General features: G+C 35.3%; 13 protein-coding genes across 20 annotated transcripts; 4 read left to right on the forward strand and 9 right to left on the reverse strand.

Annotated features, from left to right (window-relative positions):
• Positions 1-26990: 26990 nt before the first annotated feature.
• Positions 26991-28947, reverse strand: LOC126752254 (intraflagellar transport protein 52 homolog). The gene is made up of 6 exons (XM_050462928.1): positions 28750-28947; positions 28480-28697; positions 28174-28417; positions 27935-28118; positions 27602-27853; positions 26991-27526 (listed from the first exon to the last, which is right to left on the reverse strand). The coding sequence occupies exons 1-6, from the start codon at positions 28857-28859 to the stop codon at positions 27233-27235; spliced, it is 1302 nt and encodes a 433-aa protein (XP_050318885.1). The 5' UTR covers positions 28860-28947; the 3' UTR covers positions 26991-27232.
• A 301-nt stretch (positions 28948-29248) lies between these two features.
• Positions 29249-31074, forward strand: LOC126752319 (cytochrome c oxidase subunit 5B, mitochondrial). Its single transcript, XM_050463035.1, has 3 exons — positions 29249-29500; positions 30378-30551; positions 30670-31074. Exons 1-3 carry the CDS (start codon positions 29419-29421, stop codon positions 30774-30776), a joined length of 363 nt encoding a protein of 120 aa, XP_050318992.1. The 5' UTR covers positions 29249-29418; the 3' UTR covers positions 30777-31074.
• Positions 31075-31169: 95 nt separating this feature from the next.
• LOC126752318 (cytochrome c oxidase subunit 5B, mitochondrial-like) lies at positions 31170-32218 on the forward strand. The gene is made up of 3 exons (XM_050463034.1): positions 31170-31705; positions 31766-31942; positions 32014-32218. The coding sequence occupies exons 1-3, from the start codon at positions 31600-31602 to the stop codon at positions 32115-32117; spliced, it is 387 nt and encodes a 128-aa protein (XP_050318991.1). The 5' UTR covers positions 31170-31599; the 3' UTR covers positions 32118-32218.
• LOC126752317 (tRNA (adenine(58)-N(1))-methyltransferase non-catalytic subunit TRM6) lies at positions 32150-33732 on the reverse strand. Its single transcript, XM_050463033.1, has 2 exons — positions 32704-33732; positions 32150-32636 (listed from the first exon to the last, which is right to left on the reverse strand). The coding sequence occupies exons 1-2, from the start codon at positions 33653-33655 to the stop codon at positions 32215-32217; spliced, it is 1374 nt and encodes a 457-aa protein (XP_050318990.1). The 5' UTR covers positions 33656-33732; the 3' UTR covers positions 32150-32214.
• Positions 33733-34602: 870 nt separating this feature from the next.
• On the reverse strand, positions 34603-37707 carry LOC126752753 (protein CNPPD1). Its single transcript, XM_050463714.1, has 4 exons — positions 37435-37707; positions 37083-37376; positions 36309-36431; positions 34603-36242 (listed from the first exon to the last, which is right to left on the reverse strand). The coding sequence occupies exons 1-4, from the start codon at positions 37507-37509 to the stop codon at positions 35355-35357; spliced, it is 1380 nt and encodes a 459-aa protein (XP_050319671.1). The 5' UTR covers positions 37510-37707; the 3' UTR covers positions 34603-35354.
• Positions 37708-38058: 351 nt separating this feature from the next.
• Positions 38059-40809, forward strand: LOC126752121 (uncharacterized). The gene is made up of 3 exons (XM_050462697.1): positions 38059-38889; positions 38954-40440; positions 40502-40809. Exons 1-3 carry the CDS (start codon positions 38109-38111, stop codon positions 40670-40672), a joined length of 2439 nt encoding a protein of 812 aa, XP_050318654.1. The 5' UTR covers positions 38059-38108; the 3' UTR covers positions 40673-40809.
• Positions 40810-41072: 263 nt separating this feature from the next.
• LOC126752122 (transmembrane protein 65) lies at positions 41073-94127 on the reverse strand. Of its 2 annotated transcripts, XM_050462698.1 has the most exons (6): positions 93026-94127; positions 44205-44330; positions 43963-44004; positions 43837-43904; positions 43419-43622; positions 41073-43348 (listed from the first exon to the last, which is right to left on the reverse strand). In XM_050462698.1, the coding sequence occupies exons 1-6, from the start codon at positions 93507-93509 to the stop codon at positions 43238-43240; spliced, it is 1035 nt and encodes a 344-aa protein (XP_050318655.1). In that variant the 5' UTR covers positions 93510-94127; the 3' UTR covers positions 41073-43237. The 2 variants fall into 2 exon arrangements, with proteins under 2 accessions (XP_050318655.1, XP_050318656.1); XM_050462699.1 differs by lacking the exon at positions 44205-44330.
• Positions 94128-94603: 476 nt separating this feature from the next.
• Positions 94604-120213, reverse strand: LOC126752241 (probable chitinase 10). Of its 3 annotated transcripts, none has more exons than XM_050462914.1 (8): positions 119517-120213; positions 103902-104137; positions 98742-102662; positions 98484-98669; positions 98143-98422; positions 96674-98080; positions 96358-96595; positions 94604-96299 (listed from the first exon to the last, which is right to left on the reverse strand). In XM_050462914.1, exons 2-8 carry the CDS (start codon positions 103938-103940, stop codon positions 94865-94867), a joined length of 7506 nt encoding a protein of 2501 aa, XP_050318871.1. In that variant the 5' UTR covers positions 103941-104137; positions 119517-120213; the 3' UTR covers positions 94604-94864. The 3 variants fall into 3 exon arrangements, with proteins under 3 accessions (XP_050318871.1, XP_050318869.1, XP_050318870.1); XM_050462912.1 differs by lacking the exon at positions 119517-120213 and adding an exon at positions 114544-115628; XM_050462913.1 differs by lacking the exon at positions 119517-120213 and adding an exon at positions 107510-107686.
• Positions 120214-121313: 1100 nt separating this feature from the next.
• On the reverse strand, positions 121314-122875 carry LOC126752243 (uncharacterized). The gene is made up of 4 exons (XM_050462915.1): positions 122773-122875; positions 122584-122713; positions 122378-122522; positions 121314-122309 (listed from the first exon to the last, which is right to left on the reverse strand). The coding sequence occupies exons 1-4, from the start codon at positions 122788-122790 to the stop codon at positions 122003-122005; spliced, it is 600 nt and encodes a 199-aa protein (XP_050318872.1). The 5' UTR covers positions 122791-122875; the 3' UTR covers positions 121314-122002.
• Positions 122876-123532: 657 nt separating this feature from the next.
• LOC126752158 (uncharacterized) lies at positions 123533-125223 on the forward strand. 2 transcript variants are annotated; one of them, XM_050462761.1, is made up of 2 exons: positions 123533-123962; positions 124075-125223. In XM_050462761.1, exon 2 carries the CDS (start codon positions 124102-124104, stop codon positions 124636-124638), a length of 537 nt encoding a protein of 178 aa, XP_050318718.1. In that variant the 5' UTR covers positions 123533-123962; positions 124075-124101; the 3' UTR covers positions 124639-125223. The 2 variants fall into 2 exon arrangements, with proteins under 2 accessions (XP_050318718.1, XP_050318717.1); XM_050462760.1 differs by having other exon boundaries at positions 123534-123962; positions 124050-125223.
• Positions 125224-125790: 567 nt separating this feature from the next.
• On the reverse strand, positions 125791-127700 carry LOC126752154 (zinc finger protein OZF-like). The gene is made up of 4 exons (XM_050462755.1): positions 127426-127700; positions 126409-127368; positions 126003-126352; positions 125791-125943 (listed from the first exon to the last, which is right to left on the reverse strand). The coding sequence occupies exons 1-4, from the start codon at positions 127606-127608 to the stop codon at positions 125844-125846; spliced, it is 1593 nt and encodes a 530-aa protein (XP_050318712.1). The 5' UTR covers positions 127609-127700; the 3' UTR covers positions 125791-125843.
• Positions 127701-129848: 2148 nt separating this feature from the next.
• Positions 129849-131695, reverse strand: LOC126752155 (zinc finger protein 557-like). The gene is made up of 4 exons (XM_050462757.1): positions 131483-131695; positions 130466-131425; positions 130060-130409; positions 129849-130000 (listed from the first exon to the last, which is right to left on the reverse strand). Exons 1-4 carry the CDS (start codon positions 131657-131659, stop codon positions 129901-129903), a joined length of 1587 nt encoding a protein of 528 aa, XP_050318714.1. The 5' UTR covers positions 131660-131695; the 3' UTR covers positions 129849-129900.
• Positions 131696-133995: 2300 nt separating this feature from the next.
• Positions 133996-235922, reverse strand: LOC126752142 (platelet binding protein GspB-like). Of its 4 annotated transcripts, XM_050462735.1 has the most exons (6): positions 234356-235922; positions 174973-175027; positions 158268-158452; positions 145786-146866; positions 137517-138276; positions 133996-137452 (listed from the first exon to the last, which is right to left on the reverse strand). In XM_050462735.1, exons 4-6 carry the CDS (start codon positions 146695-146697, stop codon positions 134739-134741), a joined length of 4386 nt encoding a protein of 1461 aa, XP_050318692.1. In that variant the 5' UTR covers positions 146698-146866; positions 158268-158452; positions 174973-175027; positions 234356-235922; the 3' UTR covers positions 133996-134738. The 4 variants fall into 4 exon arrangements, with proteins under 4 accessions (XP_050318692.1, XP_050318693.1, XP_050318690.1 ...); XM_050462736.1 differs by lacking the exons at positions 158268-158452; positions 234356-235922 and adding an exon at positions 193402-193446; XM_050462733.1 differs by lacking the exons at positions 158268-158452; positions 174973-175027.
• Between the last annotated feature and the right edge of the window lie 7871 nt (positions 235923-243793).

The following is a 243793-nucleotide window of genomic DNA, read 5'->3' on the forward strand; positions in this document are numbered from 1 at the left end:
TAATAAAGTACTTAAAAATTAAATTAAAAATCATTTTTCGACCCACAAAGTGTAAACAAAATTTTTCTTTAAAACATTTTTAATTTAATAATAAATAATTTAACGGAATTTTTTATGAAAAGTAGACAAACAAATTTTTGATATTTTCATAACTAAAAACCACACTACTCACACTACAACAAAAACAAAATCCATGCAGCATTACGTACGAGTCAAGTCTGCGCGCTCATATTGACTGACGGTTAATAGGATTACACACGTGCTCAGTCATTGCAACTGACCGTGTCTCGTAAGACAGCCAACCGCACAGGAAAGCCATAAGGCCGACGACCACACAGATCGGACAGTCTACTGCACACACGATCACCGATCGCCTTTGAGAATATATGCAGAGCAGCTGATACTGCAAATGTATAGCACAGCTGCAGCCTCCTGCACAGCAAAAGGTGGCAGCCGTGTTGGGGGAGCGGTGCCAACGGCATCGACGTCTGCTGCTTAAATCACGAGCGCAATCGCCGTCGGTTGGCGTTCATGCATAACGGCTTTGGAGCCGCACACAGCTTCTCTACTTTCCTGCTGCTTGTAAGCGGATGTCTAAACGAAAGCACTATGCACATGCTTACTACACATATGGTATGTGTTGGGTGTGCAGAAAGCCCTTCCTACTTTTGCCACAAAGTCGCCTTTTACTTGTGTGCTTTCAGTCTACCAGTCAACTTGACCGATATACACACGCGTGAACATATGGCCGACGTGATCGTCAATTGGCTGTCTGGTGGCCAACAAAGTTCCACACATACACACATATACTGTTATTTTTGTACTTGTACAGCGCGTTTACTTGTTCCATTATGTTTTTGCTGCTGACGGATTTCCAAGTCATTAGACAAAATTACTTTCAGACCACCAACATGGCCGAGCAGCTTTTATGGGCAATCGGATGTACACATGAAGATATACATATGTGAGGGGCTTATTTTTTACATACAGCTGAAAGGTTTTTCGCTATGAGCACACGTTATTCTTACTTCAACTTACCATAGTATGCACATGTCCAAAATTTGAGACAAGTCTTTCTAGAAATGAATTGGTAAGGAACCAAAATTGTCTGAGCCAAACTTCAAGCAATACTTCACATATCAGTTCTTGAAGAAGGACTAAAAGGTTTTGGTTGTTGACGTCCTAGTATTGTAAATGTATGGAAAAACGCTTCTCCAAACCTATTGAATATACCTAGTAGAGATACGTCGATCCACTACGACAACTCCGAATAACCATAGCGCCAAGATAAAGTTCTGTATTTCTTGTGATCAGAAGGGCGTGCTGTATTATGAGCTTCTAAACCCAGGTAAAAATTTTATTGGGAAATGAAAATAACCTACAACAACTCAATTCATCAAATTGAAACGAACGATTGCCAAAAATGTGCGGAATTTTATAGCTTAAGATGGCTATAGTATATAGTGTGAGACCCAAAGGTAGACTTAGTACATTGATCATCAGTATGTGCCCAAAGTAACAAAGCTTCAATTTTGTATACAAAATTTTTATTTCGATAGGATGCTTATTGAATCCTGACTTTCCGATAGATTTAATGGAATAAATGAGAATGTCATGAAAATATTGTGGGGTTTACTTTACAGACAATCATAGAATATTAAAGACAAGGGTTTTTAGATTGTAGAAACCTTGAGGCAGATTCTCAATTCATTTGTTAAATTAATATATATGCGAGAGAAAGCAGAGGCTCTCAATATCGCATAATGTGTAAGCGAGACAACACTACTGAGCTCATACCAAATAAACCTGAATTCTAAGCCAAACTAACAAAGAATTGAGGATACAATATTTATGCATACTAACAAAGCACAAACAGAAGCCTTCCTTTATTCCTTATCTTCAAAGTTCGAACTTCGGTGGATTTTTCTTCTAGAAAACCTCTGATATTCGAATGATGAATTCGTTTGAAGGATCTTAGAATCTTTTAGGAACTCTATAAAAATTAGATTGATCGCAGTTATATGTATATACCATCCGATTAAATTTGACCCGGACTGATAAAAACTACAGTTTGACATAATTTCAAACATATTTTAATTATTGGCTTCAAAATAGGCTCCTGCGCCAATACATGTATGCTAACGCTTAATCCAATATGCCATACCGTTGTTATAAATCTCGAGTGGGACATTCAGTTCCTTCAGCGAAATTTGATTTTTTTAATTTCGAAACAATTTCGTAGCATTATTTTCTGCATTGTTGGACAGTTCCAACTTCATATTCATAAAGCGCAGTCTAGTCACAAGTAATGATGCATTTAATGAAGATAGGTTTCTCAGCTACATTATCAAGGATCTCTCTTGCGAACTCGACAGCGTTTTTGTCAAAATATTCAGTTATTTTAGTACTAGTCTAACATTGACACGCTTCATACCAGAACATAAACCAAATGTATTGAATAGATCCATAAGAGATGTTGAGATCCAACACGAATACTTCCCAGCACTGTTTCTTTTGACTTTTTCGATGTCATCGTCATTAGCAGCGGAGGTTGGACGACTCGCATGAGGCATGTGTCGATGGTTTCACGACTTTCACTGAATGCTTTGTGCCACTCAAATAATTGTATTAACAATAAATTAGACTCCCCAAAAACCTTGCAAAAAATTTTCATTGATAACGTAGCCGTGATTCCATTGGAAACACAAACTTTCGAGCAATTTCGCTGCTCAATTCTTTGCGGGTAAAAATCGCCAGACAAGCTTTTCGTCAAGAACAAACAGCTGCAAGGCTCAGACTAATTGACATATAGAGATCAAACATCACACGAACATTAAAAATATTGTTTGTGGATTCAGTATGCGCGCGCAGTTTATATGGACCAATCCGGCTCAAATTTGATCAGATGGTGCACTTAAGATAATAATGATTTATATCCAAAAGCACAATATTTTATTATTTTTTAACAGAAATCCATTCAAATTCATTGAGACGGTCATCATCTCTCTCATTCCTCGCTAACTTTCTGCTTTAAGAGGTTACAAGGGTTTACGGGTTTCAAAAAGTCGAGAGTTTTCTTAGAAATTTATGAGATTCTACAACACTTCTAGAATATTGTCCTAAATTTTCAAGTTGATCCGTGTAATAGTTACGGAGATGCAGCCCTGAGAACTTCTACGCTCGAGGCTAGCTAGGCTAAGTGCGCCGTATATAAACGCGTTTTCCTCGAAACTGTCGACAACTACTCAACCGATCTTCATGAAATTTTACACGAGTCTTTGAGATACAGTCCTTAAAGACTTGGACAAAGGATTTTTTTTCAATTACAACTATTTTAAAAAGTCGCGAAATTTCCTCTGAAACTTTTATTTTTTTTAAATGTCTGCCAAAAATCCAATTTTCAGAGTTTTGCCTTGCTCCAAGTTCTAAGTTAAGATTTTAACTAAAAACGTATTTTTTCATTTCAGATGATCCTGTACAGAGTTATCCTGCCAGCGAGCGCGCATGTTTTTTCTGAGGGGTCACCGGAAATGGCGTCGCAATGGCCGAGTTTGAAATATTTTTTTCCGAAAATTTCAGTATTTCTTTGTTAATAGTGTATGTTTGTAACAATAAAAATTTCTAATAAAATATTTTATTTTTTAATAAGAAAAAATTGTAGAAAAAAAGCTGTTTTTTACCTAAGGAAACCCATGTGGTCCCTTAATCAGTTCTCTATATTATATTCTACAGCTTCTCCGAAATCCATTCAAATTTTTTTCTAATTTTCCCAAATCAATTGAAATTAATATATTTAGCACTTAACGACCGCCATCACTTGTACGCACGTGAACACATAAATACCGTTTTAAATAACTCAATTATTAAGTGACAGGAAATGCAATAAACAACGCTTAAACGCTTATCTGATTAACAAAATTAGGAAGTTTACATAAATAAAACGCACCTAAAGTCGATGAAGCTATCGAATTTTAATGGCAAGTAAGCTATGCAAATGAGTTTCCAAGAAATGAAAAATCAAAGACACACACTTACATAACATCTAACATAACATAAATGATCGTCTTACATACAAAATTACATACAGAGACATGCAAGTGAGATAATGTAGAGCGCCAAGCCACGCAGCCATAACGAAAATATGAAACGAATCGGTTAAACAGTTAGATAGACAATAAAATAATTTACCACTAATTTGGGTGTCAATTACAAAACGGCACTGAGCGCCATACCACCGCGTCACAGGTAACTAAAGAAGTAATATGCATAAAATATGGAAAATAAAATCACGGCGACAGTAAAAACCAAAAAAATACTCAAAACATACAAAAAGCAACAACAAAAACGAATTAGGCATATAAAAAATCATTTGTTAAGATATCAAATTTGAAACATGTTTTCATTTGAGAACGCTTGTACTAAAGCGCATACATAAATATATGCAGAGCAACGGTCACATAATGCCTGATTCACATGCATAAAACATCGGTGGGTATCAATATACACGCACACGAGCAGCAAGTTGAATGAGATGGCCGGCTGTAAGCGCCAGCCGATGATCGATTTTCTGTCCACTCGACAACAGTGCTTAGGTGTATGTTAATATGTATGTATGTATGCATGTGAGTATGTAGCTAAACTGTCGCATAGTTTAGAGTCACTGAGTGGCCGACGGAGACAAACAAAGCTATGTGTGTGGGTACACCTTGACCACCGAAACACCTTTGCCGAATATAAGTATGTATGTAGTAGACGCCATTGTCACCGCCGCCGCTGCCGAAGGTTTTGACACTCGACCACCCCACCACACCGCTAGTCACAGTCATACGGATATTAATTTCAGATTGTTCATGCAAAGAATGTACCGTTTTACACACACAGCCACATACATACGTCGTAATATCAGCACCATAGACATGTGTGCGTGTGCTTGTTCTCAAGAAAATCCGATACCAAATTGGCTATGTCAGTTCATTCTTTCAGTTACTGAATATGCATGAGTATTTTTGCTATGACCATTAGCTTGTCAGTTGGTTGCCTAAAATGGTGAATGTCAATAAACTTTACACATACATACATATGTATGTATGTATTTATTTTTCTTATTGTTGCTATTGTTTTTGCCACCCTGGCATTTCGTACACCCATCGAAACATATGTATTTGCATGTGTTTGTAGGTGTGTGCATATTTATTGTCGTCTAAAATGTCACATTATTAATCGATGATTATATTGAACGCATAAATATGGTCAAAACATTGTTCAATTCTTTTACGGCGAGACATTTTCAAAATGACAAATATTATTTTCTACCGAAGGTCATTGACCTTTGACTTCTAAAATCTGGAAAAGTCCTTTGACATAGTGTACATACCAATTCCATTAACCACCACTAGGCTATTTTTCTAATTTGCTTCGGATATTCCCCAATAGCTGTCACAGCGGAATCGCTGGAAACTGTAAAGCGAATGAACTGGCTATGGAGAAGTTTGGAGTCGAGTCGGTTCTCCGATGTCTAGTTGCGTTCTGGTGTTCCAGTGAGCTCAGCAGGCGCTGATAAACGGCCAGAACTTGTTCGACTGCGAAATTGTTCTGACTCAGTGTGAACCGATAGAAGTCATCCAAACTTCAAGGTTTTAGCAGAGTCAATCTCGCCTCAATTAAAGGTGTTTTGAATGGACACTGTCCAAAAGGCAATTTGGAGAAAGATGAGGTGGAATCATCTTGTCACTTCCATCTATATTTTCAACGTATGCCAGACTTAGATTGGAATATCTCCGTAGACACATCATTGGAAAACCTATTGAAGTTGCTGGTGCGCACAAAACGTTTACCTTAAGAAATCATCCCAACTACTGCCTCTTAGCATAGTCAATCTCTGTGCTGTACATTCCAATACCATTAACCAGTACCAAGCTATATCTCTAATTTGCTTCGTCGGACGATGAGAATCCGGCGATCTATCTTTTAGAAATTTATGAGTACCACAAAGGACGAATATCTGCCCATGTGAGATTCATCTAGTTTCGATCAAACCTACGACCCAACCTAACCGGTCCACAAGAGTTTCATTAAGAGAACTTTTTTCTTCTCTTCGATCCGAATTTCCAGCTGGTCATGGTCCGTTTGGTTAACGTGGCGCTAGTACATATTGTTTCTAAGCTCTTCAGTTATGTTTAGAGTACTTTTTTCTAACGGAGTCTCAAATGCAAGCACTCTGGTAGATTCTAATCCAATAAAACGAATTCGGAGTGTAGTCATTGACCCTTTGAAATATTTTAACGGAAACTCTCAAAAGTTTTCGACTAATTTACTTTCTTTTACAGAATCACAAATGTCCCAGATTTTTTAACCTTAATCTGGCAAAAGCGGGACGTTCTGGAATCACAAATGTCCGAGGTGCTTTAGCCTTAATCTGGCAAAGGCGGGACATTCTGGAGTGAAATGTTGAGATGCTTCTATATTATCTACTTTTAAGCAACCAATAAAATATTTAATTTTACCGCTTAAATCCCGATTGGGCAATGTCTAGTTAGAACTCCAACAACCTTGAAAAGTGGACTTTTTTGAGAACTCCCTATACATCTTACATTTTATTTTGGACCGGACGATATCCAGTAGAGAAACAAAAGCCAACCAAGCTCCTACCCATTTCCATTCTCCAGTTTGAAGATCGTAATGCCTAACCTAGCAACTTCATCAGCCTTGCTGACCAAACCAGTCTAATCATTTAGTAATTTAATGCTAGAGATAAGGAATCTAGATATCCGTTCACTACTCATATTAGGATTAGATTCCAAAAGATTTCCTAACTCGTGCCTATCGAGCCGCTTTTATCAATATTAATTACGAACCATTGAGCTATGACATTAGGAACTATTTAATTGTAATGAGCATAAAGTCTAAGTAAGCCTAGTCCAGAATAAGTATCGCATAGAAAAATTTGTATATTCAAACCATTAAACACTACATATTCTTCGAAATCAGTTAGGAGGTCGGTACTACTTATTGGACCCATTTAATATCGAGTTCATTAACTTTACAGAACGAATTGAATTTTAAGCGTAGTTGACAGATTACTGTGACATTAATAGTCGGCCATCAATTGTTTCGCACGACCCTATCACTCATGCCTCGCGGCGCCTCGTGTTACCAGCCCAAATTGATTGACTTGAATAGGAACGAATAAAACTCAATTAATCTAACAGCGCATATTTTTAATTTTATTGTCGTTATTATTTTTAAGCACCCGAGAGAGAGCGAAAGGTTTATATTTTGTGGTAAAATTAAACTAAAAGCAAAATAAAAACGAGGAAATTAAAATAAAATGGCGCTACGACTGACATAAATCACACATGAGAATTACCAAAACAAACATAAACAAGCAGCACGAGACCAGCTGACCCAACAAGACGACATAACAGAAGACAATGACAACTTTTCAAAACAACAAACATACGCACATTCAGTTGTAAATGAGAGTGTGTCAAACGTGGAGGCTGACTGCCGGCAGACAGACGAGCATCTTCACACGTCGCCCGGGGAGCGCGTAAGGAGGCGCTAGGTGCGGGGGAGCGCGCGCATGTGTGCGGTTAGGACAGCCCAGCAGGTGGGCAGTTGACAGTTAAAAATTTTCTTAGTATTCATTTTAACTTTTTTGTGTGTTCTTCGAGATTTTGTATTTTTTATTGACCGCTTAATGGGGGAAGGCAATGTGTGTTGCTGTCGCTGTTGTCTTGGCTCTTTCGTAGACGCCAATTTTATAACCTAAAATGTGGAAATAGTCAGTTGAAATTTATTTATTAACGCGTATGTGTGTATGAGTGCCTTTAGCGCGACTCACTTCTTTATTTTTTATCACTTTATAACGTGGTTATGACAGACTGTGACAAAGCGTAGGGTGCAGCGGAGAAATTTATCGAAAAATAATTGGTTGACAGTCAAAATTATGTTATTAAATGAATGCCATAAGCTGCAGCTGGACTTTGGGCGAATAAGAGGAGATAGGGGGTTTGGTACTCCGACTTGAGCTCAATGGATATTGACTATTGTCTTTTATTAACTATTTTATATTATCTTTTCCATAATAGAATCCAAAAATAGTGAGAGAAGAATAATAAAACAGCATAGTGTTTAATAAGATTGCGTAATAAAATTATGTGTTGTATTTTTTATGGTTTTTACATTTCCAAATATAGAAATAATTTTCCACATGAAAAACATACTATACAACATCTTCTTCTTTATTGGCGTAGACACTGCTTGGCTCCAATCGGAGATTCCAAGACAGGTCCTTCTCCACCTGGTCTTTCCAACGGAGCGGAGGTCTTCCTCTTCTTCATCTCTCCCTCATCTTCCAAGATAGACCAAATCATCTACGACTTCGAAGTCGTGAGTGTGACGAGTGTTTGTTTGATGACAGGAGATATTTCGTCTTGTTCTCGTTCACTAGCACACTCATTTGTTTCGCTTCCTTATCCAGTTTGGAGAAAGCAGAGCTAACGGCGCCGATATTGAGACCAAAGAAATCAATATTATCGACGTACGCCAGAAGCTGTACGCTCTTATAGAAGATTGTACCTTCTCGATTCAGTTCTGCAGCTTGAATTGTTTTCCCCAGCAGTAAATTGAAGAAGTCGCACGTTAGGTCGCTTTGTCTGAAACCTCGATTGGTATCGAACCGCTCGGAGAGGTCCTTCACGATCCTGACGGAGCTTTTAGTGTTACTCAACGTCAGTTTACACATCCGGATAATTTTTGCGTGAGTTATGCAGACATCGCGGCATAAAGGCAGCTCCTTTTCATGCTGTCAAAAACAGCTTTGAAATCGACGAGGAGGTGGTGTGTGTCGATTCTCTTTTCCAAAACTTGGCGCATGGTGAATATCTGGTCAGTTGTTGATTTTCCAGGTCTAAAGCCAAACTGATAAGATCCAATCAGTTTGTTGACGGTGGGCTTTAGTCTTTCACACAATACGCTCGATAGAACGTTATATGCGATATTGAGGAGGCTTATCCCACGGTAGTTGGCGCATATTGTGGTGTCTCCCCTTTTTGTAGATTGGGCAAAGCACTCTTAAATCCCAATAGTCGGGTATGCTTTCATTCGACTATATGGTATGAAGGATGAAGTCATATGTAGAAGTTCACCCAAGTGAGGAAAGTTCTGTAAGCGTCATTCACTTGGGAGTTGCCACGACTTCCGGTCTTAGACCAATTATCCTTTGGGTAGCCAAAGAACATCCGCTTGAAGTCGAGCTAAAGTGAGAAGCTGAAAACTTTCCTTATGCGAGCCGTCCATCCACCTCTGTTAAGGACGATAATCGATTTATGGATCGACTCATCACGTGTTGGTTAATATTTGGGGTATAAAGTACGTCAATGTTGGAATAATATGAAAAGTCCTGAATCTTTTGCAAAAAATTTATGAAAAATTTAAATACGCATTATCTATTTGGAATTTTTGTTTTGTCAGTCCGGATCATTTTTGATCAGATGCTAAATCCATACTGTGGGCTTTATTAAATACATTTGACATCTGTTGTAATCAACAACTAACAAACTTCCCATTTCCTGTCTTTAGTCCTAAGGTTGTTCTGGTGTTTACTGAGCTTGTCTTGACTCTACAGGACCTCTCACATCTTTTTAAGGATTTTAAACTATTTAAGGACTAAACTTTCGAAATTCCCCTCTTAACCCTATAATCATATCCCCTCCAAAATGATATCTTATTGACAGCAAAATATTGACACCAGTGAGCACTCACAACAACTAAGCATGCGCACATTAAAGGGCAACAACAATGCAGTGAACAAGGCAGTCATATTCAGAGCAGCCGCGGCTGGAATGTGCAGAGCATTTTAATGGCGTGTTTGATTAGCGCGACAATTTCACGCAATGAATGCGAATTGGACAGCAAATTACCGCACCACTCCCATCGCCATCACTAGGCTCTTGGCAAGTCCAAGCCTAACTTCGTGTCGGCAATTGACAGCTGTGTTGGAAACGTGATGGAGCCAAGCGTCCTCAAACTCGTTGCAGCTTTAAAGCAGCCTTTCCCACCAATGCTCCCACTACACTTGCCACCTCTCTGTCGCCTGTCAATTGCCGGTTCTCGGTGTGTTGCATGTCTTGGCCCAGCACAGACCGCTGGAAACCGGCGACAGATAAGGATCGTGTTCGACACCATGTATTATAGGCAGTTCGTGTGCATGTTCGTGTTGTTACCTCTGCCACCGTCATTCGACAGCCTGAACGCATTGTTGGTCGCCGTTGTTATTGTTATTGTTTGTGTGAGGCTTTAAAAAGTTTTATTTATGGTTTTGCATGGCATCGTTGACTTGTTAAATGGGTGTTCCCTTTATTTACCGCTCTTGTATCCCCCTACAATGCACCCATTAACACGGCGGACCCAGCACACTCCACATTTGAGCGGAGACCATGCGAGTACTTACGGTCTTTTATGTTCTACAACCTTTATTCTTGTTGCTTGCGTTTTGCCTTCAACAATTCGGAATGTTGTAACTAATCAGCACCACCAACAAAGCAATAAAGGCAACAGCAACAGCGACAATAACAACAACAACAAGAAAAACAATAAAATTATAAAACAAATTGTCACTTGTCAGAAGCTGCAAACGTTTAAGGGCCCGCGATAAGCTCTGTGCTGCTGTTACTGTGGAGTCTTCAAGGCGCTTTTGAAAAAAGGATATTTGCAGTGACGAAGCTGTAGTGCTTACATAGGCATCACGTCCATTTTGACATATTCATGCCAATTTAAACAGTTATAAATGTCAGTTAAGTTGTTTGACAGCTCTTCGCGTTGTTTTGTTTTGTCAATAACAATTGTTGTGACAGATGTCAGGAAAAATCAAAGTTCTTCTAGCCATACAAGTAAACTTATATTCTTGAAAATCCATATTGGAAACTTAGAACTTAGAAGTAAGTTGTTTTAAGTCCGTATACACAAGCACATATTAAGGTATGATCACATCATCCTGGGAAGTTGCTTTAATTATGACATTAACTCAGGCTCAGTATGAAGGCGCAAAGAGAGATCCGAGGACTTTATTGAAAGAAAGTTTACGAAAGACAGCACGCCGTTTTGAGATCCATAGTCTTGTACAATGACGGATCTTTAGATTTAGAAAGAGTAGAAGCTTTTCTACAACTGATTAAACTTGTTTTGAATGTTATTTGTGAGTTCATAACGCTCAGAGAACAATTAAAGTTAGTTCTTGCATCGCATGTTCAAGAAAGGTCCACTTTTCTGACACCCATCATCGCTAAAGACGGTACGATCAACTGTACTGACTTTGTATAACTAGTGGTCACAAAGGAAGGATTTCTCTGTTTTGGCAGGACCAAGTCCAGCAGGAGTTGGCTTCACTTTATATGTTTTCGTACTTGGCCACTTTGTTCAATGAAATACTCCTAGCGCATCCTAATGAACTCCACTAAAATTGCTTATGTTGACTCCGTCACTAATTCTTACAGTGTTAGGTTAGGTGTAAAGGCAATAACCAGACTCTCAGTGGTAAATTCGATTAAAACCATCTGGGTATCCAGTCATATAGCAATGGAAAAAATCGAAGAGGCAGATAAATTAGTCCACTCGGGTATAGCCAGAGAGACAATGGACTCTAGAGAATCATCTCAGATCCTGGAACACCAGCAACACAAGTTAGTCCAGAGGACTCTAAATAACGTCTGTCCGTCCGTCAGTCCGTTTATCCGTCTGTATTAAGCGAACTAGTCGCTCAGTTTTTGACAACTTCTGCTCATTTTTCGGGATTTGGTATTCCCTCAAAACCAATACAGCTGTGTAAACTGACGCTGAGCAATACCAAAAAAAAAACGTCAGCATCGGGAAGGACCTGTCCGAGTCGCGGTTTCAGACAAAGCGAATTCCTATCGTCCGATTTTTTCAATCTACTCCTGTAAAAAATAATTCGAGCTGCAGAACTAAATCGAGCAGGTACAATCTTCTATTAGAGTGTACAGCACCCGGGGTACTCCGATGATATTGATATCATTGGCCTCAACAAGAGCGTCGTTATATCTGCTTTTTCCAGACTGAATAAAGAAGCGAAGCAAATGGGTCTGGTAGATATCGCACTCGCGACTTATCTCCCACGTCGCTGTTGACAGACATAACTTCATGAGCATGAGTAACTCATGAAATACAACGCTCAGAAAATAAAGTAAAGTCCTCTCTCGCCAACAGGACCAAGTAAGTAAGAACTTGAAATCTCCAGTTGCCAGGCGCGCTGGTGTAAACTCGGCTATAACCGCGTTAGCGGTATCTTCGCCATTATAGATGAAGTCGGAACATCTAAAATCGGATCACTATGGCAAATAGCCGCAACCAGACTGAACGATAGAGATCAAGCGATTGTATAGACAACTTTCCTATTTGACAAGTTCAAGACATTGCAAAAGTTTCCGAAGAAAAAATTCAGATCCATCCACTATGGCATATACATACAATAGCTGTCATTTAAGCTGACGGATCAAAATTAGGAAATCAATCTCTTTATATCCTTTTATGCCATAAAAATACACCTGTGAAGGTTATTACAGCTTCGATGTAGCCGAAATTAACGTTTTTCATGTTTTCGACAAATTTTTAGACCGAATAGGCCGAAGGGGTCACGAGGATAAGTGGGAATCTTTTATTAAGATATGTAACCGACTTTGCTTCACATTTTATGCTTTCTTTTGAAATGAGAAATATTTGTGCTTTTGCATTCTCTAACGCTGTGCCACTTGAAGCAAGACCATACGCCTGCCAGTTGCACGCGCATAATGCACACGTCAGTATTTAAAACACAGAAAAGGTGCTACATTCAGTGCATGTACTTACATATATGTATCTAGCTACACCCATAGATGCTGATGCACAAAAGATACGTAATATGTTTGATAGAAGTGTCACATTGTTTTCTATTTAACTCACCTTTTGTCGTCGCCGATTTAAAATGTGTTGCATTGCATTTTATTCGCTTTTGATACGCTTGCTGATCTTGCGGTTTCATGGTTTTAGTTATGGACATGCGCGCTTATTACGACGATTGCAGCTTTATAACCAAACAAGGAGAAATCATAGCAAATAAGAGGAAAAATGTCTACAAATTGTAGCGAGAAAACGAGAAAACTAGGAAAAAACGCGCAACCAAAGGTATTTTGAAATCTAAGATTTGTGAGATGTGCATGTGTTTGTAGGTGTGTATGCCTGTCTGTCCGTTGTGCTTTGTTGGCTAAACGCTTGAGAGTCAGCTTATCGACTGTCAATGCTTTGGGCGATAACAGCAGCAACAATTTCGACACCTTCGCGACAAATTAAAAAGAAATAAGTACATAAATAGAATAGGAACTTCAAATGTAGAAAGAGTTAAGGAGGGAAGTTGCTTCGCCGCTAATGCGCATGTCAGTGCACCAAGCTCCAAAGATTAAAATTCCACAGATTAACGATTAAATCATGTGTCTGCCTTCCTGTCCAATACAACTTATGCGCACGCACACATACATACAACCAAGCATACACACATTCACACTCCTGCATTTGAATATGCTCATGTGATTACTCTTCGCCTTTCGCTGCCTTTATTTCATTTATGCCAAATACTTGTGTGTGCAATACAACAAAAAGCAAAAAAAACTTTATTTGGGCTTGTATCGAAGCTATAATACCCTCCACAGGTGCACTTCTAATAGCATAAAAGGGTATAAAAAGATCTTTAACTTGGTCGACTTTTCGGTTAGTTTGTATGGCAGCTATATGTTATAGTTGTTCGATCTGAACAATTTCTTCGGATATTATAGCGTTGCCTCGAGCAAGAATATCTGTCAAATTTCATGATGATATCTCGTCGAATCAAAACGTGTTCTATACAGAAATTTGATTTCGATCGAACAGTTTGTATTGCAGCTATATGCTACAGTGGTATGTACGATGCCGTCAATTTCAATAACTTAGTAGCCGCTTGGGGAAAAAAGGACGCGTGTGAAATTTTAGGGCGATATCTCAAAAATGGCGTCAAGTTTTCAGCTTCCGCTGTCAAATATAACCAATATATAACCAGCATGTAACCAACATATAACCAGCAAATAACCAGCATATAACCAATCCATAACCAGCAAATAACCAACATATAACCAACATATAACCAAAATATAAACCAATATATAACCAACATATAACCAATATATAACCGTTTTATAACCAAAGCTCAAATTTTGCTTTAATATGAGTGGTTTCTATTGTATCGTTTTTCCTTCACCTGTAAACTAATGAAAAGTGATGTTATGCTATTTTGCATTTCAGGTGACGATATATGTATACTTTAGAGCAGTTCCAACATTTCCTTCTGGATGTTACAAACTTCCTGACAAACTTAATACACCCTGTTCAGGGTAGGTAGATGATAAGAATAAAAAATAATTCCTTACAAAATGAACAAGTGAAATAATTGTCCGTACGCATTGATCTAAACACGGTGTAGTCAACGCAGAAACGCAGTCAAAAGTCAGCCGAGTCCGCAACAACGCCGTAATCGAACTTGTCTCCACGACTAAGACGCACACCCCGCACGCCTCGTTGCATGCAGCACAACATGCAGCAACGCGCAAGCTTCGAATGGCGAGTCGACAATTTAATGATCGCCTATCGTGTACTTAAGTGAAAAGAATTAATTTCGACTTTATCTTAAACTGCCTAGCAGCAGCAGTTGAGCATGCGTGTTGACCACAGCGCGAACCACGACGCCACCAGCAAGCATTCTTCAGCGCACATGTGAATACACAGCTATACAAACATAAATGCTAACAACAACACACATAAATGCGTAAATGCATAACTGCCCGAGCGTGTGTCCGTCCGTCCGTCTATCCTCTTGGCTCGCAAGGCTGCACAGCTTATTTCGCTGTGTGTTGCGGCGCTGTTGGCAGCATGTATTGTCAGCCAGGTGACAAATCTTCGACAAAGTACCCTCCAAACACAACAACAATAGCATGCAGGCCAGCATACAACAACAACATAAGCAATAACCACCAAAGTTGCTTATTGTTGTTATGTTTCCCATGTCCAGCTGCTTACCTCCGCCTTATTGACATTTATTCTCACTTCTTATTTCTGTGATCGGGTTATGTGCGTGGACCCACAGCGTCGTTGCTCTACTCAATTCTAAGTGGCACGAACACAATGGAATTATCGGTATATTTAGGCCAAAAATGTGGCGCATACGTCCATACCAGTGGTTGTTGTTGTTATATTTTTTGTTGCAGCATAATATTGCTTGAACTCTTGGCCGTGACTGTTGAGCATCCGTTTGCTGAGAAATATGTTGCGTTCTGTTGAAAATTTTTACAAGCTTAGAAATATTGGTTCCTACGGTTCCAGCTGTCTTAATTTCCATCTAACTGCATTTTTGATCTCAAAGGCTTAAATGTTTAAACATTAAAGTTCCTCGATCGTTGACTAATACTTTCGATTTCAACGCGACTTCACTACAACGAGCTAAGAGGTATTTGAAGTCGCTAGTTCTGGAGTTATGTATACATTTAGCACTCCAGACAGATGGTTCAAAGTGGCTAATGGAGTGGGAGCCGGAATCTATTGCCCAAAGTTGTATCACTGACAACCCTTTAAACTTCCTGAATACTGCAGTATCTTTCAGATGGAAGTATTTGCGGTCAGGAAAGCGGCTGAAATAGCCAACAATGCAAGAAAGAGTTTTTTGAAGATCAATACCAGTAGCCGATAGCCAGTCAGCCATTAAGACAATAATCTCGCATCGCATTACGTCAGAGAATGTCCTTAGAAGCATGAAAGTAGTAGATGTGGCGACTTCCAGAACACAAAGGAGTTCCAGGAAACGAAATAGCTGATGAGATTGCAAAAAGTGCCAACCGTTTGGCTACCGACAAGAACAGGAAATACGGAGGTTCCTAATTAAATTGTACCATGAAATTTCCGAAAGGAGTGGCGGGTCCAGACGAGCGGGAATGGCTTAAGGGCTTGCAGAATCGCCGAGATCATATTAAAGAGCTCCGAAGGAAAACACGCAGGTTTTTAACTGGATAAAATGGGCGAAGACGTTTATTGGTAAAATGACAGGTCACAACCTACTGACATCACATGCGAGCATGAGAGAGACGCTGGCACACCTCCCATGTTTCTGTTCAACATTATCTAGGCGCGTCTTAAATATCTAGGAGCTTCGCAATTCAAGGTATCAAAAGAAACCGTTAACGTCCTGTATGACGAATACTTCAGCTCAAATTATACCTCCATTGACATTACTATGGTGAAGTAGGTCTATCTATGGCATGACAGCCGGCCAGTATAACCTACCCTAACCTTAGCTAACTTTATACTCCGGAAACAAGTCTCTCGTACTTTAGAAAGGCAGCCAGTTTGGTTGGTGTACGGTCCTGGAAGTTTATCAGCCTTACTACGTCACCCACCAAATCCACGTCCAGCTTTTTTCAAATATTCCCAACCATTTTTACAATCAGTTCTTCTTGTAAATTTGAATTACTCATCCGAAAACATTATTCCTCCAACAAATTATTTTCTAACTCATATTTTTATCTCCAAAGCGTGTAAAGAGCAAATACAATTGAAATCAGTGTGGTGCTATCAGATCAAAACAAGTGTCAAATGCATGTCGGCCATTTATCTAACCCGCTGCTTGCCGGTAAAAGTGCAGTGAGTTCCGATTGGCTGTGCCTGTGCTGTGACTGGCCTTTGTCAAGGCGTCGTGTAACCGTTGTTGTCATTTTGACACTTAAACAACGAAAATTACTGATTACGGTCAGTTTAGTGGACATGTAGCCAAATCTACTAAATTAATTGCTGGAGAACTTATTTACATACATACATGTAAGGTAAAATACAAAAATGACGGTGAAAGAGGAAAAAGTGGAGGAATAGAAATGGTACTTCGAGGAAATCATTCAAAAGCAGGTGTATGGCACACAAGCCACAATTTATGGACTGTTTAGAGTATAACTGCTAATAACTCTCCCCTCATTTCACATTTCCCCCAAAATATTTCCTCAAAAAAATACCCTCAGCAAAAATGTGTTTGTATTTAAGTGTGTTTTATGACTCACGTGTACATCACGCCTAAGATTTATACCGAACAACATTCGCTCAATTAAATTTATTGTCATTTGTAATTAATTTATTAAGTGCGGCTGCGCGGCAGCTCGTTAGTCCGTTTGTAAGTTCCTGCAGGGGGATGGGGATGCGCCGGTGTGCGCTTGTCTTTGTTGGAGCGTGTAAACTAACATTTGAATTCTGTGTATAAAACATGTTTTTGGTGTGAAAAGAAATGATTATGGCGTGACATGTTGTTGTAGCTTGATTTATGTGCGAGATTTTCGAGTTATCTGTCGCTGATCAACTTTGTGATAATTGTGCGGCGATCGTTTGCTTTGTGGAATAAACTTATGAAATTTTGGGTTATTTTAGAAGAAAAAAAATTTTGATTTAAGATTTCCGCACTATATGGGTTCATGGAAGTGCAACTCCGGCTTAACCTGCAGGACTTTAGTCCGGCGTCCTAGAGATCTGAAGCGAGGATGCTTAGTCATCCCTAGAAGTCCCCTGATAATGTCAGGATCGATCCCGTCCTTATCGAGGCATCAATCTCCGTCCAGTACTTGGAAAAGTGCTGGAAAAACTTCAGGAGCTAACGCGGCGTATATGGTCGGTGAGGCAGTATGGGTTCAGGAAAAGACCCAGTATAGAGGATACATGGTTTAATGTTCAGAATGTCGTTAAGAAGAATGTCAACAAGTATGTCCTTGGCATATTTGTTGACTTCAATGGGGCGTTTGACTACGTAAGCTAGGGTCGAGTGGTGCAACGGCTAGAGGAGTTTGGCTGTCCGAAATTACTCTTTGGTGGAGTTACTTTTGGGACAGAAAGGCCTCTCCACTCGGCATGAATGGGAGTGTGGAGTCGGAGTGGTTCACATATTGGGAACCTTATGATGAAGTGTCTACTTGGGCAGCTCAAACAACTCTGTAAGTATTCTGCGTATGCGGACGACCTTCTTCTTCTGGTCGAAGGTCGCTCGCGGTCTGAGCTAGAACGGGTATCTCCTAGAGATTGTAAAACTTGGGCTTTAGGTGTGGGGGTGGACATATCGATGGAAAAAACGGTAACAATGCTGCTTAAGGGCAGATTGTCGCCGGTTCGTCCACCGATTGGCCGGTTGAACAGGGTCAGCATCAAGTATGTGACGCAAGTGAAATACCTGGTCACCAGTCCAAAGCAGTATGGAAGCTCAACTAGTAGTAGTTTCGGCTACGACGTCGGACCGGAGACTTAATTCTGGTAATACGGGAAGCAGGAGCCATTGGAGGGAAGAACTGACACCTTGTCAGTTGAATGTGGAGTTGCATTACAACCGGGTGCCGGGCTCAAAGTATGCAGAGTTTTTAGATGGACCTCGAACCCTACCAAGTTGGTTAGTGTATCCATTCCATACTGCTGGAGCCGAAGAGCCACGACTGAGCAAGAAAGAAATACAACGGCGAAGAACTGATAAAAATTATAGGGACTTTCATCGAAGAACATAACAGAACTTAGATGAAAGTTGCGCATATGTAAGAAAATTGTCTGCCTTCTCGGTGTTTTTCAACTGTGTTAGCCGTTCAATCGAGCATCATACAAAATTCGATTCGCTCCTACTCCTTACGTTCTCTTCTCAGTCTAATCATACCTAAAAGTCTCCGGTTACGAAATAATCGGATCTGGGAAACCCAGAAGAATCAAATAATATCAAATGCATGGTCAAGACTCTCCCGTCTTGCCAAAACGTCTCTTTACACAGACATACCATAACTTCGAAGTTATAGACGTTCTCAATTCCATACATATCTACATATATAAGTAAAAATACTGGAACTGCTTTCGCATAACACTAAAAATCATATTAAAGTAAATAATAAAATTATCGAAATTGCAAACATCATTGGCAACGCCATTACCACCACCACTTCCACCACTCGATAGCCATCATCCACTGAACATACACATGCAGCGCTAAAACTAAGACTAAGACTAAACTGGATACTAACTGTATATGCACATACAGACATACCAAACAGCACTTAAGCATCTGCCTCCTCATTCATAGCTCCTAACCTCACTTTTTTTTGTAAATTATTTTTTGTTTTTCATAAGCATTCACGTCTAACTAGCGCTGGTAATCAGCGTTTCGCGTAGATTTTATGATAATTTCTAGCACAACACCTAAAACAGCGTTAGTCTTTGCCATCACGAGTGCCAAGTTCAAGTTTTTCTGCATGTGGCGCCTTCTTATTTTTATCGCCATCATCTTACTAAAATAATCATTATTGTTGTTGTTATGTTAGCGCCAGAAAGCATAACTGGCGTTGTACTTCCTAGTTTTGGTGAAAGAATATTCAATTGTAAATGCAGTGCTAAAATTAGATGGAGCTTAGCTGGTTGGAGGTGAGGAGATAGAGCAAAAGAGTAATAATTTTTCCTAGATTTTTCGGCCATTAAAGACTGTATATGTCATTTTCTATCCGTTCTTGCTCAACTTGTGTACAACTCGTTCTCAATGTGGAGCCAAAACAAGTGATCATATCACATTTAGGCTTGTCATCTTCAAGGTTAAGAATTTTCCTCTCTGAGACCAGACCTTATCAATTTATAGCGACAAAGATTTAAAGATATAATTATGCTCATTTGGACTTTGATATACTACCTCAATGTCTCAAACTAATTGTCCATATGACTAGACCCCGGTTATTATCCATATAGCTCACTAGTAAAGTCCGTTCATTGCAAATGAATTTTAAAACTACAGATCAGATTGAGTTTCACATCGACAATGTATTCTTCAAACATTAGGCATAAATTATTCATTCAAAGAATTAATCAATACAATTCTCGTGGAAGCCAAAGAGCCAAAGACCGGCGGAACACAAGCATAAAAGAACTCTGATCATTCGTACATGCTATAGGCTCCACTTGTGCTGACTTCACCTCAACATATGTATGTAATCCATACCACCCTCAAAACCAGGACACACTGTTTCTCTGATTATACCGTTATATGACGTCGATAACAAAACTTGAAATGTGCTCTTAAAGAGAATTTCATTGACTCCTAGCTTTGGACGGTTAAGAAGGTTTTACTATGTGTTCAGTGGGAAAATAGTCTTCCATAAACTGCAGACGCCCACCTTAAACCTTAGAAATCCACCAAATTTGCATAAGACACTAAATCCCGAAGAATACCTGGACAAACATATCGACGTCCCATCAACTTTTTATCGATTTCAAAGTCTTTCGACAACACTGAAAGCCTGCCTATTTGACACCATGACTAAATTTGGTATCCCTGCGAAACTCATACGTTTATGCAGAACTACGTTGAGCACAACCATCAGCTCCAACAAAATCGAGAAAGACTTCTCCGAACCGTTCGATACCGGACGAGGTTTTAGGCAGGTACTACTACTACTCTAAAAGTATGTACAATGGTACCGGGTTACGCAAATGCTATTGTTATCGTAAACCTTAACGGTACAGCCGTCAGCTTAGCCTTTTCCAGCCTAGAAAAAGTAGTGAAGGAGGCTGGTCTTGTGGTGAACGAGGACAAGACAAAGTACCTGGACGCCACACACAAAGATTAGTCGCTCTTGGGCATTACATCATTGTTGGCAGCTACATACATATACGTTTGAAAAAGTTAAAGTCTTTGTATATCTCGGAACCATCATAAGATTCACCCATAATCTAAGCCAGGAGGTCAAGTGCAGAATAACTCCGGCCAACAGATGCTACTTTGGGATCGGTAGGCAATTAAGAAGCATATCCCTTTGTCTTTTCCTCCTATTATACGCCGCAGAAACATAAACGATGACGAATAAAGATGAGAAAGCACTTGGAGCATTCGAAAGTTCAGTTCTTCGGAACTACTTTGTAGCCGTCCGCGTGAGCAATGAATATCGGAAAAGATGAAACCACGAACTTATGAGTTCTACAAGCACATGGTTATATCAGGCGCATAAAGGACCAAGCGTATAGAGCTCTGCTCGCACTTGGGATGCACATGCTAAGGATATATTCATCTGAGGCGACCCATGGTAATAATGCCAAAGAAGAAGAGAAGAGAAAAGAGGAGCTTTGCGAATCGACTGTTCCAGTTACTGGCCTGAACAACCGCGCCGTTAGTTCTGCTTTCTCCATAATGGATAAGGAAGCGAAGCAAATGGGTGTGGTAGTGAACGAGGTCAAGGCGAAATATCTCCTGTCATCAAGCTACTGTAGACTTCCACGTCGTAGATCGTATATAATTGCGTCTATCGTGAAACCAGTATTAACAACAACAACAATGTCAGCCACGAAATCCAACGCAGAATAATTCTTGCCAATAGGTGCTACAAAAACAAAACTCTAGTCACTCATGCTATATGGTGCAGAGGCATGGACGACGTATGGACGATAATACTCCACTCTGTTGGAAAGACCGAGTGGAGAAGATCCTGACTGCACTTGGAATATCCAATTGGCGCCACATTGCGAAAAGAAGAAACGACTGGCGCGCTGTTGTTAACTCGGCTATAACCGCATAAGTGTTGTCCACGCCAGTAAAGAAGAAGAATTTCCGAAACTTTAAAACGGTACTTTATATATATTATACATGCATTGTGGGCTCTCCTAAAACGTGAAAACTACTTCAGTATATCAAATATAAAACAAAGAGAAAAGGAAGAGAAGAGACAACGGAAATGATACCGCTAGCACTGTCCACAAAATAGGTCATTGAACAAATATTTTTGGGGCGATTATTTAGACGAATAAACAAACAAGGAAAGTAGAGGTAAAAGTATGAAAATATCGTGAGCAGCTGGACGATAATTGAATGTCCTGTTTGTTATTTGAAGAATTCTCAAGTGTAGGAGTGAAGCGCCACTCTTGATTTGACTTTGCAACAGCTGAGTCTTGAAACAAGAGTCCAAAGTTAAACAAATATTTGCATATGAGAAATTATTTATTTGCAATCAAATATCCTTTCTACAATCTCGCTGCTGATCAGCATAGCCAGGGCTAAGCGAATGGTCAGGGTGCTGAGGAAATAAACTGCGCTGTGGTTTGGTGTTGGAGTAGAAATAGTTTTTGCCGTTCATTCATAAAAAATGGCTTTTTTTCAACTCATGCAGATGCCATGTCATTGAATATGGCTCGTTGTGAAACCATGAATGAACGCCAATATTTATATGGCTGCGCATGCGAGGGAGCATACAAATGTACATGCATGTGTGTGCATATGTGTGAGTGCTGGAGATAGACGACTTTTTTCTGGTAAAAACACAAATAAAGTGAAATGAAATGCACTCAAGGTAACTTCCTATGGTGTCGAATTACTAAGGTGTACAACGCATCGTGTGTACACACACATATACAAACACGCGTACATAGATGTTATGTACATATATAAAAAACTAAAACTGTTTGCTCAACGAGGCGTTTGGGACAGTGCATATCGGCGGCAGCTGCAGGGCTGTTATATGTATGAATGTAGGTAAATATGCACAGCACTGATTTCTATAGGCGCACCTTGCTTCACATCTTAAAAAACGATGAAAAATATTGAATGTTCTGAATGTTCAATTAACTACCGCAGAAGTTGTGGTGACTAATCCAGCTCCCACGAAGTTAGGTCTCCTTAGTCGAAGCGAAACCGGGATGCATCAAAATTAAGGATCACCTAAAGCACCCTGAAAAATGTTAAAACCGACCTTAGGTACTGACTGTAAGGAGAAAACGCTTGAAAGTCTAGTTCCTAGGGAAGTTGGGTCTCCTTAGCGGGAACGGAATTCGACTTTTATCCTATTATGGACTATCTCTTGAAAGAAGCTTTCGTTCAACCGACTGAAGAGCTTATTGAAGTACTAATAAAGGAATATTTCTTAAAACGATCTTGCGCACTGAAGTCAAAGAGGAAACGCCTGAAAGTTGAGTCCATTTCCCCCGAAACTTGGGTCTACAAGTATTTAGCCGGAATGCAACTCGACTTTTATACTGTTAAGAACTATTGAAGCATACTGAAACAAATTTTTGTTCAGCCGACTGAAGAGCTTATTGAAGTACTAATAAAGGAATATTTCTCAAACTGCAAAGAAGAAACGCCTGAAAGTTGATCGGAGTTCAGTTCCCACGAAAATTGGATCCCTTTAGCCGGAACGGAACTTTACTTTTATCCTTTTAAGGACTATCTAACTGAAGCATCCTGAAAGAAGTTTTCGTGCAACCGGCTGGAGAGCTTATTGAAGTACTAAGAAAGGAATATTTCTCAAACCGATCTTGCGCACTGATTCCAAAGAGGAAACGCCTGAAAGTTTATCTAAAGTTCAGTTCCCACGAAAATTGGGTCTCCTTAGCCGGAACGCAACTCGACTTTTATACTGTTAAGGACTATCGCGACAAACAAAAACGGGTCGATGACATCACGAAGATGACTCAAACTACAACGGCCACGAATCGCAGCAGAGACCTCTACATACACACAAGACAAGTATATTTCCGTTATTCTAAAGCTAATATAGACTACAAAGTGACAATAAGGGCTACATCAACACATCCAAGGAAACACAGATTGTCATATAGGGTCTAACTTCCTTACCAAAACCGTACTTTTTTACTATGTAGACTTTTTCTGTAGATGCATCGTAGGTAACACCTCCATTTCCATATCCATGGTCAGTTGTAGTCGATATCACTACGAGTATAAGACCTTTGAAAACAAATTTAGTGTCTCAAATCAACAACGTACCCCAAAATTGATGAGATTAGTTCTCAGAGCGTCTCTCTAATCCTGTTCAATAATTCTAGCTGATTCACTTAAGAGTTAAAAGAAGATATTATCAATAATCCCCCAAAGAAAGGATGACCTTTAAATGTGAAAATGACCTTAATAAAGTTACTGCCAAAATTAGCGAAGACTTTTTTCGGAACTCGACGATGGATTTAGAAAGGATGGCTTTCGTCAAACAATGCAGTTTGTTGGTAAGTGCTCCGCACTTTATGTAGCTTTCATAGAACTAGAAAAAGCCTTCGACACGCTATACTAAGATGCGATTTGAGTTGTTCTGAATTGTAAAGGAATCAGATGCCCTAATCGATCTCAAGAAGGACTCTCTAGGTGCCAATTTCTTGCTGCCTTCATAAAAAGGATTTGTCATAAAAAGCAGACCAACTGTGAAGATAACAAGCTCCTCCTTCCTGTTTGGTTTTTTTTTCAATTATTTTGGGGGTGTTTTTTACGTGGCAGGTCGCAAACCCAGCGCACAGCCCTGGGGAGGGATGTTTCGCATTCTCACTTTAGCTCGCCTTTAAACGGATGTTTATTCGCTACCCAGAGGATACATGGTCTACCACCGGAAGTCGTGAGCTGCTTGAGCCATATGTAAAAAAATCGTTTCTGGCCACTCCCAAGTGAATTGCGCTCAGAGAACTTTCTTCACTTGCATGGACTTCCACGCATGGCTCCATCCTACAAGCTTCTAACCAGCATATTTAAAGTAGAATCGATGCATTCTATGATTTAAAGCTCAACAACTGTTTTTACGAATCGATTTTTAATTGCCGCTTTCTTTGTTTACTATTTTATTTACAAAAAATTAAACAAAACTAACAAGTCCCTAGTGGCCACTACAAACTATATATCGCTTTCATATTAACGAGCACATTCACAGGCTAATACAATAATTAGATGCCACACATATGTACCTAATGTTCCCCAAAATATTTAGCTTCAGCATGATGGGAGAAAAAAATCACAGTTTTCCCCTCACGCCTCACATCACTGTGAATCTTCTTATTGGTACTGAACCCCAACAATCGAGTTGTTCACATGATAAATTTATGCGGTAATCGCTGTCAACACTTCAATTAGCTGCCACGCTACTCTGCCGCACTTCAGGAAGTGCCAAGTGTAGTCTGTTGATGAAGTCTTGAGTGTGAAAATCGGCATTTCTATGTACACAAAGTGTGGGAGACGTGTAAAAGAAGCATTAGCTTGAAGTTTGACTTCGCAGTTACGCATGCGCATGAAAGCAGACAGCATTGGGTGATAAATTAAAAAATAATTTGTGTTGACATTTTATACTTCTGTAGCTACTTATGTGTTTACACACAAAAATATATGTATTTACATGTGTATACATGTTGGAGCATTGAAAAATTAAATATTTTGATTTATAATAAAGATGGCGATTCCATAGAATAAGTGCGAAGATATGAGAATATATTTATTAAACTATAATACCCTTAACAGGTACATTGCTTTTGACATAGGAGGGTATAAAAAGATGTTTATGTTGCGTTTGATTGGTCACTTTGTATGGCAGCTATACGCTATAGTAGTCCGATCTGAACAAAATATTCGGAGATTATAGCAATCCTTTGGAAAGTATTCCACCTCAAATTTCGGGAAGGTAACTCGTCAAATAAACAAGTTTTCCATACAAGCACTTGATGCCGATCGTTCAGTTTGTATAACAGTTAAATATCTGCTGTAGTGGTTCGATATCGGCTGTTCCGATAAACGAGCAAGTTCTTTGAGAGAAAAGAACGTATGCCAAATTTCATAGCGATATCGTAAAATCTGAGGGACTGACAAAGACAGACGACTAGTTAGCCATGTCGCTAAATAGACTTAGATGGTCATATTGATCTTTTATGTTATTGTTGTTTTAACGGGTGCCTAATCTCCGTTAGGATGGTGAGGATTAGCTAAGTTGTCGTCAACGTCATTCAACGGAAGGCCCAAAAACGTGCTGTTTCCACGAGGTCGGACCAAGGGGTGAGTGGTGAGGGGTGTCAGATGGGTGGGGATGGTGGGCAATGCAAAGAGGTGGCCAATGTCATGCGGAGACTTATTGCACGAGAGACATATATTAGATACGTCGGAGTCTATTCTGGATAGGTAGCAGTTTAACCTACAAGAATATCCAGAACGAAGCTGTGCAAGGGTCACTCTCGTTTCTCACGGCAACTCCAGCTCTTCGTTTGCAATAGGTGGTGGTTTGACTCCAAGTACTTCCATTCACTGAAAGGGAGTCGATGAAGGTGTTGATGGCTCCACTGTGAATGGCGATCAGTGCTTATGAGAAGTGAATTGCGCCCGAAGTCTGGTCGGCGTATTGTCTGATGTCGTCGACATAGTTGAGGAATGACCTCTTGATGTTCCTAGGTTCCGCTCTATGAAGGTGACTGCAAGGATGGTTTCTGCGAAATCACTCCAGCAAGAACTGCTTGGAGAGGAGTTCGTTATGATCCTTAACTGGGAGCATAAGGGCCTCACTATGCAGGAGTTGAATAGGAGACATCAAAAGGTATCCTATCTGCAATATTATGGTCAGTCTGTACTCCTTCGTCCGAAAGGTCGTAAATGTGGTCGCTGTGGATTTAGTGGGGGAGGCTATTAAATCCCGTGCAGAGAGGAAGCAAAAACGGTCGGAGAGATAGCCGTTTAGCTTCGAACACATACCAACGTGCAATCAATAGCGTACGAGGTGATAGAAACTAGCTCTGGTGGCCGTGGGAGTTTCGAGATAAAAAAGTTAAGCAATAGCGGGGAGAGGACACCACCCTGTTGAACCCCTTGTTGATTCCTTCTCAATTTTGGGGTTTTACCTCTAAATTATACGAATGATTGACGACCACTCAAGTAATAGTGGTCCACCTCTTCAGTTCTGGAGGGAGCGTAGTTTTTTCTATGTCCTGCAGAAGCGGTGTGTGACTGTGTCAAAGGCTTTTTCAATACCGAAAACTCTAGTTTTCCAAATAATCTACTTGGTAACACAAATTGTGATCATTTTTCAACTTCATTATGCAAAAAATTTTAGATTAACCTACCTGTGAATTGAGATGTGAGCAAAATGAAATAGTGTTTACTGCAGCTCCTTGCAATTTAAGCGTAAAAAAGAAGAATGTTTATCTGTATGGGTGCATTGTGGCTGAATATTGCATATTTTTCAATTAAAGCGTTTAATAGTATCATAATTGCATACCAATTTCTTTCACAACATTGTGCAATAGAAGCAACTGAAAATTAAAAAATTAAAAAAAAATAATTAAAAATCAAAAAATAATTAAAAACTAAAAAATATTTAGTCTACATTATGCCTCGCGTCGAAATATCACACCTCCGCTCCAATTTCGGCTGTGGCGTCCACTACTCATCCGCGTACGGTTTGTAGCTAACGATCTGGCGCGCCAATATGTTAAGTATCTCACGCGCTTGCACATCTTGGTGCTCGTGTATGATGCCCGTAATGCGCGCACACTCTTTGATGTAATTCTCCAATTCACGTGAATTTAGCGGCTTACTGGCATCCTTCGCCGTAATGGACTGCACACATTTGCTGGTCATATTGGCCAGTTGTGTGCGCGCGGCGCTGAACACCTCGTCCAAATCGAAGAGCTCGAGTGGTGGAGCGGCAGGCTCGCTGAAGATGGGTGGGAAAGTCTGAAGCGATGGCGAAGAATAAAATATTAGATATATTTGTACTTAATGCATTTTTTTTTTAATTTTAACACAAACCGCTAACTGTAATGGCGGCAGCGGAATCTCAAATTGCGGCTTAATTATTTTTAACGGTTCATATTTGACATTCAATTGTTCGTATGTCGTCATTACATCCTTCAGCAGGCGATTACTTAGCGAGTAGATTGTCATGTCGAACATTTGTTTGAAATCGGCAGGTGTTTCGGTGCCGCCAATGGAGTCGATCAGACAAGCTTTCGGCAAATCAGCAATGAAGGCGATATCGGTAAATGTTTTATTGTCGTTTATCTGTAAAAACCAGCGGAAGGCAGCAATTTCGCTTAGTCAATTATTTAAGTTTGCTTAATCATATTTCAAACGTTTCCCCACCTCCACATCGTTGAAGTCCAAATGCGAATATTGTATTTCATTGCCGCCCAAAAGTTGTATAAAATATTCCAATAACGCGTCGTTTGTCTTATCACTCTGCAAATACTTATCGTGCCACATGTAGCCAGAGCCGATGGCGAGTATCTTGCCACCATGCTCGTTGACGTAGTAACCAGCTAGTGGTCTAAAAAGCGCCAAATACTACAAAAGTGTACCCATTTAAAATCGAAAACGCTTACCGATTAAAGGGATAAACAACCGGTCCTGTGCTTAGTAGCACATTCGCCGGTTCTGAGACGTTTAGCGTCGCGCCGTATGGATACTGAAAGTGTATTTTGTATTTCTCATCGCTAAAGTCATAATCGACCATCTCGATATCTTGTTTGATCAAATGCCGCCACATCGACTCGCAAACCACCCCACCGCCGATAATGCACTCCTTAGGATGGAAATTTTTGTAGTAATGTGGGCGCACAACGGTGTCTGAAAGATCAAATATGTGCATGTTAGGACCCACTGGCGTTCCTATATTCCGTCAAACTCACCGCTATTTATGTAGATGCCATATTGTTCTAGAAAGAAATTCACATTTGTATTGAATTCCTGTTCGCCACCTTCGCCGAGCAACACCCACAATTTGCCACCCTTTTCCACAAATTCCTTCAACACTTGAAACTCTTCCTCGGTGAAGCGATCCTGCGGTCCGGCCAGCACAAATATGCCCACACGCTGCAACCGTTCTTTCTTCAGCTCACCATCGCTCCTATTAGACAGCTTTTTAACGTCATGTTGAACAAACTTTGCTTTATACTTACTGTTCAACTTTCCAATTTACTTTCAGTTTGCGATGCAACATTTTATAGTTATCCGACAATTGGAAACGTTCATTTTTCGATATGTCAAAGCAAATGACACCTTTAGACATTTTTCAGTTATTACAATTTTTTATTTTTAAGTAATTAAAATGTTAAATGCATTAACGCAGTGTATTTTCAACAAGCCGGCTTGTGTTGTTCGTTTCCGTTTCCTAGCAACACTTCATTGCAATTCGATTTGAATAAGTTTAATAGTGATGCCGGACAAACAGTTTAACATTAACTGTAAAAATATAAATTCATTTTTCCAAGTTCAATTTAATCATATCTTCGATTTTAAAGCTTATTTGAAAATTACTAAAATCTTTTATATTACAAACAGCTTCTAAAAGCAAAATCATTTTTGACAATTACTGCACTCGCTACTCTGCAGTGCTGCCCATTCTCAACTATTTGCTGTAGTTCTGCAATGGCAACATCACCACCGCGGAGCTGTCAATTTGACTTTTCACCTTTTCAAGCAGCGACGAACAGCGAGCCAGCGAGCTTGTGTGTGTTGAAAATTACGAAATAAATCAAAGTTTTTGTCAAAAATCGAAAATTTGTGTGATCGCAGATCGCGAATATTTGTTGATTTGATATCAAACTCAGTAGTTAAATTACACAAAAATGGCTTCGGTTTGTGGGCGTATGGCTTTGCGTGCGGCGACACGTCAAAATTTGCAATACACTCCAGCGCGTTTCTGTAAAAGTAAGTGAAACTTGCGGAAAGGCACATAAAATGAAAAAAACCGTGATGTAAAGGTGTAGCGCCTCCATATGTCGGGATTATCTAGGAAGAAGCTATTAAAACTGTATTACCAGAAGGTTATGGCACTGCGAACTTTTCATATGGCACCTATTTGACAGTTCGCACGCATTTTTCTCGTGTGACGAGTATATCTAAGCATGAGCGGCAGGGTCGGGATGTGAATGTTACGTAATGTAAAAGAACACAAAACTGGAGTTTATGAACTTTTTTCATAAAATTTTATAAAAATTAATAACTACAAGCAATATTTTCAACGCTAGCGATTAGGAACTCTATGTTTATGTAACCATTTATTGACGTTCAGCCGAACGTTCAATCACATTATCAATAGATTTTCTCGGAACCATTTTTTTAAATTTATCTTTGAGTACAAAAGTATTAAAGTAATGTTTTCTTAACTCATTAGTATTATAGTAGCCGACGCCCATTATGTCAGATAATTATAATGCAAGTCGAATGTATTGAAAGTCCCCCAATGACCGCAAACTGTTTATGTAACTTTTACAGTTGAAAGTTTTTTTTTAGTTTGACACAATCATATGCCAATATGCGATGTTTATTTGCCTTGTTGGAATGTCTAACTTGCTAAAGTATTGAAATAAAACATAAAGTGTATAGACCAATGTGATGCAGTTTTAAGTACTGCGATGTTTGGCTGTTAGAAACCCCCACCCCTCAAATCTTTATTATATTTATGTATTTTATCAAATATTTTTAGTATTTACTTAATATAACATGTTTTTATATACATTTTATACCAGTAAATACATAACAAAATTTTAACACCACACTTTGGTACTTATATTATTCTTTGTAGTGATGAACGACCCTATGGAGCACGCTACCGGTATTGAAAAGCGTGAACTGCTGGCCAAGGCCGCTGGTAACGATAATCCCTTCGACATGAAAGTGTTCAAGCGTGGCGCTGGCACCAAAGATTCTCCCAACCTGATACCATCAGCATTCGATGCCCGTATTGTCGGTTGCATCTGTAAGTAAAACGACAATTATCAAGTAAACACTTAATGCTAGTATCAAACTATTCTAAATATTTCTTTATTTCCATTTTATTTCGGTTAACTGTTTGTTGTCATCCTCCCGCATACCAGGCGAAGAAGATCAAACCTATGTACAATGGATGTGGCTGCAAAAGGGCACACCAAAACGTTGTGAATGCGGTCATTGGTTCAAATTGGTTGAAAAGGCTCCTGTTTAAATCAAATAATTTAATAAACTGCTAATTTCATTTTACTAAGCAAAAAGTAACCAAATAAATTCACAAAACCAACCACAAAACTCTAAAATAATAGTGAAATATAAAACCGAGAACTTAATGCAAGAATATCAACGTTTGAAAGAGTTGCAAGCTATGTTGGATGTTGCTTTGCTAAAGCCTAAAAATCACCACTGGCATAGAATTACATAAATAATTAATAAATGAAATAAGAACACTGTAATATTTAATGTTAAATGTATGCGATGAATAGAGCACATACTGCAGTGTGGAAGAGAAACGCCTTGTTTGTTATTAATTTACTTCAGTGCATTTTAGTTTTCGAAAGGGTTTCTGTCGCAATATTTCTTTCTGCTTTTTTTTCTTCTTAATTATCCTTAGTTGTTGAACGTGCTTTCTTTACGAGTGAAGTCTTCCTTAATTGTCACTGCAGTCGAGTTGTTTTTGAAAATGCTGAATAAATACATATAATTTAATTAATAAGTGATTAGTTAACCTACAATCTTTCAATGATACTTAGACTGAACTTAATTAACCACAAAAAAGCTGTTTGCACGACGGTCGGGTCTACGTAACCAGAACGGGCCGGGATTTTTATATGGCCAAGGACTCCGTGGAATTCTCCCGTTACAACAACCGCAGAAAAATTACTTCAAATATGCAAACATGTTATTTTCGTGTAAAGTAGGCTGCGCATTTATTGTAAAAATTTATTATTTCAAATTGAAATAGCGGCGAGTAAAAAGGGAAATTTGAGTTAGTTTTAGCTGAAATTAGAAATAAATACGCTTACACCTACAAAAGTATGGCGTCAATAACAATAAACTGTTCGCTTGCGCTTCGGAAAGCCGCTCGTAAAGTCGTTTGCGATTCGATACGCTGCATCTCAAGTACTAAAATTTGTTTAGCGGGTGCGTAGAGGAATATCTATGTTAAGTACACGCTTAATTTAATAATCATTTCGCCCAAAGAAATGAACGATCCCATGGATCATGCAACTGGCATAGAGAAACGTGAATTAGAACAATGGAAGGCTGGTAATAAAGATCCTTGGTTGCTCGACACGGTCTTAAAGCGCGGACCCGGCACCAAGGAGCAGCCAACAATGATACCATCCGCATTCGATGGACGTATTGTGGGCTGTTCCTGTGAGTTGTTAAAGCTGTGTTCATTTATTTTGGAAAAAACAATTGATTGGCTCACCATCGTTTCTGATTAGGTAAGGGCAATCGCTTTGTGAACTGGATGTGGCTTGAAAAAGGTGCGCCAAAACGTTGTGAATGTGGATTCTATTTCCAATTGAAGGAAGTAAAGCCGGTTTAAGGCAATGTATAAACAAGAGTGAACAACAGTAATTCACATACATACATATTATTGTATTTAATTGTAGTTAAATAATTATCATTATAAACTTAAACTGTTAACCTATAGTATAACCGGTCAATAGGTAGCCACTATTACCATTCATATTTACTTCCGGATGCGTGCGATTAGGCAATATTTGATAATAGCGTAACCAATTTGAAGTCAAATGCAGGTTTGTGGCATTTGAACTGCTCTTTAGCTCTACATGCAAATCCATGAGCAACTCTTTACTTTGACTGTACACAACAATCGGTCGGGAGGACTTTACAAATGGTAATAAGGCTTGTACTATGTTACTCGGATGCTCCTTGGCAGCAATTACGAGCCCATCGAATTTCGCGCGCATTAGTTCACAAGCACGACGGTTTTCCACTTGCCATTTTTGTGTTTGCACCGGTGTGTTAACTGATGATATCGCCGGGGACGTACTGTTTTCGCCATTGCTATCACTACTAGTAGAAGATGTAGTTGCGGGTGCTGTAGGCCAAAAAAAGTTTTTTTTTTTATTTTTATTACTTAATTGCAGAATATTGTATTTACTAACCCGCATCACCATCGTTCAATTTCTGTTTTTTACTGCTAGGCTCAATCTCTTCTAATGGTGTGCTTGGCTCTGCTGCAACTTCCGGGCCTTCCTGACTTTCACCTTGATAGTACTCACGCAATACGGAATACAAATTTACCGAGATGCAACGCTGCAATTGCTCATGTGGCAAATTTAGGGCGAGCATAGCTTGCTTTTGCGGCACATTACCGGGGTGCATGTGCACCAATGTTGCCTCGGTACCAGCACCCATTGAATTCAGGAAACTAGCTGGTAACAAGCCGTTTGTGCCACTTTCGTACATCAAGTAGTTGCCAAATGCACTCACGCCTGAGTAGGAGATAAGTTGTGAGAGTGTGTCCAAACGCATGCCCATCACTTTGTCAGCATCTTGTCGATAGTAAATCTCCGTAATTAAGCGCAGTGTGGGTCGATGTATTTGCACAAATTCAAAATATTTCTTCTCCTTTTTACGTAAATATTTTTCTTGGGAGTACTCGGTCTTGGCGTGAAATGTTTTGGAATTTTCAACAATTTTCTCAATAATTTTAGTCGATTCACTATGTTGTTCGCGCAGTTCCTCAATATCCTGTGGTCGCAACGCTTGCGAATCACCATCGTCAATTATGTCGCGATTATCAGCACCACTTGCCGATATACCCAAACGATCGCGTATGTCGCGCATTTCCAATTCATTACACAGCTCTAGCGTGTGTAGACGGAGATTACGTTGTCCACGCTGTTTGGAAGGTGTGGTCTCTTTGGGACACATTTTGAAAGTGGCACTGTAAGGTTGATCCAAAAGCCCGCGTAATTCCAATTGCTCTTTACCCAACATGGATGTTGTATCCAAATTGCCGAATTTCTGCAATTTAGTATACTTTTGTCGCTGAATCACTATATAGTCACCCAATTGAATTTTGGGCATTTCGCTGACTTCAGTTTTTGTCATGGTATTATTTTATTGTTTAATATATTATGGAACCACACAGAAAAACATAAACCGGGCATAAACACTTGCTGACCGGAATGTCAAAAAACCAGAGGCAACACGTGAACATAAATTGAGTTACCACTGTATTGAAATCAGCATTACAATTTATCTGTTAAAATTTAATATATTTAAGTATATAACTATATATGTCTATATTTGAGCTATTGGAGATTATTTATGTCTAGAAAATATAACAATATAATTCAAAAAAATTTTTAACCTAAATTCCGAAAACGGAGATATGGCAGGTTTATTTCCAGGCGGAAGGAAGCGTATGCTGAAAATAAGCACTTATTCTTTTCTTTAGTTACGGTACTTTGGCTGAAGAGTTGTGAAGCTTTTCTAATTTGCGCGGATTTAAATCAAGATATATTTTAAATTAAAGGCAGAAATCATATAAAAATATTATTGTGTTATGATCGCATTTCTTTTTCATAAGTGAAAAGTGTGTTATAGTCAGTGAAAAGGCTTTTGTGTGTGTTTTATATTCAGTAAAAGTGAAATAAAGTGTGAAAAATTTCCTAAACGCGTTTAAAAAGTGTTATTTTAAATAGCTAGCATTTTTTCTGTGAAATTCAAAATGGCTGCTGCTTCAGCTATTACTGAAAACGCACACAATTGCGAGGTAAGCACGCATATATTTGAAATTATTTATTAAAAATATTTAAAAATTTAAAAAAGTTTAGGAGATACTTTTTATAATGTATGAATATAGGTATATTTCATGGATTAAATTTATAAATCAAAATCTTGTGTAACCTTCTGGAACAATGTAAATGAGCAAGCCGAACATTGTATCTGTTTCAATGTACCCTTTTTACAAATAATTATGTTTGAAATGAATATTCTGTAACTGAATATCTGTATAAGTGTTCTACTTACGCAATAATGAAAAAAACGAAATCTCGTGTTTCTGCTGTTTTATTAAAATATATGCATGACTTGTAATAACATTATAATCGCTGATTGCTATTCAATTCACTCTCTACTTCAGCATAATATTAAAATTATTTAGCTTCAACCATGATTTTATACTATAGAGATATATGTAAGTATTATAGTTTGTGCAATCTTGTATGCAGTAAAATGTGAAATTTTACTTCTTTACACGTTGTTAATCAGTTAGTATAAATTACTTCAATTAGTAAATCCTAATTAATATATATATTTTTTTGCATTTTCGATTTTTTATGCATAAGTTTTTATTTCGGTTTAGATCCATAGGCTTTCAATGTCTAAGGCTAAGCTCTTTCTTGCTTGGTTAAAATAATTAGGTGGTAATAGCAATAAAAGGCGCAAATAAGGAATATTTCATGTATTGTTAAAATTATTAGTGATGACAATATGTTTGAATGTGCAACATGTCAAACAATCGTCTTTATAAATATTCATGTATATTTTTTTTAACTAAGTAAAATTAAGTGCATTATTGTAGTTATATGCATAGTGTTAATAAAATGATAATTTGAACTCAAATTAATTCAATAATCGATTGCAATTACATTGTATATATAAAAATTTCGCTTGTCTATCTAACAGAAAGTTGAATTCATTTAAAACAAACGCAAAAATATAGCATATGTACATATAATATTACCCTTGCTGATGCGTCCTTTAATATATTTAGTTCCATATTTGCAAGGACTATCTGCATAAGCTAAGCAAATTTAAACCAAGCTAATGGAAAGCGCATGTAAGTTATTTGAGTGGCTCCACTGATAATATGCCAGAATACAGATGTATAGTTTCCGGCGTTCCAGTCTCTCAAAACGGGATAGCGACTTTCATATAGTTTCTTTTCTATTTTTTCGGGCGTGTAGTCTCTTTCATCCAATTCCTCTAGTAATCGTAACCAAGCACTAACACTATGCTCCGGATATTCTTCTTTAAAAGCGAACCAATTACCAAAATGTATCGTATACCAAGCATTCTTCGATTTCTTGTTTCCACTCACGATGTGTTGCGTTGCATCGGGCAATGTCAGGCGTGTGGCACTCTCAATTTCATGTTGACGTTGACGTACAGCCTCACGTTGTGCTTCCAACCTATACTGGCACTCCAACTTCAAAAGTTCTTCTTCCACATTTAAAGCTGAGCATGAAGCATTGAATACGTTTTCACTATCTAGAGCTGTGGCTTGTAGATCTGTTGACGTTGTTGTCATTTCTGTTTTATTAGTGCGCCTTTGACGTTGTTGAGCATTTAATTGTGTAGTAGCATAATCAACAATGGGTGGTGGTGGCTGTTGTACTATAATATCATCACTCACTACTGTAGACACAGCCTTGCGATATAATGAAGTTCCAGGAATTTGGCTAGCCACAAAGAAGGCACCGGCTATAGTTATAACACTTGCCGCATAACTGATAGCCATTACAGCAATATTATTTAGTATGAATTTCGCCAATGTAAACGATGGTAACATTTGTCTTAATTCAGTGTATGTCAGCCAACCACGCCGCAATCCTTCACGCCGTGCGAGATGCTTCTCAATGCTACTCAATTTATTGAAGAACTCCTCATTCGATATGTAAATATTCCATTCCTATTTGTGGCAATGAAAATTTTTTTAAGAATACATACCTTACATATAACAGTTATTTATACTTACTATAGCACACAAAAATTCCAACTCTAATTTCTTCAGTCTTTTCTCAGTCATATGCCCATCTTCAGCCCAATCACTCAAATAGATTTCCTCATCATGACCAGCATAGAATTTTGTCGAAATCATCTGTAGGTTATAAGTAAATATATAATGATACTTCATAGGTTATAAAGATATCTAGATTACAACTACAATAATACGTGTCATGTATCCCATAAATAAATCTAACCAAGAATATTTTTATGATAAACTAAACAAAAGCGACAACCAAAAATAAGAAAATAATTAAAAAATGCAAAACAGATAACACCGCTCTAAAAATAACCATAAATATGCATATTCCAATTAGTTTATCAGTTTTGTTTTTCAGCCTATCAATTTTAATGACATAAACACAAAAAAAAATATTTTTATAAGCGCGTTCAATTTATAAATTTGATAAGAATATGTTGTCAAGCGGTTTATCGTTAAAGAAATCAACTAACATCAGTTTATAAATTATAAAATGTGAGTGTTATACTGATATTTTGAATGTGGTTAGGATTTTTTTCAAAATGACCTTCAGCTTATAAATTTATACATATACATGTATATAAATTTTTAAAGGAACAAATGAAAAGAAACAAAATAATCTGAAAGTTGGGGAATCTTGTTGCAATAACAAAGTAGACATTGCGGCTCCTCAACAGGTTGTCAACATGTCTTGCGTAATGACTCACACCATCAGTTTAAAAACAAAAACTTCTCAACCCATTGCTTTTGAATATATGTTCTTACCATTGATACAATAAAAAGCTCTTGTGGTGTTATGCGCAGTACGTACATAGGATCAGCCACATTCAAACGATCCAAATATATTAAAGCCATTATGAGTGAACAGGGAGAAGCATGTACACTACCAGCAGCAACTTTAGTCAAACGTTTTAGAGAGTGCCCCTTATGAGGTGCGGAAAATAATTCGGAAGCATATTCGGCGAGTGGACGGGACATTTCCATTTCCTCGTCGAGTGTATCATCACCGAAGTAAAGTGATTTCCGTATACGATCAATGTATTCGCCATGAGGCATCACCTGCAAATTCGAACCTTTATAATCTTACTCAAACATGTCACTAATTTGCATTTTTTACCTGACTCGCCTTTGTGGTAGTGGAGTGTGAGCCACCATTGTCTTTGCGCTTTCTGGCGCTACGCCCAAAAGCCATTTTTACTACGCCGTTTAATAATGATAGTTCTCGTATTTTGTTTGATACAAAATTACACTACAAATTTGTGCGTACCAATTAACAAACAAAAAATTTAATGCAAAAAATGAAGTCAAAGTTGAATTATTTTACAGATAATGCTTTACAAATCAAAACAAAAAACTTTCACAACACCGTGTGTTAAATTCTACACGATTGTGAATGACTTATTTCGTTTCACATGCCTTGATTCAGCGGAATGGTTCGGAAATGTTTGTAAAATTCGTTGGTTCTGCCAGGGTTGCACAAAGTGCAATGCGAATTTTAAAAAATTGTTTTTATTTAAATATGTGTATTTAATATGAATTTATAAGACCAAAACAATGCTTTAATTTGTTTTTAGTACACATAAGTAATTTTATGTAAATCTGTAAATCGATCTAATCCACTGTATTCTAATCTATTCCAAAAAGAAATTTATTCAGAATGTGGTCGAACTAAAATTGTTGTTGTTAATTCAGACATAGGGAATTTTGACATTTCTCGACCTACCGCGAAAATTAGTAAACAAATGTACGATTTCAAATTACGTCTGAAGATATTCCAAAGTTCTTTAAGTTATGAGTGATTTTAAAGTGCCAACATGTGGGAGCACATCAATGTCGGTAACTACCTTGGATCCCGTGGAAGCGATGGACATAGATGAACAGAGTGAATATGTTTCTGATGAAAAGGAAGATAAAGAATTCGAGAAACTACTTTGGTCTATAGATGATGACACGCTCTTCCAGCCACTTGGTTTTACAAATCACGGCACCGATGCTGGGAAAACAGTATTTGTAACGTGGAATGAAGAATATCTGCTAAATTTTGTATTCAAACGCTCAAAGCGAACGAAGAAAATTAGTTTGACAAAAGTACGTTTGCCAATGCCTTCAGGAGAAATAGTAAACGACATGTTCATACTCGAATTGAATGCCTTGCTGCTTATGCGAAGTGGACATGTATACTATTTCAGTTCAGTGAAATCTATGCATGCAGTTGACTGGCTCAATGACACTGGCGGTGGAGTGCGTTGCATGGCTTTGGCGCCACCAACGGGATTTAGTTGCATACGTTATCTAGCAACAGAGAAGGCGCTTGTGTTAGAGATGTATCGAGATGTGCCAGACATAGGACGTAATGCACCCGCATTATTGCAGCGTTGTGATATTACATTTGATGACAGAAATATATTCAACTGTTCATGGGAGGATGAACGTTACACACTAGTATCTCAACAAGTTACGGAAGATAATTTAAATTTTCTAAAGTGTGTACTTATGGAGGAAGTAGATTTAGAAGTCGGACAATGGCTACACATATTTACGGTATCCAGTAACGTATTTGCATTGATTGTAGGTACTTGTTATGACGCATTGGAAAGCGATTAATATTTGATCGATAATGTTTTATTTTGTTTTAGCCCCAGCCGAGCATAATGACGATGATAATGATAAAAATACTAGTTGCGAATATAACATACAGTTGCTCTGTACTTACGCTACCAATGTTGATTCTGTGCAAATAGACTGTGTTGAGCAACGCTGTCTTATTTTTCTGCAATGTGGTACCATTGATATCTGGTATTATTCACGGATAATTTGTGGCTTGCGACGCATGCAACATCACACTGGTTCACAATATAGTCACCAAGTGTATGCAGCCAGCACACGCTGCTTCTACTTTACAGACGAAGAACAGGTGGCACAACTGCATTTCAGCTATAATGCCGAAACGGACTGTTGTCGTGTGCAAGAGACCTACAAAGTCATACCTGGCATGGTAGCATGTACTTGGGTAGAGACTCAGCGACAGTTGATTTGTTTAAGTTGCAATAATATATTTTATAAAATTACTTTTGAACCAACAGTCAACGCCAAAGCGTCCAATGTAAGTGGAAGCTTTTCGGAAGCGATAAATACGGAATATGAGAATTTTCAAAAGCTGTACGAGTTGACACCAGCTCGATTGTCGCGTCTACTCGCACGCGGGGAACTAGTAGACGAATTGACACAGTTACCGAAACAAATGCATGCAGCTGTTGAACAAGAATGTGTAAAGCAACAATTGCTTGCCGTTGCCTCAAATCGTCACCTATATCGGTACATCGCGAAAGCGCGTCTGGTTTACAGTGTGCAATTGCCAACGGCATTCCAGCCAGATGTGATTATAATGTATGCAAATAATTATTACCAACTACATCATGACAGTTATGTGGCACTTATATATATGCAAATCAACAAGGACGATGTATTGCACGGCGGTGACAGCCTTTGGCATTTATTTATAAATGTTGACTGCAGTGAGAGCTATATGCTACACATACCCAATACGCTACTAGAGCAGCAATTATGCATTGTAATACCCTTAAAGCGGACTGAAAAGACGCTGCTAGCAGAGTTTGAGATCAAATTGTACACGCTTGTGTGCTTGGAGGCCGATTTTGTGGCGGTGTCGTTGCCCATTGATTTGGAAATAAATGTTGCTACTTATGCTGAACTCTTTACTAGCTATAAACGTTGTGTGACTATTTGCAACAACTATGATATTCAAAAGTTAATAGCGAATTTCCTTAATCAAATGCGGAAAAAAGACAAAAAAGCAAAAGTGGATGAAGCACAGCAAGGAGAGCATATATTGAAACATACCTTGCACCTGCCCTCCACTTGTCCTTTCAACAGTATTGCCAAGTGCGTCAATGTGCCTAATGTGGTAGCACAAAGCATTGAATGTTACTTTATGTCAACAGCCATCAAAATTACACATATGCCCGCAGAGAAGTATATAATTTTGGAAAGTATGGATCCAGTAGCATTATGTTATCTCAAGCTTCATTTGTTAAATAACATGCCAGAATTGCTAGCGAATCGTGATGAAGTTGATGCCAGCGAAAGACGACAAAGTCTTATGGTAAACATTTATTCTAAATACCTCTCTGAAATTATTTATACATACATATTTCGACTTTCAGCAACTTCAATGTGAATTAACGCAATGCACAAATGCGCTTCTGCAAGCGTCCGCGCATGATGAGAGCATGACAAGCAATGATAGCGGCGCAGCTGCATATTCGATGGAGCTGCAGCAGTTGAAAAACATCTATTCTAAACTGCGTCAGGATTTTCACAAACTATACAGCTGATAGTGAGCACAGCAAAGTAACTGTTACCTATTCCATCTCGTGTTCTGATTATAGTTTTTGTAGTAAGCTACATACCTTCCTAAATAAAAATAAAAATAATAATAATTAAGCAGACAGCTACTGCTATAAAATTCTAATTATTATGTAAGTTTTTGTAAATTTTTTACATTTTTATTCAGCAGTTATTATGTTAGCATAAACATGTGGCTTTAAGAGTATGCATGTAAATTATAAATATAATTATAATTTTTGCTGCGAAAACAATCGAAAGTGAGTGTTAATTTTGTAATTTGGTTTGTATAAGTAGATTTAAGGGGTATGTCTGTCAAATTGTACTTGCTTATAGTTAAGGGGTATGCCTGACATTCCTACGAGTAAAATGAAATGAAATATTTCTTAATTCTTTTTTTGTATGCACACATTTTATTTTTGAATTATTTTAACTACTTTTTTCACTACTAAATTCAAGCCTGTTTTCTATCATGTTTTTTGGGTTTTGAATTTTTGCTGTTCACTACTTGTATACACATAAACTAACAGTTTATTAAATTTATTATGGTTTTTTTGCCATTTATAAAGCTCAATTTAATATTTCTACTAAAGTAACATACGCACTACCTGTTATATAATTTTATATTCGGCTATTGCTTACTTCAGATTTCTAACCTCAATGATTGGTGTCTTTTAATTTCTTGGTACTTGCTTTCCCATGTTTGGATAATACTGCATTTGAGCAATTCTAAATTTTATTTGTATATATTTTCGTATTATTAAATAAATACACACATATAGTATATGCAAGTATTGAGTGTGAAATTTACATTTGAAGCTGTACTGAAATATTAATTAGGACGGGCTGACTTAAGTTCCCTATTAATTAATAAAGGGCAGGTTTTAGGTATACATTTTCATGTTTGTTTGAGAATTGTTTCCACTTTAAGCTATACAGTTGGCAGTTTTCAAATCTTTTTGACTTTTATTTTATTTAGAATTCTATTATAACCTTAACAAGTGTCAAAGACAAGAATTACTAGAATATCATTTTTCTATGAAGAAGATTTATTAGACAACAGCCGAAATTTTAACGCATTCCAACTACAACAAAGCAATTTTTAGCACAATTCTAAGAATCTGCAAGTTGAAACTAGTCTTAACCTATAAAATTTAAATTGCTTACTGTGCACTATAACTAATAATATATTATATGTTTGGAAGACAGAAAATAAATAGATTTTGCTCTTAGTTAAGTAAGTTTAATAAACTAGAACTTTCCAAGTGCTTAAAACTAATACTTTTGAGTGAATTTTTTAATGGTTTCTAAATATTTCTCTATATTTAGCATATCTTGCTCTAGGATAGTATATACTATTTTATTTTTTTTACTTATAAGTATATATATATTTTTTTAGCCAGGCTTAAGCCCTTTTTTCTGGCTGTATACAACAATTTAGTTAATACTTTCGGTAGATAATACACATTTTAATTAGTGTTAAATTTATTTTTCTAAAAAAGCGATACATAAGTTGAAGGTACACGTGTGATTAGTGTAAGGCATATAGTTAGTTGATTGAATAGTTAATTGGCAAATGAGTTATTAAATGAGAAGGTTGAAATGTGCCGGAGAATTTGTGATTTTTGAGTCACGTCGTTAGTGTGAATTTCATATGCTTAGACATAAAGACAAGTATAGCCAGATTGATATATTCAAAAACAGAAGTGATATACCTCTTTAAATATCATGCCATGATACTCGAAGTGCAGCCAGATCGATCTATTCTAAATCAAAAGTGATATAACTCTTGAAGTATCATTCCATGATACCTGACGTTTTAGTATGGCTACGAACTTTTAAAGGTTTTTGTGAGAAGATTTTGTTCTTTATATCAGAGAGAAGCAGTAAAGTTCGTTTTGCTTTAATTTAAAAGCGAAAAAGTGGGGTTAACCAAGGAAGGATAGAATATGGTAACAAAATACAATAAAAAAAAAACAAAAGCAACTGTCAAAAAACCAAATAAATGTATTTTAATAAAATACGAGCTTACCTACTAATCAAAGAAAAATAAAAAAGGCGAATATAGAATACTTCTTAAAAATAACACATATATTTTCGCTTAAAATTTGAAAACAAAATTGTTAAAAAAAATATACATATTAGAAAGAAAGTCAATCGCACAAAATAATCGTAAAAAATCATACACCTAAATACATATACCATATATGTACATACATTTACTATGCATACAAATTATTAAAGAAAAAATCAGTATTTTCATGTTATTGAACTATTTTTCGTTGACATAATTAAATATATATGTACAATATGTATGTACTTGTGACATATGTATGTGTAGTCTTCTTCCATTTATTGCATCTGAGCCTGAGTCACACCAATTGCTAAAATCAATTCTAACCTTTAAAATTATTTAAAAAAAAATCATCTTATATCAATTTTATGCGAAAATAATAAAGCACATATCTACATATATATACATACGTATGTATATTTAAACTTAATATAATTTTGGAACGGAAATTAAAAAAAATGTAAGCGAAGAATTTGGAGCCTTAACAGTTTTCGGGTTTTGCAGCCGCAACTTCACTTGGATCTTTCTTCTTCATAAAGAGCAGAGGAACCATACCTAAGAGACAACCAATTGTTATGCCAACAATGCGACCCTAAAAAAAAGAAAAATATGAAAAGTAAAAATTTTGAAGCACTTTGTGACACTTTAACGATTTTTCTTACCAAATTGGCTGAGTGCCGACTGGATTTCATTTCCATTTGAACTGGCGTCAAGTCGGGTAGGCGGAAGCCCATCATTTCGCAACCACGTTCCACATAGTACGCCGAACCGATGCCGAGTATGTCGCTCACCGTGTTGCCGAGACCAGCGGCGGCCATCGTTGAGATGCACATGAAGGCGCCAAATATGCTTTCGATTGAGTCGCCCTGCATATGAGAGAATTCAGTGGAATAATTATGAAGTGGAGGAAAAATATTGCGTGAGTAAGATCATTTGAGAATATTTTGAGAATATTTTCTGCCACTAAAACACACGAAGTATTTTTATGCTCAAAAAATATATTATTATTTCCATGCAGAAAACTATTATTATTTTTGTTTGACATTTGGTAAAGAAAATGATCAAGTAAAACATATTTACCGCAACTATCATGACGAAATTGTCCAGAAAGCCAAAAGCGATGAATGGCACCGCGTTCACTATGCAAACTGTAAAGATATGAAAATATGAGTGAATTTTCAAAATAAAAGAACAACAAATACTCACTTCGCCGCAAATCTGCCATTGTGGGAGGTGGAGCCTTGGCCGCTAAATTAGTGAAATACAGTGAAGTAAAATGCAAGAATTATTAATTAAAATAAAAAAGAGTGATATAAAACTTTGAAAGATTTTTTCAAAAATTTTAAGAAAACATTTCAAATTTAACTAAAATTTTTGCAAAAATTCAAACGAAACGTGTGTTAGTGCGCGGCTTATGTGTTATGGTTAGTTTTCTTTGTGATTTTTACCCGCTCTTTGTTTAAGCCAATCCTCAGGAAAGGCGCAATAACGGCCTGTGGGATCAACTTCGCCCAGTCGCGGCACCTGCGAGGGGCGGCCGAAGCGTGTGCGCCATTGTGTTGCTGCAAGTTTGCCTGTAAATGGTTCAAGTATGCCATGCGGTGTGTGGGTGTGTGCGTGGAGGAGAAACGCGTGCGTGTGTTTGTTACGTTCATTTTGAAGTTTAATCAAATTATTTCATTTGTGTTGTCGTTATTGTATTGTCAGCCAAGTTGTCATCAACGGCAGCAGGATAAGGCAAATCGATTTAGTTTTTGGTGTTGTTGATGTTGTCGTTATTAAAATAATGATCGTATTGTGATTGTGTTTGTTTGTGCACAAAGGTATCCATTCATAAAAGTTGAAAGGGAGGAAAAATAAAATTAATTAAAATAAATTGAAATAATAGAAAGCGTAAAATTGTATTTGTAGAAGGAAAATGTATAAGTTGATGGAAATGTTTGGCTGGTAGACGTTTTCATATGCTAGAAGAAAGATAGTAATACTTACAAATTATAAAATAAATATGGATATGGCAGGATATATTGTTATAAATAGAGCATTTAAATGAGGTTAAGTTTTCCTGATATACGGTTATTTTAAAATTATATTTATACATATAAGGAAGTCTGTAGAGGAACTCTCCAAGGGGGCATCACAAGCGGGTCTGGGGTTGTACTCGGAGAAAACGGAACGGCTTGTGTTCACAAGAAAGCACAAAATTCCTCTATGGAGGTTCTCTTCTATAAATGGAACACAACTTTCTCTCAAAGACCGGACCAAGTACCTTGGGGTGGTCTGAAAAGCAAACTGCTGTGGAAGCACAATGTGGAAGAAAGAGTGAGGAAAGCCAGCACACCCTGGTGGCTCTCTACCTCTCTCATGCACTGGTGCTACATAACTATTGTTTGACCAATTCTGCTCTACGGTAGTAGTATGATGGACAGTCGTACGGAAATCAACCTAATGGAAGCCAATGGAAAGGGTTCAGAGGCTCGCTGCACTGTGCATAATGAGAGCTTTAAGACCAAATCCAACGGCAGCTCTTGAACTGGTACTAAACCTACCACCTATAGACCTCTTCCCTGAAAGCTGCGCAGCAAAATTGGCGGGTCGACTACTGGCTGCAGGAGAATTTACTTATAGGACCTTCGGGCATAGCTCGAAATTTCGGGATTCTGTAATATTAATCTCCCGATCCAGAGTGTATTCCTTTTTTTCATTTATCCCGAAATTTCGGTACTCTGTAATATTAAAGTTTCTCGAAAGTTTACTCTCGTCACAATAAAAAATGAAGAAGGCTTAATTGAAAACGTTTAATATAAAGTTTTATATCATTTCCTATGGCCGAATTTTCGGGATTCTAAAATATTAGTTTCTTGATGCCGAAAGGTAATACTTCTTGCAACGAAATTGAAACGTTCGTATGTAGTTGAGAACGATTATTATTAAAGCTTAAGGTTACTTTTCAATCGGGATTCTAAAATGTTCGTCACGGGATCCCGAGAGTATTACTCTCTTTGCATAAAAAATGTAGAATACTTATTTGTAACATTTTAATAAGCTATTCTCAATCCCGAATTTTCGGGATTCGAAAATATTAATTTCGGGATCCCGAAAATATTAACTTTCTTACAACGAAATCGAAATGTAGTTGAGGACGATTAATATTAAAGCTTAAAATTAATTTTTTAATCGGGATCCTAAAATGTTTGACACGGGATTCCGAGAGTATTACCCTCCTCTATCTTGCATAAAAAATGCAGAATGCTTATTTGTAACATTTTAATAAGCTATTCCAAATCCCGAATTTTCGGGATTCTAAAATATTATTTTCGAGATAAATGAAATGAAATATGCTCACCGAACTGTAAATTGCCCTTGAAGCACGCGGCCAAACTGATAAAGTCAACAAAAGGAAGAGAAATGGATAAACAAGTACTAAAGCTGCAAAGTAAAAGAAAGTCCGTACCAGCGCATAACAGCGGCAAAACGACACTTTCAAGCGCTACTAAAATTATTATGAAGACAACTTAATCAGTGCGGACAATACGCGCATAGTCTGCTGCCTCAGCAACAAATTGCACAGCTGTCAGCTGGAGGAAAATTTGCATTTGAATCGCTGAAATGATGTAGTCGAGCATTTTATGAATCATATATGTACATACATATATATGTATGTGTATAAGTACATATGTCTTTATCTATGTGTATAAATATGTATTTATGTATGTGTTTTATGTGCAAAACATGCAAAAAAGCTAATTACTGGAATGTCGCGTATACGCCATGGTGTCACTTCTTGGTTTTTGCGCCAATTTTGTCGGGCTAATTTTTGAAGCTCAAAAGTATTAAGCACTTAGCGGCAATATACATTTTTTGCATCCACTCCAACTGAAAATTTCACTTTAAACATTAATTTCAACGCCAAGTGGCGTGTGCTTGCCCATGACCCCAGCCTGCATAAATAAATATTTATTTGTGTATAGCATTCGTTATAAATAAACAAAGCGACAGTTGTGGCAATTAATTGTTGTGAACAGCACGAAATAATTAATGACGGGTTGGCGGCTTAAATAATTAATAATAATGTGGTGGCAAAGGCGCCAAGGGTTGGCGTCCAGAACGGACATAAGGTCGGTCGGACAATGAGAAGTGATAAAGATAACGGTTGTGGGCATGGGTAGAATAATAAAATTTGGCTGTTGGATGTTATCTCTGCAAAGAATTGAATATGACAATTTAATTTGAGGCTTACATAAATATGAAAGCAGGAATATGAAATACATTTTAAATGTTAAGAAAAGTATTAAATGTGAAAAAGATTGAATTTTTGATGTAGAAGGTAGATATGCGCTGAGTTTAATAGTAAATGAAAAAAAAATTGGAACTTTGGATTTTCGTTGGTTCTCAAAGTGTAAGGAAAAGCTTAATTCGGACCAAGTGTCCTCGGCCTTCATATACACATGTACATATATTATATTTTAATTAGAAGTGCCACCTAATTAAATGTAACCCGGCCTGGACTGCATCGCGAACAAGCCGAATTGATAAAATTTTTCCCCAATTTTTTGAAGATTTGTAATAAAATTTGTGAAAATATACTTTTTGTCATTCCGGGTCAATTTTGATCAGATGGTATATCGCTTTTCATAAATTTTTTTTATATGAAAAAACTCTCTTTTTGAAGTTTAGGAAAATCCTTTTTATGCGCTAACAAGGCTGTTAAGCTGTTCAGATCTGCATTGTGACCAAAAAGTACCCCGAAATTGTAAATATATTAAAACACCTAATATTTAATTAATCATCACAGTTTAGTATATTGTCACTTTCCAAGTAATCCCCACCATATGTAATACACTTATGACAACGATTTTTCCAGTACTCGAAACAATTTTTATAAGCACTTTTTGGGATGACTTCAGCGAATTTTGTTTTATCTCTTCGATCGACTGAAAAAAGGGATGATTGTTGACTTATTTGCATTTCAAACTCATAAATCCATGTCTCACCGGCAGTTATAATGCTCTCCGTGAATGTGGGATCGGTATACCTACGATCAAGTATGTCCAAAGAGACCTGTTTACGGTACTCTTTTTGAAAAAAATTCAGCTTTATTCGGATGAGTCGAGTAAGATCGCGTTTCATACCCAAAATCATTCGAACGGACTCGTGAGAGATGTCGAGCTCTCTTCCCATTTCTCTAACACTTGCCTGACGATTTTCAAGCACCATCTTCACTTTATTAATATTTTCATCAGTTGAAGAGGTCGAAGGTCGTCCAGAACGAGGCATGTCTTCAACGATCTCTGGACTGTATTTGAAGGCTTTTTACCACTCGTAGGCCTTTTCCAACATTCGCAACGATTCAGCACACGAAATTTTAGTTTTTTATAAATTCGTCTTTGGAATGTGATAAAGAGGCACGGTGAAGGAAAATAAAAGTTTAAGCGCAACTAAAATTAGAGTCATGTTTTCTGGAACAAAATTAAGTTCATAAGCTCTCAACGCCCTTTGGGCTTTTGATCTTCTCAGCATCATTGACCCATTCGTTTTATCCTACAATGAACCTACTACCATCATCGATGAAATGAAATTTTTACCAAAAATACGAAAACACCCACATATCCTTCGCTTCTCCTGCGCTCCATCGCCCCAACGTCATTTCCCATTTGCGTGGTTGGATAATTTCAACGCCGATTAACCCCAGCTGCAGTGTCATGTTATTTCGTGACCCGCATCGACTTTGGTGGCGCTTAACGCGCTAAACTGTAAACTAGCAAAGCGCATATTTGGCTCGAAGTGCGTGCACTAAACGGACGAAGTCAAAAGGACTCATAATTTGTTGCCACCACCTCATAATTGCACATGAAAACATTCAATTAAACGCGATTTTAGCGCCGTGCGCTGACTTTAGAAGCGAAATGTGCTGCAATGTGGCGTGGCACAATGGCGTGCGCTGGGAAAATGGCGGCGAAGTGGCAGAGCTATGCTGAGTCAGCACAAATGTAATTAACTGCCAGCGCAATGTGGGAATGAAATGGAAAAAAGAAGCATTTCACACATGACAAGTTGGGGCTTATGAAGCAGCGGAAAATAGCTGATATGTGTGCTTTTCTTTATTGTTGCTCGCACATTAGTTGTGCAGAGCATGCACATGACAGCCGGTGGAAAGATTATGAAGTCGAGAGTTGATAAATAGAATATGAAATGTATTTACAAAGCAAAATATTTTAGACTTTAAGTAGATAAAAAAATGCTCTCAGGGCTCTTTAAAAATGAGGAAGTTAATAGCCAGTAAGTTATGTGTGGACTACACAAGAATAAATACCTTTCAGTCTACCTTTCTCAAGCCAAAAGTCAAGCCTCCATCATTCTTTCACAGAAAAAGCTTTTGACACGTGATTGTCTTAGCTGTCTCATTTAATGTTCTAATTCACAGAAGCAGAAAACGGACCACCCTATTATGCCTACTTCCTGTGTACATTCACTGGTTGTGAGCAGTCGACACATTATGAATGCAGGCAGGCCTCTCGACTTGGCACATATTATTTCTTTATGCGAATATAAAAAGCCTGCAGCATAGACACGCTTGAGTGCACTGGCACTTTTAACAAGGTCAATGAGTTCAATGTACACAAATTAAACTAAAGTGAAATGTGTGTGTTTAATTTAGAGAATTTAAAATTTGTTCAACTTAAATATTTACTTTCCCTTTAATATTTGTATTTTCTTGCTCATATTTAATTTGCTGAATGTAATAACTAATTCACTATTACCCGATGTTCAGTATTATTAACTCTAGCCAACATATGGCGAAAAATGTTGCCTACATTTAGGGTTATTTTAGCCAAGTAACACACCTTACGTTCATTATGATTGGCATCAGATCAAATATAACCCCGATTGATAAAAACTAACACAATTTTTTAAGTACTTCTATACAAATTTTTATTGTTGCCTAAAAAATAGGTTCCTGAGCTAATGCCAACGCTTTAATTAGAGACATCGACGGCTCGCATAGGATGAGCCGGTGCGTAGTATTACGATTTTGGCTGACAACACGTGTTTTCGTTACTCAGCTAATAGCATGAGTTGGCATGCATCAGATCGTTGGATTACCTGAACTTTTATTCCCACCAGTAACTGCACTTTGGCATATGCACGTTTGGCCCTGGAGCTAAGCACTGTCCTTTTTCAACTTTTTCGATCTTATCGTCATTAACGGATGCTCTTTTATACAACTTAAAGGAACATCTGCCCATACCTTAGTACCTGCTGCTAATGTCATACTAGTATAATCGGTCGGGATACGTTCCTGACCAGAGCTGTCGGACAGATCTGTGCTCTACATTCTTTATGAGCTCCCAGTAATTAACTATGGCTAGATAATGACGACAACCTATGCGCATGACAGTGCATTGCTGGCGGAGAGTAGTAATTATACTGCCGCTTTAAGGAAAATGCAAACGCAATTGCCTGCTCTAGAATCATAGCTCACCAAATGGAACATACTGAAAACCCCATACAACTGGTACACATATGTATATCCTCAGGTTCGAAATATGACCAAAAATGGCCTTAATATGGTCAGTTGCTAAACAAGCGCAGCGCAAAATATTTGCGGATTAAAGACCACGTGAAAATCAAGAAGACTTAAGCAGGTTAAAGTTTGTGCAGCTGTGCTGCCGCTTACAATAGTTGCTCGATGCGATGGTGCCCTATCATCATGTAAAATCCATGAATTGTTCGTTCCACTTCCGGCCGTTTTCGACTGATGTTCTCAAGTTTATGATGGTCCAAACCACGGACATCGAAAATGGTTTAAGCTCGTTTTTTTCATCCATTTAATGATTGTTGATCTTATCGGCAGTTATAATGCTCTCTATGAATGTAGGATCGGAACTCGCACGATCAAGCATGCCCAAAGAGACAAAAATTCAGCTTTATCGGGACGAGTCGAGCAATAACGCATTTCATACTCAAAATATCCATCAAAATCATTGGAACGGACTCACGAGTCCGGACTCTAACACTTTACTTTTTTTTTATTTTTATCAGTTGAAGAGGTCGTCCATAACGAGGTATGCCTTCAACGATCTCTCGACCGTCTTTGAAGGCTTTGTACCACCCGTAGGTATGTGTTTTTTTATAAAACTGAATCATCGTAACCTTTTTTAAACATTCGCGCACGAAATTTGGTTAGAAATAAAAAAATTGAGATAAGAAGATCCGACATTTATGGCTCAATGGGTATGTAAGCAAACGAAATTGTCGCATTTGGAACGAAGAGCAACCTGAAGAGATTCAAGAGCTGCCATTTCATCCAGAAAAAAAAACGGTTTGGTGTGGTTTGTGGGCCGGCGGAGTCATCGGTCCATATTTCTTCAAAAATGATGCCGGTGAGAACATAACCGTCAATGGCGACCGTTATCGCACCACGATAATCGACTATTTCAACAAAAAGGCGCCACTTACCACACTTCGCATCAATCAATAGATTTTTGGCCGGTCGATTGGCCACCAAGATCATGTGGTATCACACCGTTAGACTTTTTCCTGTATATGTAAAGTCGTCTGTGGAATCCCGCTTCGAAACATTAAACAAAAAACATCACACGTCGAAATATTGGACTCAAAGGGTGGACCATCTGAGACCTAGCCGCGGCCACCACTTGAAAGAGATAATTTCCAAAAATAAATGCCATAGAATGTTCTTTCGAATGATAATAAGCAATCTCCAATAAATTTGAAATTTCTGTGTTTTTTCTTTAAAAAAGTAGGGAACATCGAATTGGATCATCCTTTACTTGATATACAAAAATTTTCTCCAACAAATATTTTGTATACGAGTTTTTAACCGGCATAGAACATATTTATTACATTGAAGTATAATTTCGTTCCCAAATTTCCACTACAATTACAGATAATTAGTATCTCGCTGAATCTATCATCCGTTCCACAAGTCCATTCGTAGTATTGAACTTCACAAACGTGTAATCCTGCGCAAATATTTATTATTGACAAGTTAATGCCAAACGATAGACAAAGTACTTCAAATACTTGCAAACTCTGTATCTAGTAGTAGTAGTAGTCTAAATGGAATACTCAAGAAAAGTTAAAAAAGCGCTGACATATAAACATTGAAATATAAATCCAGCTGCTACTCAAACTACAGCGAAATAAAAGAGATGCCATTGACTGAATGGTAGAAGAATTATTGAGAGCAAAAACAATATGAGAACAAAGCGATACGCAAAGCGAAATAAAATATCTCAAGGAGTAAAGGGAAAAGAAGTTCACGCATCAACAAGGTTTCAATTACTTGCAAGACAAGAATAAAAATACCTAAGTAAAAAGTAGCTGGCAATCCGGCTATTTAACAAAGCAGAAAAACATCAATTAAATCTCTTTAAATAAATGACAGCTGACAGCTTTCAATGCAAGCTACAAACCTTATTGACTCAATCAAGCTTAAATAAATATTAAAATATTTACGAGTGTGAGTTGAAATTTATAGCGCGGTGATAATTAAATTCAAATTACTAAACATTTGTTATCATAAAGCAAATATATTACCACCTGGCAATAAATTTTGTCGTTTTACCGATACAAATGCATATCTGAATACGCCCACGTCGTTATATACGAACGACATGGCTATTAAATAACCACATGCTATCAAAAGGCGCGTGAGTAGACAGCAGAAATGATAATCGATACGCTGAATAATAATAAATTCGGTTTTACGGCTTGACAGTTTAGGTTATTACGGCTGATCTGAAGAATTACACTTCGGCAGTTTGAAAAATTACAAACTTAATTTATGTGTAAAACTGTGTTTTAAACTCAATAAGCCGAACTAGTATTAAATATGGTCAGAAACCTCGTTGGACATAAAATTGGACATAGTCAGGGTCATTAGAAACTTCTTTGTTGTGAATATATAAGAAGTCTGTAACGAAAAATATCGGGTAAAATATCACTGAAGATTGTATAGAAGTCCAAATGTAGTAGCCGATGTGAAAAAAACTTTGTTTAGACACTAGTCCAAATTTCACTTTCAAACGATACTTGAGTTCAGACTCTCCCTAAAAGAAATCACTTTCTCCCAGTCATGCATGTTTACTTTACTACCCTTTAGACACTTACATGCCATTAAACCAGCGCATAGAACATACGCACGTACCCGTAATGCCCTCACTTTGCGGTGCCGTAAATGCTAACGCACCACTGCGTATACGCAACATTATTTCGCACAGCTTTTCCTAGTCATTTGTGTTTACGTGGTGCTCCGCGAATTATTAGGTAATTTGGATTACGACTGATTGCAGTGACGTGCTGTATATTAGTACTTGGAAAAGTTCATGTGTGAACAACAACAATAGCGTGAGAAAAATGCTGAGCTCACACACAAACAATGGAGCGAATAAAAGTTGCTGATTTGGCTAAGAACCACACGACCTTATTTTCGTGTGCGAAGAAAGCTGCAATAGCGAAAAATAACAGTAAAGTGATAATAAAGCAATAATTGTACTTGGTGGCGGAGGTGGACTTTTGCTTACGCTAATCTCAATGATAATTGCATTTTCACTTAGCTCGGAGAGTTTGCTGTAATTTGTTTTCATTAGGCTAGATTGTTGTCACACATGAGTTTAGCATGAAGTTAAGTGCGCGTTGAGTGAGAGTGCAAGATTGCGTGTGTATAAGGATTAAAAAGGATATTGTAAGGATATTACGGGTAAAAGTAATAAGAACGTTGAGTAGAGTATAACGTTGAGTAAGTATAAGTAGCTGGAAATGTAGTATTTTAAAAATAAGTATTTTCTATTTCACTTTATTGTATAGAACAATATCTTAATGCAGTTTTGGCCTAAATAGATTAACTTCAATTTTCATTAAGACTATTTTCATTCTAAATCAAATTTTCACTACTTTTTTGTTGTTTAGTAAAGAGGGAAATTGAAATGTTCAGTGTTAAGAATTAAAAATGTAATTAACTTATGAAAATCTCGATAAAAATAGAAACAATTAACTCCGGCTGCACCGCCGCTATATACCCTCTACAGGTGCATTTTTGATTGCACAAAAAGGTATTAAAAAATATTTATTTTGGTTTTGTTGGGTCAGTTTGTATGGTGGGTATAAGCTGCAATGGGCCGATCTGACCAATTCGATGGGAGATTGTACCGTTACCTTGGACAATACTCCATGCAAAATTTCTTGAAAATATCTCGAGAAACGAAAAAGTTTTTCATATAAGCACTTGATTTCGATCGTTCAATTTGTATGACAGCTATATGCTATAGTAGTCCGATATCGGCGGTTCCGACAAATGCGCAGCTTCTTGCTGAGAAAAAAATGTGTGCAAAATTTCAGAGTGATATCTCAAAAACTGAAGGATTAGTTCGCATATATACAGACAGATGGACGGGGCTAAACCGACTCAGCTCATTCTGTTGTTCTTTTATATACATACATATATATTTTATAGGGACACAACCGTTTTCTTACCCTGTTTAGGATATAAACATAAAACAAACACCGATTCGCAGCGAATTTCTTCCTCTTACATGAACATAGACATATCATTACAGAATCAAACACAGTTCGTATTGCATTTTTATTCTCAAAGGCTTTTTGAATACACATATACAAACTTTCTTAGTAGTAGGTGTACATAAATAATGCAGCTGCTTTGATTAATTTCCTTACAACAAGCTTCCGTTCAGCCCCCTCGTAACCGTTTCATAAATAACTTAGAGACAAGTCCAAGGTGTTCATATGCAGGTATGTGCCATACCTTCGTTGAGCCACCGAGAATTTTCATCATGATTTTACTTTGTGGTTGCAATGAAAATTTTCACCATTTTAGCACGTAAAATATATTTTTGCCACCGGCAAACAAAGTTCTTACACCGCAAGGGAGTCTGCTTGCTTAATAACTTTCACTACAAGTTTTTCCCATGAGAAGATTTTCGCACATACTAGCACATGCAAGTTTCTGCGCAAGTTTTTTATAGCAGCCAATTAAATACTCGTAAACCTGAAGAATCTTCAGCAGCTACACAAGATATATTATACTCACAATGTATGTATATAAGTACAAGTATAATACTGTTATTATTTGCCTCGGCAAGCACATCTGTGCCGCTTTGCTTTTGAGTAATTGGTTTTGCGACTGTGGGGTACATTTTGCCAAAATTCATATGCCTGAACTATAATAATGGTCCCGGTATTGGTGGGTGGGCGCTAAAAGCTCTCTATTGATTTTTGAGCTTAGTGCAATTTGTCAACACAGATAGCAATCACAGCAGGAAACGGCGGTTGGCGTATTTGCCGCGTGTATCTCATGTAAATCAGTGAATTTGCTTTGAATGTTTGTCTCCGCAGGCAGGCAAATTTGTGGAGATGGTAGTTGGTTGGAGTGTGGTGTGTGAGAAATGTTGAAGAGGGAGAGCATGGTGGAGTTATTTCGCAGAAGAGTGAAAGTATTAGCATAATTGATTTGATATCATGTTCCCTTAGAAATAAATTTGAATTCTTTAATTTCGATAAATTTGTTTCAATTGGGAAAAGATAACACTTTATGACACCAAACAAATAACTATTTATATTTTCATGCACTACACTCAAGTATACAATGTCATTTTGAGGGAAGTACGTATGTACATATGAACTTCAAATTAGTTGTTTCCACACAAAAAACCACCTGTAGCAGTGAGTAGGAAAATTTATAGCACAAAATAATTTTTCGATTTTCAGTTAAAGTTTGCTCAGCACAAAGTTTGGTAGGACAGAGCGGCAAAGTAACTTTAAAAGGTTAAAAATGCAAAAGTACATATAAAAAAATTTTGAAGTAATTATAAAAACTTTCGATTTTTTTGTAAATTATTGCTTAATGTAGATTCCATATAATATAATTTGCAAATATTTTTGTCTTCAAAAAAATTTCATATTTAACATTTTATTAAAATATTGACTAGTTTTAGACGAATTTAGAACAAACTCATTCCAAACAATTTGAAATAACTTTGAATATCGTTTTTCGATATTTTTATACCATTTGCATACCTTCGATAATTAAGAGAGGTTACTTGGTTCATCTAATTTCACCAGCATATTTTTTTAAAAGAATATGTCTTTACGGAATATGAAATTTAATTTCATTAGTATTGAAAACGAGAACTTCTAGAGTATAAGGGAATGAATAGAAAATTTTCATCTCTCCGTAAGTTCTCTGTAAAATATATTTCGAGCCCAAAATCAAAGCAATCATTGATCATTATAAGCAAAGATGGAAATTTGTTCTAAATTTTTTTTCACAATTGCGATTTTTTGAAAAAAATTTAAGTGTAAACTTTTTTTTTCAATTCGGTGCGTGGGTTTAATTGTTTTTCAATCCAATTTTTGGAATTTAATATTTCAATTCGATATTTGCCATTATAAAAAAAAATTAATTAAGAGTTACGGGATTACAAAACAAAAAAAAATTGTTGCCAACAATTTTTCAGGGCTGAGATTTTTTGCAAAAAATTTTATTTGTAATTTTTAAATATGAACTTTTTTTAAATAAAATTTTTTTCAAACCAATTTTTGGAATTAAATTTTTTATTTATTTGTTTTTAATGTATTATTTCAAAACCCTACTAATATATAATAAATCCAAATACATTTTTTGAAAATTTAATTCGATTCTGTAATTTTTTTTATATTTAATCACAAATTTAACAAAAAATCCCAAAATCAAAAAAATCACAGAAAAATCATTAACAAAACTTATTCGATTTTCAAAACACTATACTCGTACCAACATCAGTGACTTAGTGCCACTCAATTTTACGGGCGATTTGTTGCACCAGCCAGTTATTCAATTTATGCAATTTTAATAGAGAAATTATATTGTTTTCACAACTATTGCAAGCCACAAGAAATTTAAAACAATTCTGCACAAAATTTCAGTTAAATTTTCTATTTGCGCACGCATTTGCTAAGTTGTTAAGCTCTTTGAGCTCCCAGTTGAGTGCCGCCAGAAATGTGTTAGCAAATAGCGTTTGCACATAACATGAAATGCCTGTGTGTGTTATAGTCAAATACTAATCCGTTTGGCGACCTCTGCACGGTTTGTTGCATGCAGTGTGGCCGGAAGGTTTAGTTAGAACAACATTTTTGAATTTCCCACAGGCATCGTGTGCAATACATACACGAATTTCTGAACTGTTTTGGGAGGTTTAAATGGCAGCCAGTGTGTTCAAAGTTTACGGGAGAGACTTTGTGCGGATGCATATAACGAGTGGGGTAACGACATTATAGAGAGAATAGCTACAGATATTTTTGTTTGTATATACGTATGTATATGTGTATATACGTTGTTTTAAATATTAAACAGATCTTTGAACTATTTTCTGCTTTTTTGTATGTGATTTGTTGTTGGAGGACATATGACTATAGAGATGCTGAAAAATGTAAGGATGGTAGAATTTTTTATTGGGATTTTGAAGTGGTATAGAATTATTGTTATAAATATCAGTATACACCGAAGTTTTAGCTCATTAACCTACTCTCAACTATTTCACCGTTTTTTTATACCCCGAATAGGGTAATTAAGTTTGCCAAGAAGTGAACGTCGGATGAAATATATACATATAAATAAGATCAGTGTGTCGAGCTGAATCTAATTCGCCAGGTCCGTCTGTGTGTCTGTCTGTCTGGCTATCTGTATATACGCGAACATATCTTTCAGTATTTGAAATATCGCTCTAAAATTCTGCATTCGTTCTTTTCTCACCAAGAAGCTGATTATTTAATGGAACCACTGTTATCACACCACTTTAGTAAATGGTGTCATACAAATTGAACGATCGGAAGCAACTGCTTGTATGGACAACTTTTTCATTTGACGAGATATATTCACGAAATTGTGCATGGATTATTGTCATAGGCAATGTTTCAATCTTCGAAGAAATTGTTCAGATCGGACCAGTATAGCTTATAGCTGCCACACAATCTGACCGATGAAAATTAAGTTCTGTATGGAAAACTTTTTCTTTTCTCGAGATATTTTTACGAAATTTAGCATGGAGTGTTGTCCAAGGCAACGGCACAATCTTCGAAGAAATTGTTCAGATCGGACCACTATAGCTTATAGCTGCCATATAAAAAATACCCATGAAAATCAAAATTTTTTTTTTTAATTTTATGCTATAAGTAATGCACCTGTGTATGGTATTATAGCCGAGGTTCTATCCTTATCTTCTCAATTTAGCGTTAAATTATAAATTGGTTGTAGTGGCGTATGAGTAACATTTTGCTTCGAGCATGATTTGGCGTCAATTTATGAAACGGTTGTAGTGGCGTATGAGTAACATTTTGCTTGGAGCACAATGTATGAAAAAATCATTTCGATATTAGATATCAAATATTCTGGTACCAAACAATGGAAATATATATAAATAATAGCAATTTTCCCATAATATATCACCTAATCTGAATCTACGGCTAATGTTCATGTCCCCCAATTCTTGTTGAATTTTCTATAAATATTAAATCCGATATAAAAATTTAACGATTTATAAAAATAAATCGAATTTACAACATTCCCACTTGACTCAAACCAAAAACTCATAAAATTCGCAGCTATTTTGCATAAATTTTCGCATTACTTAAACTTTACAACGTATTCAGTCAAGTGGTTTATGTATTTGTAGTTGCTATAAAAATAAACTATAATTTATTTATAAGCAACTTTTATTATAACCACATTGCATGGCAGCAACGACAACGGCGTTGGCAATTTCAACTTTCAAGTACAACGTAACAAAAGAAAAAGGAGCTGATTGAAGTGCCAGCAGCACAATGGCGTGAGAGCAACAGCATGCTTTCAGGCGCATACACCCTTAAGCTACAAACATGAGGCAAAAAGCAATACAAATGAAATTGAATTACCGATTTCGCAAATTGACATTACAAGGTCAAATGTGTGTTTGGGAAAAGTGAGGCGAGAGCGTAGCACAATAACTCGAGCGCATGCAAAGAGTAAGGAAGTAAGATGAGAAATGTGTGTCATGATATCTACTATGTACTTCTATACGTATGTACTTCCATACTACATAGAGCATTATAGCTGCAACATGAAGTATGCTTAGACTAGATAAGAGTTTTGGAGGAGGTATAATCGAAAGAAAAATAATAGTAAGAATGCAATGCGTGCATGACACACTCACTGTGGCAGCAAGTAAAGCGAGCAAACGTCAGAGAAAATAAGTTCACTGCAAACCAAATATTTTTTTTTAAGATCAAATCGTTTTAAAGTAATTTCGCTTGAGTTGCATATAGCCAATTTATGTTAATAACGCTACTTGCGACGCCAGCAGCAGACGCTGCACTTTGCACTTGCAACAAGTGTGCGTCATAAATACATGCCTTCCTCTGCGTTCTACGCTTCGAGGAAAAGTATGCGGCCAACAACGATAAAGCTATTTGCTGGCCACTTAATGTCGGAAAATGATTTAGCTGCACAAAAAAATGAAGAAAATACGAAAAAATTTGAAGAATACGAAAAATGAAACGAAAAAGTTTGAAAAATACGAAAATAGTATTATTTGACTAAGAAAAGTAAGAAAGTAGATGCTTATGAAAATGAGGCCATTAGCAGTATTATGTGACCTCTTAAAAGTTCAGCAGCACGTTTGCGGTGACGACGAAAATGTTTGCGTTTAATCATAAACCAGCGAAATTTAAGTGTGCCGGCCGCTGGACATTTAACACTCGACGTCTTGGCTTTCTGTAAATGATGAGTAGCGGTAAGGAAATTGTGACTTAATTGCTTTCAACATTAAAAGATGAGAGGACAAATAATGTAAGAACTCAGCTGTTGGGGTTTTTTAAATGATAACAAGGAAACATATTAACTTCGCTTGTACAAACATTGTAATACCCTTCATAAACAAAAAAGTTTACAGACAAAAACTTGATTTTGATTGTTCAGTTTGTAGGGCAGCTATATGCTATAGTGCTCCGATTGAACTTATGGACCAAAAACCATATTTCAGGAACTACTCAACCGATTTCAATGAAATTCGGTATATAATATTTTCTTGACACGCTGATGACATGTACGAAATATGAGTGAAATCGGTTCACAACCACGCCTTCTTCCAATATAACGCTATTTTGAATTCCATCAGATGCCTTCTCTGTATAATATATACATTAGGAACCAATGATGATAGCGGAATAAAACTTTACGCAAATACGGTATTTGAAAAATATGTAAATGACGGATAATGAAATCTCGATTATCACTTTATCATGCGAGAGTATAAAATGTTCGGTGACACCCGAACTTAGCCCTTCCTTACTTGTTTTAGAAAAAAAATTGTTAAGAATTTTAAGAAAAGAGAACTATTGCAAAAAAGTTTGGAATAAATCATCCTATTGTTTCCCGAACATTTAGCCGATTTCGCAAATCAGGCTCTTTGGTTACGGCGCATAAAGGTAGAAGGCCGCGGAAAACAACCGAACGAGAGGATAAGGCGGTCATTCGGGCAATAAAAAATTACCCTTTTATACCGGCAACATCTATTGTAAGACAATTACGGTTAAATATATTACAGAGGTCCATACAACATCGAGCTGTTCATGGGGGATTTTCATGCTACAGGAGTGCAAAAAAGCCGCATATTTCTTTAAAGAACAGACTGGTGCGACTGGAATTTGTGAGGATGCACATAAATTGGAGGATTATCAAATGGCAAACTGTACTTTTTGCTGGCGAATCGAAGTTTAATATCAAAGATTCAGTTGGGCTGAAGCTGGTAGGCAGACCGTAGAGACAACGCCTAAATCAACGTTATAAAACAAGCGCGGTGAAACATGGGGGAGACAATGTACTAGTGCATCGCCGATGTGCTACTGTATTGAAAAATAAGGCATACGCAACCAAATATTGAAAACATAAATTTTTCAATCATAAAACCATTTCGTGCTTTAGTTTTGTCGCACCAGATTTTTGGAGTTTTTCATATATTGAATTTTATATATTTTTTTAATAAGTTGATTTAATTAATTTTTACTAATTCAAAAAGAAGAATGAATGAACTAGTTATAAAAATAAAATCATTTATAACATACTTTATGATTTTATTAATTTAAATACCCACAAGGTAGATTCCGTACTTTAGTTTTGTCGCACACTGAATATGCTATATTAGCCTGATCTAAAAAATTTATTCGAAGAATATAGCACTGCTCTGGGCATACCGTGCCAAATTTCGTGAAAATATCTTGTCAGGTAAGAAAGTTTTCCATACAAGGACTTGATTTTGAGCATTCAGTTTGTATTTGAGCTATATGCTATAGTGCCCCGATATCGGCGGTTTCGACAAATGAGCAGCTTCTTGGCTAGAAAAGGACTCATGCACAATTTTAGTTCGATATCTCACAAACAGAGGGACTAATTCGCGTATACAGGCAGATGGATTTGGTTAAAGCGACTCAGCTCGTCACGGTGAGCATTTATATAAAGTGACGGTGGGTGTCCGGTTATGAAGGCATAAAGACGGCATGTAAAAAAAATGCAACAACTCAGTTATTGAGTTTTTTCAGTGAGTTCTACAATTCTATTCATGCAATCCAAGAAATAAAATAAAATATAAAATAAAATGGAGCGTGGCACTTAGTGGCTTATAATAAAATTATCGATATTCTGGCAGAAGAAGCTGCTGTGGAGCTTAGTAAAAAGTGAATGGCAAGGTTCTTTTTCTGTAGAAATTCCTAATAGCTAAAAGTGTTTCCTTCACTCGAATTCCCTCTAGCATTCTCTTGCTCATCGGCAGTAATAAGCAGCCATTAGCAGTTGTCAGTGAAAGAGGAAGTGGCGAATAAAATTTAATAAGGACAAGTGCTGTGCAATAATGACATTTGCAAACGTCAAGCAGGGCAGCGAACAGTCGAGCAGCTGTCGAAATGTTGCTCTTGCTGCTCTGCCGCGCTCGCAATTAGAAAATTTATATGTTTGTAGATACTTAAGTGAAAGAAAATTAATTCTGAATCACATAGCCTCAGGCTATTAGCACGCTGCGACGGTGTAAGGTTGTAAGATGAATGCGGGAAGCCTGTTGAACAAAGTGGTTGGGCTGTTTGTTGAGCAAGTTGCTGACATTGCTGAAAAGTTTTTGGTTTTATAGAATATTCTATTCTCCTCCAAACAAGGGCTATCAAGATTTGTCAGTAAAAATGCTAAAATTAACAAATTCCACAGGCAAACAGGAAAAATTTAAATTTTTTTTTAAATATAATTGATTGTTTTTGATTTAGATATACATAAGTATGCTATGTTGTTTGAGATGGAGTCCGATGAGAAGTAGTCATTAAGCGGAACCACTTTCAATGTTCAAGGAAAAATAAGCTCAAAACAAGGTTAAAGTTTTAAAATGAGTAAAACTTGTGTGCAGCTCCGTGCAGTTGAAGTTTATCGCTCGCATATTAGGAGTAATAGGTCAATTATATTGAAAATAATTATTTTCCCATTAATTTTTAAGTTTTATTTAGCATAGTTAGAATGAACCGATTTAAGTCAAATATGCACCGTTTTATTCGATAACAATCATTCATATTGCCAGTTTAATTTTCATACGTTTTTTCGATGTTTCATCAGCAAAGCCATTCGCCATACCTTGGTAGATCCGTTATATAAGGTGGATGTATAAGATCCTCACAACCAAACTATTGGAGCTTCTGGCGAGCCATTGTCTCCAATTCTGATGAAGCAAAACTCCTCTTGCTCGAAGTTGGCTGTCTTTATTTCACACATTCGAATTGTGGACAGTACAGCTCCGACCTAAGAGTATCGCCAAAGTGAAGCAGCTCCCCACCACCATAATTTAAATAGTTTCAAACGACTTTTCATGCAATGTTTTGCACTTGAGCAATCGGTCGCTGTCCATCTTTTATGCTTGTTCAAACAATAGTAAGTCAAGCAATCACAAAATTTTTCTGATAATTTTTTTACGAAATCTTATTTTCCTAACTCCATGTATCGTTACCTGGACGCACGTATAAAAGGCGAGATACAGTTCAATAAAGGCATATAAAGATAAAACAATTAATTTATTTTATTTATCTAATGTTGTTGATTGCTAGTTCAATTGAATTTTTTTGGAAATATTCAGATCAACACTGCACCTTTCGTTTCGCTGAGTTTCAAAAATACTACAGTGGCCCGGTAATTTGCGAAGGGTTTCAAATACGATTTAATTTCATTTTTTGATCAAGATGAATATTTTAAGTCACTGTATGTTTTCGCTGAGTTAACAGTTTAAAAAATACTATAATAGTCTGGTAATGTGAGAAGAGTTTCAAATACGGATTAATTCCATTTTTTGGTCGAGATGAACATTTTAAGTCACTGTAAGTTTTCGCTGAGTTGATAGTTTAAAAAATACCATAATAGTCAGATAATAGAACAATAGTTTCAAACACAGATTATATTTATTGGTCGAGATGAATATTTTAAGTCACTGTAAAAAACACAAATAGCGCTCGTATGTCAAACCGTTTTAAGTATTTATAATATCAAAAATGTTAAACTTCACGAGAACGTTATGAGTTGCTAGATAGCAGCCCTAGAGTTGTCAAATCCTGAAATATAAAAGGCGTATAGTAAAAAACTTTGCTTAAAATCAATGAGGGTATCTAATGAAACTATCTAAAGAGATAACAAGGAACCATTTATTTGCAACAATTTATATTTTTAAATATTTATTCAATGCCCAATTTTTGGGCTCACATAAAGCAATCAAACTCTAAACCCTACACATAAATTTTCATTACAATCATCATTACACATGTACATTAGACTGGTCTTTTTTTGTATGGGAAAAATTTTTTTTTGCAAAAAGAGTGTACCGCCCCCGCAAACTTTTCCTTTTTATGCCAATAACGAAATTCCAAAATCTAAGACTGATTGCCCTAGGTTAAGGCGTGGCACATGCCCACTAAAGTGGCTAAAACCGGTTTATATGGACTTTTCAAGAGACAAGGCACGAAAATATACATAAGTAAAATGTTTCATATACATATGTGTTTAGTATATTATTATATTGAAATTAACTTACGTTTAATGATTTATATTCTTTATAATCATTTAAACTTAAGCGCAAAGGTCTGATTTGTTAATGCTACCGTATTTTTTCCAATACTCAGTTACTGTTTGCATAAGAGTTTTAAAACATAAGCCTTTAAAAAAAATCGCAAACAGGTAACTCTGTAAACATATATTTAAATCGTAAAATAAAATGTTGGCAACAACAGAGGAATGTCAACATCTGGTCAATACCGTTAGTTTTGAGCCACGTGGCAATTAAAAGTGTGTAAAAAGTGAAGCGTATTTATTTTGAGTTCGAATAGCAATTACCCGCCTGAAGAACAACAAAGCGGCGGGGGCCGATGGATTACCGGCCGAGCTATTCAAACACGGCGGCGAAGAACTGATAAGGAGCATGCATCAGCTTCTTTGTAAAATATGGTCGGACGAAAGCATGCCCAACGATTGGAATTTAAGTGTGCTATGCCCAATCCATAAAAAAGGAGACCCCACAATCTGCGCCAACTACCGTGGGATTAGCCTCCTCAACATCGCATATAAGGTTCTATCGAGCGTATTGTGTGAAAGATTAAAGCCCACCGTCAACAAACTGATTGGACCTTATCAGTGTGGCTTTAGACCTGGAAAATCAACAACCGACCAGATATTCACCATGCGCCAAATCTTGGAAAAGACCCGTGAAAGGATAATCGACACACACCACCTCTTCGTCGATTTCAAAGCTGCTTTCGACAGCACGAAAAGGAGCTGCCTCTATGCCGCGATGTCTGAATTTGGTATCCCCGCAAAATTAATACGGCTGTGTAAACTGACGCTGAGAAACACGAAGAGCTCCGTCAGAATCGGGAAGGACCTCTCCGAGCCGTTCGATACCAAACGAGGTTTCAGACAAGGCGATTCCCTATCGTGTGACTTTTTCAACCTGCTTCTGGAGAAAATAGTTCGAGCTGCAGAACTTAGTAGAGAAGGTACCATCTTTTATAAGAGTGTACAGCTGCTGGCGTATGCTGATGATATTGATATCATCGGCCTTAACACCCGCGCCGTTAGTTCTGCTTTCTCCAGACTAGACAAGGAAACAAAACAAATGGGTCTGGCAGTGAACGAGGGCAAGACGAAATATCTCCTGTCATCAAACAAACAGTCGTCGCACTCGCGACTTGGCACTCACGTCACTGTTGACAGTCATAACTTTGAAGTTGTAGATAATTTCGTCTATTTAGGAACCAGTATTAACACCACCAACAATGTCAGCCTGGAAATCCAACGCAGGATTGCTCTTGCCAACAGGTGCTACTTCGGACTGAGTAGGCAATTGAAAAGTAAAGTCCTCTCTCGACGAACAAAAGCCAAACTCTATAAGTCGCTCATAATTCCCGTCCTGCTATATGGTGCAGAGGCTTGGACGATGTCAACAACTGATGAGTCGACGTTGCGAGTTTTCGAGAGAAAAGTTCTGCGAAAGATTTATGGTCCTTTGCGCGTTGGCCACGGCGAATATCGCATTCGATGGAACGATGAGCTGTACGAGACATACGACGACATTGACATAGTTCAGCGAATTAAAAGACAGCGGCTACGCTGGCTAGGTCATGTTGTCCGAATGGACGAAAACACTCCAGCTCTGAAAGTATTCGACGCTCTACCCGCCGGGGGAAGCAGAGGAAGAGGAAGACCTCCACTCCGTTGGAAGGACCAAGTGGAGAAGGACCTGACTACGCTTGGAATATCCAATTGGCGCCACGTAGCGAAAAGGAGAAACGACTGGCGCGCTGTTGTTTAACTCGGCTATAATCGCGTAAGCGGTGTCTACGCCAATTAAGAAGAAGAAGATTTATTTTGAGCTTTGAATCATAGAAACATTATTGCTTTAAAGAGAATTGATATTGATTGTATTTGCAAAATGGACACAAGAGCTAGTGAAAAAATTTATTTATTAGAATATGACGAAAGCCAAATTGTTGGATATAAGCTGCTTTCCAATGGGCAAGTTTTGAAAGTGTTGTTTTATAACATGCGTAAAGTGAAATTGGATCTTCGTTCAAGTGCGTATCTGGTTATCAAAGAGGCCGAAATTCTTTGGAATAAAGCCCGTATTCCAGTGCGCCAAATTGATAGAAGTGTTCAAAAAGTTGAAGCTTTATATAAAGAATGGAAAAATCTGCAAAAAAACAGCACACCACTTCAAAAAATGCGAGAAGATCAGTTTATTAAAAATATGAATAACTTATTTGACATTGCGCACGGAAATTCGTTAGATTTAATTAAAATAGAAGAATATAAAGAGTTTTTGAAGAATCAACGTAAAGAAGGTAGACCTGGTGCAATGGTGGGATGCGATCGTTCATTATTTGAAAAAGAAAAGCGAAGAAATACTCGTATTGAGAAAGAGGTAATCCGAAAAGGAAAGCAGGGTGAAGAACAATTCCAAGTATTCCTACCAGCGAATGATTTGAGTGACAATACTGAAGAACTAATTGATGTATACGACAGTGATGATAATACTGATCAAACTGCTAACTGTAGCTTTCAACAAAAAAACAGAAAACGAGGAATGAAACATTTTATCACTTCAAAGCTGGTTGCGACCTTAGACAAGTGCAAAGTCAGTGATAGGGACGCAGTACGTATTCTGATAGCTGCGGCTGAAGCATTGGAACATGATATCAGTACATTGGTAATCAGCAAGACATCGATTCAGCTTTGCCGTAAACAAATTCGTTCGGAAACTGCTGCAAAACTGATGACGGATTTTAAAAACAGCAATAAAAATCAAATTACAGTACATTGGGATGGAAAAATTTTACCGTCAATCACAGGAAACGCAAAAGAGGACAGACAAGGTAGAAGCTTTATGTTTTGATACTACCGCGACAAATACAGGTAGATTACAAGGTACTTGCATTTTATTAGAACAACACCTGAATAGAGAATTGTTATATCTCCCTTGCCATCATTACATATATGAGCTCTTGCTGAAAAGTGCATTCGCGAAATATGATTTAAAATTAAGTGGTCCATCATTAGATATTTTCCAGCGTTTTAAAAAAAATTGGCCCAAAATCAATCAACAAAAATTTGTAAGTGGAATAGTGGATAAAAAAATAAATCTTGCGCTAAACAAAGCTGAACAAGATCAATTAGCTCAATTTGCTCATAACTATATCACTAAACAACATCCCAGGGCAGACTACAAGGAGTTATTGGAATTGAGCCATATATTTCTTGGTCGAAACACAGAGCCTGTAAGGTTTAAATCACCTGGAGCGATGCATCATGCCCGATGGATGGCTAAAGCGATATATATGTACATACAATAAAGATTTTTCTTTTCCGCCACCAATTCTTAATGTCGTCAGATGAGGAAAATGCTATACAAGATATTAGTGTGTTCATTTTGAAAATTTATTAGAGACCGTGGATTGAAGCGCCAATTGCCGCGAAAGCACCCTTAAATGATTTAAATTTTATTAAAAATATTATTAAATTCAATGAATTTAATGAAATAATAAGCAATGAAGTAACGCTCAAGTTTTCGAATCACTTGTGGTACCTGACACCAGAAGTAGCAGGTCTTTCATTTTTTGATAATGCTGTAGACCTTGGAGAAAAGAGAAAAATGGTTGAAAATCTCAAAAAGGAACAAAATAATGAGAATAAAAGAATAGTAACAAACATGAATGAATTAAACCAAAACAATATTTCAGATTTTGTTAACAAAAAAACAGTGAGCTTTTTCGAAAGATTTAATATTCAAAGTAACTTTCTAAAACTTGCGTAAGTTAATTTCAATATAATAATATATTAAAGACATATGTATATGAAACATTTTACTTATATTTTTGTGCCTTGTCTCTCGAAAAGTCCATATAATCGGTTTTAGCCACTTTAGTGGGCATGTGCCACGCCTTAACCTAGGGCAATCAGTCTAAGATTTTGGAATTTCGTTATTGGCATAAAAAAGAAAAATTTGAGGGGGCGGTACGCTCTTTCTGCAAAAAAAAAAAAATTAAGTCCGGTCTAATGTACATACATAAATGAACTGAATGGGAACTATTAAGCGTCGAATGAAACGGAAGGCACGAAGTGAGAATGTGAAAACTGTCAAAATGTACTGCAAGGTTAAATGTACCGTAAAATCTGCACATCAGTACAAATACTAAAATAGTAATGCGTAAGTGAAGTAATGAAGACATAAAAATTTAAGTGTCAGCGAACAGAGAGCCCTCATATACACCCCAGATGACCACACGCATATGTTTTTATGAATTTATTAGCGCAATGGCGCACTGATTGTCTTACACCAAAGGACACAGCAGAGTTTGGTTGCGTGAGCTTATGAGGAGGGTGGGGGTGAAAGCTCATCAGTGAAGTCACTCTGCTTATGAAGGTATGCTTGTTTGAATATGAGTCGCTGTTGCTTTCTTGAGCTCCCTTTTTTTAAAGCAAATGCCAAGTTTTACAAAATTTTATAGCTCCTTTGTTGTGAGGAACGTATTTTCATTTCAAACTTTTCACTTTATTTCTGATTTCGCTTTTTACAGCCACGCGCTTTTCTATTTTCATCTTACGTAATGTTATTTTATTTGTTTTTGAACTTTGTGCGCACTTTTTTGTTTGCTTTTTGCCTCATTCATTTCCTTCATTTAAATTTGCTTTGTGTAATATTTTCTTTACGCTCACTCCAAGCTTGTGTGTTGCTGTTTCACTGCCAGTATTTCATATTTCATTTGCGGTTTCACAAGTCAAGTCGCAAGTACCGTTATTAAGGCAGCAAGCGGAAAAGCTGTCACCCTCTTGCAGCCCACTCTTGTCTGCGGTACAACGTTTCGACTTCCAGCTGAGTGAAATTAAGCTCTTCTGTTTGCCAAAAACTTGCGTGACTTTATTTCAGATCGTGTGCGCGGACTCTGCTCATTCTATGCTTTCATTTTCACGACCAAATTTTTGTTTCGCCAAAACGTGCGCCACTCGCAGCTCGGCGAACTTCTATCGTAAAGCAAATTTTAATGTCTTAAAGCATGAATGACGTGCATCACTCCTTTGTCTTTTGTACTGCTGGCAAATTAGGCCATACTGAGGGCTTGCTTTCATTTCCATAATAACTTATGCGCGCTTCTCTCGAAAGTGTACATAAGTAAGCAAGCACCTGGCAAAACACTCCTTGGTGTGTTGTTAAATTATGAAGTATTAAATTTACATACAAATGTGTTTACAGTTATTGTTGACTGGCATGTTTGGCGGCTAGAAGCCTATGCGGCATATAAAATTTCGCTTAAGCACCCTTGTTAGGGCTAACCCCTCACTAGAGCAATCATTGGGGAGATTGTGGTGTTGTAATGAGTTGTTGTTATTTCATTTAAAGAGAGCGGTATTAATTTAATGAATTTTTAAACACCTAAGTGCTGCAAATAAACTTGAAACGTGCCAGTGCTTGTCCTTACCTCTATTATTCTATTTTTATGCGCCTCAGTTGCCGAACATTATTGATTTTTGCACTTTAACCGAAATATTTGTGTACAAAGTAAAATTTAAAATGGCTCTGGAGGGAATTTGGGTGAATTTGCTTAACCGGTGACTCAAGTTCATTACAATTATTTCCATTGTTTTTACTTTCTTGCAGGGTGCGGTTAAGACCGATTTGTCAAATTGAATTTAAGTGTCTTTTTTTCTGGGAAGAGTTTACAATAAGAAAGAAATTAAAAGAAATATCTGGGCATAAGTCAACTCATCAAGTTCTTAAACTCAGACGTAGAATCTGAATAATTAAATATATATTGAGCCATTAATTAGTTCCTGAATCTTCGAGCTACCAAAAAGTACAGCGTCTACCAATAGGCATGATGTGATTTTCAAAGCTCAGGGCGGCCATGTTTGTTTACGGATTTGTGTCAAATTTGGAACTGGATTTCTTTTGCATGGCCACCACAGGCAAATACTCCAGAGGCTGAACACAATTTTTGATGGCTTTCAAGCATAAATCGGCCGATACTGTTCAATTTCACGTTTGAAATCCGTTCGAAAGTCATTAATCGCATAGACCATATGCGGTTATAATTGAGCGGTAGCGATTCCCATTCACAGTAACGTGCCTATCTTGATCATCACGGGAGAAGTACGGCCCAATGACGCCGCCAGCCCATAAACCGCACCAAACCGAAAGTTTTTCGGGGTGTAATGGTGACTCATGGAGTACGTGTGGATTGTTGCCTGGAGAATAACGCATATTTTGCTTATTGACGAAGCTATTCAGCCAGAAATGAGCCTCATCGCTGAAGATGATTTTTTGATGAAAGTCCGGATCGTTTTTAAGTTGTTGCTAAGCCCAATTCACGAACATACGACGATCTCGGTGGGCAAGCGGCTTCAGTTCTTGTGTCAATTTGAATGTGTAACGTCGTTTTGGAAAAAACTCGTTATATGTATAAATATCAAATTATCGTGTGGTTCCGGAAACGCATTGCATCTTTGCAGTTTGACAGTTTGGTGAGGATTGTGGTATGACGGGTATCATCGGGCTTTATTTCTGAGGCAGGAAATTCCATTACCATCAATAATAATAATGTTTCATGTCTTAACATGGACAAATTGCGGGCAAATATTGAAGCTTCGTTCGTTAAAAGGTACAGCTCGATGTCAACATTCAGCGCATTAAAGCCGAAATGCTGCACCGAGGCATTGGAAATTTGCGTAAACGGATGGGGATAGGGAAATGGAGGCCTAGTGACAGACATCTTGTTCAAATCTTAAATGGCATAAAATTATTTGGTGTGGTGAAAAAAACCATTTTGACCAAATTTGAATGTTTTATTTCATTTTAACAAAACATCGTTCTTGCTCGTAGACACTTTGTCTCATTCAGGCAAATTACAAAAAAATTGTTGTTTTCTAAAAGCTGTTATTAAAGACACTCATAGCCATAACATGCTATAGTTGAAACGGGCCTAAATTATTCAACTGAATTGGCTCTTCTAATAGCTTGTTACCCTGGTAGGGTTTACACAAACTTCTGAGGAAAAAGGGAGCCAGGATAGGCTTCAACAAATAAAATTAAGATAAACACTAGAATAGAATAAATAGGAGGAAAAGTTAACTCAAACTTTACTTCAAGTTTAACTCAAGATTTTGGCTATTTTCGGGAAACGAGCCATTAATCCACATATATAGATAGCAGGTTGTTCAATAAGTTTTGTCGTATAAGATAAGTTGCTACTAGCCCAAAAATTTTTTTGTTGGTACACTCTTCATATAAATGTATGTGAAGTTTCATTTCAATCTGTCAATTAATTCTTTCTTTCCAAGCCTTTTAGTGTCGCCGTGTCAAAGTATTTTTTTATAATGTAAAAAATTGAATATCGTGCAGTCATAAAATTCTTACTTTTGGAAGGCAGCACCAAAGAAATTCACGAACGAATGTCAAAAGTGAATAATGATTGTTCACCTACAATTTGAACATTAGAAAGATAGGTTGCTGAATTTAATCGTGGTCTTACATGCCTTGAAGACGATCCACGTGAAGGACAGTGACGGAGGATATTTTAAGGCCAAGGAGGTTATTGGATCAGTATTTTGGGATGCGAGAGCAATTTTGTTTGTAGATTACTATAAAAAAATTATTTTTCATCAGGACAATGCACCGTGTCACAAGAGAATTTTGACAACGGCTAAAATCCATGAATTAAAGTTCAAATTGTTGCAGAATCCACCGTATTCACCAGATTTTGCTCCCAGCGACTTCCATTTGTTTCCAGAACTCAAAAAATCTATGCGTGCCAACCGTTTTTCATCAAATGAAGAGTTCATAACGGCTTTTGAAGAGTATTTTGTCGACCTTCCGGATTCTCACTTCAGGGATGAGATCCACAGATTCGAGGATCGCTGAAGCAAGTGTATTAATGTTCAGGGAGATTATACTGAATAATAAGGCGTATTTTGAATCAAAAAATTGAGTTTTTCTAATTAAATGGCAAAACTTATTAAACAACATGGTATATATGAGACCCAATCAAGTTGAAGTTATCAAAGCGTCACGATTAGGTTAAAAACTCCAACTGATTTGAACTATTACAGAATAAAAGTAAAATATTGAAACTAGATGTATTGCTCACTTAATTGCCTGCTCTACATGATTTTACATATTTCAGAAATTTTTATGGACCGTCCAAAGTTCTTAGCTTTATCAGAGCTTAGAATAAAAGCAAATGTTTTCATCACTGTAAATCTGTACCGCTCAAGTTAAAGTAAGAACCTTAACCTCAGTCAGGTTAAATACTTCACCTCATAAGAACTTTAACGAAATAAAAGTAGAACTTAACTGTTTGTTCTCCATGATCTTCCACATTTAAAAATTCTTTATGTATATGAATCTGATCAAATCCTTTATGAAGTGCATCGAAACAAGGGCTAAATGCGTCTCTTGTCTCCCAGGCTCTTGTGTAAATGTAATGCATAAATATATTTGTTTCTGTTTTTATTGTTTAAAAAATATAACAGCTTATATCTTTATGAGAAAATTGAATTTAAATATGAATTTAATAAAAAATTAATTGGATTTTTAAAATATCACCGCAGATGACAGTAATCTATTTGTACTTATCTATCCACTCAACTTGCCAAACGCTTTTCTCTGACAATAAATCCTGCAGAGTGTCGGTTACACTCTCACAAAACGCGTCGTTGAGTGTTCTGTAATCGTTGTTGGCACACACACTCACACCCCCGCACAAGCCTTTGCATGCGCGTTTGAAAAGAATTCCATCATTGACACGAGGAAGCAGGTGTACGCAACAACAAAAATGCTTTGCTATTGTCAAAGGGTACACATGTACGAATGATTGCAGGCGTGTGTGTGTGAGTGTGGTGGCGTGAAACATGTGTAAAAGTAAATGCCATTTTTAACTGCTTTTTCTGTTTACATGCGTGCACACAAGCGCAAATTTGCCAAATACACACGGTGTCGCTGCGTGAACAAATGTTTGTGTATGTACGAGTATGTGTGTGTCGACATTGAGCGCTTTTTACCATTTTGCCAAATAGAACCTGAGCTGAGTTCGTATGTGCTGTTGTTGTTGGAGTCCTTTGGGAAAAATTTACAAAAATTTGTCAATGCGACCAAACAAATGGAAAAACTAACGAAGCGGTGAAGTGAATACGTGAGTGAATGAGTAGGAATAAACGACAAATAAATATATTTTGTATGCTCGCGCAAATGTTTAACCGGAAACGGAAGTGAAAATAAATAGTGTAAAAAACGCAGTGTTGATGTATGTTATTCGATGTTTTTATAGAATTTTAATTGAACTGTGCTGCATAAATATTTCATAGTAAAGTGTTTATTAAACCATTTGTTTTGCGTTTAAAAATGGCAGGAAAGCAAAAACTTGTGTTTATTACCTACTTTAAATGTTATAAAATCCGTCAAACGGTTTTTTACTGATTTTTTCAATTGTTAATTCACTAATTTTTTACTTTCGTAGAAATTTTTTTTTATTTGGCTCCGTTATCAATCAATTGACTCCCGGCTGAGATTAAGCGCGAGCTGTTATCGTGTGTGTTTTTGTCTGTATTCGATAGTGTTGTTAAATATTTGTACACTATATAGACTTATACAAAGTCTTTACTGCGCCTGACGTCTGTCAAATGTCGACGCTGTCAATGTTGACAATCTGTCTGGCCGTGTATGCTGTGTATCAAAGGATTTGCATGCCTATTTATTGTGATTTTGGCACAGCTGTAAAGCTTTATGCATGTATGTATATAGTTATATGTGAGAGGATTTTATATGCTCACTATGCATCATTCGAAAGCAAGTTTAATGAAATTTCTGAAAAAAATTATATAGAAATTGCAATACAAAGAGTCAATATATAGCAACCTTTCGATATCAGAAGCTTTTAGGAATGCTCGGATATGCTAGATAAGGACTAAAACAACAAAAGCCAGATGAGAAGTTCTGATATGAGCAGTGCAGAACGTTTGGTCGGACGAAAGGACGTTTGGCCCGATTATTGGGATTTAACTGTGTTCTGTCCAATCCACAAAAAGGGAGACCCCACAATCTGCGCCAACTACCTTGGGAGAAGCCTTCTCAACATCGCTTATAAAGTTCTATCGAGCGTACTGTGTGAAGGGCTGAAGCCCACCGTCAACAAACTGATTGTACATTGTCAGTGAAGCTTCAGGTCTGAAAAATCAACTACTGACCAGATGTACACATAGCACCTAATCTTGGAAAATACTCGTGAAAATAGGATCGACACTCACCACCACTTCGTCGATTTCAAAGCTGCTTTGACAGCACGAAAAGGAGCTGCCTTTATGCCGCTATGTCTGAATTTGGTATCCCCGCAAAATTAATACGGCTGTGTAAACTGATGTTGAGCAATACCAAAAGCTCCGTCAGGATCGGGAAAGACCTCTCCGAGCCATTCGATATCAAACGAGGTTTCAGACAAGGCGACTCTTTTTCGTGTGACTTCTTCAATCTACTCCTGGAGAAAATAGTTAGAACTGTGGATGTGAATAGAGAAGGTACAATCTTCTACAACAGTGTACTACTGCTGGCGTTTGCCGATGATGTTGATATTAACCGCACCATAAATTCTGCTTTCTCCAGAATGGATCAGGAAGCGAAGCAAATGGGTCTGGTAGTGAATGAAGGCAAGACTCCTATCTCATGCCATCACACAAACAGTCGTCGCACTCGCGACTAGGCTCCCACGCCGCTGTTGATAGTCTCTTCGAAGAAAATTTCGTCTATCTTGAAACCAGTATCATCACCAACAACAATGTAAGCTTCAAAATCCAATATAGAATAACTCTTGCCAACAGGTGCTACTTCGGACTGAGTAGGCAATTGAAAAGTAAAGTTCTCTCTCGACAGACAAAAACTAAATTCTATAAGTCACTCATCATTCCCGTCCTGCTGTATGACGCAGAGGCATGGACGATGACAACAACTGAAGAGTCGATGTTGCGAGTTTTCGAGAGAAAAGTTCTGCGAAGGATTTATGGTCCTTTGCGCGTTGGCCACGGCGAAAATCGCATTCGACGGAACGATGAGCTGTATGAGATATACGACGACATTGACTTAGTTCAGCGAATTAAAAAACAGCGGCTACGCTGGCTAGATCATGTTGTCCGAATGGAGGAAAACTTTTCAGCTCTGAAAGTATTCGACGCAGTACCCGCCTGGAGAAGCAGAGGAAGAGGACTAGCTCCACTCCGTTGGAAAGACCAGAGGGAGAGAGACCTGGCTTCGCTTGGAATCTCTAATTGGCGCCACCTTGCGAAAAGGAAAACGACTGTGGCGCTGTTCTTAACTCGGTTACAACCACGTCTACGCCAGTAAAGAAGAAGAAAATATCGCCTAACTTAACTATACCTCTATATAAATAACATTACTTCAAAATAACTATTACTCAATACAAATACGGAAATGAAATGCGACTTAAACATCCCAATAGTTTCTGACATTGTAAGCCATTAATGAAATGTTAATTATGCCATAGATTTTGTCTCAGTGCTGCTTGCATAATATAACTCGCTAAAGGCTACGCTTTAATACATGCAATAAACTAGGGAATTACAATGGTAAATAATTGATTTACACGTCTCTAATGAAACAGATGTTACAGCTTTGAAATTTCTATGACATTGTCCGCTAAGTAAATAGTCATTTGGCATACATTAAATATTTACACAAGATAGAATTTGCGAAATATAAACAAGTACGAGGGCTGTCTGATAAATAACCGACCTAACCATGATGCACGCGACTTTTTCAAAATTTTTTTTTATTTTTCTACATAGTCTCCTTGTAACTCACAAACATAGCGCTGGAAATGTTCAAGCGCGCACGTTTGTGGTCTAGCGTAAGCAAACGCGGCACCCAACGCGCGGACAGCTTTCTCATGCCCAAATCTTGGTTCAATATGTGACAAACACGTTCTTTTGACATCTTCATAATCTCAGCTATTTCCCTAACTTTAATCCGGCGGTCGTCTAGTACCAATTGATGAACTTTAGCGATGTTATCGTTAGTGGTTACAGTTTTTGGACGCCTAGGACGTTCATCATCACCGCGTTTAAATTCAGCTGCCCAAAATTTTACGGTGGTAAACGATGGTGCAGAGTCAAAATACACAGAGTCCAACTCATCTTTGATTTGTGAAAGCGTATTGCCTTTCAAATATAAAAATTTAATTACAGCTCGATATTCAATTTTTTCCATTTTGGGGAAACCACCGAAATAGACTCACAAAAACGACTGTCAACAGATAATTGCGCAAGATAAATGTCTGAAATTTTGGCGAGTAGCTATTATAATATGCACAATTTGAAGTAGAAACTTTTTTTTCAGATGTGCCGCTAGCTTCACGTTGAGGTCGGTTATTTATCAGACAGCCCTCGTATGGCAAAAGGCGAATTACATGATGGCTTAAGAGCTTCGAAATTTGACAAATAACTATATTTTTGACAAAAATGGTCTTAATATTAGTAGTGATTACTTATTTAAGTGTTTTAAAATACATAAAACATTGCCTACATTTAGGCGATTAGCATTTTTTACTTACTATTTTATTGTAATCATGTAATTCTGAACTGAGTATGACGACGTACGAAAATAAAAAATAAAATTTGTGATCTCTTAACCGGTATTTTTAATATTTAACAACTTTGCACTTTTACCGCTTAATATTTCATTATCAAAAATATGCAGTAATTTCCATGTCCCTGCATCACGTACGAGAGCACAACTGGCATATTCAAATACAAGTTAATAAAAGGTTTAACTTTTCTTTGCACTTGTTTACACATCTGGTCAACTTAGTTAGCTAAACAATTAATTTACTTCATAGCCTCACTTGCCCCCTTTTAATGTACATATTGCACACGTGGCCAAACGCAGACACATGTGTTCGGCATAACAGATGTATGTATGTATCTAAAACTTATTTATACACACATACACTGAAGACTAGAGCATATCTGACATTTGAGTTGGCACAATGAAGTTGATTTTACGCTAAAAGCACACTAACCTCTTTGTGTTTACTCATGGCTGCTAGGACCATAGATACGCTAGTCATCTATGCAGAATATATGAATAGCCGTTTAACTGCTTTACATTTTCCGAAATGCTTGCTGTTGTGACTGGATGAATATGAGCAGCATTTGTAGAGATGTGGATTAAATTTAGTCATTGTATTGCTATATAGCTTTCGGAATGGAGGGTTGGCTGAGGTAATGCATGATGGAGAGAAGACAATTATACACTCAGCACCAGATGAAATCCATAGCTTCACAGATTAAAGTTTTTAACTTCAGTACTACAATTTTAATACGCATTATTGGAATCACTTATATCGTTAATAAGTTTTCTAGGTATTTTGATTACAATTATTACCCAATAACAAGAAAAAAATGTTAAATATTCCTGCACCGAAGCTTCATAGATGCATTTCTCGTAGCATAAATATGTAGGTATAAAAAGTTCTCTATCTTGTTGTTGTTGTTACTCCAGACTTTCACTCGCCACCTAAGTCTAAACGCCATCATTCCATTACGTCGACGACAACGAACAGTACGCCGACCAGACTTCGGACCCAACAAACTTTAGATACGGACTGACCGCCATTCACGGTGATTGCTCCACCTTCACCGAGGGTTTCGAGTGAATGGCGAAATGCCCGAGAATCAAGAGTGACCCTTGCCCAACTTCTACTTATCTAGAATGAACCCAAATATATGTCCAGCATTGAATGAGTCCCAGCATGATTCTAACCACCTCTTTGCATGCCCAACGAACTCCACTCATCTACCATCAACCAACTTGAACCTTACCGTCTAAGTGGGGATTAGATAACCGCTTTCTATCTTCATTTTGATCGGTTAGTTTATGAAGCAGCTATATACTATAGTCGTTCGATCTGAACAATATGTTCGAACATTTTACCTTTCGTTTTGTAGTCTGACAAATTCCATGAAGATATCTTGTAAAATAAAACAGTTTTCCATATAAGGAATTGATTCAAAAGTTTGTTTGGCAGCTATAATCTACAGTGCTCCGATATTGGCGATTTTAACAGCAGCATCTCGGGAAGAAGTGAACGTGTTCATAGATCGATATCTCAAAAACTGCGTGTTTAGTAGACTTTCTTTGGCATTTACTTATTGAAAATTATCTCTTTCAAATGTTGGCCGCGGCTACGTCTCAAAGTCCATCCGTTGAGTACAATTTTTGATGACTCGTTCGAGCATTTCGACTGGTAACTGGCGAATGACACGCGTGATGTTTTGCTTCAAGGCCTGAATCAAAGCGGGATTGTCCGCATTGACTTTCGACTTTACATATTCCCACAAGAAAAAGCCTAGCGGTGAGATATCACAAGATCTTGGTAGTCAATCGACCGGCCAAAACGTAAAATAAACTGCTCACCGAAGTGTTCTCTCAATAAATCGATTAATTGATGCGATGTGAGGGAATTGACGCCGTCTTGTTGAAACGAGTCACCGAGATCACGAGCTCCAATTTCAGGTATCAAATAGTCGGTTATCATGACGCGATAACAGTCGCCATTGACGGTTACGCACCGGCATCATTTTTGAAGAAATATGAAGCGATGATTCCACCGACCCACAAACAACACCAAATCGTTGTTTTTTCTGGATGAAATAGCAGCCATGAATCGCTTCAGATTTCTCTTCATCCAAAATGCGTCAATTTTGCTTGTGGATATACCATTGAGTCAGAAATGGGCCTCATCGCTGAGCAATATTTTTCTCGTTGGAACGGTGGATTTTCTTGGAGCGCATAGAGCGAAGGTATGTCGCTTGGAAAGATCGAGCGGTTTCAGTTCTTGCACAAGCTGTATTTTATCTTGACTCTTGACTTCGTGTACATTCTCAGCTACAGCTGCTATAATTTCTTCACTGCGAGCTGGACGTGGACTTAAATTTTGATGAATCATTAGAAAACTGTGATAAGTCTTGTAAACTGCTAACTGAACTGCATTTTTCCAAGCACGAGCAGCGTAAAATTTCCCTAACGAGCAACTGAAAATTGCACTGCAATAAAAGCGAAACGCGTTGAATAACAAACCTGCATACGAAAATTAATACAAAAGTTGAAAAAGAATTCATTTACTGAGTGAGAAAAGTTATGCGCCGTTAACATTTTCACGAAGATGTGACTGCAACATTGTCGCGCTTAATGTAGCGAAGACGCAGAGAATGGTGGATGAGAAAGTGGTAAGAATTTGAATTTTTCCAATTAGTAGAGAGAGAGCAAAACGTGCAAAAATAATTGTGGAAACTGAAAGTAAGCACGTGATAATAACTAATGCACTACGAGAGAATTCCTCTTGCTTTATGCAAATTCGCGAAAGTTACCAACTACAACAAGAGCGCTAACAAATGCTACTGAACTATTAACGGAAACGGAAATTGCGCTTAAACACGCTACACTAGTTCCACAACAGCTGCTATAATAGCGAACCAAGTGGAAAAGCGCAGAAACAGCAGCAGACCAATATATGCTAGTGGCGTTGCTGCTTCCTGCCTGCTGTGCTAATTAATGACTATTTAAATGACGCACGTAGAGAGCGCTGATTGCCTGCATTTGGCAGCGTGTGCTCTTATCTATTCAAGTGTGAAATTTTACTGAAAATTGCTTAGAAACACAGTCGCAACTCGTGCTTTTTGGCGGCGGAAATCGCAGCTGCTGCGGTCTGCACAGGAACTAAGTTGCGCAAACCATTTAACCGGATTTGCAAATAAAAACTTTTTAAATTCCATTTCGAGTCAGTTTGGCAACTTTATTTCGTTTTTTTTTCAACAAAACTCGAAATTTAGTTTGCGAAAAGCAGATTTGTCGTGCAATTTGAAATGCGAACGCTAAAAGACACGCTTTGAGCGCAAAAAAGTATGCTAAATAGTTTCTGAACTTAGTGTTGCAAAACTAATTTGTATTCTAGATCTTTTCAAATATTTCGAAAAAGAACAATAAATACAGTTTTAATTGTATTCTTTTTTAATAATTTTCGTAAATAATAACTCTAGTTTACAGTCGTTTTGTGACTGTGAGGTTGGGTTGTTGAAACCGAAAATGATAGTGAAAATTTCCTAAAGCTTAAGATTTGTTGGTTGTATTCAACGAGTATAAGACCAAGTCAAAGTCGTAATCATCCTCAAATCCTCAAATACCCCACAGACCTAGCACATCAGTGAGAAGTTTTTCCTTCGTATTTGTTGAGTAGTGTAATTGAAGCTATAAAAATGCTTAAACTATTTTTTAAATTTCATAGACTATTTTTTATCTTTTCAGCATCGACGGCATCACAGTTATCAACAGGTGAGTGAATTAGTCTTTTCTAATATTCTAAGTTCTGAAAATCGATACAGACTGAAGGTGTTATTAATACCCACTTGTTAATTTCAAAAAAATGTTTTTTTTTTTTATATAATACTGCGATCAAACTGAAAGGTTTTTAATTTATACTTCGCGTGTTTTTCGAAAATTTTTGTTCTGTAAGTTGGTAGTACTGTTTGTGACACCTATGCTAAATTTTACGTCAAAATATTCATTAGTGCTTGATATACGCGTCGTTTTGTAAGGCTCTAAAAGTGAATTCTTCGACTAGGTCTGAATTTATTGAACAGAGAAGTGCGATAATGCACCATCTCACACTGCATTGGTTATTCGTGATCATTTCGCCACATTTTGAACTAATATCGTGCCGCAACCACCGCATTCTCCTGATTTACCTTCGTGTAACTTCTGGCTATTCAGCAAATTCACATGACCACTCCGACTCAATTGAGAATATAAAAGCTGAATCGAAGAAGGCTCTCATGACCATCACGACGGAGGATTTTTCCAAGTGCTATGATGACTGGAAAATTCTTTGGCATAACTGTATTGCAGCGGGAGGGGGTTACTTTGAAGGAGATGAAATGGACAAAATTCAGCTTTTAAATTGATCACAGTAGTGTATATTTGCGAATATTTTCTAAAAATTTGAAACTGATCCGGCAAATGTAGATACGAGCATATTTATAAAAACAATTAACTTAGTCTAATCGATTCCCAGAATTTTAAACGAATATTGCTCGAAACGATGTTTTCAGAGTCGGTGACCAAAATTTCTCCGAAACGCCTGAACGCAACGCCTTTTTTACACCTGCTTCGTAGTTATTTTTATCAAGCAATGATCGAAGGGATTTTTGATAACAATTCCGATATTCAATTTTCTCTGAAGTGTAAACTTTTTGTTTTTTTTTTGGAAAGTCGCCATTTTGTCAAAAATCAAAATTTTGACTATGTCTTCTGTCACTACTTGTATTGGTATGGTAAATTTGTTTTTTTCCAGTTTTGGATTTCAAATAATTTTAAGCAGAAAAATGTTCCTCATCGGCAGACATCATTATTCGGAGGTCTTCCTGGAGATAGGCTACGGGAACAAAGGAATCCAAAATTTTACAAACTTATGTTCAGTCTATTACATATTTTTTATTTAGATGGTTGAAAAGAGAGGCGCGAGAGCGCCAGACCACAGACGGCCCCTCTTAGACAGAATGTGGTCCCAAGTGGTAACAAATTTAAGCCTTATCCAGCAACTCAGTGGATTTGGTAAAAAACCTGCTTCTTTTCCATCCCACCTGCCCAATGTCTCTTAAGCTGGAGCATTGGGAGCCCTGTAATATGTCCCGCCTCATACGGCTGAATGTACCAGCCTCTCATCGTTCTAAGCACATGCTCTGCATTCCGCCGACTCTACTTTTTCCATTTTTTAAAGAATGAATCTTAAGGATAGGTGCCCTGTGATGACTCCACAATATTACTAAGCTTCCTTTTGCTTAGAAGTGGGAGCTTTTAGGAGACCTGAGGGGTTCCTGAGGTGTTCCTCTAAGGTTCATTGCTTTAAACAACCTTTTAAGGAATTGAATAACCTGTGGTAGCTTAGGGGAGTTGTGTCTCCAGCTGGCCCCGAGGGGGTCAGATCGTCTGTCTTTCTATTTCCTTCTATCCCCATATCACCGGGTACCCAGATGAGGTAAACCAAGTTACCTACTGAGAGTGTGTGTATGTAGTTATTGCCTACTTGCATAATCCAACGCAGTGAGACTGAGTACTAGCGCTACAGATAGTCTTAGTTGCCGCTTGACTATCCACTAGAGGGTTTATGGACTTGCTGATTAGAGCAGAGCGGTGTATGGATTACTACAGAAGAAGCCCGCTGCTGTTCCTATTTCACCCTTTGATTGTTAGTTGAATATGTAGTTTTCGCCGTTGGAACTATATGGTTCATTCTTCTCTATTGGGAAATGAAAACGTTGGAAACTAGACCATATTTGGGTCGTAAACCTCACTTTGTGGCGATAGCTTTTCTCCAAAAGTACCAAATTCGAAGGGCTTAAGAAACCCTGCTGTCAATGTGTTCTCTCCTGCTTAGGTTTTAATCTAGTATGACTTCGAGATATATGACAGAACCCGAGTTACTACTATTACTTTGAGCTCTACTTTTGTACCTAGAAGTTTCGACTCAATTAAAATCTCTCTTGAAACATATTGGTACCAACAACTATGCATTATTTAATATCAGACACTATCATACCTTAAAAGGAGTGCCTAATGCCTCCTCATAAGGCAACTCTAGGATGAACTGGGTGCTTAGCGTCATGAGGTTCACTTGGATTTTTCAAAAATAGTTTAAAAGAAAATTTGACATATTTTTACAATTAATCAAGAAAAATTGAGATTATCGGTATCTTTTCAAAAATAATAATGTTAAATTATTTATTCCAATATCTGATTATACTGAGTAGTCGATAAAGTATTTTCGAATAAGTTGAACTTTCATTAAGAATACGAAAAGATCTTTTCGACTACCCAATTTTATGCAAAGAAATATACTTTTAATCTACACACAAATTTTTTTAATCGAGCGAGTGTCTGAAATAAACTAGAAAATAAAACAAACTGTAAACAATTTGACAGAAATTACTTTTTATTCAATATTTTCGACAACTATTTTCCATTTGTGTACTCTAAATTCCCGATACCTACAAATTATTGTCGTCGAAACCACAAATTTTCACACCCTAAAACCTTGTTCAATTCAAAATGCTTATCACAAATGCCCCAGACCTAACTGCACATGAGCGATACGCAAATTTCCCACAAGTCAGACGTTGAAAGTGAATTTGCATGACAATTGAGTATAGGACACAGTCAGGATGAACACTTCACGAGCAACAAGTTATACATATTAGCTATATGGCGAATGCCTATTTATCTACACATGAAGAGCTGATACACTGAGCATTGAATTGAATAGCAGCAGCATCCGCAAAAATACTCACGCCTTTACAAACTCACTGAGAACCATCCTATGCTGGTACACCCAACCAGCCCTTGAATAATGCAATGTGTGGAGCTGGCTAACCAAATATTTACACAAGCCATAACCAACAACGAGAGTACAAGGCAGGCAAAAACATCTGTATGTATGTATGTAAGGCTGCCAAGCAGACAATAGAGAATGCAGTTATTTGTGGTAGGTTGTGCGCACGAGTATTCTAGTATACCCTGCAAGTAGGCAAGTAGAACAGCGTCTATACATGTACTCGAATAATTGTTCGTTGATGTGTGGTTTAAGCACTCAAAGTTGCCTTACTCAAAGTTGAATGTTTTTTGCACGACGTGCTCGACGTCGGCTCGTCTATACAGTTCCACGACTTGCTCTTGTATCGGATTAAATGAATATGCGGTGAAATGCATGAAAAGTTAATTCACTCAAGCTTAAAATATACTGAAAAAGTACTACCGTTACGATAACCACTACAAGCGACGGCGGTGTGTGTATATGTGTAATGGCGAGTGAGAGGCAGGTAGAGCGAAAGGATTTTAATGGCTCACATTGCATACAAATTTGCTGGTGTTTTTTGTGCCTCTAGTAATTTGCCTTCTCACCTCTATTAATTTTCACAAAAAATGCAAAAACAAAAACAGCAGCCAAAGTTCTTTTGCGCTTGATTTGTGTTTACCAACAATTTTGTTATTTTTTTCTTTTGTATTTAAATGCCACCAGGTGCCTCTATTAATCACTTTGTGATTGTTACTCGTATCACGTGCAATAGATTAAATTGATGACTCTGAAGCAAGAATGTACGTTTTTGCATGCGAGTTTAATTACTTTGCTTTATGGAAGAAAAATATATGTATACATACATACATACAAGATATAAATATATTTACATTAGTGGGGATTTTCTTACAGGGAGCCAAAATAACGGAAAAATGTAGTATGCCGGTAATGTTCTACGGATTATTCTGAACAACTTTGCCTGAGAGAATATGTATATAAAACCGGGTTTGAGCCAGCCAGTTTTTAGATGAAGTTTAATTTTTCGGGAGTGTACAAATTTCTTCGTCAGCTTTTGAAATTTCTGAATGAAATTCAATACATTGGTTCATTTTGACATTCTATTGATCATTTGTAGGAAACGGCCAGATCGGCCAACTGTTTCACATATCTCACATACAACCGATTATTCAGATATTTTATTTTCCGGCTGCCAGCCTCTAATTAAAAAGTTAAGAGCACCTAATTTTGCAGAACTTTTCTTTAATATATAACGGGGTTTTCAATGAGAACGCTACAAAAGTGAAAGTATGTACATTCGATGCCATTATGTATGGAACTCGGTTTCTTTTTAAATTTTAAACAAAAAATATATTTAAAAAAATTTAAAAAAAATATTTTTTTCCTTTTATTTTGACTTAATAACGGAAAAAATATCCTAAATTTTAATAGAAAAAAAATTCCTTTAATTTTCTCAAAGTTCAAGCAATTTTAAATATTTTTATCATTTTTAATTTATTGCTTAATTAAATTTTTACAATAATACAAATTACAATGTGCAAATATTGCAAAAAAATCACTTCTATCAACAATGTTTTACAAATTGATAAATCAGTTTGCATTTCCAGTGAAAGTTACTTCAATTAAAAGAGCTTAACAACAAGTAAATATAAAGTTTTGGTGTTCAACTTATAGTTTAACAGCAGTTTACCGGCTTATCAGATAGAATTGTAAGGGCAAAAAGAACTAGAGAAGCAGATAAGCAATAAAAGTACATACGAAAAGACAAATAAAAGTTATCTATGGACAAACTAAGTACTTTGTGTTTATAACTTTCAAGTGCTGACACATATACATACATCCATACATATGTAAGTACATAAAGACATAGATACATAGATACATACGTACATAAGTTATTAAGTGCAAAATGTATCAAGTGTCTCAAAGACAGGGCACCATAAGCAGTGTGTTACTATTTGATAGAAGAAGTTTCAACAGAAACAGAAAAGTTTGTCCTAAAGTACAGTGTGAGACTTATGGAAGCAGGTTTTGCGTTTGAAACTATTTTAAGGTTTTAAACTGTTAGGAAAATGCTTACTGCTAAAGTAAGTACTTGAAAACTACAATTAAGTTTTTCCTTTTGTTCTGTTCATCATCAAATGAAAAATAAGAACAACTTCAAAGAAAGAAATATCATGGCTAAATCTCTAACACATGTACATATGTATACTATATATTTGCACGTCAAAAGAAATGCTTACGGCTTCAAATGAATAGATATCATTTCAATAGTTTTGAAGTGGTCAAATTCAAAACTAAAATTCTTCAAATATTTTTTCTCACATTTCATTTCATTTTTATTGAAATCCGGTTAAAATTCAGTTTAGCCCATGCAACAATAGCAATGTAATTATCATTATTATTGTTTTTGTAAAATATTTACCAATCTTTATATCGATTGATATTATTGTTTTACAATCAAGATCGAAAGGATGAAGAAAATGGTACAAAAAGCGAACTTCTTTTTTACACTTTTGCTAGGAGGTTAAATGGTGTTTTAAAAGCCTTGCTGTTGTCCCAGTAGATCTAGTTTTATTAGTGAATATGGGAAAAATTCGTGAAGCTTCCGAAAGAAAAAGTGATCTAACGTGATTAGTGACCTAAAAACATTTTAACTTGCTTTTGAAGAAAGAACATACACTCCAGATACAATTTTACACGAACTGAAGAACCAAAAAAGTCACACGGAGTCAAATCGAACGAATGCGTTGATGACTCTAGTGTCGCGATGGGCCAAAAAGTCATTTACAATTACATATGCCTGAATCTGATGGCGGTATTCATATTGTACGAATCGTCTAACATTGATATACTTCATACCCAAAACATTAACCAAAATGTGTTGAGTCGAACCATAAAATATGTTGAAATCCTCTTTTATATCTCTACAGCCCAGAGAACGATTTTCAAGCACTGTTTCCTTCACTTTTTCGACGTTATCGGGATTAAAATAGATGAGGGGACGATTCGCTTCAGGCAAGTATTCGTAATTGTGTTAGTGATAAAGTAGACTCCTCATAACACTTGTGCAACATTTTACACCATTCCGTAATCGTGATTCAATTGAAAACACAAAATTTCAAGCAAACTCGTCGTTCAATTGTTTGCGTCGTATACAAACAGCTGCAAAAACACACTAATTGAGATACGGAGATCAAACTTCACACAAATTTTAAAAAAGGCTTTACTAATCTTTAAAAAAAAATATGCCAGTCCGGATCAAATTTGATCACATAGCCAGATTAACTTTCTGCGTCGTATAAGAACATACACTAAGTGACTTATGGAAATCAAACTTCACACAAACACAAAAGTCCGGGTCAAATTTGATCACATGGTATTTTTACTAAAAATGTGTGCAGTTTTCAAGTATTGGATGATTGAATGAAGAAAAAAGAGTCGAATTATCCGCCTCAAAAAACTTCAAAATAAGACCTCTTTTTAATAACATATTCCTGCCCCTACTTCTCACAGAACTCACGATATACCATACATACATACATATGTATATTTTTTTGAGAATTTTGCTTTATTTACCAGTAGACGCGATCTTTACAAGCACGCAAACAAGCTAATATCGCTTCAACCAAAACTAATATTCAATAAATTGTTCGTCAAACGTGCAAAATAAGTTTGCAATATTTACTAACTTATCGTTAACTTGTGACAGTTAGGATTTTTAGCAGAGAAGCAATATCAATTGCCTGCTACCAATAATCGATTGACAGTTGCGGCAGCTTCTTTTGACGTTTAAAGAGAAATGTTGAGAAACTTTATACAGCCAACAAGCCAAAGTGATGTTGGAAGGCAAAGAACTTGACCTTAAATGGTATACACAAACACACCAAAACGAAAGAAATATAAAAAAAAATAAAACTAGAGCAAGCAAAGTGGCAATTTATAAAAGTAAATGTAAAGAAAAAGAGAAAAGAGAAAAGGTGCAGAACAATGTAATGTGAAACAAACAAACAGAGTCGTCAAAACTTAGGGACGTACCTAAGTATGTATGTACATACATATGTATGTACATATATAACACAAATAACAGCAATAAAAATTAAGCTTAAGCGATTGTCAAGTAGAAAGCAAATAAGATGTTAGCGTTACTTTATCGTTAAGTCTTAATTTTTCCTATACAAATGTACTCCAATAAGTTGCTGATTAGTTTAGTGAGGTGCGAAATGTCAATAAGGTTGAAAACCATATAACATTTGGTTCAAATGTTTTAAATGGGAGAAGGAACGCCGCAAAGCAAATAAAAACAAGAAAATGAAAATACATACATATAAGCATAAATATTTCTAGTGAGGACTGATAATAATTTAAAATGTTTGAAGAAAAAAAGAACAAAATATCTGAAGCGTATCGCTGCCTGCTGAAAGTGTAAACACAATGGCTACGACAGACTGCAAACTACATCTGTCAAATATTAAAATACACACGTTCTTATGGGCAGTGAAACAAAAACGAAGGCCGACAAATAATTTGCTCCTATTTTTGCCAACGACAGTATCGACAGTAGAGTTGACAGTAGAATGGAAGATAGAAAGAGGAGGTAGAGTGGTGATGCCACTAATAGGTAAAATGTAAAATTATTCACAGCTCTAACAAACTTGACGTTATTTTACAAATAAAAGCATAAAATAGCTATATTATAGCTCTATTATATCATTTGTAATAACAAGTGATAATTTAAAGCAAAAATATTTACCTATTTACTTATTTTTTGCATAAAAAATTTCATTTTGAACAAAATATTAAAATTTCATTGAAGTGAAAGGTATTAGTATGGCCACAACGAAATTGTGTAATTGCCGGCCATTATGTTGTTGTTGCTTCTCAAAATGTACATGTAGTAAGATGAACAACGACGTTTTCAGTTCACTGTCGTGCCGTTGCAGTCTGTCGTAGCCATTGTGTTTACAATTTGAGACCCGATATTCCCGAACTAGAGATAATAATAAATATATACACTTATGAGCAGACACTCGCCTGCTGATAACAACCAACGTCACTGAATGGTTTCATGCTGCAGCAAGCAGCACGTGGATCTTTGGACTGCCGCAGAGCATGACTAATTTACGAACACTTTTACAATCTCCAGAGATTTACGGTTTATTTACACTCAAAATGTGAGTAAAAAACATTTACTGCCAACGAGTAAAATCTAAACAGAGATTAGAGGCAAAAAAATACAAACAAAACAGTACTAAAAGTTAAACCCGAGTTACCCCGCAGTGAAAAAAGTTGCTACGTGCGAACTATCGCGCCGGCAGATTGACAAAAAATGCCACTAAAATAAATAAAAACAAAATTAGCACAAAAACGGCAAAAAATGCTAAATATATGTTAATTAGTGCCAGATGATGCGAAATTGAGTAGCAAAATGTTTATGAGTACACAGTGCCATATGTTGATATGCCTCAAAAAATAAGCTACATACATACATATGTACATATGTACTTGTGTATTTTTGTATTCAAGCCGTAGTTGTAAAAATTTCGAACAAATATGAATTAAGCTCGAGTTTGAAAATTATTGCTTACACACATATGTAAATATAATTATTAAAAATAATTAAAGCCTAAAATAAGATCGTTCACTATGTCATTTATTTTGATGACAACAGCTGATCTTCTTGAATTCTTTCAGAGTCCTTAACCGCTGTGCCGTTATACATATATTTTAACAGCTGATATAAAAAACTTGTTTGTAAAAAAAATTTCATAAATTTTTTGGAGTAGTCTATGTTTGATACCCTTACGAAGATGAAAGATCGAAAACAGTATTTTCGGCATATTTTACTGTTTTAGCATATTCATGGGATATTCGGCAGATTTGGCACCTTTGGACTATGACTTGTTTCAGTTTCTGAAAATTTTTTGGATGTAAGGTCATTTACTAAAACCACTTGGACCAGTCTTTTGCCAGTAAGGATCAGAAATTGTATGAATGTGGATCAAAATCTTGCCCAAAATAATATATAATTTCATAAAACGTTTAACACAATAAAAAAATCGGGTTTAAATTGACTGAAAACGAAATTACTTAGATATGATGACAATGATATCAATCTTCGGGTATAAGAATTTTCCTCTTAATTTAATTGTTTAGACCAGAGCTGAAACATTTGGGAATGGTAAAAAGTAAAAAACTAAAGTAGGATGAAATCCATAGGAAAAGAAAGAGAATATAACAGAAATGAAAAGAAAATCAATATGTTCAAACAATCAGGCGATCTGTGGTCGGAGAAGTGAAGGAGAGAGAGGTGATGCTTGAGTTTTAAAGGAAAACGGTTTATCTCGATTTCCGTTGTTGTTGTAGCGGCAGAAATCGCTGTTGACAGCTGTAGGTATTAAAAAGATCTGTAACTATTGATATACAGTTTTTTCACATAACCTCAAAATATATGTGAAAATTTCAATAACCAAGTTTTCAAAGGAAATTATGATCAAAAATTCGTATGATTTAAAATTTTTTCTTTTGTTTTAAGTCCGTAGGCTTTTACATTGTTTAAATTTCTACTTTCTGATAGTAAAACATTTAAATTACTTTGGGAAGTTGTCTCAGAAAATGCAACAGATATGCAACTCCACTAAATAATTCAAATATGTTTTTTGTGCCCTGAACATATGTACATACATATGTATATATTAAGTTTCCTACGACCCTGACTCTATGAAGTATGAGCTGAGTTGAGCATATTCGATTTCTTGGCGCTTCAAATACTAAACAAAAATGTTCAAACAAACCAAAATACATTTACGCAAACAATTATTTGAGATAAGACAAAATTCGTATCTGAACTACACATACCATATAATAGTAACTGCATATGTACATAGTACGTACACGCATACCATCTATTGTAGCTATTTTTATAAAGAACCGAAATTTGTGTATTAATAATTTCCGCAGCGCTTGAAGAGAAACAAATTGCTAGTATTTCATACTCGTTGCCGATATTCACATATGTATGTACATACAAAAGTGTGTACAAAATGCATAAGCAACCGAAAAAACTCACATTTCTATGACTTTAAGTAATTTAAGAATTTCTAGTAGGAATACAATTGTATCTGCAAATGCCTTTTTGTTATTATTCCTACATATACAAAACAAGAAAATACCGAAATTCGTTGTTCACCTGCCTTGCAAACACATAAACAAGAAATTTCTGTAATAAATCCATCATTTCGGACGGCAGCGCGGTATATGCCTTAAATAACTAGAGAGGTAATGGCAAAGAAGTCGATTTTGTAGGTATTATTGGAAAGCATAAAGCGCAAAGTCATGTGTGTACATTGAAAATACATTAAAATTCCCCAAATTCCTGTATATAAGATAGAAATGCTGAACATACACACATTTATACATGCGAGATCAATATATAAACGTAAAATGTTTACAATATTATGTATGTATACACATTATATATGTACAATTGTATGGTTGTAGCAACGAGATAAAATTATATTTAATGTATACATATTATATATGTATGTACAATTGTATGGTTGTAGCAACGAGATAAAATTATATTTATCTTTATTCACTCTGATTAATATTCAAAGAAAGTTTTTATGTGTGTCCATTTTATACGCTATCAATCTTCTTCGGTTTAAAAATCTCGTAACTATTTATTCTAATATGAAGCACACAAATTGGTAGCCAAACAAATTAACACCTAAATTTCACACAACATTCGAATTGAAAAATGTACCCGCAAAAACCCATTGACGTTATTTACCGTACGTGGAAGGATATGCAGCACACAAATGTATACTTCCTTTCGCCTACATATGTATGTACAAATATAAATTTGTATGTCTGTTACATATAGGATGTGCCAGCAACCATATGTTGCCAAGCGGCTGTGCGGCTTACATCCGAATCCAATCACGTATTGTAAATCACGTGCATTTTAAACTAACTTAAGCCGTGCAAGAAGCCTTTGGTTACTTTTTTATGCTTGTGGGATTTCGTCTTTCAAATTTATTGCAGCAAGTGGAGTTATATTATATTACAACTGCGAAGATTTTGTTGTATTTAAAAAGATATTTTTCACAAATATAGTGAACAGTTTTTTGAATCCTTTTTCCTAAGAAACAATTTATTTTAATACAACACATAAGTTGCTTGATATACCAATGGTGACTATTTTACTAAAAATACCAAATATTTTTGCATATAAATATATGTAACTACATATGTATCTCTATATAATGTATAATATTTTATGCATATTCACTTTTCGAATATTTGATACGAGTATAAATTTTATTTCAAAATGCTTATTTGGCCAAATCGTTATATATTTTCCTGGTGTATTTAAAATTTATTAATTCCTATGAAAGAATACAACTTCATACTTAAGTGTAAATAAATTATTTGAATATCTAATATTTATAGTACCCTTCAGCCTCCCTACTTATAGCATGAAAAGGTTTAAAACGATCTTTACGGCTTGGTAAGAAGAGGACATACTTGGTAAGAAGTAAACAGCTACCTCTCCGACTTCCTCACTGCACGGAACCTCACACTTTCCCCCACCAAATCCACAGCGACCATTTTTACGAACTGTACGAAGGAGTATAGACTCTTACTTAATATTAAAGTCGATGGCGTGAAAATTCCGACTGTCAATAACCCTAACCTAATATCATGGGGGAAAGACAATAAAACGTTGTTGGCAACATACAAGGCAATCGGCCGGCCGGTCCTCAACTACGCAACACCTATAGTCGCCTGAATGCAGTGGTACGCAGATGAGGAAACTCGAGACCTGCCACAATACTGCACTCCGGACCACGACGGGATGCCTTTTGATGTCTCCTATCGAACAACTACACAGTAAGATGCTTGGAGCGGAAAAGCCTCCTAGGAGCATCAAAAGGTCCTTCCTTGACTTCGTCGACCACGTCGTACAGTACGCCGACCGGACCTCGGACGCAACTGACTTTCGACAGGTACTGGCCGCCATTAACACCTTCACCGACTCCCTTCCCGTGAGTGGCGTTCTTGGAGTCAAACCACCACTCATCGCAGACGAAGAGCTCGAGTTGCCGCGAGAAATGCGAGTGACCCTAGCGCAGCTTCGTACTGGATATTGTAGCAGGTTAAACTCCTACTTATCCAGAATAGGCCCAGACATACCCAATGTATGTCGTGCATGCAACGAGTCTCCGCATGACACTGACCACCTCTTTACACACACAGATAACCCTTACCATCCTAACGGGGATTGATAACCGTTAAAACAACAACAACAACAGGACGTAAATTTCAGAAAAATCACTCGAAAACTGAGTGACAAGTTCGCAATTTGCAAGCAGACGGACGGACAGACATGACGAAATCGACACTCCTTATAATGCTGTCATTTATAATTATTTTTTATAGATATTTTAAATACCCTGTTCGGGGTATAAATAAGTATGAGTTTGGTTTTCCCTGGATTTGTTTATAAATAAATTTTATGCATAGTTCATTCAGTGCTTCGCGCAATTTTATATTTACATATGTATATGTAAGTATATATGTATGTATATGAACTTTGTATATTATGAATTTACATCGACTAAATGTTGAATATTTAAACGAAACGAATATATTTTGTAGCTTAAACAATAACAAATCATAAAACATAAAAAATTTAGCAAAATAATATAAATGCTTTTGTAATCAGTAAATCAACCAACTGCAAAACATTTCCACACAACGATTCTGCATCATTCGCGTAGGACGTACATACCTTCATAGCCCGCCCGTTGGCGATCAGAATCATACTTCGCTAGCGCATTCTTGATAGCCTCACGCTCCGAATCCTTCAAATTGTAGACCAATTCACGCGCGCGTTCCGAACACAAAGGCTCATGGGCCGTATCGGTTGGATATTTTCCTCGTAACGGCGTTATAGCTTGTGTACAAATATTTGTATGTGGCTGACGGAAGTTACTATGACGGTTGTGAGTATTGCTTTGTAGTCGAGGGAGGTGGGCATGTTGATAACGTTGCTGCAAAAAGATGCCGGCAATGCTGGTAGCGCTGGCAGTAAAATTGTTGTTCACTATAGTGTTGGCGAGCGTAGTACCACCTACTAAATTCAACTGATTTCGCTGGTTTCCCAATTGTGTTAATAATCGTGTTTGTTGTTTGTTTGTGTGTATTTGTTGCGGTTGGAATAAACGCAAACAAGTCCGAGCATAACGCACTAGTTGATATTTATCTGCTTGCATCTTACTAACTTAATTAAATATTTATATTTATGACTAATAATAGAACACTGACGCTTTTGTTTTGATTTTTTTGCTTTGTAAAGAAAGCTCGATTGAATCACAGTTTAAAGCGCGCACAATATTGCCTTTGTAATAATTATGTACATATATTAAATTTCATGTATCAGCTATGCTATGTTACTACATATGTAAATGACGTCACGTAAGCAATCCACGCGGGACTGCCACTAGAGTTTTTCTGTTGAGGTAACACAGTATCACTATTCGAAGCTTGTGCTTAACAATTTTATACTCAGCTAAAAATTTCCTCAACACTCACACAACAGCAATGCAAATCGGTTAAAAATAGCACGAAATTTCGTTGTACACCCGAATATTGGCGTTGTTGACGCGGCGCTTTAACAAAACCGACTATTACTGGCCTTCTTTTGCTTTCCGTGTGTTGACTGGTTTTGCATGTTGGCCCACAAAAGCTCGGCGAATTTTCTTGACCAAAAACTTTCCAGTTTGTTGCGCTTTTATCCGCTTTCCCACCACTTCAAATTTGTTGTCCAACAAATATGTAAAAAAAATAAAAAGTTATTTTCAGTTGAAGTGACTTTCGAAGCTCAACAGCTGTTTCGCACGCACGGTTGCATTTTTCCGAATTATAATTGTAAATATCTGGAATGACATGGAATGTGGAACAAGGGGTGTACAAATCTGAATGATTTAAGCAGTGAATTGATGACTTTTGAAATCAAATTTAAAATTTATTTATTTTTAATAAAAAAACGCTGAGTTTTGGAGATATCGATCTGGAACTTTGTACGTGTACATATCTCTTCAAGAAGCTGCTTAGCTGTCGGAACTGTTGATATTGGACCACTTTAGGATATAGCGGCCATGCAAAGTGATGTATCAAACTCAAGGATATTATAGCTTCTGGCAGTCGAAATTACTGGACTAAAAAGTCATCTCAACCGATGATACTTAAGACACTTATCGTTCTTGTACTCCAGCACTCAAAACCGGTACAAAATTAATAAGAATATCAAAAAATTTCTTCAGATTAAATCGATTTATTTTTATTAATGAATTTGTTGAGTATCTTATATAAGTATTTTAATATAAAAGTTTTCGTTTTCTCCAAAATCGTATCTAAGTCCATAAGTATAAAAATTAAAACTATTTTATTGCTATGTTAGAAATTATATCGCTGTAAGCATATTCGATTTAACTTTAGAGATCTTGAAAACAGAATTCTAATAAACCGATATTACATTAATATTGCTTTAAATATCAAATATTGGCACGAGAGTATGAGTATATTGTATATTTCTAAAACTGTAGACGCGGTCTCTCTCCCTTAACCACTACGTGCAATCTTGCGCTCTTTGTCCCGGTATGCCACGCAACTCTTGCGTGAGCGTGCGCAACAGCGGATATTTACCACAACCGCAGCGACCACCGAAATCATCCAAATCCAAAGCCCAAACCATACCACCGCCCAGACCCAAACTTTTGACAAATTGCGCTTTACGACGTATCTCCGACACATCGTCATAAGAAACCCACTGATTGCCATTGTAAGCATATGGACCGATACGTCCTTGAGCATCATGCTGCACTGACCAACCACCAGCATTGACCTTCTCGCATATCTCATAATAGGCTAAGAAACCAGCAGAGCGTGTAAATGCGCCCGCTTGTCCAGGACCTGTGGATTTAGCATTGAGGCCATGTTGCCTGACCTCCGTCAGTGTAAACGATTGACCATATAATGGCATGCCCATAACAAGTTTCTCACGTGGTGTGCCATTTTGCAACCAATAGTGAATACTGAAGTTGCCATTAAAATATTCATTCGTATCGCCCTCGAGGTAGTACAGCGGTGCTACATGACCCGTTTGCTTATCCCAGTTTCCATGGAAGTCATATGTCATGACAGCAATCCAGTCGAAGTAACGCGCCAACTGTGGCACATCATAGCCAGCATCGATAACCACTTTACTGGGAGAAACGGCAGCAGATAATAGAAGACCACGTGGTTTGAAAGCCTCGGATAGTTCACGCACCAGTGCAACAAAACCTTCTTTCTCGGCTGGTGAACCCTTTTTGCAATCAACTTGCCAGCATACTGGGTACTCCCAGTCCAAATCGAGACCCTCAAAACCATATTTGTCGACGAAAGCAAGTACGCTCTGAATAAAACGTGCACGTGCCTCTGGATCCAATACTAAACGTGCATATTTGCTGCCCAATGAATCATTCCAACCGCCAATGGCAATTGTCACCCGTATACCCTTCTTCTTGTAGGCAACTACGCGTTCATAAAAATGATTATCGATGTCGGCCCACGAGTCGTGCGTGCGTATGGTCAGCGAGTTACTGTCTAATACAGCGAAACCGTAAACTATGTGAGTGCAGAGGTTTTCATCAATATCTTCGGGCACATATTTGCCCTCACCCGGCCGGTACCAAGCCCAGTTGGTAAAGTAGCAGACGACCTTATAATCACCGGAACCAGTTATTGGTGGCAAAGTGGGCGGTTTTGGACGTGATGTGGGTTTTTTACTGGGTGTCTGTGAGGGCTTTTTGGTCGGTTTTGTAGGACGTGGGGATGTTGGTGCTGTCGTTGGTTTGGGACGACTTGTTGCCTTCGAGGGCTGTGGGCGCGTTGTTGTAATGCTTGTGGGTTTAGGGCGCTGTGGTACTGGCCGCTTTGTGGTTGCCTCTTGTCGCATAGAACATTTGGTATTTTGTGGCCAATCGCAGTAAAATTGATTCCAATAAAGACCGGCCGGACAACTAAGCGGATAAGGGTAAAATAATAAAATGGTATAAATTTTGAAGTGTGGTTTATTACCTTTGTACAATCAATTTATCAAATTGACAAATGTAGTACTTGTTGCAGTCGTTTTCGTGAGCCACGAAGCTGCGACCATTACAGGGCTTCTCCACCTCTGTTCCGAAGTCTTCTAACGGAGAGTTTTGTATTTGTGGAGATGAGTCGAAGTATTCACTGGCGTATGTGGGATGTGGTTTTTGGGCACCCGGTTTTGGCTTGGCGGTATACGCTTGCGACGGGCCGCTATCAGAAGCAACTGCAAGATAGAAAAAGTGTTTAGGTAAATTCTACGAAACAACCCTAAAACTATTAGAAAAATTCAGCAATTACTTACTCATGGCGTGCTGCTTCTGTTCTAGTACACACTTTGGTGCCACACCCGGATAATTTCGCAATACGCGGTTAATAGTTTTAAGCAGTGGATACGATTCACAATCGCACACATTTTTGAAGTCATCCAAGTCCAGAGCCCAAATCATAGCGCCACCTAAGCCCATCGCACGAACATATTCACTTTTATGTCTGATCATTGAAATGTCGTCGAAAGAGACCCACTGATCGCGCTGGAACGCATACGGTCCCATGCGTCCACGTGGATCACGGACTACATTCCAACCACGTTGACGTACATACGAGCAGATCTCATAGTAGGCAAGGAAACCACGTGCACGTGTCGCTTCACCCGCTTCCCCACCGCCATAAGTTGGTGCATTCAAATCATGGTCGGCGGCTTGTGCCAATGAGAACGATTGGCCATACATTGGCATACCCATTATGATCTTCTGTCGGTCAGCGCCGTTTTGCAGCCAATAATTTATGGAGAAATTGGCATTAAAGGTTTCTGTGCCGGCTGGATGGTCATACATGGGTGCTACATGTCCAGTCTTCTTGTCCCATTGACCGTGGAAGTCATATGTCATAACGGCGATCCAGTCAAAGTAATGTGAGAGTGTTGCCACATCATAACCAGCATCAATTACTTTCTTATTCGGCGAGACAGCGGATGATAACAGTAGTCCCTTTGGCTTGAAGGCTTGCGATAGCTCACGAACCAATGCAGTGAATGCATCCTTTTCATCGGGTGTACCCTTCTTGCAGTCCACTTGCCAGCATACTGGGTATTCCCAATCCAGATCAAGGCCATCGAAGTTATACTTCTGTATGAATTCCACAACATGATTTATGAAACGTGCTCTTGCCGCGGCATTGCGTACCAAACGTGCGTACTTATCACCGGCTGAGTCATTCCAGCCACCAATGGCAACAGTCACCTTTACACCCTTTTTACGGAAGGCCACAACTCGTTCATAGAACTTATTGTCCAAATCGGCCCAAGAGTCATGTGGCTGTATGGTAAGCGTTTCGCGATTGAGCACCGCGAATCCATAGACAATGTGTGTACAAAGATCGGGGTCAATGTCTTCGGGTAAAAATTTGCCACCATTCTGACGATACCAGGCCCAATTAGTGAAATAGCAGACAACTTTGAATTCGGAAGGCGAAGCTTCATTCTCGATGCCTGTACCGGTGTTCGTACCCTCACCCGTTTCTGTAGCTATGCCAGTGCCCGTTTCTTCGATAGACTCCACTTCTTCCACATCACCATTGGGATCAATGACATTTTCTACGGCTAAGCCGGTCTCTATATCTTCTGGTATGATGGAACTTTCAATGCTATTTACATCCTCACCCGACTCTGCTTCCACAGTGGGTGTAATTGGTTCATTTGCACTAAGGCCAGCTAAAAATACATTTGTGTATCAGTCATGTACTCCCTTTGAATTCAGCGTAATGCATACTCACGCAATTCTTCATAATCCTTTGGTGGATCTTTTAACACATCGTGTATTTGTGTGAGCAGTGGATGTACACCATCTCCACAACGATTGCGGAAATCGTCCAAGTCCAAGGCCCATACCATACCACCTCCCAAATCCAAAGCTCGTACCAGTTGAGACTTTTTGCGAATCATAGCGGGGTCGTCGAATGACACCCACTGTGTGCCTTTACGTGCATAAGGTCCCATACGTCCTTGTTCATCCTGTATTACTTCCCAGCCATCATTCTTAATGCGATCGCAAATCTTATAAAGAGAACGTTTACTACTTATATATCTCCGATCATTTAGTTTAACGATTTCATACCTCATAGTAGGCCAAAAAACCTGCCGCACGTGTAAACTCGCCTGCCTTGCCAGGACCAGGTGCTTTGGCATTGAGACCGTTGAAGTTCGCATTTTCAAGCGTGAAAGACTGACCGTATAGCGGCATGCCCATAACAATTTTGCGTGAGGGAGCGCCCTTTTCAATCCAATAATTCAGAGAGAAATTCTGGAAAAGAACAATAAGGATGAGTGGAGATTGGAGGCTCGAAAAATGTCAAAATAAATATGTATCACTTACGGCGTTGAAATAGTCGATATCATCTTCGGGATGGTAGAACAGTGGTGCAACATGTCCAGTCTTTTTATCCCATTGACCATGGAAGTCATAGGTCATTACAGCAATCCAATCAAAGTAAGTAGATAACTGCGGTACATCGTAACCTGCATCTATAATCTTCTTGCTGGGCGAAACCGCGGTTGAGAGCAATAAGCCACGTGGCTTGAACTCCTCCGAGAGCTCGCGCACCAAAGCGGTAAATGCTTCCTTTTCATCTGGCACACCCTTGCTGCAATCCGTCTGCCAGCACACAGGGTATTCCCAATCCAGATCGAGACCTTCAAAACCATACTTTTCCAGGAACTCAACGGCATGCTTGACGAAACGCGCCCTAGCAGCGGGGTTACGAACGAGTCTACTGTATTTGTCACCTTGTGAATCATTCCAACCACCCAAGGCGAGACTCACCTTCACACCCTTGCTGCGCAAACCACTGACGCGTGTATAGAAGTTGTTATCGATATCTGCCCAGGAATCGTGTGTACGTAGCACAAGGTTGGAATAATCCAGCACAGCAAAGCCATAAACAATGTGCGTACACAAGTCTGTATTGATGTCATCTGGGGTATAACGTCCCGCACCCTTGCGGTACCAAGCCCAATTAGTGAAGTAGCAGACCACCTTATAGTAACCATCTAGGGGTGCCAGTTCTGGCTTATCAGTTGGGTATGTGGGACGTGGTGCACGCGTTGTTGTTGTTGTTGTGGTTGGTGCGGGGCGCTTTGTAGGTTTTGGTTTCACTACTGCCGGGCTTCCTTGCGCAATTTCATTTTCGCCATGTTCGGAGCTCCCAACTTCGCTTACACCGTAACCACTCTCGTCTTGGGTACACTTAGCTGATAAAGGCCAATCGCAGGTGCTTAATGCCTCATTGAAGTGAAGACCTGGTCCACAATCACCACCCTGCAAACGATTCCACAAACAGAAGAGGAATTTGGAGCAGTCGCCCGGGTAGGCTACACGTTCTTCACCGTCACAAGGATCGTTGGGGTTAGAGTTTCGCAGTGCAAGTAGATTGCCGGAACGTAGCGCTTGTGACTTCACACGACGTAAGTACTGTCTGGTAGTAACGCACTGTACATTTTCGGGCCAATCGCAAATCTGTTTTATACCATCCCAGTGTAGGTCACCACCGCAAGAGTTCGGCACCAAAGCACCATTCACACAAATATAGTACTGATCGCATTTTTTATGGGTGTAGTACTCTCCCTCATTGCACTTGGCGCTTGGACGTTGTGGTTTAGCAGGTCGTTGAGGCTTACGTGTTGGTTTACGTGATGGTTTACGGGATGGTTTTGCAGTTGGTTTCTTGGATGGTTTGCTTGAAGTTGCGGGTGCATCTGTAGTTGGGGAAATAGTAGTGGGATGACGTGTCGTTTTCTTGCTAACACTCGTGGAGGCAGGTTTGATGGTAGTACGACGTGTGGGTGGGCGATTAGTTGTGCCCGGCGATTTTGTGGGACGTGTGGTAACTGAGTTAGAAGTTGCAACGGGTTTGTTTTTCACAGAACACTGCGCAGCCTCAGGCCAGTCACAATTTTTGCTCTGATCATTCCAATGCAAGCCACCAGGGCAGAATTGTTGATGGAGTTCACCAACAGCGATGCACTGATAGTAGGCATTACAGTTAGAGCGATCTGCATAGAATTTTCCGGGCTGACAGTTCGATGCTTGCACAACTGGACGCACGACGGCTGGAGAAGGAATTGTCGTATGTTCAGGGCGATTAGGACGACGCGTGGTTGTTGGACGTCTGGTGGTTGTTGTTGTGGTAGTTGTAGTGGTTCTTCTGGTCGTGGTCGGTCTAGGTGTGGTGGACGTAGTTGTTGGCGTCCACCAAGGTGTGGTCGAAGTGGAACTGCTTGTTGGCCACCACGTTGTCGGTGCAGTCGGTGATGTGTGGTCATGTTGCTGAGAAGTCGTGCTACTTACCGAGCCATCACTACTCACAGTGGTCATTACAGGCGGTATAGGTGTAACTGGCGCTACTGGTCGGTCACAATTTCCACGATGTGGTGGCTCGGTGTTGAGCAATCCTAAGGCGCGATTAATTGCTTTGAGTAATGGGAAGGCTTCACTGCAGCAACGATTTTGGAAATCATCCAAATCGACAGTCCACGCAGCAACGCCACCAAAGTCATTATTTGCCGCATAACGTGCTTTTGCCTCCACAGAAGCAGGATCTTCATAGCCGACCCATTGGTTTCGCAACATTGCGAAGGGACCCGATTTGCGCTCGCCATCACGTCCCTCCAGCCATTTGTCTTTGCGTATGCGATGACAGATCTCGTAGTAGGCCAGCATACCTGGCTGTTTGGTGAATTCACCAGGTTCACCTGGTGCCGAAGAGGCTATACCTTCGCCTACTAAAGTGCTGCTCGCGCGATCAAGCGTAAATGATTGTCCATAAAATGGAATGCCCATAATAAGCTTTTCTCGTTTGGCGCCAGATTTAATCAACAGTTGCATGGCGTAATCAGTGTTGTATTGCGGATAACGATCGCCTTGGCGTCCATAGAGCGGACTAACATGACCCGTGCGTCCTTCCCAAGCGCCATGATAGTCATAAGTCATTACGGTCATAAAATCAACCAGCTTCGATAGTTCGGCTAGTTCGTAGGCTTCAGTGATGATTTCCTTGTAACCAGATAGAGCAACGCCGAGTTGTAGCTTCTTGTCAACACGGTCGAATTCATTACGTATTTCGCGTATTAATTTGGTCAAATTGGGTTTATCGCTTGCCGGACCTTTCGAACAATCGCTTTGCCAACATTTCGGATAATTCCAATCCAAATGCAGACCGGCGAAACCATTGCGTTTTAGGAAACCAACTAAATTGGAGGCAAAAACTTTACGTTTTATCTCATCGCCCGCAAGTCGGGAATATTTATCTCCGGCAGAATCAGTCCAACCACCCAAAGCGATCAGAACGGGTACACCCGATTGCACTGCACGATTGTAATATTGATTCTCTACATCCACCCATGGATCGAACTCTTTTATTGTCAGATGATCTGGATCCAGAGCGGCAAAAGAATAAATAATGGCCGTACACAAGCTGCTGTCGAGATTTTCCGGGACAAATTTGCCATCTGCTTTACGGTAGAAAGCCCAATTCGTTATGTGACATAACACCTTCGGAGAACTGTTGTAATTTTTACGTGCTGGTGGTGCAGATTTAAGATGCGTCGGCGCACCATAATATTCACCAATGTCGCCATTTTGACTATGTGTCAGCGCACCATAGCCGAATTGCTCGCGTAGCAGCTCCACGTCGTCTTGTTGATCGAAGTGCTCCACCTCAACGTCCTTCAACAGCTGTTGATAGGGTGAACCTGCGCGATATGGTTGTGGCAAATACTTGTCATCCAGTGCGGGCGCTACAAAGGCAGCATATTTGTCCGAAACCATCCAGGGATCGGGCGCGTCAAAGACTTCTGTATTGCCATTCACATCCACAAAGATTGTGTCCTGCAATTTCTGCGGCTTAGTCTCTGTAGCGGTGGTGCTGCGCACTAAATCGGCATTCAAAACAAGCTCTGAATCCTCATTTTCATCTTCTTCCTCTTCTATTGGTAGCGACTCGACGGAGTCACGTATAAACGAACGCACGCCGAAGGAATCGCTTAATTCGCTAAGTTTACGTAAATTCACCGATGGCACGCTTTCTACAGCGCTGCGCAGCGGCAAGAAGACATCGCCAAAAGAAGGACGCATGCTGAATCTGCTAAGCGCCTGTATAGCCTGATCCTCGATCGGTACGCTCTCCACGGCCGAGCGTACAAAACTACCTGTGGAGTGCGACACGGGTTCAATGGCATGCACTTCTGGTGCCTCGATGCGTATATGCGCCAATGTTTGACTACTCAGATAGCAGAGTAACTGTGGAGATTAAAGTAAAAAGTAGAAAAGTATGTTAATTTAGAAAATGCAGACTTAATTGCTGAAAGCAGTGCAATTATCTTAATAGAACTGGTGGGTTAATGTATGCCAGAGTAAAAGTAGTCTACAGTGAATGCTCGGATATCCTCACACACTTTGACTTCATAGCGGATCACTTAGATTATTGAGTCGCCAAACCGAACTCTGGCGGCTCCTTCTTTGCCCATATACTGACAAGGGAGCGGAGGGTGTTAAGAAAGCGTTGGTGAAGAGGGGCAGTGAGCTTCTTTACGGATGGGTCACAGCTTTGGGCGAAGGTTGGTGGAGGGTTTTACTGCCAGGAGCTCTCTATCAACTCCAGCTTTAGACCCCTGACTATTGCAGTGTCTTCCAAGCCGAGGTTGCATTCATTGGAGTAGCAGTAGATCAGCTATTCCGGAGTGCAGTCTATTTTAGAGAAGTGAGCATGCACTCAGATAACAGAGCGGCGATACTAGCCTTGAACTCATTTACATTGCGTTCAGGGTTGGCCAAACTCTCTATCAATAGCATCGAGTGTCTTTGTGATAAGACTGAATATGATGTGGAAATAACTCAACACTTCCTTCTTGACGGTCTCGTGTTTGGGAGGTAAGACAAGAAAAGGCATACCTTCGAATCCGAATCGGGAGTAAAATGAAACCCAGTGCAAATTTGTATCCTCTATGTCTTTGCTAACTTATAAGTTCGAATACAGGAGTTCACCTATACTATGGATTCACAAAGGACTACATATAGCAGTCCAGGAGATCTAGTGATCTTTTTGCCCTCAGTAAAGCTAATCCAGTCTACAGTGACTAAGTATTTCAATGGCTACTTAGCACCTCATGGAAAATAGTGAAGTCTCCCTCTAAGTTTTGTTGTGGTGGGATCACCGGTGTGTGGAACTGATGAATATCCTCATGAAATTATCCTTTTATAAATTTGGAATTGCATGGTACATATTTTAAAACTTAGTTGAAGTCTAAGCCTACAGTAACCTCAAATAAGTGGAACCTCCGACTAAATCTGTAGCTTAACATTCTTCTGCATAAATTTTATTGTTCTTCTTTATCTGCAATTTTTTCTGCTCATGCTCTCAAATTGCGATTAAAAATCTTTACAAATGATGGCACAACAAACACCAACTGACTGATATTCAGCGATTTCGAGCGAAAACAAAGTTAAATTTCGACCACACTATTAATCATTGGAACTTACCAGCAGGCAAGCCGCTGCACCACCGCTCACAACGCCCATTTTGGTGTGCTTTGTAGCAGCAGCTTTCTTTTATCACTTGTGTTCGACGCGGGGATCTGTGCCGCCGTCCTCGATGGACTTTTGTTATATGCTTTTCTTGGTTGCTGTTACTCGCCTGTGTTTTTTGACTTGTCGCTCTTGTTTTTGTTTACAAATGGCTACCGTTTGTATGAGTAATTAATTCCGCGCTATACTGTCTGCAAAGATAAGTAAGAAGATGCACATAAAGAATTGTTATTAAGAATCACACACAAATGTTAGTAATTTGTCTGTCAAGTCTGCACAATGCCATTGGTGAAGACGAGTCGTTTGTCACAGTCACAACACGTACACTTCTCTGCTTAAGCTGCTGCTTCTTCTTGATATTTTTATTGAATGGCCATATAAAATTTATATACATACATATATATATATATACATATATATGTGCTATAATAAATTTCCAGCGAGTTTGTGAGCAATTTCGTTTCTTCAGAAGCCACTCTCACTGTCGACGCATGCGAAAGGCGTCGAAGTTGCGCGTTTGATCGTCGATAAACAAATGAAAGTTGTAAAAAAATTCAACCTAACTCGAAGGCTTGTAAAATATTTTCATTTCAATGAATAAATACAATTAATAACAACAAAAAAATCGATTATGATTAGTATTAAAAGCTTGAAATGTGTTATAAGCCAAGAAAACAAAATAATAATAACAAAAACAAAAACAAAAAGGCCGTCAAAACACAATGTGATCCCCTGACGCACATCTGTATAAGGGAAGCCGCCATTGTGCGTGTCCTGCATGCAAAGCACCACACACACATACACCCACACATATATGTACAAGTGCATGTATGTAAGCAAACAAAGCATAAATTATGAATATGCGTTTGTATGAATAATAAAAATTGCTCTCGCTGCCAGGCGCTGACAAATCGGGAAGTGAATTTCGTTGTAAAATCAATTTTAGTCACACTCCATACGAATTTTCAAGTGCCCACAACAATAAAAACAAATACTTGTGCGTGGTTATTAAGGTCATTGTGAAGTGCGCGTATGTGTATGTACATATGTATGTGTACGTTGTTTTTGCTACAAATTTGCATATGAGTAACATAGTATGATTGATTGCTGCACACGAGCTGCTCCTGCCGAGCATTGATTGATCATCACAAAGCAAATCTGTTTACATTTACACATGCGAATTCGCTTTATTACTGTTATATCTGTTATCTCTGTCTTTTTCGTACGTGCTTTACTATGCCCACACTCATTTTACCGTTACAATATTATGCAAAGCTGAGTTGTTGGTATGTGTGTGTATGCTTGTTGTCAGGAACGCAGATTCTTAGATAAACCCTTCCGTATTAATTCTTTTTGCGTGCGAGAGTATTTACATAAATGAGATTTGAAGTTTGTGAATACGTCATTTACAAAACCAATCAGCAATCGTGGTTTATTTTTCTAAAAATAATGCATTATGGCTTGCGGATATATGTATGTAGGTTAGGTTAGGTTAAACTGATAGGCTAATAAGCCACACCTAGACCAATTTTGGTCCTTTGCGATACCAGATTGAGTTCAGTTCCTAGGTCCAAGAGAAGTAGTCATCCTTTAGGATGCCTGCGCGAGTTTTAACAGACAGGCCTCATTATCATACCGTGGGGACCCCAGATGCTTACAGCATAGTCATGGCAATGCGGAACAAGTTCACAAGAGATGCTCTATCGTTTTCTTGGTGCCTTACTCTAGACATGTTCTGCAGTCTTCCCGATGTATCAGCCTCAACCTGCGGGAGAGTGCCGATAACAGACAGTGATGTTTACAAATGTCATCAAGTGGAACCAGCAAATTTATTGAAACTTATAGTGAAATGAAAAGAAGGGTAAGAAATGCCCCTGAAAATGTAAAAAAAGCTTTCCATGCACTGGCTCTCGCTCTGGAATTGTATCACAAACAAGTAAATATTCTACTCCTCTATGGGCTATCCGAATTATGATAACTCATTTCTTCCAACACCCTGGAATTCTAGAGGATAAATAGTATTATATTGTGATTATACTAGCGGTAGATTCTAAAATAATCGTTGTAGGGATAAATTGGGAATATGTATCCCTTAGTCCTAAATAAAAATCGCTAATAAAGTGTTTTAATTGATCCAATGGAGTAACAAAGATTTCCATCAAAAAAAGGTTTCCCATAGTAAATAAATTTATAGGTCTAAACGAGAGTCAAAAGAGTCGATTCCGGGTCCCTACCGGTTTCTTAATGATAGAAGTGGCTAAACATGGCCTCCGGAATAAATACATACGAACGGGTATACAAGTTATCACAGCCGTCTATGGGAGCCAAAAGAGAAGAGAGAGTCAAAAGCTTAACAGTATGGCAGCAGCGGTGGAAACCTCATTCAACGAACGGTGGATCCACAGACTATTAACGGAAATCCAATTCGCGGATAGACAGACGACATGCGAACCTGGATTTCCACCTAACCAAAAAATACTAAATGGACATCAGTGCTTTAGAAGCTACCCCTATGATGATAATATTGAGTTGTTCACTAAGAAATTTAATTTTTTTAGTGCAATTTAAAGACGATTCTTTAATTTATAAAACATTTTATAAAATTTTGTATTCTTTATTTTAATCTAATAACTTTTGCCATTTTCGGTTAAGAGATTGGTCCTTGCAGCCAAAAAATTAGTTCAAGTGGTTACTGATGTCCTTATTTAAGGTGAAGGTTTTCCCATCAAAAAATTTTGCGGAGACCGGAACAAGTAATAGTCCGAAGGTGTCACGTCTGGAAAATATGGTAGATGTGACACCTATCCTATTAAAGCTGCAAAAGCTTTTCACGAGTCAGTAAACTTATATGAGGTCTGGCAATTGCCTGGTGGAACACTACACCTTTTCTATTTATCAATTGTGAAATATTTTGTTTGAGTGCATCACTCAATTTGGACAGCTGATCAGAATACACTTCAAAATTAATCGTGCCATTGTCGGACAAAAACTCAAAATAAACATTATCTTTGAAATTTCATCAAACACGCATAATCATCTTTTTTATTGGTGACTATCCAAAAAATGTAAGACAATTTTTTACAAATAAACATTACTATATCAGCTGTTCAAGTATATAACCTTAAAGTGGTTAAGTGTGAAGTTGGCAACGAAAAAATTCAAAAAGATCAGCTGTTGTCATCAAACGAAATTACTTAGTGAACGACCCCATATATTTTTTGCTCATGGATAAGTAATCTATTACACTGCTTAAAATAAACATTATTTTCAAAAAGATAACCTAAATATAGGTTATTTTATATTTTTCACTTTCTAAACTTCATGTTTTATAACTATCATCAAATTGATTTAATTTAGCAAGTATGACTTCACATCTTTAACAATATTCGCAGGCAGAGTCTCTAAATATATATTTTTCCTAATAAAACACCAACAAAACACACTGAACATTTAACGATATGTGATATGTCCACTTCCACTTAATTCATTGCATATTCACGCAATTTCGCATTGTATCCCGATCATTACACCCACGAGTGCGTACGTGCTCTGAAAACATTTACCATTTAAACGCCTTCCGGATTGGCCACACAGCATTGCAATTAAAGTGTAACAAATGAATAATGGAAATACTAAATGCCAAACTCCTCGAAATGCCGAAATGTAAACGTGCGCGATTTCCGCAAAGCATAAATAAATGTAACGCTCCAATTAAACCACGCGCGTCTTGCGACGAAATTCTAAGGTCCAGTGAGGGTGTTTATCGGCGAATGCTGAGTGCCAACGGTTAATTAGGCGAAAAAGTAGAAAAAAACTTGACGCATTAACCACAGCACACGCGTGCGACCGCAGCTATCAGAAACGCAACTGACGGCTGACTCGCACGGAATTCTGACTGGAAGTGATTGTATGCCGTTGGACTGCTGACCAAAAGGCGATTGGTATGCAAGGCGATGCGCCTATTTTGCTTAAAAGTCTGTTGGCGGTGTGCGATGACGGATAGTGTGTGGTTTGTTGACGGCTGGCGGCCTAAGTGAGGGCGCATTTGCATGGCTGGTTGCTTTTTTTTAGTTTAAATAAGTTCTGTGTGTATAAATTATGTATGTGTGCGGTTCTCGCCGGAGCTTGGACAATTTTACGCAATTTTACGCGATTTTGTTTTTGAAAAGTTAAATCATCGAACGCTATTACATATAGGTAACATAAAATTTTCAGCTTCAGCTATCAGATAGAACCAATATATAACCAACATATAATCAATATATAACCAAAATGTATATAACCAATATATATCCATTTTATAACCAAAACTCAAATTTTATTTCAATATGAGTGGTTTCTATTACATCGTTTTTTCTTCGCCTCTAAGCTTATGAAAAGTGATGTTATGTTATTTAGCATTTTAGGTGACGCTATGGGCAATTCGAGTTCGTTGCTTAAGTCTTTTGTTTTGAATCATTATTGCTTAATTATGACAAAGAAATTTGTTTTTGCAGCGTTCAGTGGACCAAAAACTTAGCCCAGAAAATATTTTTAAATACTTTACCGCTAATTTGTATATTTAAAAATAATTACTTCATTAAAGTATTAAATTGTATTTTGTGTTCTTCTTCATTTATGACACACATTCTATGCCTTTAAAGGGAAGATTTAAAAAAAATTATTTAAAAAGAATATTTTTTATTAAAATTTCAAAATAAAAAAAATATTTTTTTTTGATAATCAAGCGCCGTTAAACTAAGGCAATTTCACCTCAATTTATAAGCTAAGTGTTTTTTTTTACATTTATGGCACTAAAGCAAAAGTCAGGCATAAATCAAGTTGTTATAAAATTAATTAATTTATGAATTGGTCAACATATTTACTAACTAATTGGGTTAAAGCGATAAAATCACAAAAATGTAAATGAGAGAAAGAAGCATAAACGCACGTAAAGCACTTGTCAAAAGAATTTATAGGCGAATATCAAAAATAATATATGCAAAAGAAATATAAATTATGTGTTTTCGTTTGAAAGGCCTAAACAGCGCGAAATAAAATTTTGTAATTTTTTTAGAGTTAAAAAAAAAAACAATTTCAAAAAGGTATTAAAAGATATTTTCGGTATGTTCAATGATAATAAATTTTAACTGCCGACGTCACAGTTCGAAATTACGCACATTTCTTAAATTTACAAGCCACTTAATTGCCCTCAACAACAACTCAGAATTCACAAAAACTTCAAAAGCTTAATTAAATTAGTATTCAGAGAAAAAATATATATTTTTATGCCTTAATTAGATTAAGCCATGGCACATTGGCATAACACACCAATAACAACTATCAAAACAATAACAAGCGAGTTCAATGCCCGCTTGTGGTGCAGCCAGCAAGAACCAAAGCCAAGAATGACAACTTGAATGCAAATTTCTGCTGCGAAAGTTCAATCCACCACCAGCCAATGCTCTCAAGAAACTTAATAAATAAAAGAGTATAAACAAAAAATTGCGTGGCACATTCCGCCGCTGCCAGGGATGCTGCGTATTTTCGTTATCTCTGCGCAGCGCTTTTGAAGTATTTCATTTTGAGTTTGGCTGTTCAAAAATCAATTTAAATGTGATCAAAATAACAAAAGCTGCGCAGCATGCCAATTAAGTGACAATAAAGCACTGATTTGCATTCAAATCGGAACAAAAAAAAAACAAAATCGAGCGGAGAAAAGTGAGCGGCATTACAAGCTGCTGTAAATATTTGCTCTGCTTGCTTGCCGCGTTTCTTAACCTAATTTTTAGCAGGCTGCTTTAGCGGGCGTTTTGCAGATTAATCAAGAGTCTGCCTGATGTTTGTTGTTGTTGACATTTTTGCATGTTTGTTTGTTGTTTTCTTTCTTCTTACCTTTTCAACGAAGCATTAAGGATGTTATACAAAGAGAAGAGGAAAAGGTGTAAGCGAAAAGTTCCGCCAACCGCGAAGTTGCTAATGTAAACAAACATCAATAACCGTATAACGGTGTTCGCACAGCATTCGAGCGTTCAAGTGGAAACTCGGCATTCAAGTGGGCAGGGCTCATTAGTGGCCAATTGACCGAGCATAAGCACAATACATATACGCACAATATATACATAACTATGTAATGTATGTGTGAAAAATATTTGAGGCGCGAAATAATTTATGAAAAAGTTTAATTTATATGTACACAAGATTGGGGCGCCTAAACAAAAAAATTTATATTAATATAAAAAAATTTAATATTAAATAGAAAATATGAAAAAAGTATAAAAATATATACATATGTATATAAAAAAATAACCAAAAAAATCTTAAAAAAATATTTAAGAAAAACATTAAATAATATAAATAATAAAATTTGTTTTAAATATATTTTTATAAATTTGTATGAGACTGTTTAACTTACATAGAAATGTAGATGAGTGTGGAGCGCTTTTTAAGCAAAAAAATTTAATGTTATTATATTATAAAAATTTTAATATTAAAAAAAGTGTAAAAAAATGTATATTAAATTAAATGTAAAATTTAAAACATATTAAATAAATTATAAAAATATATATATATATTAAAAAAAGATCCTTTTTTTAATATGCCTTTTCTTGAAATATTTTTTAATATGTTTTAAATTTAGTTTTAATATTATTTTCTCTTAATAATTGTTTATTATACATTGTTTTTTAATATTTAAAAATTTTTTTAAATATATTTTTTTAGTATTTTTTTTAAATACAATTTGTTTCAATAAATTTCCAAACTAACATGGAAAAAACACAAATGTCTACTGTTCTATTATAACTTCAGATTTTTAGTTTTAGGAAATTAGAAAATCAATGTACAATTTCTTAAGAGTTCAGTTTAAGATTATACATAGTCCTGTAGGTTCCAAGCAATTACCTTGAATCCCATAATTTCAAAAAATACTCACAAAGTTTTTTGAAAAGCCAAATCTATGACTAAATAACAAATTTATGGACCAATATAAAATTTTCTAACGTGCTTACCCTCTGTTAATAAAAAAAAAAAAAGACTTAAACAACGAACTCGATATGCATGTAATTAATCTATATAAACATATGTATGTACGTTGTAAAAAGTATACTTTTCTAGTGCAACATTTCAAGCACACTACCCTAAAGCTCACATAAGTCAGCAAATGCTTATCTTTATAGGTCTAAAAGCGAAAATCTATCAATGAGAAATATGAAAGAAAGCACAATTCTATGCAAATATACTTAAAGTTGGGAAGAATAAACAGTTTTTTGCGTTAGAACATCACAAAAAAGAACAAAACAAAAATTAAAAAAAAAAGTAAAATTGCAGCGAAGTTTGGAGATCAAGTTGCCTGTCATAATTGTGCTAAATCATCAGTGCTAATATTTACAAAACAATGGAAATGAATGGAAGCGTGTGCATGTATCTATATCTGCACTGATAAATGAGCCACTTGACAGCTAGGTGACCGCAATACGCCAAGCACATTGGAACGCTTTCATTTATGTTAAGTAGCTGTCAACACAAATGTGGACCAATTTGTCAAAAACAATGAAGAAATGGAAAAAATGGTAAATGGAGTAAATTTACTTAATAATGCGAGCGTGCTATATAAATGCGTGTGAGCTGAAGGTTAAAAATAGTTTGAGATAAAGTGCAAAAATGTAAGTAGGTGAAGATTTCTGAAGTCCTTAATTGTGATATCGATCAAATATATAAATGTCTCATGGTATTGAGTATACAAATATTAAACATAAAATGCTTTCTTCGTATAACTCACAAATATTTCTTCAAAATTTTTTAGAATTTCTTTCAACTGCTTTTCTTTTCAATCTCTGAAATCTGTTGCCAATAATCCGCTTATTTCATTTAATTTGCAAAAAGTCACTTCAGAAAAACTAAAAAAAATAAATATATATAAATAAGCCGCAACAACAACAAAAAAGTGGCGCACACCAGCCGGTGTTTATGCAAAATTTGTTCTACCTCTCTCCCAGCTTATAAATCTTTGGATAAGCTTGCGAAATAGAAAGTAGAAATTTTTGACAATCGCATAATTGGCCAAATGAGCACACACAAATACATATGCATTGACACATAAAAGAACCACTCGCATTATATGCGGAAGAAGTTAATTTCATTGAGTCGATTTAATGGGATTTATTGGCATTTAATTGAATGCTCTGCAGTCTTTTGCTATTTTATTTTAATTTTTTATTTATTTATTTTCTTTTTTTTGAGTGCTTATTATTGAAACGTTTCATTTCACTTTGGATTCACAAGTGGAATTCTGTCCTTTTTTGGTACAATCCCTAAGCTTCAACGTTTTGATTGCTGTTCTTATTTTTCGATTTGGTGCTGCAGGGCATTTCTACCTCAAGTGCTTTGGTTTACTTTTGAAGCTTAATTTGAACCTCTCATAGCTTATTTGCTTGGTTTATGTCAGCACTTTTGAAGCCGAAAACGTTAGTTTGATTAATTATTTGAAGAACAGCTTATTTCTGTACAAGCAGCGTTCCAAAGTAAACAGTATTTTTTTGAATCTAGCGCCCCTGGTGGCGCCATCTATATGTTAGAATCTGCTATCTTTATCGATTGTCAAGTGAGAATTTCATGACATTTCATAGATTGGAAGTGAAGTTATTGCGTTTTAAGTGTCAGTATGTTTGTGTTATCGGTGCGAAAATGAGCTTCGAATGAAGAGCCAACATTAAATTTTGTTTTAAAATTGGTGAAACTTTGATGACGATGATTTCCTAACCCGCAGCAGAGTGCACGAGTGGTTTCAACATTTGGAAATTGGTCATGAGGTCATACATATGTTGTAAATGACGATCAACATGTGGGCCACTCAAAATCCGTGATCACCAAAAATTACATCGAAACGGTGCGTGAATTCATCAAAAATCAGCCGAAATTATTATTGAAATTCATGGAAATGGATTGAACATCTCCAAAACATCGATTGATCGCATTTTGACCGAACATTTGGGCTTACGAAAGGTGTGTGCACGGTCTGTTCTGCACATATTGACTGACGACCAAAAATTTGTCAGAATACAACATTCGAAGGACGATTATTTGACCAAAAATCACATTTTAACCAATAACCACTTCGCGTATTCACCTGATATGGCACCGTGCGACTTTTTCCTTTTCGGAAAAATGCATTTGCCCATGAAAGGAAAGCGTTATGCAGACGTAGAGGTCATTCAAAAGGCTTGTACCGGCATACTGGCGACCGTGCAAAAAGCTGTATTAAAGCAGAAGGAGACTATTTTGAATAAAATAAATTGATTTTGCCGAAAAAACCACTTATTCTGTTTTTTTTTAAGTCCTGTTTACTTTGGAACGCACCATGTAGAAGGTGTCAGGAGGTAGAAGAAGAATAGATTACAGATTTTTTGGGAAAATAATCGCAACTATTGGCCGAGGATTTCTTGGCGATGACACAAATAAAATAAAAAAAAATGTCTTATTTTAATTTTTCTTAATATTTTTGAAATATAAAATATAAATTAAACTCGAAAAAATGTAATTTAAAAAAAAATAATAGTTAACATTTTAATTTTTCAATAACTTGCAATCTCATTTACTCCCAGTCATTTTTACTTTTAATTTTTTAATCGTATATCAATTTTTTTTATTATATTCAAGTTTTTTAAGTTTAAGTATATGAAAAATAATAAATTTTAATTTTTCAAAAATTATTTTTTTTTAATTTTGGATTTTTGTTTTTAAGTTTAAGTATATGAAAAATAATAATTAATTTTTTTTGTTAAATATATATACATATATTCTAGCAACATAGGAGTCAAAATTTTTTTTTTGCGCTTGGATATCTGAAAAAAAGGTTCTTAGGCATCTATACAAAAATCTCTCCAATTATAAGCTTTAATTTGTAACGGAAAAGTCCTCCACCTTACAGTTTTCTAATGTTTTCTTATTATCAGATAGAGAAATTCATATCTCGCTACCAACAACAGTATCTTACGATTTTTTTATAAAACTAACCGTTTAAAAGATATTAACGGTTGAAGTTTGACTATTTTAATGGAGATTTTTTTCTTATAAATTTTATAACTCAATGAAAAAATTAATTTAAAATTGAAGAGCACATAATTTTGTACGAAATTAACTACTTTACTTCTAGTATTAAAACTTACTTTTTCTAGTTTTTGAAAGATCAAAAGTAAATAAAACTGGAAAAAATGTTATATAGAAAAGTAATAAGTAACGTAGTAATTTAAATATTTTCCAAACAAAGAAATACTTTTTTTGTCATTGAAATTATTATTATTTTTTTTTTTTCAAAATTAAATTTTTATTTATTAATACCCCTTTTTTCAGTTTTAAAGTTCTACATTTTTTAGCCTTTTCCAAAAACCAAAATACTTTTTTGTTATTGGAATTAATTTTATACTCAAAAAAATTTTATTTATTAATATCTTCATTTTTTTAGCCGTTAAACTTCTGAATTTTTCACTTAAAAACGTGTGTATTTTATACTTTTTTTCAATAACTTTTGTTTTTGTTTAATAAATATTTTTCAATAACATGCATTTGTATTTATTTTCGCGAAATTCGAATTGAATCAAATTTCTATGTGCGCACTCACCTCGAAATATACTCCGCTAACGCTCCCGCATGCAGCACACGTAACACGCATTAACGAAGCAACGTTTAAAAACAGATTATTCTATTTAAAAGTAAATAATTTCTTTTACAACAAACACGCACAGGCAGTGCAGGTAATTTCTAACGTTTCTTTGTTTATGTTTTGTTTGTGTTTTTCACAAGTTTCGGCACACTTTTCACATTTCTAAGCGATTGCATATATTTCACGCGGCCACGGCCGACACCTACAATTGGCCACAATTCGCTAGTGACACATTTTCAAACGCGGCGCGCCGCTGCACAGCCAAGGCGCTGGCAAATAGCGAAGTGGGCGAAGCGTGCAATTTGTATTGCCAACGGCGCGTTGCAACAAATGACGCGCAAACGCGACTGATTAATTGAAATTCACGGCAAATTCACTTGGACACACGGCAATTAGGCGGCGCAACGACACGAGCCGTCACTGTGAGTGTATTGTGGTGTTGGTGGGAAGTTCAAGCGCACAACTCTTTTCAATTAAGAAATTGTTGAAAAAAGAGAATAATTTTTATTTTTGTAAAATGGAAAAAGTTTCCAGTTGCCAACGGACAGCAACGGGCAGCGTAACTGAGCAAGCGCGCGTAAGAATCCAACTGATTCTGAGCTGGACGCGGCGCGGGCTATTTATACAAAACGCGGCTGGGTGTGCAAGCGCCAAAAAGAAAACTACAAAAGCGTTCTCCGGTTTCCGTGCGCATGCAAATACAAAGCGCGAAGAAAAAGAAATGCCCAGAAAAAAGAAAGGTGGCGCGCGGTGGGGGAGAAACGCAGACAAAGAGAAGAAAAGAGTAGTTGGAGTCGGCGAAGCCAATCGATAATGACAACAACAGTGTCAACAACAACAGCGACAACATGTAAATACAAAGGCAGTGGCAATTGGAGATTGGCAATAAGCTGTAGCTGGAATAACGCGTCGAGAACGCAACAAAAGCAAAAGAAAACGAAACGCATGAATAAGCAAACGCGCTGGAGTTGCAGTCACAACGGCTGAGCTGAGGCTGTGGATGGCCACTTGTACAACAACAATAAAAAATAGTAAAAAAATAAGACAAAATAAAGATCAAAAAATAAGAAAAAATCATTAAAAGAAATAAAAAAAATTAAAAACAAATTAAGAAAAAATTACAAAAAAATAAGAAATAAATTATAAAATACCAAAACGCAGCGCCACAGCTGCGCGCGTGTGCAATGGCAACTGTCACACAAATAGCGAAGATTTAAATAACAAAAAAATTGTCGCCTTCGGAATGAGTAAATTATGTAAAAATGCCATGCGTAAGATGCTTTCAGGAATTCAGCAGCGAAAAAGCATAAAACTTGTAAATTAAAAAAGCAATATATATCGTTGCAAGCAATACGACATACTTGAAAATTAAACTAAAAAATCAAAAGCTTTGCAATGCTGGCAAAGCATGCAATAAAGCGTTTCCTTTATGTTTGTTGTTGGCCGTTTAGTTGTTGCGCTTGCTCGCGCGCCTGTTGGACTGGTGTTAACAGCTACTCCAGCGCGGCGACTGCGCGGCCGGTCATAAGGGGCACGTCACGTCGCAAACGCTATGACAGCTTTAGTGTCTAAATTTTCATGGGCAACGCGCGGCAGCAGCTTATGTGTTTCCTTATTTGTTTTCACCGGCCGGCAATTGATTGCATTTTTTGTTGACTTTTGGCCGAAACCGGACAGATGTTGCAACGTTGCGTTGTGAAGAGAAACATATGTACATATGTATTTACTGCCATGAGTGAGTTTAGCTGAAAATTTTACTTGAGGGATATTGCTTTGCTTTTTTGCTTATTTGAGCGAAAATTAAATAAAATGTTAAAATCGATGTTGTTATGCATGTTCTTAAGGACCTTAAGGACGAAGTTCATCAATCGTCGCTGGCTTGTTGGCATAGACCTTCGATTTGACGTACCCTCACAGGAAATATTCTAACGGCGTCAAATCGCCTCCGCCGCCTCGGTCATTTGACTGGTCCATTTCGTCAGATAACACGTTCACCAAACTTGGTTTTCAATAAATCGATTGTGACATTCGCTGTGTGGCTTGTGGCGCCATCCTGTTAAAACCACATATTGTCCAAGTCCATATCATCAAATTCGGGTCAAAAATATTCGGTTATGATTCAGCCTTATCGATTCCCATTCACAGTAACCTGCCGGTTTCGATCATCACAAAAGAAGTACGGCCCTATGACGCCGCCAGCCCATAAGCCGCACCAAACCGTATTTTTTTCGGGATGCAATGGTGACTCATGGTGTACTTGTGGATTGCTGCCTCACCAGTAACGCTCAACCCAATTTACTAGCATACGATTTTGATGGTCAAGCGGCTTCAGTTCTTGCGTCAATTTGATCTTGTAGGGAACTTTTCGCAAAATTCGTCACAGAGATGCCCCAAGTTTGAGAACGACGTGTAAGAGACTGATTTGTCCCTATTGAAAAACCCGTTATGACACCGAAATGGGTAAAAATGTCTAGATGTTTCCATCTCATTTTCCTCTATGCAATTTTGACTAATAATGTCCTCCAAAATCTTTAGCTTCACCGCGTGAGGGCCAATAGAACATTGTCCAGTTACAACACCTGCAATTGTGATGATGCGAATCTTGCAGAATCAAGTCGTTCAGTAGACCTTTTACGTCCTACACTGAGCCAAAAAGATTTCGCAAAGCAGAAGTACTGCTTGCTTACATCCTCAAGCTGGCTAAGCGCGCGAGGACCATAAGAACGTCGGCTCCTTCTGAAGCTGCACTTCGGAGAAATACATCTGCTGCCACTTCTGCTTGAAACTATAATTGTCCGGTATTCAGAAGCAAGAGTTGATTGAGAGCTCCCGGAATAAGACCTCCCTCCATCCTTCGCTTTGAACTTCGATCCATCCATGAAGAAGCTCACTGCGCTTACATGGAGAAAATATACTAAGATTGGATCCACGAAACAATGTTACAAGTTATCAGGGATGCAGTCGAAGTGAGATAGGATTTCGGAATATCCCTTTTTGAGGCTCTTTATTCATTAACAAATATGTGAAATTTTTATTTACTCAAGAGGAGCTATCTACAGCATTTTTTGAGTTGTTCTTGGAACCCTAAATACCAATCGATTAGTCATGACTGGTTGACAGGCAACTACAAGGTGGCTCACTAATCGTTCTACAAAACCATAAAAAAGGGTTGAAGTCGGGATTGCCTCAATTATCGACTTAATGGACTGCTTCAATTCAGTCAGATTTCTACGTTTTGTCTTATGCACCTTTTGCTAGATATAACCCCATTAAACAAAAGTGTGCTGCATTCAGGTCAGGTGACCTTGGGGGCCAGCGGAAAGTGGAGTTTCTTGATATTAATTTGTTTTCAAATTTTCGTTGGAGATCCGCAATAACCGATCTGGCTATCTGTGCAGTTGCTCCATCTTGCTGTCGAAACTCTTGGATTTGCCTGCATTGACGATGCAAGACCGCGATTTTTAAATACAAACATATGAATCTCGATGGTACGGTCTTCTTGCGATACTTCCAGATGCCGCAAGTATGTTTACCAACCTCATAATGGTCGATCCACTCGAAGAAGTGCCACTAAAATCCTGTCCGAATTCCCTTTGGACAGAAATGACGGACTGCAAAGCATGGTACCGCTGCACTATCCAAACCCAAACAGTCAATTATGAAAAGGAGTCGATTATAGAATATTCGTCCAGCTAGTGGTTTTTCCCATATAATTTAGTAAAGAAGAAACATGAAAGTTTATTTGAATGCTGCAAGTTGTTGAAAGTCATAATTGCTTCATTAGCTCCTTATCTCCTTAAAACAAACCTGCATTTAGTGATGATGTCAGCTAGCTTGCTTTCTACTTTTCGTTATTGCTTCCCAGCTTTAAATTTGCTTTCCAAGCTTGAGCAATGTGTTTATAAATAAACTTTTCTTTAACTATTTACAATATGTGTCTTATCAGGAAATAATATTTTTCTTTCAAATCATTCTTTTGCTAATATATACATAAATGTAATTATTTATATAATATATAAATATATTTATATAAAAATTTGCCTCCAAAGCTTTCTTGCTTCATTGTTTTTAGTCTCTAGAAAACCGTATCACACTTTGACTCAGTGCACGTTCAATGCATGCCGCGATGATTCAGGATTTCAATAAATTTTCACTCTTCTTGTTTTTTGCGTTACTTGCCCTTCTCACATGTTTTTGCCTTGGTTTTGCGGTTTTTAGTGGCATAATGTTCTATTTATAATAAATAAATAAATAAATATATAATAAAACAAATGGAAAATAATGGAATCTAAAGTCTGTCCTCTTTAATTGCCTTCTTCTAAATTGCGTCGATTAAATGGTTGACTTTTCATTCCTTAGGCTTAGCGTTTCTGTTACTTCCCTGCAACGCAAAGATCGAAACTCTTGTGTAGGTGTGATCGTCAATCCGTCCATCCTTTTCTCTATAACTCTTTAATGTATTGGGTTTGGGATGGTTGCCCGACTTCCTGGGCGGGTAGGTTATAAGAGTAGTAATGTTCGACATTATCAATTGAAACAACATCGATAAAAAAGCTAGGGATTCGAAGTCCCCGATCATCAAGAGTAAAACGAGTAAAACCAAAAATCTTTCGTTAGATCCATTTGACATTATTATTGTTGTAACGATTATACAGATCCTGCTTAGAGTTGGTTAATGTCATTCGGTGACTCATTGCATGCAGGACATAGGTTATGTACATATGTCATGATATAAGTATTTTAAATAATTAGGAATTTAACCAGCTATAATAACCTGAACGAAGCTGCGCTAGAGTTACTCTGGTTTCACGCGGCAACTTAAGCTTTAAGCTTCTGACATGAGGCGTTGCTTCAATGTCCAGCATGACATGTCATGTCGTTGTATAGGCTTTACAGTTTTTCGACTTTTCCCATTCTGTGGAGGTACTTACTGAAGTATCCGTGACTGGATAACAGCTGAGTTGTGTGACTATGAGTGATGTTGGTCGGTGGCGGCTCAGCTTCAAACATGTGACTGCGAAAATACCCTACCAGAAACTGTTTGGAGAGAAGTGAGTTATGCTCCTTAACTGGAAGCATGCAGTTTCGCTATGAAGATGTTCGATGGAATACATCCTGCTATAGTCCGAAGTGTGGTAATCTGGCAAATCTGTATCTTCTCCATCGGCGTCCTGCTGCATCTAGACAACGGCCGGCCGGCCGATTACCTGGTAAGTATGTCGCTAACAACGCATCTTTGGTTTTGCCCAAGTACTACCGGATTGTAACTTGCGATTCTTGTTTCGGCTCTGTACTTTTGTCACAATCGCGGTGTTTAAGTTTTGTTTATCGTTGGAATTTTAACGCTTCATTCTTCATTTCTGGAGGAAGCGCAGTTTGACCAGAGTCCTACAGACGCTGTTAAAAACCTTTGAAAAGTCCAACGCTATGAAGATATTTCCCCCGTAGGAGGGTACTGAGATACTCCAACAACGGAGTCGTGAGTACTAAATATAACACATATTGAGATAATTTCCATACTTCCTAGATACTATATGTTTACTGATGACGAATTTCTCAAGCCTCTTTGAAAAGTTTGCGTAGACGAAAGATAAAATATTATTTAAAACTAGAAAAAAATTATTATTTATTTGTAGCTTGTTCTTTTGTTTTCTTAAACGGCCTGTGGTGTCGTTTCGTTTTCGGCAAAACTGTCAACAGCTTAAGTGCCCTATAATTGATTAATTGCCAGACACATTTGTAGAAAATCGTGATTTGGTGCTAATTAACTTTCATCGACGCATTCTGCGTTAATCCGCCCAGTTTGCATATTTAGATTTACTCTAAATCGATAAGAAAAATAATTTATTGACTTGAAATTTATAGAGACGGGCTCACGCATGCGCCGATGCTAACATGTTATTTAATTTTTTTCGATTATATGGTTTGTGGTTTGACGCATCTTTGAAGGCGGCTAATTTACACGATCCTTTAACAATAAGAAATTAAAATTTGTCACGATTTACGATACAAAGACCTTAAAAAACTATAATAAACTCGCTTTTTGCGTGTGCGTTTCATTTTAATTTTACTTTTCCTTAAAACATTTACATTCTCTTAAAATTAATTGTTGCACAAGTTACAAAAATCAATACTTGTTTCATACATTTACTAAATAATTTCTTTCTTTCTTCTTGTTGATAACAGGTTTCTTAGAATTTCTTCTTGCATACAAGTCGCGAATCTGCATGAAAACTGTTATTCAATTACATTAAGCCGATTACGCCGATCGTGTGTACTTCACTTATATTGTGGTTGCGAATTCTTGTTTGTGTTGTTGTCATGTTTGTCACAAACTGTCGTGTTCACGCTGCACGCCATAAAACCAATGGAGATTGATTACCCATATACACATACATACGTATGTAAATAATTGGCCATTAGCACCTGAAGTACAATGACCTTTACCATAATTTTCTTACCATTCAGTGACCCATTTCGACTAAAAAAGCTATTTTATTTTAGGAATAAGAGAAAACACATCACACAGCTCTAAAAATTAGATTTTTTGCTGCCTTGGATATCTTAGCAAATTTCGATAGTTTCAAGTGTCCAGATGATGAATTTATTCATGAATATACGAGTATATTTGTACCAATTATCGACTTATTAATAATAAAATTTATTTTTCCAATCATGATTAGGTATCTCTGCCCTTTTTCGCGCATATAAGCTTCAAGCGATTCCTCTGTCCGACTCTATAATTTCCAGTTTTATTCAATAAAAATCTCATTTTGCATTTCAAAAGTAATTCACATGCGCTTCTCATAATTCGGTACAATCTTATTAAATTAATATTTTTAATTATTATTTCTCAATTTTATAAAATTATAGGAAATACAATTTCGTGTCCATATTTTCGGGTTGTATTAGCAATAGTGCTTTATAATTTTCTGAGGTGAACTCTACTACTGCATAGTAAATCAATAATCACCATATGTGACCTGGTGTACGGAAAGGAGGCTTAGGTGTCAAAAAATCAATTTTCACTTTTTAGTTGATTCGGATGGAAGATGAGATGCTTTTTCACGTGATAGAATCCAAAAAGTCATAACTTGTTTCGCACGTTAGCTCCCTTTTCGTAGACCAGGTCACATATGATGAGTGTAAATGACATGATTTACTAACTGCTAAATTACATTTCATCGAATCAAACAGCTTTAAGTTTTAGAAATGCACTCTCTGAATATTTAAATTCTTCATAAATAGAAACATGTATATTTAAATAAATATCAATAAGAAAACGATTAATTCTCCTGTCTTTTAGATATTTTTGTTTTAAAGTAACTTAAATTTAAAATATAAAGTTTTAATATCCTAGCTAGTAGTACGAACAAATTGGCTAAACAGAAAAAGAAGTTGAAATATTAAATTGAATTCATCGATAAATACCTTTCGATGTTTTTCTGGATGCATTAATTTTTTTGTTAACTAAGTTTAAAATTTCAATTTCCACTTCATCAACTTCACTTTCTGTTAGTTTATCCAATTTGTTCCCCAGCATACCGAAGAAATGTTCATATTTGTTATTGTTTGAAGATTGTGGTCCTTCATATTTCCTCTTCATTGCTTTTAGAACATCATTGAAGAGATCATCGTTACAACGTTTTTGTTTTGGTGTGGTGCGGAATATCTGATCATCTACTAACAGTTCTGATGTGTCCATTTTGGCGTTAGTGGTGGTACTGGATATTCAAAATTTACATTTTTCATTATTTTTTCACATATGTCTATAAACGACGTTTCGTCATACCTGATAGGATCCATTGTTTCTGTCAAAAACTCTAGACTCTCCATATACTTCCAAGTGTGTCCTGAACCGGATGGTTGATCTTCGGAAAGTTTCATCTTTCTATATTTGTCGCGCAGACTCTTCCACTTTACCTTACACTCTCTTGCTAAAAAAACAAAAATATTTTATTAGCTACTTCTAATTACATATAATTTTGATTAACATACCCGAAAGATTTACTTGATTGGCGATTTCCATCCAAACCCGCTCTTTATGCTTAAAGTCTTTATATTTTTCATCTCTTTTATCATAGAGACAAGGGTTGATTTCTACAATTTCTATTATTTTCTCAAAATTCTAAAGTAGTACAAAATCAAATTAAATATAAAACTAAACAATTTGTTAATAATACTTACATCCATTTTTACAAGCATTTGTTTTCTGCAGCTAACTTTACTTCTTAACACACTGTCAAATCGAGTTTTTTACCGCTCAGCGTTGCCGCAGCGTTTATTTGGGTATGCGCCGTACAAAATCTACAAATGAGCATGAACAATTTTGGACAGTGATTAGATATTGCCTCTTTTATTTAGGGACGGCGGTTATACAATACGTTTAAAAAAAATAAAATAACTGCTTCCGGAATCCGGATGTTGCTAAGAAAATATACGATTTCTGAATGAAAGTAATAAAATTCTAGCCAGACCAGACCAGACCTGTGCTGCTTTCCCCTCTTGCCCACCATCTGTGATCTACCATCTCCCCATTTTGCAAATGATAGCAAATTATTAACATTTTGCATTTTATTTGATTTGACCAAAACCCAACTTTTGCGCTAATTTTAATAGCTTTTATTCATTTTATGTAAACTCATACATATACTTATACTGAATTTCGTAATAATTTTGTTAGAGGACTAGCGCAGACGAGAATCAAGATATGTGAACGTCTCTTCGATATATGTATGTACATATAGCATATTTGTGTTAAAAAAGTCGTATACATAAAACTTATCAGAAAGAAAAGAGTTAAATTGCAATTAACAGAAATCATTTAAAACTCAACAAACATTTGAAAATTCTTTATACAATAACTATCCTCAAAACTTATAATGAAATATCTTTAGCATAATATGGCAATGTTGGGTTTACCCGCGAACGGTCAGCTGTTTGACCGTGAAATGCCAATAAAAATAAATAAAACACCACCTTTGGTAAAAGGCAATTAAAAGGATATTGAACACACATATGGAAGGGGTGGTTGAATGAATTCTACTAAATTTGGAAATTGTGTATACAAGAACAACGAATCACCCACCTGTTTTACTCCTAACTACTACCTTGTGAATTTTATTTTGTGAAATACGTAGACCGCACTTCGCTTACTTCGATTTTTCAAAAGAAAAATATTGACATCGAAATAACCAGAAAATTGCTCTCACTAGCATAGCAGGATCTAATACGTGCACACGTCCCTGGTAGAACCGAGTCCTACAGTAAGGGCGTTGGTGACCACGGTCACGGCACTGTTGTGGTCACAGCAACGCGTCGTTGTTGTTTATAATTTTCAAACAAATAAATCACCACCAAATAGCCAACAAGAGTGTGTGAGTTTTCATTTGCAGATCAACGTCCTGCAAGAAAAGTGCTAAAACTATTAATAATAAATTTATTAACGAAAAATATTTACTTAGCTGTTATATTTCGTTTTAAATCCAGTTGAAAGAAGAAATCAAACACTTGAGAATGGATCACAGTCCGTCGAACGCTACTTTGCCGGGTAAGCGCCAGCATCCGTCTACGATGCAGCGTAAAAAATCCGGCCCCAAATTTGAGCTTTCCGAAGCACAAAAAGCCGACATTAAGGAGGCTTTCGATCTATTCGATACGGAGTGCACCGGTTTTATAGAGGTCAAGGAGCTGAAGGTTGCAATTCGAGCGCTTGGTTTTGAGCCGAAGAAAGAGGAAATCAAACGAATGATTGCCGAAATCGATAAAGATGGCACTGGACGCATATCATTCAATGACTTCCTACAACTAATGACCATGAAAATGGCTGAGAAGGACACTAAGGAGGAAATATTAAAAGCATTTCGTCTGTTCGATGACGACGATACTGGCTCGATTTCCTTTAAAAATCTAAAACGCGTTGCACGCGAATTGGGCGAAACATTGACCGATGAGGAGTTGCGTGAAATGATTGATGAAGCTGATTTGGATCATGATGGTGTAGTGAATCAGGATGAGTTTTTGCGCATCATGAAAAAGACAAGTCTATATTAATTGTATATTTGTGGTTGTAGTGTAGCCCCAAATAGTGCTGTGCGTTGTTTATAATGGTCATAATGACTAGGCGGAAGGGTATACTATGTTTTTTATTCTATTTTTAATTTTTTGCTTTGTGTATTAAATATTTCACAATTTGTATTTTGTTTCCACAAATCTGAAATATTTATGTTATCATGATTTAATTTTAACTTATATAGAATGTTGCCATTCATACTTACAAATAATATAATAATAACTTTGAAATAGCTCTGCTGGACTTGCATATGTATACAAAACTGTTACTTATTGTTTATTTTTTTTATTGCTTTGTTAAAATGCTTTATTTCTCTATTAAATATATGAACTTGTGCATATTGCAGATGATTGAGAAGTTTTGTGTACATTTAATTTATAATACAAAACTGTGTATACGGTATTTTTAAGCGCGTTTCAGTGTCTTAAAGGTTTTTGCATTTACTTAAGGAGTACAGCGAAATAATTGTTTAACGATGCTGAAATTAATTTGAATCATTATGTGTAAGAGGCGCCCTCCGCTAAAAAAAAGAATAAAGAAAATAAAAATAGCCCGTTACTAAAGTATTAGAACGCTCTTCTAATTTAAAGTTCAATTAAGCGCTAAAATGCAGGAGCTTTCGATTACAATGCTTTAAAAATGTTTGTGAAATGCTGTGTTTAAATGTAAGCTTTTGTAATAGACGAATATTCATAAAAATGCACGGTACTTGAGAACTTTTCTTTGTCTAAAATTGCTTTCTGCCAGTATTTATTATTTAAAAATAAATATTTCTATGCACTTATACAAAATAAAATATTAATTCATGACTTAATATGTACAAAACATGAATAAAACAATCACAAAAGCGTTTTAAAGTTGCGTATTTTTATTTAGTGACAATATTTCGAAACAATCTTCAGACTATCATATGGCAATTAGATTTTAAAGGTGAATTCTCACTGGGTCATGATACTTTGAACTTATAGAACGAAAGCGAATGAATGGATCATTTTAGTCGAATTTCCAGAAAGATTGTATCACATTTCACTTTTTCAGTGGTATAAAGAAACTAATATAACCGCTTTTAAGACAACGAAACTAAACTAATTCAAATTCATTGCCACAAAAACACTAATTATTTTCAAGCTGAGTTTGACTGTAAAATATTAACTTTATTTCCAATTCAAACTTAAAACATTTGATTTCACTGATCAATTAAATGCGCGTCCAGTTTTGGAAGTTTTATGCGCTTATCACTTATACTAAAATCACCTGCCTCCTTCACTTTTCCAGTCGCTTGTGTGCTGTGAACAAAAGATTATTAGCTTTCACACTTTTTACTGAATTCAATGTTTTTACTTACATTGCTTTCAATACTTCTATTTTGGGTATATTTTTGGTATATGTCTTCACTCCTGCCGCCTCTAATTCGGCTAGCTCCTTTGGATGCAAGTGCTTTTTGTGATAACGACAGCTTGAACCGGTCGAAAATGTTTTATCGCAGAAGTCACAGGAAAATGGCTTGAGACCAGTGTGCGTTATTAGGTGACCTTTCAAATTTTTTGTCCGTTTAAATCTGCGTCCACAATAATCACATTTATACGGCATTTCATTCGAATGCACTCTACTGTGTAATTTCAGTGCTTTGGACGTCGTCAGTTCCAAGCCACATTCACCACAAACGTGTTTATCACCATGAATTTCCGCGTGTCTCTGTAAATATGTACATAATAATAAAATCTACAAAGTAACATAAAATATTTCACTACCTTCAAATAGAATTTTCGCGCAAAGCATTTGCCGCATTCTTTACACTCGAATGCGCCACGGCCTGTGTGTATGGCCATATGTTCCAGCAGCTTCTCTTTCGTCCGCACACTTTCGCCGCACTCTTCACAAATAAGTGAACCTTCACCTTCGTGCTCTGCTTTGATGTGATTTTCGGCATCTTTGGCTCTTTTAAATTTTCGCTCACAATGTGGACAGGGATAAATCTTCGGAGCGTGCATTTTTCTAAAATGTCGTTGCAACTCCTTTTTGTATTTGAAGAAACTTGAACAGCTCTTACATTGGTGTGGTGTTTCTGTTCCGTGTTTATTCTTCATATGCCACACATAATTTCTGTATTGAACAAAACGCTGGCTGCAGATATCACAGACGTAACTGCCCTCGTTTTGGTCATTATCGTAGGCAGTAGTACTATTTGAACTCACTTTAGGATTTGTTCTCTGCATATGTACCGTTTTCTTTTCCGCTACACGATATTCAGTGTCAGAAGAAAAAGTGTGGCTATTACTAGCACTACTGTCACTGTCCTCACTTGTTTCAGCATGTGCTTGCACATTTCTTGAGGCATTTCGTGCGAAGGGATCTTCAAATTCTACTTTGATTTCAGCTTCGAGATTTTTTACTATTGCCGGCGTCTCTTCCACTTCTTCATCTTTAATTTTTAATACTGGCACATCCGTTACGAATATTTGCTCGATTGCAGTTGGCGCTATATGATTAACCGTTTCAGCCAAAGTGTGCTGCACATAAGGTTCCAACTTGAATATGCCATATTTCTCATATATGTATTTGATATCAGTAATTGTAGTGTTAGCTGAATCTAGCAACTCTTGATACATTGCTTGCACCTTTGAAACATGATCCGCAAAATTTTTCATGTAGTTGATGAAAGTGTAGCATTCTGCACACAATAATACTGGAAGCTCGTCACTTGGTTTTATCTGTGAAATTAATATACTAGATCGGGTAATATTTTATCTTAAATCAACTATCCTTACTTGAATATGAAAGAATTTGTTTATAACATCGTCAAGGTGTTGCTGAGAAGAGGTTGGTTGTAGTCCCTCAATGAAAATATCGAAATAGTGGCCATCATATTTGCCGCATAAGCGACACCAGCGCTGCCATTCCTTTTTCGTTGCATAGTTTGGGCACTCCTTGGTAATATGTTCTCTAGACATTATTACTAAAGCGCCAACAAATTTATTATGTTTACTTATTTTATGTTTACAGGAATACTACTTTGGCATTAACACTGTTTTTATTGTGGAAAATGAAAGCAAAGAGTAAGTTAAAACGAATTAGTATAAATAAAGCTGGCTACCTACGTGTATTCGTCCGTTCTTGTCGTAGGACTTCGCCAGTAAAACTAGACATATAAGTTTCTTTTCGAATTATTATCTAATAAATATGTTGCATAATAATCATAACTATGGAAGTTGTGTGAAAACTGTTGAAGTGAAATAAAAAATAATGAAAAATTAAAACAAGTATGTAATAAATGCGTTTGTAGCCAGCTTTATGCAAAACTCACCCTACGAGGTAGCGTATGACTTTTTGCGATGGTTAATTTATTTGACAGTAGCATGGGTAATGATAAAATATATGAAAATTTAATTGACTCTTATAAGAGTTTCTGTTTGGACAATTATCGTTAAATAATAATTTTACTTAAATGGATTGGTAACATTCCTATTAGCAAATAAAATAATAAGCGACTTATAACCATAAAAATCTGCACTCAATGTGTTACCATTTAAAATTCACCAAGCAGTCATTGTGAATGTGTTAACCTTGCTACTTCTCAAGATTTAAAAAAAGGTTTAACGGTTTAATTGTACATGTTTTTATACTATGAATTGGGTATATTAAATTTGCATGAATTTTGTAACATCCAGAAGGAAGCGTCAGAGATCCCATAAAATATATGCAGTGGCTCAAACGCAAAAAGGAACACCGCACTCTGCTGCGAAGAGGACTTCCAATTTTAATTTATTATAGATATATGTACATATGTATGTAGTTACTGCGCAACCGAAGTTAACGTGTTTTTCTTGTTTTTTTTTAGTGTAAAAAATTACTTTTTTCAGAAATGACATGAGCTCACGCCTTTTAAAATCTACGGCGAAGTGTTTTACCAAAGGACCAATTAGTGGCTTAAAATTTAAAGCTGATTATGCCGAATACTGCCAGTTAGTAAGAATGTGTCGAAATTTTGACAAATGAATGTGGAATTTTGTTGTAAATCCGAATGCCAGCATTTTACCAAGCCTCAGAGCCAGGGCTGATCTAGTTCAATGGCTAGGTAAATGGAAAAACTTGTATTAACTAACAGCAGTTTGATTTATACTCCGTACATGGTTGTAGTCAGAATTGTGCCACTACAAAAACAACAATGTCCTGGTACAACATTAAGGATTCACTATTGTGTATTGACTTCATACAAGCACTAAAAACCGGAAATTCGGTACTATCGCCAACTCTCTTTCAAAGATGATTCTCTTTTGGAAGTGAGGTCCTATGAGTTAAGGAACCTCGAGTTGAATTATGAAACAAATATTTAAAGGGTATAAACTGGGTATTCCAGTCATATATGAACTTGTGCATATTGCAGATGATTGAGAAGTTTTGTGTACATTTAATTTAATTTGCAGTACAAAACTGTGTATACGGTATATTAAAGCGCGTTTCAGTGTATTAAAGGTTTTCGCAAATCTTGTATTTATCTGCATTTATTTAAGGAATATAGATAAATAATTGTTTAACGATGCTGAAATTAATTTGAATCTTTCATTATGTGTAAGAGTGCCCTCATCTAAAAAAAAAGAATAAAGAAAATAAAAATAGCCCGTTACTAGAGTATTAGAACGCTCTTCTAATTTAAAGTTCAATTAAGCACTAAAATGCAGAAGCTTTCGATTACAATGCTTTAAAATGTTTGTAAAATGCTGTGTTTAAATGCAAGCTTTTGTTATAGACGAATATTCATAAAAATGCACAGTACTTGAAATCTTTTCTTTGTCTAAAATTGCTTTCTGCCAGTATTTATTATTTAAATAAGTATTTCTATGCACTTTTACAAAACAAAATATTAATTCATGACTTAATATGTACAAAACATGAATAAAACAATCACAAAAGCGTTTTAAAATTGCGTATTTTTATTTAGTGATATTATTTTCGAAAAAATCTTCAGACTATTGTATGGAAATTAGATTTTAAAGGTGAATTCTCACTGGGTCATGATACTTTGAACATACAGAACGAAAGCGAATGAATGGATCATTTTAGTCAAATTTCCAGAAAGATTGTATCACATTTCACCTTTTCAGTGGTATAAAGAAACTAACCGCTTTTAAGACAACGAAACTAAACTGATTCAAATTCATTGCCACAAAACACTAATTATTTTCAAGCTGAGTTGGCTGTAAAATATTAACTTTATTTCCAATTCAAACTTAGAACACTTGATTTCACTGATCAATTAAATGCGCGTCCAGTTTTGGAAGTTTTATGCGCTTATCACTTATACTAAAATCACCTGCCTCCTTCACTTTTCCAGTCGCTTGTGTGCTGTGAACAAAAGATTATTAGCTTTCACACTTTTTACTGAATTCAATGTTTTTACTTACATTGCTTTCAATACTTCTATTTTGGGTATATTTTTGGTATATGCCTTCACTCCTGCCGCCTCTAATTCGGCCAGTTCCTTTGGATGCAAGTGCTTTTTGTGATAACGACAGCTTGAACTGGTCGAAAATGTTTTATCGCAGAAGTCACAGGAAAATGGCTTGAGACCAGTGTGCGTTATCAAGTGACGTTTCAAATTCTTTGTACGTTTGAATCTGCGTCCACAATAATCACATTTATACGGCATTTCATTCGAATGCACTCTACTGTGTAATTTCAGTGCTTTGGACGTCGTCAGTTCTAAACCACATTCCCCACAAACATGTTTATCACCATGAATTTCCGCGTGTATCTGTAAATATGCACATAATAATAAAATCTACAAAGTAACATAAAATATTTCACTACCTTCAAATAGAATTTTCGCGCAAAGCATTTGCCGCATTCTTTACACTCGAATGCGCCACGGCCTGTGTGTATGGCCATATGTTCCAGCAGCTTCTCTTTCGTCCGCACACTTTCGCCGCACTCTTCACAAATAAGTGAACCTTCACCTTCGTGCTCTGCTTTGATGTGATTTTCGGCATCTTTGGCTCTTTTAAATTTTCGCTCACAATGTGGACAGGGATAAATCTTTGGAGCGTGCATTTTTCTAAAATGTCGTTGCAACTCCTTTTTGTATTTGAAGAAACTTGAACAGCTCTTACATTGGTGTGGTGTTTCTGTTCCGTGTTTATACTTCATATGACACACATAATTTCTGTATTGAACAAAGCGCTGGTTGCAGATATCACAGACATAACTGCCCTCGTTTTGGTCATTATCACAAGCAGTAGTACTATTTGAACTCACTTTAGGATTTGTTCTCTGCGTATGTACCGTTTTCTTTTCCGCTGCTCGATATTCAGTGTCAGAAGAAAAAGTGTGGCTATTACTAGCACTACTGTCACTGTCCTCACTTGTTTCAGCATGTGCTTGCCCATTTCTTGAGGCATTTCGTGCGAAGGGATCTTCAAATTCTACTTTGATTTCAGCTTCGAGATTTTTTACTATTGCCGGCGTCTCTTCCACTTCTTCATCTTTAATTTTTAATACTGGCACATCCGTTACGAATATTTGCTCGATTGCAGTTGGCGCTATATGATTAACCGTTTCAGCCAAAGTGTGCTGCACATAAGGTTCCAACTTGAATATGCCATATTTCTCATATATGTATTTGATATCAGTAATTGTAGTGTTAGCTGAATCTAGCAACTCTTGATACATTGCTTGCACCTTTGAAACATGATCCGCGAAATTTTTCATGTAGTTGATGAAAGTGTAGCATTCTGCACACAATAATACTGGAAGCTCGTCACTTGGTTTTATCTGTGCAAATAATATACTAGATCGGGTGATATTTTATCTTAAATCAACTATCCTTACTTGTATATGAAAGAATTTGTTTATAGCATCGTCAAGGTGTTGCTGAGCATCGTCAAGGTATTCAATGAAAATATCAAAATAGTGGCCATCATATTTGCCGCATAGGCGACACCAGCGCTGCCATTCCTTTTTCGTTGCATCGTTTTGGCACTCCTTGGTAATATGTTCTCTAGACATTATTACTAAAGCGCCAACAAATTTATTAGGTAAATGTTCAGCAGAGCGGCTTTTCCGAAAACGTGCACCAATTTTCACGGGAAATGTCTTAAAATACTCGTTTTTAATTCCGATTCACGAATATGGGGTTGTGTTTACTTTAGTAAATCATTTTCACTGCTTATTCCTCTTAAATGCGTGCACGGATTTTTTTAAATTTATATAGCACGGATAGCCAATGAATTAAACTTTGGTTTAAATGTAAATTTATTGTTAAATGTTAATTTGTTTTTTAGATATAAGTAAGCAAAAAACGCACATTTTCACATTTGCTCAAACAATGGCTCTCTTCTTTTGAAGTTTTTGTTGCACTGCTTGCAAAAAATTTAACCAATTTAACACACATACACTCTTTGAAATATATTTAATTGAATTAATGATAAATTATGGATTTTAAGTTGCAATTTTATATACAATTAATAAAACAACAATACGTGTTATACTGTTCCTTGAAATGTAAGCAAAATTACTGAATATGAACTGTCAAACGACGAAGAAAATAAGCACAACAGGAAGACAGTAATAACCCAACGAATCAAAATGGTAGGTCTTATATACATTTGGGTTACTTTACATAGGACTCGTTTCGGATCGAAGGTTGAAAGTATTAACAAAATACGTCCATATAACGAAAATTTGGAATAAAAAATCGCGCGATCGTATGCGTGGGTATGATTTTGCAGGATATTTACGCTATAAATGGCATCACTATTCGAAATTCAATTGGGTATTAGTGATACAAGCAGCGATCGGTTTCGAAATATCGATATTCTCGATATTCGAGACTAAACAAGAATTGATAAAAATGAGAGACTCATAATAGAAAAATAATAATAATTGGAAAATTTAGACATTTATTATGTTTACTTATTTTATGTTTACAGGCATTAACACTGTTTTTATTGTGGAAAATGAAAGCAAAGAGTAAGTTAAAACGAATTAGTATAAATAAAGCTGGCTACCTACGTGTGTCATATTCGTCCGTTCTTGTCGTAGGACTTCGCCAGTATAACTAGACATATTAGTTTCTTTTCGAATTATTATCTAATAAATATGTTGCATAATAATCATAACTTTGGAAGTTGTGTGAAAACTGTTGAAGTGAAATAAAAAATAATGAAAAATTAAAACAAGTATGTAATAAATGCGTTTGTAGCCAGCTTTATGCAAAACTCACCCTGCGAGTAGCGTATGACTTTTTGCGATGGTGAATTTATTTGACAGTAGCTTTGGGTAATGATAAAATATATGAAAATTTAATTGACTCTTATAAGAGTTTCTGTTTAGACAATTATCGTTAGATAATAATTTTACTTAAATGGATTGGTAACATTCCTATTAGCAAATAAAATAATAAGCGACTTATAACCATAAAAATCTGCACTCAATGTGTTACCATTTAAAATTCACCAAGCAGTCATTGTGAATGTGTTAACCTTGCTACTTCTCAAGATTTAAAAAAAGGTTTAACGGTTTAATTGTACATGTTTTTATACTATGAATTGGGTATATTAAATTTGCATGAATTTTGTAACATCCAGAAGGAAGCGTCAGAGATCCCATAAAATATATGCAGTGGCTCAAACGCAAAAAGGAACACCGCACTCTGCTGCGAAGAGGACTTCCAATTTTAATTTATTATAGATATATGTATGTACATATGTATGTAGATACTGCGCAACCGAAGTTAACGTGTTTTTCTTGTTTTTTTTAGTGTAAATAATTACTTTTTTCAGAAATGGCATGAGCTCACGCCTTTTAAAATCTACGGCGAAGTATTTTACCAAAGGACCAAGTAGTGGCTTAAAAGTTAAAGCTGATTATGCCGAATACTGCCAGTTAGTAAGAATGTGTCGAAATTTTGACAAATGAAAGTGAAATTTTGTTGTGGTAAATCCGAATGCCAGCATTTTACCAAGCCTCAGAGCTAGGGCTGATCTAGTTCAATGGCTAGGTAAATGGAAAAACTTGTATTTACTAACAGCAGTTTGATTTATACTCCGTACATGGTTGTAGTCAGAATTGTGCCACTACAAAAACAACAATGTCCAGGTACAACATTAAGGATTCACTATTGTGTATTGACTTCATACAAGCACTAAAAGCCGGAAATTCGGTACTATCGCCAACTCTCTTTCAAGGATGATTCTCTTTTGGAAGTGAGGTCCTATGAGTAAAGGAACCTCGAGTTGAATTATGAAATAAATATTTAAAGGGTATTACCTAAGTATTCCAGTAATTCTTTACCTTAATACAAATTTTTCCTAGTTTTCAAGAAATGTCAAACAATTTGAATATACAGGGAGTTTTGAAATTTCTTTTATTTATTTCTTCAAACTAAAATTATTACAGGTTCTAATACAATTCGTCACATTAAACGCTAAATTCGTCTGCTAATGAAATTCTTCTTTAATTTCTTCGCTACGGAAAGCGGAAAATTTTATAATTAAAAAATTCTAATTAAAACTAATTATGAAAAACATAAAAACATACACATAAGTATATAGCTACAGCTGCGTACTATGTTTCGGAAATAATTTAACTGTAAGTAATTATAAAATTATATTTAGTGAACAGGAAACACATAGTAAATTGCCTTATACATAACAAAATCCATGATTTTTACTAACAAAACTAGTAAACGCTTAACTAATATACCATAAAAAATACCTAAAAATTACACAAAACATGGAAATGAACGATTGAGAAATGTACTCGAAAATTAACAAAAATCGTGTAAATCTTTTGAGTTAAGATCCTAAGAAATTTTGCCGTTAAGTCAAGCTACGAAAAATAACACAAACAAATATCAACTTAAACATGCTAAGAAATTATGTTAACACAACGCATAACGGTATACTATTTTAAATGGATGTTTGTAGATCACTTCGCGCGCGGTTTTAATATTCAGCTCCACGCTAGTTCCAACTCGCTTCGCCTATGATTTCGCGAGCTTTTCGTTTTTTATTGGTTGCATTATGCACTCTCTTCCTCGTTTTAGACGTTCCAGACTTCGCTCCAAATCAATTTCTTCCACCTTTCACACAAATGGCCCCGCAAAGTAGATTTTTCGCTTGCTCGGTAGCGGCTTAGTGCTCAAACCGGAACCCTCGATGAATTTCTCAAAGTTGGCTAAATTTTTCTTAATTTTCTTTGCCTTGGCATGGTTATGCGCAATCCCAGGCGAGAGCGCAACCAGCGGCGAGCTTTCACCGAACATGGGAAAGTTCACGGCCTCACAAATGGCAGCATTTAAAGCGGCGACATTGTCGAGTTTTTTTGGCTCAGCACGTTGTGTTGAGAGTTTAATATTTGTCGGCAGTGGTTTCGTCGTATCGACGACACTTATTTCACTTTTCTCCTCGGCACTCTCATTATCTTGCTCGCTGTTGTCGGCGTTTAGTTCCTCCGGTTTATCACTGATGAGCGAGAACTCCTCATCCAAGTTGTATTCGTCGGCTGCTGTGACCAAACTCTCACCATCTTCGTGTATGCCGGCGAGCATGGTGCCGTTGGTGAGCGAGTCGCTCACCTTGTGTAGTTCAGGTTGTTGTGAGGCGGTCTTGCCATACTCGGCATCCAAATTGTACCAATCGAACTCTGCTTGAATGGGCATATTCGGCGTAGTGCTGACGCCCAGCTGCAGCGGCGATTTGTTTGCGGCCACCGTCTTAACAGGAGTGGCGAAGCTCAGTCGTGCCGTAGGTGTTGTTGGTGAACTGGGTAAGCTCATGCGCTTATTGATTTCGGCGAGTATGTTGGGCATATGTTTGCGTTTGTATTGCAACGGACTGGGTGTGTGTAAGTGCAGTTTAAGCGCGCTATTATCCGGACGATTGGCGGACTTTATGGGTGTGTTCACTGTGGATTTGGTAATTGCCTTGGGTGTTCCATCCAAATTGTTAGAGGTGATCTGTTGCTTTGTGGCTGTGGCCGTATTTAATATGGTCGCATTACGCGCATTTTGCAACTTCATATTAGGCGTCTCTACTTTGGGCGACATCACCAGGTAATCTGGAGAGGGCAAATTGTGCTTTTGTGTGGGCTGTTGTTGTGGCATTTTCGTCTGCTTTGGCGCTATAATGGCCGCCACATTTGGTAGCTTTGGTACATCGGCGAAAATCTCGTCGATTTCATCAGTCTTTTGTGAGACAGCGAATGTCTCATCGGAGGCGACTGTCGATACTTCGACATCGAGTTCGGAGATGGGCGCTTCCAGCGCAGAGTTTGACTCTAAATCAGCTTCCGATTCAGGTGCCTTGTGTATGTCGGCCACTATTTGCACACTCGTTATGCCCATATTCACCTCCGAAATGGAGCAGTAGTCCGGCTCAACTACGGCGTGCCCTTCCTGGTGGAGATGCTCGTCAGGCAACTCATCAAGTTGTTGTAGTGATTTTTTAAACTTTAATAAATTTGCTGGTTTCGGTGGCAAGGCTGGCGGTGTTTTTGGTACTTTTGTATCTACGACTGCTGTAGTACTTGTAGCATTAATCGCGGCCGACTTGGTTGCGGACTCCATGTCCACATAAAGATTTGAGGAATTATGCTCGGATCCAATCGGTTCGTATTCGTTGCTATAAATACTCTCGTAGTTTAGCGTTTCGAGACGTTCGTGCTCGCTCACTTCGGCAAGCATCCCGCCTCGAGCAATGGTGCCGGCTACGACGGCGGCTGCTTTAGCGGATGCTGCTTGCTGTGCTGCTTGTGGGTAGTAACTCATTGGATGATATTGCGCTAGGCTTGAGATCATGGCTTCGTTTGTATCTTGCGTGTCCTGTGTGTTGTCGTCGTCATTGGCATCTTCGTCCTCCTCGTCATGCTCATCGTTGCGTGGCACATGCACCATGCTATTCTTAGTTGAGAAATGTACACGCTTCCGTGTCAAAGTGCCATTACGAGATGGCTGCCCATCACTGGAGCGACTATTGCTACGTGAACTACGTCGTCCACTCAGCGAGCTGCGACGTGGCAAGTTGGCGGTGGAGGTGGCATTGCTGTAGCTAACCTGAAGATTTTGAGCTGTCGTTTGGTTATTTCGCTCGGCTACCGGCTCTTCCATGGACTGTTGCAATAGTATTTGATTAACGCATTCGAGCACCGGGTTGACCGCACCATTGGCATATGATTTGGGTACCACTGCAGTTGTTGTGATTTCCTCTTGATCGGAGGCACTAGCATACCAATCGTCGGTGGAGGTCTCATAGACTTGTTTCGGCGAAGCCTCAGAAAATTCGGTGGAGCGACGCATCACAATCTTAATACTGCGTCCACCGACTTCTTCTGGTTCTTCGAAGTCATCATCCTGTGTGGGTGAAAATATGCCGTCGTCTTCTTCAATCTGCGGTGTCGGTGCTTTGGCGCTATGCTTGCTGCAACTGCTGTTGCTGCTCTTACTGCTAACACTACTCTTGCAGCTCAGTCGTGAAGCCGGTCGTACTATACTCTCCATACCGCTTTGTTCCGACTCGCGCTCACTTTCGCCCTTCACGCCGTGCATACGTTCGATGGTGCGCGAATACATATTGAGCTTTTCATAGCTGGTTTGCGAGTCATCGCGACTGATTGTGCTCGTGTTCTCCTCCGAATTGTTATCCAACGCCGGATCGTCAATATTCATCGCACGCGAGCGCATATAATCGCGGAAAGTGCCGGAGGTGCGTTTGCTGGTGTAGCGTACACTGCGCCGGGCTCCGTAAAACGACGATGAGACTGTATCATCACTCGATGAGCCGTGCTCAGTGGTGTGGTCAACTAGCATGAAAGCAACCAAATTGTAACATTACAGCAATACTAAAAACTCCATGAATGTACTCACCACTTTTTCTTGTACCATCCTTTGACGTATTCTGTGTCCAGCCCTCATTTAGATCAATGTCATAGAATTGCTTCTTGCAATTAATGCATTGCAAAGCTTCGAGTACTAAACAGTCTTCCAGCAATTTTTGGTCGCTGTACGCCGCAGGCGACGCAGTACGACGCTCCAGCACAGCTTCCTTCGTTTTTCCGCTACGCTCTTCCTCCACCTCCACCTCACCTTCGGTCTCCGGTTCGCCATCCTCAACCACACCTTCGTCTCGTGCATTCTCACCCTCCGATTCAGTGTATTTCGTCAGTCGCTTACGCAATGCGCGATTTTGTTGCACCAATCGACAGATTTCCACGTCTTTCTCGAAGAGTCGCTGATTGACGGCCTTCATATCCTTTTTCAGCTTCGACTCGAAGCACAGCAGCGATTTCGCCACGCAGGCGAGCTCTTCGCCGCGGCGTCGCTTCTCCTTGGCCAGTTCGCGTTGCAACAGCTTCGTCTGCTGTTCATAATGTGAGATCATTGCGATAAGCTTGCGTCGTTGCGCGCGCTCCGGCGTTAGCTGAAGCGTGTTGGTGGCATCCGTGCTTGATTCAGCTGTATTTGCGTTTGGTGACGTTTTTCGACGTTCGCACAGCTGTGCGCAATCGCCGGACGATGAGGCGGACGATGTGCGTTGCAGGTCGATGGATTTCAGTGACACCGAAGCAGTCTTCGAGGAGAGTGTCGATGAGGCGGATGAGTTGTTCGACGAGGAGTAGTCGGAAACCTGCGTAAAACGAGAGAACAGAGTTGTTATTCATTAAACTTTGTAACATTATATCTAGGAAATAATAACTGGTTTTCTGACCCTGTTTAGGGTTCAACATAAGTATAGTAATATATATAAATAAATCTACTTTTTATGGCTTGCTTCATTATTATTAATATCTATTGTTGTCATAAAACCCGCCAATAACCCTGACTATCCATCAAACTATGCCTTGCCCTGTCATCCTTTCGCATCTCCTCGCTATTGTCCACAGCAACTAGCGAGAATGTGAACACATGGCATGAGTGCATGACGCCTCTTATCAGCGTTAGTAGTGGGCAATACCGAGTACCAAATTGCTTTTGTGCGCCCACGCTGCATTTTATCGGGAAATCAGATTAATTCGCACCGGAGGTGTAAGTGATTTATTTATGGCGCTTTTAAGTGCTATACACAGTATTTGCTGTCACTCATTAATGGTTGAGTGCTTGTTCCGAGTATCAATACCGCTCTAAATATTTATATTCCTACATATGTAATATTGGAAATATACTCGTAATGAAATATTTGTTATTGCAGACATATGTTGTCATTTATATTAATAGATCTGTCACACGTTTGGAGCATGTGAAATCTTATCGAACTGAGAATTGTTGCATTGAAACACCCACATGTGGAAATATTTGAATAACTTGGTGTTGTGTACTTTGACAAAGGTCCAGACCGTCAAGTATTTAATTTTCATAAAATAAATTTAACTGAAAGAGTCTTTCGGGAATGAACCTTAATCCTAATCCTAGTACCTAGTCTTCTTCTCATTGCGGGACTATGAGCAGGAGTTATGACAGCTTTACCTCTCCTTCTCACATGGTTTAACAACCCTTAGCACATTACGGCTGCCTCTAGAGAGTTTCCTGAACAAATCGAAAAACGGCCTGTACTGATCAACAGAGAGGGCTTCGTTTTTCATCAGGAAAACACTAAACCACACACATCTTTGATGACTCGGCAAAAACTGGGCGAGCTTGGCTGGGAAGCTTTGATGCATCTACCATATAACCCTGATCTTGCACGATCAGACTACCATTTGTTTCGGTCAATGCAGAACTCCCTTAATGGAGTAAAATTGGCTTCAAGAGAAGCCTGTGAAAATTACTTGTCATCGAGAAACCAGAAAAGTTTGAAACTGATGGAATAATGCTTTTAGCGCAAAAATGTCAAAAAGTGGTCGACCAAAATGGTACATATTTGGTTCATTAAAGTTCATTATAAATATAAAAAAAAATAACTTGAAGTTTGATTAGAAAAACGAAAAGACTTTTTCGACCAACCAATATAAAAGGCGGCTTAGATCGGGTCGGGTCTACGGACCCGGATTTTTAACCGGCCAACGACTGTCAAATCGGTATGACTCCGCCAAATTACTTCAGAAAAGTTTTCTGCCACTACAGCAACCTTAAAGCATAGCGCCGGAGCTGTGACCTTGCTTTCAAGGACAGATCAGAATATTGTTACCTAGTTTGCGTCTAATAAAGCTTAAAATGTGTGACATGCAGTTTATAATAATTAATTAATTTATAGTATGTGTTACACAACTTTCATTTATGGCCTCTAGAGTATCATTCAAATTAAAAATGTTTATCATCACAAATGCAATATTTCATTATAATCTTATCGAAGGGAATGTAGATGTTTCTTTTACAATTCCCGGAAGTTACAACAAAAAGTGCTTGTAAATATGAAAGTTCTTAATTTACCCAAGGGGAATAACTACAGAAATATACCATATACTCGTATAAGTAAATATGTATAATGCATTGGATGATGTTTGATGTTAACTATTAAAGGTGTTAAGATGCCTCAGAACGGCTTATGAATATTACGTTGAACTTTTTTCGGAAAGAAACGCATTCTAAGGTTTCCCAAGACTTGACTACTTTTAGCAAAGGCTTTTCCACGCTGATCGGAAAATTGTAGCGTTGTAAGTTGGGACTGATTTCCATAGAAATGGATTCATTATAATACCGAATATATGTGGAAATAACCAAATATACAACAATTACTCTATGTATTTCTTATTTTTGCAGAAAAAGCCTCAACTCCACTAAAATCTGTCATTTGGTAGAAAGATCGTTTGAGTAAGGTATAATACATCAACAAGAACAATAGTTTCATGGGTTGTTCAGTAATAGAAATAATCCTAATCGATTCAAGACTGGAATGTCTTTAGTCCTTTCGGTGGAGAACACCTTACTGCACTGGCTGTTGTTGGGTTGTTCAATGAGGGATGTGACTGTTATGCTGTCACATATAATGAAATTATGAATTATTATGAATACGAAGACAGTTTTAGAATTCTTTTGAGCCATGAAGGTGATTCTTTCGAGATATATTTTTATTTTCACCTAAATGAGCATATTTTTTTCGTTGAGAAAAGTTTAGCACAAATCAAGAATTCGGTATACCATATTATTAGTAATGAGTTAATCATAGATAACTACTAGGTTGTACTTATATAATGTACCTATCAGACTGGTCCATATAAACTACTTGAGCAAACCAACTTTTTTTCTTAGATTGGTACAACCTTCTTTTTAATGTTCGTGTGAAGGTTTTGTGTTTGTCAGATATTGGTTAACGATGCGTAAATTTAGTCTTTCATATGTATATTGGATCCATGGACTCATGGTGAGTTCCCTGAAGCGGATATTTCAATTCCGAAAACAAAAAATAGTTACAAGGACTTTCGATTCTGTTTGCTCGCTGCTCCATATACAATCCGTGGCAAATTGGATCTTGTTCTAAATTGTTTGAATTGATGTTTTAAATATATTAGTTCGACGAAATGTCTAAACAATTTAGCCAAATAGTGTGTTGATCTCTAATTTACTTGGTTTTTAAAAGCAAAACAAATCGTATTGGAAGTTTAGTGATTTTCGAAGAAATTTTTTGATCTGAGGAAGCCATTGAAGATATCAAACGCCTTGCTAATGGCACTTCAAGTGAAGAGAGTAGTCTGTCTTCTGTAATTTTTTTTTATTTTATTCATCATTTTATCATGGCAAGATAAACGCAAGAACAATGTTTACAAATTATTCGTTTTTATAATTAAAATAATCGTTCTCCGAGTGCAATTTTCGTGCGCTGTTGCCATTTTATGGTCGTAATAATCGTCCACCTGTGCTCGCTATTCGTCGAATTGTTGAAGATTTCGAGCGTATATTTTCTTTATATAATTTTCAGATGCCAACAAGGCAAAGAATAGCTCTAAGTGAGGCAAATATGGTTACCATTCAGGCAAGTGTTGCTGGAGACCACGATTTGTCGATTTCAAGCCGTTCTCGAGAATTGGGACTATCTCAAACCATAACCTGGCGGATTTTCAGATATGATTTGGGCTTGCATCTGTAAAAAATTGTTCTTACTCAAGAACTGAAGCCATTGCACTACCATAAACGTCTTGAATTTACTGATTTTGTCTTGGATTTAACTTCAAAACGAAAACGATTGTTTTAAGAAAATCGTCTTCTCCGATGAGGCTCAATTTCATTTGAGTAGTGGCGGTAAATAAACCAGACTGTCGATTCTGGTGTGAAATTATCCAGAAATTATTCATGAAAATCCATTACATCCACCGAAATTGACACTTTGATGTAGTTTTTGGTCTGGTGGAATCATCGATCCGTACTTCTTTTGAAATGAAGCTGGTTACCCCGTTACTGTTAACAGAGAGCGGTATAGATCGATGATAAACAACTTTTTATGCCCGTTATTTTAAGAAATGGTCCCAACAAGACGATGCTATGTGCCACACAGTATTTGCAACAACCGAATTATTGCGAGAAATGTTTGGAGATTCGATTATTTCAAGAAATTATGATATTAATTGGCTTCTAAGAAGTTGTGATTTACGCCACTAGACTACTTCTTGTGGGGTTAATTGAGGTTATTGGTCTTTAGCAATAGACCAGATTCTCTTCAAGTCAATATTGGACGTGCAAGAAGTGTGTTTTTTTCAAGAAATCATATCACTCTTATTGGAATAACCTATACATATGGTATCTAAATGATCATAGCTTTGGTGCAACCGAAGTTAACGTGGTTTTTTTGTTTTAGCCTGAAAAAGATTCTCAAAAATGCACTTCCGGTTAAGTCGCTGACATTTGTTAGATTATCAGATATTCAAAAAAGCTTGTGTCTAGACTTATCAGAATAAATCAGTTATAAACATTAGGTATTTATTTTTGTTTGATTGAACGGCTTTGATCAGCTTCTTGGCATTTCTTCCAAAGGAGTCGGTTACGTCGGATAGAGAGTAGAGCAAGAACGCGTTAAGCACAGAGTTTTGCAAAAAGTTACTCTTTTTATACTCAATTTTGAGAATTAATTAATGAATGTGTAGTTCTTTCACAATCCATTATCAAAAATAGGCCCAACATTTGATGATGAAATTAGACGATCGCCTCAAAGTAGTATTGAAACGTCTGGCCTTACACTCAAAACAGATTAAACACTTCAAATAAACACAAAAAATGCATTATGCAGTATAATATCTTTTAAATTTCAGTGTCACTAAGTCAGCTCACCCTTACTCCTTCCCCTGTTCCTCAAATGCTCAACGCGAATAAACAAATTCGCTTCCCTACTCTTCCATGCAGCTACTAGACATTCTTTATCACCAAAGGTAATCCAGCGTGATCAACCCTTTTTACAATAACAAAAACATACCTTGCAAACAAAAGTTTTCAATTAAAATTATTTCGCAATGCAATTAACACTATGTACATATGTCACTGAAAACGCTTTGGGAAGTAGACAAATAGCAGACACTTGTCACTTTCGTCCAATTTACTCACATGCGACAGCCAATGTAACTTCATGTTTGCTTTAATGTCTGCTAATATTATTAAACAATTTATAATTAACAAAATTACTAGACGTCATAGTAAAAGCAACACATACGCCGATAAATATGTATAAACAATAGTCAGCGTTGACGGCGAGCGAAATACTGAAAGCGAGTGAAACCTTCAAAGCAATATCAGTGCCGCTGATCTGGGAATGCAGCGCCAGCAGGCGGCAAACGCTGCGACAAAATCTGATAAGGCACACAGACAACACACATACAGAGTATGCATTCGTATATGTGTATGTGTATGCGTGTGCATGTGTGTGCGTGTGCTTTCGCTTTGAAACTAAGTCATTGGCAATATACGCTGATGGCTGATAAGCGCTTGTGATAAGCAACCAAGCTGAAGGGCGCGAGTAACGGACATTGTGAAATTTGCTTTTTTTGTTGTTTTGATACTTTTTTATTTTGTTTTGCCTAGCGCTAAATCGTTTCACTGACGTCACGACTTTTATAGCAGCAACCAAAGTATTTTTTTTTATAAAACTAAAGCCAAAGCGCATAACGGTCAAGCAAAGTCAAGCGTGACGTTTCAGTCGGCGTGTGTAGTGACAGTGCGAAAGCCAGCGGCAAATAATTTAATAAATTCAAATCAGTGTGCTCGACTGAGTAATAACGCCATAAATGCGTTGCAGGAGCCACTACTGTGCGAAGGTGTCAAAATTTTCACACACGCACGCACACTTGTGAATTTTTGTTTATACTCGTATGTATGTTTGGGCAAATATTTGTGTGTGACAATTTGTTATTTACGATGTTTGTATATTTTTGGCATTACCACCCTGCAGTTTGTATAAATTTGGCGTTATCGCTGCGCTAATGAAGTCATTAACGCTTGAATGTGAAAAATTTGTAAATATTTTCGATTTGAAAGCGTTTTTTGGCTACCGTAAATGCGCGAAACGGCGATATGCCCAAATCATGCAAATAATTAATATGGCAGCTGGGAGTCTTTTGTTGAAATGTAATTAGTGATAATGAAATATATTAATTATTGCTGTGATTTATTAAGAAAAGCTTTTAAAAAATGCTTCTAAAATTATTTTAAAAAAATTAAAATTTAAAAATTAATGTTTTTGTGCGAAACAATTAAAATAAATTAAGGAATTCAAAAATAAAAAAAGTTTTTAAAGATGCTAAAAAATTCTAAAAAATATAAAATTAAAAATTAATGTTTTTAAGTAAAATTTAAGTAAATTAAAGTATATTAATTTTTTTTAATTACAATTTAATTATTTTAGTTAAAAAAAAGTAATTTCAAAATAACTTTTCATTACAATTGCAAAGATAAATTAATTATTTGATTTCTTTATTTAATATATGTAAACACTTATTGTAATTAAAACAGTATACTTCAAAATTCAATCTAAAAAATATAAAAAGTTTAATAATAAAAAAAATATATACAATATTTAAAAAAAGATTAGATTGAATTAAAAATTAATTTTTTTTAAATTAAATTAAATAATTTTTTTTTCAATTTTTTTACATAATTTTGTTTTAGTTATTACATTGTTTACATTTTTAAATTGAAATTTGAAGTATACTGTTTTAATTACAATAAATTTAAATTTTTTAAAGTAAAATAAATAAAGTACCTACATTTTGTAAAAAAAATACTGACATACATATATTTTTTCTTAATTTTTTTTTAATTATTAATAAGTAATAGTATATTTTATTTACAAAATATTTGATTAAATTTTTTTGTTTATGTTTTTTTAATAGTTTTTTTTTTTAATTATTATTAATTAAAAAGTAATGAAAGGAAATAATTGTTAAATGAAATAAGTAACTGTATATTTTATTAAAAAAATATTTAATTTCATTCCTTTTTAATTAGTTATATGTAGTTAAACAAAATTTCTTTTGAAAAAATTTAATTAAATTTTTTTAAATAAAATATTCAATTTCTTAATAATAAATCAAGAAAATAATAAAAAATTAAAGAAAAATATTGAAATAGGTATTTTTAGATAAAATAACTAAAAGTATTATTAAAAAAAAATAAGTAACTGTATATTTTATTTAAAAAAATATTTTATTAATTTTATTTTTTCTATAATTTTGTACATAATTTCATTTTTATTTTTTAAACTTCTAATTTTTTTAGGTATTTATAAAAAGTAATAAAGGGTGAAAATTTAAAAAATTTTTTTTTAATATTTTTATTTGTATTTTTTCATTTGATAGTTATATTCTATTTTTAGTGGAAATTCTTATTTGTGTACTTTTTTAACTTCTTTATTATTGTTTTTTAAATTTTTATTATTAATTTTTATTTTTTATATTTTTTTGTGGATAGTTATTAAAAATATTTCATATAAAATTTTTAAATTTAGAACTTTCTACCATTTCTTCACTTTACTTTTCAATTAAGTTTAAAAAAAATGCTAAAAATTTTATTGCAGTTCCAATTCTTTTAATTTTTGATTAAAAAAAGTGCAAACTATTTGACAAAATATAATTACTGCCAACTTTCAATAAACAAAATAATAATATTTTTTAGTTATTATTGAAACTTATAATTTGAAATTACACTATATTTAAACTTTTACTATTTTTCTACTAAAAAGTAAATATTTTACATACATAACTGTTATACAATATACACTTACATTTTCATTTGTCGCCGCTGTCGTCGTCCCCGTCGCCGCATTATCCGTCGCATTCTTGCTCGCGCGCCCGCCGAACGACAAGCGCTTGTACAAACTATTCACCGGCGTTGTCGCCTGACCGCTGCCACTACCGCTGCCGTTCGCATCGCTGTTAAATTCGCCTGAACTCGCGCCACTCGACGGCGTCAACAGCAAGTCTTGTTCGCACTCCGACAACTTCTGATAGTTCTGCAGCGTGGCGGGCGACTGTTCGTCTGGCGTGTTCGCGAGCAAGTTCTTCGAGTACTTGATCGTCATATCCGCTTCCGGCGTTGTTGTTGTTGTTGTTGTCGTACCAGTTGTTGCTATAGAGCTATTCGCTGTTTGCTTGCGCTGTGCGGTCACATTCACCGGCTCGTAGAACTCACCATCACAGTTGCTGCGATAGCTGCCCTGCAGGCAATTGAAAGTGGTCAGCAGGCTCTCGGCGCTCAAAATGTCGCCGCCTTCGCCACCACCACCGACGCAACCAGGTGTCGCGGCGCGTGCTTGTGTCGCTGCGGTGCCGTTGTGACTGCTGGTGAAGAAGGTGCTGTTCGAGCCGCTTGTGGTCGTTTGAAAGTTTTTATAGTTCTTTATGCTGTCGTAGCCGCTGAGCAATTCGTTTTTAATGAACTTTTCAATGAAATTCGTTGGCGATTTAATGCCCTGTTGCATGGAACTGAGTGAGGCGAAGAATTTACTGCCGCTCTCCGTGTGACTCGATGTGGAACGACGTTGCTTGTGATTGCTGTTATTTGTGCTGTCGTTGTTGTTGTTGCTTGTGTGTGTTCTATTGCTTATGTTGTTGTCGCTGTTGGCACGATTGTTGTTGCCGTACTCCTGCACTTGTTGTAATCCATAGATTTGTGAGGAGCCCAATAGGCCAAACATGCCGCTGGCCGCAGTGTCGAGAGCGTATTTTTTAATGTGTTTGTTTTTGTTTTCTCTCTGTGTTTTAGCAGTTAATGTAGTAGTGATTCGTATGTGACCGAGTGCAATTTGGTGAGTTTAGGAATATTGTTTACATGTTGAGTGGTAGTATATAATGTTGTTAGAATGCCTGCAAAGAGAAAGTTAATAAAATGATGTGGTATTAGTGAAATGTGCGCATTAGAGATGCCATATAATTTAAATTTTTTCATAAATTAATGTTTTAAGTAGTTAAGTTATGATACACGAATGGATTTATTTCAAAATAATTTGAATGTAAATTTGTAATAGAGTTGCCATCTAAATACAATAAAAAGTTATTGTAAACTCGAACAAAACCTTTGTGGAGCAGGGTTGCCAAATATTTGTAGTCTTACAAGTTTATAAGGTTTGGTTCAAAAAGTAGTGAAATTAAGATTAGCTTTTTTTTTTTGAAAAAAATTTGTGTACTACGCGTTTGCAATTCTAGTAGAGTTTTGGTTTGATGCAATCATTTTTAACAGGGTTACCAACTTTTATAATAAAATATATACAACCTTTCTGAAATATGCATTTATAAATATAAAAAAATTGGCAACGCGGCTAACATTATTTTCATAGTATAGATATTAAAATAAAACTTGGTAACCCTGTTAAATTTTTAAAAATATTTTTTAAAAACTAGCTAATAAATATAACCTTTTATATTTTCAGAAAATTTCTATATGATATATTATGAATATTTTTTAGCAGGGTTGCCAAGTTTTATTTTTGAATATATATAAAACATTTCCAAATTAAAATAAATAAGAAAAGTTGGCAACCCTGCTAAAATATTGTACCTAATATATGGCAGATTGTAATAAAAACTTAAATATTTTATAAATTTTTTGAAAATGGTCCATATTATGAAAATATTTTGAAAAGGGTTGCCAATTTCATTTTTAACTAAAACATATTTTTACATTAGGCAACACAAAAAATATTATAATATTTGCGTTTATAGCGTAAATACATAAATTTTAATGTTTAGGGTTGCCAACTCATCTTAACACAAAAAAATCATGCTAACTTGCTTTGTTAAGCTATGAAATTGTACATAATAGTTCATGTAACTATAAATTATGCTGCCAAACAAACAAGATATTTATAAAACCACAGCAATTACAAGTTTGCATGGCATTCAAGTATTCATTTCCTATGCATTGATAGCAATTATCACCACATGCAATGCGCTTATGCAAAATTTACCACAAATATGCAATTGCAGTGCTTCAAATGTGCAAGTATCGACTGGATTTGGTAATTGATATGCTGCGCTGAAGTTTATGGATTTTTTTGCAATCACATGTATATATTTAAATATATAGTACTTGATATACATATAAGAGTACAGATATGTATTTATAGTATATGCAGCCATGCATCCAATCATGCGTCTATTATGCAATTTATGATGTTTGAGTGCCAACAAAGATATGCAATCGCATAACGTACAATTTACTATTGTGTATATGAAGCAATTGTGGCAAGCGTCAAACTGTCACAAATGCGCAGACGCACAATAGTAGATGCCATGCCGTGAAATATTCAACAGTTATGTACGCGTAAGTATGTAAGTATGCAGATAATCACGTGTACGTGTCGCTTCGGTTGTCATATTATTTAATTGTGTATATATGTGTATGTATACATGCAGTTAATAATACTTATACTTTAATAAAACATGAAATAGTTCAAGAAATTCAAATAAAATATCGAATCAATAGAAACTGTAAGCGACAAATATAACGACGATTGCGACTCGTGCACGTTCCACTTCACTCGCACGCAAGCATGCATATTAGTTCGTATACAGTTCGTATGTAAATATGTCTACAAATGTATGTAGAGTTACATCGATCTGTTATAAACATAAATGTAAAGTAAAAGTGCTGAGCTTGGCAGTTTATTGAATATATTTCCTCCATGCTCCACTTGCTGCTGGAAAAAGTGGCACAAGCGCTTCGTTTATTGAAATAGAAACATATTTTTGTTGTTGTTGTGCTGTTATTGTGTGTATTGATACTTTATGTACATAATATATTAAGTTATGCTAATAATGCGGAAAGAAGTGCGTAAGCAACTGAAGTTGATTCTTGTTTGTGAAATGTCAAAAAAAATATTAATGAAAGTAGTCAGACAACGGAAGCTTTCCTGCTTGATATTTTAATTACTAGCTAGTTCTTAAGCACTACGTAGCAGCATATTAAACACTCAAATTAATAACAGTAACTACAATAACTTTCACGTATACAAAACATTCCTTACAATGACTTTCATTGAACAGTTTGTATGACAGCTATATGCTTTAGTTTCTCGACCTCAACAATTTCTCCGCAGATTGCACTCTTGGCTCAAGCAACAATCCACACCAAATTTCTTGAAAATATTTCGTCAAATGAAAAAAATTTGTATACATGAACTTTATCTCAAAATATATTTATATGACAGCTATATGCTATAGTTTCTCGATCTGAACAATTTTTTTGGAGATAACTCCGCTCTCTTAGGAAATACTACACACCAAATTTCTTGAAAATATCTCGTCAAATGAACAAGCTTTCCATACATGAACTTCATTTTGATCGTTCAGTTTGTATGACAGCTATATGCTATAGTAATCTGATCTGACTAACTTCTTCAGAGAATATAGTACTACCTTGAAAAATAACTTGTGTAAAATCTTATTAAGATACTTCTTCAAATAAAAAAGTTTTTCATACAAACACTTTATTTTAAGCGTTCAGTTTGTATGGCAGCCACTTGCTATAGTAGTCCGATCTAAAAATTTTTTCGAAAATTGTTTCATTTATATGAGCAAAAATCAGTGCAGAAATTTCGTGAACAAATATTCGCATATAAAATTTTTTTTCATTACAAGTAAAAAATTGTTCTTATAAAAATCAAAAATAAGAACCAGCAATTTTTCCAATCAACAGATAGAAAAAAAATCAACCAATTTTAAGAATTAAACTTTCATTAGCTACACAACACTCAAAACCGTTTAAAACAATTTTTTGCTTTGCTATGCGTGCTGTTGTAGCCCTCCTGCGCTTCTAAGTTTCTAAGCCGCGCTTCATAATTGGCGTAGGAAATTTCGATTTCAGCTGCTGTTTGACCCACAAACACAATAAGGTCCCAATTAGGCGTTCTTAAGCGCAATCGGAAATTCGTCGCACACAAACAAGCGTATATTCATATACATATGTACATACATATACATACATATCTGTATATTAAAAACGCCCCGCATGCGCAATTACAGCATTTGATTTGCATGAGTGCCTTGTATGTACAAATGTTTTTTGGTTAACTGTAGAATTATTATAATGAAATTAAGCACAGGAAGTGTTGATTTATTTGGGTTTCTTTTTATTTGTTGTTTATTAGTTTTTTCTGTATTTCTTAAAGGCGATTTCGCTTTTATTTGGTTTAAAAATAGTCTGCGCTTGAAATTCTCGGTTTGTTTGTTGGTTTCTGCTGTGTTATTTATAAATATACTAATTTGAAAAAATCATTTAAATTGTTGCAGTGAAAGCTAGCTCTTTATAAATTATGATAATTCTGCTTTAAGCTTTTGAAAATTTAAAATTTTTTAATTAGTTGAATTTTATATTGGTTTATCTGTCAAGTTTGTTAGTTTTATAAGTTTGAAAATCAAAAAAAAAAAAAATGTTAAAAATTATGTGCCAACTTCATCATCAACATGTTTAGATTTTTTAATTAGTTGAATTTTATATTGGTTTATCTGTGGAATTAGTTTCAGTTTCAAGAGCAAAAAAAAAATTAAAAAATTATTATTATCGTTTGATAAAAAAATATTGTTTGCAAGTAAACTAGATATCTCTATATCAAAAAAGTCAGTCCTAAAAAATTTAATGCATATGTTGCAAGAGATGTGGCAACTCTGGTACATAAAAAATAACTGTTGCTACAAAAAATAGTTTGCAAGTGAAACTACATATTTCTTTGCCCCCAAAATATGCCTTAAAAAATTTCAATGTATAAAAAAAGCAGATATGGCAACTCTAGCAAAAATTTCAAAAAGATGCTCTTTAAAAATGTAACAAATATTTTTCTATATTTATTATCTATATTTATTATATTAAAAATCTACCCTAAAAAATCAGTACATATGTATGTATATCACTGTAGATATGGCAACTCTAGCGAATAAAAAATATCAATCAAATAAATGCTGTTTGAAAATGTAACTATTTTTTTATTTCTTAAAATCTACCCTAAAAAATAGTGCATATATTACTGTAGATATGACAACTCTGACATATAAAAAATTTTGTATATTAATCAAAATGCTGCCAAATTCCTACTAAATATTTCTATATATTATTTTTGTTGTGATTTTTGTTATTACAAAAATTTTAATTAGGGTTGCCATACAATGTAAATTTTTCAAATCTATCTTTAGGTATGACACATTGAAAACGCTGTATTACGTGGCTTCTGAGGACATCTTTCTCCTTAGTTGAAACTGTTAAAATTTCGTCAATTCTAAAATACTAGTTGGCAACTCTATTGCGCATACCAATTTTTTTTTAAATAAAAATAAGTAATTTTAGCGTATCTAAAATAGAAAAGTGACAAAAAAAATTAGTTGATAGTAGAACTTGAGGTAATGACTGTGATGAACTTGGCGCACAAAAGACTTAAGAAACGAACTTTCGTCCTTCGAGAACTATTCCTATACAGAATTTTTGTTTGAGGTGTTCCATAGTAGATACCTACTGGAAGAAGTTATAATTTTTGTTGCCAATTTTTTTATTAAAACTAATATTATTAAATATCTGTTTGTTTACAAATAATATTATGATTTCCAAAAAAAAAAAAAAAGTTTCCGACAAATGCATAGCCTTATCATAATAAAAAAATTCATATTGAGCAACCTGCGCTACTTTGCTTGCAAACAACAAAAAACATTGTTGCAACGGCTTTATGAAGCGCAACAAATTTCCATTGGCATTGAAATATTTATTAAAAGCAAACAATTAAAAACCGATAAAAATTATTCGACGTTCAATAAAGGCGGCTAAGAACTGGCAGTAACCTTCAAAAGCATAACAAACGACAATTAGTGTTGTAAGAAGTTCAATATTGTGGTTAATTTCGATTTGAAGCAGCGCCACCGCCACCTACAACAACAATTTACACAAACATTTGTTTTTCGGCTGCTCGAACACAGTTATTCTATTGATTGATTGTCGATACCTCAATTCGGTGCGATCGGTGTGTTGCAATTCTCTACACCCTGCTGCGGTTGGAACATGCTTGTTGTTATAATTGTAATTGCTTTGCTATCACAAACAATCACCGTTCACCGTTAAGCGTTAACATGTAACTGATAGCGCGTGGAAGACGGCGAGATAAGGAGCACCGGTATGCGTTCGTTTGCTTTGCGACCTCCTCCCAACGGAAATATGTTTGTTCGCTGGGGTGTAGGAATTTTAATGACTCCGCGGACAGCACGATTTCTCGGTGAACTTGTAATTGCTTGTAAGGGCGACCTTGAAGGTATACATTTTTCATACTTTGTTGTGCTTCGGCGCTTGACTAATGAGTTAGCAATGCCGCTGATTTGATTTTTTATTGGCATGTTGTAACGGAAGTTTTTGAGGGAGCTGGGGTTGTAAGTAAGATTGGGTTGTAATTAAAAGACCGAAAGCAAAGGCAACATTTTTCTAGCATTAATTTGGAAACTCAATTGAAATTTTGATTTTTTCTTGATTTTTTATTTGAAATTAATGAAATTCATTACCCATATCAATATTATACCACTAAAGTCACAATATATTATATTAAAATATGCATTACCGTTAACTGGCATGTAGCATGTGGCGCACCAGCTCTTCGCCGCTACATAATTGCGTATAATTATCAAAAATCTTGCCAACTTGCCGCACACAAGCAACTAAAGCAAAGGTGTTCAATGTGAATGGCCAATTGATGAGGCCATTATTGCTACGTATATTGCTTTTGTTGCTGTTGTAGTTGCTGCACTCAAGCCAGTGCGTGCAATTGTAGCTATTTTTAATTTGCTCTTCTGTTGCTGCGATTTTCATAAATAATTGCATGCTTGACTTTTCGAGATTTCTTTTAATTGCACTTTACAGTTCATAAATTGAACACACAAGTGCATAAAATAAATATTTATGTGCTAAAAAAATATACATACATATGTACATTTTTTGTGCGAATTCGAACATTTGCGTGTTTGAAAATGAAAACTTGAAATATTTAAACCCCAACAACAATGTGCCGTAGATTATATTATGTTAACGACGATAACAGAATATGATGAAACGTATTTTGAGTAAGACTTTCGGTTGAAAATTTTCAATTTTTTTAAATTTATTTTAGAAAATTTTAATTTTTAAATTAAATATTGTTAATTTTCTTAATTTTCCTTCTGTAATTTTAATTTTTCTAGATTTTTTAATTAATTTTTTTTAATTCTTTAAATTATTTTTAAATTTTGCTTGCCTGGTATTTTATTTGTTTAAATTTTTAATTAAATATTTTTAAGTTTTTATATTAAGTATTTGTAATTTTTTTTTTTAATTAAATGTTTTCTTAAAATTATGTTTTAATTTTTGTTTTTACAAACTAAATTTTTAAATCTTTTGTTTGCGCAGTTTTTTTATTTATTTTAAATTTTTTTCATCAAAACTAATTTTCATTATATTTTAATGTGTTATTATGAGCAAGATTTTTGGTTGAAATTTTTTTTAATTAGGTATTTTTATTTTTTTAAATTTCTTTCTACTTTTTTGAATTTATAATTGTTTCTTTGTGTTAGTTTAGTTTTTTATTTTTCAAATTTTTGTCACTTAAATTTATTTTCATAATATATTTCATTGTGTTTTTGATTATTTAGTCTTAAAGACGATAATAGATTATATTTTAATCAAGAGTTCGGTTGAAAGTTTTCAAAAATATTTTTGTTTTATGTTGTTTGAGCATAAGATAATTTTTTAATTTTTTTACATAAAAGTTTTAAATTTTTTAACCTTTAATTTTTTATTAATTATATTTTATTATTATTTTTTTTTTGTTCATGATTTGTGTTTTTTTGTGTTATTTTTATTTAATTTTCTGAAATTTTTGTCATTAAAAACAAATAATTGCTTAAAAAAATTTATTTTGAGCATGAGTGCGAAAGAGTTTGATTGAAAATGTTCGAAAATATGTTTTTTTTTTGTTTTTTATATTAATTTAAATGGTTTTCGATTCATTATTTCAAAATTTTTTCATTAAAAATAATCACCTTAATTGCATTTTCCAGAAATTATAGTAATTGTTTTCTGTTCCTTTCGTAACACCGTTACTCATTTCTGTCACAAATTGCTTTTCTGTGCCACTATCTCACACCGTACATTGCCATTTTGTATTCACTAAGTAATTTTTGCAGTCATTGTTGCTGATTTCTTATCTACAAAAAGTATGTGTTTGCTTTTTAAATTAAAATACTAAATTTTTTCCATATTTTCAAGTTTTTCCAGTCGCTGATGTCATTTCTTAAAATACCGACAGCTTTCAATCAGTAAATAATTCCGCAAACATGGCACATCAATTATTGGTAACAATCTGGCAATTAACATATCACAAATTTTCCGTGTTGCAACGTGTCTAAACAAAATTAAAATACCTTTTAGAAAAAAAATCAAGTTAGAAAAGTTTTGGATTTTGGCAAGTTTGTTGTTTAACAAAAAGTTATGATTGCTGAAGACATGTTACATATGTATATAAATATATAATATTTAATAAGTGAGATGGAAATAAAAAAAAATAAAATTTTCTATTAATATGAAATTTAAGACCTTTAATATACATAATACTATTCACTTTTTATTTATTTTTATTTAAACATATCTACCCAGACCATGTTACTGAAATTCTCAAATAACATTTTATTTACGACGCACTGTCAATGAAGCGCTGTTCTTATATTGAACAGAAACAGAATTAAGTCCACTAATGTCATACACTCTGGAGTTATTTTCAGCTTCAGTTTGTGTCAGAGTGTTGTGTACTATTTTCTGTTGCACTAAGTTCTGTTTCTGCTGCTGTTCAATGTAACATTAGAAGCAGAAACTGCGCATAGAAATAAAAAATGTTAATGCTATTTTTTGACTTATATCTATATCTGCTTTTTTTGAATGAAATATCATACGCAAAAACAGAAATTGCGCACGGAATTTTAATTAATTCTGCTTTTGAATTTTTTTACAAACAGAAATTTCATGCAGCAACAGAAAATGTTAAGTAACAGACTGAAATTTGCCAAATGCTTTGTTATTTTTTCGTTATAGCAAACATTTTTTGGCTTATAAAAACTCATTATTAATGAGTACTCTGGCAAAATGTATACAAAGCATATTCCAGCGCAGAAAAAATCTATTTATTCTTTAATTTTTTTTTGAGTATAAAAATTGGAAGTTAATGGTCATAGCTCACACAAAGACAATATACATTTTTTACAATTTACAAAATTTAACAAACTACATTAAGTGCAAGATCATTTCCCTTTTATTTAAACAGAATTCTCACCAAAAGTAGGCTCAACATAAATCTTCAAGCTTGAGCTTGATTGCTCAGTGCTATCAAAGCTGCACATTTATCAATCTAAGCCAAACTGAATTCGTAGGAAAATAAAGCAATAAAAAGACAATGAGGTTAACAAATTCACACGCGCTTGCGCAAAGCTCGATGATGCTCGCAGATGGCGGTGATTTGTTGTGGTGGGAATGAATGATTTGCAGCGGATTGAGCTGAAAGCTAGCAACAACTACGTATGAAAATATAGATACTTAAGCCCGGCGTTCAAAGGGAAACAAAGCAAGATTAAGATATTTAAATTAACACAATAAATAAAGTTTGAGAATGACTGGAAATCAGCTGAGAGCAGTATTTTTGGTAATTTATGTATTTTTTTGAAGCTATTGTTTAACACATTTTCAATTTTCTACAAGCAAGTGTCGCAAATTTCCCATGCGCTAGTGACTTGCATGCTGCAGACACGCCCTCAATCGCCCAAATGACCAAACCCTTCTTCTCTTACTTCTCTACGCCTACTCCCATCCCTTTTTGCTTTACTCTATGACCATTTCTGTTTAGTATTTTAAAACAAAAGCGTAACCCTTAATCTCTTTAGTGTCAAACTTGTGCCGTTACATCAACTATATGCCTACAAGCAAGCACGTGTACTCTCATTTCTCAAAGGACTGATAAATAGTGGCTATGTTGTTGCTGGTCGCGCCCATTTTCAAAGCAATTTGCTTGCTTTCCACTACCTGTTGTCAGTGATTCGTTGCAAAAACGAATTTTCGGGAATTTTCGCCACACAAGTGGTTTTGCAACAGTGGGATTATAGTTTACCGTTTTTCCTATACATACACATACAAAGCATCTTAAATCTTCTCTTAAAATTTGAAGTCGGTTCAAATTGGTTTTACCTGTTGCCAGCGTTTAGCTCACCAGTTGTTTTCAAATTAGGTCCCTATGGCTAGTGTAAAATTGGTAATTTTTCTGTGAAATTTACACTTGTCTTGACAATTGTGTGAGGCAACATTTCAGTTACTACCTTGTATAATTTGTGTAGGAACTTGAAATTGACTCTTGTAGCATAAGGCACAATATTGTAATATTATATGCAAATAGAACACGGTAAATGTTGGAAAAGATGATTAACGTTTTTCGTCAAAAAATCTGAAGTCGGTTGTCAACTTCTCAAATTGACTTATAAATGGAGCTTTCACTAAACGTTTATGAAAAAGCTTTCACTTAAATGATACCCAGTAAAGTTTATTTTCCGATCATTCAGTGATAAAATCTTGCATAATTAGCAAACAGCTCTTTATGAAAACTTTTTCTGAAGCTTTTAAATATAATAGATGTATGTTTTTGTATAATTTCTTACCGAAAGTTAGTCTACTGCTGGAAACTTTCAAAAGAAGCAGAAAACGTTAAAAAAAACTTTCTAAAAGCTTTCTTTGAAGCTTTTGAATATAAAACATATGAGATTTTGTATACTTTCTTACTGAAATCTTATTTTCTGATTTAGAGAGTGATGTACATTTTCATAAGTAGCAGAAAGCTTTTTATAAAGACTATTATACTATTATAAGCTTTTTCCGAACCTTTGAAATTTCATATCTATTTCATATAATTTCTAATCGAAAGTTCATTTTCTGATTTAGAGAATGATGTAAGCTTTCATAAGTTATAAAAACTCCCATAAGCTTTTTTCGAACCTTTTAAATATCATACATATATATGCTTTCGTAAATTTCTTTTGAAATTTGATTTTCTGATTTAGAGACTGACGAAAGCTTTCATATGTAGCAGAAAGCTTTTTATAAAAATTTCTATATCCTTTTTCTGAACCTTTTACATATCGTACAAGCGTCTATGTATCGTATGATTTCTTATCGAAAGTTCATTCTGATTTATGAAGCGTTGAAAACTTTCATACGTAGCAGCACGCGTTTTACAAAAACTCCTATTAGCTTTTTCTGAAGCCTTTTAATATAATACATATATATTTGTATAATTTCTTATTAGAAGGTTATTTTTTGCTTTCATATCTAGCAGAAAACTTTTCATCCTATACCACTTTTGAAGCCATGCATCGCCGAAAAGAAGGAAGAAGCCAAAATGGAGGATTCGGAGTTAGAAAAAAACGTTACGCGTTTCGGTCTCTTCTACTTAACAGCACAATACTAATGCGTTTTGAAACAACTTATTTTCTCCGACTTTAACTATGTTGATTGTGTAAGCTTTATGGTTTTTGGTGCTTTAAGGTCTCATTTTATAACTTTTTTTTATGTCTTATTACATTAAGTGGCATGTGAAGAAGAAAATACAATGAAAGCTCTAAATTCAGTGGTAGATTTTCTAACAAAATCGGTAAACTATATTTTGATTAAAAAAAAAATAATCATGATTTCTTATTTTTCTTTTCAGGGGTAAGACAGCGAATCCATGCCTTTTGGTGAAACCTTTTCAGAGGCTTTTTGTAAGCTTTTCAGAGGAAAGACCTCGAATCTATTCTTCTTGGTGAAAGCTTTTTGAAAGCTTTCATTCTTCAAGAGAGTGTTAAATAGAGTTTTACTGCAGTTTTACTTCGTAAGTGCACAAGTTTTTTCTTAATTATTTACCTAAGTATTATATACTGTATGTATTTATGTATGTTATAAAATATGTATATGTAAATGCTCATCAAAGGGATTAGTGTGTGATTAATTGCTGATATTTTGCAAGCAATCATTAACCCATTGTCTGCTGCAATAAAATATTTTCGAAATTTGCATTTTTATTGCCAGCAAAATTTCTTTAAAAATATTTTATAATTTGCGAAAGTGGTCACCTAATAAACTAACGGTGTTTGCATTGTAATACACTTTTGTATTATTTTTTATTTATTATTTTTATGCATATTCATGTCCATTTCTCGCTGCATGCTAATTTTTATGCAAATCTCAATACATACTTACATATAGTACAAGCAAAACGAATGGCTGACTGATTGAAGCTACCAAATTAAGTGGCTATCCAGTTTCCATATTAGTTGATTGAGTCGCGAAATCTTAAACTGTGACTACGTCAATAGCAATTAATCACAAAAGCGTTTAAAATAGCTTAATTGGTATGAAATGTGGAGAAGGCAGCTGGTCCTTACCTAAAATGAAAAGAAATGTTAATTAGTAAAAACAAAATATATATATAAAAAATATATGAAATTTACTGCAAAAATATACATATATATAGTATATAGATGAAATATATGAATTTTATTGCAAGAAAAAAAAAAAAATTTATTGGAAGATAAGAAGAGGGAGAGAGCAAAATTTTAGAAATTTCAATAGCATCCACAGACAAAACTATGTATATATTAATATCAAACCACAAACATTACGAAATAACCGAAAACAATGCAAATCGCTTAAGCTTCCGCAAAATGAAAATATTTCCAATCGCAACCCTCAACTTCCTGCGCTGACCGCTTGAGCTTCTTAAATATGTTACTTTGCTTTTGTTTGCAGAGAAAAACGTGATTTAGTGCTTAGATTGCAGACACAAGTGCATTTACTTATATAAAACTGAAATGGCATTTACTTAAGTAGCGGTACTTAAAAAAATTATAAAAGAAAACCGTTTATTGTTTGCAATAAAAGCAACAATAGGACGCGTTAGTTGCCATATTTATGGTATTTCCCTTTTTTGTTACTGCCATCAATGCGCGCGCAAATGAAAAGACTCCCAGACAAAGCCACTTTATAACACTTGATTATGATTAGGTGCGCGTAATCATTACGTAATTTATGTAATGTAAATGTGTATTTGGTTATGAGCGTTGTGTTGCAAGCCAAAATAGGAAAAAGCGCAGGGCTGGAATTGTGAAACGGCGTAACTGATGTCCCACATCAATTCAGAAAAATGCTGCCGAAGTAATTGAATTGCATTTTTTCCATGTGCAGCGCACTTACGGTACACTTAAGCATTTGCTTACGTATTACGTTTGTGCGCTTATAAATAATTTCGTGTAATGCTTTTGTCATTTTCGCTGCATTTTGGTGGCATTTTCATTCAATTGCAGTCTTTTCCGACCGAAATCGTTTCAGTTCATTCATGCAGTCATTCATTCATAAGTTGCAGACCGTTATTACTTACATAGGTGCATAAGCGCTTCAATTTGTTTGTAAGCACAGCGAAGTGTCGCTGCATGAAATTTATTTACAAAATTGTGAATTTTTGATTTGTTGGCATAATTCGATCAGGCTTGGAGTCTATAAAAAAGTAGTTTATAACTTAGAGAGATGGAAGCTTTATGATATGTATCAGTTTTTGGTCTAAATATTTCATAAACAAGTACATAAACTGTTTTATTCTCTCATTTTTATAGCAAAGTTTTTGTTTTAACTGTACAGCTCGTGCTCTGTAGCTTTCACTTGAAATGTAGATGCTTTCATTTTTCGCGTGTCTCGAGGTGCATTGCTTTTTCAAATCACCTTTTAACAAAGTAGTAGCACACATTTAAAAATATCATTTTAATTTTGCTACTTTAAGCTTTCATGCAAGACCCAAAGCCTTATTATTAAAACTTTTTAAGGAGCTTTCCCGTGTTTACTCTTTAATATTGCTTTAAGCTTTCATGCGAGACTGAAAGCTTTATTATTAAAACTTTTTAAGAAGCTTTCACGTGTATTACTCCATAAGATTGCTTTAAGTTTTCATTAAAGGCTGAAAGCTTAATTACTGAGAGTTTCTTAGGAGCTTTCACATATGTTAATTATTTGGTTGGTATAATCTCGTTTGCAATATTCTTTAAAAAAATTTGAAAAACAAATAGTATTTCTTTAAAAATGCCTTCAGAGGTCTCAAAGAGGTGAAAGCTTTATATGATACCTGAAAATATTTATTATTAATTTATTTCAATTTTTTAGAGCTTTCACATATATTACTCCTTAAGCTAGCATAATTACAACATAAAAGTAAAACCCAATTAATATTAATTCCTTTTCTCTTACTAAAAGCCGTTATTTTCACAAAAAATATATAAAAAAAAATATTTGAATTTGAATTTTCGTGTTTATACAAGCGCCACCTCTCAGTCACACATACAAGCACACATAAATGCAACTGAGTTATTATTTATTTGGCTTTATCTAACAGAAAAAGAGGACCTTCTAAGAATGTAGCTGTAAACCAGGGTGCGTTTACATTTTACAACAACCATTAAGAGGCGTACAAAAACAAATAATAACAATTTGTTGTTTATTTTTATTTCAATTGCAGAGAATGTGAATTTCGGGTCATTTTGCTATTGCAACAAAAATATTTGTAGATAAGCAAAGATATCCTTTTTGTAGCAATGCAGGTGGCAGGTACGTTGCAGGCGCTTGGCAAACAGCATACAAATGTTTGCTCGGAGTTAAGGGAGGGATGATAAAGATTTTTATAATATTATTTGCAGCCAATAGGAGGTCTGATTGCAGATCTCCCTGAGAAGTAGCGTATAATTGAAAAAGATGTTATCTAAAATTGAAAATCTCTTTCTTTGTTATGCCACACATATATACAAACTAGGAGATTATCCTTAAATATTATCACTGCATTTTAATTACACTTGATTTATACTCATTTTAATTGGCTTCGGTTATTTATTATTTCGTATTTTTAGTTAGTTTTTACGTTTTTCGGGTTTCGAAGCAAATAATTCTTGGAGATAACTATGTGACGATAATTCGACAACGCTACGCATACTGTCGGCACTTTGTACGCTAACAAAGCAGTGTACCGCACACAAAAGTATTATGTATGCATGCATATATATATGTAAAACACGCACATTATCCTCACACTTGTTTGCTACGCATGCGCTGCCTTGCTTGCCGTTCCGCTTGTCAGTGACCTGCGTTAACCTGCGCTAACCTATGACTGACCTGCCTTAATGGCGCATAAATAGTCATACCTAAAACTACAAATAAACAATCCTACGCACAATCTTGCATTGCTTCATTGTTTCAATAAATATACTCGTATATGTATGTATATCTCACTGTTTGGTTTCCTTGTTTGCGCGCCCAATTTTCTACCGATTTTTATTTGTTTATTACACTGCGCTCCTGCCTAATTTGCCCACCCAGCGCGTCTTGGTTCGGTCTCAAATTTCAATCTAGCATTTTGGAATTTATATGCCGGCTCATAGTTAGGCATGAATTGGAACTGGAAATGGTATTGGATAATTCATGCTGTCTTTGCTTGGCTTGCAACACCTACGACTTTTCGGGATTTGTTCTGCGCGCTGCTCTACCCTCCATATCAATTGCATCAAATATGTTCTTGTGTGTGTTGAAGCGTTTGGTTTGCAGCTCAGCCCAGCTGGTAATCAGTTTACTGTCGCAGTTCTTTGTTCCAAACACGTTTGGGTCTCTTTCATTTCGGATTTTTCATTTCCAGCTCTGTTATCTTTTAACATTTTTTCTTGCTCCTCTGCGCTTCCTTTCCTTTTATCAATGAAATTACTCTAATTTTTTTCGCAGGTGCTAGGTTACCTTTGTTGTGTTCATCCTGGGATAACAGCGATGTTTTATGTGAGTGAGAAGGAGATTTTGTTACTCTAATGGATTTCAGCGGGGTTCTTGCTCTCATCTGTTATGTGCATAATTCGGTTTCAAAGGGATTTAACCTCATGTGTTTTATTACTTTTGTTAAATCTTGCCAAAATATAAATTGTTGGTTTAATTCTAACAAAAAATGGAGTTAGCGAAATAAAAAAATAGTTTCAATATGGACTTAACGAGAAAAGTTTGCTCCCAATACCAATTCATCGTCCATTTAATACAGTTTTCACTGTATTGCTTATTTCTGTATTGGTTTGGCTATCCTATCTTCTAAGTTGCTTGAAACTAGACACAGTGCGCTAAATTTTGCTAAAATCGGTTCAGTAGTTTAGGAGTCCATCGTGGACAAACAACGTGGCACGTAATTTTTATATATAAAGATTATATTATTTCTACCATCAAGCTCCAATTGGTTACTGATATTATGTGTTTCTTGTTACCAGATTAATGAAGCTCGTTTCTTTCTTTCACACCTCTTAAATTTGAGCAAACTTCTCCGATTTTAAGGCAAGATCGAGGTCAAATCGATATTCCTCTCACTAGTATAATTTTTCACTCTGCAAAAGCTGTTAGTTCTGAATATTTCTTCCTTAGGTTCTGGATTAGTTAAGATGGCTGATATCTTGGTATGACGTAGGGATCACACTTAGACTGAGGGTCTGAGTTGGCTTTGACTAAAAATTTGGTTTTGGTGGGGATAAGTTTAGATGGCTGATCTCGGCATGGCGGAGGAATGACACTTAGATTGTAGTCCTGAATTGACTTTGATTTAAAATACAAGTATATTTTTGATCTGGATTAGGTTAGATGACTGAACTCTCGGCGTGGCGAAGGGATCACACTCAGACTGAGTTTCTGAGTTAACTTTGATTAATAATATGGTTTTCAGTAATATCTTGACCTTAGCGCCATCTATTGGGTACACAATATTTTCATATACGTGAGTTTTTTGAAATACTCTGTTGATAGCGCCACCTAAGTTACAGCTAAGTATACGCAATCTACCAAATTAATCCGTCTATGTCTCGAAACTTCACCGCCAAATTGTCACTTCAACTTTACCGTGACTCGCGGGAATGTAATATTAATTAACACCTAAAGTTAAAGACCAGCTATGATCAAATATGACTTCGAGCACTTTGGCCCGTGGTAACACTATCAATTTTCAAAGCAAATATAAAATTATGAGCTACAAATGTTATTGTTCGCATGCGTTTTATCCCTTCAGTATTCTTATAGTCCACCGCTGAATGTTTTTATTATTTTCACCATGCTTCTCTGCTTTCGAACTTAATGTCCCTTGCGGCTTTTCTAATCAGAGATCACTATGATACTCGTGTTTTTCCAGCTAAAAACATTTGTCTGTATGTATGTGTGTAAATTTTATGGCCATTATTCCTTTAAGCCAATTTGAGACCCTCTCGTATGCCTCTTAGGCACTTCAGTTTCGGTAAATAAAAAAAAAATCGTTTGAAAGTGCGTCCCTATATTATTTGTTTGTATGTATTTGTTTAGTATTCTCTATATTTTTATGTTCTTGTCATAGAAACTTTTTACGAGCGCCATTACGACACGGCTATTTTCATTTATTTGACATTTCTTTTTGTGTTGCGGCTTTCGGTTGGTGCTTTTATGGCTTCAACGGTGACGAGTGTAAACAAGCTCTGCGGGGCTCAGCTTTTTCACCGGTTTCTTTTTTAATAACTGTTTTATTAAATATATGACGATGTAAATGTCATAATATTTATACGAAAGTAAATTTGTTGACTTTTTAATGGATGTCTTTAGAAATTTAGTATTAGTTGACGTCGAGGTGGAGCTTTGGAGGTTGTGGAATAAGGAAGCTGATTAAAGAGCTGTTGTTGAATATATATTGGATAAGTTATTATAAGAAAGATTCTATTTCCAAAAAGGATTAGGTGTGTGAGTTCTACGCAAGTGGAGTTTTTGGAAAACACGTCAGTGAAGATTTTTTAAAAGGATGTAGTTCATCAGCTGGGCGACCATATGTTTGGGGCAAAAAAAGAAAATATAAATCTATAGAAATATCAGGTTAAAGATAGAAAAAGTTGGATTCTAAAAATTAATTTTTTTAGACTTATTGGATTGAGTTTGATTAGGTTAAAAATTAAATACCAAAACGGATGCGACTTGAACAGCTAAAGACACAGGCGAGATTTCTATACTTCAGTATTTTAAAAGTTGGACAATGATGGAGACAGTGCGTGAATGTTTCCTCTCACCTTTCTCCATACATCATTGATTGTTAGTTTCCGATAAAATTTTCAGCCTTACCTAATACATGTCTATTGAGCTATATCGGGTAAGATCTCCTATAATTGCGGCAAGATGAATTTTTGCTGAGACCAAATAGTTTACCTTCCTTTAGATCTGAATGATTTCCTTGACCAGTGTGCTAAGTTCCCGCGAAATCCATAGGTCCAGCGTTAAATGCAAGAGCACAACGAAGACCCAACTCGTTACCAATCCAAGACAAGATGTTCTCTCATATAAAAGAGCTCAGCGGCTTTGCAGTTTCAAGCATTTCGATTTGGCCATGTACCTGGACGAGTCTTATAATGAAGTAGCTTGATGCTCTCGATAATGAGAAGAGAGTCTGTTTACTAACTTTGAGCGAGCTCAAAACTTGTATTGACATTCTGTTGTGGACGTTGAGCTGTCAATAATTCCAATTAGTGAATATTGGGTAGTCGAAAAAGTCTTTGCGTATTTTGTAAATAGATGTCGTTGCAGTCGTTTATCTCGAGTGCTAGCAAATACAATCAACACGATAGAAAATTCAAAGGATGGCAGCTGGCATTCGGGGTTTCCCATCTTCTTCACAACCGCGAAGAAAAGAAAATCACATTGATGACGAGGTTTAACTAAAATAAAAGTATTTCCATTCATATGTGAGTGTTGAAATCTTCCGACGCTGGAGCGCCTCCAACACTGAAAAATCGTGCGCTAATGACTGATGGCTTTGGCTAGCAGGCTTTACTTCTGATAAGTGCACGCATAGACTTAACTTTGCCTGTGGATTAATAAGCAAGTATTGCTTTACATTAGCGCTTGCTTACACAGAGTGACTTAATGCTAGTGTTCCACAGGCACCAGTAATTGCTTTACAATCATTTTTATATAAATAGCTACTATAGGTACATATATACTTATGTATTGTTGTAATGCGTGTACCTTTGAATATCTGTAATAAGCTGTACAATGACCTTTTCCCTGTATTTATTTGCTTGTTTGCCACTTGAAGTGTTAAGTCTAGAGAAATCAACAAGCCGCGCCGCGACGCACAGCGCCATTAAGTCGCTGGCACTGAATGTGTTACACTGCTCTATACATAAGTATGTATGTATGTATGTATTTTTGTTTAAGTGTGGAGGATATATGCTGATGCGCGTAATTGTTAAGACATTATGGTTGCCTTGTGTTGGCTTTGTTGTTGCTGCTGCCACTATGCGGTTTCATTGCACCATTTTTACCTGCTCAGCGTGTTGACTTGACTGTCTCGCACACTTTTATTTTTAATCTAATTAAAGTGCGAAACCTTGCCGAGCAATTAAAAGCCAAGCAACAACTCGCACTCTTTCACTTGTCAAGCGCAATTCGCTGGTTTGTCGGCAAGTGTACGGGTGTGTGTGTATGGTTATGGTGAAATTACACACTCTCCTCTTTTCTTATATTATTTTAAAGTGTGAACGTGAGCTAGAATTTATTTTGAGCAGTTTTTTACATTTTATAACATATTTTTTGTGTTTTACACGCTTCATCTAAAAAGATAGCAGTTAAAAGTATACTTTTCCAAAAAAAAAAAAAAAAGATTATACTTGAATTTTATTTATTTTTTATATAAGTTCTGAAAGATTGAGCGTGAGATTCCCACACTTTACTTATTTTACTGAGAAAACCGGCAGAGTACAAAGTCTAGTCTCGTTATGTCACTGTTGTGATCATCAAGAATTTCCCTCATACTAAGCTTCGAAAAAAATTTACCGTCTAACGCTTTATTAGCATGCAGAAAAGTAGTTTCCGTTTGACAACTAACGGCATGGTAAGCGATTTTCTTTTTGCTCGTCATTTCCACCGTGTTATTTATGTGGCTTTAAGAGTAGGCAGGCATAAAAAGCAAAAAGCCGTTTCAGCTATTCAATGGCTTGCGCAAAGTCATTGGGAACCTATCAGTGTTAATGCGAAAACTTGAGCATAGACAAGCCTTCGAACAATTTTCCTCAGGGCAACCTTGCTCATTTTCATTTGCATTTTTAAGCTTATATATTTGTATTTAACTGTACTATGCAGAAAATCACACGACGTCATTACTAAAACAGCGCTAGACTAGGAATCCTCAAGGAAGTCGAACATGGTGACTAAGAAACCTTAGGGACGTCGAACATGGAGCAAAACCACCCAACACAAGTAGACGACAAGTTGAAGCATCATACCCACCACAGTCGGCTCTACGTGACCTGCACAGACACGGATTTTTATGCGGCCAAAGACTGTCTACTCGGCAGCATTCTTTCAATCCATCCTTCAGGGATGTATTCTGCTGCTACAAAAACAAAAACAACACGCCAAAGTAGAAGCTCAGCAAAGCGGTCACTCGTGGGGAGAAATTTAGTTTCAAGCGGCAAAGAAATTTTATAATAATTTGCTTGTTGAGGTCTTATGTTCCATCTAGACACTATGGGAATGCACATATGTATATAACATATAGATTTAAGTTTCTAAATTTATCATTAATTTTGTGACCATGATAGTGTATCGCTCCGCTTCTTGTGCTCGTTATACACCCGCTCTCGCTCTCTTTATCTTTTCCTCTCAGCTGTTGCTTGAGTCCGCTCTAAATAACAAAAATGTCTTCTAGCCTTTTTTATAAGACTCTACTTTTCTCTCCTAAAACCGTTTTTATGATCTTTGCCAGAGCAGTGATCTTGAATTTCGTGGATTAAATTCTTTTTACAAGTCTACTGCAGGAAGTAATACTTTGTAACAGTGTTTTTTTTAGTACAGAACCATCTACTGAGCTACAACTGCCATGAATACTCGAGAAAAGATGAGATATTTGGATTCCTCGTAAAACAAATTCTGTTAAAAACCCTTGATTTATGCGACAATTAAAGAAAATACGATATGTTTGGATTCCTTCTGAAACAAATTTTGTTTAGAACTATTGGTTTATCCAAAAACACAAATAAAAACAATTATATTCAAGAAAGAGTTGGAAATAGTATCTTTCATGAGATCCCAGTCACTCTTAGAGGTCTATTACAAATCAGAGTTGTTCCTCCACTAAAAGTTCTGTCTTATATTCTGAAGCTAAGTGCACGATCCTATTAAATTTGACCTTAATTAGATTTGTTTTTTCTGTAGAACTCATTAAGACCTCAGGTGGCTGTTGTGTTACAGATAGTTTACCAAACAGGCTTTTAGAATAAAACGATTCCCAGGAAACCTTTATTCAATTTAAAAAATATAATTTAATACAGACACCATTTTAAAAAATAATATATATTGTTAATAACGACAACAAAAGAGAAATATAAAGAAAAGAAAAAGGGCTTGAAGATCGTCGTGTTGGCATCAGAAAGATAACAGAGGATCTTAATTTCTCTTATGAATCGAGTGTACATATTTGGGTTAATGTTTTGGATATTTAGCATGCCAATGCTAGACTCGTACCAAAAGACCTGAAAATTTTGCAAAAATCGCGTCGATTAGAGTTCGCAAAAGAGCTATTTGGCAACTTAGTTGAGAAACTTACATTAATCACACGCATAATTAATGCTGACGAGACGTGTGTGTATGAGTATGATGTAAAAAACTGTCCAACAGCTCCATATATGAGCTGAAACCGAAAAAACCGAGTTCCGCTGAAGACACTGAACGACATTCCAAGCGAGTCTTATAGTAAGGGTTTGGAAAATTATAAGAAGCGTTGGAGTCTATTTTAAAAGTGATAATAAAGAATGAAGGTATAGTTTTTTAAGTCAGCTAGGAATGTTAGGTCGACTTTAGGTGTTACAAGTGCTGCATTATACGATTTTCGACCCAACCAATCTGACTATCTAATAGTTTCATACTAAAGTGGTAACGTCTTTCAATAGTTTACCTAGAGACCAAGCATATTGTCTTACACTAGCTCTGTACTCATTTTGTTGAACTAAATTTTCTTCCAAGAACGCTAAGTGTAATTCGATGAAAGATTGAACTATTTTATATACTATTATTATATACATATATTGGGTAGTCGAAAATGACTTTTCGTAATTTGTTAATAGATGTTTATTTATTTATTATTGTAAATATAAAAAAAATAAGTTAAAAATTGATTAAAAATACGAAAAGACTTTTTCGGCTACCCAATATTATTATATATATTTACATATAGTATGTGCTGAAAATTTATAAAAAACATACTCACAGCTCCATAATTAAAGCCAGCACATAACCTATAAATGCCTTAGCAAAGTTTAACCGACACGAAATCGTGTCTAAGTAATATGATACCGTTAAATAAATTTTTTGCTTGCTAATTATTCAATTCTAGACAAAAAATCTATACCTTAATAGAGCTGATATGTATGTAAATATGTTCACACCAACAAAGGTAATACGTGCGCGCTGAAAAACTTTGAACGTCAGCTGTAATTTGATATTTCCGCAAACTCATAGTTCGTAGACTACAAATGCGTATGCGATCAAGTAATAATAGCAAAGCGCCAATGCTGCTAATAAATTCAAACAAAAAAAATCGGAACATTTCGTCGGTTCGCCAAATGTCACGCGCTCATGTCACACATAAAGTGACACTACACAACTCTTTTTCGTTTGAAGTTTTAATTTTTTCTTTATTACTTCGGTTGCCTATTTTATGACAATAATTATACGTTTTTCTTGACTGTTAACATTTCAATAATACCCAAGCAGCACTTATGCTCATGTGTTCGTAAGTATGTATGCATGTTACATATGTATGTATATGTGGTCACTACAATCACCGTTGGAAACTTGAAAAAATCATACATCATTTAGCTGGACAATAAACCATATTTATGACCGCTGCGTGTGACAGGTCCCTAGCGGTTGTCATGTGTGAGTAAAGTCAAGGTGGGGAGTGAAAAAATCATAAATAAAAGGCAAAAAGAAATGCCGACCGTTTAGTGCACATGCACAGACACGCTTTGACCCGTTAGTTTTCCAATTTTATATTTACTTTTTAGCATGAAAAATAATATACATACATACATACATATATTTTTTGACCTTTCATTAAAGCGCTGTCAATAACAGCTGTTCCCCACTGCGTGTGTCAAGCCAACTTCAAGTGCAACCCAACACAGCAGCAGCGCTGGCAATGCTGTCGGCTTTCACATATACAAACATAGAATATAACGATTTTTGTTTTCGTTCTGTGCATCTTATCAGGTGTCAAGTGCGTTATGTTTTATAAAAAAGAATAACTTTACCGTTATGCTTAATAACCCGCTGGCTATTGTTCGCCTGCGCGGCACGGACCTTCCACGAATGCCTGCGGCGTAATAAATCAACAGCAATACATTTTTCCACACCTTACTGTGTGCATTACATAAAGATTTCGAGTGATTTTCGTTGCCTTTATTGAGCGTGGCAAATTTTGTGCATTACATGAAAAATATATGTATTATATAATACAACATGTGGAGTGGTCGCTACGCAATGCGCTTTAATTCTGGTTAGGAATGCATTTTCGATTTTCGAGTTGATAGAATGCGGCCAGTACGCTCGTCTATACAATTTGTCAAGCTCCGAGACAATGCAGCGCCATCAATCTTTCATTACAAAGGCGATCGATCAGTTAAGCTTTCAAAAAGTGCGGTAATTGATGTAGTTATGAAAGCTTTGGGTATTTTAAGTGGTTGTAATATTGTAATGCCAGTGAGCTAGTCAAATTAAAGGCATTTTTAGAGCATTTCTTGACACGTCTTCAAAATGCATTTTTAATGACCTTTATGCATAATAAGAATTCTTTAATATTTATGTCAAGTTTTTAAATATTCTGAAACTTTTATGAAAGCTATTGTGTAAGCTTTTTACGGCGGGAGACAACGTCCGGTGTGTTCGACGTGGGTACCTGCTGATTACAGCCTTACCCCACGGCGCTCAAAAGCAAAGCATATCAGATCAATGCGTTGGTCATGCATTTTCAGTACCAATTGGCAGTGTGGAATGGACACACTAATCACCTTACTTTAGTAGGATATGACCACCACCACTCACCATCTAAAACCTCTTTCGTATTTTGGGTCCGGCATTCGTTTGCGATGCAACTCCACATTCATCTGACAAAATGTCAGTTCTTCTCGCATTCGGGTTTTAACCACAGCCACCACGATACTTCCGAGGCCAGTCCGCATGAGCCGGTTGTAGCGAACTTCAAGCCCCTGACTGTTCGGCATTCCGACTAGTGGAGATCACTCCGCTAACATCTAAACGTTCATCAGTCCAACAAATCCCCATACCATTCTTAGATGTCCGAAATCCCTAATGCCCCAGTACATCGGACAGTGTGCAATGATATGCAGACCTATCCTACCAATCAATGCAAAAATGCATTCAGAGGCTCATGCTCCGTAACCAGAAAACACAGACTCGGACAGAATCTGAAGTCTGGATCACCCTCACAAAACGTCCCGGATGTACTCGTAAGTCACTTGACGTTAGGACTATTGTCCAAACGGTCTTGCCACCTACATCTGACCCTATCATATAGAATATGCCAAGGACATATTTGTTGACATTCTCCATAACAATATTCTGAACAGAAAATCATGCATACTCCATAATGCGCCCTTTCCTGAACGAAGGAAACCATCAAAGATAAACACCCAGTAGAGAAATCAATGATCTTATAATCAATACTTATTTAAGTGCTTAGTTTAAATCGCTGAAATTTACGCCGAGACATATTTTGGGTGACGAGGTGTATAAAATAGATGTAATAATTGTTCGATTTTGTTTTCACTGTCATTTTTAAGTATATATTAGAGAAGAATTCTGCATAATTGTGTGGTCTTAGCTTTATATTGTGTTATAGCTTTATAATCTGGATGATTCCGACAAATAATACGTGTTTTATCAAAATACACCTGTTACACGCAGATTAAATTTCATTCGGATATCTCAAAAATTTTTCATAATTCCTAAAAACTAAAAAAATCGCTTTTTAGACAAAGTTTTCCAGAATCATCCACACAACATTTTCCCCATTTGCAATTTTTCAGGTTTTTTCGGTTGGTTGCAAATTGACCTGCTTTAATATACTTATAAGTGAAGCCTAAATGAATAAAATAAAAGAAAATGTTTTATTTTCTTATCGTTTGAAATATTATGCTTCCAAGACCTGAAGCTAACCCTTACTATTATTATTAAAATTGTATCGTAAATGTATGCAACATTTATAAATATAATGAAAAAAACTGTTAATTTTCGTGCCTTTGAAAGATACTTCTCCCTAAACCTGAACCTAAAACTCAAAGAAATTATTAAAACTGCATCCAAAATATAGGCAACGTGTTTCAAACCAACTAACAAAAAAGTCTATAATTAGGCTCAATTTTTTTGTGAAAATTTCTGAAATCGAAGAAAAATACAGTTTTAACTTCAACTTATAACTACAAATTATTATTGCGAAATCTGCTTGAATCCCTACATGATTGCCCACTCGACATTTCTTAAGGTATTAACAAACATATTAAACGCAAAACAACAATGCTTCAAAAAATTAACACCACAATTATTGAATTATTGCATTTTGCGATACAATCTGTTGCTTTTGCGTTGAAATATTTGCACAACTGTTGGGTGGGCGCACAATGGTTTTGCTATTGTGTTATTGTTATTGTTTTTGTTTGCGGAAGTAGTGTTGGCATTGCATTGTGTGATTCCCAATATATGCCAGTGTGTGTGTGCGTGCAGCCAAAAACAGTTAGCTGAGAAAGAGATAGCCTTCGGTTGGTTGTGTGTTGGAGCAAGAGAGATTTATAGGGCTGTTCAAAGCGCCAGAAACAACCGTAAAGTGGACTCATCAATAAGTACGATTAACCCGTCGTGGCTCAACACAATTATTAGTCACAATGGACAGGTGTTTCACACAGTTGACAGTCGTTCAATAACCCCCATGACGCCAATCACTACTTCAATATTCATTATTTTCTCAATCCGTGCGGTTTATGGAATTTGCGAACTTTTGTGAAATACAAGAAGTCGCGTATTTTCTACAATAAAATTTTTTTTTATCATATATTTTATTTTTTTTTAGTTGTAGTTCTTTCGTATTCATGTGGAAGAACTGGTTTGAAAACTGGTCAGTGGCTGCCGAAAACCACTTTAATTAAAATTTAACAATTTTATAATTATGTATAACTAGTCAGAGCAGCTAAGGTTTTCCTGTCAGCAGTCACAAAAATATCTCTCCAAATTTCTTCAAGCATCGTGCTTCACTAAATTGTTTACAATAAAAGCAAATAGTACAAATAAGAGAAGTAGAAAAGAAAATCATCATAAAAGTACACTCGTTTGAAACAAATTAAATCGTTTTTGACAGCAACACACACACACATGCGTATGACAATTGACAGCAACATTAAAAGTAGTGACAATTTTTATGTCGTAAAAGCCTATTTGTCTCACAAGCCCCGGTGCTTTACTGGTCTTTTTCGGCTTTTATTGCATTTTTTGTTGTTTCATGTCACTTCTTCCTTTCGCTTAGCGTTAAAAATGAAGTTTTCGCCGGCAATTAAATGAAAATGTTATCTGCGCTTTATGTAGCAAAATCTTACATTTCAAACTTTATTTGGTTTTTATGGCTTAGTGACGGCATTGTGACATTCATCATAAACGTAAAAGAGTTCATTAAACATAAAGTAAGTGGAAAAAAAGTATTTTAACATAAAAAAATCAATAATAACAAAATTATATTATAAAATAAACAAAGAAATTAAGGCAAATGTTGGAAGTTCTCTCATAAAATCAGATACTTTTGAAATAATGTGAAACCTTTTCTACCCTTTCACCGCTATAACTTTGGTTTTTACAGCCTCTGAATACAACGCTGTGGTCTTAAGCTGGAGCAACATTTTTTGCTATAAAAAATTAAAAAAAAAAAAAATTTTCACATCCATAATTTTGCTTAAGGCGCCAATAAAGTTACTATATCCAGAGCTTTTTAGGCTCAGTTAACTAAAGTTTTCCCAAAACAAAAAAGGATTACTCGGCTCGCGGTGTCTGCGCCAGTAAAGAAGAAGAACTAAAGTTCTTAACTTGATACCTTATAAAAGCTCTAACGAAGCCTTTTTCATTGCTTTAAACGACCTTCTACAATATTCTCAATAATAGGAGATTATTCCTCGACGTGGACGATTCATTGAGAAGTGAAGACATTTTTTCGTTAAGAAGTGAGGATTTATTCTTTCACAAAATTTCTGTTTATGAAAGGAAGTTTGCTTAAAGCATGGTTACTTGCCCTTAGAAAGATGTATCTCGCCGCCATGGTAGGCAAAATGACTTGAAACCGCCAAGTAGACCCACATGTGATCAGATTTCATAGCTAGCGGGACGCAAATTGTCAAAGCTGTGAAGAAGAAGGCGAAGTGGAATCGTCTTTAGTAGACACTTTCTTCCAAACTCGCCATCTTTTGTCAAATTGAGCTTGAAACACTTTCGGTGAACGTGGGATGGATAACAGATGCCTCAATAAATTTGTGGTATGCTCAAAATGCTTCGTCGATCTATAAGAATCTGTGATCCAAAATCTATGAGCCTTCTGGAAATCGCAAAGGACCAGCTTCACAGCTGTCCAAGTGGAATACTGTGTTGCTTTTGGTGCCAAGTTCAAACCTGCTACCAAACCAAACCTTCGTAAAGTGTGGAAACTTGAAACTACTTCCTACTGACATACTTTTAAGCACATTTGAAGCAGGATGACAAACCTCAACCAAAGGACAGTGGACCCACAGATTAATCTCGGACATCCATGCGTAGATAGATAGATAACATGGAGACCTAGGCTTACACCTAAACCAAACACCGAGTGAACATTTAGGCTTTAGTAGCTATCTGTTCCGATTCCATCACGACTTAAGTCCGTACTGTCCGACATATACAAAGTGCATAGAAGACTCTGAGCACGTATTTTTTCAAGCCTTCGTTTTCAAATGTAAGGGAAAAGTTAGAAAATTCACTTGGCGGTAGTTTTTCGGTACAAAATTTGACAGCACTCAGTCCTCCGATAAATGGAAAGCTGTCAACGCAGCGTCAGCTCTAATAATGACAAAACTAAGACATAGAGAATATATTAGTCGTCAGTGAGTCCGTATGATAGCTGAGACTTTTTCTTTCCCATGAAGTAATACTCAATCCGGTGATCCCGTGTGAGAGATATAAGTTGAGAGTAGGTTGGGTTTAGCGGATTAAAGTTCCGCACTCCAGTTTTCGATGCTTGCTCCTATTATAAAAAATAAGAAAAAACATATTTGAAGTAACTGTAAGTAATTACGGCAGGTAATCAATTTACATATTATTATACTTTTTTGCGTTGATAAAGTGTCTGCAAAATTGAATGGATTTAACACCACAAACAATTTCTGTCAATATCTGGTCTTAATCAGTGGGAACCATAATTGCTTTGAGTTAAAACGTATTGATTGCGAACCCAGCGAGTCACGGCTACCGAAACTCTCATGCATTCGAAGACACTAATGCAAGAGTTTCGGTTAGAATTGTCAATAGAGTCTAAAGAAATTCATAGAAACTTTAACGGAAATCTCTGGTGGCTTGCAGGGAGTTGTTTGAATGATTTTTTTGGCAACTTTTGAGGATGAGAAAAGAGTAAAGTCCATCGAAGGCTGTTTGCAAATAAATTTTTGATTATAAGGATGAGCGGCTATTCGTTTTAGCTTATATATTTAGGATATAGTATAGTTATATTATATAGTAGTATGATTTAATTTTCGCTATATTATGTTTTGAGCCTATCACAAACTTTGCCAGTGCATTGCCTTATTATTTCTATATTTTTATTCACCTGTAAACCTGTTGGCTGCCACATTGAGCTCAGTATTGCCAAAAATTCTACCAACCTGCAAAGAAGTAATAAAATAAAACTTATTATTGAGTTTTTAATGGTTTCGCTCAACATTTATAAATAAAAATAGAAATTTCTAAGCACTTTTTATTTTTCAATGTATACATTTTATAAGTAAAAAAGAGTTAAGCGGCGACTTTTAAGGCCTTTAACCAAAACTAATTCCCATGAATGCTGAAAAGCAATAAATGTGAGAAATCAATAAGACCAAGAACGACTTGCAGTATAAATAAGAATTTTTAAATTTTTTTTTACTTGGAAATTCATTTAGTGTAGTGAAAATGTTTATAGGCTTACCGAGAAGCCGCGCTAAAAGGCCGAACTATCAAATGAATTTTATGCACTTTATGAAATAAACATTTTTATTCATAAATAAACACAGTAAAGTTAATTGTAAAGGTAAATAAAAAGATAGAAAAGCAATAAAAGTTGCCAAGGCGTTGTAAAGTAAAAGGCACGGGAAGCAAGTGAAGGCAAAATTCTCAGTGAGAGGGAGACATTGCATTAGAAAGGGCGGCACTGAGCGGCGGGGAAAGCGCCTAAGTGGCTAGAATTTACATGCTAGGCCCTAAGTAACACATGTGCACACGCATACACAAACCTACAAGAGTCCAGTGAGTAAGTAAGTGCTATATGCAATATGAACTGTTAGGGGGGTACAACGGGCGTATCTAGTTAACGAGGTATAACGAAAATCACCAATTAACATGTGGCAAATGCAAAGTACAAAATGGAATGCAGTGGAAGTGCTGCTGTCATATATGGCTGCGGGCAATACGGGTCTACAGCCTGTCAGCCACCACACGCATGCGCACTACCGGCTGACTGTTGGACGGCTGCGCTGCCAGCTTGGCTATTTGGTTGGCGTTCTAATGCGTTGTGTAACCATTTCTTTATACTGCACCATTGTTGTTGTTACTTTTGTGTCTTTCGTGTGTCACTCGCATGTCAGTTGGTTGAAGTCGTAGAAGGTGTAGGGAGACTGACTTTTTTCTTCCTCCGACACATTTCTGCTACTTCTTTCATACGAATTTACATAGTTGCCAACACATGCACTTATGCGCAGCGGAAGCGTTAGGGAAGTGTCAGCTATATATGGCGCATTCGTTTGCATTTGTTGCACTGAAATGTGAGCCACCGACGCCGACACCGATACAGCTTGGCTGTGGGTTAGTTGAGAGCCCGTTGGACTGTTTGGTTATTGGAGTGTGTTGGGCAGCTGAATTCGCGGAAAGCGCGGACGACCTGAATTCATGATGGATGCATACATATATGTATTGTATATACATATATACATGTGTGCATATTCACGTAACTGCATATTCGTTTTTGTTCGACAGACATGTGTGAGTTCCACAAACAGTTACTTCCTACTAGACACATACATATATTCCAAAAATAGCAGCTTTACTTAGAAAATTGAAAAAGTGTGAAATATTTTTGTTGCTGTTGGCAAAGTATTGGTAAAATTTATTAGCTGTTGCTGCCAAAGTACTACAAGAATGTAAAGAATGCGCCTCTTGCTGTAAAACTTCTTTAAAGGGATGGTTATTGGGTAGCCATATCGGGTAGTGTGCTAGTTAGAGGTCTCAAAAATTTATTTAATAATTTTTTTAAATTTTTGAGATAATTACATTTTTTTCATACAATTTTTAATACCCATAAAATGTGTCAAATAAAATATTTCTAAAAAAAAATTTAGCTTTTCTGAAAAATTTCACATTTGGAGGCTACTAAATTTTTTTTATTAAATTTTTAATACCCTTAAAATATGTAAAATGAGTAAAATTAATAATTTCTTAAACATTTTTAGATTTTTCTCAACGAAAGTGCCTACTTTAACCTTTTTTTTCGTATATTTACGATTTTGTTGTATTAAAAATGGCACTTTAAACCTTATTTTCCTTAATTCCTTATTAAAAAGCATTGCCAACAATTACATGCCGCACAAGAGTAAATTTTTATTTTCATAAAACGCACTTCAATGCGTTTTCTTATGTAAATAGCGAAGTGCAATGCCATTTTTGGTATTTTAAAAATGTCAATAGTTGACAAAAAATTAAAAAGACACAAAACTGAAAGAAAAAATACTTAAAACAAACTAAAAACCCATACAAAGTAAACATAAGAAGTGCTCGTAGCATGCAATTAACCATTGCGGAAGCGTTTCGCCAGCCGGTTTTCATTTATTCACCATGTTCAACCCCACGCAGCAGTGCATTTCAAGCGACATTTTCGAGCGAAAACCAATTAACTCGCACAACGAAAAAAAAAAATAATATTATTCTCTGTTTCGTGGCATGAAAACAAAAGGACATTTCGAATGCCACACTGGCAACTGAAATGGAATGGCGTGCAAAGCGGCGACTGTGCAGCGAAATTAATTGTAAAGCGCTGAAGAAGCTTTAGATAAGGCAAGGAGTTGCAGGTATAAGTATATATATATATATACATATATGTACATATAAAGCAGGACAGAGCGAATAACAATTAAAATAAAAAGAATTAAAAATTGCAATAAGCACGCTCAGTTGGACTTAAGCAGAAAAATGAAGATAGTGCTGCGAATGCACGAGAAGTACTTATCGAAAATTCCACGAAATTTAGTAAAAATAAAAATTGGCATGAACAGTGGCGGTTAACTATTTTGAATGGCTCGAATTACATGTACTTATGCTTATAAATAACTTTTTAGTTTGTTTTATGGGAAAAGTGTAGCATAAATTGCATTTAATCACTCTTTTAAATTATAGTCGGTGATTGTTGTTCTTCATAAGTTTTTTTTAAATTTGTTTAATTTTTGTCTAAATTTTTGGGAAAAAATCACAGTTAAATGGTCTTAAAAAATTGAAATCTCTTTGTTATTTGTCGAATAACTAAACTAAAACTAATTATCGAATTAACGTGAAATTTTCTGAGAATTTGTTTAAGATATAACACTTAACGAAAATGCAAAAAAAAAATTAATTTTTTGAAAATTCTCACTACCCCTAACCCCTTAAATTTTACAATTCGAACTAAAAACATAAAATTAAAATTTATATCAATATTTTTTTTTCCTTTTATATTTTTTTTATATATTTTGCATCTTTTTTGCTATAAATATTTAGAATTTTTATTTTTTCTAAATAAAATTCGCTACTTTGTTGACCATTTTTTATACAAGCATATAAGTACATTTAAAATTGCAATAATATTTAACACGCGCCTGCAGCATAGGGCTGACTGGCTGACTGCGTGGCTTATTGGCCTACCAAATTAACCTATCCTAACCTAACTGCAAAGAAATTGCTGAAGTTGGGATCCAACCAATTTGTCAATTGCCCGAAAAACGGCTTGTATCGATTGGTTGAGAGAAATGTTATAAAAACACGGTGCTTCGAAAGAAGTCGAGATAGGTGATGAATCCTTGAATAACTTCCTTTCATTGCTATACATAAAAAATAAACTAGGAAGTCAACGTTTTTCGAAACCTGGAGAGGCGGTTGATGCACATGTTTCGGTGATATCTCAATCGGTGTGGAAAAGTGCCTCGACAATTGGTGCAAATATATGCAAAAGTGTATAGATCTTTATGGAGAATATTTTGGTAAAACAAAAAGTGCTTTCGTTAATAACGTTTTTATTTTCTAACCCCGAAATATAAATGGCAACCCTCGTATATGTTTACATATGTACATGCCAATATTTTTACAATATCTTCTTTATTTCACCTCCTCAGTGCAAAACCTTTGTAATCACACAGCATTCCTGCGCCGAGTCTCCATTTTAATGATGATTATTCGCTATTTTCTTTATAAATAAATAGTTCTTTGTTGTCTCTGGCGGTATTTACTTAGGTGCAGGCGCGTGTATATGTGTGTGTATTTATTAAAAACAACTGTAGTCGTTAGCGTGTAAACAGTGGCAACAGAAGCAGGGCAGTAAAAATGATTACATTATTTTTACAACAACTGAACTTTACGTGTGCTTTTATACTAAATAATGAAAATATGTAAAACAGAAACAAAGTATTTAAAGTAAATTGGGGAAAACCACAATTTTGGAGAGGCCATTTGAATGATCGCTGTAAATTTATTATTATTAATCATTTTATGTGTGTATCAGCTGTTCAAATTTGACTCGAACTGCAAACTGAATTTTGAAGTCATCCATCTATGTTGATGATGATGACTTTGAAAAAATAAAGAAATAGTGCTAAATTAAGCTATAGCAGAGGAGCTCAACATCTCTTATGCATCGATGCAACACATTTTGGTTAAAGTTTTGGTTACAGGTTTGGTTAAAGTTTTGGGTATGAAGTATGAGTGCATGGAAAATTCGATTTAGCTTTGAAATGCTTGAATTGGCTCAAAAGAACGAACATCTCTTATGGATCCACGCAACAGATTTTGGTTAAAGTTTGGTTACAGTTTTGGTTAAAGTTTTGGGTATGAAGTATGACTGTATGGAAAATTCGATTTAGCGTTGGCATGCTAATTGGTATTGGTTCAAAAGAAGATTAAATATTTTGCAGGTAATAATAAAGATTTGCATGTACATATGCATTTAGATATAAAATTACGTGAAAATATTGTTTTTTGCTAATCCGGGTCAAATTTGATCAGTTGAGAAATTACAGTATTGGTTTATAAAAATTGCAATAATTTATTTGGAATATATTGGCACCTTATCAAACCGCTAGCAATATTTTATTTCACAAAAATATGTATGTATGTATATATTAAATTGTGGGAAAATGTTATTTTTCGCCAATCCGGCTCAATTTTGATCAGTTGATATATTACTTACAATATTCGGTTTATAACAATTTATTTGGTATGTTTAGGCACCTTATTAAACCACTAGCGATCTTTTATTTCACATTTTGCTTTTTTATTCGATTTTTTAAATTTTTTTACAACCACCAGAGTCTGCTGCATTTTTGCAAAATAATGAAAAATGCATGAATAACAAGCCCAGAAGTGTTTTATTACATTTTTGACCACATATCATTACTAAAAGTAAATATATGTATATGTATGTATACTTAGTTCTCACCATTGAAACGTGTTTGGTTTGTAAATGTGGCTGCATCTTTGGAAAAATGCGAGGTGTGTTAACATAATGGCAAAAACAAAAATAGTGCGATACGTGCAGACAATGAAAAGCATGTTGAAATACTTATATACTATACATACATATATGTATGTATTGATGTGGGCATATATACTTTTATGAACTATATATATATTAGTATATACTAGTATATACTACATTCTTCTACACGTATATCAGGTAAATAATATGAAATCAGAGCAAAACTGCAAATGATATTGAACATTTTTTTAAATAATAATAAAAAACCGTAAAAAAAATGGAAAAAGTAAGAGCGTTAAAAGAGCAACCACTGGCACTGAGTACACATGCTTCCCTACCTACAAACATACATATATATATAAATGCAATTGTCCAAGTGTGCGCCTGAGTTATGGCGTTTGGCTAATGAATGGCGACAACAAAAGCATTCATCAACTTAATATGCTACACTTCATTATTTAAATTGTTTTTGCATTTTGCATACATTTCGCACATTATTTTCGTGAAAACTAAAAATAAAATCGACGCCAAATATATCACACCATTCTTGTAATACAATAACACTTCGGAAACTCAATACCAATAACTCAAATGCAATATTTTTTTACATGAGTGCGTCCTATGCAAATTTTTCTACCAAAAATTTATATTTTTTCAATCAAAAATTTTGGTTTGTAGTCGGCAACGAGTGATTTTTTGTAACCAATTTTTGTTTTATTTCTTAAGACTCAAGGGCATTTCCGCTCATTGGCTCAGGTTAGTTTGCAAATTTATCTTTTTTGTTTTTTTTTGTATACAAAATAGTTTTAAGTTAGTTAAATTTGTCATTAATGGCATTCCAGCGTGCATACCCTTAAGTTGTAACATTTTTTCTACTTAATAGAGTAATAAAAAATACTTTTTCTTAAATATTTTGTTTTAATATATTTATTTTTTTTTTAATTTTAAATATACATACATACATATATATCTATATCTATTTTTTTCGATATATAAACAATGGTTGCAGTTTACGTTGAAACTAAATGCTAATTTCACAATTTTGTGTTTAAAAATTATATAAGCAAGCACTTAAAGTTTTCTATTGATATTTTACGCTGCAGATAAGCTTGCCTAGACTCGATTGTTTGTTTCTAGAACCATTGTATGACATTCCAGGCAATGGCAGAAATTATAATTAATTTCTTGCTATGATTATTTTTCACTTCAAAATATTTTTATTAAGAGGCTATAGTCAATTATGAGTTAAAAAAATTATAATTTAATAAAAAAAGTTGAAGTATTTTTTTTTGTTAAAATTAAACTAAAAGAAATAATGAAAAAAAATATAAATACATTTAACTTTCATATAAAAATTGTAAATTTTTTTTTCAAATCAAAAATTTAATTAAAAAAAAAATTAAAGTATACATTTACAAATTAAAAAATTAAAATACACATTAAATCAACAAGATAAAAATAATTGAAATTTAATATAATAAAATTTGTAAAAGTTCCAATTTTTTTGTTAGAATTAAATTACAAAAACAATAAAAGATATTAATTCTAATAAAAAAAATTTTAGATTTAATTTTTTTAATTTTTAGAATTTTATTATTTTTTTAATTAAAAATTCAATTAAAAAAAGACAAAATAATAAAATTTAATCAAATTTGTAAAAATTACACATTTTGTTGGTTAAAATTAAAAATAGACATTAAAAGTTCCAAATTTTTTTTTTCAAAATTAAACTAAAGTAATAATAAAAAATTATAAATAAATTTAATTTTAATAAAAGAAAGTTGTAAAATTTTTAATTTCTTTTCAAATTAAAATTTAATTTTAACTAAAAATAATTGTAAAAATTAAAATTTAAAACTAATTTTAAATAAACTACATTTCAAATTTTTTTTACTAAAACTAAAATTTTTTATTAAAATTATTTTTTTTAATAATTTCTACTAATTTTAATTTTGGAATATTTTTTAGTAATTAATATTTAATGTATTTGAATATACTTTAATAATAATTTTAAAAAGTTTGTACTTTCTTGTTTCCTTACACGATCTCCAATATGACTTCCAAAAAAAAAAAAATAAAAATAAAATTATCTCAAAACCCAAAAAAAATAATAATTTTAAGAGATAAGTTGAACTCAGGAAACGATCGAAGGACTAGTCAACATTTCGACTTCAGACAAAATGACAGCTTCCCACAAAAATTTTACACTTCAGAGTGGCTTAAAACCTCGAAATGGTTATCAAAAATCTTATTATATCTAGGTATTACATGAGAAATCTAAGAGGCTTATGTAAAAATTCCAAGTCGATCTGTACAGTCGTTTCGAAGAAATTTTCCTCTGAAAACAGCGTGCCGAAAAAGCATCTTTCAATTTTTGTTAGCAGATTACGCTATCTTACGTATCTGAATCAACTTCAAATTTTTCAAAAATATTCTAAAACATACATATGTAAATTAGGTATTTCTAGAAAAAATCGGAAAACGAATATTCTCAAATTCGTGTACAATACATATTTTTGCCCCAAAAAATGATTTTCTGAAACTTACTATTATAACCACCTAAACAATCTAAATTTTACACTCTATAAAAAAATTGGTTTTAAAAATTATTTCCGTTCACCCTAGCAGTAGATTATCTACTAACATACACCGTAATAGCCGCAAACGACTTTAACGACCACTCTAATTATACAGTTAAGTTTCATTTTCCTTCCTTATTTACATACAAACACACACATATACACACAAGCAGCTACATATTTACACTTATTTAATCACAAATATTTTGCTACAAAACGCACGTTTCGTTCCCACATTAAAATTCTTTCAGCTTCGCTTGAACAGCTGTTTTCTCACTGCCTCCATACATTTCAATTATTTTCACAATATTTTGCTCTACTTCATTTGCTTTTATTATTACTAGCCTTTCAAGTGCAGCGTTTTCAGTGTGTTCTATTAGCATTTTTTACAGAATTCTAATAGTTAGCCATTTGCATACCTAAGTTAAGTGTACAAAAAACTGTGAGTAAACTAAAAATGCCAACAAAAACAATAAACATTATATTCAACTCAAAGGTCAGTCAGTGTTTTACGTGTTGCTTTACGCCTCAATTGCGCGGCATTTAAATGAAAATTTAATAAATATTTAAAAATATAAGAAAATGTATATATTTGAAGTATATATATATATACATATATATTGAAGTATATATATGTATAGTATAGCCTGCGTGATTTTATTTTTATTCCCTCATTACTACAATCTCTGCTGTTTTTTGCCCTCGCGCAAATATTTGCGGAATTTTGGCGAATTTAGCTGACGCTTTAAAAATGCTGAGCGCGTCAGAATTCTGCATTAATAACAGTTATTTTAGTTAAATAAGTAAATTAAACAATTTACGCATATAAAGCAATTTTTAAACTTAAAAAAATATGTAGCTACATTTATATGCGGTATATTTTAAAACTGTTAAGTGATAAAATGTAAATAGCGGTAACGAGTTTTTTATCGTTTTACGCTGTTAAAATATATGACTTTATTTTAAATAATTTTCTTCAGTTCAAAATTAATTAATTTGCAACTTAATCGATAAGTAAACATATCGATATATATCGATAATTATCGATAAAAATCTATTATTCATAAATCTATAATATTTTTCAGTGTGAAAAAAGAACAAAGTCTGAGCAAATTCAAAAAATATGTAAGTCTATCGATAAGTATGATAGTAATTTAAGTAATAATATAATGCTTTATCGGATTTATAATACTTATATATATTTACTAATATAATTTGACAAAATTGTGTGAATTTACCTTAAATTATTAACATCTGCTTTTAATTGCGTAATTTATAATATACTCGATATGTAAAAATATCGAAAGTTGAACATGCAAAAGTTTGCGATAACTTTTTCTTGCGAGAGAACAACGATTTCAAACGTAATTCGTACAAAATTAAAAAAAATCGATATATCGATAAATATATTTGTTGCTAATATCTGTATTTTATACAGCTTTATCGATTTTGTAAAGCATATATTTATCGATGTCATTCGATTAAATTATATGACTTTACCTCAAATCATTATCCTCAGCTTATAATTATGCAATTTTTATTATATCGATAAGTATAAATATCGTTATAATACAATTTTCCTAAACTTACTTCAAACCTAGTTGAAATCGAAGAATTCACTTTTAGAGCCTCACAAAACGACGCGTATCTCAAATACTAATGAATATTTTGACGTGAAATTTGGCATAGATATCACTAACAGTACTTTATCGATTCGAAAAAGATGCGAAGTATAAACTAAAAATTCACCATTCAATTTGATCACAGTAGTATGTATATCAACTTTTGATCGATAACTTATAAAATATATAAAATAAATATAAGGGAACTTCATTAATTCAAAATTATTTTTATTTTATGCTTATATTTAAACATTTTATCGATTTTATTTAACTGATATCGATTTTTCGATAATCACAGCGCTAATAAATTAATCGATAACATTTTTAAATTTAAAATTATTATATTGGAGCTTTATTTTTTTAATTTTTTTTACTATTTTATGCTATTAACGATTATCGATTTTAATTGACTAATATCTAATGTTCGAAAATTGCAGCGATAACAAATTAATCGATAATTTTTTGTTGACATTTAATTCATATTTTAGAAAACCTTTCCTGTAGCACGTGAAGGGCAAATTATGAACTTTCGCGCTTTTAAAAAAATAATCAACTACTTTTAATCGATAAGTGCTTTCTTCATTCGAAATGTTTACAATTTTATGCTACTGTTTAACCAATAATATTTTATCGATTTTATTTGACAAATATCGAATGTTCGATAATTGCGGTGATAAAAAATTAATCGATACATGTTTTTTTGACATTTAATTCATATTTCAGAGTACCTTTCCTTTAACACACAAACAGCAAATTATGAACTTTCCCGCTTTGAACTAAATAACACTGAAAATTACACCAAATTCAATCACCAAGCATTAATACTAAATATTAATTGAAAAACCACCCATTCAACTTGCTTTTATTATCCGTTTATTATAAGTGATTTTCAGCAAGGTTATAATTTCTGGCTTACTTAGCACTTTTTCGCCTGCCGTTTATTAATGGAAGAAATGAACAGGCAGTAATTCAAGAGAAAGGCCTGTGAAGCAGCAAAGGTAGATATGTAAGTTGGCAAGCACGCTTTTACAGCAATTTACAACAATTTACAGTAGTTTAACAATTTAAGCGCACCCTGCAGTGAAAGTAATCACTTTCAGCCAGATTTGTGTGATTTTCGGTTTTAATTTTTTAATTTCTTTCTTACTGAACCTTTCCACATGCGGTTTCACTTTCGTTGTTTTTATAAAGAATGTGAGAAACAGCACGCCAGCAATTTCAAGGGAATTCTACTGAAAATAAACTAAATAAAGCGCAATAAAACAAAAGTGAAATTAAGTAAAATGAAACACTCAACAATAATATAAATAAATCGCTGTTTTGACACTAAGTAGCATTTAAGTGTTTTTTCGTTGAGTCTCGTATTTTTTTTGCTGCACGAAAGTATGAAATATTTCGAGTTGGCAGCGTTCAACACTCACACGCCCACTTTAAGGTCAGCACGAATTTGCTATTTAGCATTTTTGTATGTTTTATTTACTTTTCACTTTCATTTTGAGCGCTGGATTCGCTGTGGCAAGTATTTTGTGCATTTTTTTAAATTAAAGTTTTATTAAAAAATCAAAAATAATTTTATATCGTCACCTAAAATGCAAAATTACGTAACATAATTTTTTCATAATTTTTTCATCAGTTTACAGGCGAAGGAAAAACGATGTAATAGAAACCACTCATATAGAAACAAAATTTGAGTTTTGGTTATAAAATGGTTATATATTGGTTATCATATTGGTTATAAAATGGTTATATTGGTTATAAATTATTATGTCTGACAGCAATTTTTAATTTTTTTTTGCCGATATGTTAACTTAAGTGTTAAGATTATAGAAAAATGGCATCTAATAAGAAATTTATTATATTTTTTTTAAGACTAGCTCTCAAGCATAATCTTGCTAACTTCACTATGCAACCCTAAAAGACAAAGCTGCATAAATATTTGCTTTTGATAGCAGCAATGTACTTTTATATATTTGATTTTTCTTAAGGAATGCGTCGACACACCACTCATCAGCATGCCAACGCAAGCCCATCTCGCCTAGCCCTCAGCTTTCTAAGTAAATGTTTGCACTTGAACTGCATTTACACCTGCCTTGAACCTCTGAGTAAGTGGCGGACAGACTGCATTTTTTGATTTTGATTACATTAGACATTTTTCAACGCTACAAGCAGCCACTTTGTGGGCTTCTATTAAGTGGAGAAGAATGTTTGAAATTTTGTGGTGCATAATTGTAAAGCAAACATTTTCATGAAGGCACAGCGGTACATACTTACATATGTTCGAGTAAATAAAGGCAAAGGTACATCGTTGTTAGATTTTTGTTTGAGTATAAATAATTCTCTGGATGCATGTTTGAAAATATACTAAATGGCATACCTAAAAGGCGAATAGCCGAAGAATGTTAATAGAAAAAGGAAAAGTACAGTTTACTTTGAGATATACGGGCTTTATGGCAACCTGAAGTTATGAGAATCGGAGGGGTGAAACTTTCTGTTGTTATTTTAAAATATGTTTTGAAAGAATTTTGAACTTATTTATTTTATTTATAGTATTTTTTTATTTATCAGAAGATATATGTAATAAAGAGTTTTCCACGAAATCTTGATTTTGAACGATCAATTTGTATGACCGCTATATGCTATAACAGTCCAATCTTTACAATTTCTTCAGATATTGTGCATTTTCTTTAGTTAATAATCCATACCAAATGTAATGGAGATATCTTATCAAATAAAAAAGTTTTCCATACAAGCACTTGATTCCGAAAGTTCGGTTTGTATGACAGCTACATATATGCTAAAGCATGCCTATACCGGCGTTTCCGACAAATAATCAGCTTCTTGACGAGTAAAGCACGTTTGCAAAATTTCAGATATTTCGAAAACTGAGCGAGTAACGGAGTAAAACTTCTCATGAACCTGTAATTTTCATGGAGATCGCTAGCAGCAGCAATTCAAATGACTAAGCGTTCTCAAACCGCCGACGAACACCAATAACCTAACCTATATTAAACAAAATATAACAAATAACTCACCAATACACAAAACAACGGCAAATGCTTTACAGTTATGACTTGGCTTCAAGCGAACACTACTCCTTCTGCGTCCAACGACCGATCATTCAATGTGACTGTGTGTGCTTTGGTCAATATTTGCGATAAAAATTGCATAAATTAGAATACCAAATGACACAACAACAAAAAAATATACGCATACATATGTTTGTAGTCGTGCGTCAGATACGGACAAAACGTCGCGTCTGCGCAGTATCAATCCAACAAATGAATTGGCAACGGCCGCCACTTAATGGCGTTGGCCAGAGACAATAAGTTAAGCATATGCAGGCGTGCAGAACAGGCAAGAAAACAAGTTCACATATGTATGAGCAAACAGACCTTACACATTTGCAAACATGCGAGCATGCGACGAGTGCTTATGCATATTCGTACATACATACATAGAGACATGTCATATGAATGAATTTTGTCGTGCATGACTCATAAGCTGAATGGTGGCAGCCTGCAATGAGCCAGAGAGAAAAAGGAGTTGGGGCTGCCAAGGCGATAGTTGTCATATGTATGTGTGTGTGTGGCTGGGTGCCTGTGAGCGCTTGTGGGTGTAAATAAAAAATGGGAGCAACTTCAACCTAACTGTCTGTATTTGTTTGCCTAGTGTGACTTATATTTCAAACCAACTTCATGGTAATAGAAATGTGCACTGGTTGGTGTCACATATGCGCCACGTGATCCCAGCCTTTAACACAATGTGCACAGAAAAGTCATGCGAACGAAAAGGGTTTTGCTTGTGGGTGGACTTTGAGCTTAGAGTGTGGGCTCAACTTATTGTATGACAAATATAAAAATACGGAAAAATGTTAGGAGAAACAGCGAAGAGGGCAGGGAATATGGCGCAATCAAATTGAGCGCACTTATCAGTTTTATGAGTACGGTTTTGACAAAACTACTGACTCAGAGGCTTTAGACACCAGATAGTTGTGGTTTTTGTAGTAACAGAAGATACATATTCTTGAAGTAGTTTCTAGGAATGACTGTTGGGAGCCTTTGGTCGCATTAACATTCGTGCTAGCTCCGATTACGTATACCCGACTCTCGTGGGAGCAGTAGCGGAGGAGTACTAGGCTATTTAATTTCAAAAGTTTCTTTCTTTTATTTTATTTCTACATACATACATATGTATATGATTTATGTCTTTCGGTTTGTCGGTTTTCGGTTATAAACCTAACCCTGCTTATTATCTTATTCATAAACTGGTTGAGAACTACACAGCTACAAAAGTGAAGGGATTTTATTAAAAAAATGTAAAAATTTCTTTTTCTTACTAGAAATATTCCTTTTCGAAATCATAATTTACATTTTATTGCGCCTTAACTCGGAATAATGTGCAGTGCTTAAAAGTTAATCGATTATTAAGCAAGTAGGATTATTTCAAATATTTTTTTTTATATTTGATGGTTAGACATATACGATATTATCACTTAAAACTTCGAAAAAAATTCTAAATAAATGGATTTTAAGCTATAAATAATATGTTATCGATTATTAATCGACTTAATTTTGTTTTGTATTTGACTATTATCATATCTCACTTAAATTTCAAATAATTTTCCATATAATTGGACTTTCAGTTAAAAATGTTATCGATTATTTATCGACTTTAAAATATTTTTGGTTTTATTTTTGATGATTTTATATGATATTTTCACATAAAATTTCAAATAATTTTCCATATAATTGGACTTTAAGTTAACAATGTTATCGATTATTAATCGACTTTAAAATATTTTTGTTTTAAATTTAATGATTTTATTCGATATTTTCACTTAATTTTTCAAAAAATGTTATGCCATTGGACTTTAAGCTGTAAATAATATGTTATCGATTATTATCGATTTCTAAATACATATCAAAATAAGCTTTTCATGAAGGACAACATAATTATTCGTACCAAAAAAGTCTGAGAGCATATATGATACATACCTGAAATTGTACAATATTTCTACCAAAAATACTCGTATCTGCTTGAGTCTACAACATACGCCTTACAGCTATGCCGATGGTAATCAGTTAGAAGCATACGAAGTTGCAATGCTCCGGCCATCAGCGTTACACACTTATGGTCATGTGCCCATATGTTTACATCAGCTCTGCTATAATTTTTGATCATTAACTTTTCATTGTCTTCAATTGTGCGCCACAGTCATTTGTCGTAATAAGCGGTCAACTGTGACCGACTGTATGTAACGGCATTGTATAATATTTACTGATCGTTATGCAAAGGCACTCCCAAGATTTTACGAAAGAATGTACAGTATTACAAGAAAATATTACAGAAATGGAGGAAAAACGAGAAGAATTTAAATACAACACAAAAGTCAAACAGGGCATTCTACTTTGTTACATAAGCTTGATGAGAAGTAAAGCTCTTGACTCTCGAGAACAAAAAATGCTTAGCTAACCTATTACAATGAGACAAGTTATTACTTTTAAGTCTACAACGTTAGTTTTTTTCATGGTGTTTTTGAAATCCCGTTGAGAATTACAACTTTTCCGTTTTCGTGGTAGAAATATCGGTTTCTGTCGTAGAACTATCGTCACTTAAGCCGGCTGCATAATAGAGTGATGAGCAAAGCAGCGGTAAGAATAAAGATTACGAAACGAAACCAAAATATACTCTTATAGTGAGGTTGAGTTTGAGGTTACATAGATCTTCAGAACACTGTGCACATAGCCTTATAAAAAACTTCGGTGTAACGCCCCCGTATGTGTACAAACTAGGTCTTTAGAATGTTTGTATATCTTCATAACTTTCGATCAATTTTGAAACAGCAATCACTCAGAAACTTCGCTTTCAACACATGTGGTCATGACAATGGTCTCTTAATGTCAGAAATATTAAAGAAACAATTACGAAAATATGTGAAGCATATAAAGCAGCAACAAAAAAGTGAACGAATTATAGTTTAAAGCGAAAAGAAAACAATTAGTGCTTGGTAACACGTGAAAGAATGGTTGCCGCAGCGCGAGAAGAACAAAGAACCATATCAAGCAGACTATTAAAAAATAAAAACCACAATCGTTTGAAAACCTCTTATGTATAGGCAGAAAATTATATAAAAAAAGATTTCAAGTGATATTTTGCTTTAAAGGAAAACCACTTGAAGACGGACGCACAACAAGCAATGTATGGTAAGTCTCCTGCCTAAAATGTAAAGTACAAAATACAGACAGACAAATGCCTTTAAAAATAACAAAAAATCATTTAATTATTACAATTTGTTCAACAGAAAACTAACTAGATCATATCAAGTGCAGCGAGACAGCTCCGAAGAAACCTTCAAAAATTTACAATACAAAAAAGAATACGAAGAAATACTAAGCATGCGGTATTTGAAGCGCAAAAGAGTTGTTGAAAAGTCGGCACCCGAAATTGGACTTAATTGCAGTCACAATGGAAATTTATAAAATTTATAAAAACTGGTAGTGATTTCGTATTTAATAGCTGACAATAGCAATCGTCAGAAGAGAATACAATAAATGCCAAAAATTTTGACAATGAGCTTTGAAGAAAATTGCTAACAAGCTTTTATCGAGCGAGCCAATCAATAATAAAATACTTAATAAATAATACAATTAAATTTAATAACAAGGAAGTAATGCTGAATTACGCGAAATCGAAAAAATTTCATTATATTTTGCAATTATAATAAATAATGTGGTTAACTTGAAAAAATTGATCATTTAAGTGACTTCAATGACGCTTTGGCAACATATTTTTGTTGCGGACTACAGTGTTTTTGTTGTGTGTAAAATTTATCGATTTCAAAAGAGCTTTAGTGAATGTTCAATAAATATTTAAATGAGAAGATTTGAGTGCAGTTGAATTTAAAATATTGCGCCCCAAAAAGATTTTAATACACATCGATTTTTTATTAAAAAAGAAGTAAATTACATAATTTCAAAAAATCAGCTTTTATAGAATTACTTTTAGAAATAAAGCGATTTTTATCGACAAATAGTCGATTGCTATTCTTAATAACGTGAATATAATCAATTCTTATCGATAAACAATTGATAATTATTCGATAAATATCGACATTTTCATGAAATAACAAATAAATTACATAATTTCAAAAAATCGGTTTTTATCGAATTACTTTCAGAAAAATCGATTATTAAAGACTAACAATCGATTATTATTGGATATATATCGACTTTTTATATGAAAATAACAAGTCTATTACATAATTTCTATATATAAAATATATTATTTTGCCTTACAGTACTTAATTTACAAAGAAAAATCGATTAATAATCGGCGACTGAACTCGAAAATTAACACTAAAACTTGATTACTTGTCAAAACGGAAATGATTTTTGTAAATAATACCAATCTATTGAAGCATTATAAAGTTCGTATGACAAGCGAAATGATAACTGATACTCTCGCTATAAAAACCTAGACACGAATTTCTTTGCACCTGCATTTTGTATTGAGAGTCAGGTATACAATGAGCCAAAAGGTATTTCCTTCCAAAAAGAGAAAAAATAATAATAGATTTAGAAATATTATATCGACTTCTCTTTGCTGTAGAATAAAGTCATTATGACTGCGTCCAACTATTATTTTGTATCGCAAGTAGCAATTTGGAAAATCATTCAGTTTGTTGTGAGGAATTTGTTACACACGAAATCCTTTTCAAACCCGCTATTTGTTGTTTTTTTTTAACATACCGCCAACTAATTTGAAAGCAGTTTCACGCTACAAAGGTGGCAGGATCTTTATCCTTTTACACTTCGTTGATTTTTTCTACTCTCCAATTCGTTCGTCCGTTGTTTGTTGTTGCTTTGGTTATTTACCTGTTTTCCGCATAGTGATTTGCTGTTTTTTCTTTTTTTGTTTTTATTTGTTTTTTTTTTCTGCCATTTATTTGTTATGTTTCTACAATTTCTGCCTATTCTTGGCCTTCATTAAATATATTTTGCCTTGTTTTCTTAGGTCTTCGTATTTATTTACCCGCAGGAGCTTATTTTGTACTTACTCATGTAGAATAATAAGCGCTACTTAAATACTTGGTTTGCGGTATTTTTTAAGTATTTCAAAGTGCTCTTCTTGGAATTGTCGGAAATATCTAGACAAGGAACATCTTGGTTGTTTCAAAACTGCTGCGGGAACTTTATTGACTGTTTAAAAATTCAAAGTTGTGAGTATTCTGTGACCAACTTTTGTTCAATTTGACATGAGATCATGACCTCGCTCAGTTAGTGAGGCTGGAAGGAAGGTATTGTTTGTTTGGTTTGCCTCAGAAAGATCTGACTGAGAACCTTGTAACATAGTAACCTGTTTAACTTAGAGCAAACAAGTCAATCGGTGCACAAAGCGGAAAGATATTACTTTTAAGTTTCAAAAAGAATTCGAAATCATCTTATCGAATTTTTGAATTCCGGGGTTACATACTTTTTAGTGCTGCTAATTTAGGACCTTAAAGCTTAATTTACTAACAAAGAGAGAGGTTCATATATATTAACTTATACATATTTTGTTTCCTTATTTCTTTTGTCTGAAATATAGGGTCTCTAGCAGGTGATTTTGGAATCGGCTAATTCAAGCAGTTGCCTTGCTAGTTTTGTTCGGCCGTGACTTCTGATCCATTGCGGATTCCAGTCAAGCGGCATCGTCATAGTCCTATCGGGATCTTCCTTAGAGTGTGGCCTCTCCAGCGTCCTTTTCTACCCTCAAAACATTAAATAATTTCGCTCAAGATGCTTCTTTTGGGCATGGACTGATGATAAAAACACAATATTTTTTAGATAACATATCCAAGTTAACGCAGAGAATGGTTCTTGTGATATTATAGGCAATGTCTTTACATTTCCATCTATAACAAACTCAATAAGTTATTTTTAAGGCTTCTCATTACTAACTACAGCTGCAACCCTGTCTTCTGAGGCTCCGGCTCACTGATGAACTTGTAGCCATAAAAATATGATTATTATTAAAAAATCAACAACAACAACAAATAATCAAAGCCAGACAATGGTTATTGTAGTTATTAATTGCAAGTCATATCCTACCATATATCACCACAGCCATATGAGGAGTACGAACGAAACTGCCTATAGAACCCAACGAAAGCAAAATCAGAGCTGGATAAATGAGTTACGAATACGGTACGCTACCTGAAAGTAGAAAGAAAAAATAAGAACAGAATTAATAAGATAATAAACAAAGTCGTCGATGTCGGATAAGCAGGCAGACAAAGCGCTTCCGTTAACAGGAGCGCGCAAGAGAGCGTGAGCGGTGTGTCTTTGGGGGCACCGCGCAGACTTATTGATTTTGAGACTTTAAACTGCAGACTGTATACAAGCTGGCAAGTGCGCTGGTGTAACTGCACTCAAGCGAAAAAGTACAGAAAAAAGACTGGAGTAAAAGTGTGTACGGCTTCCTTGGACAATTCGAACGGGAAGCAACGCCGACGACTTCCTCAAAACCCTTCCGACTACGTTGTCAAGGGAGCCGTTGTTTATGCGCCGCAGCGAACCGGCAGGTTGAATGAAACTAAATGCATACAGCCGGAGGGTATTGTGGCAGTGTGGACGGTGGTGGTGCGGTTGCGTGCAAAATTGAAATTTGCACAATTCTAGTGCGAGCGCAGTGCAAGCAATGAAATATGAATATCTGCCAGCACAGAAGACAATGCCGACAACGCCAACAACGCCAACATTGCCGCGCAGACAGACATACCGTAAATTATGGCCAGAAGAAGCGACCATATGAAACTCATCATCACCGGTTGCATACAAATTAACCGAAAGTGCAGCGCTGAGGGCTAAACGCCAGCGCGCCGCTCGAATGCGCGCCGAGCCGCAGCGGTGTTTCAAGTCATTAAGCGTCGCAAATGAGCGCGCAAGAACGGAAGGAACGGCGCGGAACGACAGCGGCAGGTTGCTTGCAGAGCACTGAGCTTAATAAAGCCTACGTGGAGTCTATGGCAAGAACTTATGGCTTGCGCGCGGGCATGGAAGGGATGTGCGATTGGTTGTATGCGGCGCGGCATGGGCGGCTAGCTGCCGTAGGTGGGTACTTAATAAATTGCTCAACTTCCCAAGTCGTGCGCAGAATTATTGCAATGTGGCGATTATCTACTGTGCGCTGTACGCCGTATATATTTGTATGTATGTGTGAGTGTGTGAAGTGTGAGTGAGTGCGCGCGGCGTGCTTGCGTGCGTGCAGGGCGCATGCGCACCATGCTGGGACGACGAATATGCGCTTTCATTCAAATTATGGCGTAATTAAGCAAAACGAAAGGTAAACAAATATTTTTTTAAGAAAGGAAATAAGTTAATTTGATTAAAAAATGTAGATGCAACAAAAAAAAAGTTAACTAAGCAAAGGGCTTGGCTGATATAACATAACAGTAACGCCGTTACTAAGCGCGCCGACCTTTTTTTCTCAAAAAAAGGGCTACGTAACTGCAAACGCGAATTCAGAAGTAAAGCAAACACAACAAATTAGTGCAACATGCGAACTCCGGTGACACAAAGCAGGCGTCGGAAACCATTAAAGTTGTAACAACGACGGTTGTGTCAAAATCGGTGCGCCTCACCGCCATGATGAGCAATTAAACGGTGTACTACAGCGCTTGTGACAGCTAGGGAAACAACTAAATACATACGTAAGTAAGTTCGCAGCTCTCAGTCACATAGAAGAAGGTGGCGTCGGTCGACGGTCGGCAATGCAGTCGCGATGACTTGCTTGCGCACACGCAGCGGTAATCTCGTGCATGCACCGCTATGTGTCAATCGAGCGAAGATGACAGTTGTGCTTGGGGCTCACATAAACGCACAACTAGTTTTTTGTGGCGTCTAACGGTTTGTACTTACGGCTATGTGGCATTTGTCAAATCAGCACGACTACTCAGGCACGCAATTGAAGCCACAGCGGTTGGGAAACACTGCGGGACACTCATTTAAGCATATGTGAGATACTTACATACATATTCACAGATATATTTTTTGTCGTATTTACTTTAATTCCCTACCGTTGTCGCAACCTGCATTCGTGTCATGCAATTTGTGGCAGTCTCTGTGCTAATCTATGCTTAATGAGTCACAACGTGGGTTCAACGTACTCGCCCGCTCGCAACCCGAGTGCGTCGTAAAAGAAATGGAGCAGTGGGTTTATGAGAAACCATAGTGATCGCTGTGTTTTCGACAGCAAGCGGAAGTGGTGGGTAGCTAATGTTGCAGGTACAGGGTTAAAAGTTGCGTTTAGTGACGTTAGTGAAAAGAAAATGAGGGGAGTTTAAAAGACAGAGCGCAATTTTATTTATTTTTTTTCTTTTGGAGGCGAGTACCTGGTTTGTCGTGTGTTTTTTCTGTCCATTTCTCTGAAATACGCTTCATGTGACAGTTAGTGCCAAAGTTGCTTCCAGTGACAGTGGACATTTTTGAGATTTAAATATGGTCTTTTCTCAAATGTTCAAAAAGCATGACTCCAGAATTTTAAATGTATTATATTATATGAAATTTGTATATCGTCACCTAAAAGGCAAAACAACGTTGTATCAAAAAAATCGAAATTTAGTTTTTTATTGCTTACTATTCACTATAAAATATTACAAATGTGTAGCATAAAATTTTCAGCTTCCGCAGTCAGATATAACCAACATATAACCATTATATAACCAATATATAACAAATATATAACCAACATATAACCATATATATTACCAATATATAACCATTTCAACCCCTAACTCTCAGTAAGGTTCTTCTAATACAAGTTTTTGAGGCTTCTATCGTAACAGTGTCCAATAGGCAAACACGCGAGGAGGTTCAAATTTTAATAGAAAGTCGTCTGAAAAAAGGTGAGGTATTAGATGCTCAACACTTCAGCATAACAGTCAAACTTTCGTTGAAATGTCTTGACTTTGGTATTGCAGATAGTAATAACTTTCTCTCTATCCAGTAAATTAACGATAAATTAGTACGACATATAAATATGGACCGAAGGCTAGGTACGAGTATAAGTAGCACGTCACTGCCGCCCTGACTGTCAAGCTTACGCTAAACTGAGGTTGAAATATTATGATTCCCACACGTTCGGTCAACTGACGAGTTATTTGGAAACGAAACCAGTCATCTCAATGGAATCGTGACAGGCTCAAAAGAATTCATCGGTACAAGAGGATTACTTGATCGAAACTTTGTCAATACTTTTTGTTGATCGGTATTTGCTTACCATGGAATTGAATATAAGAACATCTTATTCTTATATATCCGGTATACCTAATGCGAGAAATTACTACGCCATATAAATATGGACCTGTTCTGGAGTAGGGCTGATGGAGCCATGTGTAGAAGTTCACGCAAGTGAGTAAAGTTCGCTGAGCTGGAACATGTGGAACTGTAGATAACATAGAATAAGTAGTCAAAAAAACTTAAAAATTCGATCAAAAACCTCAGGAAGACGACGATATGGGTTTCGCTCTCTTCGACTAAACAGCTCAACACGAAACCCAACTTAATTTAGCACATTAGTCTGAAATTATAGGTTGGCAATGTCAAAACCCATCATTCCATAACTTAAATTCTTCAAATGAAATCGCCTCTGAGGTCTCCTCTCCTAAAGAATTCGACCATGTCTATCTAGACACAATAGTTTTAATTATCCAACGGTGAACATGAAACCGCCTTTATTTACAGCCAAACGAAATTATAAACATTTCACAGCTTAATTAGCTACATTGTTTGGTGGCAGCTTTTGCGGCAGAAGAATTCTTTCAACTGTCGTAGAAATAGCTACGATTCACGGTGTCATATGACAAAAGCAAGCATGCCAAGGTATGAGAGAGCGACAAACAACAGCGAGTTGGGCGGTGAAGAAGCCAGCCACGCGTTTTTTCGCTTTGGCTTCAGGCAATACGACATGAAAGCACAAATTCTTGAGCTTTGTATGCATAAATGTGTTTGTGTGTGTGTGTGCGCAGAATTAGAAACTCAACTGTTTGGCATGCAACAAATGCTTTAAAGGAAAGTTGCCGCCTGCATTGGTTGGCTGAGAACTAAAGCAGAAAGTGAAGCACAACAACTTCACTTATTTGTGACGATTCGACGTAACGCTGTCAGCTATTGACAGTTGTAGCGCATGGAAAATTAAAACATGGCGGACTTTCATATGCGCGCCTGAGAAATGCTGCAAGTCTATAAGAATTCTACGGCTAAATCTCTAAAGCGCTAGAAAGTAAATAAATCGGCGCGCTAATTACCGCTCAGCACGGATCTACGTAACGGCATGCGCATGCATGTTGTTTTGTGTGTGCGTGTCTTCTGCTTTGTAGAATCTTAGGAACATGCGCAACGTGCTGTCGTGCTGCCACGGCGCCAGCGCGGCTTAAAAGCGCTTAGTAGTGCACTGAAACCCATGTAGAAACTCTGCCAACAACAGCAACAACTACGAAATCGTGACGGAGCATAATTTAGTGAGTCGCGCTAACGCGTCCCTATTACTATGTTGACACTTTGTTGGCGAACTACAACTCTGTGAGAACTTTTTAAGTACAATGTGTAAGCTATAACACAAATAGGTATGTGTATGGAAGTGTGTATGTATGTGTGTGTGCAGCACTGTAACCTTAGCTGGCCATAGAATAGGGGTAAGGCATTGCAGCTTAACTCCCGCTGCTTAGCGCTCAGTATTCTGCTTTTTTCGTGAGGAGGCAAGAGACAGATGGCCACAAAAGCTTTTTTTATTTTCTTCAACTCTTTTCTTAAAAAAATGCTGCACATAAGCGCTTAGGAGTGTGTGTTTGAATAAGGATTTGACAAATGTTACTGCCATCGCATTTAATTATGTGTTAAAACGCGTCGTTTTCTTCATTAGCGGCATGTGAAGATCAACAAGAGCGATTATGGACTTACATATATAAATAAATATTTATGCATATTTATATATATATATATACATATACATGTGTGTGTATATGAGGCCATGTGCTTCTTATGAAATTGGAAAAGCGGCCGAGAGCTTACCGAAGAAATTGATTATTATAGGCTACGGTGAAAAAATTCATGAAATATGCATGCATGTTTCTTGTGAGAATTGTAAGTTTGAACCGAAGAAATTGTTAATTTTTGTTGATTTTAGGTCAAAAAGTTCAAAAAATTTAACATAGAAACACTCATGATGGTATATATTGGGTAGACGAAAGAGTCTTCTCGTATTTCTAATCAAATTTCAACTTATTTTTTTTATATTTATAATAATAAATAAATAAACAAATATGTAACATTTTGGTCGACCACTTTTTGCCATTTTTCCGCTAGACACATTATTCCATCAGTGTAAAACTTTCATCAGAGTAAATTTTTCAGATCGAGATTTCCAGAACGGAAGCGAGCGAACCATTGTTGTGCTCCACGACCTGATACAGCATCGTCTCTGCAAACTTCACAAATTTCATTGGTGGCTTGCGTGGCATTCTTCCCTTTTTTATACCTTTTTTATACAAAAATTGCTAAATATGGCGAATTTCTTCATTATTTTCACTTATTTTTGAACAGCTGTAACTTTATTCGACCTCCCCGAATTTATTTGTTCTTTGATTAAATGAAGCTTAAAATCTTCCCCTTGCAACACTATATGGTATGACACAATGTGATTGGTAGCACTGGAGACATACGACTGCAACGGCAGTCTATTGACAAAATACGAAAAGACTTTTTCGACTACCCAATATGTATTTATAAATGTCAAAAGTCTGACTGGATTAAAATAACGGTTTATTTAAGAAGTGTTATAATTGAATTATGTCCATTCTCAAAAGGGTTACTGAGACCAGATTTGAAAAAAGGGAAATACTGTTGAGTTCTGGGTATAAAACTTGGCGTTATAGAGAGACCCTGCTCTGAGAGCAAGTTGAGAAAGAAGTGCTAAAATTACTAGATTACTATATACAGTACTTTGTGAAGCCAAAACTTGAACACATATCTTATATGGTAAGTCGACAAAGCGTCTTGAGACTAAAATTATTTATTTTAGCTTAGGAGTTTTATTTCTACTCCTACCAACTCAGCGGGACGTCCGAAAGTGTGATCTCCCATGCGTTTATGTCTTGGATTCGTAAAGGCGAGACAATCAAGAAAGAAATGTTGAGATGTTTCTGCCTCGTCTTCAAACAGTTTCAACAACTGGTATCCGGCTGCTCAATCTCACCGCGTGAATACCGATATGCTAATAACTAGTTAGAACCGCTACAACTAGAGAAATGTTGGTCTTACAGTGGGCGAAAAGCTCACTTGATCTCTTGTGATTCAAAAGGTTCTCGCGATAATGAAATAATAGCAGATCAGCGCTGGCCAGTGTAGTAGCCTTTCAGTAGTAATATGAACGAAGTGAGAGAAACTCTTCCATTATATTGAAAGCGGGGCAAAGTTCCTTTTTGGTCTTACAGTTGCAGCGATTCATTTGTTGTTTTATAAATTAAAGTGAGTTAGAAACTTTATTTCGTTTAAAAAGAAGGTCATAAAGGCTCCTCAGATGAATTTGAGTTCCAAAGGAACTCTGACTTATTCCGAATCTATTTATAGCGGGTGCCTTTTCTTGTGAGCTCATCAGCTTTGCAGTTAATGCGATCCATTTAAGGATTTAATGAACCAAAGTCGGTTACAAACTTTATTTCTCCTAAAAAGAAGTTCATAGAGGATCTCCAGACAAGTTGGAGTTCCAGAAGTCTGTGTCCATCGATTGGTAAACGGTTTTACAACGGCAAATAATGATAAGGTATGAGGGGTCACTCCCCATTGAGGTTATGGAGGTTTGTACGTAAATTTTTCAAAATTGAAAGTTGTTTCAGACTTGTGATTTAAATTTTAGGTTATGAAGACCTCAAAGAGTTACAATTTTACACATATTCAAAACGTTGAATTCTTGACTTGACTTTTTGTACAGTCTATGAGAATTTACAAGAACATATATTTTCCATTTACATACAAAAATAATTTTTAAAGCAGACATTTTTGAAGGGAAACCTTATTGACCCAATTCTGTCTTAAATGCAACGGTTCTAAAAATAATTCTTTCAATCAATCTCCATTTTCGTTAGCCAAAAAGATAAAATATTTGTTGTACTGAGAAATTGAAAGTACACACGCACGTTCTAATCATCTTAACTTTCTAATAATTTCAAGAATTTTCGGTATCCAATGACATATCGAAAGTTCGTGAATGCAATACTTTCGAAAAACACAAACCAAAGTACACAGTAGGCCTTTGACTCACACAATTCTGACGTGCTTGTCAAAAGCTCAGCGCTTTGGAATGCATTTACAGTTACACAGCTGCATTTCTTACTGCTGTAATTGTGGCCTAATTTCAATTAAACAACTACCACCAATACACACACATATATTTGAATGTGCGTCGCGCATCGTCTACCACCTACCAATCACAAAAAGTCTGCAGCTACCGCATTACAATAACAGAAATATGGGTTACCTGTGATTTATGCCTGGCAAAGGTACTCACGCTGCTGCAGTGCCTTTAATAACAGTTGTCAGTCAATTTCTTGACACGCATGGCAGCGGGCATGTGACAGCTCGAAAGCTGCGGCCACTGGCACATACAAGTACATAAGTACGTACATATGCATATATGAGTACATATTGTGGAAGGCGTTCAGACAGCGATCGCCTGCGCTCGCATGCCACGCAAAGCCTTCATAATTCCTTTTGTGTGTTGAAGGCAGAACATGGACATTTTGCTTATTTTTTTAATTTTTTATATTTTTCGTTTTATTACTTTTAACTCGCCAGCATTTGACTTTGACCCATATTTTCCTTATATGATTTTCCAGCATCATAATTTTCGACTATGTTGCTGGCTATGCGAACCGCTTGGTATGAAGCTGTCACTACAATTTGACAGCTCTGTTACGCTTAATTAAAGTATTTTCCAACGCGGCCGCCGACTATCATTGAAATCCGATTACTCGCGCTTCGGCGATTATAAGTCAAAAGTGCTGTTGTTTGTTGGAAAACGTTCAGCGAACCATACTGCAAGTATTTGTGGCATATCCGTTTTACCGCCACGGAACGAATATATATGAACATATATGTAAGCGTGTTTGTATTTTACGAAAATATAAGTGTTAATTAATATCACGTCATAAATAAAGCAAACAGAAACGGTGACTATGCGTAACCTTGATCCATCAAAATCATGTTAAAGACTTCATTACACATTGCTGACGAGCGACAGAGCGGTAGGCCGACAGGCTGACAGTAAAGCGTCAATGTCAGCTGTTCGCTTGTGTTATATTACAACAAGTAATGACCTCACCGCTGCTGTAATGTGCTGATAATTGTATTTTTTCTAGTTATTAATGATTATATTAAGTCATTTCTCACACAATTTTTTGTCTTGAGAGCATGCGACTCGGCTGCCAAAACTACAACAGCTATATAGACGAATCGAAAATGACTAGTGGTGTGAAGCCGTTATCTATTGGTTGGAGCTGGATCTCAGGTGATCCTTCATGCTTCCTGAAACTAAAGTGTTTAAGGTCAGGAATGCGACTGAGGTAGCTAACAATGCGGCAATTAAGGCAATAATCTCCAATCGCATTACGTCAGAGAATGTTTCTGGCAGCAGGGAGGCAGTAGATGTAATGGCTGCTGGAACGCGGCTGCATATATACCGGCGCTCAGATCACAAAAGGATTTATGAAAAATTAAATAGCTGGTGAGATCGCCAAAAGTCTCACCCGTCTGGCTACCAAACCAAGAGAGGAAATACAGAAGTCAGTAAAACCGATATACTTTGAAATTTCAGAGAGGAAATACAAGATCGGCAAGATGAAGTGCAAGAGCCCCGAAGAGAAACACGCATGCATTCTTCTCACATAGTCCCGAAAGGGTCTAATGAAAAGCGCAGGGAAGATAAGAAAATACGCTGGAACACCTCCTATGCTTCTGTCCAGCACTATATAGAACTCGCCTTAGAAATCTGAAGTTTCGTAGTTCAAGGGACTAGATGAAGTGCTAAAATTGGTAATCAGGTCGCTCTTAAGGTTAGTGTTGACGTCCTGTATGACATATACTTCAGCTCAAATTAAACTAAAACTCCATATAGCATTTTTAAGGCCAATAGGTGTACGTATGGCGAGAAAGTCAACCAGTTTAACCCAACCTAAATATTGAGCTTTAATCTGTAAGTAATTGGAGTCATTTTGTAAATGCTGACATAATTAAGGTTAGAATTTGCAGTATATTTCCTAGTTTGGCACGCTTGCATATTCTGACGCGGGAGTTGTGGGTGGGAATGAAACCGTTGGAGGAGAGGGGCAGTAAGCTTCTTTCCAGATGGGTCAAAGCTTGGAGGGAAGATTGGTGGAAAAGTTTACTGTCACGAGCTCTCTATCAACAACAGTTTTAGACTTCCTGACTATTGCAGTATCTCCCAAGCCGATGTTGCAGCCATTAAGATGGCAGTAGATTAACTGCTCCGAAATGCAGCCTCCTTCAGAAAAATGACCATACACCCAGATAGCAGAGCGGCGATACTAGCCTTGAACGCATTAACAATGAGTTCAGGGTTGGTCAAGGCGTTCCTAACCTCGCTATCAACTGCATCGAGTGTCCTTGTGATAAGACTGGTATGGGTGCCAGGCCACAGCGAAATCGCAATAAATTGTAAAGCTGATGAGCTAGCAACCAAAGGCACCCTAGAACCGTTACCGGTAGAATAGGAGCGGGTCGGTGTTTCCGTATTCTCTTGTGCTATACTGCTAGAAAGCTTGGCTTCGCGGGAGCTTGGTCAGCGCTTTGTTGCAATCGATACATGCGCTGTCGCAAAAGAATTTTGGCCCAAAATCGATCGAAAGAGATGTAGTGATCTCTTTTGCCTCAGTTAGGCTACCCTTTCTCCAGATGGGGGGCTTTTAACAGCACATTGCTCTATTGGCGACCATGCTGAAAGGTTGGTAATCTGACCAGACGCCATCTGCAGAAGCTGTATGCAAGAATATGAGGTGGAAACAACTCAAAACTTCCTTCTTAACTGTTCCGCGTTTGTGAGGTCAAGACTTAAAAATTTGAAAGCACATACCTTCAGACAACCCACCGAACTGGTGGGAATGGAAATTAAACACCTGTGGAAAATTGTATTGGCTACTAAGCGTTTTGGCTTCACAAAGGACTATATATAGCAGTTCACGTACGATCTTTCTAGATCAGATATCTAACCTAACCTAACTAACCTTAGAATGCCTGAGACACTGTTAGTAATGATTGCCTTGCTTTAAAAATATTTTAAACAATTATAAAAATCTATGCTAATATTAATAAATTGCTTATTTATAATTAATGGATAATTTGATTAGCAAATGTTGCTTAAATTTTTTTTTCGTTTTAACTTCATTTTTTAATATTAGTAACGCCGCCGAAATTCTTAAATGAGTTTAAATAAGAATTTTCTGTTCAAACTTTGACATTGATAATAAATTGAACAAATTATCATAGTTCAACGGCTCTAAGATGACTTAACGGTAGTCAGGCAGACTGACTACAAAACGTCAATGTCAGCTGCTCATGTCAGTATGTCAGCTGACTAGTTTCGTACGCATTTTCGCTTTAATTAATGACTAACTCAATTAATTATCAATTAACATTTGAGTCTTACATTTCCGCATTATTTATTTGCTAAATTTTCAACAGTTTCTATATTTAGCATCAACTAATAAACATAATTAAATAATTAAATTAATTATTATATTAAAAACAATATTTTTTTATAATTTTTGTTTATATTTTTTTTTATTATTTTCGCTTATTTTTTCACTGGCCATAAATATTAACGGCGCCACACTCCATTCGCCGCCAATTAAATTTTATTGTTAATTTAATAAATATTGTATCTGCTTGCCGTTCAACTACAGCTATCTTCAGCTTATGATCTGTCATTTAACGTGCATTGAACTGTCAAAAGCACAGCATACGAGCATCTATTGTTGTAGCGCTGGCGCGCCGCCGTTGTCCACTGTAGCTGTCGCTGTTTGATGTAGTCATGTCACTTTTGATGTCTACATACGAAAGCTGGACCACGTTGCTCTCCATACGATTATCGAAACACGTATTTCGCTCGCTTTTGTAATTCTCAAGTGTTTTAGTTGTTTGTTTTTGAAGTTTATTGGTCTGTGCAGTTTTTGAGTTTTCGAGTTGGCGTGAAATTGTGTGAATACTTGTGTGATTGTTTATATAACTTCATTTGATAAAATATTATATATTAAAATTGTTTTGCATTTATTTATTGCTGCGCGATGATTTTGCAAAAATCGCTTATTGTTGTTTTATTGTATAATGCATGATTTTTTGTTGTACAATACATGATCTTGCTTGTAATAGTTTCCATTCGCTGTTAATTTGTGTATTCATTGAACTTTTTGATTTTTTGAACTTGAAAATAATGTTGCGAAATCGTCATTGCAATTTTTGAATTGATTTTGCATTGATTATTGAACTTGAACTGTCAGTGACTTGAAGTTTTAATGTAAACAATGCAGCAGAGACTACGAGAGTTTTAGGTTATTTTTTACTTTTTAAAGTAATCTGTCTGGTTTCTTTTGCTTAATGAGCTATTTTTCAATTATTTATGAAAAATTAAATTAAAAAATTTGTAAGGACGACGAGTAAGACCGTACTGTAAAGGGTTTAAGAAATTGTTGAATGAAAATTTTGCTTCCCTCATTGCCGCTTGCTTGTTGGTCAGTGTTAATAAACTTCTTAGAAGCTCAAAAGTTTTATAATTAACTGGCTGATATTGAATCCAATACGAATTTCGAAAAACCTTAACTTGAGTTTTGCATCACAATCATAAAACCCTAATAACGCCATTTAAAATTTTTTCGTGTTCCAACTTTTTTATGAATATATGAAGGTAATCAACAACAGACGAATTTGAAAAGCTCATTAAATTAATTATAAATGCTATAAATTGGCCCACTACCGACAAGTAATGTACCCATATGCCTTAAAATATAATAAAATGAAAAGCAAAGTACCGTTAGCCAGCTTGCAACTCACTTAGTCACCGATTTTAATACTCCGGCAGCACGAAACACAACAACACTTCAATGATCGCCCATAAATGTCACTCTCCACATTAGTTCCGATGCAACGCCTAGATATAGCAGTAATAAAATGTACCGTTATACAAGTAGCATTAGAATTTCTTCAGCGAAATCATCACGTGCTTAATTGATTTTTAATGGTAACACGAACTAAAACCACACACTCGGGCAACTACAGGCAATTAGTGCAATGAAAAGGCAATAAAGTGGCTTGAGAATTTCTAAAAATAACAGAGCAAAAATGTCATAAAATCTATTATGTACAAACCTAAAAAAAAATGTTGGGTCACACAAAAGTACAAAAACAAAAAGTAAACAAATTTAAATGCTAACCCACATTCGGCACAAACAGTGTCAGCTGATAACGACACACACCGCCATTTGTAGTTCAAAGGCAACAAGTGACAGTTTGCTGCTGCGCGATAGAGAGAGGAAGCGACGGGAGAGCAGCATGCTATTTGCTGTGCTGAAAATAACGGTCATAAATGTAAGGCAATTGCAAACAAGTGCAATATCACTGGGTTTATTATCTACTTCTCTTTTTTTTGTGTGGATCATACCTGTGTAGCCGGTTAACGGTAGTTGTAATGGGCGCCCTTTGTGACAGAGTTGCACAGGCAGACCTAGATAAGCTGGTTTGCTTTTACATTTTTTTGCTTTTAATTTTTTTTGCTTAGCACAATTAAAAATCTGCAGTTAGATTGTCTTAATGGTGGCTTTATGGCTGTGTCGAAATTCTTTTTATGGCGAAATTAAATGTGTAATAAAAGTAGAAAATATGTGGAGATAAAATATATATTTTTTAGTGCAGTTGGAGTGAAATTAAGGCAAAACGGTGGCTGGCATGCGGGCAAGGTGCTGATTTCAACAAGTGGATGGCTCACAAAGAATGTAAGCGACTTGAGGGTGCTTAAGTCGCCTTCGTTTAATAGTGACTATTTGAGTTATGCTTTCCAACTTATTCGAGACTCCACTTGTTAGTTAACAATAACACCAAATTAGAAGCGTAAATCGACCATTAATTGCAGGTAAATTATAGCTAAGCACCAAAGCTGGTCTATGTCTGGCTCACGAGCCTAGCAGTCCAAACTATAGGTAAATTATACGCACAGATCTTCACCAGCAACCAAAATACGTGCTTCAGCTCAAGCTACTTTAAGTTACTAACAAAACGACAATAAGAAAAAGTAAAGAGAAATTTTACCTTTAGGACTTATCTATTTACACAAATAACTAAATGGACGTCTTATACAGAGAAGGCAAAAATTGCATATTGCAAAAGCTCTTAAAAATATTTCGTAACAACTTCATTTACACACGGTCATAAATCAAGCGCGCTCAATTTTGATTTATAAAAAAGCCTGGTACTTTGGGCACTATCGCACTAAAACCGTAAAAACCGTTTTGTCTGTGGTTTGACCTTGTTTTCGCGGCCTAAAAACGCTGCATTGCATTCAAATGTTTTTGTAGACAGGTATGTAAAGCTCTTTTTGTTGGTCGCCGATCGCCTATCTATCACTTTTAGTGTTAACAATTTTTTTCCAACATTTCGTCGAAACTAATTTGTATGTACGCTGAAGCATTTGACATTATGTAAATTTCGATTGTTAAAAATTTCGTTGCGAGCACACGTAATGCATTGAATGCATTTGGTGTTTCTTCACTTACGAACACGCCATTTAAAGAAATGTCACTCGGTATAGTTGGATTGTCATTTGTTGTTGCCATTGTTGTCATTAGTAGGGCAATTTGTTGCAATTAGTGTAAGAAGGGAGAGAATTGATTAAGAGAGGGCCACAAAACTGCACACTAATGATAATGATAGTCATTGGTTTTTGACAAGTTGAGGTAATTAGATATGAACTTTGACCTAAAATCGGACTCTATTGATGTCTTCAGATTTAACTTATTCACTTAAAGTCTTTTTGAAATAATTTCTCTCAAATCTTTACAATTGTAACTAGCTAAGTGCTTTTTTCTTTATCAGAAAAACTTTTTCAAGCTTTTACAGCTTTTTAAGAGCTTTCGAACAAAAATTTTTTTTTTGTATTTGAAAAGCAATGGTATAATTTTAAGCTAATGGTAGTAAAACTTACTTCTTATAATTCGCAAGAGTTTTGTAAGTATTTCTTTTCATAAATAAAATCTGTATCTAAGTAATAATTCATCAGAGCTTTCACAGAGCTTTTATTTTTAATTTTCCTGAAACCTATACATATGCAGCTAGCTAACCACATTTGTATGTTATCAGAAAAGCTTTTTAAGAGCTTTCGAGGAAATATTTTTTTATATTTGAAAAGCATCGGTACCATTTTAAGGTAATAATTGTAAAATTTACTATTTTTAGTTCGTAAAATTTAAAAAGAAATGATATAAGCTACAGTTAACTTCTTTATCAGAAAAGGTTTGTAAGCTTTTAAAGAGCCCTCGCAATTTTAACAGTTGGAACAATAAAAAATAGAATTCAATCAGAAAAGCTTTAAAGAGCTTTCGAAATTTTAACAATTGGAACAATAGAAAATAGTAGCAAATTATTTTTTTTGTATTGTAAAAGTTTCTCGAAAGTATTTCATCAAAAAAATTTATATCTAAGTAATAATCACTTAGCAGCTTTAGAAAGCTTTTATTTTTAATTTTTTTCAAATCTTTATATACATATGTAGCTAGCTGTGTACCATTCTTCTTTATCAGCAAAGCTTTTAAGGAGCTTTCGAGTAACAAATTTTTGATATTTGGAAAGAAGTGAAACAATTTTAATGTACAAGTAACGGAATTTAGTATTTGTAATTCGTCGGTTTTTACAAATGTTTCATCTCATCAACTCAAATCTATATTTAAGTTATAATATACATATGCATGTATATAGTTTTTAAAGCTTTCGAAAGAATTTTTTTTTGTATTGATAAGGTGATGTTATATTTTGATAACTCGAAAGGTTTTTAAAAGTATTGCGTGTCATCAAGACAAATATGTAACTATGTATTATAAAAATTTCCCCTTCCTTGTAAAAAGTTTTCTAGTTCGAGTTTTAGTGGTTTTGTAAAGAGACGTTATAAGTTGTAGACGATTTTTTTATCAGAAAAGCTTTCAAAGATCTTTCGAATTCAATATTTTTAATTTAAAAGTTGTCATCTCATCAACTCAAAAATTTAAGCTAGCTATAAGCTTTTCATGAGTTTTTCAATCCAAAGCTTTTAAAGAGCTGTTGAATTCAATATTTGTAATTTGAATATTGATCTTATCAAAGCTTATTAAGAGCATTTTTCACTCGATTTTTTTCGTTTTTAGGCAAAATTTTCTAAATTTCAGCCAATACATGGTAAAAAAACTAATTTTGTTTAATTCGAAAGCCTTTCAATCGGTTTTCGTCTGCTGTGATTTTGTTTTTTAACTCTCAAAAAAAAGTTGTGAATACTTTGTCACAATAGTGAAAAGAAGTTATATAAATACTGTCAAAATTGTTAGATAACCAACACAACTCTTTGCGAGACTACATGCTGTTTGTCACAATAAGCATTTTCTCTTAATTTTGTTTACTTCTTCAAAGCTTTAGCAAAGCTTCAACATGCTGTGCCTTTATGAAAGCCTTTTTATAAAATTTTCATAAGCATAAAAATGGATCTAATACAGTTTTTATTGCTGTTATTACTTTTTGTAAGCTTTCTTTTGGACTATATATATTTTTGGTTCACTTCATTGTTTGTTTGTGGCTTGCTGTGCAGCGCTTTTTATCAACGACGAAAATTCTCATAAAGGTAATATTTTGGACTCTGTGAGAGTATTATTATGAAAGTGAAATTATTTTTGTCTGTTATTAAACAGAGTCCAAAATTAAAATGACAATGATTTTAAGCTGATTATTGGAGTGTTCGTGGGGGTGGATTCCAAAATTTCATACAAATTTTTGTAAAGAAAGATTATTAACTTTGTTGTAAGCTAATTTTACTATCTGACAAAAAGTCGCTGCAGCGACAGTTTTCGTACAAAATTATAATACTTTAGCTACACATTTTTATGAAATATTTTTTTTTGTTAATATATAGTGCTAGTTTTTGAAGTATATAACACATGTATATAGTATACATATGTCTATAATCAATGGTCATGACGAGCTGAGTCTGCTTAGCCATATTCGCACGTATATACTCAAATTAGCCTATCAGTTTTTGAGATATCGTTCTGAAATTTTGCATATGCTCTTTTCTCTCTAAGCACCTCCTCTTTTGACGAAACCATCAATATCGGTTCACTATAGCTAATAGCTGTCATATAAACTGAACCGTCAGAAGCAAGTGCTTGTATTGAAAAAAATTTCAATTTACGAGATATCTTGACGAAATTTGGCTCAGAGTATTGCCTAAGGCAATGGTACAATCTGCGAAAAAATTGTTAAGATCGCATAGCTCTATCATATAGCTGCCATACAAACTCAACGATCGAAATCAAGTGCTTGTATGGAAAACTTTTTTATTTGACAATATATCTTCAGGAAATTTGGCATGAATTATTGCTCTAGGCAACCCCTTAAGCTCCAACTATCGAACATGTCAGATTGTACCAATATAGCTTATTGCTGCCACAAAATTTTACTGACAAAAATCAAGATAAATACTATAAGAAATTCACCTGCACAGGGTATTAAGCTTTGGTGCAGCTGAAGTAAGCTTTTTTTTTTTTTTGATTTTTATATAAATAGTCCAATGGCAGGTTATAACTCTGCATAAGATTTTTTCGAAGTTTAAGAAATTGCCATGAACCCTTTTTAGTTTGTGGTATTTTTTTATAATTTTAAGATTTTTTTTAATAATTAACTGTTTTTTTAATTATAAGATTTTTTCAGATTGTAAGCTTCGTGAAATTTCAAAAGTTCTACGCTATAATTTATGCTTTCATTTGATGTCATCCAGCTTTTGTGCTTACATATACATACATACAAGTATACATATATAACTTTTATAGAGTCCCATAGCCACTCTAGCTGGCTACCAATGAAAGTAGAAGTGTGTAAAAAATGTAAAGTGGAAAACATAAAAACTTTACAATATGATTTCTCCCACAACAAAAACAATGCCAGCAGCAAGAAGATTTGAGTAGTCAAAACCAAAATGTGTAAAAATTCAAATAAACTGTAAAAAATAGAAAAGCGTCAGAAGAAATACTTTCACTGTGTATGTGCGTGCATTTGTGCTATTAAAATGTTAAAATGCATAATCATTGAGAAATGCGTAAGTCCGAATGAGCAGGCTGATAACTTGAATATTAATTAACCGCTGAATGTAAGCGATCGAAGCGAGAATCAAAGCGTGGCGGCGCAATTAGCTGAGCTTCAACGGCGAAAAGTTTGTTAGAGAGCGCAGATAACTGCGGTGCAAACGCGCGAATTTGCTTGACTTAATTGCCGTTATATTTTTAATTTTATTTAATTTGCTTTATCTTAATTGCTTACAAACACACAAACGTTTTTTATTAATAAAAAAATTAACTTTCTTTTTTTTAACTTAAAAAAAATAAAAAAATAATTAAAAAAAAAAAATTAAAAATAAAAAAAAAAATAATAATAAAAAAATAATAAAAATTTAAAGAACGTGTCCACTTGCATCGTTTTCCGCTTTGCCTGCCTGCCGGTTGTGAGAATCTTTCCAAAATTGTTCATTAAGTTTGCACAAATAACAACAAATTTGCATTTAAATGTGCACGAATTCCTTATCAAGCAGCATTTTACAAAAACAAAAATAAATGCTTATTCGCAATTAAGCAAGCTGAAGAATTCCCGCTGCGCCACATACCAAATTCGCTTAACCCTGTTGCACAGTTGTTGCGCGCGGTCGGTCTTCATATCAAGTCGCCGCTTTTATCGCTCGCCTCGTTTGACCCATTTTAAAGCGCTGTTTTAATGTAAACTGAACTAAAAACGTGTGCAGCATAACGAAGTAAAACATACAACAACAAATTAACGCATAAAAACCCCAACAACAACAACAGGAGCGCGAACCGAAATTGGTATGAAGTTGTTGTTGAGACCGTGGCTGCACAAAGTGCTGTACAAATACGCAAATAAATATAAATAAAAATAAATATTTGATTGTGTTGTAAAGAATTAAAGCAAAGTCGTGTTTCGCATAGTAAAATATTTTTTAAGTTGTTAAAAAAGCGTAATAAAAATAGCGGTAAAAAATTTTAACCAAATTTAGTAAAATTTTTTTTTTCTTATTTTTTGAACTGTGCGCAAAAATTTGGCGGAGAAATGAAATATGATGGTTTAACATACATTTATGTAACGGAATTTTTATTCGAATAAACTGTAAAAAATTTTAAGATACATTTTTTGCTCTAAAGCTGTCAAAACCACTGATGCTGCCGATTTTTTTAAACATAAACGTTGATCATATAGTTTCGGTTAGGTTAGGTAATTGGCTGATTACTCGAGAGGCCACGAATAACCTCAGTTGAGCTGCTATAGCCACTTGTCCGTTGTGATGCCCAGAACTCCTAACTATGAATCTAAAGGACCACGCTTAGAGCCTGTCACAATTTTCTTGATGCGGCTAATATCAGATCCAGCCTATTCGCCTGGTTCGTAAAATGTACGGCTGCAGAGATGCTTCAACCTTGCTCTGGCAAAAGCTGGACATTGAAGGAAAAATATTCTGCATTGCAACTTTGACAAGTTGCGTTCACCAAAATCTTTAGCCTCTCCGAGTGAGTGCCAATGGGGCAGTGGGAACCCTAGCCTACCTGTTTTTTTTGCCTGCTCATCGACTTAATAATTTTCGACGATTTTGCCGAGGCTAGGACACCCAGCCAAAAGCATCATAACGGGTGATTAAGAAGAGGTACTTTTTTCAATAGCCTTTTGATAGATCACGTGTCAAGCTATCATGTAATTTTTGTTCTAAGACATAGCAGCGGCAAACATTTGAAAGAGGTGATCTTCAAAAAATAAATGCCGAAAAATCTTCTTTCGAATGATGATAAACAATGCCCATTAAATTTGAATTGACTGTATTTTTTTCTTTAAAAACGGATCACCCATTCGTTCTGTTAGAATTTAGTTAGTGTTATATCACATGATGTCTGATGAACAAGATTTGATGAATTTCTTAAACTGTATACATTGATCATTCAATAAAATAATATGATGATTGAAGATCATATCATCAGTTATATACTGTAGTTTTTAAACCCTATACTTTTGGAATCAACACATCTGTATGCTTGGTTTCTTATCTCTTATATTGTATTATGAAACCTATTAATTTATATGTTCAACTAATGACTGATAATTGGTTTCTAAGATCCCTTATATTGTATTGAACATTTTTGAAACCTATTCATTTATATGTTCAAACGACTGAAATTTTCACACAACTTTCTTAGATATTTGTCTGGTAACGGTCGAAGGAAGCAAATTTTTGAGAGTTATGTATGTCGATTTTTAAATCACCACGAAGTGTAAACTTTTCTTTTAAAAAATCAAAATTATTTATATTTTTTTGGGGGTTTGACTTTTTCTGGGAAGCCGCCATTTTTTCAAGAATCGAAAATTTGACTATCGACAAAAGTTTTTCAGAGAAGATCGGCGATGGGATAAGAGAATCATTTTTGTATTAGTATATATAATTTTAATTTATTTATTAAGTTAAATGTCTCTTGAAAAAAATCACAAAAATGCGTTTTTTCTGGCTTGCAGGTGGCTCTTAAAAGTGTTTGTAGCTTCTTTCGAAATTGAACTGTTTCTTAAACGAATGAGGTCACCTATCAGCTGAGTGTCACTAACCTTTAGATAGACTCCGTAAGTGCTTTTGGTATAATGCTATTGTCAGCTGGTTTTGGAGCTTTGAGAAGTTTGTAGGGCCTTTTAATTTTAAAAGCTTCCTGAATTAAAAGTTATTTAACTATTTTTGAGTACCTTTTAACACTTACCTGCTTAAACTTAACGGCTAACATTAAGGAGCAGTTATCAAATCATTGTAAAATTACCTGAAAGTAGAATAAAAAATATTTTTAATTAACAAAGCATACGCAATTTAATTTTTAATAAAAATGAGAAGAATTTTAATTCGAATTTGAAACAATTTTTATTTTTTTAATAATAATAGTTTATAGATATATTTTCGTTTTTTTAATATATATTTTTTATTTCAATAATTAATTAGTGTTAAAAAATGTAGCTGATTTTACTAGTCATGACAACATGATTTTGTAAGCTTTACCAGCGGTTGAGATTAAAGCGATTTAATGACCTACAATTTTATTTCAAAAGCATTTGCAATTAACCCTTCTTCAAGTGCGTTAAAAATAGAAATTTAAAATGAAGCGAGTATTTTTTGAGTTAAGCTAAAAGCTTCAAAAAAGTCATAGGTTTCAATGCATTTTTATTTTTCGTGCAATATTAACTATAAAGACTTGTCTGTACAGAGTGCAAAATATATTGTGAATGTATATAAATTTCAGGTCAAAAAGGCCTAGTGTCTATCATCACGGCTTAAAAAAATTATTATTATTAAACAAAAACAATACTTCTTGAGTAAGCAGTGCAAAATAAATAATAAAAACATATGCATAACTTATGGGTCAAAAAGACCGAGAATGTGTCAACACGGGTTAAAAAATTATTATTATTAAAAAATTAACATTTCTTTGGTAAACAACTATTAACAGTATGCAAAATAAATAATCAATGCATATCTATAATTTTCGGGTCAAAACGACCCGGGGTGTGTCAGGACGGGTTAAAAACTATTTTTATTTTTTCTAATAAAAAAATATTTGTTAGTGAATAACTGTTTCCTTGATGGCGTTGAAATAAAATTTGTTAAGTTGCACTACAAGTTGACTTCCTTGAGCAGCACCGTTATTAATGACTAGTGACAGCTGGTGCACACCCACCATTTCCTAGGCGCCAAATGCCAAATTAATTAAAATAAAATAAAAGCAATGAAGAACAAAGCACATGTGAACACTAAATCATTGAAAACGGTAAAATATACAAACAACTATGCGCATGCGCAAATATATCAATCACTTGGGCGAAACTGGCGGCTATGAAAATCAGAATTTTTTACCTTAACCAACTAATTTGTCTCATGTCTGTCGTTTGCCAGCATTTGTACAGCTACGAGTACAGCACGGTGGCGCAGAAATCAGCAAATTGTCTGCTGCAAGCGTCAGGGTCAGCGCTGACAATTGTATAGCCGGATAGACAGTAAGCGAACATAAACTTTCATTAGATTAATTGGAGTGCAAAAAGTGTGTACGGCCAAGCCTCTAGAGCGTACATGGACAAACGAAACAGAAATTGACTGCAAAAATCGCACAAGCAACAACAAAAGCGCAGCAGTTTGTTTGCTTTGATTTGCAGTGTGCGCATGCGCGTTGTGCCACAAGCAACACAGTGTGGCTAAAGTTGATATTTATACGCCTTAAAGGCCATAAAATAAGTTGGAGTCATAAGCTTTAGTTTTGCTTTCGACTTTTATGGTGTTTGAGATTTTCGCTTGAAAAAAATTGTTTGCATATTTAAATTTAAAATTTTTTGTGCTGCAATTTTTCGCGCAAACTTGGCTATATTTGGTGTTTTTGTATATTTTTCGTTAAGTTTTTTCCCCTGCCTTTCACCGTTTTGCTTGGCGGCTGTCACAATCAATCATTTTGCCGTGTGTACGCGTGGCACAAATGTGTCAAAAGTCACAAAACAGCCAGAAAAGGCGTCGCACAAAGTTTGAAAAACAACAAAAAATTGCATAAAAATAACAAAAGCAACAAAACATTGTATAAAAATAAGAAAAACAACAAAAAAGTTTAAGAAAAAGAATAAAAAGGCAGCGAAATTAAATGAAAATCGCAGACAGGTGAATGGAAACACAACAATACTGCGTAGCTGTCTGTCGCCGCAACCATTTTTCATCCAACAAGGCAATAAATTGTGTGGTACACACATGCACGCGAAGCAAAAAAACAAAAATGATAAAAAAAAAATTTTAAAAGTTTTACTCAAAACGTCTTGCAATTGCTTGCTTAACGGTTGTTTGTGTGCAATTAAAAATCCGTACACCCACTTGTGGCGAAGATTGCCTATTAACGGTAAATGCCTTGCAGCAAATGGAAATCCTGCTGCTGCTTCCGGTTGAGACATCTGCCGCTGGCACGAGCACTTTTATTGCGCCTTTCCGCTTTGGCCTTTGAGATTTGTTGCCATAGTGACACTGAGATTAACACACATGCACACAGACACACACAAACACATAAATAAATACATATATATATGTATTTCCACAAATAGTTCGGCATATAAAATTTTTATGTAATAGTTTAAATTTTTTTATTTTAATTTTTTTTTCAATTTTAATTTTTTTATTACTTTATTTAATTTTTACTACATTTTCTGCAATTTACCGTTCGTTGACATTAAATTCCCATATAAAATACTTTCTTGCGCTTTTCTACACATGAAATTTTTTTGGAAAAAAGACAAATGTAGAAAACTTTCGCCACAAATGGGCAGCCAGTTAGGCAATTGCCTGTGCGCATGCTCAGCTGCTGTGCGCAGACGTCGCACTCATATGTAGAAAGCAATTTTTAAATTAGAGACAAGCGCGCAATTGTATACACATGCTTAGGTAAATGTGTGTAATTACAACTTTTGTTGTAGTTGTTTTGTTTTGTTGTTGTTGCATTTGAATACGCATTAATTTTTATTGTGCAGGCGCATGCGCAGCCGAAATTTCACATGAATTGTGGGAAGAAAGCAGCCCAGTATATGCATTTATGCAGATGAGCAGCCCTGTAGGAAATGACAGTGATATTCGCTTTGTGATTTTTTGACTTAAAATTTTAATTATATTTATTTTATTTTTAATTTTTCTGGGATTAGTTTGCTGTAACATTCATCGTTTTGTTTTGTTTTCAAAAATCTATATGTTGAATAATATATACTCAAGTCCAAAAAAAATAAAAAAAATTTACCATCAAACCATTAGGATTGGTTGAAATGACGATTCATTTTGTCCCTTGGTATTGATTCGGAAAATATATATATAAAAGTCAGCGTTTCTCCGAAAAAGATGTCAGGTGATCCAATATAACAATAAAAAATTCTAATAAAATATTCAATTTTTTATATGAGAAAAAAAAATGTTGTTACAGAGGAAACCCTTAAAAATGATCATCAGATCTTATTTACCACAAAAAAATTATATATTGAAAATATACTTTTTAAAAACGATTCATTATATTTTTCGCTTCCAGTTACAGGTGTCATCAGATCTTATACAAAAATTATGAGATCTTTTATAAGAATCTCTCTAATAGATGATAAAACTTATCAGATTTTATATAATTACTCATCACATCTCATGTAATAAACTTTCATCTTGTAAGCTTTCAACTTATTTGATATAAAATTCTATCGAATATTCAAGAACCCGTAGTAATTGATACAATAACTCATCATGGGATATGATATACCGTGATCTCTATATTCTTCTTCTTTTCTAGTGTAGACATCACTTACACGGTTCTAGCTGAGTTTACAACAGCGCGCCAGTCGTTCTGCCTTTCCGTTGCTTAAAGATTCCAAGTGTAGCCAAGTCCTTCTCCCTCTTAATATGTTGTATACCTATCGGATTTGATATAAATACCATCACTTATCATGCTATAAAGCATTGTTTTGTTCGATTCCAGAATCAGTGCTCATCAGATTTTATAAAGAAACACTGTTATAAGAACCTCGCTATTATGGTATACAAAAAATCTCTCAGTTCTGCTATGTTTACTTTTATATCCTATGTTTTCAACCTGTCTGATATGAAGTTAGATCAGATCTTTTAAGGAAACTATGTATAAGATTACATTTTTCTGGATATTTTGTAACAATCTTTCTTATATGTTTAAGAATCCTTCAGATCTGATAGGCACTCCTTATATCTCAAGTTACAAAACCACCAGCCTAAAGAAGCTTTCAAAGTACATGATATATGTAAGTTTGCTTTAGATCATATTTAGAAACCATGCGATCTGATAAAATAAATAATCCATTGATATTATTAACTCTTTACATCTCATTTCATATAAAATGATCTATGACACTAATGTATCCGACCACGCGTTGTTGTGGTGTACATTTTATACTATTATTTATATAAAAACTATTAAATACAGTGAAAATTGTATTTAATAACAAATGTGAAAACGTTTTTGTTGGCATAAGAACCCAAGAGACTGTACTTGCGGTTTTATTTTATATATGTTCATACAAATAAATTTCACTGGAAAAAATAAAGAATTTAATGCTGCTTTCTCATTGTCTGGTTATCAGCCATTATGTCCAGTTAATAGAGTTGTTCGCATAACAGATCGTCCATTTAATAGAGCTTTTACTTTGTTTTTTATTCATGAATGGTTTTTACTATGCTATCTCCTAAGTTGGCTCGAACTGGACACAGCATGCCACATTTTACTAAAATCGGTCCAGTAATTTAGGAGACCATCGCGGACAAACAACGTGACACGAAATTTTTGTATATGTGACCTGGTCGACGGAAAGGGGGCTTGGGTGTCAAAAAATCAATTTTCACTTTTTAGTTGATTCGGATGGAAGATGAGATGCTTTTTCACGTGATAGAATCCACTAGTTTTCGCACGTTAGCTCCCTTTTCGTAGACCAGGTCACATATAAAGATAAGTATACAGCAGATCTGATGTAATAACTCTTCAAAAAAAGAACTAAACAAAACGAAAAAAGTCAATCAAAGGTGTTTTGCTATTTATTGATCTTTAACATCATAGCTAAAGGCTGAATGAAATATTGCACAATATTGTTGCACCTTTTCCTTATCGGGTCTTGTTGCAAGTACATATAAATCACAATCAAGATGTATGTACACATGTACAACTGTATACATACACAGACATACATACATCGTATATCTAAAAAAAACTTCGTACGTGTGTGCGCCTGCTTGTTTGCGGCACTTTTGATTGAATGCAATTTTTCTCAATGCGATTTATTGCTGCGATATTTATCATTACATTACACATAGTGCACCTTGTACATGCATGTACAGGCATGTATGTCCCATATGTACACACACACATATACACATGTTTTTGCATATGTTAAGCAGCGCTTGCATCTGTCCATTTTTGGGCTGGCAATGGTGTAGCGGTGCCGCCAGTTATTGCAAACGCCTTGCCACACAATTACCATAACGAAAATTTGCAAAACAGCCGCGTGCGATAGTATTAAATCAGCCGCAGGGCATACGCCACACACACACACACGCATACATACACTGTTGCAAAAAGAGTGTTGCAAATAAATATTGTATAAGCGCGGCTGGCCCACGGCGGCGCCGGCGGCATTAAAAGCGCTTATTTACATCACAACTAAATATAAAACACTACTTATGTTTATACGTTTGTGTGAGTGTTAGAGTGTGTGTGTGTGCGCGCTTACAACTAATCGCATTTGCAGCTCGATTGCAAATGGCTTTGACTTGGCTGCGTCAGCATTGCGTTTACAGTAACTAAACAGCGCCTTTGTGGTGGCCTGAGAATTCAAGGAACTACCAACAGCAACAACAACACTAATATCTCCAGCAACGACAACACCAATAATAGCAACAACAACACTAATATCACCAACAACAACACCAACACCAGCAACAAAAACACCAATAATAGCAACAGCATCAATATCACCAACAACAACACCAATACCAGCAACACCACAACAATGTAAAGCACTTTGGCGCCAAGTAGACTTTGCGGGCGGCTCCAACATGGCCCACCTTCATGCGACTTGCAACAAAGTCTACAAGTCACTTACACACAAACACTCACACACACCTACCAGCAAACCTTAATGGCGATTTATACTTAGCCACCTTTGATGTAATCTAGTATTTTTAAACAAATCACAGCGCCTTTCCACATCCTAAGCCAAAGTGCAATCAAATAATCATAAGCCCGGCGAAGGCACAATGGGGCACGCGGTTGGTGGCAGCGCCGGTGTCGGCTTACAAATGCGTGAACGAGATTTATTCGCGGCAGCGGCCGCGCCTAAAAATTATAAACATCAAAATAAATATATCAATCGCCATTGACGGCAGAAAGCGCATGCGAAATCAGTGCAAAAACAAAAACAAAAGCACAATAATAATAAATAAATTTAAATGCCGATTTTGCGCCAATGATTAATAAGGCCACCGCGGGGTTAGTCGTAAAGGGTTAGGCAACCAAAAAGCTATATAAACGATTTTCGATAATAATTGCGAAATTGAAAATTAAGATTGATTGTTTTCGAACTGCTTTTGATGTAAGTTTGATTTTTAGTTCAAAACATTGACTTAAATTAAATTAATGCGTCGGCCATGGTGCTGAGGGTCGAAATGAGGAGGTGGGATATGATAAAAACAAATATCAGAGAAGAAAAAGATTAAAGCTGGTAAGAAAGAGAAGAGTTCGGGTATAAACGTACATTTCATGCACTTGCAACTTGCAAGAAATAAAGCTAGGGAAGTACCTTCAGGTACATAATTAAGACTATCAAGGACTGTTAGTTATATGGGGTCTAGGGTGAGTTTGCAACCGATTTTATTAATTTCAAGCACAAATATTCGCTGTTATAAGAAAACACGCGTTCTCGATTTTATTAAAATAACTCAGATATTGGCCAAATATGAGGCATAAAGTCACCCGGAAGTTCGAAAATCTTTATATTAGGTGTATGGAGGCTAAAGGAAGTATTTTTCCTATTCAAACCTTTTATAGCATCCAGATATACTGCTATCAGGAAAGGATTCTCTCTGAATTTCAATTCTAAATCTGACACAATAACCAATATTTTCGGTAAAATATCAACTATAGATACTGGAGTCCAAATAATCGGTACTTAGGCGTTTCAACAGTTTTTTTTTTGGATTTGGAAAATTTTGGGTATTATAAGCAAGATACTTTTCTAACTTAAGTAAGGTAAGATATTGACGTCTATGGGTGATTTTGAACATTTTCCATAAAAAAACAGATTTTTCAGGTAGTTTCTGCTTAAGGCCGTATAGAAAATGATCTTAAACTTGAAATATACCTGCCGGAAAGTTAATTTGTTTATAATTAAATTAGCTTGTTATGTTACGTTTGGTCAATCATCATAGGTATCTAACTTGGACAGCTCATAACGCCGGTCCGTTGTGATCCTTACAACTCTATAAAATTTATCATTAAGACCCTCAAAAATCAATAAAGCGCTTTGAGCAAAAATTTGTTGAGGTGGTCAAAGACAGATTCGGCTATGTCGCCTGGTTTGCCGAATTTATGTTTGCGGAGATGATTCAGCCTTAGTCTTGCAAAGGTTCTAGGCAACAATGTCTATATTAATACATTATTTAATACAAAAAATCAATTTCTAATGACTATTCTGCTATAGAACGGCTAGGTAATTGAATTGAAAGCAAAAAAAAAATCATATTAGAATGAAACCCACCGGAAAAGAAGAAGAAAATAACAACTTAGAAAGGAAACGTAATTAATTCACTGGCGATCTGAAGTCGAAATTATCAATTTTTCTAAAAATTCGATAAGCTTTTATAATAGTATTGTTAATTAAAAAAATTAAAAAAAATTAAAATTAATTTGAAAAATTTTAAAAAATTAAAAAAAAATTTAAAAAATTTAAAAAACTTAAAAAAATTTAAAAAACTTAAAATCAGCATTTTAAGCTCAATGAGTACTTTTGAACTATTCACAAACTCGCAATTTTTTTTCCTTAATCCGCTTAAGCAATCCATCATATTCCTCTAATTACCTGCCATTGGCTATTAAGCAAAAAATAAAAAAAAACACTTGAAACAAAAATAAAGCACAACAAATGGCAACAAGCGAGATTTGACAATTTTCATTGTCATTTGTTTTCGACAGACAGTCGTTGCGATAATTAATGATAGCGCCTGCCGCCAGCGAGTAACAACATTTCAAGTGCCTCTTTAATGTGGTGTTTTATAGCCAGTTTCTGCATGGTACATATGTATATATACACATATGTATGGTATATACAAATGTATACGGTATATACAAACATGTTTATATATTTATTTTTATTAACAAGTTTGGCCATCAAGTGTTTGTGTTTTCGTGTTTCTGCGTAAGATTTGTAGGAAACCTGCTCCCGCTGCTGCCAGAGTGCAAGCTCCTTTAATTGCAATCTTTTCAAGTTTTTGCCAAAAGCGAACGGTATTTTAATTGTATGCTCAATGTGTGTGTGTGCGTTTATTTTTTGCGTGTTAAATGAATTTAAAGGTTTTTTCTTTTCACGCAGATCTTTGCCGCAAATCGTCTTTTTTGCTCATTACTGTGCCATTACTCAACTGACTGAAGGTACTCTGGGCTCATTTTATCTGGCTTACACATATATAACATATATGTACATGTGTGTGTGTGTGTACTTGCTGCTTTTAATTTTTTGTAAGTTTTTTCCCTTTTGCAACTTTGTGTTGTATTTTGTTAGAAATTTCAAACGACAAGGTTAAATGTCTGTTGACCCAGTTTGCAATTTGTCACTTCTACGGTTGCCGTCGCAAATGCAGCAGAAATGCTTAGCAAATATTGTGCAGAAAGCTAACAACATTTGTTTATTTAGGCAACTTTTATTTCCATATGCTGAAAATCGAAAGGGTAGCGAATCTCTGAAAGTGTAATCATTCAATATCGACATAAATAGCTCAATGAAAGTGAAGTGTCCCACTAACGGGGACATATTTCGAGTGTAAATAATAAATGAGCTCAAAACCGAAGAGGTCAAAATGGAATTTCCGAAGAGTGTGATATGTGAGCGAGCGGATTATTTGAAAGCCTAAGCTGTAAGCCGCAAAATATTACACATTTATTAGACGGTTGAAGACAATTAATTCTATAAAAGATAGCTAGAAGCTGTAATAATATTTTTTCTTAACAAATTTGGAGGTCAGAGATTGTCAAGTTGATCTGTTCAAGTTACATGAATATGAAAACTTGAAGCTTAAAACAAAAAATTTTAACTAATTTAAAAAAAGTGTAACTTTGAAAAAAGTGAGGCTTAGAAAATTCTATCAATAATATATTTTTACTGTAGAATTATAACAGCATGACCTAAATCAGTAAGTAAGAATCCTCTCAATAAGCTATACAAGCCAGTTCAATTTCCAATAACCAGAGTTTCAAGGAATACGTTTTTTGATTAACTAAATTAAAATTTCATTGAAAAAATTTAATTTGAAAATTAATTAAAATAAATTAATTAAGCAGGGTTTTAAAGATTGTATTAAAATATTAATGGAATTAACATTTCAACGAAAATTTTTAACTTAAAAATTAATTAATTAATTTTATTTTATTTTTGATTGAGTTGGCTCTTATTAAGAATTCTCACTTAATCTACATTAGCTATAATTTACTGAATAACTTAATTAAATTAAAAATTAATTCATTGAAAAAATAAGATTTTAATTTAACTTTTTTTTAATTTGAAATCCTGATAATTTTAATAAAAATATCGAATTAAAAGACTAAACATACATTTTTAATTACAAATAGTGGGTTAAAGAAAAATTTCAACTTAAATACCGGATTGGAATGTTAATCACAACTTTGTAACTGAAAATTAAAAAAATAAATTATTTTTGAATCTAAATTAGCCCAAGCCTGCGAACGTACACGTTAAAACGATTTACGTATATATTTTCAATTATTAATTCTGATTTAGGGAATTAAAATTTTTTTCAAAAGTAAAATTTTCAATTTTTTGCAAAAATAATTATTTTATAATTTTTTTTATTTTTAGGACAAAAAAGTCAAAATTGGACTTAAGATATGTTTAAGAAACAGTAAATAATATAACAATATCCTAATTCTTTCCTTTTTCATACCCCTTTGAGAGACTTTGCTGAGACTTTCGAATACGGTAGCCTTACACATATACAAATACACACAAATTTTCGATTCTTCCTCCTCATAAAAAAAAAGAAAAAAAAACACATTTACTTGTGCACTCAAATTCGCTATCCAGAATAATTGTGCCTTTCCATTTCAACTTCACTTTTGGAGCTAAGTTATTGGCGCAGTCACCAGCCAGCAACACATAACATAACGTAAATGTATGTGTGTACAAGTGCACTGGGACATGTACATATGTGTGTTTTGTTGTTATTTCACTACATAAGTATGTATCTATGTATGTAAGTTTTTTAACACTTTTTCGCGCACTAAATTAATTCAGCCTTGCCTGTGAGCGCATTCTTAGTTGCCTCTTTAATTGCCATTTCGCTTTATTTTCTTATTTGTTTGTGAAATTTAATGCAATTGTTTTTTCGACTTCAGTTTCGCTGCTCGTCGCCTTTTGGGTTTTCAGTTCCATTTCATTTTACTTAATGCACTACATATTTCTCATTACAGCCTGGCATATGTGGCTGCCTGTACCCTTATATAATTGTACTTGTGTTTATATGTATGTGTGTAGTTGCAACAGCTTACCTGTGCTTTTGTTTTACAGTTTTTTTTTATTTTCATTTCAAAAATTAGCAATTTAAGCGCAAACAGCTGTAAACTTTGAATGAAAGGCCGAGCAAATGAATGCAATCGAAGCAATTCAGGCGAAAAGTATGGCAAGAATTGCATGCATAAGGGGGTAAGAAATATTTGCCAGCAATGTATTTTTTGAGCGAATAGTTCTAGAAAATACAACTTAATTAAGCAAAAAAAAAAAAGATAAGAAAAAATTAAAATTAAAGAAATAACTGAAAGTTGTAGAATGAAAAAAGTACAGAGAATAAGCTAAAATTAATTTCTTCAAACCCTTGACTATTCTATTCGTTATTACATATGCCTCCCCTACCGCCTACAATGATTTGGCTTCTTAGTTCGCTGTTGACTTCTGAATCACCTGTGTCAATATGTGTAGAGTTCGCTTATCAGCAGCATCAACGCTTCGCGCACAAAGTGGAATACCCATGAGGCCCAAACAACAGCGTTAACAACGCCAAACAACAAAAAAGATTTTATCAACGAAATTTGGAGAAGAAGTTAAAAAAAATTAGAAAAATAACATGTTAAGCTGTGAACAAACACAATTTTGATTAGAATAACAAATGCAACAACTGCAACAAAACCAATAACAACGCATTAAAACAACAAGCAAAGCATTATCAGCAAACAGCTGTCGTCAGCAGCATGTCGGCGAGAGATTGAAATTTTATACGCTTTGTTAAGCATACATACATACATATGTATGTTAACATGGGACATAAGCAACAACAAAAAAGTGATCTGCAGATAATTAGATAAAGTGTGTGTAATTTTAGCTTCATTTTACTATTTATAGCACAAAATTTTGTAAGCCTTTTTTATTTTAATAAATTTATATATGTAGTTATTTTATTTTTTAATTAAAAATTATTTTTGATTATTATTTTTCTTTTTTCATACAACTTGCAAATTTTTTTTACTGTTTTATATTTTCTTTGTTAATTATTTTACTTTTATAGTTAAATATTATTTTTTTCTTACAAATTTTATAATTAATTATTATTATTTTTTTTTAAATTTAATTAATTTCTTACTCATTTAATTAAAAATTATATTTTTTAATTATTGCTTTCTAAAAAAACATGCTTAATTTTTTTTATTTTAAATTATTTTGTGTATTAATTTACATATATTTTTAAAATATTTTTTCTTAAAAAAATTATTTTCTTGGTCTATTCTACTTTTCTTAAAAAAAATTTATTCTTGAAAAAAAATTGTTTTATTTCCAAAAAAAATATTTTTTTCTTTTTAAGTAAAAATTATATCATTCAAAAATTTGTTTATACAACATACAGCATGCAAACAAATGTATTTGTTTTATTTATATTTTTCGTAAATTATTTTACTTATTTAATTAAAAATATTTTTTTTATTGAAATTATTTTTTCCTTTAAAAAATATTTTTTCTGTTCTATTCTATTTTTCTTTAAAAAATGTTTTTCCCAAAAAAATATTCTTACTTTTCTTTAATATTTTTTTATTACTTTACATGCAAATTTATTTATTTGTTTTTTTATACAATTTTTTATTTATTTAATTAAAAATCATATTTTTTAATTATTTCTTTCTAAAAAACATGTTTAATTTTTTTTTATTTTAAATTATTTTTCTATTATTTTCTATTTTTATAGTAAAAAATTACTATTTTTCCTCAAATAACGTTTTTAGTCTCGGCTGCTGCTAAACTTCTGTTGCTTTACATATAATATATGAATACACGCATGTCTGTACATATGTATGTATATAGCTGTACTTGTTTGCAAGTGTGTCTGCTGTTACCGTAACAACATAATTTGGCATTGAATTTCATGTCATTATCTCGGCTTACATAAACTTGTATTGGCTGGCGTATGCAGTCAACTATTCCTACACATATATGTATGTATGTGTATATATGTACATATGTAGTGCTTGTGGCAGCCGCCGCTTGCTAGAAACCGCTGATGCTGTTGTAGCTATTTATCAGTTACGTCTGCGTGCCATCAGCTAGTATTGCGCTTTTCATCGTTTCCTCATTCACTTGTGCATTGCTGTGCTTATCTATTATTTCATTTAATTTACTCACTTTTTTGTTTATATATTTTAATTTGCCTTTGTTATTTTCTGTTCTTTTGAATTCTTCAAATGTTCGTTAGTTTTTATTATATTTTTTATTTTTCCAAGTGAGCTGAGTAATGTGGGTCTTTTTGTTTACTGATTTGGGTTTAGTTAATTGCACTGATTGCTTTGTACGAGTGCTTATGTATAAATACATACATATGTATATAAAAATATAATTACAAACATTAATAATATTATTAAAAAAACTACTGCGAGTCTAAGGTAAAAATGTACTTTTTCATAGGCAAATTTCGCCCAAAAAATATGACTTAAAGAAACCTTTGTATGTGAACATTATAATAACCAAATATCGATCTCCTAAATTAAATGTTAATTACATTGATATACACACACATGTTATTTATTCCCTTGGTGAAAGAACTCTTCTAAATCCCTGCTAATGACAGAAAAATTGCGTGCAAATGACTGGTAATTGGATTAATACTGTTCAAAGAACAACAACAGCAAAGTGAATGGGAATTTAGCAAAAAAAAAAATTTGCGCAGTTGGAGATTTTTGACCGTTTAATCACGTCAAACTGTAACTGAGTCGGCGTATTTCTCGAAACAAAGTGATGGTTGGGAATGAAGAAAAAAACATTTCTTTTGGTAGCGGTGAGAATGAAAAAATGTATTTCGTAGTGATTTATGAATTAAAGCGATTCGTGTGCCGAGCTAATAATGTTTTTTGTTTTTAGTTACCAAAAAGTACTAAAAATGCTACAAAATAAATATTAAATAAAAAAACTTAAAAAATAATAAAAAAATACATATATTTTTTTTCTAACGATTTGTTAATATAAAAAATAAAAAAAAATTTCTAACTATTTGTTAACAATTTATTTATTATTATTTTTCTTAAATAAAATGCTTTTATTGAAAAATAAAAAATAAGAAAATTAAAAAATTAAAAAAATATATTTTTTTCAACAATTTGTTACTAATTTATTTATTATTATTTTCCAAATTTGTCTTATTGATTTTATTATTATTTTATTCGTTATTATTATTTTACTAAAAAAAATATATTCTTTAATAATATTATAGTAAAAAATAAGCAGTAAATTTTAAATAAAAATAAAATTAAAATAAAAAATTAAAAATAAAAATATGTAAATATTTTTTTTCTAGCTTTTTGTTAATAATTTATTTATTATTTAAAAAAAAAATGATTTTACCGAAAAAAAAAAAATAAATAATAAATCGAATATAAAAAATTTCAAAATTCAAAAATATGTTTTTTTCAAAATTTGTTAATGAAATTTACTATTGTTTCTAAAAAAATTAATTTTTTATTGATTTGTTTAAATTTATTTTTTATTCGGTATTATTATTTACTATAGAATTTTGATATGATAGTGCTAAAAAATAAATATTAAATTATTAAAAAAAATAATGTTTATATTGAATAAAAGAATTTAATAAATAGTAAATAAAAAATGTATAAATTAAAAAAAATATATTTTTTTACTTACAATTTGTTAATAATTTATTTATTATTATTTTCTAAAAAACTGTTATTGATTTTATATTATTTTATAAAAACTTTTGTGCTCCAAAAAACTAATTTTAAAATTATTATACTAAAATTTCTAATATTTTACAAAATTATAAAACTATACTATTATTATAACTAAATATATAAATAAATATATGTATTTAAAGAAAATTAACTTTTAGTCAAAAATTCTGCCAAAAATAAATCAATTTAAAATAAAAATCGTTTATCATAAGATTATTATCTTTTCTTTATTTTTCAAAAAATATTTTGTGCCTTTATTTTCATAAGATTTTATCAGTCACGAGTGCTTTACGCAAACTTTACATACATATGTACATATATTCTAACTTCAAAAACAAAAACAATACTTTTCAATAACTTGATTAATTTTCTGACATTTCTCAAACAGTGATTTCTCCCCGAATTCTGATAAAATTTGCGTGTTTTTGCGAAGCATTTGTTTGAATAAATTTTCTTTTTTTCCGTTATTCAAAGTGACAAGCAGCCAACTGGCTAACTGCGCATCAGCCATTTCTGTGCCACTGGCATGGCTCTCAGATTACAACAGCAATTCGCAAACATCAAAAAGCAAATGAGCAAAAATTTAAAAATGAGCAAATAAAGCAAAAACATAAAAGGAATAAAAGACACAAACTCGTGGCGACCGCACAGCCGAAGAAAGCCAGCGCGCTATCACCAAGAACTGACCTCTGCTTTCAAAGCGCTGTTGTTTTTCTTCTTTCTTAGCCCCCATATTGTAGCTGCTAACCTCGTAAACAACAACAATAACCTAGTAAACAACAACAATAAACTCGTAACAACAATAAGAAAAACGTAACAGACAAGAGCATTTTGGTCGCCGCAGCAGTCAGCAGTCAGCAGTTACTTGGCCAATCGATTTCTTCCAGCTCCACCTGGCCATCATACACACGTGCGCTTGTATGTACATATGTACGTGTGTTTGTTTGTATGTATGTGCATGATTGTTTTTTCTACTTCTTCGACGTCTACCTTTGCCTCTTCTTTCTTGACTTGCTGCTGCTTTCAAATCTGCTTTTTGGCATCTTTTCATTATCAATATTTGCTGCTGTTGTTGCCACTGCGCTTCTTCTGCGCCGCTTTATGGGTCCACCAGCAGTTGCTGTGAAGATTTGTGGCTCGCTATGAAAGGCACTGACAATATATGTATGTAGATAGCTGCTTTATTGTTCTTGTGCCTGAAGTTTGTTTAAAGGTCTACTGTCTGATTTAATAAGGTAGCTGACTGATTTTTTTTTATTTGAAATAAAACATTATTTAGTAATATTAAATAAAAAAATTTAAATTAAATTTAATTAAATAAATTTAAATCAAATTTATAAAATATATCCTAAAAATTAAAAAAAAAACACATAAATAAAAAATACAAAAAATAAAATAAAATAAAATAAAACAAAACAAAATGACATATATAAAAAAATTAAAGAAAGTTATAAAAACCAATTATAAAACTAAATTAAAAAAATTAATATTAACTGTTTAAAATTAAAAATTAAAAAAAAAATTATAAAAAAAAATAAAATAAAAGGAAAAACTTAAATTAAATTAAAAATGTAAAAAAAAACAATTTTCTATTTTGTTAAACAAAAAGTGCCATAAATGAAAAAATTAAGGAAAATTATATAATTTTTTTAAAGTTAAAATAAAATGGCCTACAATTAAAAATTTAATTTAATTAACAAAAAAATTAAAATTAAATATTATTAAAAAATAAAATTTAAAATAAAAATAAAATTTTAATGTTAAAGTGTAAAAAATAATTCAAAAAATATATTTTTTTAATAAGTAAATTTTAATAAAAATGAAAGCGATTTTTATTTTAATGTAAGTATGTACGTACATATATAAAAACATAAAAAATTATATTTATAAAAAATATTTAAATTATAAATGTCAAATTCGAGAGATAAATACAATAAAAATAATGATTCTTTTTTTTAACTGAAATAAAATAATTCACCAATAATTAATATAAAGCAAAGTTACAGCTGTTTTTTTTTATTTATACATACATACATACATATGTATGTTTAACAGTCAGACTTTGTGTTGCAATCTTTTATATGTATTAGTAGCCACATTATCTTCGTGCCTTGAAAGACCTCAAATTTTCTATAAGCCCGTTTGCACTGTTGACATTTTTACATGATTTATTTAAATTTTGTATTTCATGACTGTCACGATTGACTTGAAAATTCGTCTTAACAGCGCACTTTGTCTCCGGTGGTCTCGAGTGCTAAGCTTTTCGAGCAGACACACACACACGCATACAAATAAACACAAGTACGAGCATGTCCCTTGCACGACTGCACAGCTCGCGCTTCAAGCCTAAATATATGTGTACCGCTATTTTTGTTGTTGCTGTTGCGGTTGCGGTTGCTAGTTGTTACTTCCAACTGACAGTCTTTAATTTAGGTACTTTCTTGATTTGTATTTGTTACTGTTGTAGCTGTCCGTTCGTTTTGTTATATATTTTTTCGTATTTTTTTAAATTTAATTTTATAGTTTTTGCTTTTTCCTGCTGACGGCGCTGCAAACTGGTTTTAACTGTTGACTTGAGCGCGCTCTCAGTATTGTTGTTATTGTTGCTGCTGCTTTTCAGCTTTTTATTATTTTAATTTTTGTATTTTTTGTTGCTGCAAGCACATTGTTGTTGTTTGTGTCGTTGCTGCTATACAATTTTACCCTGTTTTCTCGTTTTCTGCTTGTTTGTTGTTGTTGCTGTGTCTTCCTAGCTTCAACTGTTATTTACTAACTTAACATAAGTTTTAGTTGAAGATTTTTTCGGTTTTGGTTTTTCGTTGCCCACAATTATTTGTCTTTCTTATTTTTGAGTTTAACTGAAAGTATGCTGCTACAAACACACACACACACAAAAATCTGTACGCCATATGTACGTACATATGTATGTATACAGTTGGTTTGTGGTGAATCGCAGGTTTTCGCTACAATTGTTATTGCCTTCCCGAAGAGGTCAAACAGACTGCTGTGTGTGTGTGTGTAGGTAACTGATCTTAGCTGTTATTGTTGTTGTTGTTATTACTCACAATCTCTGTTAAGAGCTTTTTGCTGATCAATAACTTTTTAATGATAATTGGCAAAGTGTTGAAGTTGAAGCTCATTTTTTTATCTCGGCTGTTGACCTCGCAAAATTAGAGGAACTTAGACGGTCTAGTTTTTTGTGGAGTTTAAATGGCTGCTTTTAGAAAATAAGTTGTATAATTTATAACACCTTGTAAATGTGGAAGTTTAACTACTCATCAGTTCTTTTGGCGTTGTCATGTGAACTTAGCCAGTAGGCGTGACCAACCCCTTTCAAGCTACATAGTGTTGGATGCAAAAAAAATTAGTTTTCTATATTTTTTTGTACATTTTTTTATAATTTTTTTCCTAATTTTTTTTTTTCAAAATTTTGTTTTTCAAATTTTTTTTTTATTTTTTTTTTGTAAGATTTTCCAATCAATCGCGTCGCAAAATTCCATTTTATGCAAAACAACTGTTATTCATTTTTTATTTCATTGTCAGCTGTGAAAGTTTTAATTTGTATTTGTGTCAACCGGTAAATTTATGTGCTTTTAGGCTTTTGTTTTGTTTCTTAGTCACTCGGCGTACATATTTATTTTATAAATATATATATGTGCTCATATGTAAATACTAAGTTAATTTTCGCCATTCTTTATTTGTCTAGCATATGCTAATTTTTGCATATTTTAGTGATCTGCGCATTTTTGGCGATCTCTTAACAAAAAAGTTCAAAAAGCAGGCCGAAGAATGCTATGACCATATATTTCATTGGCTTCTGTTTATAAATAAATGATGGTTTCATTGGTTAACATTGTTATTTCAGGCTATGAACGCTCTATAAAGAACTGAATTTTAATTTTTCAGGCTGAGAGGTGAAATTTATTCTCTTTTATGAAGGCTTTAAAAAATGTAAAAATTTCTTTCCCACAAATTTCTTTGAAAAAATTTTAAATGGAAGAAAATATGAGCATATCGTCGCATAAAATGCAGAATAATGTATCATCACTTTTTTAAGAACAACAAAACATAATTTTAGTTTTGGTTATAAAATGGTTATATTTTGGTTATATATATGGTAATTTATTTGTTATATATATGGTTATATGTTGGTTATATATTGGTTATATCTGACAGCAGAAGCTGAAAATTTTATGCTACACACATACATATATGTATATGTAATGTGATGTAGTGAATCGCAAGCAGTAAAAAACTCAATTACGAATTTTTTGATGATACGTTGTTTTTCATTTTAAGGGACGTTGTGTAAAGCCACTGTAATCATTTTGAATTCACGTTTTGTAAAGAGTTTATTTAAACATTATTTTTAAATATTTGAGATATTTAAAAAAACTGACGCTCCACAAAAAAAAATCTTTCAAAAAACAAAAAAAAACGCTTAATGAACCACTTATTGATGCTATTTGTTTCAACTTGAAAGATGCTTGATTTTAATAACTACAGACATAATATGGGTGAGAATTATCTCCAATTTATAATACGTTCTAAAACGAATCTTAAATGATGACATGAAATTAGTGTCAAATTAGCTCTATAATCTTGAGAGAATTTCTTCGTAAGCGAACCGAAATACAAATATACTTTCCGTTCCCACGACAGTCGGGCCTAAGTAACCGGAATGAACCCGGATTTTTAACCGGACAAAGGCTGTCAACTCAGTACCATGACTCGAAAGTACTTCAGGAATGTTTTCCGCTGTTGCCACAACAACAACAAATATCCTTTAAGATCGGAAATGTTCAGCGCTTTAATTCAAATAAACTTCCAATCACAAAATTTAAACAAGAGTTAATAAAAACATTCTACAAGTACAATGTACCCAAAATTGCAACTTCGCACGAAATAGCATATTTTTAATTGAATAAGGCTCCATCTATCACTACGTTTTATTCTAGTAAAGCGAATATACATACTAGCTATTGACTTCACTGCTTGAGAAAATATCTCTAATTTCTGTGTATCAAAAAAGGCATTCTAAAGGATGACTGCTCTTCTTGGACCCGGCAACTGAACTCCATCTGGTATCACAAAGGACCATAACTGATCTATGCGTGACTTATTGGCCTACCAGATTAACCTAACCTAACCTTTTTGTATCTCAAAACAATTTTCGCTTAATTTTGATTATATTATTTCGTAAAATTCAAAAGTGAAGCCTTTTGTATGAGAACAAAATTTTTGTTAATTTTTAAAAGAGACTTTAAAAAAGACTTCACATTTTTTAAATTCATAAACAACATCAATTCGGAGCTTAATTAACTAATTTAAAACTAAATTGTCTGAAAAAATTTCTTAAAACTCATCCCGCTTGTGAAATTTTTAAAATAAACTATGTACATATGCCTTTATTTTTTCAGATCAGTTTAGGTTTTTTGGTTGAAAGTTTTATATAGCATTTTTTTATTTCGTTCATTTACTAAAAACAAACGTTTCTTGTCCGAATAGTAAGTGTGAAGTAATCACATTTTTTTGATAAGTATTATTTTATCATTTCAAAATTTATATTTCAAGCAAACAATATTTTTTTACTGTTTACTAATTGAAATAAGTTCAAATTGAGTAAATTGTTACTTCAAAATTTATAATTCATTCCAATGATTATTTTTTTATCTTTTGACTAATTAGTGCTGAAATTTTGTTTCAAAAATGCTACTTCTTCTGATTTTTCAAGTAAAATTTTGATAAATTACTCCTCGAGCGGTTTAAGAAAGTGTCACACGTGAGCGAGATGAGATAACAAATTTTTCAATTAAAATGTTTTGTACAAAAATTTTAAAATTTCGTTCTTCGATTTCAAGTGCTTGTATCTAAAACTTCGGTATTTGAAGAGATATTCTCGGAAATTCGGCATGCGTTATTGCCTAAAGCTATAGTGTAGTCTCCGAAGAAATTGTTCATATCGGTTCCCCATATCATATAGCTTTCATATAAATTGACCGACCGAACAAGTGCTTGTATGAAAAACTTTTTTATTTGATAAAATATCTCTACGAAATTTGACATGGATTATTGTCCAAGACAATGGTATAATTTTGGAAAAAAAATTTTTAGAAGGGACCACTAGATAAGATAAGATAAGCATACAAGAGTTGTGCCGCGACCTTAGGTCTATTGTGCCCTCTCCTAAATAACAAAGCCTAGCCTAGCCTAGCCCCAGCATATTAATAAAGTCAAATCAATAAAGAAGTCGTATAAGTTGATCGTTCAAAATCAAGTTTTTGTATGGAAAACTTAATTTAAAAAGGATAAGTATTACTCCATCAGAACATTCTTGTTATTAAATTTCCTTCATTTTACAATTTTTTGTCTAATTTCTGTTGATAAGCATTATTGTATTATTTCAACAACTTGTACTAAAACAATTAATTTTATGAAACTGTTTCCTAATCAGAATAATTTCCATTTGAGTCCAAAGTTTGATATATAACACGTAAACTGACATTTCTTGACCCTTTACAGGTAAATTGCTTAACTTTTCACAATTTGGGGAAATAGTTCCAAATGAGTCACTAAGTCTACATCAAGACCACCAATTGGTGCCAATAATTGCACTAAAATGCTTTCGCTCGAGGTGGTTCACTCCACTTTCCAAACACTTTGCAACCCTATAACAACTTGCCACAAAAACCATAGTAACTTAACACAAACTTTTGCTCCAAACTTACCTTTTCAAAACACTCGAAGGCACGTTCTTTTCGTCAGCTGCTGTTGACTCAATGAAAAAAATCCCAAACCACGTTTCACAGTCAAATTCGCACAAAAATTGAGTCACCACAAACACAATGCAGCGCTTTCTTTCAACTTCACGCGCAATGCAGTTAAGCGCACGAACTCGCCCACTGTTGCAGACACTTTACGAGTTTAAGATTATGCGTACGAAACTTTGTTATTCAATTTGCTTGCTTTTTTCTAAGCGCTTGCAACGCATTTGTTTTTTTTTTTTTTTTTTGCTGTCTTCCTTTTCCCCTACAGAATTTCTAGAATTTTTCACGTAACGGCTTTTCCGCGTACTTTTTTCGCACTTTAAACGCCGCCAACTGCAGGTTTTCGTTGCATTCGTTAAACGCCCGAGTGTATGTGTGTGTGTGTTTGTTTTATTTTTACTTTGCTGGTTTTTTCGCCACTTTACAACAGTTTATTGTTATTGTGGTTGTCGTTTGTGTTGTTTGAGTTGTTGTTGTTGCCACAGTCGCGCAGTCGCTTAATATATGTGTGTATTTTAACGATTTTTATGGCCAATAATAAACCAAATACACGCGAAACAAAGACAAAAACGTGCAATAACAGCGGCGGGCTGCAGCTGCAATGCAGCCGCTTGGACGCGCTGAAGAGGCCGCAGCAACAGCGGCAGCGGCAAAGCGCCGAGGGATGACAGTTGTTGGCAAAAGGAGGAAATGCAGCAGGCGAATTGCGCACGCAAAAAAGTGGTTTCTGTCGTAGTTGTTGTTGTTGTTACTGTCTGCTATATGCTTACAGCTGTGTGTGTGTGCATACGCCAGGGGCAGCGGGCGCGTCAAAGACAGTCAGTCGTCCAAAGTTGCACCAAAAGGAAACTCGTTTGAATGCCTGCCTTTTTGTTGTGTTTTGCTTTTTACGTTTGTTATTGTTGTTTTTTGATTTTTGGTTTAATGCATTTGCATTTGTTTGGCATTCACAAATTTAAGCGTTTGGCTTTTGTCGTTACGTTTTGTTGTTGTTGAGCTGAGTTGTTTCACCACTTTGCTTTAAACAATTTCAAAATATTTGAAATATTTACAAAAACAACAAATATGCACACAAGCGCTTTGGCGTGCGGAAACTCGTGATTTCTTGAATTTTATTTAAATTCTTCAAAAAATATTTTTTTTTTATTTATTGAATTCTTTTTCAATATATTACAATTGCTTAAACCTTGCAAGTTATTTGCTTACACAGTTGTTCTTCACACCGTTTTTAATTTTTTTTACAAAAATATTTTTCGTATGCGTTATTTTCTAACTTCTCAACAAATCTTTCTTCTTATAAGAGCTCTTGCCATTTTCATAGCAATTCTTCTTCTTCACACACACGCGCACACGCCGTCTGCTTCATGCACATAACGTTTTTTTCCAAGTCACTTAAATGTTTGGCATTTCATGCCCGAGCATCAACACCGTTACTTTTCTTCCGTATCTTCTTACCAACTCGGCCGACAGTCGTCGAAGAACTGAAATGTCTCGCACAAAATTGAATTCAAGACCGAAATACAACACACAGCGAAGCACATACGAACACACACAAGTTTGTGGCAATGTGTGCTCACACACATACACTCGCAGTAAAGACGAAATCGCATCGCCTTGCTGCGCTTTGCATTTCTTGCAGCCAGCTGTCTTGAGCGCTTCTGATTGTGCTTTGTTTTTGTGCTGCGCTGTGCGGCTGCAGCACGCGAGTATCTTCCAACAGCATGCGATGCACAGCTAGCACAAAAACATACACACACACACATGTAAGTATGCCCAGCTGCGCGCAAGCAATCTCACCTGTGTGCGGTATGCCTCGAAAGCGCGCTCCGCTGCTCAATTGGCGCGGGTAAGTCACTCTCTCGGCGTCTCAGCAGACAGCTCAGGTAAAACTGTGTGCATTTTGTTGTTTTCATTTCATTTTAAATGGCTTTGCGTACGTTCGTGTGCATTTGCTCGTGAAAAGGTAGTTATTTATGAGAGCGTACGAGCGTTCGTTTCATTCACATGAGCAGGAGAGCGTATTTTCTTTGGCTAACTGGCTTCTTATTCTCTGTTGTTCAATAAGACACATTTGGGCAAGCACTTTCTGCTACTGAGGGGGAATTTTTAAGCGATTGCGGGAATTTTCATACTGTGGCATTACTGTCACTAGAGAACGGTCTTTACTGATTAAGCGTTGCGAACAGGTGTAAAGGGTTACCAAACCAATATTTGTGGGAGAGAAAAAACTTTTATTCATATTAATACCCGATCGAACTGAACACTCGAGTCACACACCTTGACTTCATACCGGATCACTTGGATCATGGACTCACCAAACCGAACTCTGGCAGCTTCTTCTCTGCCCATGTACCGACGAGGGAGTTGTGGGTGCGAAGAAGTCCTTGGAAGAGAGTAGCAGTGAGCTTCTTTAGAGATGAGTCAAAGCTTGGGGGAAGGTTGGTGTAGGAGTTTACTGTCCGGAGGTTCAGCTTCAGACTTTCTGACTATCGTAGGGTCTTCCAAGTCGATCTATTTCTCCGGAGTGTGGCCTTTTTCAGAGATATGAACATTCATTCAGATAGCAGAGCGGCGATACTAGCCTTGAGCTTATTCATTTTAGAATCCAATGAGTTTAGGGTTGGTCGACTAGTGCCTAAGCTCGCTATCAATAGCTTTGAGTGTCTTTGTGATAAGACTGGAACCGGAATCGCAGGAAATTGTAAAGCCGATGAGCTCGCAAGGAAAGGCACCCTAGAATCGATATTGGTTGAATGGGAGAATGTATGGAAGAAGATAAGGTGTGAACAACTCAATACTTCCTTCTTGACTTTTCCGCGTTTTGGAGGTCAAAACTTAAACGTTTGAGAACGCATACCTTCAGACATCCCACCGAAACACCCTCCAAAGGGTTGTGTGCTGGGTTTGAGACCGGCCAAAGAAAAGCCCAAGGCGTCTACCAATCCAAAATCTTCACTTTCAAATTGTGCAAATCACTTTTAGCTCGTTAAAATGCTTCTTCAAGCAAACAGTTAGGCTCAATTGATTAAAAGGTTTTTTCTTGTTTACGGTTAAAATTGATGAGCAATACTAGAAAAGTCGCACAAGGACAGTCGTTTTCACATCTTCGAAATATTGGAACAAAGTAATAAGTTACGTAATCTCTTGGTAAACCGCACGAATATAATTATATGATCAACATAATTATGATGACACATGCTTCTTTTTATAGAATGTTGTCTCAAAAGAGAGAATATTTCATCAAGAAATAGAACAAGAAAGTGATAGAGAAATGTTTCGTAGAACAGATTTTTTGCTTTTGCATATTTTTTTTATTATATATTTTATTTGCAATCTATCTGAAGACACTCAGCAAATTTTATTAATACATATAACCATCATAAGGGGATTGATTGGGCTCCATTGAGGCTAATCAATATATTCTTCATTAAAATTTGCCACAAAATATTCTTAAAACTAATTAAAAACTTTCTGGAAGTTCCAAAACGTGAGTTCTTTTTAAGTGCCTAACATCCATACTATTGTCCAGTAGATTTATTGCTAGTAAGTTTTTATGATTAGAAAGTCTATCAAGGTATCTTCGACAAGCTTTGCTGATTTCGTCATTAATAAAAGGTACATTGTACATTTACGCCTTTGTGGACTTCAAAGTTGCTTACAAAGCACTTAGTATGCTCCTTAAAGTCTTAGATTGATATCTTTGGAGGATTTCAATGTCGTTTGTACTCGCGGTACCTCATAACTGCAATAAAAAACTAAAATTTTTGCATTACTTTTGATCTATATAGAAATTTATTTGATTGTGTATTATGGATATTAAGTTATCACTTTATGACATATACCTTTATTTAAATTCCCATCATCCGCTAATAGTAATAATAAAATTTGCTTACACCCCACATGTCACAACTTATCTAAACACTCTCATACTTCCTTAGAAGTTATTTCTAGTGACGCAACGCCATCAGCTGTTTCACAATATTGAATAATACTTATATCACAGCGGCAAATGAAAAGAGTAAGAAAGTTCTACACACATTGTGAGAGCGTGACTTATGGAGATAAGCGTATTGCTTACAAAGTTGTTGCATTAGTCATTAAATGGCGTTAGCAGAGTTACCTAAATGAACTACAAACACATTTAAGTTACTTAATTTGAATAAATTGTAGTCATAGCCTAATATTATTCGCTCATTGTAGCAAGGCAGCGATAACGGCTGTTCAAATGTTTGTGGAATATTTATTACATGTATTATATGCACAAACATATGTAACAGCTATTGATACAGTGGGCATAACTTTTTCGATCACTAAAATGTGAGGATGTAAACATCAGAGTAATAGTTAGCGGTTCTTTGGGAATTACTCTGGCATATACAGGTTGTGTCTTAAATACAAATATAACATGTTATAACTGTCCATTCAAGTATAAAATATATAACAACCAGCCCAATTCAACCCAGATGGAGGTTAGAACTGATAAATCTATCTTCCATTAAATCCCAACGTGTGGTTATTAAAATACAACTTCTTGACTTTTTATAGAAGATTGATCTCTTCTTCCAAATTCGTTAGCTCAATTGTGTCAGCTAGTACAAATGTATTTTATACATATTTGATTGTAGATAAGACCTTGAATAATATTATGCTACAAGCTATTCTTTTAGAGGTATATAAGACTAAATTAATCAGTTTATATTTTTATTATTACTTTACGCAATATTACATTAGCGTCTGATCCTATATTCCTGTTAAAGTGTATCTTTTATCAAAATAAAGGTTCTGAATCAATGAAAATGTTAAAAAATATACAACTTTTCTTATGTCGTGAAAAAACATTACGTAAAAACACGTAAAAAGAAAAATTTTATATAACGATGCCTTTTCTGCTTGAAATTTTGTGATGATACAATAATAACTGGCTACAGAAACTTTGAAAATATATAAATGCACGAAATGTTTTGATTATTTTATCAAGAATATAAGTAAATATTTGGTTATCTCAAAAATTCTTGTTGATCGACTCAACATACAATGCTTTATCTCTTCGACCAACAAAAACAAGTTCCACGGAGCAGAAATTTCAATTCCTGGAACAAGAAAAAAATACATGGAGATAAATGTTGTAAATACAGTATTCATTGCATTTTTGTCTTTTAAATCAATCACAATTGTACTCTTTTTGAAAAAAATTCAGCTTTATTGGCACGTGTCAAGCGAGAATGCCCAAAATCATTCAAATGGACTCGCGAGAGATCACGAGCTCTCTTGTCATCTCTCTAACACTTGCCTGGCGATTTTCAAGCACCATAACCTTCACTTTTTTTTTAATATTTTCATCAGTTCAAGAGGGCACAGGTCGTCAAAATCGAGGCATGTCTTCAACGATCTTTCTTTGGCATAACTTTATTGGCACAAGAGTCTTTCTTGAAGGCGATGATTAAGATTTGTATTAAAATACGTGAAAATATGTTTTCTTGGTTAGTCCGGTTCAAATTTGATCAGTTGGTAGTCCTTCTATAAATGTAATTTAATATATATCTGACAGTGACAGCTGATAACAGTGGAACATTACATCTGAAACAATAAAATTGATATGCGTTTTAAATGTGATGTATGTATTTCTCGGGGTTATCAGAAATAGTTCATTTTTTTCCATTCTTTTCTATTTTTTGTTATCAAATTACTTCCAAGTGCTGCAAAAAATAGAAAAAATAAAAAAAAAAACTCTTCAAAGACGAGACTTCAAAAACACAAATTCAAGAAAAAAGTGTTTGAAGATGGCGCACTTAGTCGCGAGAGCACAAGTTCTCAAAGCTGTATCTCCGTAACTGTTAATCGGATAAACTTGATAATTTAGGACAGTGTTCTAGACATGCTGTAGAATTTAATAAGGCAATAAATAAATTTTCGATTTTTTGAAACCCGTAAACCCATATAACCACTCGCAGAAGTGCTATAAGTCGATTATTTGAGCTTCCGGTCCTAACATTGCGACTATTCGAATAGTATTAATCGGTTAATATTCATACGACGGTTACTAACCGGATATTCCAATAATCGGTTTTCAGGTTATTCGAATTACTTTAAGAGCCCTAATAAGAGTATGACAAAAGTATGCTAGACTGTTTATGAATCTATAAATCTAATTTATTTTCTAAATATTCATATATTTTATATCAAATTCTTCAGTAATGATAAAATATTTCAGTAAAAGCAAAATATTTTTTATGGGGCAAAGCGATTTAAAAAAAAAAAATCGATTTAAAAAACCAATTAAAAAAAAATTACATCCGATCCAATAGAATCCGACATCCGATTGGCACCTCCTAAGCGAAATCGATTAAAAATTAGATAAATAAATTGAATTCAAATCATTAACAGAGGTAAAAATGGCAAACATTTTAAAAATTTACTAGCTTTTAACAAATTCTTTTAAATTTTTTGTAGACAATTTTTGCTCATACATATGTACATAGATCCCATAAATTCAAAAAATGTTTCAAAACACCATTTCAACTCAAACTATTTTTGTGTTTATAACCGTTATTGCATAGTCAACATTTTTTTTGTTGCAAATTTCAATATAGCGTAGTCAACATGGAAAGATAATTTATTTTCCAGTTTCATTCCAATATTCTTATTGTAAGTTATTCGAGTTCGTCGCTTAAGTCTTTCGTTCAATGGAATGTCCTCCACGCCTCTTCAATATACAAGCATATATATGTATGGACGTGCGTATGTATTTACTGAAGTATGTGTGTGTGCGTAGATTTGTTTGTAGACGCATTCCTTAAGGCATACACGTGTCACAACAAAAAACATATGGACCAAGGTAACAATAACAGGCGAGCGACAACGGCAACAGACAACAGTCACAACAACAGCCACGGAATAACAGCAGCCACGATATAACAACAGCAATAACAAAAAACAACAATAACAATAAAACCAACAACAACAACAACAAAACAATTTACACAAGTACAACTGAACTAAATCACTTGAGTCGCTCCTTATTGTGGCAGTCCACTTAGGGGCACTGATTACGTACGTCCGTCCGTCCGACCGGGCGACTGACAGCAATAACGCGCCAACGCACTTCACTTCAAAATTATTTACAGACGATTTTGTAAATAATTTTCATTTAAAATGAAACACTGACTGCGACCAACAACAAAAAAAATGAAATAAAAACAAAAACAAAACGCAGACTAAATAAATTAATAAAACAATAACAATAAATAAGTGGATAAAATATGAGTTGATTTCAAGATTGAAATGTTGAAACAATAAAAAGCGAGCGAAGTAAAATATTGCAGCTGCCGCAAGCACAAACAACAGTTACAGTAATCCCCCAAAACGTGTTTAATTTCCGGAACTGAATATTTTGTGCGAATACGCCTGCAATTGCCCGACAGACAACAGCTATATTTAGAAAATCGCATTTTCGAAATTAACGCGTTAAATTACGAAGCAAAGGGAAGCAAGGGACACGCTGTAGAGCGTGTTAATGAAGGCCAAAAGGAGGCAAGTAAGGTGAAATGCAACAAAAAAATAATAATCCAAAGGAAAAAAGTGCGCTTACGCTGCCGCAGGGGCGCACAGAGCGCTTGAAACATTTGAATCAGCGCTGCAGGCGCACTTAATGGCATACATATATACATACATACGCATGCGCGGCAACTCATCGCGCCTGCTGACGTTGATTTCACGTGAAATTTTCTTGATCACTGCACGTGGCGCGTTCACAGCCGCTGCTCCTGCTGATAAGCATAACGAATTCGGCTGCGTGCGTTAAACGCCACGCTACGCCCGCTTGCTACTACTGCCTCAATTTGAGGCTGGCGCTGATTAGTCAGCGGCTGCCGAATTGCAGCGGGTTTTTACACTCGTTTTGTGGTTTTTTGTTGTTGTAGCATTTTCAATTTTTTTTTTATTTTTATTTTTTTTTTTGGTTTTGGTGCAACTCATAAGTGTTTGTGGTCAGCATGACTGCGGCTGGCTGCTGCACTCGATATGCCTCACTTCTTTCATTCCATTACGCCGCGCTGTCACCGCTTTGAGTTGTTGTTATTATTTTTTTTCTGGCTCTCATTTGATTTGATTTTTAATTTTTTTCGCTTTTTTGTTGGAAAACATGAAATGAACTTTATCTGACTGCCTGCTGCTGTGTGGGGGATTGAAATTCGTGCGTGATAAATCCGGTAAAGTCCAGATTTTCACGTACTTTTTTCATCCTCTGTGTTTATTTTTTCAATTCTCTGTACAGGAGCGGCGTGTAGTTTTTGATTGTGTCTACATAAATCCATGTGTAGACATAAGATATTAAAGTGTCGAGAATATTTTACGTAGAAAAGAGAAAATTATCAGCCCTGTAGAAAAATAAAATGTAGAGAAAAGGTTCAAGGTATATTTTCTTGGAAGAATTCAATGTACATTTATTTCGAATTTGTTTCTCTGTGGAAATATTCAAGTATATAAATAATTATTCTAATGAGTTGCTGTTACATTGATTTTTATTGTTATACTTGTCGAATTATTAGCTTGAGAGGAATCATAAATGTATACGGCCACAAAAAATCATAAATTAAGTTTTAAGCCATTAGCTCGGAGCTAAAAACCTGGGTTTTAAGGCGTGTGCGGTAGAACTTCCCAGCCGTTGTTTTCGGAATAGTTTTTAACCGACCTGAATATGAAGACGAGCGTTATCATAGTGGTAAATTTCGGACATTTTTCGGCAATCGCTTGATTCAAATTGATAAGTTGTTGAGAATATAGTTTCTCATCACTGATTTCACCCGTTTTCAAAAGCTCATTTTCCATATGCTTTTCTGAATCCACCAAATACATTTTATTACTTTGGCGACATGGACATTCGGCTCTGTCGTTGATTTGGCTGGTTGGCCAGGTTTCACATATGATATTTTGCATTTAAATTGGTCGTAATGGAGCCATTTATCATTACCAATTACAATCCGTCGACAAACGACTTTCTTTTGTAGCGTTACAACAACGTTTCTGATATGTAAAACCGTCTTCTAACGTCTCTTGACTTCAATACACATGACACTAAATTTTCTTGCACTTGAAAACATCCAGCTGATTTTAAGCATTTTCAAATGATTCTTTGACTGAAATAGGTGGTAGTGTGATTCCAACTACGGTTTCCGTGAAATCATCCCAGCAGTAACTGCATGTAGAGGTTTAGGTTAAGTAAGGTAAGGTTAGACGGCTGATCTAAAAAGATTGCACGTGGACTGCTATATGTAGTTCTTAGTAAAGTTATAGAAAAGAGGAAGAACTCCTATGTTCGAACTTATAAACTAGTAAAACGCTTAGTAGCCAATACAAAATTGCACAGGCGTTTAATTTCATGGATGCCAATAGGACAATGAC

This window comes from Bactrocera neohumeralis, chromosome 3 (genome assembly GCF_024586455.1).
Source record: "Bactrocera neohumeralis isolate Rockhampton chromosome 3, APGP_CSIRO_Bneo_wtdbg2-racon-allhic-juicebox.fasta_v2, whole genome shotgun sequence".
In the NCBI taxonomy this organism is placed as follows: domain Eukaryota; kingdom Metazoa; phylum Arthropoda; class Insecta; order Diptera; family Tephritidae; genus Bactrocera; species Bactrocera neohumeralis.

Excerpts from the sequence above, each read along its gene's own strand:
- LOC126752254 (XM_050462928.1), bottom strand. The coding sequence starts at position 28,859 with ATGTCTAAAGGTGTCATTTGCTTTGACATATCGAAAAATGAACGTTTC. Across the intron at positions 28,119-28,173 it reads GTTGTTTATCCCTTTAATCG|ACCACTAGCTGGTTACTACG; the intron begins GTAAGCGTTTTC and ends GGCGCTTTTTAG. Across the intron at positions 27,854-27,934 it reads TGGACTTCAACGATGTGGAG|ATAAACGACAATAAAACATT; the intron begins GTGGGGAAACGT and ends TGGTTTTTACAG.
- LOC126752319 (XM_050463035.1), top strand. The coding sequence starts at position 29,419 with ATGGCTTCGGTTTGTGGGCGTATGGCTTTGCGTGCGGCGACACGTCAA. Across the intron at positions 29,501-30,377 it reads TCCAGCGCGTTTCTGTAAAA|TGATGAACGACCCTATGGAG; the intron begins GTAAGTGAAACT and ends TATTCTTTGTAG. Across the intron at positions 30,552-30,669 it reads CCGTATTGTCGGTTGCATCT|GCGAAGAAGATCAAACCTAT; the intron begins GTAAGTAAAACG and ends CCCGCATACCAG.
- LOC126752318 (XM_050463034.1), top strand. The coding sequence starts at position 31,600 with ATGGCGTCAATAACAATAAACTGTTCGCTTGCGCTTCGGAAAGCCGCT. Across the intron at positions 31,706-31,765 it reads TACTAAAATTTGTTTAGCGG|AAATGAACGATCCCATGGAT; the intron begins GTGCGTAGAGGA and ends TTTCGCCCAAAG. Across the intron at positions 31,943-32,013 it reads ACGTATTGTGGGCTGTTCCT|GTAAGGGCAATCGCTTTGTG; the intron begins GTGAGTTGTTAA and ends GTTTCTGATTAG.
- LOC126752317 (XM_050463033.1), bottom strand. The coding sequence starts at position 33,655 with ATGACAAAAACTGAAGTCAGCGAAATGCCCAAAATTCAATTGGGTGAC. Across the intron at positions 32,637-32,703 it reads ATTGAACGATGGTGATGCGG|CACCCGCAACTACATCTTCT; the intron begins GTTAGTAAATAC and ends TTTGGCCTACAG.
- LOC126752753 (XM_050463714.1), bottom strand. The coding sequence starts at position 37,509 with ATGGCTTTTGGGCGTAGCGCCAGAAAGCGCAAAGACAATGGTGGCTCA. Across the intron at positions 37,377-37,434 it reads CTACCACAAAGGCGAGTCAG|GTGATGCCTCATGGCGAATA; the intron begins GTAAAAAATGCA and ends TCGAATTTGCAG. Across the intron at positions 36,243-36,308 it reads TGGAATTTTTGTGTGCTATA|GAATGGAATATTTACATATC; the intron begins GTAAGTATAAAT and ends TGCCACAAATAG.
- LOC126752121 (XM_050462697.1), top strand. The coding sequence starts at position 38,109 with ATGAGTGATTTTAAAGTGCCAACATGTGGGAGCACATCAATGTCGGTA. Across the intron at positions 38,890-38,953 it reads CGTATTTGCATTGATTGTAG|CCCCAGCCGAGCATAATGAC; the intron begins GTACTTGTTATG and ends ATTTTGTTTTAG. Across the intron at positions 40,441-40,501 it reads AAAGACGACAAAGTCTTATG|CAACTTCAATGTGAATTAAC; the intron begins GTAAACATTTAT and ends TTCGACTTTCAG.
- LOC126752122 (XM_050462698.1), bottom strand. The coding sequence starts at position 93,509 with ATGCAAGCAGATAAATATCAACTAGTGCGTTATGCTCGGACTTGTTTG. Across the intron at positions 44,005-44,204 it reads TTGGCTTAAACAAAGAGCGG|CGGCCAAGGCTCCACCTCCC; the intron begins GTAAAAATCACA and ends TCACTAATTTAG. Across the intron at positions 43,905-43,962 it reads AATGGCAGATTTGCGGCGAA|TTTGCATAGTGAACGCGGTG; the intron begins GTGAGTATTTGT and ends ATATCTTTACAG.
- LOC126752241 (XM_050462914.1), bottom strand. The coding sequence starts at position 103,940 with ATGGGCGTTGTGAGCGGTGGTGCAGCGGCTTGCCTGCTG. Across the intron at positions 102,663-103,901 it reads GTGCAGCGGCTTGCCTGCTG|TTACTCTGCTATCTGAGTAG; the intron begins GTAAGTTCCAAT and ends TAATCTCCACAG. Across the intron at positions 96,596-96,673 it reads ACAGAAGCAGCACGCCATGA|TTGCTTCTGATAGCGGCCCG; the intron begins GTAAGTAATTGC and ends TCTATCTTGCAG.
- LOC126752243 (XM_050462915.1), bottom strand. Across the intron at positions 122,523-122,583 it reads CAATCAAGTAAATCTTTCGG|CAAGAGAGTGTAAGGTAAAG; the intron begins GTATGTTAATCA and ends TTGTTTTTTTAG. Across the intron at positions 122,310-122,377 it reads GAAACAATGGATCCTATCAG|TACCACCACTAACGCCAAAA; the intron begins GTATGACGAAAC and ends TTGAATATCCAG.
- LOC126752158 (XM_050462761.1), top strand. The coding sequence starts at position 124,102 with ATGGATCACAGTCCGTCGAACGCTACTTTGCCGGGTAAGCGCCAGCAT.
- LOC126752154 (XM_050462755.1), bottom strand. The coding sequence starts at position 127,608 with ATGTCTAGAGAACATATTACCAAGGAGTGCCCAAACTATGCAACGAAA. Across the intron at positions 127,369-127,425 it reads ACAAATTCTTTCATATTCAA|ATAAAACCAAGTGACGAGCT; the intron begins GTAAGGATAGTT and ends TTAATTTCACAG. Across the intron at positions 125,944-126,002 it reads ATAGAAGTATTGAAAGCAAT|CACACAAGCGACTGGAAAAG; the intron begins GTAAGTAAAAAC and ends TTTTGTTCACAG.
- LOC126752155 (XM_050462757.1), bottom strand. The coding sequence starts at position 131,659 with ATGTCTAGAGAACATATTACCAAGGAGTGCCAAAACGATGCAACGAAA. Across the intron at positions 131,426-131,482 it reads ACAAATTCTTTCATATACAA|ATAAAACCAAGTGACGAGCT; the intron begins GTAAGGATAGTT and ends TTATTTGCACAG. Across the intron at positions 130,001-130,059 it reads ATAGAAGTATTGAAAGCAAT|CACACAAGCGACTGGAAAAG; the intron begins GTAAGTAAAAAC and ends TTTTGTTCACAG.
- LOC126752142 (XM_050462733.1), bottom strand. The coding sequence starts at position 146,697 with ATGTTTGGCCTATTGGGCTCCTCACAAATCTATGGATTACAACAAGTG. Across the intron at positions 138,277-145,785 it reads CAGCGGCGACAAATGAAAAT|GTTTCCGACTACTCCTCGTC; the intron begins GTAAGTGTATAT and ends CGTTTTACGCAG. Across the intron at positions 137,453-137,516 it reads GGATGGTACAAGAAAAAGTG|TTGACCACACCACTGAGCAC; the intron begins GTGAGTACATTC and ends CTTTCATGCTAG.